We start from the raw sequence: 288358 nt of genomic DNA on the forward strand, positions 1-288358 counted from the left end.
CACGTGTAGGAGTATGTTATTTTAAACAATTTAAAATCCATTTATTATGTACAATTTTAAGGTGACGTTATCACATTGTTGGTTGAGATGATTAGACAAAGTTTGGTTAGCGTTTTACCATCTACATATATGAAATTCATAATAGACATAAAAAATTTGACCACAATCCGTTCGGTAGTTACGGAGTACAGTCTAACGAATCCCGCTTATTCGATAAATAATGAAATAATTTTAATAGCATTTCCTATGTAAAATTTGAGGTGATGTTATCAAATTTTCATAGTTTAGAGGGGTCATGAAACGTCGAGAAAACATGAAAGTAGCCATGCACCTATGGATGTTACAATGCTGACAACGATTTTGGAGCAGTTTTTAACATGAATTATTTTATTCCAATTCGATTAATATTAAATAATAATAAACATAAGCAAGATCTAGCAATAATTCCCCACATCTTTAAAATACAATTATTGACGAATAAGTTGTATATGTATCCGGATTCGATTCCAGTTTACGAAATTTTTTGTGTATGACCAAATATTTTATTATAGTGTGAGGGCGTTAGTTAGACTTTAAACTTTGGGCGTGAGAGTCAGAGGGTATCACACTTTGTTTACCGTTACCATTGTATCATTATGTTATATAAGCACAATATCTAATTAATTTATGTTGTAGATGCTGCGACAGAAGTAAACAGATACCGATCATTATGAACCTTTCATTTGAAACTTGAAAAATTCGATACAAATAAGCAATGTTGCGTGTTATGTATACTTTTTGGATAATTTTAGCCGCACCCAGCGGGAAATGCCCTGTATTTATATATTTCCGTAAAGAAAACATTCCGGTAATCCAATCGTAGACTAAATAAATCCGAGGAAGACCTGCCGAAGATAGTATCAGTATCAGTTTACGACATGCTGTCAAAAGAGGAAGCTATTAAAAAAATATCTGCTGCACAATCAGCCAAGTAGAAACATTACGCGTTAATTTCCAATTTTGCATCGAGTCAAAAGAGCCGAGTCAATGGCTCCGATTCTAACTGTTCACAGAAATTTATAGCAGGATATCTACAAGGAAGCGTCTGATACCGACTTGTCTTCGATATCGCAAAATTTCTCTCGTTTCGATTGTTTGAAAAGACAATAAGACAACGTTCCACATCCGAGTGTCTTATCAAAAATGATGTGGAAGAGGGCACATACCGAGTGGCATGGAACACGCCGGCTATATGTAGAAGAGGTGGTCCAATATAGGCCAGTCTGTGTGTTTCCTTTGCAGACCGCGTTGGTTTCATTAGTGTGCAGTGCTCAGTGTCTTCTTGCGGACTCGATGATGGATCTTCGGCTGCTGATTGCCTCGCTCGTCCTAGCCGCCGTTTTGCCAGGTACGCCGAAAGCTCGCAAGCTTTTCAATTTTTCTCTTCATTTTCCAGCGACTACGAATATCTAATCTAACCGATTTATAAAAAATTTAGCCGTTATTGAAGCACGAGAATGGATAATAGACGACTACAAAAGACATTGTTTGCCACAAGTGGGGCTTTGTTGGCCGATAACGATCCATTGTCATTAATTATTAAGCAAATTTCCCGAGGTTTTTTGCAGCTTCGTTTGAATATTTTTTTTTTGTAGGGAATTTTAACGGGAACCATAATTCGAGCGCAGAGCTTAATTTGAAAGTTGTTAAGTCATTATTAAAAGAATTCAGATCTGATTTTTTCGTAAACAAAATGAAACGTGTCTCGCGATCTGCTACCTGACTTTGAAACTCGACAAATTCTTCTGGGAAGACAATTTGGATGATTAACACCAGCATTTTCACGCTTCATTCAAATTAAAGCGTGCAGCTTTTTTAGATGGTAATTCGCCACTCATATTCAGTGACAGCGGTAATGGGTTGAAATCGACGAACTTGCACCAACTGGACACTGTATTGTTCACATAATTTTAGCGATAAAATTGAAGGTAAAGCGGTGTGCGTTATGAAACTTGTTATTAAAACAATTTTTACGATTTAGGACGATGAAATGAAGATCGCTTTACCATTATAATTCTTTCAGGTAATTATTTTTACTATATGAGTCACAAAAATAGCATTTATGTGTTTATTAGCTTTGTAATGATCCAGACGCCACTATTTATTGTCAGTTACTCTTGAATTGAAACGACTCAATTAAAATGCATACTAAAAATATTTGTATTATTATTAGCAATATCTTAATATAGTGTAGTATTTTTTTAATGGGAGTAATAAAACTTCATAACTTTTGTAAGAAAAAATTGTTTTAAAATTTTTTCGATAATTACATTGGTTTAAAAAAAATAGTATAGTAAAATATGATTGAAAATGCTATTTAAGACATCAAATATCTAAGAATATATTTTGTTCAAGGAATTCAATTTTTAGTTTTACACTTTATACTTTTCTAAATTGAAACTTTTGTAGGAAAGAAGATTTTTTTAACAAAATCAGTAATTCGGATATTTTTTTAAATTTTAAATTCACAACATTACGTATATTAAATTAATTTATAATTATTTTATAGTGTTTTCATAAACCTGCAACAGAACTCAAAAAATGCAAAGAACGAAAAAATATTACTAGAATTGCTGCAGATGCAGTCGGCAAAGAATGGAAAAGAATTGTTTGTTAAATAAAGAAAACCTGGAATTAAAATTGAGCTGAAGATCTCAAAAGTTATTTTTTTTAAAGAACTGTAAATTATTTTAAATTATATCACAAATTTTTGATATGCTTGATTAGCTTTTGTTTCGAAAACTGCAGTTGCTTAGTAAATATCATTTGTCGGTGTAGAAGTAAGCAGCGATTTAGGTTGAAGTTCGTAAATTATGATTTTAAAGAAAATTAAAAAAAAATCTGATCCAGGCCGTAAATCATATTGTAATTCGCCATTTTTAATATTTTTTTCATTGCATTTTTTTTTATTAAAATTATAGTTTCTTGTTTAGAATGTTACCTTACACAAAACGTTTCAAAATTTTTATGATTTTAAAAATTGTTAACAGTAAAAAGACAAATCTCGCTGTTTGAAAATTTCACAAAAATTTTTCGTAGATCACAAAGAAAATTTTTTTGGTAAACAGTTATTAACATAAATAAATTTTATTGTCAGAATTAGCATTTTTAGTCACTTTAGTCTTCGAAAATCAAAATAAGATTTCCATCAAACGTTGAAAATTGAGTTGACAAGCAATTTCAGAAAATTCTACTTTGGAAAAATATAGATAAATACAGAGATTTAGAGATTTTACCTTTATATTTATTAAAAAATTGTATGCCTATTTATATATTCTAACAAGTTAAAAAAATTGAATTCATTCCGTAGACTGTTTATAAAGATTTTGTTATAAACATCAATTACTAACTACACCGATTTCAGTATTTAGCTTTTACATTGATCTAAGAATAAAACAAATTTATTAGTGTTGTATACAGGGTGTTTATTAACATGCATGAAAAATTCAGGGGGTTATTCCTTGGTTAATTCTAACATTTTTTTGTCCATGAATGATTTTCTGAAAACGCTTGGTTTGAAAATACATGGTGAAAAATATAAAGTAAAACTCCTCAATTCCCAGACTTAGATCCTTTAGATTTTTAATTATCGCAACAGTTGAAAAGATTAATTAATGTACACTACTCCAGTGGAAGATTTTTGTTAAGAAGAACAACCGGTATTTTTGAATAAGTTCGGTAGGGAATGAGGAGAAGATGAATGGTTGCATTCTAGCTGCTAATCGTAGTTATTTTCAGCAGTTGTTTTAGTAGCCTGTATCTTCCAAACAAACCGTCTTTCCCAAAATCATTCAAGGACTAAAAAATTTTAAAATAACCCAAGGAATAACCCCTGAATTTTCGCTTCATTTCTAAAAATCACCCTGTATACAAAAAAATTATTCGCAGACTATTGTAACATATTAACTTCAAATTCATTTAAAATCGGTTTAAATCAAAATATTTTTCATTATTTACAACAGTACAGTAGGATAATGATCAACAAGTGCTTTAAATTATTTTTTATTAATTCATAAGATTTTAGTTTATATGACCATTACTGTGGGAACAGTGTGGTACCATCATGGTTTTTCTGATTTTTTGTCTTGATTTTAGCAATTGTGGTTTCACATTTACTAAAGTGGAAGTCATATTACGGTTTACTCACGACAGTTAAAATTGCTGTTCACTATTCCAGTGCTCAAAATTGGTGAGATCGTATGATTATGAAATTTATGCAACTAATCGCCAGGGTGTGCCCGTTTTTGGACAATTTTTTTTTATAAAATTTATAACTAATAATAATTTTACAAAGGATTTTTTTTTGTCAGGCTTGTAAAATTAAGAATGGAAAATTATTTACTTTCCTTTGCGAAAATTTTGCGCTTAATATTAAAACAAAAAAAATATTTCTTTGTGTTAAATTTAATCCAGTTGTTACATTGTTTTTACACTATAAATTTGTTGTCTGTTTTATTTGTCGTTGGACCTTCATTTACCAAGTGATTCTTTTATTATATTTCTGTTAACTATCGCACAAATGCAATCTAGTCCATAAAACTGTATCGTTATGACCTATAAAAGACCCAAGTAAAATAAAACAAGTTTAAGGTATAATGCAGTAATTTATGATTCTTGTAACATGTCGGTTGTTGCAACCAGCTGGCATGGAAAGAATTCCTGTTTTCTACCTACTTTGCTGATTTACTTTAGTTAGAGTTCGCATAGTTGGGATTCCTCATAAGGTAATTAATTTTTGTGTAGTTAAATTGAAATTGTCGAGGCAATTAAAATCTTCCGAGTCATTAGGCGAGTATTAACAGTATCTTGCAGGAATTTGGAGACGTTTTTTACAAACCGCAGCTACAAATTATGTCATCAAATGTTTTTGTAGCGCCCAATTTCTTGAAGGAAATTGACAGTTATCATCGAGATAATTTAGGCAAGGTTGTGTGCAAATGTACAATTCAGATTAAAAATGTACAAAAAGTTTGGAACGAAATGTAGAAAATTACATTTGGGAATGTTGTAGAGATAGCAGCGATGGGTTATGGTTGTAACGAATAAATTATTGGCTGCGCGATAGTCATGTAAATTGAATTAAATTAAATTAGAGGTGAATAATTTATTTCCAATTAGTAAAATGTAACAGGGTAATTATTACTCGATGCCAAAAAAAATTACAAATGTAGTAGGTATAAATAGACCATAATTAAAAAAACGCGAAGTCAATGTTCTATCTATTTTGAACGCTAGTTGAGTTATAATGATTTCAGCAATACAGGTTATACTAGAAAGATCTAATTCATTTATTTCGCATCTCATTTAGTGCGAACAAGTGGCTGTTAGAGGATAATGCTCAGTCTTAATTTATATGTAACCGTGTTTATGTGGCGCCTTCAGGAATTTAAATAGAGACATGGATTCAAAGCTACGTGAACTTGGTTGCATTTATTTTAACCTTGTCTTTGTTCACCCCAAACATGTTCCAGAGTTAATTACGAGTACTTTAATTATTTCATAATTTATAGTAAACCCATGTCAGGAGTCAGAGGTAAGGTGGGAATTAAAGAGGGCACTGCGGATGAATTAATAAATTTCCCCAAGTGCCTAAACAAAGGATTATTTCGCATGAATACCTCTATGAAAACAGCACGAGCACTATCTAATATTCAAAGGTGCGAAGTAGTCTTGAATAACGAAGTATTATGCAGCACATTGTTATACTTATATGGCAAATAAACGAGTTGGAACCAGTTTTTTGAGTCCTTTGTGCTGAAAATTTGTTGGAAATCCCTTTTGAACTCCTCCACTGCTCAAAGAAGTAATTAATTCGGCAATAATGGAGGCGGCGTAAAAAACTCCCTCATCTTCGTCCTTGCCATTATAATCACGTACTCCAGCAGCTTTTTGTCTGTTCAAAAATGAGGAAATCTATTATTATTCCGTTTTTGTGAATTTTTTTTCGGTCAACATTGCATGTGTCTAGTTTAAAGGCTGTCGAACTCTGGAATCTGTGAAGTGTGACCAACTATCTGCGATTCACTTTTAGTTAAACATACATTCCGTGAGGCTGTCTTTTTCGCGGACACTCCTGGAACAAGGATAAATAGATCGCGTCACATGCTTAGAAAATCGTTCTTGAAGATTTCCTGTTCGGATATAACATTTTTAGCAGGAAAAGTCCTCGACGTTTATCTTGCAATATTTATTACAGATTTAATGAGATGTAATGCTGAATGCGTTCACGATTTATATCATGCACAGATTCCTCCTTTTTTAAATCTCTACATAACTGCACTTCAACCATCCAAAAGGAACATTTTCAATCATATTCCACAAGAAAAACACGTCTCTTGCGTTGGAGCGCTGCTTAGAATAACTTAACATTTTCTTTTCGTTACAGCCGACTCACTATCTACCACATCATAATCTTTACAAGTTATGTTTCAAGCGTATTTGGAATGATATATGGACTTTATTTACGTGTGCAGGTCATGGAAATATGTGGTCTGGAAACAATATAAGAAGTTTGAGGGTGTGGTCTCTCTGAGCGATAATGTCTTTATCACAAATAGTTAACTTAATTTTGCCATTAAACACTAAAATTGTTAGGTAGAGTAACAACATAACAGTAAAATCGTATAAAAAGTAGTGCTGCTGCCATTAAGAAGATTATAGGCGCTCTCATTTCGCGAAATCCATTATTCGAGCGTTGCAGTGTTACTGCAGTTTTGTTTTGGTGCTGCTATTGTGTGGTCTGCGGATAACTATACTAATTAAACTTTTTTTAAATACTTTACACTGATTATTTAATTATTTAATTATCCAATTTTGACCGACTTCGCCCAATAGAAATTATTTGCAAACTCAAACAGAATAAAAACTGCCGGCGTAATTAAATTTGTTTACGAGTTGTATCTCAATTATTTTTTGTCTGTCTTCATTATAGAAATTAACGGTATAATTAAATTAATCAGTATTAATGTTGCTTGCCTATTATTCCGTTCGATCCACACAACCGGTAGTGCATGCAATTAAGCAATTTTTAAACTGGAAACATTAATTTATCTTATTCAAGACTGCACTGAGTGGGTTCACTAAACAGATTAATATGCAGTTAATTATTTTATATTGGGGAATTTACTCAACATAAATTATCGCTTACGAACACGAAGATAAAGTAGCGTAATAAAAATGTCAGTCAACTTCTGTTTTCGAGCATCTTGTTGCTTATTTTCGGTGAGTCGTAATGGCGGTATTGTGAAAAAGCAAACGGAATCGCTAAAAGTACTGTCTGAGTTATTGATTAATTGTTATCGACACAATGGCGTTATGTAGCGGTACCGAGAGGTCTCTGAATTGTGGCTTTTAATTCTCATGACTGTAAAATCGGATTTTTGTAAGAAGCGCGAATAAATCCGAGTAATATGGCGTTTTCAATTATTGGTGAATTTAATCAATTTGATAATTTACAGACTGCAATAAAATTATATAGTGCCGGACAAAAACAAGAAAAGGTAAAGTTGACAGGTTTTCTACCTGCTCGTGATTTATGCTAGTTGGGTATTTCCAAATTAATATTAAAAAGATAAGAAACTAAAAAATATTTGGACCAACAATTATTATTCCTCGAAAAATTGGACTAGGGGAATTATTAATTTTCTGGCACCTATAAGTAGCCTTAATTTTTTTAATTTAGCTTTTAACGTTATGATACCGTGGTTACACAAAGATTTCATCTTAGTTTAGTTCACTCGATTGACAATAACATTAAATTACTAATTAATATTTTAAATACATTTTACCAAAAAAAAGCAGACGAAGAAACAATAATATTTTGAGAAGTCATTCTCACCTAATTTTTCTTAGTTGTTTTTTATTTCACACAGGAAATTTTATATTACAATAAAAAAGAATCTTCAACATTTGAATAAATTTTAATTTCTATTTTCATGGTTAAACGTAATTTTACTTAGTGGCAATTCTTTTTATAAAAAATAAATAATGAATATTAAGTTTCATATAAGAAATAAAGGAACAACTAAATAACAATTTTACACAAGAATTGGGCCAAGTATTTAGAAATCAGTGTTAGTCTAAATAATGCTTGAAATGAGTGAAATTATATCAACCAGTGAGAAAATCCCATCTAGCATATTTGCTATCCGCCAAAAGTGACTGTCGTTTCCTAATCCTACAGCTGTTTCGAAGTATGTCTTAAAAACAAAACAAAAAAATTGGTGGAAGGTTATTTCGACAGAACTTCCCTCGCTCTTGAAATATTATAAAACAAATCCAGTTTTTTCGAAAAATGATAAAATTTGATTATACGAATTTTATTTTTTTGTGAGAACCCTTAAGTTAAAATAAAATAGAGAATCTAATCAATAAAATAATTTGACTCATTCATTAATTTTTATGAGTCACCCTGAATAAGTAATTAAAAAACTTTTAATGATAAATCGAAAGTATAGACTCATCATATTTTGCGCATTCTGAATAGGATTTATTCAGCAAAATTTTGAGATGACGTCATCAATTTTTTGGGGGGGATAAATGAATAAAGTTTGCTTAACGATTTACTATGATTACGATAACCTTAAAATCTTTACAAGATTTCAGAGCAATCGGTTTTGCAGTTACAAAGTTATATTGCAAAATATTATTAATCAGCTTTGAATTTTTTCCAAAAATTCTGCATGTCTAGGGTGAAAATTCTACATGAATTCACACAACACAAGTGCAGGGGTATCTTATTTTATGTAATTAAAAACAACTTTTTATTATTAATTTTGGAGATGACATCATCCCATTGGTGGTGGGGATGGTTAGTTAAATTTTAGTTAGCATTTAACCATCTACATGATATTCATAGTATACATACAAAATGTGACAACAATCGGTCTAGTAGTTTCCCAGATTACTTGTTTAATAAAAATGGATACAGACACCAGACAGACAGACAGACAAACAGACAGACAGACAGACAGACAGACGGAAATGGGCGACCACTAAATGGGACACTACATTTTTTGTTCTCTAGACTACTTAGCTTACGCTCGAGAAGTAAAAAAATTATAATAATGTGTTGTCAAACATATAAGTATAGATAATTTAGCCCTTGTCCTTTACATGTGTAAGATTAGCGTAATATTTTTCCGTGGCAATAATTTCTGTAAATATCTTTATCTAAAAAAAGTTTACCAACAATATTTTCCATTTGGTGGCGTAATTTTATTCACAAAACATCTCATCATTCGTAGATAATATAAATCATAACTACTACATATAAAAAAAAGTGCATCCAAAAATACATCACAAATTCGTTAAAAATTAGAACTGAAATAAAAAAATTCTTTCATAATAATCCTTTAGCACAAATTACATTTTGAAATAAAAGTACGAAAAAATAGGTCTCCCGTTCCCGTCTGTATGTCGTCTGTCTGTCTGTCTATCTGTCGTCTGTCCAATTGTTGCCAAATTTTATGTTAACCAAAATTTTTTTAATTGTTTCCACCAATAATTTGATGCCGTCTTTTCATTTTTTTTTTGTGAACGCCAAATATATTTTTAATGAACTAACATACTCCTATACTTGTGGTTCATGAATCCACTTTAATTTTTTTACCCTAGACATTCAGATTTTCCAAAAAATCCAAATTGAGTATAACATGTTTCTTTGCCTGTACTTTAACAGTCCACATATCTTCATTTTACGTTATAGAACTTGTCATAAAAAAGTAAATAAAATTTGCAAGTACTGATCATACACATTACAATCAAAATTGACATGGGTGAGAGTGACATTTAATTTCAATCAAAATTTTGTGTTAATTATTATTAAAATGTCATCATTTAACTCTATTAACCACTTCTAAACAGCGCCAAGCATTTGGATCATATTTGGCAACAGCAGCACAAAAAAAATTCTCAAAATTAGTTATGTTTAAATAATTCAGCTAACCTACTCATTTTTTTGTAAAGTTTTTTACTTGCCTCCTTTTGATTTGTATTGTCAATCTGAAAGAATTTAAGAATTTTTGAAATAAGCTTCGGATCATTTCCTCTGAAAGATTTTCAAATATATTGTAGGGACCTGAAAAAAGCACACAATTTTGAAAATTAAATTCACCGGAAGGTTTGCCTGAATCTTGGAAATGTGTAAGCCATGAAATAAAGTAAATATTAGAACAGAAAGAACGAATATTAATTTGCTCAAAAAAATCCTAGGCAGTATTTTGTAATTGTTTAAATGAGTGTATAGAAATGCTATAGAATTGTTGAAAAAGGAAATTAGTGATAGTTTCAAAAACAAACGCTTTAATTGTTCACAAACCCTTATCAGTTATGAATGTTATCATTGTTAGTCTACTAACCAGTACAATTAGGGGATTCAACCAAATTGGACTTCAAAAATCCTTTGAAAATGGTGATTTAAAAAGCTTTACAAAAAAGGTGTGTAAAATTATACACTCACTGGATTATATCGGGTGATTTTTTAAATATTTGCTCTAGTTAGCCATAAAGCTTACGTCGGCCGTTTGAATTTCACTGCTGACCTTGCATCATTGTCAACTAGACTAGAAAATTAAAAAATCACACGGGAATTTTTCCATTAAGAATTGTGCCCAATTTCCTCAAGTTCTTTTTTCCTTAAATAAAATGTAATAAAAACGTTCTCTTGGTCGACATTATTTAATTTCGAAAAATCCCCAATCGTAAAAACCTAAAACGCAAAGCGTAACGTTTACATAAAATTCATTATCTTAACAAAATGAAGAAAATCTGGTTCTATTCTTTATAAAAAATCATAAAAAACAACTATATCTCGTTGCTAAATGCCGACTCACAGGTATTTCAAACGTTAATTTTTTATTTTTTGCTGCTCAACTTGTGACTATCAAATTCGAATTTTTTATTCCCTCCGAACTATTCCTAATTTTCTATAAAAACTGTAAGAGTGTATACATAGCTTTTTTTGAAGTGTGTTTTTTCATGTTTTTAAGAAAATATATGCATCTTACTTACATCATGTACGACAAAAAACCAATTCCCTTCGAAAATGCATCGTTTCATTTAAAAACACTGTAACTAATAAACGATAGATCAAGAAGTGTCTGAATGCACATTTCTATGTAGTTGTTTCTTCCAGGAAACCATGAATCTGATACTAATATATTTTTTCGCATCGGTATCGACGCTTAAGAATAGCAACGACTTAAAATTCCACAGTTTATTAGCTTTTGCTACTGGAAGAAGCAAAAAACTCTTAACGTTTTATTTTAGAATTAATATTCGTCGTTCGTACTAATAAATGCGAAGTGTTATGTATTAATAAGCCTATTAAATATTCAGAATAAGTAATGCGTAAATTTGTTAAAGTGGATGACCGCAATATGTGCACGAAATAAGCGAGTTTTCTGTAAAACAACCGCCCGTGAAATGTTTACATTTTTTTACATATTGAATCTAATTAATTAACATGCATAATCATGTCTGGTTCCTTGTTGTTAATGTAAATAAATGAGAGCTCAAATATTTCTGCAAAAATGATACTTGACCTGTCCTATACAATGGCCTCTTGCGGTACTCCACGAGCTGCTGCTGTTGCTGGTTAATTACACCAATTTTTATTTCATGCATCAGCAGTTCGTTACATGCAGTTTTGCACAGTCGTTGTTATTTATAATCCCTTCTATTAATAAAACGAGATATAATAAGCAACCGAATCAATTAATACGGTATGAGGAAGTTTCAGAATGTAGAACAAATTCGACCCATCTTCAAATTACAAGTGTCAGATTATGTGTAAAATATGGTTATACTTTCTTGATGCGACGACCGGTAAAACGTTTCACATTACAAAAAACAGCGACTTCGTACCGAACTACAGTTAATGTCTAATTAATGAGATCTCCTGGGTACCCAGTTGGCAAAATTTCACCACAGGAAGTCTCAATCTTCTCCAAATATTTCTGTGAATTAAATTAGAAAAAAAGCGTTTAATTGACAAGAATTCCAAATAGGTTAAGTTGCAGCTCGGTTCCTTCACGGGTTCGGAATTAAAATGTCTTTTGTGAAAAAAGCTCCAGTTTCCATTAACGGTCTCATTACAAAAAGCCACCTAGACGAAGTGTGTTCTTTGTTTTAGCCTTGCAACTCGCATCACGTAGCGGTACATTATAATTCAATTTAGTCTTTATTTCCAAACAACATGTTGTTGCTAATAATATCTCTTGATAATAATAGCAGGTAAGTGCTCATTCCAAAAGCTATTAAACGATTATTCATGTAAATCTGAATCATAATCGCCTAGTTATAACCACAGACAAGCCGTCTAGCACCATGTTTTTATGACTTTTATTTAGATAAGTAGCACACCGAACAACTTACTTGCTTTAATTTACAAAACAAGTAGGTATAGTTCTTTGAAAGTAGCTGTAGTCACAAAGGAGAACAAATAGATGTTATGTACATTTGGTGAATGTGCTGTTTTGTAGCGAGCTATTCTTCTCATGTAATCGGAAACGTGATTTCAAGTATAGCATTGTGTCCATTTGCTAATTTCTTGGTCAGTGAATTAAGTGTACAGCGCTACTGATCACTGAATATTCAGAGTCATGGTTTCAGTTTTCCGTGAAGAGCAAAAGTCGTAAATTTAAAAATATACAAAAATACGCATGGTTATTACATGAATTTATTGTCTGGAATTGCCAACACCAATAGGAACTTTTTTTCGTAAAGAACGGTATATATTCCTTAAGTGTATCCGGCTGAGCTGCTTTCTGTTTTTACAGTGACGTAACTGTTTTGTAAAAATGATCATGAGACAATTTGACATATTTTTGAACTTCCAAAATGTAACCAATCAAATATCGAAGAGATCTCTATAAACTTCTAAACACAATTGTGTCTTGCTTACAAACTTTTGAATATTTGTTGGTAAAAGAAAGTATATGTTCAAATTTATAACATTTGCTAGAGGTGCAAAATACATCCCTTCTTTTCAACAAGATCACAAAAAATTCATGTGGTGTAAAATCTGGAGGTATTGCAGGCCACCGAACGTATACTACATTAGTTTATTGTATCTTGAGTGTTGCAATAGAAATCATAGTTAAAATATTCCGTGGCCTACAAAAACTCCGGATCTTATACCCACTAAATTATTTTTGTGGCCTTATTTAAGAGAAAATGCGTGGAAAATTTTAAAAATCGAATCCTGAGGAGAACTTGGCACCCCACATAAGTATTCAAAGGGTTATAAATAGAAAACAGAGGTCTAAAAATTGATAGATATGTTATTGTATATTCGACTGATTAAAATTTGTCATTAGATGGTTCTGAATTTCATATTCTGGTTATATTTTTCAAATTAATAAAATATTTTTGATACTCTCGTTGGATATTTTGGTGTTTTTTGTTTCGATAAGTATATACGAAAACATTAACTTAATTATATGTATATATCAGTGGAAAGACAAGAAAAAACTGGCGAATATATTTAAAAAATCCATTAAAACACCAATCTACTTTGATAAAAAATTCGACAGTTACTTTCGGAAAAACTTGATAGCGATAATTATCATCTACATTAGAGTAAGCGCAGATTCTGAAACCGTTTAATTTACTGTGCCACAAGTAATATTTGGGTTAGTAATTTCAGAGATAAATGGATGCGACTACGAAACTTAATAAAACGTCATATTCTGAATGTTTTGTTGCATATACAGGGTGTTCTTCGCTATCTCATTAATTGTTAGGAATAGAAAAATATTTTCAGCTCTACCGTGTTTTGTTTTTAAAGCACAACTTAATTTTTTTAATTCTGTTTTTATATTTCCTAAGTGACCACTGATTAAGCTTTATAAATAAAAATATATTTATTTTTGTTATACTTTTTTTAATTGCAATGGGGTTATTTTTAATAGATATGGTCTAATATTTTATGGATAAGTAAACAAAGTTATGCACTGGGTTGCAGTGTCAATCATCTGTGTCTGTTAACATAACTGAAGAATCACAGGAACTGCCCACTTTATATACAGAAAATATAAACAAAAAAATTGATCGAAGGTTATTTCGTCGGAACTTCCCTCGCTTTTGAAATGCAATAGAACATTCAGCTTTTTCGAAAATCTATAAAATTTGATTTTGTGTATTTTATTTATTAATTTTTTTTAATAAAGATATGTACCTACGTAATGTTAAAGTAAATGTAAAGATGTGTGCTATGCATATGTTTCAAATAAGTTTATCTTTCACAAAATTTTCTGATACGCCATCAACATTTTTGCAAGAACACGTATGCCAATTTGGATAGGTGCAGTGTAATAACTAACAATAACAGCATTGCAAACCCAAATTTTCGCGAAAATGGAGTGGGCCGTTCCTTATTTACACAATAAAATAAACTGACTTATTCATTAATTTTTTTTAGAATCACTCTGTATAAACAATGATAAATCTAACATGATACTCTAATCTAATATAGAGCCATCATATTGTACGTTTTAGATTTTACATAGTATTTATTCGGCAAAATTTGGGGGGATAAACAGATATATGTATTTTGATTAAAAATTTACCATGCTAATGATAACTTTAAAACGTACGCAAGATTTCACAGCATTCGGTTGTGCAGTTTCAAAATTAAATTGCCAAATGTTGTTGTACAATTTTGATTTTTTTTTCTAAAAATTTTGATGTCTTATGTAAAAACTCAACACGATTCATAAAGTGCACGTGTAGGACTATTTTATTTTTAATTTAAACTCATTTATTATGAACAATTTTGAGGTGGCGCCATCACATTGTTTGTAGGGACGATTAAACAAAGTTTGGTTTGCGTTTTACTATCCACATGATATTCCTAATATACTCGTATGTACATACAAAAATTGACAACAATCGGTCCAGTAGTTTCGGGGATTATATGTCTAATAAAAATCGACACAGACAGACAGACGGACAAACAGGCAGACAAACGGACACACAGAGAGACGATAGATAGACGGAAACGAGAATCTACGTTTTTCGTAATCGATGGGTCATGAAATGAGAATACATGAAACTGGTAAGTCGCCGAGGGAATCGATTACTATACTTCCTTATCTTACTCTCTAGAAGTAAAAATTGGTCTAAGGTTATTTAGACAGAACTTTCCTCATCCCTGTAAACTCGAACAAATGCAGCTTCTTCGAAAAATTAAAACATTTAGTCTTAGCAATTTTATATTTTCATGATGGGTTAAAATGAAATACTAACAAGAACAGTGTTGTATTCTCAAATTTTCTTAAATAGGATGAATCGTTCTTGATTTGATCAATAAAAAGAAGCTGGGGGCCTCGGCCCTGACTTTGAACCCTTGACCTTTTGGCAGTAAAGCTGACACGTTATTCCAAGAATATCACTGTCATAAGATTGATTAAATAATAAAAAATATATAATAATAATAAAGAAAATCAAAGTAAATTCATAAATCACGAGTACAAGAGAACACAACAATATAATGAGCGGTCGTCATCAAATTTTGGTGGGGATGATTAGACACATTTTGGTTAGCATTTTACTGTCTATACGATATTCCTAAAATACATATACACTGACCGGCAAAAAAAACGGCCACCCTGAAAAATTTCGCAAAACCAAACTTTAAAAAAGTAATTTAATTAATGATCTTTATTTTATTAAAGAACCATTCACTATTGACACATGATGTATAAATTAGCAGAAAAAAGAAGACAAATAAACGCAGAATTAAATTTAATTTAACAAAATAACAGAAACAGAGCGACAATTTGAGAGACGTCTGTATTGTATTCGCGTGAAAACGTTTATTAACTGCCAAACTTATGAAAAACACTGTTTACAATTTATTAATTAAGAAAATATCGTAAATGGTCTGTTTCCCTTATTTTATTAAATTAAATTTAATTTTGCGTTTATATATGTTTTTTTTTTTTGGTCATTTGTACAACATGTGTCAGTAGTGAATGGTTATTTTAATAAAATAACGATCATTAGTTAATGTAATATTTTTTAAAGTGGTTTTGCGAAATTTTTCAGGGTGGTCGGTTTTTTATGGCTGTCAGTGTATATATAAAATTTAACGACTATCAGTCTGGTAGTTTCGGAAATTATCTGTCTAATAAAAATCGAGACCACTTTTTTCGTACTCTAGGTGTCTTGAAAAGTCGAGAAAACGTGAGAGTAACCAGTTGCCCGATAGATTCTGTTACTGTGGAGAAAGATTTAATAATGAAATATTGGATGTCCTGTGTGAACAAACAAATGTATTTGAAAATTGTTATATTTTAGAATATTTTTGTCACCGCTTTGTATAAAAAGGCGTTTTAATTTTATTGGTGCTGTAACAAAGCACATGTCTTTGTCGAGTTATTCATAAAATGTTGCTAGCAAGCTGTCAAAGTTACCCGACTGTGATTTTTTTATGTTAACCTCTGCAGTGTTAAAAAAAAATAAGAAAATTGGAATAATATTTATATTTGTAACGAAGAGGTCGATCAGGGAGCGTAAAAATTTATAGGGTGTTTCTTAAAGGAAAAACTAAATTATAAGTTGCGTTTCAGAAACAGAACACTGTATGAAGTTGAAAATAATTTTATTGTTACCTCGCAGTCACGTTGTTTAATGTATTAACATAAAAACTGGCGTCTATTAGTGAAGGTGCTAACGATCGTCTGAAGCAGTAATCTGTATAATGTACATATAAACTTATGCGTCAGAAAAAAAAAACAATTTATCACAGTTAAGAGAATAACCTAGACATATGAAACTACTAACCTTAAGTATTATAAAAATCATGAAGTACAATTTTGACAATACTCTATGTGATATTGTATTCCAGCCCTCATATTTTTATTTCTTCTAATTTTTCGTAAATTCTTGTACCAAAGTGTTGTTTCCACCGCCTCAAACAAAAAGCAAACCTTACAGTTCCGCCACTGCCTATAATAATCCATAAACAACTGTTTTATTTTTGCCCACCTCGAGATGTGCCTATTTCTCTCCTGTGGTTTTAGACATGCGAAAAATTACAATATAGTTAACTAGTTGATCCTAGCGGCAACTGCAGGAAATTTATATCGCAATAATTTACATGCAGATAGTCTTCATAAAGAATAGCATGCATGAGCCGTTTCGAGTTGCATAAATCGCTGTACTCTTCTCGCATTTCGACAATATAATTTCCACACAGAGCTACTACACCGTACACAAACCGAATTAAAAATTTCTGACATATACGTCCTAAATGATAAATAAACATTGCTGCTTATAATTCAGTTATGTCATCATGTGCAGTAATTAACTGCTGCTGCACCGGTCGAGAAAATTGCCTGAAATTTCTCAGAAACGTCTCAACAAAATTGCATTGTGTGTCAATTTTGCGGTCAATTAAGAGGAGCATCAACGTGCGGATACCCTTTATTGTGTATGTAGCATTTTTCGTTTTTCTTACTCGTAACATGTTGTGGTTAAAGGTGGTCGTTAGCACGCTTCTTATACCTGTTCGCAGTACACATTTCTGATCAATTAAGCTTCTTTGTTCGTATGCGAAGATCACAAGGAGCCAATTCCGCGTCCAAATTTCCAAATGTGGTACTACAGCAATGGTAACAAGGGTTTTTTTTGCAACTTCATGCTCTAAATTGAATAATAATAAAGTAAAGCCAAAAGCTAACGCCAGGTTGACATTTCTCCGAAGAGTATTATTTTTCATACAAAAATGTAATAAAAACTACCAAGAATTGTAGTAGGGAAAAGACAGTTTAAGTGTGTGGTTAAGAATATTAATTAGGTACTTTTTTACTTCAAAAAAGCTACGAGTTCTGCAACATAACAAAAAAAATAGATTATAAAACTATAAAAAGAGCTTAAATTGTTTTCTCACCATTGTATTAAATTTGATCTTGTTTACGACGTGCTTGGACTACCTGATGATAAGTAACCTGTCAGTTGATATGGATATTTATTATATTACCTACATGAATTAACAGTTGGCTATAACTTTACTTTTAGATTTATTATTGTTTCAAATGGAGCTTAAGCACATTCTGTTGAAAATTTTTGCCGCGTAGAGGTCGCTGACTGCAACGTGGTCATCAGGTGAATTTTAAATTTCTTTACACAAGTAATAAAAACTAGAAAACTATTGCTGCTATTTCGGAAAATTCTAAAGTCACTTTTCTGATTTTAATGTTAGTTTATAAAGAAATAAAGGGATTTAACATCTTTGGAAACACACTTCTCAGTGATCGTTTCAACAACTGTAATAGGTTCTTTGCAGCACAACTACTTAAGTCGTGAGGTATAGAGGTACATTATCGTTTTCATTGATGGTACTTAGCCTTCGTTTTACGGTTGTGTCTCTTCTAGAAATTACACAATTGCATTGGAAAATTGCCCGTTATCAAAGCTTTGAAAGTAATGACGTCAGGTACCGGTCTGAACGACAATCATCCCAGTAAATGCTTTTACTTTAAAGGAAGGAGAGCTGTGCTGTTCAATTTATTAGTAATTCGTCGAAATGATGGTACCGAATTTAGGTTTAAAATGTTATATGAAGTAGGAATTCTTTGGAAAGAAGTAAATAGAAAGATGGTTTCATGAAGGATTCAGACATTTCTTTTCTACTTTAAAAATATTAGTTCTGTTTAAATTAATTTTAATATATATTTCTAGTTCGCCAATTCTGTAACTAGAACGCTAAAACCAAGTAAATGAGTTTAAGATAATTTATAATGAATTTTAATTCTTGTTGATATATATTTTTTAACCAAAAATTGCCAAATTTATCATTATTAAGATAGGACTAATTTTGGCAAATGACACACCCTCTAAGAAAATAAAGGGCGGGTGGGTGGGGCTAGTACTTCCTAAGATAAGACTGATATTGGCGAGTGATAGACCCTCCAAGAAAACTGTAGAAAGCTATGTATTTCAGGTCGTTGATTGCAATCATTTCAATTATTTGACAGAAATTGATGCTTATTTTTATTTTTATCCAATAGGTTTTAATTCTTAAACTCATTTAGACATGCAGAATTAGCACACACTCTTTCTATTTTCTTAGAAGGTATATTATTTGCTAAAATCAGTCTTATCTTAGCAAGTACTAGAATCGCCCACCCGCCTTCTATTTTCTTAGAAGATATATCATATGCCAAAATCAGTTTTATCTTATCCTGTACTAACCCAACCCACCCGCCCTCTGTTGTCTTAGAGGGTATATTATTTGCCAAAGTAAATATTATTTTAGTAAGTACCTACTAGTAGTACTAATATATTCATAGATACATGGAAAATTGCAACAATTTTTTTTTCTAAAAGTACTATTAGTAGGTACTTAGCAGAATCCATTTTAATAAATCTAAAAGATCAAAAGGACCGTTGATAAATTTAGTAACGAAGATGTTATTACTACAATCTCTACCTCATGTGATACAAACAACTATATATCTTCTTTTAATAAATATTTTTATAATATTCAGAGTTACCGAAAGGGAACGCGTTTCCTGAGAAATGTACTAGTAGAGAATAGGATTAACCAAACGTAAATGCAGCATCGATTGTTTACAGGAATATACAAGGGACATCTCCTAACACACGATCCTCCCGGTATCGGTCTATTAAGTTCTTGTGAAACCTATGGAACAAAAACTCATCGCCAAAAAGAAAAATCAGGAATCTAACAAAATTGCGAAAATTGTGGATTATATTACTCTACTAAAAAAAAAAGAATCAGTGCGATTCGTTTACCATAGATCCGTTTTTAATTCCGAGCGTAATCCAAGGAACTATTGTAATAGGATATATTCAGCCAATGGCTACTTTCGTGTTTTTTCGACGTTTCGTGAGCCTTAAACTATGAAAAAATAGGTCTTCCGTTTCCGTCCCGCTGTGGTTTGTCCTCTGTCTGCCGTCTGGGTTATTGCACTGATTGTTGTCAAATTTTGTATGTATGTCCTGTAGACGGTAAAATACTAACCAAAATTTGTCTAACCATCCCCACCAACAATTTTATTGCGTCACCTCATTTTGCATGGTAAATGGTATTTAAATATTGTAATACAAAGTACACCTGTACCTATAAATTATTATTAATAACTTTACTGATTCTTTGGTAAATTACAGTTTTACATTGACCCCAAAAACCGTATATAATTTGTTTTCTATACTGCATACTTAATACTAATTATAATTAATCTATTTAAAATATATACATTTTGGTTGCAGTTTACTTAATACTTATATTACACACTTTTCGCAAATTCTTAGAAATTCATTAACACTATAATAGCATTTGTTAACAAAAATGATGAAAAGTTTGTTCCTAAAGTGTTTTAAATCTAAACCCTGTACAGCTGCATTTAATTTATTAGTCTATGATATTATTCCTATGTAATGACGACTTTGGGATACCTTAACTTTAAACTTGGACCTTTTGGTAAATTTTATAAACAACAACAACATTTATTTAAACAAATATCTTAAAGTATAAAATAATTTACTTTCATTGGGGTAAAAAGTACTTTCTATGGACTTTCTATAGCGTGGATAAATTCCCAATGTACGAAATTTTGAAACGGAAAAATTGAAAATGATTTTCTTTAACTTGGGAAATAAAATTTATTTAAATATTTTTAAGAATATCACGCTTGTTTTTATAATTTTTTCATATCACACTTTTAGGTAAAGAACAATAGTTTTTTGACACATGGTATCCTTGGCAATTACTCCCCAATATTTTTTACTGGATAATGCATTTCAGTTGTTTTTCCTTATAAATAAAAGTGCTAAATTTTGGGGTAAGTTTTAGGTATAGAATAAATTAGGCTTTCTATGGAATACTAACAATTGCAGACTTGTTTATCTAGAAGAACAAGAAAATCAATTTTGTCTTGCGTGTTAACAAAATTGTTTAGATAATTTAGAATCTTGTGTTATTGCAGTGAAACAATGGCAAAAATGGTCATTCTAAGCAGTGAGTTTAGATTTTTATAGATTTTGATGATTTAATGGATTGTAAGAGCTTTGAGCGCTTACTAATATTCCCACACAAATTAATTAATTTATAGTCAAGTTGCGTCTAGAGCTTAAACCTTGTTTGTTGTTGGTTTAGTAATCTATTCTGTTCAGAACAACAAGTTGTATTAAATTACATCGATCGTCGAAGCTGATTCCGTTTTTGCAGTTTTAACCAATAGTAGATATGAAGATGTTGTTTCTAAAAAGTAGATCAATTATGCAATTTACTGTTTTGTCATTTCTAAGGATTGGGGTCCGGGATTTTGGACAAAACGTGTTATTTCTCCCAATGTCGCGGCTTTAGAACAATATAAAAAGTTAAACGGTGTAGTCTAGACAAAACAATTTTAGTTTCAAATTACAGTTTTTCTCAAATTTTTGTTTTAAATAAATTACACTACCTTGTTGCGGTATTCTTGTTTTGGTTTACGTTAATAGTTTCGTCGTATATGTTTTTCTTTGACTTAGAATTTTTGTAAAAACATACAAATTTACATGTTATCTTGAAGTAAAGAAAAAATTTAAGTACATTTAACACTAGTATTAAGATAAATTTGTACAAAGTTAACCTCAATAGTACAGACAGGTTATTCCGCTTGAAAAAAACTGGAAAACTATTTTATCAAGATAAAATTGTATTCCCATGATTTCACAAGTAGTCTTGCACTTGTAAATTTTTACGTAATAAATATAATTAAACTAATAATTGGGTATGAAATCTGGCAAGTCGGACGTATCCGAAATTAGAGCTGTGTCTCGCCCCATTAGCCGCAACACAGTCCGAATAATACAATCGTTTTACGAACTGGACAGTAAACGACCCGACGTCCTCGAAACTCAAATTATTATTGTTAAGGAATAAAAAATTAACAACCGTCGCGATTGCCGAGGTGTTCGTCCTACAAAGTAGACAAAGGTGTATAATGTGCAAAGGCGCCTCTTCTTGCAAACCAAGATTCTAAGCAGCTGTGATAACCATGTTAAATAATTTTACGCATCGTTGAATAAACTGTATAAATATAATTTTCAAGAAAAAATTACATTTTTCTTGTTTCTTCGGGAGCGGGTGCGAATCTAATAACACGATAACAAAGATCATGGGAACCCGATTACATAAGATTTTTTACCTCTTTCCACTATCCACGATTTTAATTAAATTTTAAACACTTAATTGCGCAGCGCCGAAGAACTACTTTTATCTCAGCCGTCAGTCTTTTGCGCTTATTGTTTTCTTCGGGTACTGTTATCTCGAAGAGACGGAAGCGCCCAAAGAACAACCATTTTACGGTGAATAAATAATGATGGGCAATTAGAGCACAGTTAAGCTGTTTATTTGATCGCTTTTTCGTCGTTTAATTTGAGCATTTAAGCATCCACGGTTTTCAAAAAAGATCTCTAATTACGTTGTTGATTTTATCAACAGGGGGCCACTTACTGCAAAAACACAAGCGCCAATTTTACAGTCAATTTACGAAAATTACGAGGTGAATTTTGATGAAAGCAGATTTGCATTTAATTGGCATCTTAGAAAGACCAAAAATGAAACCTTAAAAAGAAATCGATTTGCATGTATTGATGCCGTTGACACTTTCATTTAGTCTGATAAACCGGAAAATTTCATTCTTAAACATAACAACCTCAAGCAAGGTGTTGATAATAAACATCGTAACACCATTCGCTCGTAAAAACGATTTTTGAAATCGTATAATGTTAGATCTGACCCATTCACCTACTTAAACTCCAAATATTTCAGTTTCAACGATAAGAGGATAACACTGAGGATCAAATTCTTCAGCCGTAATCACAGAGCAGGGCACGGGAATAATAATAGTCATTCGCTTCCAACTTTAACCTTTCCTGAAATTTCCATGTTGTTTATTAGCCCGCAATTTGCAGTGGTATCTAATCATAACTTTTTGAACTCCCAAATTATCAATTTAAATTTACAAGACTCATTGCATCGACACTGGAACTTTAAGCTTAAATGAGTGCACCATTGCGATTCAATAAAGCTTTGGGGCTGACATTTCTGTTTAAAATTACCATTAAAAAGTTCGACCGGGGCCACTAATTGACTCACCCTATAGGCAGTCGCAAATATTTATTGTTGTTCCGAAATTCCCACGCAAAAAGCTGAAGCTAATCGGATTATTTGGCGCTTAATTGGGAAGTTATACACGAAAGCTAATTAATTTCCTCCACAAAAATTTTTGTAACTGTTGTTGATAAAGGAGAATTTTTATTGTGCTAATTTGCGGTAATTATCTACATTCTGAAAAAAATGTAGAAGGAATTTTTGAAATCTTCTTTGTGACCTGGTTAGTAGATTTCCTAATAAACGATTTGTTTTATGGTTGCACATAAAAATAAAATATGCACATTATAGCAGAAACAACAGTGTCAACAATCTTTCCTCTGTAATAAATTAGTCCTTGAATATTTTGCATGTTCGCACTTATAATTATATCAGCTTTGATTTCTTGGGTAGATGATCTAAATCACTGTAGATATTAATGGCGCATTTGATTGTCGTTACTTAAGATCAATCGACACTGTAATCTTCTATCAATACCATTCTAATAACGGTATCGATACACATGAGATCCTCCTCTGGCTGCATGCTTTTTAAGAGCTTTATAATCGACGGTGCAAAGTGCAGATTCATCGACAACAATAACATTCCATTAATATTTATGAACAAAATCATGTTACTTAGTACTAATGTATAAAAAAAATTGCTCGAGTCATTAACACCTCTTTGTGTTAAACCAAGTATAAAATTATTTTAAATACATCATTAGACTTATTATTTTATTCTTTGCAAGCACACACTGTCTAGCACGTTCTTTTTTTTTTTTCGTAAAAAAGTACGATTTTACTATTGTGAATCTAAAGGCATAAGTTGTGAATTATTTCACTTTTTCTGAGTGTACTCAGGCATGCACTGTATAATAATTCCGAAGATGATGTTTATTGCATAACAACGGATAGTTACAAAATGTGGAGCTTCCATGCACTTTGCGATTCGTTTTTCAAATTCTTTCACATAGTTTCGCTTTATCTGTCTACATGCAGGTGGGAACAGGATAAAACAAGTGATAAATCGAATGATCTGATGAATAAAACATTGAAAGGATGCAACTGAAAAATAAATTTAAATAAATGCAATTGAAAGCTTGCTTAAAATTTTTAGACATGGTTTGAAAGCATTGTTAATGTAAACCAAACCGAGCTATTTCTTCATATAACGAAATATAAACGTGAATATATAACGAGATTTAGTAATAAGACACTTTCAAAATGTGAATGAGGTAAACAATTGAGTTTTGTAAATGATGTCGTATTTACGTTGTGACATCATGAAAAAAAACTATTTTTAGAACTTTGGAATTATTCAGTGCGAATCAACAAAATTTCAGAGATTAGTTTTATGTTTTCTAAATTAAATTGTACCATTTTTATTTTGTCTCCCAAAAACCAACATCCATGAAGTGGAATAATAAGTCACAGGTATAAAAGTACTTTATTTTCACATTTTAAATAACTTAGCAAAATTTTGAAGTGACGTCACGAAAATTTGTTATCTAATTTATACTTACAATTTTTCAATAAAGCTGTAAACTTTTACCAATAAATAAAACGGCCAAATTGGTTTATAATGTCAGCGATCGGACCGTAAAACCGGACGTAGGAAAAGGTATAACCGATTCAATTTTCCACAACCCAGCACACCCTTTGAGATGATAAAAACGTTGTATCCGCTGACAGGATTTTATTAAAAAAATCGTCCTGAAAGAATCTGTTTGATTTGATCACATTTTCAGCGTACACACGACGGATTCCATTTTTACTTGTGTAATATTCCGTGTGTTAAAATAACGGAAATAAACTAACCGCATGTGTTACAGTTTGATGTTAATAACCACTTGGATATTATCCCATTAACGGTATTTGAAACGCAAGAGATCCTGTCAAATCCTGTTGAAATCGTGTGGCTTCTTTCTTCCGCTAAAAATATAATTATTGAGACCTGGCGCAGATAATCTCTGAAGCCATCTCCGTGCAGTTAAAGTGGAGTTTAAAAGTTATTATTACGACGATCCTGCAAAGAACTGTTAAGATCTTCGTAAGCGTCTAAGTTCAGATTTGCAGTTATTAAGATTACTTCTGTTTTGTTTTTTATATGGACAACACAACCACACATTAAACCTTCTGGTTCTCGTTACTGGTAATAAACGCGGTTTCGAGTTGCACAAATGGACAGTTTGGAGCACTAATCGGCTGTCATGCTTTTTGATAGACGGGATGTTACTAATTGAACGCTATTAATTTAATCATCCACAAGAATATATTAATAATTAAACACTGCAGCATAATTGAACGATAAAGGACATTCAAGTGGCTGTAATTCATGAATGAATCTCGATTTCAACCGACTCATATCAGGATTTTTACTTTTTTCAACTTCCAGATTAAATGCTTCATATTTAAAGAAACGAAGATAGTCGGGTTGAGCCAGAGGCAAAGTTATTTGCCGAGAAATGTCCAAGTTAATGGGTATTCCGCACAGGTTTGAATCTACCTTGAGATTGTTTTTTTTTTTTTTTAACTACATAACGATTGCTCTGCCTTTGTAGATAAAAGTCTAACGCGACGGCAAGATCTTCGGATGATTTCAAGTTGCAAAAAAAATAGAGTTATTGGCTCAGATATGAAGCCAGTTTCTTGCCAATAAATTAAACCTGTGCACGAAATAAATTCTCTAAAATGTTCCCTCGGGAAAAATGTGCACTAATAAATGTCCATAATATTTTATTAAAAAACAATAATGACGAGTGTTGTGAGTAAGTATTGCAGAAAAGAATTTGGTCGAGAGTTGTAAGCGCCAAAATACCGTTTAATTTTTTTTAATTCTGTCATGTGGTCATAAAGAATCATCAGTTATAGAGGAACAGTACTGACTGCTAAAATGCGTTAGGAATTTAATAGTTTCCTGTTAAAATTTGTTGCTGTCAGTCGAACGTTTATAAATAAAAAGTTTCTTATGAGAATCTGAGATTTTGAGTTATTTGTCAAAAATTGCATCATGATGAAGATTTTATAATTGTTACGTGATATGTATAATTGAATTAACTAATAACTGATAATTGGTTAATTCAGTTATCACGAATTACTGTTTCAGTTGGTATCAAAAATATAGGTTGAAATTGGTAAAACTGTCACACCACCTTACTTTCTGTTGTGAAAATTGACATGATTGACAATAACATTTAATTTAAATTAAGATTTCTTATTGATTATTATTTATTATCAAAATGTTATAAGTTATACCGAACTTTATAGAGCGCTGATAAGATAAGCGACATATTTAACACTAAGGATTTGAATCAGAGCAAGAAAAATTTCTCAGAATTGGTTAATTTTATTGTTAATTCAAACATGGACCCCACTGTATATTAACTAAGTAAGTACAATCCAACAAATTCCGCTTCTTTAAAAAATCATAGAAAATTTGTATTTTCTAATAACCTTTATATAGTAAAAACCAGTGGTATAAATGACACCTCGCATCTCCGCAGATATACAGACAATATGAAATATATTCAACCCAAATAACCAACGGAAAAGAGTGTATATGCTTAACTTTGATTGTTTATGGTTATACATTGAAAGAATGTCACGTAGAAATTTTGTTTAATTTGAATGAATTCTCTCACAAAAACAGAACACTAAAATTATTAATTAAGCCACAATGAAACAAAATGTTTTGAATATGATTATTATTCTTATTTGATCATAATTAAATAAAAATGTGGGTATTCTCACATTTTCCAGAAAATGAGGTTCTTAATTTGATCAATAAAAAATTAGTCGAAAGCTATAAGTATAACCCAACAAATCTCTTTAATAAAAAAAATTAAAAAATTTGATTTTGTGATAACCGCTGTAAAGTAAAAACCAAACTCATAAATAACACTCCTGGTCCTTCAGCACTAGGTAATAGCAATCTGAAGCTCAAGTGTTTATTTATATGTTTATAGATCGAAAGAATGTCACGTAGAAATTACTTTGACTTTTAGCGTTATACCAATGCAAGAAAAAAAAAAGAGACGTACAAACCTAGTTGGGAATAAAACGTTATTATACCTTGCAAATGTTTTGCGAAATTTTGAACGTTTAGCGAAAAAACTGAAAGCTGATTCGTACACTACAAACATATTAGTATATTTTTGTATAACATTCAAATCATTTTAAAATATCATTCACTCAAATGACGTCATCAAATTGTTGGTGGGGATGATTAACAAAATTTGGGTTAGCATCTACATGATATTTCTAATATACATACCAAATTTGATAACAATCGGTCTAGCAGTTTCGGAGCTTACGTGTCTAATAAAAATGGGTACAGACACCAGACAGACAGACAGACGGAAACGGGAGACTACTTTTTTGTACTGTAGGGGTCACGAAACGTCGAGAAAACATAAAATGGCCATTCGTCCAATCCACTCGATTACAATACTTCCATCGCTTAGGCTCGGTAGGTAAAAATGATTTTTTTTTACAACTGTAGGCAAAGTTTGCTGTAGACAAATAATGTACATCACTGTCAAATGTATCTCTGTATATAAAATGTAATTAATTGTATGATGGGAGTTCTAAATCAATATTATGAAAAATTATCCTACGAAATCGTGAAAACTTTGAAAAATTCAGAACATTTTGTATCAATAAAAGTGAGACTCACCCCTGAAAAATACTACCACTTGCATAAAAAAGTCACCTGAAAAAGAAAAAAAAAATTATCTTTTTCTTTTTCTTTATCTCCTTAAGGACCATCGAAGTAGCCGGAAAACTCACCCCTTAAACTATCGTATGAACGTCACATCGACAAAAAACTCACCCCCTAACGCCTTCTGATGGATCGATCGTGCTCGAACTAAGCCAGAAAACCGGAAAAGTTACCCTCTAAAGGTTCTAGTGGCCCTATCCACAATAAAATACCCCGAAAGCATAAATGTATTGTCACTTGTGCCAAAAACCCAGAAAATTGACCCTCTAATACGTTTTAATGGACTGACCATAACAGAAGCCAACCAAAAAACTCCCCTCTAAATGTTCTGAATTTTTCTGAAATTTTTTCTGGTCTAGAACCCCCATCATATGGTGGTTATGTTTTGTAGCAACCAATTAAAAAAAAGATGAATTTTGAAAGACAGATCAAGCGAAAAACCACACGAAACATATTTGTAACTGTAAAGCCATTATTTTGCATAAACATTGTTCTAAAGTGATTTAAATTGAACCTTCCTCGCCCCTTAAGTACACTCTACCGAATTCATTTTCGTAGATAAATTGTAAAAATGAATTTTGCGAGTTTTATATTTTGTGTGATATATAAATTAAAATAAAAGGCTGGGTGGAATCGTAAACTGTGAGCAAGGAAGCATAGTATGCATTTTTAATTAAGTCAGTTTTTGGTAATAAAGTTTTGTGCTGACGTCATCAAATTTTTAATAAGGACAAGGTTTTAGGAAAATGAATCAGCAGTTTTTGATTTAGCCAATAAAACAATTTGGTTGATTAATTTATTTTTTGTGATACATCCTGTACAAACAATTATAAAAAATCTACAAGTATGGATTTATAATATTTTGACCATAGGTGTAAACATATAAGAAGATAAAATTTATATAGCAAAATTTTGAGATGACGCCATCAAATTTTTGAAGGAATAAACAAATATATTTTATACCTTCGTTTCCAGATTTTAGAGCAGTCGGTGTTGTAGTTTCTAAATTAAATTATAAAACTTTGAATTATTTCAAAAATTTAAACTATAAAGAGAAAATAAGGGCGGATTAATAAACTACATAGATAGATTCACATGATTTTATAAAATTTAAGTACGATTTACTCTGTGAAATTTTGAGATAACATTATTAAGTTGTTGGTGGGGATACCATAAATTTTGGTTAGCGCTTTATTATCCACACAATATTCTTAAAATACACCTAAATTCCAGAACATACGGTCCTGTAGTTTCGAAAATTATATTTGATGGAAATAACGTGCAAATTCGATTAAATGGCCTTTCGAGCAAAAAACAAAATAGGAGTGCAATCATTTTCAAAATAATTTCTTCAGCAAGATTTTTGTCCCTTTCTTGATAGCATCCCACAAATTGTGTATTGTGACACTACAGTACCTTTTTCTATGATCACCGCATCGTCAAATCTTTATATTAACTTTGAAGCACAAATCATCAAAATAATGTTGAAAAGTATAACGTAGTCTCAAAGACAAGAAGACACCAAAATATTCTTATATTTGTCGTTGGACTAAAAAGTCCACCCATTTTTTTTTTCACTACTGAAATATAATAAAAGAGCTGTAGTAACACCTTTAATTTACCATAGTTTCAAAATTTGTTCAGTTGGTAACCTGAAACTTCTGTAAATTATCTGCATAAATTTGTATGTAAATTACATACATTTTCGAAATTAAGTTACTTTGAGCTTTTTTTGGGAGTTTGTTTAGAAACATTATGTATTTATCGTACTCTCCATTCCACCACTTCGTTGGGTTATTGGTACCTTTATTGATAGGATATAAGCTTTTATGCACTAATGTCATAGGAATTAAGAGCATGATCGTCTTAAACTTTTTTTTGTTCAAGTCGAATATTTTTGAAGGCATTTTCCAGTTACTTCAACTTCTTCTACAACTGGAAATTACTCTAGATTTTGACGCTTAGCTATCGAAAAACGCAAAAATTTAAAGACTACAACAGTAAATGAAACACCAGAACACATAACATTAAAAACTCTCTTTTTCTTTCAGTTTTGACAGCTCTGCGGGACTCTTCATGCCCAAGAATTTGCACATCCCAGGCCTATGGAGACCCAGTCTGCGGCTCTGACGCCATCATCTACCCCAACATCTGCGAGCTGAGAAAAAAGACCTGTGGCAAAGGCGTCAAACTCTCGCCAGACCCCGACCTATGCAAGAGATCTTCCGGCTCCAAGTGTGATCACAGGTGCGGAAACGAAAAAGATCTGGTTTGTGGAACAGATGGAAGAACGTACTTAAATCGATGCATGCTGGAAGTGGAGATATGCAGGTAATGGGTTCTATGTCTTGGTTGAAAAGGTGTTGACAGGAAAGGGTTTCAGGCTAGGCATTGCGCTGTCTCATCTGGGTGCCTGCAATAACATAAGTGCCCACAGGGAAAACTGTCCGGTGGACTGCAAACAAGCACCTCAGGACGGCCCTATCTGCGGAAGCGATGGAAACGTCTACAAGAGTACCTGCCAGATGAAACTCCTCACATGCGGGTAATCAGTTATAACTATTTTAATGATGACGAGTCGTGTGTAAAAAAGGTGTTAAATGGTCCGGTTAACTCCGGTAAATGAGCACTTGTAGCAGGATTCCTAAGTTAACGTTGGCTTAAATGAAAGTATGAAATATTTTATGAAACATTTGTTACGGTGGAGTGAGATTAAGAGTCAATAAAAACTAACTGTGTTGCAAAGTTCGTAACAAAAACTATTTATACAACTGAACGAAGATTTGTTGTTTTTAACGTGTGTACTTTAAATTTTTGATCTTGTTTAATCTTTCAGATCCTTTGTTAAGTTGATGCCTATAAATCTAAATTTTGTAATATAAAAATTACTTATTTTGCATAATAAATAATTAAAATCGCTCTAAAGGTTTATCAGAGTTTACAGGCATTAATTAATTATCACGAACTGATTTAATGAAACGTCGTGTTATGAAAATAAATGAGGCATAAAAGCGGGACTTTAATATTATGTACTGGACATAATAAAATCAGTCAACATGGTCGTTCTTCTGCGTTGTCATAGCCATGATCAATTAATTAATATAACCTGAATAAAAAATAAACAATTCTATTATTGTATCAAGTGTAGTGTTTGATTACAGTTGTTTATCTCGTGTATAATAAATTTACATAAATAAAATGCTTAATAATGCGCCTTTAGGGCATGTAACTAGTATTACAAAAGTACGACAGTTTCCATATTTTATATCTATCAAAATTTTAATGATCTTTGTTCGTGACTGAGAAAGTTGAAAAGCACCGTTATAAAAAACGTTAGATAATTTTACTGTGTCAATGTGCAAAAAGATTATAGAAAAATTACTCTACTTTGTATTAAATGTACACAAATAGATTCAAGATACGGGATAATTTCATGCATTGCTACATCAACTTTTTCCCAAATTATTTATCGATGAGACAATGACTTTGTACATAAACTTGAGACAATGCTGCTTTTGACAGTTCATTTTACTGAAATAATTTCAGGAAAACTGAAACTGGTAAGCGATCAGATAAAGATTTCATGTTTTCAATTTACTGGATGAATGGGCTAAAAAACTGACGTCAATTTAAATATGTTGTTGTCTGGAATATATTTTTTGTGTATAATCGTTTCTATAATGAACAGTCTTCACACGGAAATAAAATAATTCATTAAAAATGTCACTCCATCTAGCAGACATCGCTTTATATTTTTAACTGTTATTTTGATTGGCGTTATTAATAATGCCATATACATTTTTTTTCTAGTCAATAATTAGCAACACCTTGTTTATATAATTAACATAAATATGACATCTTTATCTATCTGGCGTATCTGTGAGTTCTTAATAAATTACATTTATTATTTGTCATTTCTGATGAGTATATTTTTATTGAAACCAGTTCCAGTTAATTGAACAAGAAGACAATCGAGACAAGTTTAAATTTAGATATTCTTTGAACAATCAAGAGCATTCGTTATTATTATGCTCCATTATAACGTTTTTAAAAATTTTAAAAAGTGTACACAGCCCCTGGAATCGCGCATCAATATTTTTCTTTCCACGACGAGACATTTAAAACATGTTTCAAATGGTAAATTTTTGTCGAAAAACATCGATTTTACAATTATATTGTATCTCTCGATCTGACAACGAATGAAAAATTCATCACGATTGAGATTGGAGCGGGTGGGTGGTGACTTTTTTTCGTAAGATATATACTTAGTTTCCTTGCAACATGTTTCATATGGTAGTTTCTTGTAGAAAAATAAGCATTTTGCAATTAAGCTCCACCCGCTTGGTTCAGGACGAATAAAAAAAATTATCACAACTGAGATGAAGGCGGGTGGGCGGGATTTGTATTTCACCTTTTTTTTCTTAATGTATGTACGTACTTTTCTTTTCACAACAAGAAACTGAAAACAGATTTAAAAGGGTAAATTTTAGAGAAGAAGACCATTTTAAACATATTTTAAGTTTCTTGTTGTAGAAAAGAGACTACGTATATTAAGAAAAAAAGGCAAAAATAAGCACCGCCCACACACCCTGTCTCAAATGTGATGATTTTTTGTTCATCGTGAGCCAAGGGTGTAGAGCTTAAAATCCTTATGTCTCTATAAGAAATTATCATGTAAAACATGTTTTTGAGTATCGTATTGTTAAAAAAATACTATGTATATTAAAAAAAAAATAAAGCCAAAGATTAAGCCGCACCCTTACCTACCCTGATCTCAACTGTGATGAAATTTTCATTCATTGTCAGATCAAGAGCAATTACAAAATCCATATTTCACTACAAAAATTTATTTTATCATTTTTTTAAGCTATTAGCATGATTTAACCACTCACTGTAAAAATATAATCAGAATATGTGTTAATTTGGCCAGAATTAATTTCTCGTATTAAAATTCACAACTTATAATAATTTTGTGGGTATTAACAATTATAAATATCGTTTTAAATAACGCCGAATTTATGTATAATTACTGTCAAGAAAGTTTAAATCTGTGTTATAACTTACAATTTTAACTCTAAAACACAAAGCTATTAAATATTAAAATCTTACGTCAAACATTTATAAATGGAAACCTCCTTCTGAACTTGAGTTGGAGTGAAATACACACCCAAAATCCTTTACAGATATTTACGGGTTACTCATCAATAAAAAACTATTCATTAGGTAATAAATAGTTTAAAATTTTCCTCGCATTGTTACGTTTGAGGAATTTTACGGTAATTTACCCACAATAATTACATACTCCGTAATAATAGTAACTGCTAAATACAACAAGGACATTGAATGCACTTAACTGTAAGTACGCTTAACGCACTTCCTGTGCCAAAAAAACGGGCAATTTAAAAACGTTTACCTCCAAGTAATTTTTTAAGTGACCGTTTTCAGAGGTGATTAAAAGATGTGATTTTTATGCTAATGAAGTAATGAAAATGACCGCGGAATTACCGACTTGCTGCATGAGAATCGAATAAATTATACCTGGATGTAGCAACAATTATTGACTGCCAGATATTTTTAATTAAAATTTTTGGCATGACAAAACTGCAGCCAAAATTAATTTAATTATGTTTAAATCAACAATGTACAGTTTTCATAATTCTTTCGAGTATCTCCCATCTAAAATTATACGCATAAATATGAACTGTCAATGCTCAATTAAAAACCCAAAATTTACCGATGAACTTATGGCTTTTTTAATTTGTTAATTTAATAAATTAAACACATTTAGCACTCGTGTCAACAGTTATCTCAAAATATTTATTGCTCGATATGGAACGAGTTTAACAAAACACTTAAGAATGCGGTTTGATAAAGATGGTGGAACAGGTCAATAATATTTTTTTCAGTCAGTACATTTTACTAAAAAAATTTGAAATTTTTAAATTAGACAATTATCGTTCACTCTGTTGCTAATAAGTTGGATGAACTCTAACAAATCTGAATATTTCAGACAAGGAGTAGTAAAGACAGACAAGAAATACTGCCAAACGACACGACATTGCCGCGAGTCTTGTTGGAGAAACGCGAGACCTACTTGTGGCTCAGATGGGAAGATTTATGCCAACGTTTGTCGAATGAAATCAAAGAACTGCGGGTAAAAAGCATGAATTGTCCAGTCATTCAATGTTCAACTGCTGCTTCATTACAGCAAACATGTTTTCGAAGTACCGATGGCGTACTGCGCTAGTCAAGAAAGGACATCACACAGCATTGGATGTCCTTCAGGATGCGGCAATGAAATCGAAAAGCCTATATGTGGCTCGGACGGATACGTTTACAGACACGAGTGTGAGATGAAACTCCTCAATTGTGGGTAAGTAACCGTTAGCAAGATTTATCACACGGAATCGAGAGGATCAAATGCAAAAAATATCCATGTATATACTTTGATTATTATTTATTGCAAGCGATTTTTTACAAAACGAGGTCGTGTTTCCTGCGAATGTGAAACGAAATTTGTGCTCGAAATTCTATTTCAGGATATGCAAAAATTTTTTTTTATTTAAATAGCAAATTTTTTTTAAGAATTTTTTAGAAAATGGTCCCTGTCAAAAATTTAAAATGACGTCCGGAGGTTGAGTGAATCCTTAATTAACAATAAATTGGTGGACAACTAAAGAAGTTTTATTGAATTTTTTTTGCATATTTTGAAAATGTGATATGATATAGAAATTATGTTGGTAGGTTTGCTATGAAATATTAGAGTTTTTTTCATCTTTTTCTTTTATTTCTAAAAAATAATTAATGAGATTTCGAAGAACGTGCTTTTAATAAGTCACCCTGTATACTTATATGGCAACTCTAATGAACTGAAAATTTAAAAACACAACTAAATGGGGCGCCTCAACGTATCTGCATTCTTTTCTTAAAAAACTAGAACCAGTCCCACAGTGCTGCTGTGCCAGAGAATGAGTCATACTTCCTTAGCACCGCAGCACTGCATAATTTTATTACCCAGAAGTTTTAGCAAAGAACACTGATCAGTGTTAACTATTGAAGACTGAGATACAAAGAGCATGAAGACGCGATGGATTTCTTGACACAATTCATCCATTCTAACAACGTTACAATGAAACTTTTCAGCTCTCACCGAAGAGTATCGAAAGTGGACTTCGAGAAGTGCAAAGGAAAACTGACGAAATGCCTCAAAGTGAAATGCCCGAGTGATGTCGATCCCGTTTGTGGCACGGATGCACGAACATACACCAATCAGTGTCAGCTGAATTTGGCCACGTGTTTGAAAGGGGTTCAGTTTGCTCACGTCGGAAATTGTACAGCGCTAAAAGAACAAGTTCCATGCCCTACAAACTGTGATAATGAGACTGAAGAACCAGTATGCGGATCTGATGGCAACGTCTACAGGTAAATAAAAAAGCACAAAGTTCGGGTACCGAGGCACTTCAATTAAGATCGGCGATATTTTCTTGTACGTCGTGATAGATGTTTCGAGACTACTTCATTAAATCGAGATTAATTTTCATGTCCTGCTCTTGCGTTTTTCGGAGAATCGCAATCCGTAAAATAAATTAAAGCGTTCCAGTTGAATTTCATGTTTCTGACAAGTGTGCCACCTGCCTTTGCAACAAAATCAGGTCGGTAATTAATTTGGAGGTTTGAGAATGAGTAGCAACAGGGGAAGAGTTAATTAGAATCTGTATTCTGAAATTAATTTTGCGTAATTACACTGCATTATTTTCTTGTGTGAGTTGGAAATAATGACATAGTAATGTATGCCCACTGCAGTGATGAATGTAAACATTGTTGCTCAGTATTGTTGATTAATAGCTAACGAACCGTATACATTAATAAATCGGAGCTGAATAAGAATGTGGTTGACTATTATCATCGCTACATATAGCCAGACATGCGTTGAAGTAATTATTTTTAACAAACTTATACAAGCTATCCGAAATGTCGCCAACATTCTTAAGGACTATGAAGTCATATGAAGTTTTTTAAATAGTGTGTTAAGTATTCATTTTGTTCCACCTGTATTCAACTTTGTTTGAATCATTGTGATTTCTATATTCTAAACCTTATTGTATCTGCATTTAATTTATAGATCAATTTGCCATATGAGGAAAGATACTTGCGGTCAACTGGTCACTCAAGTACCCTTGCACCACTGCCGAACCACCGCCTTGTGCAACCAGAAATGCGACGATGACAAAATTTTTGTCTGCGGTTCCGATAACAAAATCTACAAGAACGAATGCGAAATGAAGCGAGATAACTGTGGGTAAGTTATTGCAAAACTAGTATGAAATGTGATGTATTCTGTGGAAAAATTTAATACAAGCTCTTATAGTACAGAAGGAAATAAATTAAACGTGACATTTTTGCAGCAAACATGTGTTTGTCGTACCAATGAAGCGATGCCTATCTGGTTTCTTGTTCAGAGGATGTCAGAAAATCTGTCCGACATATTATGACCCAGTCTGCGGCACTGACAACATGACATACAGCAACACTTGCTTCTTAGAATTGGAGAACTGCAGATCTAGATCACTTGTTGCCCTGAAACATATGGGAACGTGCGCAGAACCAATTAACGAGATACCTAAAAACTACTTGTACTGATCTACTTGTTCTTGTTGTGGTTGTTTGTAGAATTAATGAATTTTGTGAATTATTAGGAACGAACTTAGAAAGTATGTGAGAATGGCTAAGTCGTTCTTTATAATGCAAAAATGATATAGGTAGAAGCAATTAGTTGTGAACTTAGAAATTCTTGCCTGTGTAAAAATGTCCTCGTATAGTATAAATGACTAAATAATGGTAAATAACTAATGCGATTTATTTATTTATCTAGGATTATTAAAATTGTGCCAATTGCCAATTTAGCGTAGATTATAAAGTTTCATTATCTTTTTTATTCATGCGCAATAAGATATTTATTTATTACCGCCCCTAATGTAGCTGAGCTGTGTTTCGTATTTATTTTATAAGATATTTACATTTTACAAATGTAGAAATAATAAATTTTTATAAAAATTTTATTTTCGTTTTATTTAAACCAAAGGTGTACTTAGTATTCCTGATATACCTATAAAAACATCGAATCGTTGACTGATATTATGCAATTTTATGCTTTATCTCACAGATCTACAAGCAGAATGAAACGTTTGGAAATTTATGGTTATGGTTAAGAAACTGTAATTTAATGCGGATAAAATCCAGGCTGAGCATTTCTCTTCAAAAAATTGGAAAATATCGACTCAGTTTTATTATACTTTATAAGCATTCACAATTTCGTAATAAATAGATTGTGAACGGCTATGTATATCTAAGGAAGTAGCTCTTTTAATAAAATTTTCAACAATTAATTTCATAATTAAAAAGAAACGTTCCTTATTAGAAGTGTGATAACCCAAACTTCCCGCCTTAAAAATTGACCTTGAAACAGTTTGAGAGGCCCGCGAAAAATTTAAAAATTCAAAGTTTGGCCTTGGCTATGATCGTCTAACAAATGAGAACCTACGTTGTGTGTTTTTTTTTTTTTTGGTTTTGAAAAATGGCGGGAAGAAGTTCTTTCATACAAGTGCATACACTGTCGAGAGCGCAAGAAATAATAGACAAAAATTGTTTTGGAGGGGGGGAAACGGCACCACCCTCACAGGGGGAAAGACGCTGCGAAGAATTACCCCTCAGCGCAAAAACCCCCTTTGGTTTTATTCCCGGACGACATATTATTACATTTCAAACACCTTAAGATATGTGAAAGAAAAACACTCGCGAATTGACAGACATACACACACGAAAAACGAACAAACGGAAACTCTGTACATCTGTTTGGAATCAATGCAAATATTGGAATATCACAAGTTTAATAAAACAAAGCAAAAACCGAATCAAGTAACTGGATGCAAGTACACAAGTTATTACAGGCGTGTGGCGGCCGATCTCTTTTCCCTTTTTAAGTTACGGCAGTTAATAGGAGCACAACAAAAGTACCCCTGGAGCGTTGTAGCATAAGCGGAGTCTGAGCTACCGGTCTGGAACTGTTCTCCCCCCGCGACGATGATTCTATCTATCGCAAAGCCTACCCCACACGCATATCCCATGACGAACTTTGCCCTGCGGAACTAGGCCATTACGGTCGTCCAACCCGCAAAGATCTCGACTATTGGGCCAAATCGAGAAATTCACAACGTCGGCGGCCGCCCCCTGAATCTATCCAAACCTGTGGACTTGTACAGGTGGCGCGATAAATCTCGCCAGCTCGACTAGGAACCAAACCTCGCTTCTGCCACGTTTTCTGTGTCATTTAACCTCAATTCCATTTTAAAACATTCAATCTCTTATAACTCTGATGTTAACAACAACTGAACAAGTGTTAAAGTTTCAAAGAGCAATAAACAACATTTAAATTCGCCATACAATCTTGTGAAATCTTAAACAACAAATAATTCTTATGTGGGATTAAAGTTGGACATCAAATAATTTATATGATAGAAAACATTCATCAACAAAGTATTTACAAAACAAAACTTAGCAAGGATTTATGAGACGAAAGATCTGGTGTGAAATAAACTTGTACAAATAGAAATGTTATGTGAGGTTAGAACTGTAGGACATGAAATTTACGTTCAATTAAATTTATACAACAAATAAAATTACTGAGGTTAAAATTGTGAGATTAAAGAAATATTGTATGATGTGAAAATTTGCAGAGTTAACAAAATTTACATGAGATTAATTTTTGCCACACTTTATCAACGGTTCAAACAAAGAGTTTACATTATGCCAAATTATATCATGATCTAAATGATTGGTTACTTCAAAAATAATTTACTTTGAGAAGTTAAAATACTACGAACTGGTTACCCCAACAAAACACATAATAAACAAATACAAAAATATCCAATCATCGCTCCGAGGGAAAAAGCGTCTCGGTGATGTAAATATCCAAAATCGTTGCGAGGAAAAAGCGTCTCGGTAATGTAAATTTTCTGTAGCGTTGGGGGCATGCCTTAATTAATTAATCAATCTGGCGTTGCGAAACATGCCCCGATGAATTAATCGTGATAACGATGATAACCACCTAAGGGGAGAAAATATCATAACCCCCCGCCAGTCCGCAGTATAATGAACTTGTTTAACTGCCGTAAATGAACTATTAGCAATCTTGTGTGAAGAATTTAGAAGTGTTATAATGTAACACTTACGTATATGCATCCAGAGACCTATTCGTAATTAAACATAAGGTGTTTTTCCTGACTAAGTGAATTTCATGAAATCTTCTAGCAAATGGTTAATTTAAATAATCCTGATTGTTAAATTGTGTTTGCTCTAGCTGAGTATTAAGAAAAAGTAGCTTGATTTGTGAATTTTCAAACAAAGAACAGATTCACAACACGTGTTCGCGTCCGACCGGAAGTCTGCAATTTTCGATTAAAAGGGCGCAAGAATTTACCGCGCGGGTTGGGGACAACTGTATCATTATGAAAAATACGTTTGATCGTCGTTAAACAAAGGCTTCCTCCCGTTTTATTAACTACCAAACCCACTAATTTAAACCTAGTTCTTACCACGTGGTCACACACACACAGCCACATTCATAATGCCCTACCATGCCGTTTTTCTACCAACCCTCTAACTGAAATTACCCTAGCGCTACGTGCTGCCATCTAACCCAAAGATCATGCAACTAACTCCTAAGCGCTACGTGCATTAGACCATCCATGCATATTTGGTTGCCTATGTTTAAGGATTTCCTTTTTGTGATTGAACTCTTTTTTTTTTTCAAATTAAAATTATTCAAATGTGATTTCGCGCCGTTGTCAATTAATTTCAGCGCGAAAAGTTTGATTTAAATTCGGTCACCACAGAAGCAATAAGGATAAGCTGAAAAAAGACAAAGCAAAGCTTAACCTGTCCTTCTTAGTTGAACTTCATTTGTAAACCATGTACAGTTTGGGACACGGAATTTCAAACGACCTGTCAATCATAATGCCAATAAGGTATAAGACTACAATGTTTTTAAATGTCAGAAAGTTGGTTGTCGTTTGAAATTCCGTGTCCCTGACTGTACTATGTACTCCAACAAACATTTCTGGAGATCCCTCTCGACGAAGTGACAACACAAGAAACCAAGCACTGACAACACCTGGGTAGTAGTTTTTCAATTGTAATGTAAACAATAACTTTTCTCTACCAGAGTATTTTATTAATTTTGTATTATTGTTACTGACACTCCGAAAGATATTTGTAAAATGTACAGAATGTTTAACAAGTGTGGACTAATGGAGTACCTAATCACCCTAATTATATTCAGTATTAGATAATGCACAAAGTGAAATTTATGTTTGAAATAATTATGTTGGTATTGCAGTTATTTGACGGAATAAATCACAAGCCAATAACGCGTTAGTGTTGCCAACAGATTTTTTTAACATTAAATTTCAAAAGTTGCTTGACAACTCCTTTTTTTTTAAGAAATGGGATTGTAAGAAATATTGCCTAAAATTTTGAAAATAACACTTTTTCAAGATTCAAGATCCAAGATTAATTTAACAACACGCATTTACTCATTAGCATAGTAGTGGATTTCGTTTTATCCATCCACTAAACCGTTCAACAAGAAATGTGTATTACTGGTTGCATGCCTAATTTCTAAAAACACTTTGTAAGTAAAAAAGGTTTCTATGAATCAACAAGCAGCTTACAGTTTCCTATATATCTCTTATGTCACTCTTTCTCCACATTTGACACTTAAAGGACTTATTTTAAAACCTAACCTTAATTTTTGTGAATTAAGTTCTATGCAAATTTTGATTAACAATAAAAATGCTTCCTAAACAATTTTTGGCAACATTCAGGAAGTTGTTAACATGTCAGACCAAAGTCATGCAAATAAATGAAACCCGCTCCTTTTTTATGGGTGCACAAAGATTTAGAGATGTAATTGATAGAAAGGAAATGCTTCGGTCGGTCCCAAAAATGGATGAAGGTAGTGTCGGTGAAAAAGTCCTTGATGTTGATACATTAATACATCAGTAAATTGCACTTGATTTTTGTTACACAGTGTTTTAATATACATTTTATAGGAAGGGAGACATATTTCCTGATGCTGACACCCCAAATAGGTTGTTTAATGGCATCCCATTTAAGAATTTACCAATAGTGAATGTAAGGGTGTCACCAAATAATACTATAGTTAGTATGTCAGATGATAAAGGTTTTTGTTAGTATATATTTTACTTAACACTCTTTAATATTTCATGATTATAGGCGTAGTAAAATTACTTAGGTCTTGTGGTGTTGAAGGCTTTAAAAACACAAGAAAAGGAACAAATATAGCCGCACAAGCTACAGCGATTACTTTAGGAACTGTAAGAAACATCGTTATGAAATTATATGGTCATTCAGTATTTTATTTTTAGAAAGTGCTAGAACGAGGAATAAAGACAGTTAGGGTACGCGTTAGAGGCTTAGGTCCTGGAAGAATGGTACGTGAACTCCAATAAACAATCAGCCTTTAACTATCAGATCTTTTTCAGTCCGCAGTTAAAGGTTTACAAATGGCAGGTCTAGAAATTGTCTCAATCACTGATAGTACACCAGTCTCATGGAACCCACCAAGGCCAAGAAAAGCAAAGAAGTTGTAGTTTCTACGGGACGAAACTTCCCATTGGTTGATCGAAATTAAAATGGAAGCCCCCTCGTTTAAATACTTGCATGGCGGACGCAGTAAAAAAGGAAAAATCAATTATATTTTAATCTTTTTATTAAAAATAATTGCTAATAAAGACGCCATCTAGCGGTGGCTTCGTGTATCTTTATTTTTACACCTGTTGGATCTCTAGAAGTGAGACGCAGGATACGGGGATGCTGATGAATGATAAAGATAACACGAATGTTCGTGTTTTGTGAGCAGTGACAGTATTATGGCGTTTTTGACAGATATTTCGGGTGTATGTTTTTACAGAATATTAAGTGCATAATTCAATGAAAAGAAAAGGAAAGCAGATCTAGGAAATGTTTGGAATTGTAAGTGGATAGTTTTTGTTATTATTCTTTGCACGAATGTTAAATTCCTCTACATTCCGGTCGAAGGATTCGCTGCAATTTTATGGTTATTTTTGGCGAATCTTTGTTAACATTGCCTCGATTTAAAAGTTTATTAGTTCGATTTGACCTGTTTTGTGCGATATTTATAGCGACTGTTAAAATCTGGTGTTTTAAGGCTTCTAATTTCGTTGCATAAATATCACCATGTATACTTGAATATTTCAAGTACATTTATGTTTTTTTTTGACTCAGTAATAATAACCAAAGATGTATTGAAATACACGAGGAATAAATAATTCAATAACACCACCATAAATGGGAGCACTTGCCTTAAATACTTTAATTAATAAATGGTCAGTGGCGGCACGGTTGGTGTTAGTAAAGGCGCACGGACTTGCAAAGGTTTGTCGCCGGAAATCGAGTTGTTACGTGAGGTATATGATGTAATTTACCAATTTGGAGAGTTGATGAAGATGTGTAACGATGGGTTGTAGGTCCTCATACTTAATGTATAGAGTAGCGCCATTAACCTGCCGATCGGAAATGAATTAATAAATATTTCCTTGCAGGTGTGAGTGAGTGTTTTGTCGAATGTAGAAAAAATGCCATTTCCTGTTTGGATCGGTGTGATGCTATGCGAGTATCTTCGACATGACGAGAATCCGAAATTTTGTGGATGATTGTACATGGTGCTGATTCCCTTTTTAATTTGATTTTATGTGCAAAAGTAAAAACGTATTAGACGTTCACTGCTAGTACGATAAGTTTTTTTTAATTTATAACGTTTAGCGATAAAAGATATCGACAAATTATAACCTCGGAATTTGACAACTTTAAACTATTAAAAACAAAAACTGATTTGAATGTTACATAAATGACTTATTTAAATTTATTTTTACTTTGCTAAAAATTCGCAAAGTAGTGCGTGATCTGCATTTTTTAACAGCCGTGTGTTTGTTTTCCGTCATTTTAAGGCTGTTGCTACGGTGAAGTCGGCGAGTGCCGATTAGTCCTTCATTAAAATTTATAGTGAAATGACGGTAGAGCTTATGGATAAAAATAATAGTTTTAATCAGGTAACATAAGACCTGTCTTCAAATTCCTGATAAGCAAACTTTATAAAAACATACAGAGCATTTCAGTAAAAAGAACCCACACTAAATAAATCAGCTGTTGTTTACTTTGAGAAAAATCCAAAAACAGGTGAATTTTTATTTTTAGGGAGACACATTTTGGTTTCAGACTTGACCTTTGATGTTTTATACGACTGCATAAATTAATTATTTTGAAGTTTGTTTGTCTTTTTTGAAAAAAAAAGATATTTTGACGTTTAAAATAATAATAAAAAAATCCGGTAGCATCATTAGTTTTCGATACGTTTCAAAATGGCCAGAAACTAAACATTTCGGGATTAGTTCGATAAAATTATGAATATTGATATCGGTTGGTATTATTGCTTGTCGTTCTGTCCCTAACAACTGGGGTAACTGCACATGTTTCTGTAATAAAGCAAAATTCATTACTTGAATATTTGAATATTCATTCTTCTTCTGATCTGCATTTGAGAATTTAGTTGTGAGCTTTTTAGATAATCCATTTCCATTGAAGTCGCCAGATCTCATTCCACTTGTTTTTTTTTGTGCCCTGACTCAGTGGTTGACATAATAATTGCATAGTGAATACAGGCTTTACCATTCTATAGAAATCAATGGACCTCATTGTGAACACTTGCAAAATTAAAGCTAATTTAATGAATGTATCTATGTATTTCATTGTATTAAACTTAAAATGTGTTTTGACTACTTAATTAACAGCTAAAATAAGTTACCTTCTATGGTTAGGTATCGTTAAAAGTTTGCTTTATGTTATACCGAGAGAGTAATAAAAACACGATCAAAAACGGCAAAGTCAAATTGACAAAACGAAAATTCTATCAAATACAAATCTTCAAAAATCCATGGCTGTCTCTGATTGTGTTTTATATTGCTCTCTCGGTATTATACCTATAGTATACTATATAACCGAGAAAAAAAGTCGCCTAACGCGCTTTGAAATTTATTCTTAAAAAAATTATGTTGGCAACATCATCGGCTTAAGTGGGATTTATAAACTTGCTGTTGACGTTGAAGTTCCCTCTGGGGTTGCTTTTAGAGCTGAAAATTGTCATTTATAAACTCTGTTGCAAAGTTGCCGTTGATAGTAACGTTGATGTTCAAGGTTTGCTGTAGACGTAAAGTGGAGGATTTTAGTTAATTACTATAAAAAGTTACCATTTTAGACATGTTTTAAGTTTCTTGTTTTCGAAATAAGTCTACACGTATTAAGAAAAAAAGGCAAAATATAAGCCCCCTCCCACCCGCCCTATCTCAATTGTGATGATTTTTTTTAATCGTCGAGAGCCAAAGAAGCGCGAAATCCTTATCATTTCTCTACAAGAAATTACCATGTAAGACATGTTTTTGAGTATCGTGTAAGTCAAAGATTAAGTTCCACCCATAAGTTTCTAAGAATAAAAAAAATCATGACAATTGAGATGGGGTAGGTGGAGTGGGCGGGGTTTATATTTTGCCTTTTTTTTCTTAATATACATAGTATTCAACACGATACTCAAAAACATGTTTTTAATCTTTTGTAAAGAAATAAGTATTTTGCAGTTAAGCTTCGCCCCCTTAGTTCACGGTGAATAAAAAAAATTATTCCTTTCACAACATGAAACTGAAAACATGTTTAAAATGTAAAATTTGTATAAGGAAATATCGATTTTGCAATTAGACTGCGCCCCAAAATTGCAAAATCCATATTTCCTTGCAAAAACGTACCATTTTACCTTGTTCTAAGTTTCTTGTTGTGAAAAGATGGCTATGTATATTAAGGAAAAAGGGCAAAATATAGCCCCGCCCACTCGTCCTGTCTCAATTCTGATGATGTTTTTTTATTGGTCGTAAGCGGAGGGGTGGAGCTTAATTGTAAAATCCTTATTTTTGTACGAGAAATTACCATGTGAAATATGTCTTAAGGAATCGTGTTATACAAAAAAACTAAATGTATTAATTAAAAAAGAAAACCAAAAGAGAAGCCCCACCCATCCGTCTCGATGTCAATCGTGATGAATTTTTCATTCGTTGTCAGACCGATGGGCGGAGTGTAATAACAAAATCGATATTTCCCTATACAAATTTACCATTTTAAACATGTTTTAAGTTTCTTGTTGTGATGATTTTTTTTATTCGTCGTGAGCCACGAGGGCAGAGCTTAATTGCAAAATCCTTATTTCTCTACAAGAAATAAAAAACATGTTTTTGTGTATGGTGTTGTTTAAAGAATACAATGTATATATATTAAGATAAAAATGAGCCAAAAATTAAGCCCCACCCTTATCCATCCCGAGCTCAGTTGTGATGAGTTTTTCATTCGTTATCAGACCGAGGGGCGGGGCTTAATTGCAAAATCGATTCTTTCCTCCAAAAATTTGCTTTGAGTTTTCTCTTGCACATTCTTGCATATAATTTTTCAAAGAAGCGGGTTTTACTGTAGTTGTGCAGTAAACTTCAGGGGCAAGGGAAGTTCTGTCAAAATAACTTTCGACCAATGTTGTTACATGTAGAAATATAAATACAAATGTTACATTTATAAATGGACAGCAGATCTTAGCCATAAAAGTTATTTTTTTAGACATAGAAGATAGTTTCTTCGGCCAAATAGATCGTCAAGAGCAACAAACAAAACAAAAATAATTCCATCTTCTAAATCTTTTCAATTTAACAACCGTATGTTTCGTGTGGGATTTATAGTAGGCAGCGGATAAGCTTTTTGTTTTAATAAAAAAAAGTTCTCTAGTAGACCATGAAATTTATTTTTAAGATAATGATTGTATATTTTCGGAATCTAGAAAACTCGACATCCTCTTTGAGAACTTCTATAGTGTATCCCCATTTCAGTACTGAAAAAAAAAATGTAAATTTGCTGGCGAAATTTTCGTGTGTAATATAATAAATCGTTCCTGTAATATTCACGCAGCACACGCCAATATGCGTTCCGCACAGTGAATTTTGGTAAGCAATTATTCACATGATATGCTGTGTGAAAACGACGTTAGATAAGTGGTTAACTCTTGTGGCAGATATAACCTAGCATCAGTGGTGTGGTTGTAACATGATTAACTGTTCCCAACATGAATTATACTATTAAATATTTAATGGTGGTTTAAGCTTGATCTTGAGAATTTGTTCACGTGATCAATTAACTGCATGATTAAGTTAACAACAGTTTTATAAACCGGATCCAGGTTTTTTATTCTTAACGTATACGAACACATACACTAATCTAATAGTTGAACGGAATGCAATATGATTCGTAAATACCAGATTTCTTGAAGACTAGGTATTAAAATTTTAAAATTTGAAACATTCACTATTACTCCTTTCGTTTGTTATTCCTTTGTCCCTTAGTGTTATTTTTACGAATGTCTAATTTCATGTTTTCGTGGGGTCTCGCAGCTGGCGAAACACAAAGTTTCCCATTTCCTTGTGTTGGTGGTCTGTGCGTGGTTGCTGGGCTTTCTGTGGGAAATTTTTCGAATGAGTAATCTTTACTGCCGCACGGATTATTCTGAGAGTTTAATTGTTCATTATGGCCACCATGAAGACGTAAAATATATTGGGCGATTTTTTGTATTCCTGTAAAATCATTCAAAAACTCTTGAGTGAATTTCACTTATATGTAATTTTTACTTTCGTTAGATGGTGGTTATACGCTCACTAAAATTTGTTCCTCATTCCATTCGAAGATTGGTGACGTCATTCCAAACAATTTTCTCCTTCATTCAATCGTTAATTCCAGTGTTGACCATCTGTGAAACAAAAAAACTGCATTAATAAGAATTCTGTGTAATATTATTTTCTGTTCATGTTGTATGTATGTAGTGTTATTTTTAGACATTGTCTGGCATCTGTATGTATATACTGTGCAAAGTACAGTTTTTTCAGTCGCTGCACGCAATAATTTTTTTTTATGTCAGGACCAATTAATAAATGGCACACCTTTGCGTGTTATGAAATTTAATTATTATCCACTTTTATGGCACCGCAAAATAAAACCAATTCATTGTGCATTTCGCTGCATGTAATAATTTATATGAACACAACCTTTGGTACTGAAGACTACCGGATTAATAAATTGTGGAATTTGCTTCGGAATTTGCATTAATTTCAGTGTTCTACAGGGTGATTTTGAAGTCTTGTATGTTTATAATGAAATTGCAGACAAGAAAGGATTGTAAAGAATGCAATATTGGGTGACGAATTTTTAAAGAATGCATTTTTCAAAACATATTTACTTCCGTCACACAAATAATGGCAGTAATCTCTACATCAGTGCAGAAGCAGTTTACGAAGAGGCGAAAGGCATCTAAACAAAGGGGAAGCAAATGAAGTAAAAACACATTGACAGAAATGTTGATAATCTTGTGTATGCATTTAAATTCCGGATAGAAGTAGATATTTGTAATACTGCCAGTTCAAATTTTAAATAAATCTGCAATTTATAATTTGGTCACTAATATTTCAGTTTTATTTACGTATGCAAATATAAAATGAAGAGGGTAACAGGTGTAGGGTGTAGAAACTTATGTACTTCTTAAACAATTTATGCTTCCAAGTTTCTTAATTAAGAAGCTTAAAGTGAAATTAGTGAAATTTGCTGTGATTATAGTGTCAGTATTTTTTTTTCAAAGTAGGAAGCTATTTTTTAAATTATTTATATGAATTAAAATTTATTAATGGTAATAAATCTAAGCTAATGTTTGGACAGCATTCAATTTTTTATGCTCAGTATTAATTAATATTATTACATCTGTTTTGTAAAATTCATTCTCTTGTTTGATGACTGTCAAAAACGTAGCATTTTCAAAATTTTCACTTGAACAAAAGGCAATTTATCTCCGTTTTATTTTTAGCTTGTAAGTATAATACTATTTCTACGTACGGAGCGAACAATCAGCGAGAACCGCAATCAAACGCAATAAATTATGGCTTTATCAATTTTATTTTCGATGCGAACAACCAAAGAATACATAAACTTTTGCAAAAGTTGTTAAAACCGATATTAAAGTACTGTTAAGGTAATTAAAAGTTTATATCCACGTGCAATAATAGATGAGCGTGTTTATGGTAGTGTTTTTGTGTCAGCAAACGATTTTTGCTGAAATAACCACTCCGTATATAACTGTTCATTGCCTATTACCAACTTTCAAACAAACAGTGTTGTTCGCAACGAATTGTAATTTCAAGTAAGCTTCAAGTGCAAATTGATGTGAAAACAGACCGGTTGATGCCAAAACATAAAATGTGTTTCAGTTTGCAAATTAAGCACTAAGTACATTACTGTGTCTTATCGACAGATTTTAAAAGAGGGATGGCACAGTTTCGTTATTATTTGATTGGAACTGCTGTTCCGAGTAATTTATTAAGATATAATTATTTAATAAAACATAAATCAAGCCTAAAGCCAAAGGTTGCATTTTTCACGACACATTCTCTATAAATTTCCTAGAATTGGGTGCCTACACGCGATAATAATAATAGCATGCATACAAATGCTCCGTATTAGCGTACATTAACAACCGTTTAAAACAATACAGACGAATTATGATTTAATCGGTTTCAGTTAAATGATTCATGTCGTGATCAGATGATTTGGCACTGTAGTTTTAAGAAATCGAAGTACAAGAAAATCTGCTTATTCTAAATATTGACAGCACTTTTAATTAAGTACTAGCAAAGCACATGGAACATGTTAACATGTGAGAGTTTTGTATACTAAATTTTGAGCCAAATACATTAATTTTTACATCATATTCTATAACTTTTGTTCCCAAAGACTTGATACTTGTTTGTTTTTGTTCATATCTCTAAATTTCTAAATTTGTATTTATTATTGCAAAGACCCGAATTTCCGGTCTTTTGGAATTTTAAAAAGTCTAAAAAGCTGTAAAGAAATTATATTATATCAACTTATTGTCGTGGAATTATTTTTTATTATATATTCATAGTCACAGTAGTAATCAGACCTTTTACCATCAACATGGCTCTACTAAAAGGTGAGCTGTTACAAATCAATTACGTAAATTCTACGAGAACTTTATGCTAAATTCAAGTGGATATTGTACACACCAACGTATCTAAAGCCTTTGAAAGCGTTGATCACGGGTTTTTAACTCAATTCGTAAAATGGAGGTTTTTGTCTACCAGTAGATTTCTTCAAGTTAGTTAAATCTGATCCTGTCTGTAGAATACACATCAGTTTGGATAGTACTTATATAAGGATATAAACCATTATGTTTTAGGCAGGTGTAGGGAGTCCCTCAAAGGACAGTATTAAGCCCGCTTTTCTTTGTTGCTTACCTAAACGGTTTAATAAAAAGGTTCACCTGTCGTATGCCGATGACTTGAAAATTTATCGACCTGTTATTGCATTGAATAATAGAGAAATGTTGACATTCTTCAATGCAATATGCAACATGCAATTAGTGGTGATAAATGTTGGATAGTTGTAGTAGGAAAACAGACTACATACGATTCAATTATTCAGTAGACAGAACTGACGGAACTAACGTACAATGTACTAAAACTTAAGGGTCTATGTGTTATTTTTTAATATGAATGTACGATCCTTAACTACATTTCATCAGCTATAAAAGTTTTGGATTGACAATATAGGAATCAAAAACGCTATCAATTTTTTACAGATCTAGTGTAAAGGCGAAGCTTGAATACGCTAGTTTGGTTTGATTTTAAATTTATAACATGCATGTGCGGTTACTAGAAAAATTACAACCTAGTTTGTGTAAACATTCCTTCGCATGTCTGGTGAATATTATGACACATGATATTTTATTATAAAATGTAGAACGTCTTTCATTGACCAAGAAAAGAAAATACTGCAGTAAATTATTCGCTTTGTCTGCTGTCTCAAATAGTTTAGTGTAACATTTGTAAATAGTGGGAAATATATAGGATTTTTTTGACAACAACTAATTAAAAGCTTTTTGTACTTTCTTTGTTTTTTTGTTTACAATAAGTATCAGTTTTATTTCTCCGGTTGAGAAGTTACTCGAATAAAAATTCTCTTTGTGGAGATTTTTATTATTATTTTGACTATTTTGCATATCTAATTACTTTTTAAAGGCTATCGCGTTTACTATAACCAGTAATAGCTTTAAGACACGAAATATTTTTGTTGTGGGTCAAATGATAAATAATTTGTTTCTGTTAGGGTAAATATCTTTCCATGTTTTTTAAATACATACAGATTGCCCAAAATCGCAGTATAATTAATTTTCCAAGTACAAATTCAGTTTATATTGATCTGTTTTTTAAAACTTTTTCGAATGTTTCTAATTTAGTAGTGGTAACATTTTAGATATTAAAATGAATTTAGCTGGTTATATTAGAAAAACATCCTCCACGTTACATCTGTTGACAATTTCCGTCTTTAATGGGCTTAACTATAACAAAACAATTTTAAATGTTAAATCTGTGTTATAAATTTTTTTGTGTTAAAAATTACCATAATTTCTATTGGCGTTTCTGGAAAAATGGTAGGACAAAGAAACGACACCGAAACTTACTTCTGGAAGTCAAAATCTATACCTGCATGTGTTTAAGTAATTTTAGAAAATGATCGAAAAAGTGTCAAAATTTTGAGCTTTTGAAAAAGTTGTTCAAAAATCCACAAACAATTTTGGGGTACAGATATCTAAAGACTTATACATTTTTATTGTAAATTTCGGCTTCCAAGACTTACCTTCAGTCTCATTTCTTCGATAACTCGTACGATTTTTCAAAGTTCCCATTGAAATATGGCAGTTTTTGGGATAAAAAAAAAATTCAAACCGAATATTTCGAAAATATTTTTCCGGGACCATAAATACACTATATTTTTTGAATCAGCACGTCGACATCTGTGTCTCAAAAATGTTTGTGCATTTTTGGGCAACTTATTCAAAAACTTAATTTTTCTACTCACTCTTTATGAAAATTTCGGCTATTTTTGAAAATTACGTAAAGACATTTTCTTGTAGATTTTGACTTCAAGAAATTACTTTCGATCTCATCTCTTCGATAACTCCCACCATTTTTCCACAAACACTAGAAGTAATGGCGATTTTTAGGATAAAAAAGGCTCCGTTATTAACAGACTTATGGTTTTGAAATTTTAAATATATGTTGTCCACAGCTTTCTTTATATAACGGAAGGGCAATTTTGTTAAAAACAATTTGTGATGATATTTCTCTTTTAATGTTAGTGAAATTTTTGCATAACGTATTTTTAAAAATCAATATCTCAATTATTAAAGAAAATTTCAGAGCACAGTTTTCAACAGTGTCTTCAGCTTACAAAACTCCAGAAATCGTACCAGATATATGGTCGACTTTTTTTGTTAGAAACGACACAGTAAAAAAAGCTTGTGTCGTAAAAGTTGATAACTTTTATGTTTACTATATCTCAATCCCAACAAATAAAGTCAAAACTAGACCTGGTACGATCTCTAAAGTGTTGCAAGGTGAAAACAGTGGTGAAAACCCCTTTCCAAAATTTCCTTAAATAACTGAAAATTGATTTTTTAAAATACGTGATGCCAAAATTTCAAAAACATATGATATCAAATTGTTAAAAAAAAAATATCCTCGCAGTTATGTAGTGAAAGTTGTGGACAAGTTACATTTAAAATTTCATAACAATAAGTGTGTTAATAATGGAGATATTACATTTTGAAAATATATTGAGAACACTATGCCAAACGTAGCGACTCCTCTTAACCGAATAGTTTAAATATCTTGCTTTTGACTAAGTTTAGTTTAATTATCGAAGAAATAGTGCCGAAAGTAACTTCTGGATGTCGAAATCCACAAGAAAATGTCTAAGAGTTTTTGGAAACTCGTAGAAAAAGGGTCCAAATTTTGTACCACATGTTTCTTTTATTTGATACAATCCCTGCAATTTTTTTATTTTTAAAGATAAACATATAGTTCTTGGAGCAAATGTGTCATCATTTTAAAAGATCTCTTGTGTGAATAAATAACATGAGTGCCAATTTTTCACGCTACAAGATTGTCATCAATAAATATCAATCTTTCATTTATTTTATTGAATAACTTTTTAACTATTGATTTTAGAATATTGGTTGCTTTTGAGTTTTTTTAAACAAAAAAAAATCCATTTATGGAAAAATATACCTAGTGTTCGATAAAATAAAAGTTGACGTCATTTCAGGTTTTACCGGAAGTGATAATAAAAATGTGAGGTTGCCATTACATAGATCTTTAAAAGTGATACAAATTTGCTCAAAGAACTACAGGTTTATCTTTAAGAAAAAAAAAGTTCCAGGGGTCGTATCAAATAAAAGAAACACGTATGCTTTCACCATCAAAATTATTGGTCGTTTGTCATCTAAGACTCATCTCTTTCTCAAATTTTTTAACTGCTGAAATTTGGAACATTATTGTCAAAAAAAATCTTTTTCAAATTTTGCTTTTATAAATATTTTTGAACTAAATTATTCCTGTATTATTTAGTTTAACCTAAAATTGTACTGTCCAAAAAATTATAAATCTTCTGGTGTTCCAGAAAATTGTTAAAAACTGTCAGAAAGCATTGTTTCAGCTGGTTTTAGGAAGCTTTAAAATATGCACGACCGTGAGAAGTAATCGTTACATCAGTGACGATGACGTGAGATGACATTGAAAGATTGAGAATTCTTATCAGACGCCGTTTAAATGCGAAAGAAATTTTGTTACTCTAAGGAGATACGATTTGAGATTAACCGTGTAAACTGTTTCGTTCGAGTGTTTATTTTTAAATTTTTTAAGAAATTTGTAATATAATATCTGGTGTTGATGTTACATTTAAACTGAGGTGTTCTCTCTTGGGCTTACTGAGGGACATTTAAAGGTAATTTCAGTTTAATATAATATAGTTATTTTGTAAAAAGTACAATAGTAGTTATGTTTTAAGTTATTTATTATTAAATTAAAATATCCATTTTCCAAGGAAAGTTAGGGTATATCGCGTTATGCTATCCAAACCAAGCAACCTTGGACGGGACTGGCTGTGAAACTTTTTAATATTTTAAATCTCATTTAAAATGTTAAAATCTAATCTACAAATTTCAGAATTCTGTAGGCTGTTGCAAAGTTATAAACGATACTGCATATTTTTTCGTAATTTTCCTGAAAGAAAAAAGAAAAAAGTTAAATGAGACTGAGTGGTGGAAGCTTCAAAGAAAGAACACCCTTTGTGACTGCAGTTAATCATTTTTTTATGATTTTGTTATGTTGCATAAACGTAACAGCAACATAAATACGTTATAGTTGGATTCATGTATCTTTTTACACACGTGACTAAAAGCTAACGTCCGAACTAATAACTGTTACTTTGTAGTAATTAGTCAAAAAGATGACAATGTTCATAACGTCAACATGACACAAATGTGTAAGCTCAGGCTGGTCTTTTGGTTTCGGTGCTTCCGGATTGGGACGTGATTTTGCCGGACTGGGAAGGACGCCGAGTCTTTCTTTTCGAGTTTTAATCTTCGAAACCGTTCGGCGAGTAACGCCTAGAGCATCTGCAACTCGCTAAAAATTTGAGCGAAATTATTAAGCATGAACCTTCACGTGGTTTTTACTTACTTACTCGTTCTGTACCATTTAATGAGATTAAAGGACCACCGTTTTCCTTCTCAAGAGCAAAATACTCTATAACGTTGGACACGATGTCCTGGGCACGGGAACTCAAACGTTTGCCCGTCATGTTGTAGACCAAACACGAACAAGAAATAAGATAACAAAACATAAAAAATAGGACAACGAAACAAGAATCTTAACAACCAACGAACTTTACGAAGAACTGAATAGAAAACTTGAATAGAACAACGAAAAACTGCGATTAACCACTCTGAGTAAAACCAAAAATGACAGTGACGTTTGATGAAAAATCGATGAATTATTATCAGTCACTAGATTGACTACATCAGTGCCTGTCGCACTATGTGGACGCATTTATTACGTATTTTATCTTTTTCTAATTCAAGGAACTTTGTGGAAGAGAATAACTGACGTAGAGCGTAATTTGGCCTAATTTCGGTAGACATACTATTTGTCTGGCTCTTCGTTTTTGTAATCCTTAAAACAAAGATTCTTATGGTAGGTGCTGTCTGAGCTTGTATGATACTTCGGTCACGTGTGTCAAAGGATACATGAATCCAACTATATGTAACGCTGTTATATTTACGCAACTGCTCTGTGTATAGCAAAGTGAAGTAACTTTATAAACTATTGTTCGTCATTATTTACATTTCAAAAATAAATCTGCCTGCAACAAAAATCGGCCGCAGACACGAGAACATTATTTATAATTTTTTCATGGTTTGACGGAAGTTCCGGGGTCGAGGATCCACTCGTTCGAAAAATTCAATTTTTCTTTGACGTACTTTCCCGAAAGTTTTGCAATAATTTCCCCGTAAAACAATACTAAAACACCACGGGGTAAAACCGTAACGATTAGGGGGTAACAACAAGCAAAGCGCTTGCGCTTTTCATACCGCCTACAGTGTGTTTAACTATCAGTCTACTGCAAGTCTCGCGTATTCGCTTGTGATATCAACACGAACGTTCCCTGACCCGTGTTATGTGTGAGCGGATAAATTCACGACTGACTCCCCCACAAAGTTTCCACAAAAATAGAAACCATACGACGTGATTGATTTAATTTACAACACCTTTCTGCTCGTCAAAGTGCGAAACCCGAGCATGTGACAACAGTTTCAAAGTGAACCGAACCACCACCAACATGATTTTTTAATCGAGTGTCACTACCCCGTTGGCTTTTTTGTTTTTGTTTTACGGAAGGATGGTGTAGGGTGGTAGTGGTAGAATGATGGTAGAAAAAGTTGAAGGTTTTCTAATGTATCGAAAGCCAGTGTACAGGGTTTTTCAGTATCTCGAAACGTAAGTGCTATTTCTAATAATCCATAACCTAGGCATGACATTATTTAATAATTTAGCGATTTTGATTGATCAGTTGCCTTGAAATAACCTGCATTATAAATGACACCCGTATCAATATTTTTTAAACATACATCCGACACATAAATTTAAATGTAAATTAAACATTAGTTTGCCCACTTCCTTCGACTTGTCAGATAGCAAAATAGCATTTTGCGGGATTTTATCACTCCTGCTGCTAAATATGCGATTGTTGCAATTTTGTTTCGGTATCGCGTAATTCCAAGTAAATTTTCAGTTATCGGTCTTTCACTCGCATTGTTTGCAAATGCGTGCATTTTTTATGGACCTCGAAGCGTTTTCCAAAATGTGAAACGGTGCTATTAAAAATGTATTAAGTTGGATCGGAAATATTTGGAAACAAATTAAGCTCAGCTGGTAAATTAACCACCGTTTAACCTTTCGGGCCGCATGGGCGTCGACGTTGGGGGGCAAGAGGGATCGGGCTTCGTCTTCCCTGTTCTCAAACACGAAGTAATTTTTGTAATTATGAAATAACGCCTCAACGCACGACAGCTTCCAAGTTTTAGATGAATTTAAAGTGTCTCATAATTAAATACTATGTAATTTAAAGTTCGTAAGGATGAGGCGGATCTGCGTTTTTGCCCAGATTATGTCTAATTATAAGTTGTAAACAAGACAAAAATTACGGTGGCGTTCATTTTTTCACGATTTATCGAAAATTAGAGAAATTAATTATTTAATTATGAATATGTACATCGAAAATAATAAAATGTTTGTTTTTAAAGATATAAATCGTAATAAATATTCAGAGATATGTATAATTAGTTACAGAAAATGGTGCATGAAGTTGCCAAGTCTAAATTCTTGAGGCAGGTTCTGTTTGGTCGAACTGCGACAAAATAGAGATTCTCTAGAGGTGAAACCACAACCCGAAAATCAATAAAATAAAACGGTTCTATGAAAAATACTGGGTGCTCTATAATTCCCACAGCACCGAGTATAGGTGGTGTAATTAGTAGAAAATGAAGTTTTAATTGATCACATTTGGTCTTTAATTTTACGATCATTTTACTGTTTGAAAAGTGTAGCATCAAATTAGAAACGAATTGAAAAATCAGTACATTTATTCTCACAATAGTTAATAACATTTTTATTTGTTTTGTGTTTTCTCTGTGTAGTTTTTTCAAGCCTTATTGCTACACATCGAATTAATCACTGAAACAAATTAGAAACGAACTTTTTTTAATTAAACCACTCTTAGTATTATAGTTGTTTTAGAGAAATTCAGTTTTACAGTGATAAAGGTGTCTTACCTGATTTCTAGAAGGTGAAAATTGGCTGCTGTATTATTACTGTTATTTAAATAAATGAGTTTCTATACTTTCTGCTAAACATTCTCTTCATATAATCGTAGAAATATGTCGTTGTTTAGCTGTTCGTTAGTTTGAATGTAGTACAGCTTTTTTGCGTTTCTTGTTTTTGATACACAAACAACTGTCGTTTTTACTTTTGATGTTCAGATGTGAGGAAATGATGAGACAAAATTGTACGTATAATGTTTAGGGATTGCGAAGTTTTTATTTAAAGTTTTTAACTCGCAGTTTTAAGATTAGACACAAGGGATGCAGTACTTTTTCGTCGTTTCAAAATCAAGACGAAATTTTCCCCTAGTGCAACTCGAACTTCTAAATTTTTTTTCATTTGGATAGAATACTTTTTTCATGATACGCACTGCGACTTTTAAATTAAGTAGCCAACAACACAATAAAAAAAATTTAGAATCTTCAACAGAAGTAAGTGTACTTCACAATGTACAATTAAAAAACACATATTTTAAGGTGGCTGATTTCATGTGTAATGTATTGTTTACATTTAATTTTTATGTATGCTTCCATTTAATGAAGAGGACGTTCGAGTAGTATGTTGTGTCCGCCTAGTTAAAAGCAATTTGCAATCAACTAACGTATTCCTCGACGGTAGTTGGTAACTGGAGAACACGCAGATGTATTTTATGCAAAATTGCGGATGTCTTCTGTTGAAGTTTGATCGATATAACTCCGTGGCCGCATTTAAAGATAAAATCTATTTTATAGTGTATACACCACGTACTGCTTATTTACATATTGCAAGATAATGCAATAACGCAGCGATCGTTGCTTTCGAACTAAACCAAAGCTGTTATCGCTTCCAACCCCTGACGACGCTTTAATCCGTTTTTAAATGATGGCCCCTAAAATGTGTCAGCGCCGTATTTTTCACACGTTATAAATTGTAGAACTTCTAAAGAGACAGGCCTTTAACAGACGTTTTTGTTTCGATGTTGCCCTCGTGTTCTACAATAATCATTTTTTCCAGACCCCCTTAAGCATTTTTACCAGTTGTTAACGTAAACCTCTGGGATCATAATTTTCGGGTTTGTTTAGAAAGTCGGTAGAAGAATGTCGGCGGAGTAACCAGATGCTCAAACTTGAAGTGCTGTTATTTTTCTTATCTTGTTTGAGAACGCGACGACGTTATTTATTAAAATTAAAATATGGGCGTCTTACAACAAGCGGCTTGTTGCTTGTATTAATAACGATGTTAAATAGTCTTGAGGCAGGTGCGGGTAAGCAATTGCCTCGAAAAAATTAAGCCAGTAGAACTGGAAGCCAGCAAAGTTCATAGAAGCCTGATTGGTTTAGAAAAGCGAATTATTTGAAATTATGCGTGTTTTTTTTTTGTATTATTATGTATATTTACTGAAAAAACGAATGCAAGCGTGGTTTGTCAAAAAAACTTGCGTCAAAACAGTTACAGATGTTTTGCAGTGAGCGTCAAGGTAGGTAAGACAACAAAGTTTTGAGTTAAAGAGGATATAAGAAAAGTAGATATTTTATTAATGATGATGTCGTTTTAGGAGCTATATAATTTTTCATCAGTAGGCAGGCTCCTACCAAGTTCCGAATGTCTGCAAACATATTTGCTAGTATTTTCAGGGGGTGATGTAAACTGTTGAACCAGCATGAGCCGCATTCTGGTTGGTTGCGCTTCCTAACGTGTGATTATTCACTGTAATTGTTAACTCTCATCCGTTCTGCAAAAGCATCACGTGTCTGAAAAGTTTCTTCATTAAACAGTCACGTACATAGTCGACGTAGGGCCCAAATTGAGTTTGTTGATTGTCTAAAATGTGAAAATAATCTAGTAACGAACAAATTACGAAGTATGTTTGCAGGGTGAAGTGATTACGTAATGCGAGAGTTGAGGTTTGAGGTTGGAATTTAATATGCACCCCAAAGTACAGCGTCGTCCCTTTTATTTAAACGATTACTAACCCATATTCGGCGGGGTCACACTCCAACATGTGCTCCCATAGATATCATCATTATGTTCCACAGGGTGGAACGCCCTTCTTTAGGTGATTCATCCACAATTTTTTAAAATGCGTCTTTCTGTTGCAACCCTATGTGGTAAGGCTTGATTCTGACGCACTTTTGTTGCTTCACGGAGGGGACGAAACTGGATTGAGTTACTGTTTGCTGTTTGGATGGTTTCTATCGATTTTATTTTGTGTTCTTGTGTACGAATTTTGTTTTGTACTTGGCGTTTGTTGTCTTGACTTGTTTCAATTTGTTCCATCTTTCATGAATCGTGTATGTATTTCATTGTTTTGTTTTATTTTTCTTGTCGTAAAATGTTTCTTTTTAATGAGAACATTTCGTGTTCAGGATTGCCTCCCTTTGAAAACAGATAGCCCGGTTTATCTCGAGTGTAAATTAATCGTAAAGAAAGAAAAAGTTTTACTGTTGTAAATTTGCGTTGTAAGTGCGATCTGTGTAACGTGAGTTGCATCCCTTGAATGAATTAAATTCTTGAGAAACGTGAGATTTAAATGTAAAAACAAAATTAATGATACAAAGCTTAATATGGATTTTTCCCCTGCAAGTTCGTGTAACGTTTACATATTTTTTTCTTTCTGAAGGCTTGATTGTAGCTACAATATTTTCAATTTCTTTTAAAATAATTTCACATCGTAATAGAAAAATGTATAATACCATACGGGAATAAATTGACTATGGTTTAACTTTAATAATAGTGCAATGAAAATGGAAACTATTTTCGTATATTGGATGTAATTAAACCGCTACACATACAGAGGAGTAGTTAGTAGTTGTGGTGTCAAGTAAACATCCTTGAATTCGAATTTTTGCAACTTTAGGTACGTGTGAACACATGTAAGTTTTTGACCCAAATTACTACATTAATACTTATCATTTGGGTCGACGCAGCTAGGTGGTAAATTAGCTGTGTCATTGTTTTACTTTACGTGTACACCTATCAAATTAAACAAAACAGATTTTGCTTGTGATTTTAAAGATTTTTTTATTTTCTCTATTTTTGCGTGGAAAGTTAAAATACATTTTTTTTCTTATAAAATTTGCCAATGTCCGTTAATGTTATTTCGTAAAAATGTCTTACAAATGACTCAAGAGATGTCAATTTTGTTGAATACAGTAACAGAAGCGTCTTTTTTTGTAACATCTGTTTTATATTATCGATTTCCTAAATGGCAGCATTGAGAATGGTCAATAGTTGCTCGACGATTTGGAGAATAGATTCGTCATGCACGATTATTCATCTACAAAGGCTTTCAAGTAGTAATTTTTTAACAATATACAGTTTTGTTGTTTTGTTTATGATGAAGGGATCCTAAGAACATCCATTATGGTGTCGGCTGCTGTAGTTAAATTATTAAATCTTCTACAGTAAGTAGAGTGAAATTTGTGTATGAGATGTGTATGCTTCGTCGCCTGAGAACTTGTTTGATCTACAGACCAGAGCGCTCTCAGGCCAATATCGACTTTACGAAGAACTAACCCGGTTCGACCATCTGGTCGGACTTTGCAACGAATAAGTGAACAAAATTATTCAACATCTTAACGATTTAATACATAATGTTCACGAATGACAACATTTACATTTCAAATTGTATTATCAAATGGTAAAACGCTGACCAAAATTTGTCACCAACAACGAAATGACGTAATCTTCAAATTTTATGATAGTGGAGTAATTTTAATTTTATATCTTCGGTTTACCGTTTATGAATCCGTGTTGAGTTTTTACCTTAGACGTCAAGATTTTTGGAAAAAAAAATCAACAACATTTTCCAATTTATAGTTATTGGAAGCATGTTAAATCGTTAGTCAAAATTTATCCGTTCATGCCTCCAGAAGTTGATTACAGATTTATCAAATAAATGTTATTTAAATGTTAAAAAGTAGCGTAGTCTTGCACTTGAGGTTTATAAATACGCTATTGACATTTTTCGGCTTTTCGATTTCTCGATTTTTCCACTTTAGATCTTTCAATTTTTCAATATTTCAATTTTGGACTTTTCAATTTTTCCATTCTTCAAATTTTCGATTCGTCAATTTTTTTTATTTTTCGATTTCTCAATTTTTGTCCTCTTTAATTTTACGATTTCTAAATATTTCGATTTTTCAATTCTTCAAGTTTTAACGTTTCTAAATTTTCAGTTTTCCGATGTCTGAAGTAATCTTTTTTTCATTTCCCCATTTCTCAACTTCCCAAAGTTTCTATTTTTCACTAATTCGATTTTTCTATTTCTCAATTTTTTAATTTTCTGAATTTTTAAATTTTCGATCTTCTTTTTTAAATTTTTTGATTTTTCAATTTTTTGATTTCTTGATTTATCGAATTCAGATGTTTCGATGGTTCAGCTTCTCGATTCATCATTTTTTCAATTTTTAACTTTTTTTCTTGCCTTTTGACTCCTCGATTTCTCGATGTCTCAGTTTTTGAATTTTTCGATGTTTCGATTTTTAGATTTCTCGGTTTTTCGGTTTTTTACTTTTGGGCTTTTCAATTTTTCGATTTTCCAATTTTTCGATGTTTCGATTTTTCATATATCCGATTTTTCAAATTTTTTAATTTTGAAGTTTCGATTTCTCGATTTGTAGATTTTTCAGTTTTTCGATTTTTAAATTTTAGATTTTCGAATTTTATTTTTTTGATTTTTTGATGTTTGGATTTCTCGATTTTTCAATTTTGAGATATTTCAATTGTTTATTGTTTTAGATTTTTCGATTTTTCGATTTTTTGATTTTTCAGTTCTTGAGTATTTCTATTTTTCAAAATTTTGACGTTGCAAAATTTTCAGTTTTCTGATTTCTCAATTAATCTATTTTTGATTTTCTCACTTCTCGACTTCTCCAAGTTTTGCTTTTTCAGTTCTTCAATTCTTCGAATTTTCGACTTTGCTTTTTCGTCCATTTCACAATTGTCCAATTTTTTAATTTTTCTCAATTTTTGGATATTTATTTCAATTTAGGGATTTTTCAATATTTCGTTTCTTCGACTTTTTGGTTTTTCCGGATTTTTCGATTTTTTATTTTTTGGATTTTCAGTTTTTCGATTTCTCGACTTTTCCGTTCTTCTAAATTTTAATTTTTCAATTTTTCGAATTTTTAAATTTTCGATTTTTCAATTTTTTGAGATCTCGATTTATCCAGATTCGGATGTTTTGATGTTTCGATGTTTTGATTGTTCAGTATCTCGATGTATCGATTTTTCCATTTTTAACTTTTCGATTTTGGCCTATTTCGGTTTCTCAATTTTTCGATTTTTCGACTTCTCGACTTTTCGACTCCTCGATTTCTCAATCTTTTGATTTCTCGATTTCTTGATGTTTCAGCTTTTGAATTTTTCAATGTTTCGATTTTTCGATTTTCCAATTTTTTTAATTGTCGAGTTTCGATTTTTGGATTTGTTGATTTTTCAGTTTTTCGATTTTTAAATTTTATATTTTCGAATTTTTATTTTTTTGATTTTTTGATATTTATATTTCTCCATCTTTCAATTTTACGATATTTTAATTTGTCAGTGTTTCAAATTTTAGATTTTTCGGTTTTTCAGTTCTTTAGTATTTTTCAATTTTTCAAGTTTCTGAATTTTCAGTTTTCTGATTTCTCAATTAATCTATTTTTTGATTTTCCCATTTCTCGACTTCCCAAAGTTTCGATCTTTCAATTCTTCAGTTCTTTTTCGATTTTTCAAGTTTTTGATTTTTCAATTTTTCGATTTTTTAAGTTTGCGATTTTTTGACTTTTCGATTTCCCAATATTTCAATGTTTTAATTTCCCAATTTTTTGATATTTCGTTCAATTTTGTGACTTCAATTTTTCAATTCTGCTATTTTTGAATTTTTCGATATTTGAGTTTTGACATTTTTTGGTATTTCGACTTTTCGATTTTTCGAGTTCTGGATTTTTCGATTTCTCGACATTTTACTTTTTGGATTTTCAATTTTTCGTTTTTTAAACTTTAGATTTTTCAATTTTTCGATTGTTTTGTACTTCGATTTCTCAATTTTTCAATTTTCGGTTTTTTTAATTCTCGATTTTCCAATTTTTTTTAATTTTTCGATTTTCCAATTTTTTGATATTTCGATTTTTCAATTATCCGATTGTTCAATTTCTCGATTTTGAAATTTTAGAATTCAAAGTTTTTATTTCTTTGTTATTTTTATGTTTGAATTTCTCGATTTTGTAACTTTTCGATATTCGAATTTTTCATTGTTTTAAATTTAAAATTTTTCGATTTCTCGATTTTTCAGTTCTTCAAAATTTCTAATTATCAATTTTTCGATTTTTTAATTTAGCCATCTTGGTTTTTCGATTTTTAAAATTTTTCGACTTTTCAATTTTTAGATTTCCCGATTTTTCAAGCTTTGGATTTCTCAATTTTTTCAACATTATCAGTTTTGGAAACTCTTCAATTTCTAGTTTTTTTAATTTTTCGATATTTTAGTTTTTGGATTTTTAAAATTTTTGATTCTTCGATAATAATTCACTTTTTCAATTTTTCGGTTTTTCGATCACTGAGAGCTTTTTAAGCATGTCGCATTATTGCCAAAACTAAAAGTACCAAACCCAAAAATATGTAAAAATTAATACAAAATAGAACACAATGCTTCTAAAACATAAAAATAACTGGACTTTACCGAAAAAATCTATTGCATGCTTACAGTTCCACTAGTATTGCTAATTTACGACGTTTTGTTAGTGTCAAACACAATTAAAGAATGAATTTTTGCTTAAACAAAAAAATTGTTGTTTGTCAAAATCGAGTGAAACACGTGAGATGTGATATATGTTTGTAAATAAAAGAATCTAAATAATAATTTCCCGCAGAAATTCGGAACGCTTAGGCCCGGTTTTACAATGCAAGCTTAAGCGAGGTTCAAAGATAAGCCTTGGTTCAACTGCAGTTGTCCGTTTTACAATACATGGTTCAATGTTAAACCGCGCTCAAACGAAGGCTCAGCTGAGCGCTGATGTCAGGGTGGTTTAAGCTTCGCTCAACTGTCCATAACCTCAAATGTCTGTGCTTTATCGTTTTGGTGGTGTGACAGCATTATAATTGAAGATGGAAAATTTATTAGGAGTATTAACTGACGATGAAGACGTTTTAGAAATGATAAACATATTAGAACCGGCACGTATGCGACGACCAAAAGTTTTTCAGTTGAGAGAAAATCACTTTGAAAAGTGAAATGCTGGGGAATTTTTGAAACGATTTCGTTTTTCCAAGACTGGCGTACGGTTTATTTTGCAACAAATACAGGAGCAAATTACATCGCGAACAGAAAGAAATCATGCAGTATCACTGGAGCAAATGCTACTTGTGACTTCACGTTTCCTTGCCACTGGATCTTTTCTGCAAGTTGCTGGTGACTTTATAGGGATTAGTAAAGCAACAGCTTCTCAAATAATTAATGTTTTGGGGTGTGGAAAAGACGCTTTCCAGCATTGGCTTTTGGAATTCGTTTAAAAATGTGTAAATTAGAGGCAGTGGTTGTGGCAACAGCAGTTTTACACAACATTGCAATTATTTTAAATGAAGAAGAACCGCCAGTGGACGCAGAAGAAGAAGCAGCAGTGAATTTTGTGAACGATGTTCTAATTGAAAACATTGGAGAATATAGTGGCAATTATAATCAGAACAATTTTGTACGGAACCAGTTCATCAGAGAATATTTTACTCATTTGCTTTTTTTGATTTCGTTTTTAGTTGCAGTAAATAATAAAATGTAATGTAATTATTTATTTAAGTTTTATTATTTAAAATATTAAATTTTTGGGCAATTAATATTTCAATCTTCATTTGGTGTTCTGCTTTATTACTTCTAATTCAAGTGCAGCTTTGTCTCTCATAATTTGCATTTCTAGTTCATGTTTCTCTTTCATGGCTTTTAATTTAAACTCTTGCTCCTTTTGGATGTATTCCTTTCGACTTAGTTTGACAAGTTCTTTGGCAGCGGCACATTGCTCTAAATTATCACTTGTCTGGTTTCCTTTACCTATACAAACAATACATTAATAAAGTTTTAAGACAAGTGTCAAACATTTTTTAATATAAATATATATACATATAATACCTCTACGATATGGCGTGAGTGCTGAAAATTTTTTTTGCTTCAAGATTTTGGGGGAGTATTTAGCCCAATTCCCAGTTTGACCATTTTCTACAAAAATAACCATATTTGATTATTATTAATGTTTACCACTTTCTTTATTGGGACCACTTATTTTATCCATAACAGGCACTTCTCCTGAAATTGCTCCGGTTTGATCTTTTGGCATAAAACAATCTGAAATAAAGAAAAAATAGTAAAAAAATTCCTGAATAAAGTGTATGTAAGGATAAAAAGTATTTACCATCATTTTCGTCATCAGACAGATTATACCGCTGTTACTTTGGAATGCTGAAAAGCATCAACATTTTAATTTTACAATACATATTATTCATAAAAATACTTATTACAGGTTGTTTCGGAATCGCCATCAAATTCGCTGCTATGCCCCATTGGTTTGGCCCCGAGAATTTCTTTTACAGCCACATCAACATCGGTGGCCTCAATACTTTGTTGTGACCCTCTCCCAGTACCACCGACATAGGCTTTCTCGTCAGCAAATTTTTTCGTTGTCCTCTTCTTAATGTTGTCGTACTTTTTGTTCAAAACTTTGTGATCCCGGAAGGTCTGGCCAGATAAAGAATTGAACTCTACTTCAATTTTCTTCCAACACTGATTTTTTTTTTTTTTTGATTTGCATCAGTGTTGGACAATTTACACTCCAGAATATTTCTATACTTGCTTACTAAAGATAGGAGCAAGTTTTCTTCGGATTTTGTAAAATTCGGAGCACGTGTATTACTCATCTGAAACGAAATGTTAAAAACCATCATAATCATCTACTATTAACGAGCAAATGTTACATATACACATATACGTACCCCAGTAACGCAAAAAACTAATTACTTTGCAGAATTTGTCACAAATAATTTATAATAATGTGACATGATGACATAGATGACAACAACAACACACTTCCAACGTGCTCCCAACGTGGTCTCAACTGTCAGATTCTCGGGTGCGCGCTACCAACCTAAGGAAATTTGTGGTTCAGCTGAACCGGACGATAGCGGTGTTTGTAAAACGGACGCATGAATTGAACCTCAGTTCAGTTGAACTCAAGTTCAGTTGAACTCGTGTTGAACCGGACATTTGTAAAACCGGGCCTTAGAGTCGACATTGGCCTGAGCGCGCTCCGGTCTGTGGATCAAACAAGTTCTCAATCGACGACGTGTAAATAAAATTGAAATATTGTTTTTACCACCCGAGCGTAAGCTAAGGAAGTATTGTAATAGGGTCCATCCGACAGTGGCCAATTTCATGCTCTCTGGACGTGTTATGACCCCTAGAGTACGAAACAATAGATATTTTCCAAAGCTGCTGGACCAATTGTGGTCAAATTTTAGATGTAAGTATGTTATGAATATCGCCCCCCTCTTCCAACAATTTGATGACGTCATCTCAAAAGTTAATATTATTTAAATGTTAATACAATAATATACTGCTGCACTTGTGGTTTATGAAGCCGTTTTGAGTTTTTTCCATAGGCGTCCAAAAACGGGGGCCTTTTTCTCTTATACTGTGACTAGGATTATTTTATAGCAATAATGCCTTACGAACTTTGATTTTTACTGCTAGAGCGTAAGCTACTGAAGGATTGTAATTGTGGTAAATGGTTACTTTGTATGTGTTCTGCACCCGTGTAATGGGACTCGCTAGTTTTGGAAATCATCTGTCTGAAGAGAGTTCAGTTGGAAACAGGAAACTTGCATTTTCGTGTTTTTGTCAGTTATAAAATGTCAAGGAAACAATTAATTTTGAAGTTGTCTTTACGAAGAAAACGTGCCTAATTAAGTAAGTAGATGCGGTGTTTGAAAAGCAAGAGAGAAATTACAAAATGATGTAGGCTTTTTTAAATTTCGGTTTTATCACACACTATCGAACTCACTCTATGCCATATTGATCTTCTTGCCGAATGGAAATGGTGGTTTGACTTCTGAATTATTGCAAACTGCCGGCTATTATTTTAACGTAAGGCTCGCTTTGATAACGCTACAGAACGAATTTTGAATAACTTTTTTTTAACTTAGAAAAAAAGTTATTTCAATTTTTAAATAAACCCAGGATGTTAGTACGCATAATCTTAATATTTAATACGACACAAACGTTATTATTGCTTCATTATTATGAAGATTGCGTTTATTACACCGTTTAAACTTCAATTTTAACTTTCAACAGGAACTGACGTTGAAGCGGTATTCTCGTAACTTTCTGATTTAGAATTTCTATCGTCGGATGAGCATAACTATCAGGGAAACCGGCATATTAGTGGCAACGTATTTGTTGCGTATTTACTACATAGTTGTAAAATTTAAATACTAATGAAACGTAAATTACGCGAGAATGTTACCACAAGCAAATGTCTCGTAGTAATTTTAACGTTGAACTATAAAACTGAGTTATTTATTTTATAATAATTTGTGTAACGAGGGTTTTTTGTCAAAATAAAAAACAAGCGGCAAATATGGGACAAAAATGAGAAATTATGCAGCAAAATGATTTAGCCGCAAATATAATTTTGCGTGGTTTCACCCTAACCGCACCCTTTTCACCTTGCATGTGTTGATATTATTCACACACCGGCGAATTCTCTTCCCTGAATACCTGTGGACACAAATAATGTTTATCGCAATCGTGTTACTTTTACTCCCATGTTTCGTCAAGAAAACAACGTATGTTTAATAATTGCAACGCAGTGGTGATTAATAGGAGACAGAACGAACTTACAACACTCGTTCCTTAATGATTCACGCTACTTTATGTTTATTTACTATTTATAGTTGATATGCTTAATCTACTCCGATAATTCATACAAACAGCAGTAAGGCCACAGATTTGCACGAAAACAGGATATCCACAAGGTACTGTTATCTTATTCCGTCACTCCATATTTTTCTTCGACACCCATTATATTTTTATTGAGCCAATTATAAAATAATGTTATTCAGTGACCTTTCGTTGATACGCATTAAAAAAAGGTCAACTGTTTCAGTTGCAATGATGGGGTTGTTCAAAGATCGTTTCTGTCCTTCGTTGATTCACTTAAGTAAAACTAATCTGTAATCACGTTGTCGAGTTGCAATCCGAAACACGGAGACGAATCGTCGCCGAATGTAAATTTACCAAATTGACTGTAAGTCAGGAAAAGCATCAGGCAGCTTCCCAGAGGATCCAGAACGAAGCGAGATGGGATGAAAGCGTCGCCACCGCCATCGCCACCACCACACCCGCCGGCGAAATCAATATCGGTGTCTAGGTTGGGGATGACGCCGACCCATTTATCAACAATACACATTTTATTAATTAAAAAAGAGATGTGTTTGTTTATCCCTCGGGTCGAGATTACATCGATTAAAATGGGAGGAACAAACATCGTAAAAGCTCCATGTTCTTGAACGACGTGGCTCTATGACCCGGGTTTTTTCTTTGCATCCATATGTATCCAATTGTGAACTAAGAAACTTAAATTCTTACTTGTTAGTTGTACAACAGGTGGCAATATGGGTTAATACGGTTGTGCGTTCATTTTCATGTACCAAACTGCGTTTTCATTTTCAAAGTCAAGTCGGATCGTAATTTATTCATCAGTTGCTATCCCAGTTGAACTGGTTTAATTGATACCAAGTTGCAGAAGAAAAATATGGCAGATATAGCAGATTAGATTGATACGAATTTTATTTGCACTGTGAACGATATAAAAAGTAAAAATATGTATTTTTCAATTCAATGTGGATTTCAAACGTAGGATATTAAGTCGCTTTGTTCGTACTTTCCGAGACTATTGACATAAGGAACGAAGCTTTTATGGAATCAAAAATCTATACGATCGTTATATATTTGACCGAGTTGTTTAATCTTTTTGTTTTTCTTGTCGTTTGCCCCAGCGTGTAGGGAATTTCGCATGTTACGTTCTTTAATCCAGAATTTGATGAATCTCCTTTTAATTTGTATGGTTTAATGTATTTTCTTTGTTGATAATCCGTATCTTATTGTCAACCTCCGACAGTTTATTTTTTAACTTGCATTGAAATTTTGAGACTTTTTAATTTTAAATATTTTTCGTTCCACCGAACGGCTAATTTCACATTTACTCGATATGGCACAGCTTCTAGAATGTGAAAAAATATGTCTCCCGTTTTCGTCTGTCTGTTGTCTGTTTGAGAGTTTGTCAGACAAACACTCTCCGAAATTACTAAACAGGTCGCTGTGAAATTTTAGATTGTTTTAAGCATATAATGGAGATTAACCGTTAACCAACATTTATATGAATCCCCACCAAAAATTTGTTGACGTCACCTCAACATTTTGCCAAGTAAAATAGTTTGTGTGTATGCTTACGATATATTAATCTGTCCTATTTTAAATTGAGTTCATTTAGATGTTTGGCAAACAATTAAAAATTGTAACACTCCTGAGCGATATATAATCTGAGTATAGTAATCGAGTCCATCGGGTGACTTGCCAGTTTCATGTTTTCCCGATGTTTCATGATCCCCAGAGTATGAAAAAAGTTATCTCCCGTTTCCGTCCGACTGTTTTTCTGTCGGTCTGTCTGTCATCTGTGACGATTTTTATTAGGAACGTTGTCTCGGAAACTACTGGAGCGATTGTTATCAAATTTTGTATGTATATTAAGAATATCATGTAGATGGTAAAACGCTAACCAAAATTTGGCTAATTATCCCCACCAACAATTTGATGACGTCCGCTGACATTAACATTACCAGAATTGTATGAAATAATATACTCCTGTGAATGTCCACGGCTAGCTTGAAATTTTTTTAACTCAAAAGTGCTTGATTTTTTTGCACAGTATAGTCTCGTTAAGTTGGGTAAACATTTTAGACCCAAAAAGAAAAAAATCGTTAGGGCCGTTTTTGAAATATTTCCAAAATATTGTTTTTTTTTTGTATCAAAGGTCCAATTTTGAGGGTAAGTATGTGAATTCGAATGTGATTTAAACGTGTAAATAAAACACAAATTTAAACATGGAGGCTATTGTATTCGCAAAGGGCACGTAACAATTTTGTAGAATAATTCGAGTTATTTTTGGGTACTTTATATTTTGTCCACGTCTCATTAAAGTCAAGATAAAACTGATTTTGCCTCTATTAATCTTCTAGAAACTTGTGAAATTTAAGAGTGTTAAAATGCAAAAGTGAAAAACTCAACTCAAAAATGCTGAATATGTTTCACTGTACTTTAGGTACGAGGGAAGTTCTGTCGAAACAGCTTCCAACCATTTTTTTTTATTATTATTAATTTAGTGTCATAAAATGATTTACGAATGAACGGTCATTAAATCTACTTAAGTTGTAATTATGATCATTCTTGAGATTTCTCTATGGAGATAAACTATTCTAAAACAAATCAACTTCTAAAAGGCGAGCGTAGCGAGAGAGAGAGAGAGAGAGATAAGTCCCACAGATCAAAAGATTCTTTAAACAACAAAATTGTGCTTAATAATTTAGCTTCTCGGACACAGCAATAAATATTTTTTTAAATTACACCTGAACTACACTTTTAGAATGCGAACGCAGCGAGCACGTTCAGGTTGCTGGGTTTTCCGGACTTATATAATTTTGAATAAGACCTAAATGTGCTCGCTGCACTCGTTTTCTGAATCTTCTTTTATTGAATCAAACTTTTTTTCTATTTTTTTCATGGTCTGTTTGAAACATTTTTGTGTGTGTACCAATGACACTAAACTGTAACAATGTTTGACATATTTTTGACACACAACAAAACGATTCAAAGTCCAGCCAACTCAACTAAACAGATCTGATTCTATGGAATTCACTAAAACATGTTTTTTTTAAAAAACGGCTCTAGCGATTTTTTTCATTTTTTGTTAAAAAGGTTCACAAAACTTAAAGAAACTATGCTATGCAAAAAAATTAGAAGTGCAAGCACTTTTCAGTTAAAAGTATTTCAAGTTAACCGTGTGTGGTTTACGAAATTATTTTGATTTTGTTTAGCAGGCTCATTCAAATAAAAAAAAAATATGGGTGATATTCTTCCGAAAACACTTCAAGTTAAGCATGTTATTATTGCTGAGAGGTTATTTTTCCCGTTGGTTGTTTGCTTTAAAAAATTTATATTGTCCGTACTTCTGCTGGGGTGTTATTTATGCCGCTGGTTTTTACTTTATACAGGTTATCACGAAACAAATATAGCAGAATTTAATTTTATAATTTCTCAATAAGATAATAAGCTAATAAGAATTCATTCATTTTTCACTTGAAAAGTTACGGTTATGATCATTATCATTTTCACAGATAGATGAAAGTTTTAAAATTGATGAAAGTCATAAGCAGTCGTAGATTTTGGATTACCCAGTTTTCGTTTTCGTTACTAAAATTGAAGAAGAAGAACCGGTTTTCAGGAATTTGGTGATTGTATTTGCAATATCCCAGTATCTAAGTTTATTTGTAACGAACACTTGAGAAATTCCTTGTGGAATGCCTGTTTCTCACAAAACTTGTTTTTGAGTTACATTGAGCATTTGATGTAATCTATTAGTCAAGGGAGATAATTGTTTTTAAAATAGCAGGTAAGCCTTGAGCTGTCATTCCAGTAGCAAAATTAAGTATCACTCTGTAAAGCTTTTGCCAAAACAAACATATTGTATACCATCACTTCCAATCAGCGTTTTCAACATCAAGGTGAATTTCACCTTTTATTTAAAAAAAATAACAAAGTTAACTGAAATATTTTTTCATTTATTGAACATATTGAAAACGAGATATTTGTTTTCACAAACTGGTAATTTCGTTTAATTAAATTTAAAAGAAAAACAACTGTAAGGAGTTAGTCGTTCGATAATAAACTCTGTAATGTTAAAAAAAGACAAACACATTTTATTAATTAAGAAAGAACTCTGTTTGTTGATCCTTGATTAATCCCAATCTCGTTAAAATCGATTAAAATAGAAGGAAGCAAACATCGTAAAAGCTGGCTGTTGCTCTTCTAAAACAACATTGGATCTAATTACATCGCTGCTATAGTTACAAGGAACATCGTTAGTGTTCTTATCTGGGAATTTATTTTTCGTGGTGCAGAGATCGACAAGCCACAACTCTGCGTTCCAACCAACTCGAGTCCTTATCAGAAAAGCTGCGAGTACTAAAATGCGCTAGCAACTTCCGGAACCGGAAATTAAATGCATCTTGCTGCCTTCCTTTGTTGTCAACTGTGTTATTATCAGAGGGCTTCTTCAGTCGGATGTTTATCAAATCGATAGTGGTTCTTATCGTGAGAATGTGTGAAAATGGAATGCTGGTCATAATAAGCAAAATGTGGTTAATAACCAAGATAATTTGCATTAACTACACGTTTGTATGCCGTTATGCTTAAAATTTTTATCGTAAATTATTGCAGACGCATAAATTATCACACATTTGGAACACCGGAGCTGTGTTTGATTAAATCGGTTAATTATGGCAGCATTTTGAATGAATAAATGAACGTTTTTGTGAATTTGTGTAATGATATTAGCTGTGCCTACCCGCATTAATAATGTAAATTGAATATCTTTTTGTAAATAAGAGAACAAGACGATTAATTTATGAAGAAAAGGTCGACAAAGTGGGATCAAATTATATGAGATGCTAAAAGGAGGGCAGCTCCGATGACCCTTGTGGAAATTACAGCAATACGGGTGTAAATATTCGTATAATGTAATTCTCGGCTTCTGGGCTAGATTCCACGTTTTTGTTTATGGCAGAGGGTGCATTAGAACCGTCCTATTTCTTGTATTGCTTTGTTACTGGATTTATTTTAGGGTCAAATTGCCGACGTAAAAGAGGTGCTTAAAAAAACGAAAACTCATTTACAGTGGTAATAACATTAAATGAAAAATATTGTAAACAAATTAATTATTCATAGTCCCAACTGGACGAACACCATTGCATTCTATCGTGCTTCGGGTTAATCTTTATAGGTCAATATTATGTGAACATTAAGCATATCAGTGTTAAATACACGTATGACGTCTATATACGTTGATTGTAGGTCGTGGTATTCGTGATCATTTCGGAATATACCACAATTGATGGTCAAACCGAGAAACTCCTGAATCTTTCATATTTAGAGAAACATCGCTTTTTGTTTTTCCTTCCCGAGCGAACAAACGGGCGACCATACTCCACAAAGGACATCTTTGCGTAATTTTCCTATTGGATTCATGTTGTTTTAAGATATACAGCATATTGGCTACATGTGATTTATTTATTCATCCGCCATAGAAGATTGATGACGTCATCGTAAAAATATTCTTAAAGAATGTGCTGTTTCATTTGTTTTGAAATATTTTTATTTTTTATTGTTTCATCGTATCTCATAAAAAAATTCAGAGACACGAATTTATCGATAATCTCAGAAGTGATTCACATAATTTTCCTGGATTCTCTTGAATTGGGTTGAATAGCCATTACGGTATTAGACGTAAATTTGCAATGAATATTATCATTTCCGAGAGTTTGACGTACAACCTGAATACATAGGTGTCAAATGTATTTGTAAAATTGTCGAGGAGGAAATTTAATAGAGAGGTAATCAGGTCGCAAGTTCTTTTCTTTGAGACGAGCTTGATTTCATCGTCGTTAAACATGTTTATTATCTATTATTATGGGCGATAAATTTAAATTTGGCTGGATAAATTTTAAGGCATCCAAGCGGCAATTTTGCATATTGACTATAAAATCCTGGATATGGTGTTGCAAGGTTATTGATGTGGAGTAGTTTAACTTCTAAAGCTGCCGATATCTTAACTGTAATTTATTTTTACTGATTTGAATGATTCCCACAAAAAGATACCGCGTTTATTGACACTGTTTACAAGTGCGTTGGTTGCAAAATGTATCATTTTCATGCCCCCGAGGGTGCAATAGGTTATATTATATATATTTTTTTTTAGAACCAACATTTGATCTGCAGTTTTTATTTGTTAACACACTCTGAGCATATTTTCGTGTAGAACATTAATTGTTCACAAATATTCATACAATATTCTTCAAGAGTTCTCACTAGAAGTCCAAAAGAAGTACACATGGTATACAAGAATTCTCTTTAATATCTCCAAAGCTTTCCGTGCTTAGCTAGCAATATAATGTTGATTATTATTGATGACCGCAAGAAGCAGATAATTTTATCTTCAACGACTCGAAAATAGCCTTCTTTGTTTTCAATGTCATGAAAATTTGGCAACGAAAACAAACAATCTGGAAATATGAATTAAACAATCACTGGTAACATTTTTTCTGGGCGCAGACTTCTCGGATTTAACATTCCGGTAATCCATTTATCTCGAAACGGGTATCTCAGAAATGATCCTATTTCTGTAAATCCCAAGATTTGCTCCTTCTAACCGTTCTCGAAATTTATACACAATCATCCGAAAATGAACACTGACTGAGTACGGGAGGATCCTTTACATTCTTTAGTGACGTTGAAAAAGTGTTATTTGGGAAGTCGTAGCGTGGATAGGCGGTAAAACGCGTCCATTTGCTTCCTATTAAATATGTACGAATAGTTTCTGTTCCTTCTGCCTTTGTTCTGTCTGTTCTCTAGTCGACCACGAAATTAGATGCAGGGAGAAGGTGACGTGACGGCAAGCTATGGCAAGTATTACATACTTAAGTGAAACTGGAAAATATTTCTGGAATCTTAAGAAAATTTTCAGTCGTGTTTTACACTTTCTTACGTGAAGTCTAATTTCTCAGTAATGTAAAAGTAATGTTTGTAGTTTTTTGTGCATTATTCGTACGGCGGAGTTTAATTGTGGATGTCTTAGGAGTCCAAATAAGGTGGTCGAATTAGCTTTAAGGTGTTCGTTTTTACATCCAAGTCGATCAAGACAACAAAACCTCGAATTTAAGGTGTGCAGATGTGTTGTATCGTATTTAATAAAGTGTACTTTGTTTCTAAACTTATAACTGAGTGGAGAGCGTCATTTTGCTTAAGGACTGTCTATTTTGGTGTGACCACCAATATGATTAAGACAAAATTTCCTTCAGTGTTATTATTAGAGTGGTATTTTCAGAACAATGAGTCGTAGAGATTCTACAAGGCAAATTTGTAAAATTTAGAATGGTGTTTCTTTCTTCTGTAACATGTTTTTCAGTGTTTTCAATTTTCTTCCATTTGGATGTAGATAAATATTCTTACTATCACTATTTGTCTACTCTAGCATTTTTGGTTAGATGACTGTTATTTATGGAAGTTTCATAAGAAAATTATAAAACTGAAACAAACTACTCTGACATTTCTGACTTAGTGATTGTGAAATGTATTTATCTAACTACAATGAATCAACTTAATCCATTTTTCCTCTATTTTTGCAATAACTGTATTTATGCAGGTTTGGGTTCGATGTCGAAGTATGTAAGATATTTTAATTGCTATAAAATGATATATATTCTCGTATAATGCAAAAAATTGTGAAACACGTATACCTTTCAGGTGACGTTTTATCTCGTAGTTGTCTCATAAAACTTCAAAAAACCCCAGTGTAAAAATATGCATCATATTTCGGTTATTTTGCAATAATAAACTTACTGCGGTCATTGCCGCTGATAATTCAGTAGGAAATAAACCGTATCATGACATCTAACTAATCGCTATAATAAAACATATCATCCTCGTTTATGAAGATTGAGTCAAATTTGTTGTTTTTAAAAATTTCGACAAATACGTTGCCCAATTTTTCGAGAAATTATTATTAAATAATTTCTCGAAAAATACTGCATATTAAATTATATATTTAATATGCAGTATTTTTTATGTTTTCTGGACGGTTCATGACCCCTAGAAAATAAAAAAGTGGATCTTCCGTTTTCGTCTGTCTGTTGCTTGTGTCGATATTTTTTTCGATAGATAATCTGCGAAACTACTGGGATGATTTTTGTGAAATTGTACATGGATGTTAGGAATATCGTCTAGATTGTAAAATGCTAATCAAAATTTGTCTTATAATCCCCAGTAACAACTTGATGACGTCACCTCAAAATTTTACATGGTAAATACTAGTAAAATTTACCTTGATTTTTTTCGTGATTATTTGAATTGTTTCTGTTTAATCCTTCTAATAGTAAAGCTGTTTTTTAAATGCAGAGTTGGAGGTGCCGAGTTCGTTCGCCGACATGTCTTGCTTTTTTACTTGTACTTTAACACACGTCATTATTTTAACTTATCATTATCATAAATTAAAAAATGAAATTTATAATTCTAGAAGAAGCTGTCTAAATAATCGTAGACCAATTTTTATTTATATGTTTAGTTATAATTACAACACACACTTTACCGTTGGGTGTCATGTTACTACATTTCCGTGTTAATTATGAGCTAATTGCCAACAATACCTAATACCTCGAAGTTGTTTTCTTTGTAAATATGTTGGAAATAGTTTTATTTATTTTTATAAAGCGACCTACAATAGGTGTGGAATTAGTAATAGAACACACCCTTTTAGTTTTAATGACCTTTTCATTAATATACCATATAAACAGTAATTGGAACGAGTATATCACGCATTGACTATCCTATTCAACTATTATATAATATTTTTTAATGTGATTTTTTTCCTGCCAACATTGTTTCCGTACGTGATTTCATTCTTCTATTGAATAATTTATACGATCTGTCCATAAAACCTAGAATAAATTCGGAAAGAAAATCAGAAATGAGATTTTTACTTCCCGAGCGTAAGCGAGTATATCGGTCGGTGTTTAGAGTACGAAAAAAATAGGTACTAGCCCCGCCCACCCACCCTCTCTTTTCTTAGAGGGTATGTCATTTGCCAAAATCAGTTTTATCTTGGCAGCTACAATCCCCACCAGCCCTCTGTTTTCTTAGAGGGTATCTCATTTGCCAAAATCACTCTTATCTTAGCAAGTACTAGCCCCGCCCACCCACCCTCTCTTTTTTTGGAAGGTATGTTCATTTGCCAAAATCAGTCGTATCTTAGCAGCTACTTTTCTTAGAGAGTATGTCATTTGCCAAAATCAGTTTTATCTTAGCAACTTTTACAAAAAATGATTAAAATTTGGAACCATTACGAGTTTACGTATATGTATGCACTAGGCAGGAATTTTGAACATCTTCTCTAGTAGTATTTTGTTTGTAATTTATAAATATCTTATTAAATGTTTTTTTTTTTAGTTTATTTATTAATGAAAAATACCAGCTTGTTTTATTAATAATAATGCACAACGATTAATGACTACTGGTTGTTACGGTTATTGTCCTAAAAAAATTAAAAGGTGGATTTCAGTCACCATCGTTATTAAGAAATTAGAAAATAAGCCGGAGGTATTCACGTATTAGGTGCGTGCAGTGTTGCCAATTTTACTTTTATAAAATTACGTTTTTTCTACCACCGAAACCCCCTGCAGAACCTACTTAAGAGTTAATCTGCCATTTTTCCGGACACCCGGTATAACAATTGCAATTGCATTTTAAATCTGTCAAACCGAATGTTTTGAAATTTTGCAAACGCTGATTTATTTACTCTGTTCCTTAAAATTGATGACAGCATCTCAGAATTTTGCCGAATAAATCATATCTAAAATGTGCAAGATGTGCTTTGTATTCGTATTTTTTAGAATACAGGGTGACTCAAAAAAATTAATGAATTAAAAACCGAGTGCTTTGGAATCGTGCAGATGTTCCAAAGTAAGTAAGCATGGTAAATTTCTGTGCAAAATATCTGTTCATTTCTGTTGAAATAACCTTCGACCAATTTTTTACATTTTAAAAAAACAAAAATTTGAACCATAAAAGTATTCGTAAAAATTTCGTTACTTCATATATTATCATTTTGTATAAAACTAGAAAAATAATAGTAAAGAAGTCATGAATCCTCTGGATTTGCTTCGTTCTACTCTCCATAAAAAAATAATGTTGCTGCTACGCGTCTCTTAATCCAACTATTCCGAAAAATATAATCTAGAGAGTGCTACCTACAGTCAACAGCATAACGAGCACCATCTTGTGGAAACCAAATTTAGTCATCAGGGAGATCTGGATCTTCGTTATTCGAAAATGTGACCGACAGACAGTAATTTTAAATAAATTATTTTTCCCCTAACTATAGCTGAATGTCCAGTTGTTCCGTCGTCTGGATATTGGGGTGTGGAATTCGTGTATTCATCGAGGATTTACTGAAAAAATTAAATTCTGTACAATTTTTAAACTTGAAGGATTTCTATGTCAAGCGCTGCAAAAATATTTCATATGGTAAACTGTTAAATTTATTAATCGCCAAAAAGTCACGCAACTTCTTAAATTAACCAAATTCGTTGTATCACAATGGAAACGTGATTATAATACGACTATATTTGTTGCAAGTTGCGATTGTTGCAGACCTCGTTTCCACCTGATGTTTCTTTTGATAGCATCTGGTTAAATTTTTCACTTTTATTAATTATTTTTAAATAGTCCTGACGTTATTTCTTCAGCACCCTTTTCCGTCTGGACGGCTGATGTATTGCGAATTAATTTTACTTCGAATACGCATAAATTACCCGTTGGTAAAATTATTTATGTAGGTGAATTTTTAACACCTACGGGCAGCAGTATATCTTAAGACGCGTTCGATATTTCACGTGTGTGACTATTTCAACAAGTTCTTTCTCGTTAAAGCTGGCACACAATGAAAAAACGTAAAGTTTTGAATGCCGTAATCAACTCAACAAGAGAGGCTGTCGCAAGTTTGCTCAGGACCATTAGGAGTTTTATTGCGTCGTTTTTCACCAAATCCAATAAGTAGGTGTTTTCGGTTTTTTCGCCAACTTTCACATTTTTTTTCATTTTGGTAAGTTAAACCCTTATTAATCACGTCTACGACTTAATTTGTGCGTCGAAAATCTCTTGTCGAACAAAGATTGGGTAAAGTTTGTTTCGTAATGTCCAACATGCAAAAAAAATGTGGCAGGTTGCCCGGAACTTTGTTATTAAATTATTTCTGTTTTATAGTTCATGACAGTTTTTCGATTAAAGTACGGACGAAAAAAACAGCGTTGTGGGTAAAATTGCACGAGTTTTTTTGACGTGTTTTTATTAAGTCGGACGTGTTTTTGAAACGATACCGGAACGGATATATCGGAGTAATCATTGTTCCGGCTTTGGTTTTTCTAGTCGTTCGATGGAGAAATAATACGTTCCCTCGTAAAATAATACTCTTTACTGGTAGTTCGTGGGCGATCCATTCATATATCCAATCTTTTTAATTTGGCACTACATTCTGCACGCCAAATGCATACCAAATAAATAATCGTCAATAAATCCGATTTTTCGCTAAACCCACGAACCATAACCGGAATGAGACAATTTAGTCGTCGTTTTTCCATTCCTCCTAGCAGCATTCTTTCTTAGATTTGCTTCTCATATCGTATTTGTGAGAAAGGAAAGGTCGACCGGTAGACGTACAGACAATTATCGAAGTGGAAATACCGTTATCCTTATTTGGAATAACTACAAGGATTCAATAGATTCATCCATCACAACCCATACATCCTCTCTGTCTGTTTTATAGGTTTTTGGGCTTGCCGCGGCAGAATTTTAGTCCGGTAAGTTGTGTAAATCTGCAAACCTACTGTTGGTGTGTATTTATATAAAGCGGTAATATCTCACTCGTTTGTATGTCGTGATAAAACCATTTCGCTTCGTGAAAACTATGATTCTAGTTATTTTTCGATTGAATCGACTCCTAGTCGGTCGGTTGCATGTCCGCTAATCGGTTGGATTGCGAGTAGTCACTCTTCGCGAAAAATGTGATTCTAACCAAGCAAGATAAAAAGATAAGTGGTGCGTCGTGCTGATAAAACCCCAACTGTTTTAAATTTTATTCCAACGTCAACCTATGCGCGTAAATATAGACACCCAAGACACTAATAGTGAGAAATTTCACTTTTGTTTCACAGTGTGGCATAAGCGTCCTTTAGTGTAACACGTGTTCTTGTGTGTAAACAGAGGTGGATAAAAGCTCGGGATTGTGCAAGTTTGACAAAAGTGGCCATCGACCATAAAGTAAGGAATTTGAGGTTTTTTTTCAACCGCTGGGGTTGAAATTATTTGACCGCAGTCACAGGAGTGCTAAAACTGGCAAACTTTTAAATGAGTTGTAGATGAATAATGGCTAAATCACTAATAGCGGTTAGTCATCTGGTTGAATAAATTTTAAATTGCGAGAACGAGATTCTCATTTAAGTCTCATATCTTAGTTTATCAGCACGAAATGCTAATTACATTATTTTAATTGTACATTTGTGGAAGAGGCGACTTGTTTATTTACGCAAGATAGTAGAGGAATGGTGCTTTGATTGCTATGTATTAACGATTAAAATTATCGTTAAACATGCTGATAAGACGTTAGTAAAGCTGAAAACCAGTACGAAATACGTAAACTGAGTGTGATTACACAAATGACGAACGAGTCCTTAACCCTAGAGTAAGACAAAGTATTTTTTGTTATTCTCCATTTGTTTTCGATTAATTAATTATCATAAACGAGTTTGCGCTTGTAATCATTGGTTTACATCATTGTCCCGATGTTTCGCAACGTTTTCCATCTACCTACACGTGGTTTTAAACTATTTGGAGTGTAGAAAGTGTAATTGGACGAAAAAAGTCTTCACAGATTATTCAGGTCAGGTGATCTCGAATTTCCGTAACGGCTTTTTGGGCGGGTTTTAATTTTCAGAATCGTCACTTCGCGTCTCGTTATAAATTAATTAAAATAGCGCTTCCGTATTAAATGTGCTTTGGACTGAAACCAGGGTCGGACAGTTCCACTTTATAACCGTTTTGAGACCGTGTTATTTTAGTATGTGCAGGAAATTGCTACAAGATCTAAAAATTCGATTCAAACTTTACTTATATTTTGTGCCTAAAATAGATTACTACTTTTCCAATTTCCGCCGACGAGTTTCAAAATTCAATTGCTACAATGTCACTCCAGTAGACGTAAATATTTAATTTATAGATGGCGCTTGTACTACTTATGTTAAACTTGTTTGTTTAGGACTGCGGATAAACACTCGACCGTTAATAACATTTAGTCGTTGCCGACATTTTTCAGAAGTAATGTCATTTCTTATATCTCGATGTTTTCCTTGCTTGGTGCTTTATATGCATACCGAACGTTGTGACGCGATTCATTTAATATCTTTTGTGTGGATAGGTATTGGTAAATGTCCTGAATTTTAAAGACGTGTCAACGTTAATTTAAATTTACTTGGAATATCGTTAGGTAATTTAATTTCTGAATATTAGAAATTGAATCGTCCAAAAATATGGATTTTTGTTAAATAAAAATGTGTATATTGTTTTCTTAGCTTCAACGTTGATAGGAACTTTCATTTTTCATTTTGTTAAAAATTATTTTGGTATGAAATGAATATTATTTTGTTGAGTATTTGAATCCTTTGTTACGGATTGTTGAGTATAATTCATGTTTTGTACCTAAAGGTCCATTGTTCCTTGTAAAATGTAAGTTGTGAGTTTGATGAGCAAGATTTTAGAACAATTTTGATACAATAAAAGTAAGACATGTTTTTCACTTGAATTTTTTGGGGTGTCATTGACAAATTTAAATATATTATACGACAAAAAAGACCCACAAAGCAGTCGACTTTCCATTAAAAAAATAGCGATGACGTTATAAGTAATATCACGTTGTTGCGACTTTTTGACGCGATTATATTTTTTCTGAAATTTTCAATTTGTGAATTGCCTTGCAAATCTTTATTATACGCAGACTTGAAACTTCTGGCGGATGAAGAAATGGAGTTGACTTAGATTACATTATAATGATGAAATGCGCGCCATTTTTTTATCGAGTCTGGTGATCTTCCCACACAATCTAATAACTAAAGAGCGTCAGCTAACACAAAACTGGAGAAGTGGTTACTTACCATTTTTCGTTTGTCAAAAAATAGCAATGTAAATATCACATTATACAATTTCAATGTTAGCCAGTGGTTGTGGACCAAAATTGATTAAATCGTCTGTGTCTAATAAATTTGACAAAACGTTGTAACTTACATGGCCATACACCTTTTGTAGCAATTGCTTCTCTTCGCCACAATGACTAATTTCACACCCACCTGAAAACGTGACGTACCTATTTCATACATTTTCAGCCTTGTCGTTTCAACAATAAACCGTCGATATTATTCTATCGAAGTCGAATACAAATTACCTGAACAAGATTGTTTTCGTCCGTCTACAAATATTTAAAAGTTGACGTATTGTTTTAAAGTGTATATAACGAACTCCTGTGGTGCGATCAGTTTATTATATTGAATAAAATGTGTGCTTCCTACCTACTACAACGTGATGGTAACATTGCCACGGTACGATTTGTGCATGATAGGATTTTTTGCCTTAGTCTTCCACGATGCTGGAGCTGGTAAAGAGAGCGAGTATGGTCGGTGGTCCAACAATGTGTAGCGCACAATACGTAAAATACCGTAAACGCGATAAAAGTGTTAAACCTAACATAAATATACGACCCAGAAGTTTGTTATGTGGTGGAAACTCGGAGGATATTTACAGCAACAGCATACAGCAACAGAGTAACACGTGGAAGTTTCACAGACCCAGGCCGAAGTCCTTCAGGTAACATAATTGAGTTGTTTGGAACGCCTTGCGTTTGACACTTTTGTTTTCCGCTCTCGCAGTAATACGTACGATTATTTTAATCGCATTTTTCTCCCAAAGTTCAAATACCTCGCTGTTTAAAAATATCCATTAGAGCCAGTAGCCGCAGATTTGGATCGTGGACGGGTAAATTTAGAACGCAGAGAGATTATAAAAAAGGAACCGGCAGATCTTGAACCGGCGATAATTTGTGACAAAACATCCTAGTTTTATTACGCATAAATTTATTTTCATGCTTACTTACCAACAATAAAGTCGTAACGAGCTTATAATTAGATAAGGAAAAGTCGTTTATAAAGTGTTTAAAAAGCTGGTTTATTTTTGAGGACCTCTCAGCTTCGATTGAGTCACTTGCCAAAGGCCATAAATTATGAGATTGAAAATATAGATAATGTTAAATTGCCGTGACGATAATTTTGACCTATAACACAAAATTTTATATTCAAATTTTTTAAACGATGGGAGCATTAACCGCTGAATTTACAAAATGCTCTGAAAAGATAAATTCACTTGAATATCATGAGGAAGTTTTTCGACGAAAGCAAATGAAATGAGTTTTTCTCATGCAATGCAGACGACAAACGCAATGTTCTTTCTTTTTTCGTTTTATGGGGAGTTTTCATCCCGTCCGTGCCCTGTCATGTTGTTAATACAGCCCAGACTGAAAATCCGCTCGAATAATCGAGAAAATAAATATCGTAAACAACAATTTCTGCTGCTACGAACACAAATGTAGATTTGTTTTAACGTTTGTCTAGCATTCGGTCACACTGTTACATTGCGATTTGTTTCGTTTGTGTTTTCGATTTTAAAATTACGAAATGCCTGCAAAAAACCAACCAAAATTGGAAACGAAACTCTATTATAAATCTGTGTAGTTGGATGGTTAACTTCGTTGTAAAAAATAGGTAGTTAACCAACACGATGCACTGAGTTAGTAATCGGTTTAGGGATATTGTTTTTATCGAATCAAGGTGAATGTCATATGCATGTGCTCATATGCACCGTTATCTATTATAGATAAGAAGTTTTTACCGTACTGGCACATCAACAAGGTGTTATTTGTTTTAAAGGTACTCTCAAGAATTTTTAAACATTACATAAGAGTAAACAATGCGTTAAATGCAAGTGGTATGTACTGTGTCGTATTTAACACGTTACAACGATAAGGTTGTCAAAAAATCGGTCATTATATAAAAATAGACAACTGATTTTGTAATTTTTAATAAATCAGTGCATTAGAATTTGAATGTACTTGAGAAAATTTGTATCTTTTGCATTTCCTGTCTGATAAAGCAAACAATGAGACAGTGTTGATAATTGGTGTTTTTATCCTTAGTAAGATAATAGAATGAAGAACATCTGGCAGTACCATCACATAAAGACGCGGTTAACACCGTGCAGTCTCGCAATTATTGTTATCGAACTGTTGAAGGAAATGCCGCTGAGTGATAAAAATATTAAAAAACCTGTAGATGTTTATTTGACTTTACGGAACTACATGATAGCGAAATTGCCAAGTAATTTTTAATTGGTTCTAGATATAGGTGTTTTTTAATTTCAGTTAAAAAAAATGTTCTATAATATTTCTGTTCGAATTTTCTATATGTTCGAAAACGGTGTTTTGATGTACCCTAGGGAGAAGGGTTAAGTGTTGACCGAGTTGGCAAAGAGAAATTCATCGTTCTGCTTATGATTTAGTTATCAACATATTTTTAAATTATTTTATTGTTTTACGTGCAGGATGAGCTGTGGCATAATTCTGCTGGAAATACTCTCCAATTATTCTTAATTTGCAGCTGATTAATTATTAGGTATCTCCAAACTATTGGCGATTTTTAAAGCCAGCTTGATCGTTGATAATCACTTTATATAAGAAACGGTAATTAATTCCTGTAGTTAAAAATGTAATATCCACTGTAATTTCATCGGAAAAATTATCTTCTTCTTGTGCGTAAAAACTGTATATTAGTAGTAGCAGCCTGTACCTGTCATATAATATTCATAGAGAAGTACCAACGGTAATTTTAAATCTAATGCCACTCTCTTTTGACGACACTACAGTAATTTAAAAGGAAACTCAGCGAATTTACTAGTAAGTTGTTTCAATACCTTCACGTAGTATATTATAAAATTTTAATAAAACGAAACGTGGTAATATGTTTTCGGTCTCGCATATCAAAACTGTTGGCTTCAAGCGTGAGAAAAAGACATTCCAGCTTTATACAAGCATAAAAATACATTATGTCGGGTCTGACACCTAATTAATTACATCATCCTATTTAATGCAGTGCTCCACTTGGTATCTGAACATCTCTTTTTGTCATTTAGTAGCAGCTAAAGCGAATACTTAATTCAATGTTTGCCTGACTTTTGTAAACTTTTCTTTGTAAACGAGTAGGTTTCATTAAGATGGTAAATGAACAAATATTAAAGAATTACCTTCTGAAATTTAAAGACAAATTAAAAGAAACAAAATCAACATTGTCGTAATAACTGTTTGTTATTTGTAGAAATCGTGCTGTTTGCACGAGTTGAATACCCCAACTATTTATAACAGATTTTTTTCGATCGACACTGATTAAAGTCACCACAAGCACATAACTCTAGAATTTTCAGCACAGTTGCTTTTTCTCGCAAAATCGTGACTCGGGTAATAAGCGAACACAAGCTAAAACAGTCTAGTGCTTAAATGTTAATGCCATTATGAGTTCTTCATATAGCCCTTGTAATCAACCAACGAAGAACTTTCCTACAAAACTCGTTCCACAGAAATTGATTCTGGGGAATTTAAGTAGTCTTTAGCAAATAGACGGGAGTATTTATCTTGGTCCCTTTTAAAACGACTCGTATATAATTTCGTCATACTCTGAGAAGTTTACAACTTTACTATTTGGCTGACTGAAATGCTGAAAACTTAATCAGACTAAAGCTTTCATTCGCAAATAATATATGCTACAAAAGTATGAACAGACATAGATACTTAGTTGAAAAACCAAAGATGTGCTTTTTATAGGATACTTCATATTTTCTGACCAATAATTTTAAATATATCATATTAATTAGATCTTAAATTAATCTTTCCGCCATTATTTTGTTGTTATACGTGCTGTAAATAAAACGGGAACTTATTTGTACGGGTATATTAAATTTAAAAACATTTTTTTAACCGAACTCCATGTTGGGTTTACCATCAAGCCAAGCTGTTCGGTTTTCCAAACTGGTTCTATTTATACAATATGACGATGAAACAAATTAAATTCGGTTCAGTAAGCCTCCAAAATTAAAAGTGGGTTTAATGTATTGCTGCCTTATTTAGAAAATCCACTCACTTAAAAATTGTTTCAAAAACGTAAAAATTCCAGTCGAATTTTACCAGAAAAAGCATTAAAACTTCAACTTACATTTATGAAAACGTTGAAACGGTGAAATTTTAAATATGGTATTTTTTAAAATTACGCAAAATTCTTTATGTGTATAATTAAAAATGATTTTGGGTTGTAGTTAAGTCTGAATGTATTGTGCCAGACTATATTAAAACATTTTTTCGGTGTCGGACAGGAAATGAGTAATTTTCCGCTATCGGACGGTCGGGATACCTGTATATGTTGTGGTTAACGATAATGTCGAATATTTAGTCATTTTAACAGACTAAAACCTTCTAACCGGATTGTAATTAAGTATTGTTTATTCAGATTAGTGTCATTTTATCCAAAAAACGTATTTTTATTTGGATGTACTCCGTTAATTTTCTTTCTGAACATTTCACAGACTAAACACAGTACGGCCTATTTAGAGCTAAAATGTATAACTATAGAAAATAGCACGTTTCTGTTTTTCAACGATGCGGAATTACAGATAAAATTACACTTATCTTTTTCATTTAACTCTATAGCGTCTGCATTGAGCCAAACAAATCGGTTGTCTACAAAGCTCAATTTCAACCCTAAACTCCTCAGTGAATTTTCAAAGTTAATATTTACAATACAACATGATTAAAACAAACATATTGAAAGGAAACCTAAAATTTCAACATTTCTAGAACTCCTGAGCAACGTTAACCAAATATCAAGGCAACAACTGAACACTTTTCACGATCTCATGTATCTTGTTTGTGTGTGCTTTGTTCGCTTCACTAAGTTTTCGTATATCGATAACGCAAAGTCGCAGAAAAATTCGATTTCCGTTCTTTATTTTACACTTGGATAGTTCTAAATGAGTGCTACTAGTAGACAAAAATCAAACACAGCAACGGAATAACGTTTAAATTATTGAGAATTGAAACTTGGCAGGAAGTCAGTCGTCACATTCAATCGGAATGGGATTTAAGTAGACGTGAAACTCGACAATAAAGTCAAACATCGAACGAAAACGCCATGCATTATCCCCACACATGTGTCTGAGTACCAAACATCCACATTGGTATAGTGTGTTTCAAAATTGAAAATTTCAAAACTATATAATTAAAATATTTGGACAGTTTCTATATTGGAACACCTCTTGAGTAACCCGTTAAATAATGACAATGCGCTGTTCGAAATACCACACAAAAATAAACAGCTATTATTAAAATTTTATCAGTGGCAGTGATACTTATGAATATATTGTGTGTCTGTAGAAAAAGTTATGAACGAGATTCGTATCATAACGTCTTTAGTGCACTAGTGCGAAATGTGTCGCTTTCCATGCTTGTGTGCGACATACCGTGGACTCTTCCTGCTGAAGTAAAATAATCATTGGTTTTACGCAATTGCCGGCAGTGCAAATACCTGTACCTGGCTCGGCTTCAATATTCGTGCATGATGTCATGGCTACACCTACTTGATAGCCTCGCCACATTGTCTGTATGAAAACACGGCAGCAGGAAAGCGTGTCAGTCTGAAGCGTGCAAGCAGGATTTTCATTCATGCTGTTCTCCGAGTTGCCTGCAGTCAATGATCTAATAACTAATGGATGGAATGTTGAGGCGCATAATACCGCTCGCATGCGGTGACAACTAGAGAGAGAAATAAACATATCTACAGGGAGTGTTGTTAGACAAGGCCAACACGTATCGGTAGGCAAGAACGAGCTTCGGTGCCGTTGAGTTAAATAGGAGATCATGTAAAAATGATTTTAAAATTCAGCTTTGTTGTCGTTTTTCTTTATTTTGTAGGAAACTGTATATACATACAATACAAAATGAATATAAATACACAATTTATTGAACAAAATTAATTTTGTGTATACCTGTCTGATTTTATTAGGAACTTGATTATTTCTGCTGTTTTCATAATTCAGTCTAATAATAAAAAAAGTACGTAAAATTACATAAACCAACTGGACTACATGATTGTTAAGTGGATCTTGATCCAAAATGTGGTCATTTAAGACATTAAACATATTTCTGAAATTTAGTAATCTAATGGTTTTAATTCTTTAATTGTAAAAATATTAATAACATTCGCTGAAACATTATATTTCATAGTTCTGAAAGTGGTTTCAGCTATCTTACAAACTTTGACGACATCAACTGATGGCTTTGTAGTCCACCTCTATTTTTTTAAATTTAGCAGTGCCGAAAAGGTCTCATTATTAGTCAGTTTTCTAGGCCTTGTTTCATTTTTTTTATGTTTTGAAAAATTGAAAATGAATGGTACTGCGTCCTTTTTTAAAATTCTCAGTTGTTGTGTGGGATTAACAGAATTTGTTAACTGCCGAAAATTCTCATTTTTAAAATGTTTGCTACACACTCTTGACGCAGACGTCCGAACAAATTTATCTCGTTAAAGTGCAACAATCCATTGCTTTCTTAGCAACAGATTTGTCGGAAAACTGAAATTAAATGAAATAAAGATTGTATGAAAAAATTATTCAGCAGATATCTCACCGATGAAATGAAATATTACAGCCTTTGTGATGCCGCTCCTCGCATCCAAATGCGCAACAAGATATAACCATCGTGAATATGATTGTTATTATTGCGATTGTAAGAAAACAAGCGCTTTAGAACTGCACAGAAATGCCACACACACCAGGAAGTGAGTAATTAAAAGTAAATTTTAACTGGAAGTTGCTCTGTTTTGCCTACCGATTCAGACCTCTCAAATGGTCACCGTACCCTCTCTCTCTAACGTCTCTCCAGTCTGAGATCTCTATGCCTGCAGTGGATTCCGATGAGGCGCGCTATCTGACGGTGGTCGATTGAATTAATGTCCGACGACAGGATGTCTAGTGAATTTTAGTTGTCATCGATGGAGGTTTGCATGATTAATAGGATCTGTTGGCGGGCGTGCCACGGTTTTTGTTGGTATGGTTTCCAAACTCCTGGTTTATGAGTGCATTGCGATCGTTTTATTTTGGTAACCTATTGTACTAACAAATAGCTGTATGGTGTTTGTTTTGGACGGCCAGCGGGTTATTTATCAAGTCTAAAACAGATCTTAAAATAATTTTTCCTGATTCGAAAATATTTATCGCGGTCTCTTCCGCTGCTCTATTTAATAAATTTTAGAGCGGGCTGTACTTGTAAATGGCTGCATTTATCAAATATGACTTAATGAGAACCATACAGAAAATGGTGTTGGTTTCCTTGTTGGTGTCAATGACATGATAACAGAATAATTGGCCATTTAATTGTTTAACAATAATGCTAATTGGCGACGATTTGTTATGGGTGATTAATCGACCAATTGAACCTGTGTTAATCTATACAGTTTTCAATTATTCTTAAAATTTTATTGGGAGGCAGAGACAACCATGCGGAAGTTCGTTTTTTAAATCGTTTTATTTTTGTAATTATTTTAATTATTGCTGCAATATACTTTATCAGTTGATAAATTTTGTTGAATTGTGTCACCTGATCCGTTAATGAAAAATTACTCTTATGTTATTAGACAGAACTGCGTCAAGTACATACAATCAAACAAATCCACTATTTTACTTAGTATAAAATGTTATTAAAAGTGGATTTTTTTGCGAACATTTTGGTGCCTAGATTAAAAAAAATCAAGGCGGATTCATTAACTATAAGTACAGGGGCGTTATTTGATAAAATTTAAAAGCATTACCATGCAAAATTTTGAGATGTCGTCATCAAATTGTTGCCAGGGACGATTAGAAAATTTTTGGACGGAAACGGGAGATCTATTTTTCATACTCTTGGGTTCGTGAAACCTCAAGTAGCCAGTCGCCGGATGGACCCTACAATATTTCCTTAGCTTACGCCCGGGAAATAAAAATCAATTATATCTAATGTAACATCGGTAAACACTTAATTTAAAATCAAATGATTGATGGTATTGAATATAAAATATTAGAGGAAGTCAAGACAAGGAAGTCATTAATTCAATTACTGCTTGTACATAATTATAATAAAACAAAATGTGCGCCGGGTATAAGAAGAAATGGTTTTTATAAAATGTAAACTACAGAGTAAGAAGAAAGTTTCTAGTGAATTGAAATAAAAAAATTAGAGAATACCATGACGACATGAAAAAAATCAGTTCGTTACAGAAAATGTACTATTTAAATTAATCTCACAGGACAAACGGTTATTCAAACTTCCGAATTTTTGCTATATATTTTCACAAAAAACAAAATAGAAGTTCATGTTTAAAAATGGTAAATTTTTGTAGGAAAGTATCGATTTTGTAATTAGGCTCCGCCCCTCGGTCTGAACGAATGAAAAATTCATCAAAATTGAGCTTGGGATGGATATGGTTGGGGCTTAATTTTTGGCGTGTTTTTTTCTTATTATACATAGTATTCTTTGAACAACACGATACTTGAAAACATGTTTTTTTTTTCTTGTGGAGACAAGGATTTTGCAATTAAGCCCCCTTGCCTGACGACGAGTAAAAAATCATCACAATTGAGATAGGGCGGGTGGGCGGGCTTACATTTTGCTTTTTTATTTGATATGTGTAGACTTCTTTTCACAACATGAAACTTAAAACAATTTTAAAATGGTAAATTTGTATAGGGAAATATTGATTTTTCAATTACGCTCTGCCCCTCGGTCTGACAATGAATGAAAAATTCATCACGATTGAGATCGAGACGGATGGGTGGGGCTTCTTTTTTCGTTTTCGTTGTATAATACGATTATTTAAGAACATGTTTCACATGGTGATTTCTCGTAGAAAAATAAGGATTTTACAATTAAGCTCCGCCCCTCGGTTTAGGACGATTAAAAAAAAATCATTAGAATTCAGATGGGGTGGATAGGCGGGGCTTATTTTTGCCTTTTATTTCTTAGTATACAGTTCACAACAAGAAATGTAGAACGTGGTTAAGATGGTACATTTTTGCAAGGAAATATGGATTTTGGCGGAGCTTAATTGCAAAATCGATATTTTCCTATACAAATTTTTCATTTTAAACATGTTTTAAGTTTCATGTTATGAAAAGAAGTCTACACATCATATTAAAACAAAAAGGCAAAATGTACAATAAACATTTTACAATTTATCTTAGAAACTACAACGTTGGTGGCGTTGCAATTGTGCACACATTTTAGTGTTTTTGTAAATTTGGTAAATCGCTAATCAGAATTTTACTTTTATCCAAAAACTTGATGACGTCATCAAAAAATGTTGCGGACTAATTGTCACTTGAAACGACTACTTCTATTCCGATGTTTTTTAGAATACAGCGTGTCCCGAGAAAGTAAAACATCAAGCAATGGATTTTATTAATTAAATCAAAAATGGCTTAACATCATGTTCTTGAAATTCTGGGAACACGATACCGTTGTTACTAATGACTCTGTGCAAATTAATATATTTCGGGCTAATAAAAAGTTAACATAATCACAAAATGTGATTGATAAAATTTGGCTTGAAACATATGAATAGCTTGCTTGTTTACTTACAATTTAATAGTCCACTTACATTTTTACTTCTCTAGTGTAAGCTAAGGAAGTATTGTAATATAAATCTACCCTAATTTTGTTCATTATTATTATTATTTTTTTATTGTTTAAACCGTTTTCTTCTTTAGACACATAGTACGAACCTCCTTAAGCATCGCGAGAGTCCAGCGTTAACGTGTCTGCTTCGGACATGAGAGGTCTGGGGATGAAAGCTGGGGCGCATCTTTTTTAAATGATCAAATGAAGAACGGTTCATTCTATTGCTAAACTATTGATAATGACATAACAAAATTTTGTTCTGGAAAACTGTAATTTAAGAGTACAGACATAGCTTTATTGTAAATTATATGGGTTATCATTAAAAAATAGAATTTGCTAAATTTAGACTAATTTTTATTTGAACACTTCATAATAAGTATTATCAGAAATTAGAGATTATTCGCATAATCAATTTTATAATTTATCGAAAATATGGACCTTTTTAATTGTGCTCAGGGGTGAGGGATATTCTGTTTAAATAATTTTCGATCGATGTTTTTCCTTAGGTGTTGGATTTATATGTAAGAGCAAATTCAAATCTACGTACTGTTGGAGTAATTTTCAATCATTTTGTTGCACAATTAGATTACATATTCTTATTTTAAATTGTATTCTCCCGTTTATTGCATTAAAAAAATATGTTCTTTTTTTATTGTGTTAAAAACCTGCAGTGGTATTCTATAGTGTTTACACTTTCCAGCAATGAAATTTGTTTAGCAATGGACAATTCGGTTGATTAACACTAATTTTTATCACTTAAAAACGAATTCATCGCACTTAAAATTGATTACCGAAAAATGTATGCAACACATTCCGAACTTTATAATGCAGGTTCATTTCTTTTTTATCACATTTATTTGTTTGTATACCGTTCGAAATATTAAATCAGTTAACTAAGTAACTACACCTTGGTTAGTAACTTCAGGTTTTATTGGCAATGCATACAACTTTATCTTTGTTATTAGAAGTGCGCAGATACTTAGATATTTGGCCACAATACAATTAAAATCTTGCAGTGCTACATTGAATGTAAAATTTTCATAAACGTGCCAGCCTTGGTTAATTTATTACGTGGTGTAATATACATTATGATATTAAACAAAACAATGAATGTGAATATGGTTAAATTAAAATGTTTCTTATAAAATAATAGAGTCATAATTCGTGACAAGATATTGGCATATAAATACTGCCAAAAAAATTCTCACGACCTTGTAGATATTTTCTGATATTTATTCTAAATTTGTTGATTTTTCAAGGTTGCATTTAAATTAGTTGTAGCTCCTATTGACTATTTTAGGATAATAATTTAAAGCTTAGAAAACAGGCAGTGAATAACTACTTGCTTGTGCGCATCATTTGAAATAATAATCTGTTGGTGTACAAAAATAGGTAAATAAAGAATTCCTGGATAATAGTAATGAAGTGCTTAACGGTGTATGTAGGGAGTCGCATTGCGCCGTATTAAATTAGTTGAAGGTAAATACCATTTGAATGATAATAGCACTAAATTGAATTTAATTATAAAGAAAATTAGTGAAACAGTTCACACCTAACGAGCGCAATTAATTCTAATTGAGTTAATTATTTTGTATATGAATAATTAAGAAAGTGTTTTAACGCCATTTAAAGCGTTTTTTAACCATTATTTGTAAAAGAAGTGTTAACAGGAAATAACTTCATTAGTTTTCTATGCAATGTCTTTATTATTCAGTCCTCCATGCGATATTTAAGAATTTTTAACCCGTTCTCCATGCTCATTATTTGTTGTCTTTGTCTAGCAATAACAGTCGCGAGAGCGCGTTGATAAATAAGATCTCCATCTTAATGAAATTATTCTCAACGTAATTATAAAGATGCAGGCAGCGATAGAAATGAAGAAACAACACATTTCACCTTATTCGGATGGAATAAACACCTTTTTTCGAACCCTACTGCGCCAATTTGTGATCTCATTGTAGTCAAATTTCATATTTTTGTTATGTTCATTAAAATTTTTTTCAAAGCAGTGAAAATTAATACCACGACACTCTACCGACGGTCGACGTCCTTTCGACTATCTTTTCTAAGTGTGGACTTATTGCTCTAATTTTTTTTGTGTAGAAGGTAATAAAATATAGAGGTAAAGTTTTCCACCCACGAAAATTCGATCGCTAATTCATCTTAAAACTTTTTAGAGTGAACAGGTGCTCAAGCGTCGAGGCGAATATCGTTTGTAAATTTTTCTTGTATGTAATTTTTTTGTAGTGTCGACATTAGTTTCTAGATAATTTGCTTTTGTCATGGAGATTGTGTTCATCATGATCTAACGTTATTGTGCTCTTGTGTCATGAAGCACGTAATTACCATACCATGTAAACAAAACCTTGCAGAAATAACAGAAAACATTATGTTGGATGGCTTAATAAGAGCGAAGGTTCTAAAGAAACGTTTAATGCGGCTAGTTGATATTAAGTTGTTTGTAGAAAGAAAAATAAACCGTTTGAACTTAGAAAACCTAAAGATTTACGAGTGGTTAGAGTAGTGTTGTTTAAATCTGAAAGTCATAGAATCAGACTTAAGTGGACAGTGGTGGCCTTAAGTAAACTGTGGTGTCTAAAACAACTACTATCTTAGTCTTTCAATTACATGCGCGTTGTTGAGGTAGTAACTGTTCTTTGCGAACCCGGTAGGAAAAAAAAAGTATTTTATTGAGTATTTAACTTGATGTACACTGCATTGTACCTACTTGTTTTAGAAAATGTAAATAAAAGAGCGGAAGCAGTCGGCTCCCTAATTACAGTTTTAATTAGAGTCTATTTTTTCTCATTACATCAATTAATAGAGTCGCTTAACACCACAATGAGAGTGTTGGTTTTCGCACACTCGCCTTTATTCTTCACATTATGTTAATGCTAATTGTCCGCATTACAATAGTGTCGAGTTGCCCGGATAAGTTTATCAATTAGCACTGGCTGTACAAGAACAAGATAAAAAGAATAGTTTTTTGTCGCGTAAAGAAAGGGAGGTCATTACACTATTGTATAAGAGCACATGTCCGACTTGTTAACTCACTTGGGGTTCATTGTATACAACGTAAAATTATGTGAGTAATCCTCACATTTATAATTAGATAAAGTAAATTTGGAAGCGCCTTGATACTTTGCCAGAAGCAAAAAAATACATGCGTGAACTTGAAGTAAGCATTCTCATAAAATATGAGTGTTGTAATTTGTGAGTTGTTTATTTGTTTGTGTAACTTTCAATACAGTAGCGGTTGTTGTTTTATTAGTAAGCTGTTTAATCGCTTCAAATGCACTTTTTCAATTTTTGCAGTGATGTTTCACCGACACCCCCCGTGAACCAGGGCTCGCCAGTGCGGTGCGCCCGCAGCAGAATGGACAGCCCGAAGAAGTCACCACACAGCAGCCCTGTCTCGGCGGACAGGGCGATCTTGAAGGTGCATTTTCCCAACGGAGGGTTCAACATCATCAAATATGGGGACGCGGTCGATGTGAAAGGGATCATCTCGACGGTCACCGAGAGACTGTCGATAGGAGAGAGATACTACACGGGACTTTATGCCATGAGGTTGTGCAGGCCTTCGACGGGAGAGGTAGGTTTTGATAGATGAAGTCTAAGTGGTGTGAGGACTGTGCACTTATAACCCGAATTTTTCATAGTGGTAGGCGGCGGGAAAGTGGTGTTTACCTTGTGTCAGTGTTGACTTCTAATCGCAATTATCTAAGATTGTTAGATATTTATAAAAGGTTGTGCAAATTAAGTAGTAGACCTACTTTGGTCTAATGAGATAGGGGTATCACGTCTATGTGCTTAATAAGAATAAATAGACATAAGTGGTTTTGTAGAAATTTACGTGGAGTTTTTGCTCTATAAATCAGAATATCACTTGGAATACGCTTGAAAGATCATCAAAATTGACATTGAAGGATTGCCAATCCTTTTATAAAAACTTGCTGTAATTTTGGCAAAAATTGACCTTGAATGAAGGATCAAGTAACTCTAATTTCTTTGTATCTAATGAGTTGATCAGTGTCATTTAAATACTAATCATGTAAAACAACTACATTGCTGACGTTTTGATATTTATTTAAAAGTGTCCTTTTGCTACAAAAATTTATTTGCTTTATATTTACTGAAGTTTGAAGTTTAGTGTGCTTAAAGTGTTTGTTTTTACTAATTTCAGCGAAATTTCAAGGGATCAAATATACAGCGTGGTCAACAATTACGTGGAACTGTCACCCGACCGTACTTATTACTGTTTGCAAAATTCACATACTTGATAGTGACATTTGATTTTAATCAAAATGTTAATGATTATTATTATTAAAATATTATAACCTAACTCATCGGCGATTATCTTTGATAGTTTCATTTCCAACTCAAACATTCAAATTAACGGTAATCTGACAAGAGGAAAATTTTATCAAAGACAAATCTTCAAAAATCTGTAGCTGTTTTTGATTGTGTTTTTTATTGTTTTCTCGGTAGTAATAGTGTTATTTATGTTACCTTCATATGTATATTCGGATATTCTTAATTAATGTTTTGTTGTACATGTTTTTAACATAAAAGTCAAAAGAAAATTAACGTTTTTATTTTGTTGAATATATTTTATTTTAGTGTCAGTATTCTGTTTATTTTTATTTAAACTGCATTTAAAAGGTTTTAATATGCATTCTCTTTTCGTAAAAGAAGAGAATTAAAAAATAATAACAACGTTTGAAAAAAAATCAGTTGATTTAATCGCGATTTAAATCAAATGACTTAAATCGGGCCAACCTTGCTTAAAAGTGACAACAACAAGCATTTGGATCGGGTTCGACAGTAGTAGTGCATGAAAAATATCTCACAATTTATTAATTCTGTTACCAACTCAAACAGTATTTGTTGATCACGCTTTACTATAAGTTTATATCGGCTGTTATATTAAAAAGCCATCTAGTAGGATTTCTTTATAAGACTTTCAATTGAACACCCGTGCTGTAGTCCGGCGAATCAATTGTACGGAAGCACACATTTTATAGGTCAATTTTAAGTATTTATTTATAAACAGATTTATGCTCAACTTAGTACATAATTAAATTTTATAGTGTTCCGGAGGCAAAAATTAAGTTGAAAGTTCCAAATGAAAAATTTAAAAAAGCGATCCGGTAATTTTCTCTTGAAAAAAAAAAATAACAATGCCATTTCAAAAAGTGTTTTATTGTAAGTGCTATCATGCTTGATAACTAAATTTAAAGAAAACATTTTGAAAATATTTGCAAAAGCTGCACTATTATTTTTGATATTTTGTAGAAAATACCAACTTTAAATTGTCACAGCAAATGAGCAAAATTTTGGGTGCAGATTTAAAAATTGTTGGAACTTGATTTGAAATAAGGTTTAGTCAGTATTTTAAAATGGTTAACTATTTTATTCGTTGAATTTGCACGAAAATTTTAACATAAAAATTTACAGGTAACAAATAGAAAACTTTTTTAACAGAAAATTTTGAAATGCGGTTAACCATAAAATGAAAGTCGGACTCTATTTATTACATACAAATTTAACCCTAACCCTGTTACGAGTTTCATTTCTGTATTTTCATTAATAAAATCGTTACATAAATGAACCATGATTTCTTCTAACACGGAATATTTAAGGTAAAAGTTCTTCTTTATGGCCTTGATACACAAATAACTGTTTTAAAATAACCGTTGCGAGATATTTTGAATTATTTTTGTTAAAAAAAAATATATTTATGTACTTGGGTTGATAATTCACAAAAAACTGAATTTATAAATTGGTAATTGAAAATAAAGAATCCATTGGAAGTGGTATGAATCATACTTTATTCGTCACTGTAGTGAACTCGAGCAAATTACTTCCAGCTTCACTTTGAATATGTAAATTTGACTTTTAAAAAATCTCCTCGATCCTAACAGTAACAGTATTGTAAAGTAAAGAATAGGCTAGTGTCGTTGAACGAAACAAATAAAAACAAAACATACACTATATTACACCTATCAGATACAACTGGCAACATCGAGCATTCTTGAAATAATAGTTTTCGTTGTGTTTGCATAAATGCAGGCTATGTAATTAACAATGTCAATTTCTAGTTATTACTTTACTTGCTAAAACTGCTCAAGTAAAGTCTATGTACTACTTCCTATATACTTATACATCAAGTCGAATCAACAGGTGGCCCTTTTTATTTTGACGCACTTTTTATAAAATATATTTAAGTGATAGGTTAACTTGACCTTTTGGCCCGTACTATTGAAGTTCTTTGCTCGGGTCATGATTAAAGGTCGATTAAAGTTTAACATTCAAAAGTTGTCCAAGCATAATAACGTATTTAAGTCGATTAAAAATTCTCCACAATAATTCCAAGAAGCAAATAAGCTCTATACTTACAGGGAACTTAGATTTACATTGAAAGAGCATTAACATAGAGCAGGTGTGGTGTAAAAGAGGGGTTTTGTTGTTTCTACATTTTATTGCTCGAGGAGGAAGATAATTATTTCGACATTTAAGGTACGCTTCCATTGATTAGCATCGGTCGCATAGACTCGGCGGAATTATGTAGATCTTAATAAGAAGTGGGATTAAGATGAGTAGATTATGGATTTTAAATTTCAAGGTCTTAGTTACCGGTAATGTATAAATTTAGAACCCAAAACACCGCAGCTCTGTGCGATACCGATAAGTCCACTCCTGCTTTTATACATTATTTTATATGTCATAGATTTTTTTGTACAGTAAATAAAAAATAAATATTTACTGTATCTTTTCGGGATTTATCACTTACTTAAGAAACGAACCAATATTTGAATCTAAAGATAAACCTCACAAAGCGAAACGATTTTTTAGCAGTTTCATTCACCACTAGATTATACCATTTCAACAATAATAAAAATTTTAACCAAAATATTTAACAAAACGTTTTGGAGTGAATTCTTTTCTAACAACAATAATAACAAGCAAAACTATTAATTTAATGAATATTTCCCGTTGTAAAAGGTATTAGCTCCGCTAGCGACACCAACTACTAAAACAATGCAAACCACTCTCGATTTTAATCCAGATAGTTTCTCCTAAACCGTCCATCATCTGTATTGGTATGTGGGCTCAAAATATCAAAGCAACTCAGGCTGCTTTCTGTGACAGGTTTATTGGTTACATCAGGATTTGACGATGAAGCAAGTTCAGGAGAAGTATTTAGCGAAGCATCCGAACTCGGAGTGGAGATATGACCTCAGGATTCGATATTTACCGACTAGTCTTCAAGATTTATGTGATAAAGACAAGGTCACGTTTCATTATTATTACGACCAGGTAATTAGAAGGCATTCGACTATTTTTATAAATCTATATATTATTTACGAGTGCGTGACTATTGTGTAATGCTTGCAACATTTTCTTCCTACTCGAGATCATTGTCGGCCTTGTAGTGAGCAGTAGTAGCATTGGATCTGTTTATACTTGCACGTTTTCAACGTAATTAAAAAAAACCAAAATTATTATTGCTCGGTGACGGGGCTTTGTTATATAGTCCAATATTTTCAAATTCTCGAGATCCATTTTTTACGGCAAAAGTTGAAAATACAGTAAACCCTCGTTACTTCGAACTCGGTTAAGACAAACACCTCGTTATTACGAACTGGAAGAGAAGGCCCAAACAGTCCACTTATAAAACGAATGCAACTTTATTCGGTTTACACGAAATTCGGTTAATACGAAACTCGAACAACTTTTTCGGCCCCAAGTTATAATTCTCATATAAAATCACTCGGTTAACGCGAACAAAAAGTGCAAACTCTTTGCATCGTGCTCAAATACGATTTACTTTATCTTAGTGGGTATCTAGTAAGCACAACGCAAAAGTATGTCTCTGTGTGGTTTACCGAGTTGTAATCAGTTCGTTCTTATTGTTCAATGTGCTAACGTCCAAAATGGCATAGCAAAAACCAAAACGGGGCCAAAAATCCATTAATATTAAAACGAAAATGCAAACTGCAGTAGCTAAAAGTTCACCATTCCAAAATCTACATAGTCCACCATTCTGAAAACCCGATCTCAAATAAAAAAAAAAATAGTGTTGGGATCATTTGCGTCAAATTTTTTCACAAAGTTGTTTAGGAAAATTGATCCATGAAATTTTATATGTATGTAGTACTAGTATTATTATGTTCAAAATTTGGTTATGTATTGTTAGAAATCTAATACGAAGAAAATTCAGCTTAAATAAGTTGTTTTTGTTATATTTGTGTTAAAATGTCAAAAAGTGATTTTCGGTTATGGCGAATTCGGTTAACACGAATTGGTCAAGATCATGGTCCCGACGGGTTCGTGTTAACGAGGGTTTACTGTATATAGTTTGTGTTTATGTGTTTAAGTTTCATCTGTTTTCCAATTTGAAATTTTCTAGGTTTGCATTTAACTTAAATCTTACTATACTAGTTTGTAGCATTTTTAAATTTCTTTAGTGAATAATCTCTCGTCTTAGAAATACTTATACATCCCCTTATAGAGCCGTCACTGCTCATAACGTAGTCACATGCCAACTTTTGCCTCGGAAATTACGATCCGCGTTCTGGTTTTTGCGTCTTTGTAACGACTTCTTCATTGTTCTCATTATACTTCCTTGAAAATTTCTCCATTAAAACTAAAAGAGACGTACGATCTACTTATTTTTTGCAATTTGGAAGTGGACGGTAATTATTCCGTTGTAATTGCCATGCCCGAGCTTACATTTTTCATTTTTTAATTGCATCGTTACCCACGTTTCTGCTCTAATTTGCGTGTTAACGACAAATCAATGAAATGTTTCATACTGACGCTCAATTTATCCGAAAATTGTTTTTTTTTTTAAGGTGAAAAACGACTACCTCTCTGATTGCAACATACGAATAGAACAAGACGTTGTAGTGCAACTGTGCTGTTTAGAAATACGTAGATACTTCAAAGAGACGTTTCCCAATCCCCTGGACAAAAAGTCAAACTTTGAATACTTAGAACGCGAAATCGGAATGAATAGATTCATCCCTAATCGAATTTTAAGTACAATGAAACCGAAATCGTTGCGAAAGAGCATCCAGAGCCAGTTCAAAAAATACGTTAATATGACGGATATAGAATGTATGTTCAAATTTTTAGAAACGTTGATGCTGTATTATAAATTCGACCAAGAGAGGTTCCGGGTAGATTTAGGAAGCAGCTGGTCAGTTCCTGTCGAATTAGTCATTGGACCAGATCTTGGAATTTCTTACACTAATGTACAGACGTCGAGTACGACAAAGATAGCTAATTTCGATCAGATCCAAGCCATTCAAACCCTAGTCAGTGATTGCGAGGAGCACAATAAAGCAACGTTGCAGCTTCGAGTAGCTGGTGCACAAGAGATTTTATTTTTTACCTGTCCTAATCTAGAAACATCCGAAAGTCTTGCGGATTTAATAGATGGGTACTGTAGGCTACACTCGGGAAGTCAAACTTCTATTTGGAATAAAAAAGGTAGGTAAATAAGAGACGTCATTATCTCATGTTTATTCAGATTGTTATCAACGGAATGTAATAGTGTAGTAAAATATGTAGCGTGTCGTCGTTAGTTGTTCCTCTTGTTTTGTAACTATTGCTTTTATTTTACAAGCCACTGTTTGGAAACAGTTTCCTTGTCCTTGTAAAGGTTAGTATTAGATTCTAGGAGCTATGTAGATACCCTTAACCTAGAAAAATATGAATCATGACGAACATTTTCTGTTTCCAGATTCACATCCTTCCAAACATAAAAGTAGAAATTCTGATAATACAACCGGAACTATGCTTTCAGAAGATTATGCCGAAATTGTGGATGAAGAAGGCGATTATTCGACACCTGCAAGTGAGTAAAAGTAAACAGTGGGTGCTCAGTGTGTACATTGTCACATTCCAGCCAAAAGTTACGAGTTACAACGGGATCAGATTCATCTGGGAGAAATATTAGGTGAAGGACAGTTTGGGGACGTCCACAAAGGAACCTTTAAGTCTAAAGACGGTAACCTTGTACCCGTGGCTGTGAAGACTTGTAAAAGAGAGGCTGATTTAAACACAACAGAAAAATTTCTGGAGGAAGCTTGTATGTACATTTTCTTATCACGCTCTTCGTTACTCATTTCAAATTCCAGATATAATGCAGAAATTTGACCATCAACACATCATCAAACTCATCGGGGTGTGCTCCCAGAGCCCGGTGTGGATCGTGATGGAGTTGGCAAAACTGGGAGAACTACGAGCATATTTGCAAAACAACAAAGACGAACTTGATTTGGCGACTTTATTACTCTATGCATTCCAGCTTTCTACAGCTTTAAGTTATTTAGAATCTAAGAAATTTGTACATAGAGATATAGCAGCTAGAAACGTACTAGTGAGTTCGCATACTTGCGTTAAATTAGCCGATTTTGGATTGTCTCGCTCAATGAGCGACGATCAAAGCTACTACAAAGCTTCAAAAGGGAAGCTACCCATTAAATGGATGAGCCCTGAGAGTATAAACTTTCGACGCTTTACTACAGCGAGTGATGTCTGGATGTTTGGTAATATTGTTTGGTATTGAAGGCACCTTAATGTGTATTCGTTGTTATTTCAGGTGTGTGTATGTGGGAGATATTAATGTTAGGTGTGAAACCATTCCAAGGAGTTAAAAATAACGAAGTTTTGACGAAAATCGAAAACGGAGAACGATTAGCTCTGCCTCCAAACTGTCCTCCAAGGTTGTACTCATTGATGTCGCAATGTTGGTCATACGAACCTAGTAAAAGGCCGAGTTTTAAGGAGGTTAAAGAATTGCTAAAGTAAGTACATTAGTGTCAACTCATATTACAAACTTTTGCGAGACTTCGACTTAAAAACGCTTATACTAGGTCAAGTTTGCAAAATCTTTGTTGTTTATTAATCTTATCATAATGCATACAGCAACATTGGTCGTCATGGTCTCGTCACAGTTAATTGCGTCTTATGTGTATTCGTTGAGAGGGACGAAGTTTTTTGCCTACTTTTTCTTCAAGTAAGTTCAATATAAAGTAAGGGATTAAATATAAGATTTTTTTGCGATCGGTTGCAATAGGCGTCGGCATTTTCGATCATATCTTCACGGATTTATATAGTAAGAACCACAGGTAATAAAACTGTTATTTGCAGAAACTTAAACAAAATATTAAATGGAACAATGTTTTTAATTCATTATTAAAGGGCGCCAGAAAAAATTATACAGAACCTGGAAAAATTGGCACTTGAATTGAAAGTTAGTTTTTAATTTATTATATTGTATTTCAACGTTAGCATTAAGTGTTCATCTTAAATTTAAAAATTCTACACTGTTATAAAAGTGTCAGCTTTTTTTATTTTATTTCTCGATGTTACTAACAAATATTGCTTTACAACGAGTTTTTCGAAGTGAGTAAGAAATCTTCATTGACGGTTATGATACTAACGAAAGTTGTGCAGAAATGAATTATTAGAACAAAATCCAGCGCTTTGCACTTTAAATGAATCGTTTTTTATTTCCATTCAACTTAAAAAAAACAAAAAAAAATGAAAACAGCAGTGTATATTATCACTAACGTGTTATTTATTACAGTGTACACTCTTTGTTTACGACTTAATGATGTCTGTTCTTCTGTATTTTCTCCGCGGTGGAAATTACGTTCAATCACCTAAAAATATATTTTTTTAATACTAACTCAGAATAACAGTTTATTTACAAAGAGTCTGTTTACATATCACGGTAGAATTTATTTAAAGCAGACAAGTACGGGTTTTTTGGGTGGGGTTTCCAGACTAATTTCAGTCAATAAAGGGTTTGTCCACTTTGACCGTACGCTTATCCCTTGGAAAGAATAGCTGCAGAGCCCTTGTGCAGGACAAAAATATTCGCCCTCTTGAAGGTACCCTGTGTGGACCGGGTCAGGTTTAATGGCCCTTGGTTTCAGCGCACCTTTTTACTTCAAAGCGTAAGCTAAGCTATTTGTTTGTTAGGAATATCGCATAGATGGAAAACGCTAACCAGAATTTACTCAATCATCCCTACCAACAGTGTGATGCCATCCCCCAAAATTCATAGCAAGTAGGAATTCAATTTTATGTACTTGTTTATGAATCCGTCTTGAAAATTTCCCAGAGCCATCCAAATTTTTGCAAAAAATCAAAATTGTCCAGCAATCGTTTATACTAATATATGCGAAAACACGATTTGTGTATAAATTTGTGATGAAATTTACGAAAAACTCTGATAAATTCGTAGGAGGTTGGGTAATTTTATGACACCGTGTTGGCTACCCTAGTCTGACTTTATTCTGTCAAAATGGTTTGAATGATTTCAAAATATTAACGTTTAATGCAACTTACAAAAGTAGTGAATTTTACAACTAATTATATTAATTATTAAAATAAGGTAAGTAACATTTAATATAATTAAATACCTAGAACGTCTAGACTATGGTTCCAAAGCTGCAGTTTATTCCTCATTGAAACTCGTTATTTGGGTGTATAATAATATTTTTTAAATTACCTTTGAAGTAAATTCAGAATTGGTATCCTAAATTATTCATATTGTATTTGAATTAACAGACTTGACATTTGACACCTTGTTGCCAACATAATGTTCGTTAGTTTTTTCCGTAAATATTTATTCTAAATTACTAAATTTTATAATAAGGCAACACGAAAATTATGGTATTACTCAGTCAATACAAAATCCATAGTTACATTGTAGACATTTACGAACGCGGCAAGTGGTTCCATGAGTTTTTCATAACATTTTCAAATAGCAAAACTCACTAGAAATATAGGCATATCTTTGCCCTTTATCAATGCGTACATATTTTTACAGCAATTATTAATTCGTTTCTTATCATAAGTAGGGAACAAGTGCAGTTCAGACCAAATATAAACAAGTTAACGGAGTCTATTTTCGTAACATAATGCGTTCGAATCATAGATGGTTGTGGAGTATGGGTGATTAAAGTATGACACATTAATGAATTCAGAAAAACAAGCTCTACAAGAATCCCCAAAAAATATACCTATAGAGTGTCATTAAAAAAAGTTGGATGTCGTAGACAAACACAAAACATATATAGGGTGTCAAATCACATTGCACTATTTCTGGTGTTTCTATATTTGCTTTAATGTACATAGGTTGTCACAAAAAGAGTTCCCAAAATCATTTTTTTTAATTTTTGCTAGAAGCGAGATTTGTTCGACTGTACGTCAAGGACGAAGGAAGTCCTGTCGAAATAACCAAATTTTGAACCACGAAAAGTTATCAATTTTTCGTTGTTTTATTACAGACCCTAAACGGGTATTTAAACACTGGTCCTTCGAGTCGGATACTCAAGTTATCAAAAAAAAAATTAAAACATGACTTTGCGAGTGAGTGACGTGCTTTCCACGCCTGGCCTTAGAAAAACAGTGACACCAGCATCGAACCAAGGAAGCAGTGAGGAGCGCTTAGAGACACTTCATCATTTAAAATAACGACAGATGTATTGATAAATTTCGTTGATTCAAGATCTTGTTGTAGAATGATCGATAAAGGTGGATTGAAACTGAGGATGGTGTAAGAGTCCTCAAACCCGGCTCGGTGCGCACATGGTCGCTTAAAGAGGGCCAATATTGTTGGCCTGAATAACTGCCGGTCTAGGGGTGTGCGTCCGTGTTTATGAAACCTTCAGTCGTTGACCCCTGACCCAAAGAGATGCGACACCAAAAGTACCCGCAAAAGATCTAAATTTGGTTACAAATTAACTCTTTTAAAATTTAAAGATATGACGAATTTATTATTATTATTATATTATCCTAGAATCTTTCATGGAGTTCACTTGGGAGAACGGGCAGTATATATAAGGTCTTTCCTAATTTCCTTGGATAACTAGCAGTATGGTCTCTGTGGCAGCAAATAAATTTGCTCGACCTAGTGGAGAATCTTTTCTTATTGATTCTTATTAGGATGATAATACGAGATACTCAGTGCGGATTTCCGATTACAGTTGTAATGTCTAGCAGAAAGTCGTCCACAGAAAGATTAATGATCTGTGGATGTAAAAACAAGAACTGCACTTAGATATCATAAAACTTTTCTACATTCCATACAAGTACTGGGGTCTGTCTTTCGTGTGCAGTTCATCTTGGATTGTGTCAATCAGAAACGAGGATACTCCACAAGTATTTTATCGTGTTTTTTTTTTTCTGAAAAAGCGCTGCTCCGAAGACGTGGCAGCTCGCATCATAATCGAATTCAGTTTACTTGAGGATAGGTTCGCTGCTTTACGCCATCATTAAGTTGTTGAAGTGTAGGTAGGGCGTGTCCTCTATCTCAGACTAAGTATTCGCATTAGTCCAGAGCGTTTGCTAGTGAACTTGGGGTACTATTTGTATATCGTACAAACTAGGAGAGATTATAGTAGAAGGTTGATAATTTCGTTTCGTTTGGAACGTGGATCCACGGTTTGTCATGTTCTGTGGTTCCTAGTTTAAACACAGCGTTGACTTTAGGTAAACTTGTGCTGGTAGGACACACTGGTTACAGTTAGAGAGAGTCGATGTCGAAAGAGCTGGTACATTTTTGCCGCAAAAAGATTGTTGTCCTAAGTTAAAAAATCATTTAATCTTCCATTCTCGACGTTTGAAACTTATAGGCTGGTCTCTCGTGAGTGAAGAGTTGCGTTTAGAATCTGAATGTCCATATTCGCTTTTAACTGCCATGGACGTATCAAACATCAGATACTTCGTTCTCGAAAAGGTATCTGGTCGTTGAAACAAGGACCGTAATTGTTAGTGATTCCTGAAACAAGATTATACTTCATCGTTATCTCTGGAAATACCATTAGTGGAGTTGGTATGCGGTGCTCATTGCCGACACCTTTATTATCTTGAGTTCATAGGGCATTGTCCTTATGTGTGATTTTATCGGCTATTGGTATAACGTAACTTAACCACACCACCAGGTCTATGCATTCTTTGGAGGAGTAGTAGACCGCTCTTAGTTTCCTGTGTTTATGACAGGAATCGTGATAATAAGTCAAAAACGTATCCTTGATCTAAGTTTTTAATGGGTTGTATGTAATTATACCTCGAAGTTCCGCAAAAATTTGTACAACTCAAGTACTCGTCATTTGAAACACAAGGTAAACTATAATTGATTTTTAGCGAAATATTACTAGAAGAAAGATCAGCAGTACAGGAAACACTTCGCCGAGAAAATCGAAGAGTGGCTGCCATGTCCTGGGGTCCCAACGACGATTTTCCTCCACCGCCAAAGCCCTCGCGGTACCCAATGCAAGGTAAATCGATGCAAACTATCCCCGTAATTTTAAATATCTCAGTGTAGCCATAGCAAGCACTTTACTAATTTCAAAAAGGAGGCGTACACGGCTTTGTATGATGTTTTTATCTTTACAAAAGTTGAATAAAGTTTGTGTTTTGTATTGTTTGTTCGTGTCGTGGAATAAAGTTAGAGCACTTTTCTTTCCAAACTTCTTGAATGTAATTTCTTTGTTGAAATTAAATTCGAAGGAAACGTGGTTATTACATAGCGACTTCGTTGTTATATTGCAGCTGTTGACTCAACTTCTTTGGCATCCTTAGAAACAATGGCTCCAGGACCTCAGACCTATATTGTAGCGCAAAATCCGGAAGTGCTGGCTCATCTAATGAAAGAGAACGAAACACGGGGTCTGAGTCCAGCGGCGTACACGACACCAGCATCGGTATTTAATACAGTAGCCGTAGATTTCGAAAAAGTGGAAGATGTTCACGAACCGATCCTTAAAACATGCCCTATTCCCATCCAGAATTTGAAGAAGCTCGATCCTGAGGTTCCAGAGAGCCATCCCGACGCGATCTACTTGAAAAAACTGGGCACGCTCGAAAGAACGCCCTCTAGAACCAGCACGGGAAGCACCACACCGAAAATGGGCTCTCTCGAACGCAAAGTCAGCGATAGCGAGAACATCTCGCCTAACATGAACTCTCTAGAGCGAAACACTCACTTGATTCACAGCTCGCATAGCAGCTTAGACAAATCGGGAATGTTCAGCCCGAAGCTGGGTTCTCTCGAACGAAAATCTAAAAGTAGTTCTCCCAAGATGGGTTCTTTGGAGCGGGCAAACAGTAACTCCGCGGCTTTTTCTCCCAAAATGGGCTCTCTGGAACGCAACAAGCAGTCCCAGCAAATCATTTACGATCCCGATTCTATCCCGAGTTATCATCCAGATCCTGTGGTTTACCAGTTTTCTGACAAATCTAAAGAGATGCAACACTTTGAAGAATGTATTTATGATTTTGGGGGGGCCGACGTTAAAAGTTGCGCCCATAAACAGCCGTTCTTCATACAAAAGGCAGTCGATAACAAGTTACAAGAACAAAAACAGGTTCGAGTCAAGCATGGCTTGATTTCGAATGATGTGTGTTTTTATTAGTTTTAGTGAAACCTTAGTTTTGTGTTTCTTGTTTATTATTGGTATTAACGCATGGCATTGCATGACTAAAATAATGATGCACGGTTGTTTTTGTAATAGTTTTCTCTAAATTTTGTTGTAGGCAGCGGCATGTTGCACCTTTTTGATTTTTTTTTTTGCGTATAGTTTTATTATTTTGAGGGATGAGTTTTTAAATAATTCACTTTTAGGCGGGTTCGTCGCCTCAACAGTCTCTTTATGGAGACCTCCTCTTAGATAAAGCTAGATTTACTAACCAGTCTAACTTTAATCATAAAGTTTTGGAAGAAAGACTGCGCCAACAGCAGAAAGAATCAGAAGAAGATTCGCGATGGTTGGCAGAGACGGAAACTAATTTGGTAATTTCGAATTACGTGTTCTAGAAATTTCTTTATGTCTCCATGCTTTCAGAAGAAGCGTTTAAGTATTGCTACACCTTCAACAGAGGTCGATACACTTCACAGTAATTCTCAGTCATTAAATTCACTCCCCACTAGTCCCAATTACTCCAGCACGGCAACACAACAGTTGTCGAGTAGTTTAGCTAATATGTCGTTTAGCGGAAATGGCCGACAAAGTAGTACGGGCTCTCAGTGTAGTAGCAAGAGTCACTCGCCTTCAGGATCTATTACTAATACCATGACGACAGTAGGCAAAACTGAACGTAGCCTTACACCCAATAGTGGATCAGAAAGTGGGGATGCTGGAAAACCAAAGGTAAGGCATCAAACTTGTGTCACATTTCAATATACTGTGAATTAAATTTCCGGAGGGCGTAGCAGCTGCAAAAAACCGCATCTTTCTATACCTCAGGCCGTAAGAGGATTAAATTTTTATATCAACGTAATTACACAGCTTGGTTTTGATGACAATTTAACAATCAAATAAATTTCTCGCGTCGACGTTTCATAACTCGTAGAATATGAAAAAGTAGGCTTTCGTTTCCGTCTTGGTAATTTGATTAAACAGATGATTTCCAGACTCTACAGAACATATTGTGAAATTTTAGGAGTATTTTAAAAATATCGAATATAGATGATAAAATGCCAATCAAAGTTTGCCCGATCATCTATACCAAAAATTTGATGACGTCTTCTCAAAATTTTCACAAGTTAAATGTGACAAATAATTATATAGTATTATAGTGGTGTAAAAATCTACTTTTAAAATTGTCCATCAATATAATATTTTTCTATGGTTGTGATGTGCAGCAGAACTGTAATCAATTTGTTTGAACTTGTATGGAATGTAAAATAATTTCTAATCGCATAGAAATAAACTGTGGTTTAATCTTGTCGAGACAGACCCTAATTAAACGGTCTAATGAACACAAAAGCAGTATTTAATATCACATAAAGTGTATCCTCTTTGTAGATGGCAACTCCGACTCCCACTGCTGATTTAGACCGAACAAACGACAAAGTCTACGACTGTACAACCCAAGTAGTCAAAGCTGTGATGTCTCTTTCCCAAGGAGTTCAGCAGTCGCACGCTGATCAGTATCTGGATTTAGTGCGAAGAGTAGGTTTAGAGTTACGCGGACTTTTAGCCAGTGTGGATGAAATAGTGAACTTTTTTCCAACATCAGCTCAAAGAGAAGTTGAAATGGCCCATAAAGTTCTCTCTAAAGATATGGGCGAGTTAGTCAGTGCCATGAAACTGGCGCAGCATTATAGTCAAACTACTCTAGATAATGAATACAGAAAGTAAATATGCCGTAAATCCTGGTGAGGATGTTTTATCTGAGCCGAGTGTGTTGCAGGGGAATGCTAGCTGCTGCGCATGTGCTTGCGATGGATTCGAAGAATCTTCTAGACGTAGTGGACACAATTAGGATGCGTTATCCGCAGTTTAATAAGCATTTGTTTAAAGTAGATGACCCGATTCCTGAATCCGAGTCGACCGAGGTCGAACCTCAAGAAAAACAAGACGTACCTAAAGCAGCAGAAGCTGCATCGACATATCCCAATTTACCAAGTCCTGTCGCTGTTTCTTGTAGTGTCCTGCCGGTTTATACTAATTATGTCCAATCAGCAGCCACGTCTTCTAATTTAAGTACAAACCAAGTTGACAGTTAGTTTAATCATAAAATTATGGACTAGGTAGCTTGCCAGGTTTTCATAAGCATGGTCAAAGTTATTTATTGTGAATGGTGTTCTTTTCTTGTATCATTGAAAAGTAAATTTTTTGTACGATTCATTTCTTCAGCTCAAGTTAGGTTAATGCGCTTTTAAAGTGAAACTAAATCAACTGCTGTCTTGGAGTCTTGCATTTCGAGGTAGGTTTATATTTGTGGCTCAAATCGAGATATATTTTTATAAAACTTCATATTAAAAATATGATTTTTATGGTTTTCTAGTGTGATATGAGGAGGAAGAAATTGTTTATGAAAATCTCGCTATAGATTTAGTTTATTAAATACACCTTACAACAAGAAGAAATAGTATAACTTGTTTTATCCATCATGCATTTTTGAAGCCTTTTCTTGTTATCGTAGAGGGCTTTCATTGCACACAGTATTACATACAAGTAATTGATGCTTAAAAGTGCGTCTTCATATTTAAAACAGTACCCTCCCTCCAATTAAATTATATTAATTTGTATATTATTTTTAGTTTTTTATTATTCTTTTTTTAAAGACTGCATAGTTTATCTAATTTTAATTGTAGGCTTAATAGTGGCATTTCTATGAATTTTTAAGTAAAATTTTATAATTGATTGTAAAAAATATAGCTATGATATTGAAAATTTTGAGAACAGTATAATTAAATTATATTAATAACATTGGAAATATGTATTGGTAAAAAACGATTTGATGTGAATCCTTTATGGTAAATGACTTTTGTATATTATTTTGTTGTATTATTTGTATATTTGTATTTGTTTTGTTTTTCAGCTTTTCAATAAAGTTATAAGAGTTTCAACTGTGTTTTGATGCGTCATAAAAATAAATAGTGAATGTCCGAGGTATTATTTATTTATAAAAAAAAAAGATTTTTCACTTTTGGTAAGAATTTCACATTTTTTGTTTTTTAACCAGGGAAAAGTAAAAAGTAAGTGATGAATAGAAAAGAATTACTTAAAAGTAATTGGTAATGAATTTACATCGCCTTCATTTATAGGGTTCAATCTTTAATGGGTATAAACCTAAGAAAGTAAATTATTACAGATTACAGTAGGTAGGGCAAAGTAAGAAAGTGGTCATAAAATACAACAAGGATAGTAGTTGCAGTGCAATCAAAAAAATAACAGGTAGCAAAATCAGCTCATATTCATCAAATAAAATCAATGCTCTGTAATAGTAAGAAAAGGGACTCCATCATCACGAAAGGGCCAAAAGGATCAATAATACATAACATAAAATCGCTAAAATCCAATGTCTTATAAGGAGAACGAGAATTAAACGCAGATCCTCTCCATATTTCGTAGAGCGGAAAAAGTGAGAACAGGAATGGAATACTATAGTCTAGTATTTTGTTCAAAAGTAAAAAAGACTAGAGGTTCATTTATATTTAATACCTTAGTAGATACACATTTGTTTTTAATGTAACAGTTGTTTATTATGAGCTTCTGTTCTCCATATTTTTACAATTTTAAATTTTAAAAAAGAAAATAAAAGTTTTGTATGTGGAATATTGTGGTGCAACCATCAACAAAGTGATTTCCGCCTGGTCTGCGTATCAATATGTACATTTTTGATCCATTTTCCGATTTGCCTAAATTTCAGGTTCTGTTTTTCCGTTTTATAAAATTTACGGTCCATTTTTTTGTTTAATTTCTTTTCGTTACAAATTAACAGAGATGCATTATGTATGAATTAAGCAAATTGGCAAATTATTATTTTATTATTGAATGACATCATTTTCACGTCTTTGTTACGTCAGCACTTTTACCACATATGAATGTAAACCAATCACGTCTTATTAACGTGTTTCATAATTGATTCAATTTTTAGCACAGAAAATTCTCTTCGTTTGTCTGTGCATACATTCGTGTGACAAAAATTTACAACATGGGTCCTTAAGCGTCACCCCATTATACATCAACAGGTTGGTAATTTTTTCTAGACGGTGCGGCGTAAAAATGAAATAAGATTAGAAAAAATATATATACACATCGAATTAAGTGCTCGTTAAGAGCGGATGTGACCACATTGGCGTCAGTAAGAATTAAATGTCACGTCGCTGATAGAGACGCCAAAATTTTGATCAGCTTTAAAACTACAGAAGTAACCTCTGTGAGGGTGGAAGTGAAATGTGTGTTGCCTAATTTAAATTCCATTACTGATCGATTCGTTCCAACTTTTTGTTTTATAATTTCCTGTTCTCGCGTTTACGAGTTATTTAAAGATGTTGGTCGTGTTTAGAAAAATAGTCCAAATTTTGGCAATTTATTTCATGTGGCTCGATATACTCGTAATAATAAAATAAATAAAATTTAATAATAATTTGGTAATCATTTGTGTATTGATTTACAACACGAAATTTATTATAATGTATTTTGTGATACTGGTGTGGTTTAGGACTCTGTGTTGAGTTTTTAGCCGAAACGTCCAGAATTTTGTAAAAAAAATCAAAATCATTAAGCAACATTTTGTTTTAAAGTTATAATAAGCATAATAAATTTTTACTTAAAAGATATTTGCTTATCTCCTCCACAAAATTGATGACGTCAGCTTAAAATTTTGCCGAATAAATTTTATTCAAAATGTGCAAAATATGATGAGATTTTACTTGTGATTTATCATTGCATTCATATTTTTTAGTTTTACTTAAACAGGTGGCTCAAAAATTGATGAATGAGTCACTTTATCTTATTGATTAAATCAGGAACGGCTCACTCCAGTTTCCCAGAAAATTTTGGGAATACAATACTGTTATTTTTAGTATTACACTTCACCAATCCAAGTTGATCTACATGCCCTTGTAAAAATGTTGGTGATGTTGCCACAAAATTGTGTAAAGAAAAAACTCAACTCACAAATGCTGGAGATGTTTCATTGTACTTCAGGAACGAGGGAAGTTCTGTCGAAATAACTTTCAACCATTTTTTTTTGCTTTTTATTTCGATACCATAAGATGTTACCAAAAGATAAAGAATGGTTTAGATATAGTTTTTTATTCTGTATAACTTTTGTATTTAGCGTTGATCTAAAATAATTAGGGGAGAGAATATTTTCAACAAAGACTTCAAATATATATAGACCGGCGATAGAACGACAAAGCTGAAGCTAACTGGTCGCCATTTTGGATGTGATCGAAACCGCGGGAAGTTTAAAATCGTATACGATCGACTTCATATAAATAGTGAGTTTGCAAAAGAATTATAATAACGATGGCATTAGAACTGCAATCTTTTAATTAGAACCAGTATTTGCAGGTATAATGATAAATACAATATTTATAGAGACTTAAGGAAAATACATTATAATTATACCGTATAAACTACAAAAATGACCTTCCAATTTTGTATGTCCACCGATTGTACATTGCACATAGAAAAAAGCACTGAAAATGTATATATATAGGATTAAAGAAAACAAATACTTATAATTTAAATATTTGATTGTCCCTTAAACAAAACTAATTTATGAAATTTCTGCCGTACGTTTACACCCCTTTCTTGTTCTGTTTCTAAAAAACATAAGTGGCGTAAACGTAGGCTTAAATATTTTTTTAAAATAGTTTTGATTGAGGTATTGAAATGAGATTCACTAACATCTGATGTTATCTCATTTACCTCAAAAAAGTGATCATACTTTTTACAAAAATCAAAATCTATGCTTTTTAATGTTGTAATAAAAAGTTTTGTTATGACATTTTTGTCATTTAGTCCCACTTGTTTCAATGATTTTTCCGCATGATGACAAATCATTTTTCTTAATGTGGAGGGTGTTGTTAAAGCATTGTGGTTATCTTCAACTAAAACCAATCCTGTTTTCCGAGTAGGATCTGTCTCCACAATGAGATCAACACACTCATCACAAAGGATTTTTTTCTTAATGTCCCTTGCACAGAAACCTGCAATGTAATTTACCACATGAATTGAATATTCATCTGATAATGGGTCTCCAACAGGAGAATTTGGAATTTCTTGGAGTATTTGCTTCGTCCATTTCACTTGGCATAACTTGACAATTTCCTAATAAATTGGGGCTAATTTTACCAACAATGCATTTTCGGTAGAAACTCCTGAACTCTAGGCATGTTGGATTGTCATTATTTCTTGCACAAAAAATAATTACATTAAAATTAAATTTTTATATATAAAAAAAAATACTATATTACAAATAAAATTTTATGCTATTCATTAGTAATAATATGCTGTATTCAGAGACTAATTCTATTTTGACAAATATTGAAGTACATAATTTACATAAACCGTTATAATTATAAGGTTTTTTAACTCATGCTCTCAGGTACACATACGTGAATACACAAGTTTTCTACATACCTGTACGTTTCCTAATTCCACTAAAAAACTTCTCCAGATGATCCTGACTTAGATTTCTACAAAGTATATATTTTAAATGGGGCTCCTTTGCCCAAACCATTTCTTCTGCCATAGACAATACGCTGTAGCAATTCAGATATATACATATTTGAAGTCTTTGATTTTCAAATTTCTGTTTTTACATGTAAAATCCCTAGTTTCACAAACGATTCCACACCCGGTATATAAGACAGGATGTTGGAAATAAATTTTAATTATTAAAAATCACACACCTTCACCGTTAAATTGAGTCGTGTATGTGAATAATATAAAAGCTTTTTCTATAACCTCAATAAAATATTAGAAGTAACGGTAGTGGCACTATTTAAGCAGGTCTTCGTTTCCTATTTTCGGTGGAGAAGTGCGGACTGACACTCCGTGCCAGACCAATGGTAAACAAGTGACCAGAGTGTGTTTTCGTAAGATAATGCGTTCAATCAAAGGCAGTGGCGGAGTATGAGTGATTAAAATATGATACATTAATGAATTCAGCAAACAAGCTCTACAAAAATCTCTAAAAAAATACAAACATTCATATTTTTACTTCCCGAGGGTTAAGTTACTTTTTTATGTATACAAATTATCGTAAATAAAATTTCGCGAAATCAAATTTCGTATTTTTTCAAAGAAGCCGAATTAATTGCACTGTACTTCAAGGGCGAGGAAAGTATTGTCGAAATAACCTTAACCCTTAATAATTCATAACTTTTGAGCTTAATAATGAAAGCTGACTAGATTACAATTGTAAAACGCTCAACTTTCTCACAATAGAGTTCTCTCACAAGCACTAGCTGAAACTAAAAAGAAATACTTATTCTCATGTGAATGAGCATTCTTAGAACCCTGCTACATCTAGTTAATACACGCACATAATTACTTTTAATTTAAAAAGTTCATTGTGCTGATAATGACGTGCTAAAGTTAACTGAATCCACGGAGATGTCTGTTTAACAATTATGCTTAGTGCGATTTCAGTCGCTGAGCTGCCGGTATAAACTGCGAACTTAAAGAAAACTTTCAGTTTGATTAATAATTCCGAGCGGAGTAACCCCTGAACCAGAAATTTTTAAATTTCTATAATATTTTAGCCGACTTTTAAAGTGCGACTAAACGCCACTTTTTACATCAACCTAATAAATGAAGAATGTCACGTTCAGGGTCAATGAAAAAGGATAAATAGCATCATAAATCTTGCAATAAAATGGGTCACAATTTTCTAATTGAAGTTGCTCCTACACTACTCGTGTTTCTACAATATAGTAATCGAAAATGTCTGTAACAAGCGTTGTGTTGTTTCACGTGCTTTTATGCATAACGTGCATTCAAGGTAAATATACCATCGTTTCTGGTTATTGGTTGTATTTTGGCGAATAATAGGACGTATGGGTATTGGAGGCACCGAACAGGATTGGGGTTACATCACGGTCCGTCCGAACGCCCATATGTTCTGGTGGTTGTACTACACCACGTATAATAACGTTTCTAATTACACAGACAGACCATTAATCATCTGGCTGCAAGGTGAGCTCATTAACGTCAAACAATTAAGGGACTATTAGATACCTATACTCTTCCAGGTGGTCCAGGCATGGCATCAAGCGGTTACGGGAATTTTGTTGAAGTTGGACCTTTGGATCCTCTGTTTGAAAAGCGACAAGGCTCGTTTGTCGATGATTTTAATGTACTGTTCGTTGATAATCCCGTTGGAGTTGGTTATAGCTTTACTTCAGACAATGAAACGAAACTAGTGACGAATGGGGATGAAATTGGCGAGGATTTATACAACTTTTTCAAGGAGTTTATAACTAAGGAACATCCAGAGTTTAAAACCGTTCCAATGTATGTTTTTGGAGAATCTTACGGAGGGAAGATGGCTACTGAATTTGTTTATAAGTTATCGAAGGTAAAAGTCTTATATATCATCATGTAGCGAAGGTAGACTGTGAAAACAAATGTAAAGACGTGCAGTATAGCAGCATAATTTCACATCACAACGTAATTAATTGTTTACTGACGCTTTTACATATATACATACCTACTAGATATGTCCAGGAAAATATAATACGTTGAAGTCGTAGTTAAAGAAAGAATACAAAGTACATATATTATAAAATGAGAAATGAAACTCGCTTATACCTCACAAGTACAGAATTTTGTGGTAGGAGCCGAAGGCGAGTGTTGCAGTTACAGTTAACTGAGAAATGAATTTTATCTGTATGTGTTCGTCGTATTTAATAATATAATCGTAAGAAAGAATATTTTTCATTTCCTTGAATGTTTCTGAAGGTTGCAATAATGTAAAAGATTCTAAAAAAACGTAACAATATCCAAGATATTTCAGTATAAAATTTGGCCTCTTATAAACTATTTAACACTACATGCTTACTTTAAAGAACATATATTTTAGGAAAAAATCGTGAATCAACAGTTGTCATATACAGAGTGAGTGCGGTGCTCTACATTTCATTAATAATTCGAGATACAACAAAAAGTTAAATATCAAAGTTGTAGGATACTTTGAGGACTATATTCTCAGATTATTTTTAACTATACATATTTAGTGTTCTGTTTTTAAAGTGTAACACACAACTTAGGTTTTTTTTAAGGAAACACTATATATTTACACATTCTCATTACCCTCCTGTTAGGCTGTATAACTACAGTTTATTCCTGAAATTCAGTTATTCAAATTTTTTTTAAATTTTTTGGCAATGGTTTATAAAAAAGTCGCAATAGAGTTATTTAAAAAATTTTTCTTATAATATTTTGTGGAAGGATAAATAATTAAATAATGGTCCACACTTTCTCGTGGTATTAAAAAAATTATAAAACTTTACAATTTCCAAATATCGATATATTTCAGTTTTTTCAGATAGAACACATCATATTTCATTAGTTATTAGTTATTATTGTATCTTACTCTATTTTTTTGTCCTCATTCTTCTAATACGTCATTGTGTCCCTTAAGAAAGTAAAAGATCTCAGTAATTAACAACTTTGAATATGCATGCAAAGTACTTAACAAAAAAAGAGAACAAAAAAATAGAATAAAACGTAGAAATAAATATCGATATTTGAAAATTGTAATAATTTTTTTTAACACTCGGTATAAGGAAATTTCATTTCAGTTACAGCACAACAAAGCGATTACCTTTATTTATTCTTCTACAAACCGGAATGGGACTATTTGGCGCCGCCGACTTGGCGCGGCCAACTTGGCGCGGCCGACTTGGCGCGAGCCATTTTGGCGCAAAGCCAACTTGGCGCAGGGACACTTTGGCGCAAGCCATCTTGGCGCGAGTACGTCGGTATATAATATAAAAAATATTTATTGTTCGTACTTTGGTTGGCACCCTGTTATTTATGCTGAGTGTAGGCAACCAAATACACATTTTCATTCGCACAAATTCCAATAACTAAATGATCCACAGAGCAAGAAGTTCCACGTTTAGGAGTATGTTTATAATGGGGTGCAGGGCGCGAAGCGCCCGTGTGTCCATTAAAAAGTCGACATTACCCCTCCCCGCGTTGGAGACTATAAAAATTAAGTTATGCTAACAACGGGTGCAATTGTTGTATATTTATATCTATTTTTCTTGGTGCAAGTTCATTCGCGCCAAGATGGCTCGCGCCAAGATGGCTTGCGCCAAAGTGTCCCTGCGCCAAAGTGTCCTTGCGCCAAAATGTCTCGCGCCAAGTCGGCCGCGCCAAGTTGGCCGCGCCAAGTCGGCCGCGCCGAATTGTCCTAGACCGTCTACAAACTATTGTAACACAGATGTTAAAAACAACCCTACTGCGAACCTTTCCATTGCAAAAAAATTCAAGAAAATTGGAATAACGTGGCAATATCGCATCGCTATTTCAAAAATAAACTGTAGTTGTAAAGCTTGAGGAAAAGCCAATCAAAATATTTAAATATATATAGGACGTTTCATTAAAAAAAAAACGAAGTTATGCGGTGCGCGTAGGAAACAGAACACTTTGTATAGTTAAAATAATTTTAGAATAATGAGATATCAAGGCAGGCGCGATTATACAGTATGTCCACGGATTGAGTCCACAAAAGGAAAAAAAAACTTTATTTTTTTATTTTTAATTTTACAAAAAAAATATGTAAAAAGAATAAAAATTGTTCCTTAATTCAAAATTCTACTACTCGATTAACCCACACCCCTTTCAACACATAGTTCAACTCGTAATTATTTAATTTAATTCTTTCCTCTTGTGACTTCAGTCCCGGGACATGCTGTATATGAAACTGTTGTTATAATAAACTGCTGCCTCTAACAATATTCACTGATTACAGACAAATTTTAAAATGCTTACCTATGTCCATAGTTTTATTTTTTTTAGGACAAATTATCATAAAAACTTTAAATTGGATGTCAAAATTATAATTCGTGTCGTACTTTTATTTGATCCGATCTCGGTACGTGGAAATCAATAAACAGCAATGAATTAAACTAATTAAACAAATGTCAGTATGTCATCAAGTTGTCACTATCCGTATTATGTGATAATGAGTGTGATGTGGCATGAAATCCAAATACACCTACAAATCCCAATCAGCGGGATTTCAAAGTAGTGTCCCTAGGCATCGAATTAATCGCACAATACTGACGATTCCAAAATCTAGCAGAACATCTAAATTTTCATAACCTTGCAATTAAATTGTTACAGTAAAAGACAGGGTGGGCGGGCGGTACAAGTAGTTGCTGAAATAAGACTGAGTTTGGCAAATGACATACCCTCTAAGAAAAGAGAGGGTCGGTGGGCGGGGCTTTTATTTTCTTTTTCAACAACACGTTTAAGTAACATTACAAATAATAAAAAAAAAAAAACGTAATTATGAAAACATTAACCAAAACCAGTTATTGTTCCAGTTATTATTTTATTTTTTAAAAAAGTAACACATTGATCCAAACAGTATTCTCTCATTTAGAAAATTGTTTGACACAGCTCGTCCTCATACGGTCTCAGGGTCCGCCTCGGCTTCAAATTTACTCGCTCTCTCGAAACGGCATTTTCTCGCCTAGTGACACAAATATAATTATTGATGTAGATATGTACACAGAACTTTTTCGCATGGTTTAATTAAAAATCTAAAATTCTACACTCTTTGTATTTTTTCCTTAATAACTGAATTGAAAAATATGAGTACAGGGTTAAGGTTTGCGGTCGGCAAATGTTAGGTACAATAATGGTAATGTAATTAATTACGTAAAAATAAATAAGTAAATAATACATAAAAATGTAACAAGTGAAAATAATTGTGTACTCTTTATAGGAGAGAAATCAATCGTAAATGTTAGTCTCTCTTGATGATTTTTGTAACAGAATAAGAATTATATGCACTTCCGTGCAAGCTATACAGTTTTTATTTATGATTGTGGCAATATTTTATAGCGTGGAACTGGTTAATTTTTGATTGTTCTTATTTATTGAATCTTATTAAATAATCCTGTTAAATTACTATGCGGATCCACAAGTGTATGCTGCTCTATTGCACACAGCTGCAGAAGTGATAATAGTAGCCCACGTTGCAGTTTTGCATATCTTTTTACTTTCAATCAGTGACAAGCCATTGAAGTTTAAAACGTAGCTTTTTAATTCTAAAGACGAGGGTTTCAAGTTCGTCGAATGACAGTGGGTGCTTTGAGACGGCCGCAAAGGTGACCTAATTTATTTATTGTCGAAGATCTGAAGCGTCGCATAAATTAATTAACTCATTATTTTATAATTTCTGTCCCTCCTTTATTGGTTTTTAAATTTGCTACTAACTAATTCAAACTTTGTTTAGTGAGTAATCAACGTTTTAAATTCTTTATACTGCACTCTTAGAAGTTTTGTTTTCACAGCTTTTTTTTTTTAATTTTCCTTCTAGATGGTATATGCACGGTTTCAAGAATAATCATTCATTATTAAAACATAAAATGAAACAAAGTAAAAAATCTTGAAACAAAAATAGCTTTGGCAATTAAGATTAAGCATTAATTTTGAAACCGCGCCGACAACTTACGCAATTTTTTAAATCTCGTGTTTGTAAACAGAAAGAAAAAAGTAGCAAGGGAAAGCTGTGTAATTTGAAAGGTCTTGCTTTAGGCGATGCGTACATATCCCCACTGGACTATTTAAACCATTATGCTCCTTTAGCTTTAAACTTGGTAAGTTATTTTTAATAACAGCTTCAAATTTGCGTTTTTGCAATGAAATGTTGACTAAGGTAATCCGGTAAAGTCTTGTAATTTATTTGATATTCTTTATAATTGAGTTTTCTGCTTGAAAAGGGATTAGTCGATAAGCGAGGCTTCACACGAATTGATGAATTGGCCAAACAAATTCAAGTTTTAATTAACAAAAAGGAATTCAAAAAGGCATCGGATATTGAAAATGTGATCACTGATTTGTTAGCTTTTGAAACGTTTGGATTCGATTTGAACAATTTTCTTGCTAAGATGAATTCAACAAAATTGCCTAGTGAGTCGTTTCTTACTTTTATCGTCGATTTGAATTTTGAATAATAAATTTATTGAAGAGGTTTGGGATTACATGAACTTATTAGAGAATGTCATGAACAACAAAGTCAAAGAAGCATTGAACATCGAATTTAATGTTACTTGGAAGTTTTTTGAAAACGATTTGTACGATTCTTTAAAAGGAGACCTAATTAAAAGCGTTACTCATAAAGGTAAGGAAAGCGCGATCGTTTGATCTTTTGTTGATTTTTTTGATTTTTAGTGGAAGCTCTCTTGAATAACACTGACGTGAAAATAATTGTTTATAACGGAATACTTGACTTTCTAGTCAATACTGCTGGTATGTATTAAAAGCGTAATATTAATGATTGAATTAACGTTGATGACACGGACAAGTAGTTAACATTCGAAATTCTAATGAGGACAGAGGAGTTGACATAATATCAGATGACAAAGCGCTCAGTGCTATCGTTTAAGGATAAATCGGGTCATTGCCGTTGTTATAATTCAGTAGTAAACGGAAAGTGTAATAATTTTAAATGAATCTGCAAGGTAAGGAAGGAAGACAATAAAGTGCACCTCAGTAAATTAAATCATTTGAATTTTTTCGCTCGATAAATGAACTGTTCTTTGTCCAGATAAATCAATATCAGAGGTAGCTATATACAACGTGCGATGAACACAAGTCTTCTGGATTTTCAGCTCACTTTATTATTTCCCGTTGAAAGCCTGAAATAATGAGAAAGACAGCTTATCCGTGTAGTGCCAACTTGAGGACAATTTGTGCCTATCGCATCTCATTTTCTTTATTTATTGTGTTAGATAAAAAAATGATTATGTTCAATTTTTTAAACAGTTGGTATTATACATACGAAATGCCATTTCAAGCTAACTGCATAGTTGGAATGGTAAACGAGAGAATTGTTAAAGTGGGCAATTATTTTGGTTTAGTCGTTGCATCTTTAGCTGCATTAAAAAAATTGGTCGAAGGTTGTTTAGACAAAATTGTCATCGCCCCGAATTACAGTTCAATCCAGCTTCTTCGAATACTCATACATTCTGATTTTGCGAAATTTTATCTGTTTTATGATAACCGCTATTTGTGAAAAAATATAGACAAAAGTTATTCATTTTACCGCTGTGCCGTTTGGTCGTTACGGTCAGGTTGCTCTTAACTTGTTATGAAATGTTATTATATGATTTGGATTATTTCTGGGAAAATTTGGAGGCCTTTGATGAAACCTCAAGGCGGATTCATAAATCACACGTATAGGAGTATGTTATTTTATAAAACATAATACCATTTAGTAAGCCCAATTTTGAGATGACCTCATCGCATTTTTGATCCACATTTCAACCAACAAGTTATAAAATATTTTTTATACTTGCTTTTATTAACCAATCTTTTAGTCATACGTTACTATTGAATAAAATATTATTTTTTGTATACATTTGACGCACCGGTTATTTGCGTATAAAATTCACTCAGGTAAAACAGCTTTTTCACAAACAGGTGAATTCACCCATGTTGACAAAAAACTCATTCATAATTTATACCTCATCAATGAACAAGTATTATTCTATATAAGAACATGGAACAACAAATTGGAGGGATTTTATACCCCCTCCTTTGGTGCTTTGCCTAAGCAGGTTTACTAGGCTATATTCATTTTTAGCCGTGTAATGTGGCGCTTAATTTTGCAGGGAATTACTCCTAAAAAAATTTGGAATGGTGTGGTAATTTTTAATTATAGAACACACAGAGTTCCACAGTCCATTTTAGCTTTCAAAGACAATTTTGTAAAATTTTTGCAACGTCAGTTTTAATTGTTGATCCTTTTAAAATTCAATAACAATTGACGACATGTGGTTAAAAAAAATAACCTTCGATCTCTCCGTGTACGATAACACTATAACGTTTATTACCCCTAAAAGACCGAAAATATAAAATTATAAAAATTGTCGACCCACGCTTTTTGATTTTACGTCATTAGTGGTTGATAATTACGAGTTTATATTACCCATTCTATAATCGACTGTATTTAGAAGAAAACGCTTTGAACTTAATTCCATTTTAATTTGGCCTAGTCAGAAGCAAATAATATTTTGCCACAAAGGTGAATACTGAATATAGACGAAACAATTTTTTTGTTTTAGAGTCTAGACAGTTTTTTATTTGTAGTGAGATTTTGAATATTATTAATTATTTCTATAACGATATAATTTCTACGTTAATTTGAAAATGTTCGTCGTACCCTCGTTTTTATAATAATATATTTCTGAGTTTTACTCATCCACAAATTATTGACACATCGGAAATATGCCTCCTCAAAGCTTATTAATATTAATTCGGTTATTTGCTATACTTTTTCATTAAACAAAATTTAATTAATAATTTGTGTCGACATGTTTTCAATTTTAAATGAAAATGCCTGAAGCACTTTTTTTATAAAGTTTCGCAGATATTAATTAAACAGTGAAAAACCGAAAAATGGCCCATCGGCTATGCCAAGAAAATAATTATTAATCTATAAAGAATCATTAAATTGACAGGGACGATAGCATGGTTGGACAACTTAAACTGGGGAGGCAGGGAAAGATGGCTCAACACATCACAAACTCCCTTGGTTGTGGACGAAGTAACGGAAGGGTATTTTAAAAGGGTTGACAACTTGGTGTTTTATGCTGTACTGAGGGCAGGACACAGTGTAGGTATTAGTTACAGTATCAATATGGTGCTTATCGTTTTTGCTTTGTCGATGTTAATGGGAGAATAAAATTCGTGTTGTATGTTTCAGGTTCCTATTGACAATTTGCCTGTCGTAAATGAAATCCTACAACTCGAATTACTGGATTGACCAGACGTTACTTTATGTTCCTTCGTAGACAAAGTAAATACAATGTTTCCACAATGCTTAAGATCGAAGCGCCAATGAATAATCCAGCTGTTCCACCAATAGAAACTACAAAGTAACTAACTTAGGAATTTTTGCACAAAGAAATATATTCGCAACCCACCGACTAAGTCCATTGTTGTTCTTACAACGATGCGTTTGAATCTCGACGATGGTAGTGATTGTAACTTAATAGAAATTTCACCCCGTGAACTTTTCACTCTAGAATATAGCAATAAACTTTTAGTTTTGATATGTCAGTTCTCTCTTTACCCTTTTGTATCTGACACAATTTTATATTCGGGCTCGATGCAAGAGGGTAAGCAATCACAAACTAATCCTGGCTTGTCAAATCCTTTAGCGTGAAGTCTATTTACTGTCTCTGAAATGCGAAACGTTGGAACATTTACCTTCATAATTTGCTTACTTGTTACCAAAGTTGTCAGTTAAACAGTTCAGACCTTCTATGTCGCAGTATTTTCCTCGATCTATAAAATTACCTCGGAAAGTTATCTTAAACGACTCTTAAATTAGTTTACGTACTCATAACTGGCATTAGGTGATGGGTGCAGTTGCATAAATCAATATGAGCGTTAGCATGGCACTGCACGACGCAAGTGGAATAACTATAAAACTCGTGAACAATTAAATCGTCGGGCTTTTCTTCCGGAAACCTGCATTTTCTTTTATCAAACGGTAATAGTCTCACGTTTTCGTCATTTTCTATTTCTATTACCTAAGGACGATAATAAATGTTAAAACATCACTGCAATCTAATGATGACCTACATTTATTGAAATATTGTAAGTTTCTCCCAGCATGACGTCTTTACGTTGGTCGGGATCAGAATTTATAAAAGGGACGTCTTCTCGGGCGTGGAAATATAGCTACAATTAATAAAAAAAAAATCAAGTAGACTTAAAATAATATAAAACATGCTAAATGAATACGTGGCAGACATACTGATGGTAAAGTGTTGAAGTACTTGCATACAGGATGATTTTGAAATGTGTACATTAAAAAAAAATATGGAATAGCTCACAATAAGAATTACTGCACTATGTCTAGAAAAAAATATTTGATATTAATGTGGATCGAGCGGTTTTAAAACGCTCATGGTATCTTCAAGTTTCAAACTCACGATCGTGGCCGTGATAGGACTGAAAGAATACTGCAAGCTGAAGAACAAATTTTGGAACGCGTCGAAGAAGAGCCCGACATCAGCACTCGCCGACTTGCAGCTGAAGTTGGAATTTCACGGTTTGTAGTGAAAGAACAAGGTATACATCCATACCACGTTCAAAAAGTGCAAGCTTTGGAGCCCGCTGATTTTCCACGTCGTCTAGTTTACTGCGAATGGTTGTTACAGTAATGCCATGAACGCCCTAACTTTTTAAATTGCATACTGTTTACGGATCAAGCAGGATTAACTCGCAATGCTGTTTTCAACAGTCACAACACTCACACATTTGAACCGATGAAAATTCACACATAAGAAGTACGATTTCAACGACAGTTTTCCATAAATGTATGGGTCAGTATCCTAAATGACCGCGTATAGTTGGACGTTATGTTTTACCAAACAGACTGAACGCACTGGTATTTGAATGATGGAGCACCACCACATTCTCTTAGGCTAGACGGTTAAATAACCATTTTCCTAACCAGTGGGTCGGTAGAAACGGCCCAGTAGCTTGGCCTCCGCGTTCACCCGATTTCAATACGTGTGATTTTTTGTTTGTGGAGTTGGGAGAAACAGTTAATTTATGGAAATCTGCAGTGTTAAGAATTTGACACCAAACCTTTAATTTCAAGTTGGGGATTTCTAATGTTTTAATTTAACTAAAGTACAAGCACGACTAATAATTTTCTTGCTTTCGATTTGCTGTTGTGGTCGTTTATTTCGATTTTATTTACGACACAGTTAAAATTCTTTCTTTCTCATCAGTCACCACTTCATCACACACACTTGTCGGATATTCAGGCCATCGCTTATTGAAAATTGATTCCCGATAATAAATAGGTGCAATATTATGAGCCAAGTGGGTGCAACTTCGTGAAACAAATGTGTGTATTGTGCTGACTAAGACCACAAATAACTCGTGCCTACGTCGAAGTTTCGAAAAAAAACTTGAAGTAGCACAAAGTACGAATACTGTAATTTTAAACTTTGTCATGCGATACTCACTCGTACATCCTCAATAGTTTCTACAAAAAGTTCGCCGGGCCCGGTTTTTCTGTTAGAGTAAAAGAAAAAATCATCTTCTCTGCGCGCTGGTTTTCTAAAAAATCGTGTCTAACTAATTAAGCACTTGTTTGTTCATGACGGCTTATACTTTGTATGCAATGAATTAAATGAAAAGCACACGCCATATTCAGTTTCCAAAGGTAAAAATTTCTCGCAACAATCAAAAGAGATTTCATTCCATTTACATCTGGATAAAAGTTGGGAACATTTCTTTCTGAACTGAAAATAATTACTAAAGTAAAATAACACGGGACTTCAAATACATACTTTTTGCACAGTTTCAGCGAAATTCAATTTCTCACAAGTGGTACATGGCGTGTGACAAGAATAACAGCTGCCAGTAAAAAATATTAAATCCGCAATAAACTGCTGGATTGCTTCAACCTCTTCTTGATCCCTGAATAAACTTTTTGGTTCCGATTCGGTTATTAATTGAGAAATTTATTTACCCGTTCCATTCTACTTCCGAACTGGTAATTTCACAAAGGGTGACCGCCGGAAAAGAAGTGTTCCAGTTAAGGTAGGTGGTTTCGGTAACAAAGCTGATGGCGTTATCCGTGTATGATTTATACGAAGCTTTGAACACCAATATCATTGCATAAAAACTGAGAATAAATATCACCATCCAGGAAAATCTGGTTGGATTTATTTTTTAATGACGGCATTTTTAACGTGTGTGCAAATTTTACCTGATTAAGAAATGTCTGTTTTCGTCGGCCACATATTTTAAACCGTGCAAGGTTGTATTCTTACCGTAGTATTTGACTGTGTTGAAATACATTTTTACCTCACTTCATAGAAGCACATTAACTATTCGGTATTACTCTCGGTTTTACTGCTTTGATATAATGTAAATCGTTTTTGTTTACAAAGATAAAGAGAGATTAATATCTATTATAAAGTCACCATTATTATGATTTCGATGGTGTAATGGAACATAATATTCGAATTGTAAACTACATGCTATCTCCAAAAGCTTTATTAGATTCCATTAACGATTTTAAGTTCACAGGTAATGGAACGAAAATATGAGCCATTCAGTTCGCTTAAATCTATGTATGATATGCTAGTCACCTCAAATTAGTTTTCAGAAGCAACTTTTATCCTAGGTTCGTTTAGCATAATACTAAATTGAATACTAAATACAACTCCTACCATGGAAACAAAGTTATCACCGTATGACTAATGACCATTCTTCCTGTTTCCAAGGTACAAATTGTATTCGTTCCATTCATAATTTTAAATTTCGTGACGTGTCAAGTTGTCGTCACAGATACAAGCATTTTTGTACAGTAAAACTTGGGTATAATCAGAGATTATATCGAACTCAAAACAGTTTAGTACTTATGGCCTTTAAAATTGATATTTTGTGAGGTAAATCTTGACGTTTGACTAACACCCTACCGAAAATAGGTTGATAGTCTTATTACAACTTACTTTAGATGAAGTTCTTGAAATGACGGAAGTTACCAGTAATAGATTATTATTATTAATATAGTCAATCGTAATTTATACAGAAATTTCATATCTTTCTGTGTAGTCAAATCAAAAACTATTCATTATAATTTGCTTAAATACCGTCGAATTCTGATAATGTTGCCACTCCTAGAACTAAATGGTGAACTTATACCATTCTTAACAAAATTTGGTGTTTATTTTTTTTTATTACGTGACAAAATTGCTCCAAAAATTTTTCAAAACTGTCAAATAACTGAATTTTCTGTTTCAAGAACAATCCCATCCAGTTTTCCTCATCTGAACATTTAATATAACTCCATCGATACTTTTGATAGTAAAATAAAATGTCGTGTTTACTCGCAGACACTCATGAATCTTTTTCCAGAAATTTGATAGCAAATCAAACCTGTAGCTATTTTTTTTCCCGAGCATAGTCTAAAGAAGTATAGTAATCGAGTCCATTCGACGAATGAACACTTGTATGTTTTCTCGACGTTCCATGACCCCTAGAGTACGAAAAAGGTAATCTCTCGTTTCCGTCTGTGTGTCTGGCGTCTGTGTTGATTTCTATGAGACACGTAATCTTCGAAAATGGACCGATCGTTGTCAAATTTTTGATGAATATAATGCAGATGGTTAAATGTTAACCAAAATTTGGCTGATCATCCCCACCAACAATTTGATGACCTCATTTCAAAGAATTCTATATTTACATACTTTATCTCTGTCAAATTTTATTTCAGAATTGCTTATACAAGTGATTTAAAAAAATAATTAATGTGTTAATCAATTTATGTTACGGATTAAATGAGGAACTGCAGAATCGAATGAAATGTTCTAGACGCTTCAAGGTTATCGCAAACATGGTAAATTTTTAATCAAAACATCTGTGTAACCTTCTTTTTCTTGTATAGATAAAATAAATTTAATAAAATTAATCATTCTTTGATTTTTTATTGATCAAATTAAGAACGAGTCACTATATTTTCTCGAATATGTGAGAATACGCACATCATTATTTAATAACGATTAAATAAGAATTATAATAATCATATTCAGAGCACTTTGTCCGATTGTGGTTTAATTAACAATTTTAATCCTCTCTTCTGAGGCGACAAACACATTCAAAGCAAACAAATTTCTACGTGACATTCTTCCGATGTATAAACATAAATATTTAAAATTAAACCTTGTTATTATTGCTGAGGCCATTTTTCCAGTTGGTTATCCGGATTGAAAATAACCCCATCTGCATGAACACAACTGATTCTAAATTTTATTACAATTTTATTCTAGAGTTTAACGGCTGTGAATGTGAATTGGGGGTTAAAAAATAACTCTCGCACGCACTGCATGCACGTGTTTTGTCTTAGGTATTCAATTCCACCAAGAATTTTCCACATGAATGTTGAATGTAGTAGGTGAATTTCACTTTCAGAAATTTTCTACAAAAAAAAACTCATGTGGAAGATGTTTCTTCATATGTCCTTCAACGACGGTTTTAACTTATAACGTAGGCAAGAAACAAGTAGGTGATCAGTTTTTCCAGAGGATTTTACAAATAATCAATCACAAGAGTTTCATTGCAGAATTATGGCTGCCGATTTTTTTCATAAATATATTTTATTATAATAATTCACAATATTCACGTCTTTTATCCTAAAGAAGTAGTTGAGTTGACCGTTTCTTGTCGTAACACCATGCTGTCCAAAATTTAATTTTTTAGTAAATTCTATAATAAAGTAGTTAATAGATAATGTTACAACTAAAGTTTTGAGAAAGACTGAGTCCGAAACGGCTTTTTTTCCAAAATATATAACGACGTAATTATACGTTTAATTTCCTTTATAAAAACATAAAATAAAAATAAAGAACTTTAACTTGCCAAGTGAAATAGAAGTGAAACTTTATGGTATAAAATTATATAGCGCTTCTGATAAAACGCCATTGAAGCACATTATCAGAAAAGTAAAAGCCACCTCTTCGATCTTTAATTTGTTTCATTGAATACAAATCCAGTTGTGTTTTTAATAAATAAGGTTTAATTAAAACAAACGTTACTTTCCTGTCCAATAAAAACTGAAGTAAACTAATAGCTAGGTGTATTATACAGGGTTTCTATAAATGATGATAGCGTCCAAGTAGGTCATGAAAAGGTGCCGCCTCTCAGTTTTGGACCTAAAATTAAATGTCCAAGGACGCAGACAAAATAACACACGCATCTGTATAACTGGTTGCCTAAATGCTTCATATTTAAAAAAAATAAAACTAATTCATTACAATAACAAGAAAGAAATTCATTGCGGTTAAACATCACAGTAAATGTTGAAAATGTTCACCACTTTGTTCAAGGCACATATTCACTCTCTTTTTAATTTCAAAAATGTTCCATAATCCTTTCGTCAATGCCCATGGTTCAATTTCATATTGCAACAAGAATTCCTGACTACTGAGGAAATTTTGCCAAAGATGTTTGCGGATGGTGCTCAAGTCGTCTCAAATCATTAACAACTTCCTCAGGTACTGAAGGTCTTCTGTGAGATTTCCCTTTGTTGACACTGCCAGTTCGAATAAATCTGTTGAATACGTCTCTCATGTGAGCCTCTAACGATGTTTCTTGAATTATTAAATCACGATATTTGGCCAGATATTGTTGCTTACAACCGGTTACAGAATATACACATTCTTTGTTTAGGAATATCCCATTGCGATAACAAGACATAACAATGAAAGTGTCTTGTTCAACAGAAAAATTTTGAAAACGACTGTTTTGTTGTTTTGAGCTCGGATCAACGAGAATCACTGTAATTCACACTTGAAAAACGTTAAAACAATAAAAAGGGCGACTTTAAATGACAGGTTACAAATGATATTCATGACAAGTGAGAATTGTCATAATGAGGCATAATTTCAGCGAAGCGGGATTTTTGAAATCTATGACTAACTACACCCTTAGAATCATTTATAAAAACCCTGTATAATAACGGGCGAAAAAATAAGCTGTAGTTTATTTGTTGTGTTTCCCTACAACATACGTTCCAAAAAAGAAAAAAACACGATGGCGAACTAGTAACTAGAAATTTTTTTATCGCTTGATACAATATAACTATAAAATAAACATATAAAAACATTATTATTATTGGAAAATTCTAAACAAGAAATATATAAATTAATTTATTATACTTTTATAAAGTGACCAATGAATGTACAACGCTTAATTGTGCTAAAAGTTAGGTATTTTTTTAAGATAAATTTAGAACAAACTATTTAAGACAGATTTACAAAACAGTGTCGATTGCAACTGATCGCCCTTAACACATGTGGACTCTTTTATCACAGAATGGATTGTTCCGAGCGAACGTTGATAAATTCCAAACGACGTAAGCTTGCTGTCTGACAGGCTACCGTTGTCACTGTTGCCACGTCGTTTCCAGATTCACCAATGACCGTATAAAAAAAAATTGTGAATACTTCCTTCATTAATGCTTTATGTTGCTGGGAGCGAAATTTTACTTGACCTTGGATTTCTTGCGAACCCCATTAATTGCAAAATAAATTGACTTTTTGTACTAAAATTAACCTTTCTAAGATTTCTCAAAACAAAGACTTATAGAGTTGGCTGTGAGGTCAGTTGTATAGGTGGTAACATGACATATAATTCTGTCAGCTGACAAAAAAATTGAGGGTAATGGTGTCACCTAAAACTTGACGCCAACTTTGATTCAATATATTTTCGATCGCACGGCCTTTTGTATGAATATTTTTCGTATGACATACATTAAAAGACGGCCTGTAATGCCCAAAACATAAATCAACGGAGTTTTGCTTTATTCTGTTACTGGCAGAAATCGATAGATTTAAATCGCATTTTTTTATGTTTTGAATTGAACATTTTAAAATGACGCTCAATATGTCTGTGTATAGAGACCTCCAAAATCATCATAATACGGAATCAAAAATAATTGATGCGGTTCTTTGTTGCAATAAGGCTCCGGAAATAGTTCATGGTAAGCACGTTGATATCCTTTTCAAATAAAAAATGTATATTAATTTGTAGTTATTTAGATCTCAAAATACTCCGTTGCGGTAAATTGCTCTAGATATTTAATTGTTAAATTCCATAAATTGCCCCGGCGCCTCCACCATTAATTGTAATCGATTGGTAGCGTAACATTATCTAGGATTATTTTGGAATATTTGCACAAATATACGAGTATCTGCAGACAGTGTCTTTTAAGATTTCTTTTTGTACTTTTTGGCTTGAAACAAGAAACATGAGAAAGTATGCTACATTTAATTTTTGTGAAGTGTGATCAATAAAAAATTAGGACCTAGTTTAAAAAGTATGTTACTTCTAAAATTTAAATAGCGTTTAGCAAGCAAAATTTTGAAGTGACGTTATTAAAATTTGACAACACCCAGTCCAGTAATTTAGGAAATTATCAGACTAATAAATATCGATACAGACAACAGACCGATGGAAACGGGACTCTGATTTTTTCAAATTCTAGGGGTCATGAAACTTCAAAACGATAAGGGATAAAAAAGACAAAACAAATAATTTTAAATGTGTTAAGACTATCTTGATAGAAACCAAGATGCTTTGGAATTTAAGAAAAAAAGGAAGACAGAACTGGCCACAGAAATATTGAAAATTTCGGTCTACAGGCTACAAAAAGTCCAGGTTTAAGTGACATTGAATATAAGAAAAACATATCTTCAGAATTAGTCACACAAAGACAAAAGTGAATCCTGTAGATTTAATGTCAATCCGGGAGATTATCTGTAAAATGGTTGTTTCTAAAGAATACATTACTATTAAGTTGTTGCACGATGAGTAATGGAAGAGATTCCCGATTTTAACGTTGGTCCTAGATCGTTAACCAACTGGATAAGGAAAATGGGTTTCAAATTCAAGAAAAATAGTAACAGATTGTTTTTGATGGAACGGCCTTCAGTTAAATTAAACGTGGGTACTTAATAAGGGTAGCATATGCAAAAAGACATGGCATGACGGTTCAGTAAACAATCCTACTGCAAAAACTGGAGAAGGGTGCATACACTGTGGTTCACGCTGGAAATAAAAACGGTTTTACTGAAGGAGCGTTTTTAATTTTTAAAGCTAATAGCAAATCTGGAGACTATCATGATAATATGAACCAGGAAAATTTTGAAAAATGGTTCAAAGAACAGTTAATACCAAGTTTGCGGGAACCTTCTCTTATTGTGATAGATAACGCAACTTATCATAGTAGACCTGAGGTGTCAATTTAGTCTTTATAGTTATTCATATATTGTAACAAAAATTTACTTTAAATGTAGGAAGAAATTCCTCAAAATAGTTGGACAAAGACAAAAATGATAGCATATTAAAATAAAAATGGGATTGATTATCCATCCAAGGCCATGAAAGACCAAATCTGGGGAATATTGGGTAACAAACGACCCCAAAAACGTTATCACTTAGATTTATACACCCAACATTATATGCATTGGGTAATGATGCTGCCACCTTACCACTGCCATTTCAACGCTATTGAAATGGCATGGTCGGAAGTTAAAAGAAATTATGATAAGATCATTCCAAGAACTAGCTCTTTCCCTAATGATGTTTGTACAACTTGGCAAAATGTGATTGATCAAGTTCCGGCTGTGCATTGGAACAATTACGTTAAATATACCAGTGGCGGCTCGTGACTGTCTGATGTGGTGAGGCGATGATAGAAGTTTGACAATAATAGTAATATTACTTCGTTATACTAGTTAGTAATAATAGAAGTCTTGCCTGAATACCGGTCATTTCCGGGTCAGTGGTAGGTCCCAATAATAATAATAATAATAACACCCATAACACATTGAATCAACAATGTTTTTACAAGTCAAAATTTTGTTGAAAGTAACACTTTCTTGGAGGTATTCGGGAATAGTTGTTGTGTTCTTTTCTAAATGTTTTAAGCCCATGAAAATTTTAATGTGTACTTTGGAACTTTCATGTAATTTTGCACTTCCGATGAAATTCTTTAAATCGTTATATCCCGGGATGTTGTGTAAATATTACGGCAGAGCCATTTATATGTTTCGTAGGTACCAAGTTGACTTAAAAAACTTGGAGTACTGACGATTCTGTCGCTTATCAGTGGAAGTTAAATGAATTAACGGTTTTGACTGCTCGATATTTAGCAAAATTTGCCGACGTTCTAGCTCGGTTCGCCGCGAAAACGGCGGTTCAAGAAGCAACATGACGATATCGTACTCGGGATTCATTTTTCACTCACCTATACCCTGTATCTATGAAAGAGACAAAAACACGAAACACCAACACGTGGGTTTTTATTCACGTTCATGCTAATTACCCACGCACCCCGCAACCCTACCGTTCTGTAAAATAAATGGAAAAATGGTTTCATGAGTACGCCGAAATTGGCCGAGAAGCACCTAAGATATCGCCTCAGTTCCGAGCGAACGCATGTATAGGAGTATAGGAGCTGAGCCATGGAAATCCGTGTCTGTGATTGGGCTTCGCTGGTTCAAGTGAACCGACGTTCTGGCCGCTTCAGTTAAAGAACTAGGCGCATAAATCGTACGGTTTTCAACGAAAAATGTCAGCAGGAAGCGTAAAAAATAAAAAATCATGTAGATTTCCCATTTCAACATATTTTGTAACTAAAAATGCATTGAAAACTCTTTATTAATTATAAATTAAGTCAATCTGTTCTTAAGATATATGCTGTGAGGCGCCGCCTCACTTGCCTCATCTGACGAGCCGCCACTGAAATATACTGATAAAATAATAAATTGTGCTTGGGAAAATGAAAAAAATTTTGATATTTCAGACCAGAATGAAATCATTATTAATGTTAATAATTCGGATGATAGTGAGAATGGAAGTGAGGATGATAACAGTAGCCTTGAAGATTTAGATGTCGATATGTTATATAACAATTGGAAACAGAGGAGCTTCGCTAGTAATTAATGAGTCTCCCAACTTAAAAATTCAATGTACAAAATTTCTCTCACTGACTTTTCTTTTTTAGTACCTGTACCTTTCAATAATTTGCGAATTTGAAATTTAGATTTACCCATAGCAACATATTCGTAACATGTAAGAAATCACCTACGAAAAATTACTAAAGTGGAAATTGCAAGGGGCAAAAAAAGAAAAACGCAAGGGTAGAGCAAAAGGTGGAATCATAACAGGAGTGAACAAAGATATAAAAGAAATAGAAGAGGGGGCGATAGAAATGGAAGGCATGGTTGAAAGAAAACTGACTGTAAATAAAAAAAGATAGAGAATCTGCACAATATATATAGTAGAGGAATGAGAAACACGAAACAAGAAATACAAGAAAAAATCGAAGAGTCCGAAGAAGAATTTCTACTGTTAGGAGGGGACGTTAATGCCAGAATGGGGAACAAAAGCAGAGGGGAAGACGGGAAAAACACACGAAAATTGAAAGATAAAGTAGAAAACAAAGACGGAAAATTGCTATGGGAATTAATTGAAAAAAGGGGTTGGGAAGTCTTGAATGGGGTGAAGGAAGGGGTTGAGGAGGGGAATTTACCTGGATAGGTACAAGAGGGGAATCGGTAATAGACTACGTAATAGTAAACAGATTAGCAGAAGAAGAGGTAGAAACATTCAAAATAGGGGAAAAAGTGAACTCCGATCACATGCCACTAGAAGTAAAAGTGAGGGGCATAAGTAGAGGGAGCGGTTGTTTAAGTAATGAAGCAGGAAAAGAGAAGAAGATATGGGTATGGAATGAAAAAGAAACTGAGCATTATTTTTTTATAATTAAGACCCACCACTGACCCGGAAATGACCGGCATTCAGGCAAGACTTCTATCATTACGGGTACTAAGACCAAGTAATGATATGCATTGATTAGATTAACAGAACAACTTTCGAAATTCTAGAATTAGAGCATACAAATTAGTCTGCTATTATTCTCTAATCTCACCCCAATTTATTATTTATTTTATTATTATTATAATTGTTATGATTCCACCTTTTGCTCTACCCTTGCGTTTTTCTTTTTTTGCCCCTTGAAATTTCCACTTTAGTAACTTTTCATAGGTGATTTCTTACATGTTACGAATATGTTGCTACAGGTAAATCTAAATTTCAAATTCGCAAATTATTGAAAGGTACAGGTACTAAAAAAGGAAAGTCAATGAGAAAGTTGGGAGACTCAAGTGTTGGAAGTGGAATTTAAAGAAAAAGGAACTGAAAAGAAAATGGAAGAATTAAAAAGAGAAATTGAAAAAGCAGCCATAAGAAAAGAAATTGTAACGAGAAATTTAGAAAAGAGAAACAGATGGTGGGATAGCAGATGCAGAGATTTAAAAATAGAAGCAAGGAAATGTTTACGAAGGTGGAAAAAGGGGAAAGGTATAAAAGAAGAGTACTGGCAGGCAAAAAATAATTATAGAAAACGATGCAAAGAAAAGAAAGAAGAGATTCAGCAAGAAGAAGAAGAAAAAATTAAAGCGATAAGAACTGAGCAAGAGGCATGGCAGTATATAAATAAAGAACGGAAGAACAAAATCACGATTAGTGAAGACACACCAATAATACAGTGGAAGAAGCATTATATGGAACTGTTGAATGGAAAGCAAGAGAGAATTGTAACGCAAGATAGTAAAACCGGGAATGGTGGTAGAGAAAGGGAGGCGGAGATTCGAGTAGAGGAAGTAGGAAAACAAGTAGGAAGATTGAAACGAGGAAAAGCACCAAGGAGGGATGGGTTGGTAAACGAAGTGTGGATATTTGGGACGGATGGAATGATTGAAAGATTGAGAGAGTTAATGAATGATCTGTGGATGGGTAAAGGTTTTCCCGGGGAATGGAGAGTAGGGCAAGTATGCCAAATCATAAAAAGGGTAGGAAAGAAAAAGTAGAGAATTATCGGGGAATAACTCTCCTAAATACGGCATATAAACTGTACGCAATGGTGTTAAATGAAAGGTTGGTGACAGAGATGAACGAAAAGAGTATATTACCGGAAAGTCAAGCGGGATTTAGATGAGGTAGAGGGGCTATGGACAATGTATATATACTGCATCATCTAATAGAAAAAGAGTTGCTAAAGGAAGGAGGTCGCGTATATGCACTGTTTGTAGACCTAAGAGCCGCGTTTGATACGGTGGACAGAGAGTGTTTTTGGGAATGCATGGAGAGAAGAGGACTGAGTGAAAAGTTAATTGCAGCAGCAAGAGAGATCTATAGAAAGACAGTAACTAGTGTGAGAGTGGGGGGAATAGAAAGTGAAATGTTTTGGACGACGAAAGGATTGAGACAGGGATGCCCATTAAGTCCCAGTCTGTTTGCTTGTTACATAAGCGATATCGGAGAAATGTTTAGAGGAGTACAAGCGGGAGGAATGGTGGTGGGGTGAGAAAAGGTATGGTGTTTGGCATTTGCAGATGATTTCGTAATATTGGCGAAGGATGAATGTGGAATGAACGAGATGAAAAAAATCTGCAAAGATACTTTAAAAGAAAGAAACTGGAGGTAAATTTAGAAAACACAAAAATGATGGTGTTTAGAAAAAAGGAAGAAAAGGGGAGGAAAAAGTGTGGCGTTGAGAAGATCGAATCATAGACACAGAAAAGGAGTTTAAATATTTTGGATTTAAGTTTGCAACAACTAACACAGTGAAAGCACTTATAAGAGAAAGAAGGGTCAAAGCAATGCAGATAATGGGAATGGTGTGGAGTATAGGTGAGAGAATATTTGCACGTGATGTAAGGAGAAGGATGAAAATGTTTGATAGTTTAGTTAGATGTTGTATGGAGTGGAGATATGGGGATGGAAGGAATATGTAGAGATGGAAGCAGTACAAGAAAAATATTTGAGGTGGATGTTAGGGCTACGGAAAGAGACGCCAGGCTATATAGTAAGAGAAGAATGTAAAAGAGAGAAATTAAGAGTATACACTGGGAAAAGAGCTGCAAAGTATGATGGAAGGTTGAAAGAAAGAGAGGAATGTAGGATATTGTATGAACGCTGGAAGGAGAAAAAAAGGAAGCAGGGAAAGAACATCACAAGGGTAGACAAGGATATTATGAAAGACTGGGATACGCATGGATGGAAATAGAGAAAAAGAGAGAAATGGGGGTGAGTATGAGAGAAGAGTTGTGTATGCGTGACAGAGACATACATAAACAAGAGAGAAGAGCGACTGTAAGTAAATCTAGATACAATGCAGACTATAGAAAGATAATAACAGAAACAGTACCATAGTACCTAAACAGAGAAAGCGCGAAGGAAAAAAAAAATAATTGCGAGATTTAGGTGTGGAAATGAAGAAAGAAATAATAAGTTTTGAGTAAGCGAAGGTGAGAGAATGTGTAGGGTGTGTGGAGAAGGGCGAGAGACGATAGAGCACATGCTGCATGACTGTGAGGAGAGCAAAGAAAGAGAGGAGAGTGCGACAGAGATATTGAATGAAGACGGAAGAGGGGTGGAATGGATGAAAGAAGTGGAGAGGACAAGAGTAAGGCTGGGGCAAGGGGGGATGGGATAAAGGAAAAAATGAGTTATTTGGTTTTTAAAATGTTTTATTTGGTTTTTGTTAATTAGGAAAAAATTGTAGTGTTGTAAGGTATGCGAACTTAAAATCGGGACTATAATTAATTTCCACAATTTTTGTATAAAGAAGCGCTTTGCATAGTGCTACATTAAATATGACGTTTAGATTTTGATGACGATAATTTATTTTTAAGCAAAACTGTCATATTAGCAATGGCTCCGCTAAAAGAACTTGAAAAAAGAAAATTAATAAATTTAGTGTATGACAGGCAGCCAAAGATTACTCCATATTTGGCGGTTAAGGGATTAAAAAATTATGTAATTGGGAAAACCACTGTGTATAGAGTTTGGGAAACATTGGATGGAGTTGATGGAATAGAAAGGAAAGAAGAGTCTGGGAAAAAAAAAGAAGAAAATTACCGGAAGAAGAAATTCGGAAGATTGTTAAACTTTCAAAGAAAAATGGAGCGCCTGCATCGAAGTTAGCAAGAAAATATCATGTGTCAGATCGGAATATATCGAAAATATTAAAACAAAAAGGAATTGACCGTTATACCAAAATAGATGCATGAAAATCGACACCTAAACGACCAGAACGACAAAGAGCCAGACTAAATGCCTTATTTTCTGGTGATTTCAAACTCAGTGGCAAAAAAGACATCATTTATGATGATGAATCCTATTTTTCTTTCCAAAACGACAAAGCGTCTTCAAGTAAACATTATTTGGTCACATTTAAAGAATAAAGTACTTATATTATGAAGAAAACTGGTCAGCTTCGACATTTAGGAAATTGAAGTAGCGAATAAAAAAGAAAATCAAGGAATTTTACGAAAAATACTTCAACCGATTGCTGTGGAACAACCGCAAGAGAATTAATGAAGCGGCTGTTAATGGAACATTGAGAGTTATTAGGAAATAAGTTTATAAGGTTATTGTTACACAATTGTTTTTCGTTTGAATAATAAATACGTTTGAAAAATAGTCCCAATTTTAAGTTCGCCTACCTTAAATCAAGAATCTTTTAAGCCCGTAGGGTAAAAATAAACACTTACTATTACTAAAAAAAGTCACATTCTAAGTATTTTTGACTAGGAGAGTATTTCCATGACAATATCTCCACCGAGATTTATTAGCATTTTAAAAAACAAATAACTTTTCGTAGAGTTTTACCATTTTTACGATAATTTTAAAGTATATTAAAATTTCAAAGTTAATGGGTTGCCAGATAGTCAGATAGACGGAAACAGGAAATTTGCATTTTCGCATCCCACAATCCGCGAAAACCCAAGAAAACCTGACATTGGTCAGCCATGAAAATGACCGGATCGATTAAATATCGCTTGAAATGCAAACACAAACTTTTGTGTCATATTTACATTTTAATTAGATTTACTTAACACGTATTTTTGTGTTATTATTGTGGAGTGACAAATTATCGTCGGTACTTTGAATAAAGCAAACTTTCCACATGTTGTTAATTGGCTGCTGTTATTTTAGTTTAATTTTGTTTATTTTAGTTTATTCTGCGTTAAACATATTAAACAGAATAACGCGCATTTGAAACGACGTGTATTTCTGCTAGTGTCATAATTCATGCTATTTATGAATACTATCATCGCACTAGTTGTTTCATCACAGAGAAGAGTGTCTAAGTTTTAAGGGTCATTAGAGTAAATAACAATCTAGGGATACGTCGAGATGGTCTCTTCGAAATAATAAGCTAAATTAAAATGCATCTGCTGAAGTCTCGGCAGCATTAATCTGGGATGACATCCGAAATAAATTTAAGGTTTCATTTCGCTACAGTGTCAGTGTGCCCAATAACTGAGAAAGTTTGATTAGTTACTTGCAGTGTTAATGAATATTTTTGCGCATGTAGACTTAATAAATTGAAATTCAGAAATTGTTTACGCATCAAACTTTGAATGCCGGTCCTAATCACGCCTCAATACAACGCGTATATTGAATATGCTCACACTAACTTCATCAACAACTTGTCAATAATTAAAGTTTCCAACCAGATAGTTATCGCGTGAAACACTCTGCTTCCTCACAATGTTGACACACGGCATGATTTTTGGACGCCTTTGAGTTCCTAACAGTAAAACACAAAGTTAAGCGTTAAAGTTGGTCTTTGTTGCAGACGAATGAGACAATTCGGGATACTTTGTTGCAGACAAAAGCGTTAAAATTTTGTCTTAATTTAAAACGGTGCAAGGCGACGATCAAACTTCCCACGTAACGCATTTCTTGACTAGTGCGCATTTATTGCTTTCGCAGAAGGCTGTAGAAAATTAATCGAATTTATTATACAAAGACGAATTAAGTAAATTATGTTATTTTTTTTATTAAAACTTGATTTCGTAGGGGAAGGTTACTTTCATATACTCCATCTTGTACTTATATATATAAATTTGCTAACAAACTAGAAAAATAAAAACCGGAACTTTTAATAAACAGCAGCTAAATTTTTTAATTGGAGCGAAGTTTTGAAGGAAGCATAATCTGAAAATAAACGTGATGAATTGTTAAAACGGTAATATAAATGAAAAATAAATGCAGAACTGATTTCATTATAAATTTTTAATTTTAAGGCGAGGGAATGAATCATCACGCTATTTGTAACATATGATATCTGATGGAAATATTATTATTATATTTTTTGGTTAGTTGTTTAAAAAATTAAAAGGAACACTTTCACTGGTCCTAAACCTTTGAAAAAATATTAATGATGATTGATGAATTTCACCCAGAAATAATTAGTAAATAAAGTTGAAGCTTAATTTTTATTAGCCACGAATATTGAAGCTTCAATATTTGCATTCCGATAAAGTTGTATAAATACAAAATTTTGTTATTATATCATGTTATTAAATTATTTAAAAATGGATTAAAACTAAAGGATGTGGAACTCTCTATGTACGCGTTTAGATTGTAGCTTAAATTTATTCCTAACGGAATAAATTTCCAGTGCATTAACTTTGAATCAGCTTATATTGTTCATAAGTTAAAAATAGCGCCAATTTATAACTTCCAATGGTAGTTTATATGTACCAAGAGTTCATAAATGTTGTTAATATAATCCAGAATCTTATTCTTTTACAATTTACAACAGGGAAGGTCTTCATATTAATAACCAAAGGCTAAATCCTTATCTAAAAAAAGTAAGAATTATACCCACAACGTTATTTTTATATCCACTAAAATTTTATGACGTGATTTGAGGACGACACAGCAGGGATAGTGACGATGGTAAAAAGAGGTTTATGTTCGATACCTATATAGCATTAAGCGCATTAAGTTATGTTTAACCTAATTTTTAATTAGTTTTCTCCTCAGTGTTATATATCTTTAATTTTCACCTCTTGAGCGTAAGCTAAGTCTGTTCAACATTGTATGCTGTAAAAGATATTTTAATTTCATAAAATAATGTACTCCTGTATTTGTGGTTTATGAATTCACCTTTATTTTTTGTATTCTTATTTTAATTTTTATTGTTTAACTTCTTCTCTACTAGATATGTAACACGAAATTGGACAAGCGGATTTTGTGGAATCAGCCACCCGTTGGGCCATTGGCTACTTTCATATTTTCTCTACGTTTTATGACTCCTACAGTACGAAAAAAAGTCTTTAGTCTATCTGTCTGACGTTTGTGTCGATTTTTGTTAGACAGATAATCTTCGAAATCACTGGACCGGTTCAAATTTTGTATGTATATTAGGAATATCATGTAGATTCTAAAACGCTAATCAAAATTTGTCTAAGCATCCCCCCAACGATTAATTTCTTTTTAGTAAGCGACATTTCAGTTTTTTATAATAACACTCCTATTCTGGTGGTTGATGAATCTGCATTGATTTTTTGCGCAAGGTATCTAAATTTTCTCAAAAAAATTCAATTTTGAATTTTTTCTGCTTTTAGTAAAATGTATTTTATACATATTTTATACGAAATACATTTTCGTGTAGATTTCGGGCTGAAGAAGTCACTTTCGACCTCATTTCTTCGATAATCCCAACCGTTTTTCCAGAATCGCTCGCTGAAATATAGTTATTTTTAAAAATTAAAAAAAAATTTTCACACCAAATATTTCGAAATCCGTTACCATAAAGACGCTATATTTTTGGAATCGACAAGTCAGGGTCTATATCCTTGAATTTTTTCAGAATTTTTAAACGACTTTTTCAAAAATCAAATTTTCTAGTGGTACGTTAGTTTTGTATACTTACAGGGTGCTGAAAAAATGGCGTACTAACTCTATGACAAGTTCTTTAGGACTGTTTATAGAACAGAGAAAAAATAATTTAAAAAATTCTTGGGCCTAAATGTAGAAAATATAGCCCTTCAAAATTTAACTTTTACTTTCAATATTTCACTATATTCTAATTCACCATTTAGTGTTGGATACATGAAATCAATTTCCATTATTCAAAATAATATAGGAGGTATCTTATTTTCATCCACAGTTTTTTTTGGTTTTATAATAAGTAGGTATAACAGAAAACGTAAAATTTGTTTAAGATGAATTGGACAAGTGTGACTAATTTTTAGAGATTTTTAATTTATCGTTCTCTGTAAATCATTATTTTATTTCTGTAAGTGAACATCAAATGGACGTAAGGAATTTTTTAATGATTTTTCTCCAACTTAGGCTGGTGAACTTAATAATGTGCCGTTGAGTTGGTGCCCCATTTTTTCAGTACCTTGTATATTCATGCAAATTTCGACCAATTTTCGAGCACTTCCGAAATTTAACTAAATACATTTTCTTGTAGACTTCGGACCGCAGAAGTCACTTCCAGTATCGTTTTTTCGGCAACTCCAACCGTATTTTCAGAATTGCCCACTCATGTATCACAATTTTTAAAAATTAAAAAAAAATCTAATTTCACTCCGAATATTTCGAAAATATTACTCTTTGACCCTAAACACGCTATATTTTTGGAATAAGTACCTCGAGACCTATAACCCTGAATTTTTTGAGAATTTTTAGCAGACTTTGTCAAAAATGAAAATTTATACTGTTTTATACGATTTTCGAAATTTAACTAAATATATTTCTTGCAGATTTCGGGCTGCAGAAGTCACTTCCCGCCCCATTTCTTCGATAACTCCAACCGTTTTTCCAGAATCGCTCACTGAAATATCGCAATTTTTTTAAATTTCAAAAATTCACAACAGGTGCAGAAGATCTTGAGTCATTTTTGCATGTGGGTAGGGTGTAAGTTCAGTTCGGATTGCAGAGTTTTTGTTCAGATTAAAGAGAGACGGACTTCAACTAGCCTCTGTTTGGATTACAGAATATTCGGATAATCCTGGATTCGATTATAGAGGTTATACTGTATAGTAATCAAGTCTATCGGGTGATTGACTACTTTTATCTTTTCTCGAAATTTCGTGATCCCTAGAGTACGAAAAAATAAGTCTTCCGTTTCCGTCTGTCTGTCATCTGCCTGTCGTCTACTGTCTGCTGTTACTTCCTAATCCACACCTATATTAATTTTAGCTCATATGAGTCATCATAAAAAATACATTCTCAAAGTTAAATTTTATAATTTTTCTAAGCGGTATTTGTTCAGTTCTACTTTAGGGGCAAGAGAAATAATCTTCGACCAATTTTTATTTCTTCTTTTAAAATCGTATGACCCTCCAACTTTCATTAACCAGTTATTTTCTTATTTTACTGTAAATTTTTACAATACTATATTTTGTGAATTTGAGTAACTGTTAGTTTATTAATGCTATGAGATTAACAACAAGTTGTTTAAGTGGTGACCGCAGTTGTTTGATTACCGCTCACTTAATTAGATCAGCTCCGTTTACATCAATAATGACTTAACAAGAGCATGAAGTCCGTTGAGGTGTATATCTATAATACATAGTTGTTTAATGTGTTGTCTCGTAGTAAATACACGAAATTCATTTGCATTCTGAGTCCTTATGCATTAACTAAGTAGGAGTGTGAGTCTTATTTTTATTCATATGTGATCAGAAGTAATAATTTTCATAGTGACCAGTGCAGGGTTAAATATTTTTGTAGACCAAAAAAGAAAAACAATTAAATTCCACCAAAGAATGCAGCGCATTAAGGGTGTTCTACAGTGCAAAACCGTAGCAAGTACAAGATCACGTGACAATCTTTTTTTAGTTTGCGAAATCCAAGCTTATCTTCCCACTGGGATATTAAGTTTTTTTATTCGACATCAAATTTGCTTTTTCAGCCACAACTCTGTTTCTACAGCAATGGAAAGCTAATTTTTTGCATCAAACAACCCTCTACTTTCTCACTGTTGACAGACGTCATGATTTTTGGTGGTCTTTGCGTTTCCACCAGTAAAACACAAAGTTAAGCATTAAAGTTGGTCTTTGTTGCAGACGAATGAGATAATTCAAGATACTTTGTTGTAGACAAAAGCGTCAAAATTTTGCAGCACATCCGCAAAACGGTGCAAGCCGACGCTCATATTTTAACTGGAACGCCTTCCTTTCGGCGATTCCACCCCCGAGAATATAACAAAACACTCGCACACACGACATACAGCCGATTTAAAAGCAAATATCTTAGGAGAAGAGACAAGTGGCAGCTCGACAACAATTTAGCGCGACACAGCCTCTTTTTCGCAATAATCGTTCGGAAATTACCAGCACATTTCTCGAGGCAATTTTAGAGTGTTTGTTTCGGAACTGTTGCGGCTTTGCTCTCCAATCCAGCCTGCACTCGCTGCTGATGGGTCCGAAAGAAATTGCGAATGTGTCAAATGCACTGTGGTGCGGTAGCACACCCAAACCGGCGAAAAAGCATTTAAAGTTTATAATGCGAAGGAAATGGTTCGAAGTTTCCTTCTTATGTTGGATACAGACGCCGGCCTATTGTGTGTCGAACTTGTGTTTTCAAAAATAACTGGCCGTTTATGCGTCGAAGCATCTTGGAAACTTGCACTGTTATCTTTATTGGTATGGAAAGTCTGGCCGCTTCCGACGCTGTGGAAACGCAAACAAAAGAAAATTTGCTTCTTTCGGCTGAATATTTTTATCTCAATTTTTCGGAATTCGCATAACCATCTTCAGAAACTTTTTCCTGGTAATTAGATTTTTTTTAAATGTTTTTTATTTTCATTGATTATATTCATTTTTCACAGTTTTAATAATGGTAGCAAAAAATTCAATTTTCTCATTTTGCATTGCAATATGGTTCAGTTTTATCGGTTTTGTCGACAATATGATTCTGAGAAATAATGTCGTCCTCACTTCACTTTTCAATAGTGTATTTTAACGTAAAAGGTTTTTTATTTTTTTGGTATTTATTATTATTGAATTTGTATCTTTTTTCGTATCGTTTTCACTTTGTATAAATTTTTATTGTCCTTTAATTAATTTTTACAGTGATTGTTCATAATTCAAACACAACGACTTACAGACAACTGATCACTAGCTTTCTGCCATATATTAATGAGTCACACTGAGGTTGGTTACATAAAAAAGATCACGCATGAATTTTTTATTTTGTTATTGTTGGCAACTGTAAATTCCCAAACAATTGACGAAGGTTTAGTTAAATTTGGTACTAACGTTGTTAATAACATTTTCAAACCTTCGTGAAAAGCTCTCCGCCCCACAATGAACTGACTTTCTTAAAGAATGTTAGCGAGTATATTACAAGCCAGCCTACTTTTGTTTACACTGTAACAAATTTAAAGTTTAAAAGTTTCGAGCAAGAGTGACTTTATTGCATAAAAGAATGTCACCTGATCTCACGACGTACCGTTACAAATTCATATTTTCTTCATAATATTCAGTCTTTCAAGTGTAACGTTCATTTGTAATTCAATGAAATATGAATGGGAAGATTCAGTGAAAAAGTGACGTCGTATTTTTTATTTCTGAGCTTAAAAGCTGAAATGCAATCAACAATGCATATTACATGATAACTGTTCTTGCAATTTTTAGACTTTCGTTCCGGCTCGACTTTCAGAGATTAAATTTGCTGCAGAATTTGATTCCGGAAATAGATGATGACTGTATTATGTAAAATTCATTTGTGAATTCCGAAGTGTTAATTAGGGGTCAGATGAGTACTCTTTGCACTTTATGTGAGGTGTTTTGTAAACAAAGATGAACGAAACTATTAACTATAGTTTTATGATAACTTAAACTTTAAATTTTGGCGATATTAAAATATAATCGTAAACGAATACATTTTTTTTTGCAAAGTTTCAGAACATTCAGTTTTGCAATTTCAAAGTTAAACTGTAAAATGTTGTTATAAAGTTTTCAACGCGGATTGATAAACTATAAGTGGAGGAGTATGTTATTTTATAAAATTTAAATAACATTTACTATTGTAAAAGTAAACAAAATTCGCAAAATCAAGTTTTATAATTTTTCGAAAAAGGTGGATATATATTGTACTTCAGGGGTCGAAATAATCTCAGACCAACTTTTTATTCTTGTTTCTGTCAGGCAGGGTACAAAATTTCCTTTTTACTGTTACCATTTCGAAATAGAATTATTTTATTTTAAATAATAGAAAGTATTTTATTACTTATTCACCCTATTTTAAACACAAACAAGTTGCAACTATTACACTAATATTAATTTTACTATTTATTATGCTTTACGAGAGTTTGCATTTCTCGCTTATCTGACTTGTGTGGTACAAACTTGTGAACCAATGGAGTCAACAATGTTTTGTCAGTTATACTATCACCCTTATTTGTAAAGTAACTGATTACCAGTCCCAACATCACTGTAACAAGGGCACCAAGAAGAGTGTGGTAAAAGTGCGAAATGCGAAATATGAAAGGCGGCAGTTCTCTACAAAAATAATAATAAAAAATTAAATGTAGCTAAATTCTTGTGAACCTACTCCTCTGTTCTTTTTTTTTCGGTAGCAAAATACGGCGAAGAAGTACTGGAATGCACAACAGAATTATTTATCTGCTGAAATTCAAATCCTGTTTGATTTGAAACGCTGCAATTTTCAACTGAGAGAGGTTTTGATGGGTAGGAAAACTTTTTCTCTAAATTGTAAAATTTTAAAGGCAGGCCGATACTTGCTGTGAAAATAAAACCACCAATAGCTCCATAAAACGCACCCTAAAAAATAAATATTGTCATAGTACGAACTTTAAACTGACATTTTACTTCAGAATTTGCTTTTGGAAATAGAACACCTAAAGTGAACATGCCCATGGATGGTCCTTGTGACATTGCTGCAACACTAGTAGCCAACGGAACAATGTCTCCCAAGTGCTGCATTATCAAAACCAAACCTATGATCGCAATGCCACAAAGTGCGGTAATCAATTTCAAAATAGTTGTCACAGTTTGTTCCTTAATGTTTTCATTTAAAAATTTATACAAGAAATCTTTGTAGATTACTCCAGATAGCCCATTTAAACTTGACGATATTGTACTGAAACGTATGATTGGTTATGAAAATGAACACTAAGAACTATTGGGTACTACCTCAATGAAGCACAAAATAAAGCCACTAGGAAACAACCCGAAACACCAGGGACGTGTGCAGCCACATCCATAATATAATAAGGTAGGATCTGTTCATGCCTTTGGATTTTTTTGCTTATAAAAGGATCACATTTTGAATATTGTGCATACATGAGAAGACCAATGAAGACAACGAAAGTATATACGATGCTTAGGCAAACAGCGACATAAATCACGGACCTGCAGTACCACTTTCAACTAACTATAGTCGCCACAACGATAACTACTTACCACACACTTTCACGAAACGTTGGTAGAGCCAAAAATTTCTGTAATCCAGATTGAGTAAGACTGATGTAGTTAGTAAAGTGGGCCGTATATCCAAAGAAATAAGTCCAAAAACTGTCTCGTTTTGTTGGATTCGGATCAAAACTGGAACAAAATAAAATACATTGAAAACATTTTCTCAATACTTACTCAAATATATTAAGTCTGTCGCCTTTTAAAGCTTCCTCCCATACTGATACGAAACCTCCACTTGAAATAGTACCAACAATAGATACCGTGAACAGTGCTACTATAATTACAGCATATTGGAAAAGATCCGTCCAAACCACTGTTTGTAGTCCTCCGATTGCTGTATAAAAGACACATATAGCACATGTCGTAGAAGATATTAAATGCACGTGAATTCCAGTAGCTACAGACTAAACTAGTCAATACTGAAATGCAAAGAAACGAAAACTTACAGGTTGAAAGTGCCAACGACGGCGTATAAGCAATCACAGCCAGAAAAATAAATTCACACAGCAGATATAAAGTCGAAGCTAACAATTTGGTCTTTTTATCGAATCTTTTTTCCAAGTACTCGTATGCACTTGCTAGTTGAAGGTTGAAAAATACAGGAAAGTAAATATAAACAGATAATATAACTAATAAGAACATGGAAATGCAACCAAGCCACTGGAACGCTCCATATTTGTAAACATCAGCAGGTACCACCATCATAGTTATAGCTGCAAAGTGTCTGCACGAAGATTTTTTTAATTAAGGTTTTAGTTTAACAGAATGGTGTTACCCCACGGCTACAGAAAGTGCAATCGGTAATGCATTCATCCTCTTATTTCCTAATAAGTATCCGTTTATAGTTTTTTGTTTTGTTCCTAAGCATCCATAGTAGAGTCCAGCTGAGGTACTAACAGCAAATATGATACTAAAGATTGTGTAATCGTACCATTCGAGAGTTAGTTTCGTACTATTTTGCAGGGTCGTTAAGTTATTCATTGTGTTTCTTGTTGGTCTAAAATAATGCAGATACATAAATATAAGAAGACTTCAGTACAGTTTATTTATGACCTATTCGAGAGATTATTGATTATCCCTCAACAAATGAAACAAGTATGAGTACCACTATAAAAGTTGTTTAACTGAACTGAAAAGTAAAAAGCACCATACAAGTGGTTTCTAGAAGCTCTAATGACGCTTTTTGGAGAATGTCAGTGTACACGGTGGTAAATGCAATTAAATACATTTATTTTGATAATATGTGGTGTATTAAAAAGATAACTTTATCGCGTTTAAAAGTTTTCTAAGTTGGTATTATGAGAAACTAAAAGATAACGATACACTTAAAACAATAAATTACAACTACGTCAAATTTAACGCAAAGTTGTCATACCATTCTTACCTAATAATTTAATATCGAAAGATAAGTGCATTGGTAAACTCGTCAAAGTTCCTCTAGATGTGGAGTAGAAAAAAAAATAATAAAGCGACATTACTCTGATGATAACATGAATTTCTCATAACGAAAATTATCTACTTTTGTTCAGACAGAATGAATTCAGTAAATCCTCTTCTTGTAACAATCATAAAAATTGGTTCCATATATTGTTTTTTCTTATGATGATCCTTATACCTCAAATATAGCCCTTATAAATAACATAAAAGTACCGGTGCAACGATTATAAACCACTAAAACCAAATACGTACCGGAAACTGTGTCTCAAACAGTAACAACCTGACAGAATCAAAGATCTAGGACTGAAGGTAGTGCAGTAGTAACACTATAGCAATAGGTTTACTGCAACGTAGTGGGCTATTTTTATAACAATATATTGAAACGTCATAAAATAGTGATAGGGTCTCTATACATGGTGCACTGAAAAAGTTATTTGTACAACTGGTTTTTAAAGTGATACTTTTTCCACAATTGCAAACGAGTGAAAGCAAAGAGTTTCAAAACGAGTTGTACATGTAATTTTTTGCATGGTGATCCTTGCAAGCCGAAAGTAAAAAGAATCCGTTATTAACATTTCGCGATTTTGCTGTCACTTCAAAAATTGTTGCTATAATTTATAGAAAAAAAAATTGAAAAAAGTACAAATAGTGAACGAAAGTGGTACTTTCCATACGGTACGGTAATTTGATCACTATGCAAAAACATTAATTTAACATTTAATTTGGTAGTGTAAGGAACTAAGTGATAACGTTACATTTAAAACAGTGTCTGTCATTACATTCCAGTAGAGAATGTATCGGTGAACTAACTAATTGATGATTACAAAACAACTAATACTTTGCGTTTAATCATTTACATGATATTTCCAATATACATACCAAATTTGACAACAGTCGGTCCAGCAGTTTCGGAGATTAACTGTCTAATAAAAATGGATGCAGATACCACACACACACACACAGAGAGAGAGAGAGAGAGAAACAAACAGACGGAAACGGAAGACTACTTTTTCGTATTGTAGGGGCCATGAAACGTTGAGAAAATATAAAAGTGGCCATTCGTCCGATGGACTCGATTAGTGCAAATTTAAGTTATTGTTTGGCATCAGCATATTCGAATTTAAGTTCTATTTTTAACTCATAATTGACGGGTATAGGTACGTTTAGAACTTAGAAGCTAAGTACGAACGACCTATTCATCTTTGGGAAGCCACTTTGACGCGATTTGTGAAAGATAAGTCACACATGTGATAATAAAAGAAATCTGAACAAGTTTTGCAACAGTTCCAAGTATTGTTTTGTTTTTCAGATCACTGCTTTCAAATCGTTTCATATAGTTCCATTTTCTTGATTTGCAAGTTTAGTTAGCACGCAGGGGTGAAATGAGACTATAGTCAACGTTTACATCAGTAAAAACAGTTGAGAGTGCCTACATTATTTAAGTTCCTCTCTTAAATATGAAAAAGTCATCGATGATTTTGCCCCATTAAAAACAAGGAAAATTAAACTGTAAATTTTTTAAAAGTGTTACAGTTTTTGTTAATTACTATTAAGTATCTCTACTTACGAATTTATATGTTATATGTATATATTGTAATTGAGGACGTCCGTCAACTCTCTACTTTTATGTTTTCTCGACATTTCATGACCCCTAGAGGATGAAGAAATAGGTTTCTAGTTTCTGTCTGTCTGTCTGCTGTCCCGCATTTTTATTAGACAGATAATCTCCGAAAGTACTGGAGCGATTATTGTCAAATTTTGTATTTAGATTAGGAATATTATGTAGATGGTAAAACGTTAAACAAGATTTGGCTAATCATCCCCACCAATAATATGATGACGTCACTTCAAAATTGTGCATAGTAAATGGGTTTCAAATTGTATAAAATATCATCAAGTTTTCACCCGAAACGCGCAGATTTTTGGGAAAAAAAATCAAAATCATAAAACAACATTTTGCAATTTAATTTTGAATCTGCAAAACCGAATGCTTTGAAATCTTGGAGATGTTTTAAAGTTATAATAAGCATAATACATTTTTAATCAAAATACATTTGCTTATCCCCTCCAAAAAATTTTGTCGAATAAATTTTAGCCTAATAAATGTGCAAAATATGATGAGTTTTTACTTGTGATTTATCACTGCATTCATATTTTATAGATTTGCTTAAACAGGAGGCCCAAAAAAATTAATGAATGAGTCAAATTATTTTATTGCTTAATAATAATAATAATAGTCTTTAATGGTCCAACAGTAACCCATTTACCGGACAATAATTGTACTATAAGAATATTAAGTAAAAGTTTTTAACATGCTTTGGTATGTCTAACAATTAAAACTAGCTATATGATATGAAATAGAAGGTAACAGTAATTACTTACAGGCTAAGCGATAAATATTTTGATGTCAATAAAAATAACTGATGACAAAACAAAATGATTACTAATACTATAATGGTATATAATTGGGGTATAAACATGTCAGCATATAATTTATTCGCGAGATTGCACATAGTATAAAATTAGTAAAGTATTAAATCAGGAACGGCTCACTCCACTTTCCCAGAAATTTTTGGAAATACAATACTGTTATTTTTAGTAATATACTACACCAATTCAAGTTGACATACGTGTCCGTGGAAAAATGAAGAGATCATCACAAAATTGTGTAAAGAAAAAACTCAACTCGAAAATGCTGGATATGTTTCATTGTACTTTAGTAATAATAATAAACTTTATTACGAGGTACCCCATTACATCTAAATGACAAATATTAAATTAAACATCTTACTTAAAGTAATAAAATAAAAAAGAACAAAGAACAAAATAAAAATACTAACAAAAAAAAGAAAAATAAAAAAAGGAACGAAAGAAGGAAATATAATAAAGCATAATATGATGAAGAAAAGAAATTAATAATTACGCTGTGCATAAAAACGCTTGTACTACTACAATAACTCTTTATGTTTGGATGTCGCAAAGCATTTATGTGACACCCCAAAAATTTCTATAAATCCGCTATTGACATTAACAACTCGGGACATTCTCGCCAATGGTGAAAAAATCCATAATTGATCCTGTGAAGGTTGACACTGAAAATTGGGTTGCTTCGTAGTATTCTTTTACGATAATTGATAGAAAACAAACTCAATAACTTGGAGTAGTCGATATTACCATTAAAAACCTTGTATATAAAAACCCATTCTGCTTTTGTTCTACGTATTTCAAGGGAATCCAGGCCTAAAATATTTCTAATTAGCTGGTAAGTATAGTCTTTATGGTGAAAACCAATTTTCCAAGCACAGTGATGTAAGAATTTATTTTGAACTCTTTCAATCATCCTTATATAAGTAATATACTGTGGGGACCATACTATGCCAGAGTATGTCCAGGGTACAACGTACTAAAGAGCAATATACTTTTTTATATGTATGAACAGAAAATGCAAGAATATCAAAATACCTTTGTAACATAATCCAATCATCTAAATTCTTAACCGCTTTGTACACCTTTAAATCATCCACGAAAAGAAATAATTCTGAAAATGTAATGGCATCAAAAAATATCATTGATAAATAATAAGAATAAAAGTGGACTACAGTAAATAACAAACTATAAACGGATCGGAGATAGAATTCCCTGTTTTGGCGAACTGTTTTTTTTTATTTAAATGAAAATTAAAGAGTGGGGGATAATATCCTTTAAACACTCAACTACAAACATAAAAATTAAATGAAAGTGACGGAATTTATTTCTTTTTTAAAGATGTTCACAGTGGGTGCTGCAACGGTGGTAGGATCTAGAGAGTTCCATTCCGAGAAAATCCTGTTCGACAGGAAAAACTGACGACATTTCGAAGCGTACGTTTGGTGATTTAGCCCCCAAGGGTGCCCTCGCAGCCTGCTATCGCTTTGAAGCCTGTAAATATATGAGAGATCCACGTTGAACTTGGATCTAAGAATTTTATACGTGGTTATGAGATCAACTTTTCTTAGCCTCGTAGAAATTGGTTCGAGGTTCATTATTGTGAGACGTTCTGCGTATGATGGTCTACGAATTCCATAGCCAAGCCGAGTGGCTCTTCGTTGCGTTTGTTCTAAGAGATTGGCATCTCGACGAAGTATTGGATACCACACTGCACTGGCGTACTCCAAGTACGAAACCTCCACTTGAAATAGTACTAACAATAGTTATCGTGAGCAGTGCTACTATAATTACAGCATATTGGAAAAGATCCGTCTAAACCACTGTTTGTAGTCCTCCGATTGCTGTATAAAAGACACATATAGCACATGTTGTAGAAGATATTAAATGTACGTGAATTCCAGTAGCTACAGACTAAACTAGTCAATACTGAGATACAAAGAAACGAAAACTTACAGGTTGAAAGTGCCAACGACGGTGTATAAGCAATCACAGCGAGAAAAATAAATTTACACAGCAGATATAAAGTCGAAGCTAACAATTTGATCTTTTTATCGAATCTTCTTTCCAAGTACTCGTATGCACTTGTTAGTTGAAGGTTGAAAAATACGGGAAAGTAAATATAAACAGATAATATAACCAATACGAACATGGAAATGCAACCAAGCCACTGGAACGCTCCATATTTGTACACATCAGCAGGTACCGCCATTATAGTTAGAACTGCAAAGTGTCTACACGAAGATTTTTTTAATTAAGGTTTTAGTTTAACAGAATGTTACCCCACGGCTACAGAAACTGCAATCGTAATGCATTCATCCTCTTATTTCCTAATAAGTATCCGTTTATAGTTTTTTGTTTCTTTCCTAAGCATCCATAGTAGAGCCCAGCTGAGGTACTAACAGCAAATATGATACTAAAAATTGTGTAATCGTACCATTCGAGAGTTAGTTTCGTACTATTTTGCAGGGTCGTTAAGTTATTCATGGTGTTTTTTGTTGGTCTAAAATAATGCAGATACATAAATATAAGAAGACTTCAGTACAGTTTATTTATGACCTATTCGAGAGATTATTGATTATCCCTCAACAAATGAAACAAGTATGAGTACCACTATAAAAGCTGTTTAGCTGAACTGAAAAGTGAAAAGCACCATACAACTAGTTTCTAGAAGCTCTAATGGCGCTTTCTGGGAGAATGTCAATGTACACAGTGGTATAAATGCAATTAAATACATTTATTCTGATAATATGTGGTGTATTAAAAAGATAACTTTATCGCGTTTAAAAGTTTTCTGAGTTGGTATTATGAGAAACTAAAAGATAACGATACATTTAAAACAATAAATTACAATTACGTCAAATTTAACGCAAAGTTGTCATACTATTCTTACCTAATAATTTAATAGCGAAAGATAAGTGCATTGGTAAACTCGTCAAAGTTCCTCTAGATCTGGAGTAGAAAAAAATTATTAATAAAACTACATTACCCTGATAATAATACGAGTTTCTCATAACAAAAATTATCTACTTTTGTTTAGATAGAATGAATTCACTAAATCCTCTTGATGAAAAAAATTGGTTCCATATATTGTTTTTTCTTATGATGATTCCTATACCTACGTTACAAGTATAGCCCCTATAAATAAAATAAAAGTACCGTTGCAACGATTATAAACCACTAAAACCAAATTTAATACGTACCGGAAACTGTGTCTCCAATGGTAACAACCTAACAGAATCAAAAATCTAGGAGTGAAGGTAGTGCAGTAGTAACACTATATTAATAGGTTTACTGCAACGTAGCGGGCTATTTTTGTGTTCTATTTGTAACAATAATATATTGAAACGTCATAAAATAGTGATAGGGTCATTAAATCATTCCGATAAATCGTACAAAATACATGGTGCACTGAAAGAGTTATTTTTGTACGACCATTGCTTTTTCGATCATTTACCGTATAGGTTTCCATAGCAGTAAGTTCAGTTTACGGGTTGCTACGACTAACGACTAAGAGGCGAACGGTAAGTAAATTACTTACCGTTCAGCTGAACGGTAAGTAATCATGCATTCGAGATTTTTTTTATTTTAAATTCCATGCGTGTTCGACTTCGACATTTTCGCTTTCAGAATCACTCATAATTGATATTTTAAGCAAATAAATCACTCACTAATAGTTGCGGAAAGAAAAAAATTAACTCGAAATCAAGCCAGATCAAATCTAAATCGACAGCGGTCAAAATGGAAACTGATTTTTAAAATTGTTGTTTATATTAATCGAAACCATAGTAACAAATTTTAAATTAAAAAACGACCTTGTTGATGCTTGGTATAAATTCTTTCAATTTATGAATTTGATAAAAAGACGCAAATCTTTTGATGGTCGTACAAAAAATAGTATAAGCACCACGAACGTTAAGGGGGTTTACTGGTCGAAGGCAAAAGTTTGGAGACGGAGTCTGAGACCAGTAAACATCCCTTACCGTTCTTAATACTTAATATACTATTGTGTAACAGGTTTTAAAAGTGATGCCTTTTTCACAAATTTGCAAACAAGTGAAAAAAGAGACTTTCAAAACGAGTTGTACATGTAATTTTTCTGCATGGTGATCCTTGCAAGCCGAAAGTAAAAAGAATCTGTTGTTAACATTTCGCGATTTTGCTGTTACTTAAAAATTGTTGTTATCATTTATAGAAAAAAAAAAAAAAACTGGTAGGCAATTAAGACTAAACTAGGGCGACGTCTTTGTAAACATCATTTCATAAAATCTTAAAAATAATAAAAATATTCAAAAAAGTAAAAATAGTGAAAAAAAGTGGTATTTTCCATACGGTACGGTAATTTGATCATTATGCAAAAACATTAATTTAACATTTAATTTGGTATTCTAAGGAACCAAATAATAACGTTACATTTAAAACAGTGTCTATCATTACGTTCCAGTAGAGAATGTATCGCTGAATTAACTAATGGAGGATTACAAAACAACTAATATTTTGCTCATTTTGCACAATTGTTAATTTCAGCTGTTTTATACAATCCATAGTGTATCAGATGGAATCGTTTTTTACAAACAAATCATTCATTAAATCAAATAAACATAGAATTCTTTGAAATGACGTTACCAAATTGTTGGTGGTGATGATTAGAAAAATTTTGGTTAGCGTTTAATCATATACATGATATTTCCAATATACATACAAAATTTGACAACAGTCCGTCCAGTAGTTTCGGAGATCAACTGTCTAATCAAAATGGATGCAGACACCAGACACACACACACAGAGAGAAAGACAAACAAACAGACGGAAACGGGAGACTACTTTTTCGTACTGTAGGGGTCATGAAACGTCGAGAAAATATAAAAGTGGTCATTCATCCGATGGACTCCATTAGTTCAAATTTAAGTTATTGTTTGGCATCAGCATAGTCGAATTTAAGTTCTATTTTTAACTCATAATTGACGGGTATAGGTACGTTTAGCGCTTAGAAGCTAAGTACGAATAAGGACCTATTCATCTTTGGGAAGCCATTTTGACTCGATTTGTGAAAGATAAGTCACACATGGGATAATAAAAAAATCTGAACAAGTTTTGCAACAGTTCCAAGTTTTGTTTTGTTTTTCAGATCACTGCTTTCAAATCGTTTCATACCGTTCCGTTTTCTCGATTTGCAAGTTTAGTTAGCATGCAGGGTCGAAATGAGACTATAGTCAACGTTTAAATCAGTAAAAACAGTTTGGAGTGCCTACATTATTTAAGTTCCTCTCTTAAATATGAAAAAGTCATCGATGATTTTGCCCCATTAAAAACAAGGAAAATTAAATTGTAAAATTTTTAAAAGTAATATAGTTTCTGTTAATTACTGTTAAGTACCTCTACTTACGAATTTATATGTTATATGTATACAAGGTGATTGCCAAATACATGCAAAAAAAGTGGGGAATAGCTCACAATATGATTATGTTACTGGGTAAAATTCACGATCCTAAGTGGTAGCAGTATCTAGAAAAAATAATTTGAAATTAAATGTAAATTGTCGTACATGCCACTGGTAATGTTTCGTGACCTACATAATGACTACAATGAATGGAATCAAGCCACTCGGAATCAGAACCAAAAAAGTGACTATATCAGGCACTTTTTTAATCGCAACGTGAAAAACACGAAAAGGGCCAGTCAGCATCGAGCGGTCGGTGAAATTGGTTTATGGTGTAGTTTTCCCATGCAGAGTGTGTCGATATGGTAATTGGTGTGCGCGAACATTTGCATCAGTGGTACAGCATCTCCGAGATCATGGTACCTGCAACCTCAAACTCACAATCGGGGCCGTGATAGGACAGAAAGAAGAAGAAAGTTGGATTTTCACAGCTTCTAGTGCATCCTAGATTACAACAGCACGGCCACATCCATACCATGTTGACAAAGTGCAGGGTTTGGAGCCCCCTGGTTGTTTACGTTGTGTAACTCACTTTTTGTCCGATGAAACTCCACATACTCATCAACAAGTGCGATTTCAAGACACGGTTTTCGATAAATGTGTATCGGTTGGATGAAACAGTTAGTTTGTGGAAATCAACAGCATCCAGAAATTATCGAAGAGCTTCAACAACAAGTGAAAGTGGCAGCCGCTACTCCGGTGTTTTTTTACCTATCAACAAATATCTTGCGACGCTCTGACGCCTGTATGGCTAGTCAAGGACAACATTTTCAACATTTCTTGTAAAAAGGTATTAGCATTCTAAGTTGCTCTTATTTTTGTTCCAATAAACAATGTAAAATCGTTGTGGCAAGGACCAAACATCCGTCAGAATCAAAAGTTGATCATCATGAAGCATTACCAAAAAATTTTCGCACTGACCTTTAACGTTGAACGAATAAATGAATGAACGAATGATAAGCAGCAAAAAGTCGGTTTTACTTTTAATTGAAACTGAAAGTGTTTAGGTCGTTTTTATTCAAACGTTTTTCCAACTCTGTTTACAAGGTGGCTCAGTGCCTTCGTATCGAGGGTGGTTCATGGGGGTTTTGCCCTATTCGATTTTTAATTTATTTTTTTTTTATATTTCGACTCTACTAGGGTGGGGGATGCCGTGGTTAAAATTATTGCATGTATTTCGCAGTCACCCTGTATATTGTAATTGAGTACGTTCATCGACTCTCTACTTTTATGTTTTCTCGACTTTTCATGACCCCTAGAGGATGAAGAAATAGGTCTCTATCTCTAGTTTCCGTCTGTCTGTCTGCTGTCTCGGATTTTTATTAGACAGATAATCTCCGAAAGTACTGGGTCGACTGTTCTCAAATTTTGTATTTAGATTAGGAATATCATGTAGATGGTAAAACGTTAACCAAGATTTGTCTAATCATCCCCACGATGATGACGTCAGTTCAAAATTGTGCATAGTAAATGAGTTTCAAATTGTATAAAATATCATAATCCTACACATGTAATTTATGACTCCGTGTTTAGTTTTCACCCGAAACGTGCAGATTTTTGGGAAAAATTCAAAATTTTAAAACAACATTTTGCAATTTAATTTTGAATCTGCAAAACCGAATGCATTGAAATCTTGGAGATGTTTTAAAGTTATGATAAGGATAATACATTTTTAATCAAAATTCATTTGCTTATCTTTCCAAAAAATTTTGTCGAATAAATTTTAGCCTAAATGTGTAAAATATGAGTTTTTACTTGCATTCATATTTTATAGATTTGCTTAAAGAAGAGGATCAAAAAAATTAATGAATGAGTCAAATTATTTTATTGATTAATAATAATGATAATAATAATAGTATTTAATGGTCCAACAGTAACCCATTTATAGGACAATAATTGTACTATAAGAATATTAAGTAAAAGTTTTTAACATGCTTTGGTATATCTAACAATTAAAACTAGCTATACATATGATATGAAATAGAAGGTAACAGTAATTACTTACAGGCTAAGCGATAAACATTTTGATGTCAATAAAAATAACTGAAGAAAAAACAAAATGATTACTAATACTATAATGGTATATAATTGTAGCATAAAAATGTCATCATATAATTTATTCTCGAGATTGCACATAGTATAAAAATAGTAGGGTATTAAATCAGGAATAGCTCACTTCACTTTTCCAGAAAATTTTGGAAATACAATATTGTTATTTTTAGTAATACACTGCACCAATTCGAGTTGACGTACATGTCCGTGGAAAAATGATGAGATCAGCACAAAATTGTGTAAAGAAAAAACTCAATTCAAAAATGCTGGATATGTTTCATTGTACTTTAGTAATAATAATAATAATAAACTTTATTACGAGGAACTCTATTACATCTAAATGACAAATATTAAATTAAACATCCTACCTAAAGTAATCAAATAAAGAAAGAACAAAGAACAAAAAAAATAATAACAAAAAAAAAGGAACGAAGAAAGGAAATATAATAAAGCCGAATATAATAAAGAATAGAAATTAATAATACGCTGTGCATAAAAACTCTCGTACTACTACAGTGACTCTTTATGTATGGATGTCGTAAAGCATCTATGTGATACCCCAAAAATTTCTATAAATCCGCTATGAACATTAACAACTCGGAATATTCTCGCCAATGGTGAGAAAAATCCATAATTGGTTCTGTAAAGCTTGACATTGAAAATTGGGTTGCTTCGTAATATTCTTTTACGATAATTGATAGAAAACAAACTCAATAACTCGGAGTAGTCGATAATACCATTAAAAACCTTGTATATAAAAACCAATTCTGCTTTTATTCTACGTATTTCAAGGGAATCCAGGCCTAAAATATTTATAATTAGCTGGTAAGAATAGTCTTTATGGTTAAAATCAATTTTCCAAGCACAGTGACGTAAGAATTTATTTTGAAGCCTTTCAATCACCCTTATATATATATATATAAGTAATATACTGTGGTGACTATACCATGCTAGCATATTCCAATGTAGAACGTACTAAAGAGCAATATACTTTTTTGTATGTATGAACAGAAAATTAATTTAAAACGCAACCTTCGTAGTTATTTATTAACAATCATTTGTAAATGAGGGACAAAACTAAGCTTTGAATAAAATATGACGCCTAAGTCACGTATTTCCGAGACTGATGCTATATTTACATTATTATCTATATTATAAGTACCTAAAGTCAAGAAATACATTCAATTTACCCAAAGAAACTTTGTAACATTTATCATAAAATTAATATCCATATCATTAGAAAAACACCACTCAAACATATCAAAATCCCTTTGTAACATCATGCAATCATCTAAATTCTTAATCTCTTTGTACACCTTTAAATCATCCACGAAAAGAAGTAATTCTGAAAATTTAACGGCATCGAAGATATCATTGATAAATAAAAAGAATAAAAGTGGACCACAGTGCGAGCCTTGCGGCACACCTGAACAAACTATAATCGGACCAGAGATAGAATTCCCTATTTTGACGAACTGTTTCCTATCACTAACAAAGCATTTAATCCATCTAAGAAACCTGGCACCAAAATTCATCATCTTTAATTTATCTAACAAAATATTATGATTAACTCTGTCGAATGCTTTGGAGAAATCTTTATAGATGGAGTCAACCTGAAATCCATTTTTCAAAGCATTGGCAATGTAGTCTTGATATAATATTAAATTGGTTGTAATGGATCGTCCAAAATCCGTGTTGTCGACTATGAATAATATGTTTGCACGATAATTTTAAGTTTATTAAAAAACTTTCTTTTCAGATGTGCGGAACCACATCAGACGAAAGAGATAAAAGATGTACTGGTTTAGAAATACTAAATATACAAGAAACCAAAAATGTTGTTGAAATTCCATCAGGTCCTACATTACTAGTAGGTTTTAAACTAATCGCATCGAATATTTCACTTAACGAAACCATTAAAGTGTGTTGAGCAGTTAACTTGTATATTAGAATAATCCACATTAATTTGCGAATCCCTATATAAACTGATGTTTCATTGTTATATTTCATAGTATTTGGAAGATCGTTCCTGTTATTTTCCTCTTTCGAGAATTTCTAAAAAAAGTAACAGTTAATTGTTTTCAGTGTCTATTTTTGAGATATATAAATTGTAACATTTTTTCGTTTTTAATTTGCATAACATCCTGATTCTAAAGAATTCGTCATATATCACTCATCTTATAAAGTTTATGCAGTCTTTGTTTTAGAATAGATAAGATTTTTCAGTTCACTAGAAAACCATTTGGGAAGACATGATGTTTTAAAGTATTTGAGAGCCACCCACCTAATACCATAGAATTTGTTAAGGAATACATTTAGGTTACAGTCGGAAAACATTCTTCCCAATTAATTTGTAAAAGAAAAGAGTTTATGGCATTATAGTCAGCGTTAGGGAAATCGGAATACGCTTCATTTACTTTTGGGTGCGAGGGAAGGTCTGTCGAAACAACTTTCGACCAATTTTTTTTTAATTTTGATTCCTGTGTTATTTTGACAATTTAAAATCAGTAAACCCATTTAATTTTAAGCTATAAGTAAATAGATATCTCACAAATATGGAAGCCCGAATTTAGGCATCTGCTTCAGATGAAAACATTTGCAGGGCCGGCTCGGACTAAATGGCTAAATTAAAACGGGGAGAAGTGTGAGAAGCTATGACGCCTCGTTTGTCTGAGACCTACGCCTAAAGTTGATTAAAGTTTAACTGAATGACTGAATTATTATTTTTTGTTGATTTAATGCTTGAATGTTTATTTAATGTTATGATAAATATTATATTATATTAGATTGTCCTGTTTCATATTTTTTCTGTTGGACCTTCAAGACTTATTACTATTATTATTATTAGTATAAGAACTTGGCAGGTACGAGCTGTTTTAAATTGTTTCTAAATGAATTTTCTTATGTTGTTGGCAGAAAGGTGTCTGTTTTTAGAAATTATTCTGGAAATGAAGTAGATGCGAAACGTTTGTAGTTTACTTAAATGAGTTAAGCGCTGTGAATGACTAATATTTCTTAACGCGTTCGTTTAAAATGTTAAACAAGTATAAATTAGCATTTCTTCAGACAAATGCAATTTTAAAAACTCTTGGCCGTCTCCGTCCAACGTTAGTAAGTAATTTATAGTCTGAACTCGAATGAAGTTTCGCACTAAACAAAATTTAATAAAAATTAATGAATCCATAACAATTACTCGTACATGATACAAGCGTGCACGCTCCGATCCGTTTTTAAGGCCATAAAAACCACGTGCTGCCTCTCTACCAAATACCGTACACAAAAATGCATCCGCACCCTCGAACACACCGAATCCGGAAACACGTGATGCTGCGTGGACCGCCACCGATTTGGTCCAGTACCGAATTTTCCCGTCAGACCGCGCTGCTGCGCCCGGAAAATCCGTGCTGCATCTCTTCGCAAGTTCAGTTTTCGGCAAGTGACGAGAAACGCTGCCGCGTCTCCAGTTTTCCCGAGACACGCAAATCGACGCAAATGACACAGATTTCGGTCCAGATTTGAGGAAAATTTTCCGATCGACAAATGAACGCAGAAAGTTCAGTGGCGGAAAATCCCTCGCTCTGAGAAAGGGTAAAATTTATTACGCGTTGAGAGGAAAAAGGCCACTTTCGTAAGTTTATGGCCATCGCAATCTGTCTTCGCGACCGCAAAATTTTACTCTGAATTTTTTGCGTAATTGGAAATAGCTTGATTGATTGCTTGCCACTGGCGTTGTTGTACCAATAATAGATTTTTTAATATCCATAATAGGTCTGGTATCTGAAAGTGGCATCCGATCCTTGCCAGTTCGCAAATCAATTAATGCGTCCGCGGAAACTGTTTTGGCCATAATTTTTTCGTTGCGGCGGTATTTTCTATTCATGTTGTAATTCCAATTTGCACAATGGTACTCCAGAGCCAATGGGTATCGGCAGCGAACGAACCGTTGACATTGCGTTGGAGTAATTAACTTTTATACACATACTGTTATTTCTGTGGTCGTAATTTCACTAATGAAAGAAAATTAATTTCAGTTCCATCATCGAATTAAAAAATCAGTGGCGTTCGGACGCGGTAATGTGGTGTGTTTTTCCTAAATTTTGGTAAAGAAACTGTGTATCGTCTGATAAACTTTCCGATAAAGAACCTTCGCAATGGCATATTTCATAACAAGGAGTATCCTGCTTTTCGTTACGCTCTTCGCGGACATCAGCATTTTCGGTAAGTCGTTACTTCCTCACAGCCGATCTTATTTATTTTCGTTTGTAAAGCGTGTCTGATACCAGAATAATAATTCACCATGTTAATACGTGCTCGGAGGAGATAATAGTTGGCATTAATCAAAACCGCTCAGTTACGGTAAAATGTCCATTTTGCGCCGTACGATCAACGAAATTTGAGACTGGAGTTAGGGATGCCATAGAGAGTTGTCCAAGCTTAATTAAATGCTCGCGTAACCAAATTAGTAGCGTTTAGAAGTGACGTTTATTAAGCAAGTTTAGATGTAAATTCGTATTTTTTTCTTCTTGCTGCGGCATAATAATGTCGGGACGTTTTGCTAAACGACTCTATTCAAACCAAAACGCGACACAATTTCGACTTATTATAATAAAAGGTAAGTATAATAAGTATTCATTTAATTTCAAAAGATATTTTGCCGTTTGCTTCTTGGAGGGCGTTTGGTAAAAAACGTTTGGGACTGAAAAAGGGTCTCGTGAATGCAAATTATATTCTATCGAATGATTGCCATCAAAAATTGCTTTGAATAAAAATGCTTCAAATAGAAGTTAAAACCCGGAGCGAAAAAATAAGAAAAAATTACTCCGTTTGAGTTCAAAGGAAAAGAAAGTTGTATATTACGAAAATATTTTCAACGTATCCGAAGAAATCATTTTCTAAGTTGATTTTTCAATTATTATCGATTTCTGTGGGTATTATTTGCAATTATATCCGCTTTGCCCTTTGATCTCCACGATATTTAGAACTTTTGCTTTTTGATTTCGAGGATCAAAGCATTTTTTCCGACGGATGATTTTTCAACGCGCGTTCGCTGTGATTTACGAAATTAGCTTGATTGATAAAATCGTAAAAGTTAGTAGTCCGACAAACCCATATCTATTATCACGAACATATAGCTACATGGGAAACAGACCCTGGGTTCTCATATAATTCCAAGCTTCATAAATTTCTCCCATAAACAGAGGGAGTAATAATAGGCTATGCCTGGACATAGTTGTAAAAGATTTACGAACATTTTTAATACTGTAGACGTACTTTACATTCAAATAAAACCGACGTTTTATGGAAACACTGCGTTTTTTATTATAAGTGTAAAATATATTGAATTATGTATAGTCGGGATATGCATATATTCACCACACAAATTTTATTGCCATATACAACTCTGCCAAAAGTCGCGTCGCGTTTAAGCCACTCCGGATACCCTTAGATATAGTTTTTATTTCATTATTGACGCAACCCGAGGTTACAAACCGTCAATCCACGACATTATTGAAAATACAACAGAAATCTTTTTTATATCCACCGCAATAAACTTTCGCCAGGAAAATAACAGTCAAATAAAAAAAAAAGAAATTTAGACATAAAAAATAGCAAGGAGTAAGTTTCGATAATAAAAAATATAAAACAGTTTTTTTCCAAAAAATATAAAACAAGTTCACATAAATGAACGGTTTTATACGAAATAAATCTGCGAAGAAAGCTGCAGTAAAAAGCTTACGTTGGGAAGATACAATATTTCGTAAAATATAAGAGAGTTTTCCCTGTAAAAAATTAGACCGCGTTGTAGCCTTCGAGCGGCGAAACTTTCAGAAAACAAGCTTGCAAAAAATATTTTTCCTAAAAATTTCTACACCATCCAGGAACAACCTTCAACTTATCGGAAAAATATAATGAAATAAAAATCTCCCTGAAACAAGATTAGACCAGCTTCAAGTTATTATTAATTAAATAATTAGTCTAGGGCTTTATTTATTAGATTATGCTATCGATTAAGCCCACCCTTGTCTTCTTTGTCTCGCTAATTAAACGTTGAGGGCCTAATTATAATGATCAGATAGTATAGGCGAGTTGATTTAGCAATTATGTCGTTGATGAAATTGTTTTGATGAGAAAAAATGTGTTGATGCTTCATGAAAGAAAAGACACTTTGAGGATGTGCCTGGGAGAATTTTATTTACATAACATCGAGTGGGAAACCGAATATTCGAATTTCTCTTGAGAGCGCGAATATCTCTTGCAAACTGAAAAAAGTTTCAGTGTAAATTATTCAAACAGTTAAAATCGCGGAATTTATATCAACCACGTCTTTAAATTCTTCAATAATTCATAAGAATGCCGCGTAAACACCAAAAGAAAGTTATTGTTATAACATATTTGTGCTGAATTACAAAGAGGTTCTTGCTTTTTTTTTGCTTACGCTTGATGACATCGGAACCAGTTATCGCCTGTTTACAAAATTTGCCATATAACTAACATAACAATAGACTGTTATTTGCCACACACTGACAGAATCTTATACACATTTTGTTCACATAAGTTTATCCAACTTTTAAGAACTTTGCCTACTTACTTTAAATAAAATAGCAAAAGCGTCAATTTTTTCATAAAATTTAACACGTGTGAAATTTTTAGTTGAATACTCGTGTTTTTTAGTGTTTCTGTCTAGACTCAATATTGTTTTGAGTTTGCGTCCGGGCTGATTTAAAGTAAGAGGTGGATGATTTGCACCTAGGGAACCCTTTTTGTAAAAATGCGATAATTTGTCACCGTAATAACCAAATAAATCAAACCAAGAGAGAGCAGGCTCAATCTTTCGTCGTTTGATCCGCTGAATTCAATATCAGCGCATCTGTAATAAAAATGATGAAAATGAAAATTGAGTATGAGGAGGTAATGAAGTAGAATGTGATTGATTTTTTTCGAATTTGTTTTGTTACTTGGAATCGGGTTTCAGTGGTCGGAATATTTTGTTTGGGAATCTGTCGAATATTATTATGAAAACGTTTTGAATCGACAAAATGTTTTTATTGTGTGTTGAGTGATTCAATCGAAAATATTATTCATCGGGCGAGTAAAAAACAGAACGTTGCATGTGTCATTCGGGTAAAAGTTTAAATTTATTTACAGTCAATATATGTAATTTAACAAATAAATAAATTACGTTCAAATTAATGGGCTGTGTTTTGTGTGGATGTGCAAATAATGGAATATCCAGAATACGCCGCTTTATGTCAGAGTTGTGGTTGTTTTGATACATTGCTATTGAGAGTGTAACTACAGTTTATTTAACAAGTTTATCAACTATATCTCCGGAATTTTATTTTATAATATGATTTTATCTCATATTTGCGCCAAATTAAATGAAATGAAATGTACCACTCAAAAATCGCATTAAAACGACACCAATTTAACAATAAAATGAATATTATTTGAGCAAATTTCCAAGGATTAATTTCGAATAAAAACTGAAACTACACTAGCTAAATTACGAGAATGTACGTGAATATTTCAGAGATGAATTACGTTTAGTATGTACCTAGAATGTATTTCGCATTGAAATTTAGTGCAAAATTCTTCAAAATGTTGCATTAATATCAAAATATGCTAATACAGATAGCGCTAATAGTGTTATTATCATAGAGGTGTATTCGAATAAACTAATGTTGAAAAAACGTAGGGGAAGATCACCTAGTAGTTAAATAGGATCGATAAACATTTATTAATATATAAGTGATAGTAAATGGATGTCTGGAAAAACTTTTGACGAATCTATTTAAAAATAAAAAATATTTAAATTAAAAATGCGCCACAAACAAATCAACAATTATTAAAAACATGATTCAAAAAATGCCGGTTTCAAGATTGCTGCAAAAATATATCCTTCCGTGATGTATATTATTGAGTAAAATATACTAAAAATTTTCACATACAAATTTGTGAAGCTAATAGCTTTGGCAGATTTATTATGTTTTGTTGAAATTAAAATCTGGTGGGTATCATTGCATTTCGGAAATACAGTAATGAATAATGTATTAGATAATACCTGCAACAATTATTTTCTACTCGCATTACTTTAATCCATAAATCGCAAATGGTTTTACATTCCACACAGCCGTTAGATTTTTCGACTAACAAAATAGAAGTTTAATATGTAACACAACGCAAGAATACAAAGAACTCATGAGCGACAATATTTTGGCGCGTGAGAATTTTACAAACGAGGAAAAATTTTGCGTAGTCGAAGCTGTTTACTCTTTAGATGACATAAATCTGGGAAACGTGGTGACGAGCAAAAATTTTCATCCGATACAACTGACGCAGAAAACCACTTTCAGCATTGGAAGGATGCTTTGACGTAAACAAAATTGTGCTCGTCCTGTAAGGTCAAGAACATTTTAGAACCAAATGGAAAAAGGACATCATCAGAAAACAAGCGTTACTGTACACAAAACGTGGATTAACGTTAGTCTTTTGTATTAATGCCTCATAAATTCTTTTATTTGGGATTATCCTTTAACACGCCCTACGTAGGTTGTATTCTGCACGATCTGTGCTTGTTGTTTTCCCCTTAAAATTTTAATAACGTAGGTTTGCCTAATACTGTTATACAACGGAGCCCAGTAAATGACAACAGTGGACCTTTATCTGTCACCGTAACCACCTATCATTAAAATTTCACTGCGTTTTGTTTCAGTTAAATGGACTGTTGTTTTTAATAAAATAACGGGTAAATAATGGGTTTCTGGCAAAGGTGTGTACGAAATCCTCGTTTCAGTTTTTCATTAACATTTGAAATAAACGAATGAAAGATACCCCTGCGGTGTGAATTGCTACCAATTATCCCTGATGTGAATGAAACATTGTTATCTGAAGTTTCTCATATGGTAATGTGTTCAACCAAAAAAACATGCAGCTTGTATTTTGTAAATTGCATTTCGGCGTTGTTGATGTTTTAACTAGTTCTGTATAAGAGAAATAAAAAATAATTAAACCCAGTTGGTAAAAACATTTGAAATCTATCGAGTGGTGACGTAGTTCACCGATTGCAACAATATTTTGTTTTGGTCAAAGAATACTTCACTAAAACTCGACAATTTTAATGTTCGTTTTTTAATATATAGTTTTCAAAGCGCCTTCACTTATAATAATTTTATTTATTATTTTTTATTATTTGCGTTGAACAAATTATAATAATCAGTTTAGCAGCAAGTAAACTTTTACACCTACTAAAAATAATGTAGGAAGTCGTTTAACATACTTTTGACAGGGGTGCTGTAAATCACTTGTTTGTTACGGATTACGGATACAGAAAAAACTTTCGTTGTATCAAACTTTAATAATGTGTCTTTAATAAATACCCTTATTCTGGGTAAACCTTTACAGTAATTTAGTATTTGTTAATTTTATAAAATTGTTTAAGTTTGACGAATATCTTATATATAATAAGGATAGAAAATAATGATGAGATAATTTCCTTTTAATAGGGTACACTGGAGAACCGCTAACAATCAAGATATGATACAGAATACAAAATGTGTTAGCAGAAACAAACAATAGCCCAACTCCAATATAAAGGGCATTTTATCTCGATTGATGAAATTACTTTGTAACTATAATTGTATAGGGTATAGGAAACAAAATTATATAATTAGTTATGTATGAAAAATACGTATTTAGACTACTACTATTATAGTTTCGACTGTATTCGTATTTCGATGAAAAACAGTTTGCGAATTAAATTAAACAAATTAAATTGCTTTCTTCCATTTTTTTTTCTTCTGAAATAAGAAATAAATCTTACAGCAAATAGTGTAAGAACAAAATTACGACTAACGCTTTTTTTTAACAGGCGTAGTTCTAGTAGTAGTGTAGTTCCAATTCGCACTTTACATAGAATATATAATTAACCCTGCCCTGCTATTTTATTTAGTCCGAATGAAAGGTGGATATCATACTGAACAGAGATAAAATCGTTTTAGAATGAGAACAGTGTGGGTGGGCGGGGCTAATACTGCTAAGATAAGATTGACTTTGGTAAATGACGTACTCTTTAAAAAATAAAGGGTGGGTGGGTGGGGCTAGTATTCGCTAAGATAAAACTAATTCTTGTCTAAGAAAACAAAGGGTGGGTGGGCGGTTCTACTGCTTGCTACTAAAACTAGAAAAAAGCTAAATTTAGCTCCGCCCACTTGCCTTCTCCATTTCAGTGACTTTTTACCTCCCGATCGTAAGCGATGGAAGTATTGTAATCGAGTCCGTCGGCTCTCTGATTTTACGTTTTCTCGACCTTTCATGACTCCTAGAGTTCGAAGAAATAGGTCTCCCGTTTCCGTCTGCGTGTCTGTCGTCTGTCCAGATTTAATTAATTTACCTTAAAATTTGATTATAGGTACTTATAAGCTGTTGGGCGCTTTCCAACTGTTAGCAAATACAAATATTTTCAAAAATAATTAAAATCGAGGTAAGGTGTAGTTTATTTCTCATATAGTACTTTGTTCATGCGTGTATATATATGTGTTGTTCAATTAATTTAGTTCAAATCTTTTAGATTTTTTATTTATGTTTCGTTCTAAAAAAGTATTTAATTGTGCTTTCACGTACCACATATTTCATACTAAAGCTTGAAAAACACTTTTGGTATAGTTGTCCTTTTAAAATTTCATCTTTGGACGTATTACATAAATATAGAAATCACTACGTAATACAGGCAATTTTAACCTAAGTTATACAACTTAGGATGAGATTTTAGAAAGGCGCTTAGAGTTTTTTTAGATATTAGATAATACGCACTTTTCTTGTACAAAATTTAAACAGCTTGTTCTGTCCGTTTCTTTTCCTTAGTTAATCTTTTAGATAAAGCAAGGTAATTAAATTAAGACGAAAAAGGTTTGTGTGGACATAAAATAGCTGTCTCTAAAATGTGGAACAGATTCGATAAAAACAAAATCGTCCCTTAAAACTCACAAGACGGTTTGATAAGTAAAATATTAATTTGAGATTTTTGGTAAAATTATGCTTTTTTTTTTGTATGTAGATATATAAGAAATTTTGGTTAATACGAGTATATCTAAGAAAAATTATGAAATAAGTAAAAACCCCAACCAAAACAAGAGAAATAAAATGGAACGTGCTCAGATGTAGGAAACAATTTCTCACACCGGTTTTATTTTACCAGAAACTTTGAATTTTTTATGACTGGCCGTGGTTTATTTTTTACGTTTATTTAAAAAAATACATTATTGTTGTCATTTTAAGAAGTATAAGGGCATCAAACTTGAAGGTTCTTCTTACAGTTATTGTTACAATATTGTCTTGTGAAAAACTTCGTTTAGGTAGTTTTTATCAAATTATTTTAATTCAGTGTTTCAGTATTTCAGTGTTGTTGTGCCCAGTGTTTTTTCATATATCTATTCTTGATACACTGTGTAAAAAAAAAAAATGGTTCCGCGTGCTTTAGTTCAAAGAAAATTCTTTACAGGATCAGTCATCAGGAGCACGTAATCTCCGAAACTACTGGCCCGATTGTTGTCAAATTTGCATGTATATTAGGAATATCATGCAGATGGTAAAACGCTCATCATAATTTGGCTAATCATCCCCACCAACAATTTGATGACGTAATTTCAAAGAATTTAAATTATTTAAATGTTATACGGTAATATATTCCTATATTTATGGTGTTGAGTTTTTTCCTAAACGGCCAAATGTTCACAAAAAATTAACAGAGTATAGTAACATTTTACCACTAGTTCAAGATATAACGTCCCTGGCTATGAGGTTAAGGCGTAGCGTGCGGACCAGCGGTCACATGTTGAATGCCAACTTTGGCCATTTCTCTTTTTTCCCGTGCTGTGTATTTACTCGCACGTTTTTATTTAATAAGAATTATAATAAAAATATTCAGAACATTCGGTTCATCTGTGGCTTAATTAACTCATTCAGATCAAACAAATTTCTACATGACATTATTCCGATGTATAAATATAAACATTTGAAGTTAAAGCTTGCCATTATTGCTGAGGGGCCATTTTTTCCCGTTGCTTATCTGCCTTAAATATATTTTACATTGTCCGCACTTTCACAAGTCTTTGCAATTTGCTTCATCACAAAACAAACGTCGCAAAATCTAATTTTATAGTTTTTCGAAGGAGTGGAATTTGTTGGACTTGTACTTCAGGAGCGGGAGAAGTTCTACTGAAGGAAACTTAGATCAATTTTTTTAAATCTAATTCAAAATGGATTACAGTTTTCATGTTACTGGAATATCGACAGGATTGAAATTTCAGAGAACATATTAAATTGTTATTAGAACCGCCATTAAATGTTCTCATTTCACGAGCATAATAGTGATAGGATTTTAGAACAACGCTGCAACGCAGTTCTGCATTTCTAATCTATAGACCTCGAAGGTATGATTTTCATGTATCATTAGTGATATTTACAAGCACATTACGTTATTAATTTGAAAGAGTTTGAAGTTGTTGGTTAACTAGTACTGCTGAGCCTTAAACATAGTTTAAAATATACCAATCACGAGAGTGAACGGGAGTGTTGTGGCGGCATGATATAACTTGACACATTTTTCCTCATTTCCACAGTCTAGATTTTTAAGAAGATGTTTTGGTGTGAAAAATTACAAAAATCAATCAATTTTAAACATTTAAATTACTTAAAAATTAAGAAAGAGGGGAGAAAAGAGAGTAAGATTCTTTAATGAAATACAGTCATTAGAGTATAAGTGAGATTTTCTATGAACACCCAGTATTCTAAGGTTCAGTTTTACTGCTACTATAACAATGTTGATCCATTCATAAAATGTTAAAAATATCCCTATGGTGAACTTTGTTTCTACTAAAAAAATAACATTGCAATTCAGAAATAGGACATTCTGTATAGTTGACAATAATTTTAGGTTATGTTGCGCAAAATGTCCGACAATTTCGGTCGTTGATTTTTCTTCTATCTCTAATAAAATTAATGAGATATCGAGGAGCGTGCGCTTATTGACATATCCCTAGATAAAAAACTATTTTCTCTTGATTTCATATTCCACTTGTCTCTGCTGTATGAATATAGATTATTTGATGCAGCACCTCTAGGCCACATAGGTAGAGTTAGATGGAAGTGCACTTACCACAGACATATTCTAAACCATAAGGGTTACGAAAAAGTTGCGTTTGTTTAGTCTCACCTTTTCTAAATCACAACAAATTGGAGAAATAGTTACAGCGTATCACAAAGTATCTGAACTCCATGCGAATACGGAGTTAATAAACCTGAAAGCTCCTATCAGAATTATATCTTCGGGGTTTAAAGACCCTTGTAAGAGGGTGTTGCGGCAAGTTCTAAGAACAAAGAATCGAATTAAAAGTAATGGATTAAACGTATCGGCAATCGAGCTAACGAGATACAGCAATCATTCCACTCAAGTGTTTCGAACGGATCCTTCAGTCGATCATTACCGCTTCATTTTACGGTTAAAATTACCGGGCCGTGTTAAGTAAAAAAAGCGCCTGCCAATCCAGCACGACGTAAAGGGCCAATCAGTGAGTGTGCAATGTATATGAATCGATATAACTCCCTTAAGTTCCATATAAATGCGGGCTCAAATCATTTCGATATCTGTGCTTCAGGCGACGTTATGTCGTCCCATCAACACACGAAAAATCGATGATAAAGAGCCCTCGAAACGTTGTTGCTGTTTCTTCGACCTAGTAAGTGTCAAGTAGAAGAACAGGTGCCTTCCCTCCTCCCCATATCCTAAGCCACGCCCAAATTTCATTTGTTGTGTAAGAGTCAGTGGGCGTGGAAACAAATTATAGCGTTGTTGTCTTCAAATTGAGATGTAATGAGATCATAAACCTTTGTAAATATTTTACAACTTCATTATTTATGTGCCGCACCTATTGCTTTTTTCATAAACATCAAAGTCGAAAAAGTTGAAAGTCTGTGAATGTAAGATACACTAATTGCACTCAGCCGAGAATTTCAGACGGTATTCTTCAGTCGTTACTACCCAGACTAAATCGTTTAACAAGTGAAGGATGAGGGATCTTGATGTTCATTATGCGTGTAATGGGGAAATTTAATTTTGAAACTTACCCTTATCGTAATCAAAATATTTTGTTGGAGGTAAATGAAGCCACGATCTCACGAGGCCAAGCGTGATGACCAAAAATAACAACGCTTTTTAAAAGTTTATGATAAATTTCATCGCAAGAAAAGTTAAACAATAAATAAAATTCTAAAGTAAATGTTTTATTTAGAAGATTTCTGGAAATGTATATAGGTAAGAAAATATAAAGCAGGGAAGCCGTATTATGGTAGGACGTGACTGTAAACCATCGTTATTTTGAAATTTGTTTTGGAAACCCTAAGAAAATGAATTAAAATAAAAATATATTTATAGCTATAAGAAGTCTAATTTTTCATAAACACATCATACAAACCATAATTTGAAAACTACATTAAAGGAAAGAAACCACTTCAGTGAGTTTTTACCTCAACATGAAAAACTGTAGTTTTATTACTCGTCACAACGTGAAGCTGTCTGCTTTCTTAATTTGCTTTCCTTCTAATAATATAATAAAGTACTTCGAAACTCTGAGTAGTTCTTACCTTGAAAGTTCATTTTGGTTTTAGTTTTTCAAACTTCAAAGCTTATTCAAGCGTTTCAAGCTCCCCAGTTATGTAAAAACCTCTTAAGGCTTTTATAGGTTATTTGCACTAAGAATGAATACATTAGTAGTTGCACTTCATTGACAAGATAGACACATCATTATTTTATACACGTCAAATTTTCTACAAACCTATTTACTAAAGTGCATAACATTCCTTGTTTGCAATTTCGCTATTAAGTGGATTTTCCCGTAAAAAAGCGGAAAACTTAATAAATTTTTTATTCCCGTTGGAATATTGATTCGAAGCGCTCTTCGTAATCGAATAAGCACCACTTAGCTCCATATTTTAATCAGATTAACAGGCGATTAAATTAAAAAAGAGTTCAGGTAGGTTCGTTGTGTTTTTTAATCGCTAATCGCCTTGACGAGGCAGCTTTAATAGTATTAACAAGGACCAACATGTTAGAAAATGGCAGAAGCTTTCAAAGTTATATTACTTCAGAATAGCAATACCTATCAGAAATTGCTAGAACACTTTTTTAAAAAGGTGTTAATTCATAACTGAACGACTTATTAACTTTCACGCTTTACAAGGAGCACATATTTTAAAAATAACAACTGTTACGTGTAAAGATGTACCATAGCAAGTATCGGTTTTATTAACAGTACCATTAGGTTACGTAGTCTTCGAAGTTCAGATTTAGTTTCACGTAGAGTAAGCGTTATAATAAAGATTTTGAAGCTTTTATGGATTCAGATGATAACATTATGTGCAGAAAAATTAAGTTTACAGATAACGTATACTTAACTAAATGAAGCCACTGAAACCACTAATTTAAGGAAGACAATAAAATTAAATGCAGCAATAATATGTCAAAAATATGTTCTCACAAAAATGCACAGTGTGATAGGAAATGAGCTGGAATAAGCGATCCGTGGAATCGATCGCTCAAGATTACATGTCACTTAGAACCTAACATGTAACTTGATCTTTTTATTGGCAGTTGTTTTTTCTTTTGCATAAAACTGCGCCTTCACACACCTTCTTCTGATACAAACAAATAATTTAAATAATTACCTTAATTAATTGCCGCACCACGCATTTATCCTATTTCGTGTTCTGGTACCTATCATTTTTTTATACTGGATGAACAGGTTTAATTAAAACTTATTCTGAACTACAAAAACACAAATGAATATCAGATATCGGTTTAAAATATTTCATTTGTTTTCATTTTAAATGTTTACAACATTCGTTCATCAGAACATAGAGTTTTCTATTTTTAGCTGTCTAGTTTAAATTATAAAATGTATTCAAATATTGATTAACGTAAAAAAATATGCACCCACCTGGAGGTTGACGCGAAAATAATTTAAAAAATTGGTGTTCACGGACACTTTGTGTATTTGTTTGCTGTAATATTACTTTTAAAATTGTTCTAAGCAAATTGAGTGAAGCACCAGAAGATCAAATTATTTGTATTTTTGATTTCAGTTTTATTGTTGCCACCACTTGTTTTAACAATATGCAAAATTCTATCAGCGCCATCCTCCGTGGTGTTTTATAGTAGTAATACTTTCATTAGAATCCACCAGCCGACTATCGCCTCAAACAATGATCAGTATATTCAGGCTCCATTCCAAAAATTAATCTAAGCTAAGAATGGAAATAATTTATTTTGAATGCATACTTAAACGTTACTACAAGTAATTTCCCTACGTAAATATTTACGTTTCATCTGGAGCGGCTCGTTTCTTAAATGTCTAATTTGCTGGGGTGTGAAAGTTTTCCACATTTGAGGTTTATATAAATTTGATGTGATTTTACAAGTTCACGCAGTTTTAAACATTGTTTTTTGGTTAATTCTCATAAGCAGTATCATTTTTTGGAAATAGGTAAGTAGATAGTAAGGTAGAACCTCTTTATTCTCGAGGCTTTGATCTATAAAAAGCTTACACTCTCGCTCATACCGATCTTTTGGGTTAGTTGGAAGCAAATCACATTTGCTAGTGCTGCTAGCTGCTTTTTTAATTTCCGATGGGATGTGAATGTTTTTTATTTTCACTTCCGTTTCTATCCCGTTTTGTTAAAAATGTAAGAAATAACGCACTTTGTTGTAAAATGCCGTAACTCAGAACTTAAAATCCACAACTATGCAAAATTACCTCGACTTCAGAATCTGTTGTTTCTAAATTCTGGATAACAAAACGAAAATTATGGGAGCAGTTTCACCTCGTTTACTAAATTTCTAAATTTAGCGCAATGCATTTAGATTTTAAATATATAGAGTACTTATTTAACTTTGTAAACTTTGCAACATCTACCTATAAAAAAACTAACAAAAATATATTTTAACAATAATGCTCTGGTCTATTTTGGTAAAATTTTTGAAAATGTAGGTCTTCGTTTTTATGCGAAAATTAATCAGAGCTGCATGTTGACTGTAAATCTGAGTTTTAAGATGGGACGTCACAGCAGAATGCGTGCGCTTTTAGCACACATATCTGAAAGATGCTGAAACCTACATGGTCCACACATTTCACAGATCATCAGCTACCCTCAGTATAGATGTCGGTGGAGATATCGCACTGAAGAGACATGGTGGATGGAATTCGAAAGTGGCCGTAGGAAATGTTGACGATTCCGTGAGGAATAAAGTAGAGACTGCTCATAAAATTGTGGAATCAGTGTAACCAACTATAACAAGCACACAACAACGTATCATTTCAATATCAAACACTCAAACAATGAAAATATGAATTTTAACATTATTTTAACACTGCCTAATTTTAGATTGTCTTTAACAATAACCAGTATTTGTAATACGAGTACATACAGACACGGCAATGTGAAAATTCCCACTATTAGTAGTCTTCGCATGAGACGGATAACTGTATACCAGTATATGTAGTAATCTTTTTGCATAGTAAAGAGATCGTTACATCCATTCGCTTGTCCCCAGGTGGTTCTCCCGTAAGAGAGAATTGACTGCACTATTCTAAAATACATCGGTCTCAATATATCAGCTGATGCACTTCCTCTAATATTTCGGATGAACGACAAATACACACTGAGCCGTGTCCTCAATCTTTTTACGTGGGAATCCACATTAATTTTTCGTATATAAACACATGGGGAAAGGTATTTGCTTTTTCTAAACTGCAATTTTTTCACATGAAAGCGAGTACTAAATAATAATGGACTTCGATGAATTTAATTTTATTTCAACTAGTTTATACTATTCTGGAAGGTTTTGAAAGCATGATCACACTTTTTTGATGAGTTTTTCATGTTTACTTTTGCGACAATTGTTATGGGGTCGTCCGCGCATAAAATTACTGTGGCGCTGTTTGTTATATGTGATGGTAAATCGCTACTAAATACACTGAATAAAGTTGGTGACACAATGAACCTTGTGCCGTACTTTTCCACGAGGAAGCAATTTTAAAACGTGAACCAACAATCTGTTTTTAACTAGACACATCAGACACATGGGTAGTTTCATGTTTTCTCCACGTTTCATGACGCCTAGGGTACGAAAAAATGGGTCTCCCGTTTCTATACGCTTGTTGTCTGTTGTACGATTTTTATTAGACAGATAATCTCCAAAACTATCAGATCGATTGTGCGTGGTATTATTATTATTTATGTATGTTTTTTATTATTAGTCTTGCACGTGTAGTGTACACGTCGGGATTGACATACGTGTCATGTTTACACGGCCCGAGTCATTGTTTTCGATTTTCATTGTGAATTTGTTATCGGAGTGCTGACTATTATTGAGTTGATTCAAGAAGACTGGAAATGTGTCTTCTCTATGGGGCCAATTGATAAAACTATCATCTACATATCGAAGCCATAATTTCGGTTTTGGGTCAGATAGAACTTGGCGAATAATAAATACCGAATCTGAAATTTATGATATGTGAAGAAGTTTTGCCCGCATAGCCCTTTGGTATGTTGCCAGATATTTAGAAGTGGCATATGTGGGATTTTTCATCTTTCTCTTTCCGTTTTTTGCCCAGATTCCTTACCGTCTACTTAAGCCAATCGCCCCCTTTATTTCCCCAGGTCTCTCGATCTTTCTTAGAGTCACTCTTTCCCCCGGCCTCTGTTTTCCCAGGTCCCTCTCTTTCTCGTAAATCTCTCTCTCTTTCCCCTAGGTGTTTCCTTTCTCTTTCTCCGTATGTCACTCTCCCTTTCACCAGATTTCTCTCATTTCCAAGTCTCTCTCTTTTTCCCAGATCTCTTCCTCTTCCTCTTCCTCAGATCTTTCACGTCCTTCTTTCCCCAAAACGCCGTTTGCAGTAATTTTCTTTCTCTTTTTTTCCCAGGTTGCTCTCTCTGGGTGGGTCTTTCTCCACGTCGCTGCTATCACAGGTCTCTCGCTTTCTTTTCCCAGGTCACTCTCTTTCTCCTAGTTCTCTCCCTATTTCCACAGATCTCTCTCTTTTTTTCTACAAGTCGTTCTTTCTCAGGTCTTCCTATTTCTTATTTTCTCAGATTTTCTCTCTCTTTTCATGTTCTTCTTTCTCTCCATGTGTCTCTCCCCCTTTTCCCAGCTCGTTCATCTTTTGCCAGATCTCTCTCTTTCTTCAGCAGAGGAAGAGAACTAGGAAAGAGCTCTTTTTCATTCTCAGGTCTCTATGTTTTTTTCCAGGTTGCTCATTCTACAAGTCTCTCGCCCTCTTTTCCCAGGTCTTTTTTTCCAAGTCCTCTCTTTCCAAAGTCACCCCTTATTTCTTCAAACCTTTCATCTTTCTTTTTTCGTAGGTCATCCTCACTCTTTCTTTCCCGAAATCTTCTTCTCTCTTTTTCCAGGTGTCTCTTTCCACTTTTCCAGCTTTTTATTCCTTTTCTTTCTCTTTTTTTTCCCAGGTCTCTTTCGTCAAGTCTTTCACTTCCCATCGCTCTATATTTCCTCAGCGTAATTGTAAAATCCATATTTCCCAATAAAATTGACCATTTTGATAAAGTTTTAAGACTTTAGTTGTGAAAACTACAGTAAGAAAAACAAGAAAAAATTCAAGCCCCGCTTACCCGCCCTACTTCAACTGTGATGATTTTTTTTGTGCATTGACGGGGCTTATATTTTGCCTTTTTTTTAAATACACGTAAATTTCTTTTCATGACAGGAATCTGAAAATAAGTTCACATTGGTAAAATTTTTTAGGACAATGCGGATTTTGCAATTAAGCTCTGCCCATGGCTCACGACGAATAAAAAAATCATCACAATTTTATCAGGGCTTAATCTTTTGACTTTTGTTTCTTTCTTGATATTCGTAATCTTCTTTCCACAACATGAAACTTAAAACATGGTAAAAATGGTAAATTTTCGTAGTGGAATATATTAAAAAAAGGCAAAATATAATATGCAGCGTGTTATTGAAAGGTACGTACAAAATAAAATCGGCAATTGATGTTGAAGTATGGGTGCTAAAAGTAAAAAAAAGTTCAAGTAAAAATGTTCTCCTTTTAGAGACAAAAAATTAATCAATGTTATTAAAATTTATGTCCAAATTCGTTGTACGCCTCTGATAAAAAGGTCATCTTTCGTTTCTATGGCAACATTTAGTCTTGACAAAAGTTTTATTGTTACAGTTGCTAGGATTTACTAAAATAAATTAATTTTACCTTTTTATCTTTCGGTAGCGTCTAAAAAGGTTGGATAAGGGTTAATTTTCCCCTTATAATTTTGATAACACAAAGTAAATTTTTCAGACTTGTTAGACTTCGTGAAGAACTGTCAATTTTTTTGTACATACTCTTCAATAACACCCTGTATAGACAATATATAAAATATAAATATGATAAAGTAATACACAAAATTCCTAATAAGCGCAACATTTGTTCCTGAAAAACATTCAAAAACATGTCAAGGTTTTTATTTTACTCTCCATCTTTTGACATGTCAAACAAATTTTACGTCAAATCTGTAAAAGTTATGGCGTCATCAATCATTTTTTTTAAACAGGAAGGTATAATTTTGATTGCAGTTTTTGATGAAGTGTATTTTTCTGCATACGAAAATGTAGGTTGATGTAGGGGTTGCATAATAAAAAATGGAGAAAATTAATAACAAACAAAATAAACTTGATGTTAATAATAAATATTAAATAAATAGAACAATACGTTGGAGTAAAAATGTAGGTATGCTATAGAAATTGTTCAAAGTGTTCCCATTCACTGTCTACCACAAACCTAGATGAAAGTAGACCTGATTGACGAAATTTTCAATACTTTGGGGACTTACGAGTCATTTCATGATGAATTCGTGGTTTTAAGTCGTCTAAATTATATAATCTATAATCTAAAATATATTCATGTAAACGTAATATTAAATGTACCCGTAAAAAAATCAAGGGGTGTCAGACCCGGAGACCTAGGTGGCCATTGTATTGGACCACGCCTTCCAATCCACCTTCCGTCAAATTGATTATCCAAAAAACCCTTACATTTACGTCATAATGTGGTGGTGCCCTATTCTGTTGGAACCAAATCCTGCGACCTAAATTTGTGGATTATCTGGATTAGGAAACGGAGCAACTAGATTCGGAAGCACGGCGTTTCTAAGATCAATGTTACGCCATAACTTTTATAAATTTGACGTAACATTTTTTTGACATGTCAAAATATAGAGAGTAAAATGAAAGGTTTGACATGTTTTTGCATTTTTTTCAAAAACAAATGCTGCGCATTTTTGTACATTACTTTATCATAACCCTGTATATAATGACATGTGTCGTTGCTGAAATGTTGATCGGACCATTTCCAATTAGAAAACTCAATAGAAACAGTCAGAGCCTTGCGCTTTATCAATGTATTCATAATTTTCGTGCAATTGTTTTAGCTTTTAGTTAGCAAGTGTGTTTTTGTAACATAATGCTTCGAATCAAAGACAGTGGCGGAGGATGGGTCATTAAAAAGTATGATATTAATGAATTTAGAAAAACAAGCTCTACAAGAATCCCCAAATACATACAAACAATTATATTTTTACTTCCATAGATGTTTTCATAAAAAAAGTGAAATACAATACTTTTAGTATTGTTTCCACCATCTTTGTGTTACTTGCATCTTATTTAATAGAATTGTTAATGAAGAGGATACACCTCTGGCTATTCAACTACACTTAGGGCCGATGATGATGGTTCCACTGGTCAACGCTTTTACACTGTAGTCATAACCATTAACGATAAACAATTACCAACTCCGCACCGATATAATGACGGTAAGGCTTTAGTGATTTTTGCGAATTAAATTTCACCCTTCCGCTGGATTCTCGCGCAAGCATTTTAAGGAGAAAAGTCCAATCTAAAGCCTTTTGTGTCACCTGTGTTATGTTTTAATGGGATTAGTATTCCCCAGCATGTTGGAATTCGGCACTCTGTTGCAAACTATATTGGCTGAACATAAGCACAGTGCACGAAATTTGACAAGTTCGTAATAATATTCTGGTTGTGTTTGCGTTATACTCCTTGCATTGGGGAAGAAGGAAATCTATAATCCCAGTTCGTGTCAAGAGACTTGGTCACATTCGTATGGATTACACGGCACTGCTCTCACACTCACCTAAATCAGCTTAAAAGTTGAGAGGGGCGTTAGTGGACGGTAAAACTCAAAATTAAAACTACAACGCAATCGATACGCCGTTGCAGAGAACAAAGGAAGGCGTCGAAACGTTCAGTTGTTCTGTGCGAAATCACTTGTTTTGTGAACGGGCTGTTTCATTTTGTTCTCTTTCTGCGTAAAAAGTTGAACGTTTTATTTTGCTAATGGTTATACTGTTTGCGTCAAAAAAGTATATGCCCGGACGTTCCGGCCATGCCGGGGCAAATCTCAAAACTTCGAAATTAGATCGCGAAATGCTTTCCCTTGCTCAGGACCGGATTTAGACTGACGATTTTCCTGAGGCGGCGGAGAACATGAAACTCCTCGCCCGTCATTCATGTCCACTCTCTGCTACGTTTCGCGAGTATCAACGCTTGAAAGGGGTTCATTAATTTTAACTATTCTGAAATATGCATTTAATTAGCCAAAGATTATGTAAGATGATGAAATAAATGGGGAAACTCTGAATAATTCAGTTGCAGGGAGAATAGTTCAGAAGTGATTGGAAATCTTCTGTGTTATGACAAAGCGTAGGCGTGGAGGATACGTAGATATAAGTTTTTGGGAAACATATGGGATTCTAAACCGTGGGAAGTAATAGCAGTGATTTCTTGTGTATCTCTTGATCTTTCCAACATTAAATTACGCCGGTAACTGCAAACCAAAATAATATAAATATTGTGATAAATTTGTTTGAAATAAAAAAAAAAATCTGGAACTTTTGGAAATCGAGTTAAACTACATTTAGAATATCAGGCGTATCAACATTTGACGTCCATTTGTTCAAACAGTTAAAAAGACCAGTGATATTATTGAGCACTTTTGAAATCTTTGAGGTATTGATGAGTTGTACAACTTGGGTTAGTAGTTTTACAACCTGATGTTCGTGTTTTACCTTCTTTGCTTCATATACTCTTAAAATCCAAGTGACATTTTGCGCCCGATGTCAGCATTTCTTCGCCAGCGGCCTAAACCCGGCCCTGCCCTTGCTCGTTCCACAAAACTCTCGAATTCGCTAAAGTGTTATGCACGAGAATAAGAAAAGCACAAGTAGGGAATGAAGCGGGCGCGATTTAAGGTTTTATTACGCGCTTTTATACTCGATGCCGTCATGTTTCCGCCTTATCATTCATCACCTGACGCATCACCCCCTACTTTACGCACGTTCAAACAAACGTAAAAAAAATAAGAAAATTACGCACAGGATAATGTCACGGTTTCGGTGGAATTAAGACAGTTTCTCTGAAGAGATAAGACTGTTCAGCTGAAAAACACGATCGCGATTTCGAACGAAACAGCTTCAGGGAGAACGGGGGATTGCTTGCTCAGTTCAAGGACTCTAATTGGACTTAATGGCCATACTAAAATGCTAACTAACATTAATAGTTTGCGCTGAAACCATTTTGGTAAACACTTTCCCTTTTTCGCGTTTTAATCGCGTACGAAAAATGTATTAGTGGTCGCAAGCCTCGAGAATTAGATGCGGGAAGGCGGGGCTTGGGTTATTTATGGAGGGGAGAGGTAGCGCGTTTTCTACTCAACCAACTCAGAGACCAATAAGATATTGTGTACAATGTTTACAGGGATTTAAAAAAAAAAACGCACGTATTGTTAATATGAGAAAAAGTTGTAATTAATTATTCACTAACTGGTGGCTAAGACAAAAAACGACACTCTTTTCACATGAACTTGTTTTCTCCAAAGTCAGAATGTTGGCTTGCGAATCTCTGATCTCAGAATCGTCCATGCCACATACCCAAGACAAATAAGCAGTGCAACAGCACTACAAGGCGTAAACCGAACTCCACATCTATAAAGAAAACAAAGACTGCACATACAACATACGCCCACACAGATGGATCAAATCAATGATATTCTGGGTAGACGAGGATCTATACGCCAAAATAGCATAGCACATACAAATGCAAAATACAGAACAAGTACGTGATAAAAAATAATGCACTGTGTCCGTAGAGTCTGGGATAAAATCGATAAAAAATTCAGGAACGAGATTTCGCAAAAACGTTGGAACAGTTCGATATAGTTTTTACATGGGCCACATAAATTATAAAACTGAGTATCACAACTGTCGAAGAGCTTATATTTTGTATTGCTGTCATATCGCAGATTAAATTTATTATTATTTAATAGATTACCTTACCTTTTTTTCGCGAAATTAACTGTTTGATCGAAATATTACAATTTAGTTTGTTTCATTCAACTGCATCTGTTTTATGTCTAAATTATTCCAATTACAATCGGTGCAAAAACTGCTTATGTTAAATTGAGGGTTGTGTTTTCAAAATGTTTTGTTTTTAATTTGTTTATTGAAAATTGGCGGATTATGTGTTATTGTAGTAAAATACAGCATTCTGGAAACTGCTTGTTATATCTATGTAACTGTTTAATTTTTTAATCTAGATGGTTACATTCAATATTTTAAAGAAGTAAATTTCACAAATGTCCCTTTGCAGGCATTTTTCTTTTTTTTTTAGACGTTTTCAATCACCCTAATCATAACCTTTGCCCTATCTTTGACGACTCGTACTTTCGAAATTGCTTTCGCGCAGTGTCGAGGAGCAAAAATCCCATTGTCGGCTTTTCAACGCTGTAGCAACTGTGCTCACATAATATTGCTAAAAATATTTTTTTCTTAAAATATATTTTCATTTATTAATTGAATACATCTTTCAACTTTCTTAGCGCAAAAGCCTGTGCTTACTAGTAACAACAGTGCAAACAAAGCCCTTGGTGTAAGGCCAAAAAAGTTAATATATTTTTTATGTTACCGGTACTACAACGTTGACCAAGATTTAAATCAGGATTTGGAATGGAGAATTATTATTAAAAGAGGATTATTTTATACTAAAAATGTTAATTATTGTTCGGATAAAATTGTTGGCTAAATTCCAGTTCAGAAGTTCTACTATCTAACATTATTCTGATTCTTATGGAAATGCTATTTCTTTTGGTTTTTAACAAAAAATGTTAAAATATTGGCGTTGTTTCATGAAATGTTGAATTAATAAGACCCCAATGTATTTATTTATATTACAACAAAAAATTGCTTGTGCATAGTAAGGTATTACGATATCATCACTAAATTTATGTCCCCTTTGTTTTTACTTCCCGAGCGAAACTAAAGAATTATTGTCATAGTAATATTCGGCGAATTACTACTTTCATGTCTTCTCGACGTTTCATGTCCCCTATAATAAAAAAAAATAGGTATCCCCTTTCCGTCTATCTATCGCCTGTCTGTCGTCTGTCTGTCTGTAAATTTTTATTAAACAGATAATCTGCGAAGGTGCAGGACCGATGCTTGTAAAATTTTATATGTGATCGTGTATACAGAAAAATTCTAATACAATTTTTTCTAATCATCCCCACCAACAATTTGATGACGTTCCTTCGTCATTTCGCGAAGTAAACATTATTTATTTCAGAAAAAATGAATGTCCTTTAAAAATAGCATTTGGTGATATTTCAGAAAAGGCCTTTATTCTGAAGATGATTGTTGTATACAGGTTGTTCAATTTTTAATTTACCTCAATATATATACTTCACCTAGGGCCCTTCTTCTTTTTCGTTGTTTGTGGGTGGATCAACGTGAAATTTTGTATTAAAAATCACCTGCATGTTCTCATGTTTTCGTAGTCTACAAAAATTTTGAATCTAACCGTATTATCTCTATATACTTTTGTTAAAATTGTACACTACGTGATATGGAAATTTAGAAATTTTTACCATAAATGTGTATTGCAGTTTTCACTTGAATAAGAAAAAATAGTCGAAGGTAATTTAGACAGAATTTCCGTTGCTCTTGAAGTATAGTACAACAATTCGAGTTTTTTCGAAAAATTGTAAGATTTCATTTTGTGAATTTATTACTTCTCGAGCGTAAGTTAAGGAAGTATAGTAATCGAGTCCACTTTAATGTTTTCTCGACGTTTCAGGACCTCTACGGTACGAAAAAAGTAGTCTCCCGTTTCCGTCTATTTGTAGGGCTCCATTTTTATTAGACACGTAATCTCCAAAACTGCTGGACCGATTGTTGTTAAATTTTGTATCTATATTAGAAATATCATGTAGAGACTTAAAAACGACCCAAAATTTGGATAATCATGCCAACCAACAATTTGATGACGGCATCTCAAATTTGACGGTATAATAACGTTATATTACCACCACGAGATATGAGTTCGTGAGTGACTGAGCGGCTTACTCGGCGAACCGGGGACATTGCGTCGTGGGTTCGATGCCGAACTTGGCCCTTTCCTTTTTTGTTTCTTATATTGGTAATGTGCTGTGACAACTTTTCTTTTGAGCTGTGACTAGTATTATCTATGTTGATGGCGCCACTATCAATTTTTAATTGATCAATTTTATTATTTACGAGTCAGACAAGAATTCTCAAGAATGTGAAAATACGCACGTCCTTATATAATAATGATAAAATACGAATTATAATGTTCATAACATTTTATTCGATTGTGGTTTAATTAATAATTTTAGTCCTCTGTTTTGAAACTAAGTTCTACGTGACATTCTTTCGATGTATAAACATAAATAAACATTTCAGTTTGCTATTACCTAGTGCTGAAGGATATTTTATCTAGTTGGTTATGTTTATGTCTTTTAAATATATTTACATTGACCAGCACGCCGCGGGGTCTGCGGGGGTGGTATTTATACCGGTGGTTGTTACTTTACAAACGTTATCACAAAACGAAAATCATAAAATCAAATTTTGTATATTATACTTATAGCCTTCGACCAAGTTTTTATTTAATTATGAACAAATAAGGACAATTAATCATGTTTTATTCCATTGTGGGTTAATTAATCATTTTAGCCCTCTGTTTTGAGGAGACAACTCATTCAAACCAAACAAATTTCTACGCGACATTCTCTCGATGTATAAACATAAACTTAAGCATGTACACAGATAATAGTACAGTGTTTTCCGTTGGTTATTTGCTTTGAATATATTTCATATTGTCCTTTACACCACTGTTTTTTACTATATAAAGGTTATTACGTTTTCAGTAAACAACAATTTGTATAATTTTTCAAAGAAAGGGGATTTGTTGGAGTCTACTTCAAGGGCGATGGAAGTTCTGTTGACGGAACCTTCGACCAATTTTTTTTTATGATAACCCTTATAAGTTAAGGTAAAGGTATGTATGTAATGTTAAAGTAAGGGTAAAGAAGCTTGCTAGGCGTTTATTTCAAGTGAGTTCTTCCATCAGAAAATTTTGTGATGACGTTGTCAATATTGTTCCAAAGGCACGTCTATCAGCTTAGATGTATGCAATGTAATACTAATAAACAGTACTCTATTTCCAAATTTTCGTTCTTGATTTATTCAGTAAAATAAATTGCTTCATTCATTAATTGGTTTGAGGTTCCTTGTAATTCTAACAACAGTGAGTGCATTGATAAACCCCTAGTATAGAGTCCATAATATTTTGTGTAGTTTAGAGAGGATTTATTATACAAAATTTTGAGATGACGTCATCAATTTTTTCGGAGCGCATAAACGAATAAATTTTGATTAACCATTTACCATGATTTCAAAAACCTTAAACGTTTGTAATATTTCAGAGCTTTCGGTTTTGCAGCTTCAAAGTTAAATTATGAAATGTTGTTGTAAAATTTGTTTTTTTATAAAAATCTGGATGTCTAAGGTGACAACTCAACACGGATTCAAACAGCACGAGTGCAGGAGTATCTTACTTTATAAAATAATAGAAACAATTTACTATTGTAAATTTAGAAGATGACGTCATCCCTTTGTTGGTGGCAATGATTAGCCAAATTTTGGTTAGCGTTTTACCATTTAGGCGATATTTCTAATATACGTATTAAATTTCACCCTAATCACCCTAGTAGTTTCGGAGATCAGCTGTGTAATAAAAATGGACACAGGCGACAGATAGACGAACCAACGAAAACGGGACACCACTTTTTTCGTACTCTAGGGGCCATGAAACGTGTAGAAAACATGAAAGTAACAAGTCGATGGAGTCGCTTACTATACGTGCTTAGCGTATATTCAGTAAGTAAAAAGGTCTAAGGTTATTTAAACAGAACTCGCTCTTTAAATACAATTGAACAAATAGTTATTTGAAAAATTATAAAATTTGTTTTTGCAAAATTTTATTTACTTTATGATAACTCCTGTTAATAACAAAATATAGTTAATACAAGTTTCAGGGAAAAAATACTCGGTAAGGATTCAAGTTAAGTAAAGTTATTTAAACCCAGCGCGTTAACTCGTGTCGCTATGACCCATTTGTTCTACACGTGGGCATGAAATCGGTTATGCCAGTATGCGAATAATGCACAAATATTTTTGTGAAGTAATTGTGATTAAAACTGAAGGCGGATTCATAAACCATAAGTGTAGCTGTAATTTATTTTATAAGATTAGATATTTGATATACAAAATTTTGAGGGGATGTTACTGCATTACATTCTGGGGACAATTAGACGCATTTTGCTTAGTGTCCTAGCAACTACACGATATTCATGAAATACATAAAATACTCTAATAAAAATCGACACAGACAAGTCAGCAGAGAGACGGAAACGGGGACCTATTTTTTCTTACTCTAGGGGTCTTGAAACGTCAAGAAAACATGAAAGTAACTAGTCGCCCGATAGACCCTATTAAAATACCTTTTTAGCTTCAGGAGCCTAGAACTTCGATAACTTTTGGCGTACAAAGTTTCATTCTGATGAATTACTAATCGATAAAGAAAAACATAAGAGTTAAGTTTTTGTATCCTGTGTGTAATTAATGAAATAATGCAATGTGACAATTTCTATATGAATTCTTTACGTAGGTAGCGCAATCTCAAACTATTAACAACATAGGCCTTTAGATAATATGCAATTATAGCTGTAATACAAGCTTAGATTGGAAATTGCAAAATTTACAAACGTTATCGTTTGGTTACCATCGGTTGTATTTGAAGTCTATGTTTAGTAATTAATATATATGACATGTAATTATTTTCATAGACAACTTACTACGAGTAGTTAAATGTGCAATAAAACCTAAGCATAAAGCAAACCTGAACAATATTATAATAGATAGGCACGTTCTTATGCTTTAGGATTGGAACTATAAATTAGATACTACTTACTGGCTTAAAACCAAATACATCATTAATTCCCGAGTAGAGTTAGAGTGGAGCGAAACTGACAAGGTTTAACTCAATATTGTCATTATAAAAGAAACGTTACAATGCGAGTCTTTTAGATTCTAAAGTAATGGTGATTATTTTATTACTGTTATTTCTACAGTAGTGAACAGATTACAGAATAAAACACGGTCTTAAAACTACTTTACAAAAAGTTTGAAAACAAAACACCAGGATCTGCAGTTTAATCGTATTTGTGCAACTAATCTGTTTAAAACAAACTTCCGTGTATTGTATGCGTTGATAACTGTCATCTTTTTCGTCTGTCACTGTTGATGTTGTGTTCAAACATTTATCCCAACCAATTTAAATTTTAACACTTTGTAATGCTTGTAGGATGTGTAATACATTGAAATTTATTATTCATCTATTTTTCAATTTAGGTATATGCACTTATAACTTGTAAACATGTCTAGATAATCCACTGAATCTATATTGAACTTTAATAGTTGAGTTCAGTGCATCCAAATAATTATAGTAATTCGTGGTGAAGTGCACAAATAATTTTGTAATTTGTCGACTTTCAAATGACAAAATATAATTTATATAATAAGGCGTTTTCCTGAAATTGTGGTTTCGTAATTCTTCCTGGAAGATCCTTATTTGTCTCTCGAATTTATCGAGGATAAGAGAAGGTTAGAGATGATTTACTAAAAACAGAAAAGCTTAAGGTGCTTCTTGAGAATACATATAGCGTAGTTATACCGAAAATAAAAGCGGAAATACACACGCATAGGAGGAAAGAATGTGGAGTTAGCCGCTGGTGGATAATAGCCGAAAACGGAACGCAAAGAGAGCTGAGTAATTTCCTCCATTTCAATTGACTGTAGAGCCGAGAAATTTCTTACCTAACATACAATTTATCCGGAACAATTGATTGTTTTCTGTGCCTTTCCTCCTTCTTTTCTTCCCTTTCATGTTGCTTGTAGTCCATGTTTCAATTTTTATTTTTATTTAGTTAAAGATAATTAAGTGCAGAATTAATTAATACCGGCCCGACAGAAGCAATTCAATTTTAACAAGTCTACAAACAAATAAATAGATTTCGCTTATCCTCGGATTCAGAGACTCAACTTAATTAATTATATCGGAAATCGTTTTCAACATTTGATTCGATAAATATAAATAAGGTCGAAAGTGTTGTTCAGCAGTGACGCTGATGATGATGATGATGGCGAGGGTATGGACCAAAAACATGCTGCAATTGACCCTCAAGGGTTTGAGTATGAGTAAAAACAAGGGTGTGTTTGCTACATTGAACGAACAGAGGATTTCGACTCGATTTCGTCCGTTTTATCCCTAGTCCGCAACCGGGTATGCAAAAAAACAGAAGTGTCACTTAGATTGGCATTTTCCTGACAGCTTAAAGGACCCTAATATGGTTATTGCGGCCAATCTTATTAAAGAAAATGAAATTAAAGAGCTCCGACCCAATTCCGGCAGCTGCCATAATATGACAAAAAACTGGGAAATTAACACCATTTTATGCTAACGTGAAATACCACTTCTCCAAGCACAGTCACTACAGGTGCCAACTACGTATAGTTTTTAAGCTCTGCAGTGTAGCTAAAATTGTTACGAAATAATAATTCTTCTGTTTTAAAGAAAATTCGATTGGCTTAAATTGTTCTGTTTAAATAATTTTTAGACTAATTTTTGTTAGTTGTTGATAATAATTATTAATAATATATAATTTATACAATATTTGAATGAGTTGGTAGAGAGTGATAGCTAAAATCCGTTTATTCGTCCCTCAGGCAGTTTAGTTGTTTAAACCGCCCTCAGATTCTTAATATCTGTTTTTTTTTTTTAGAATTGCCTAAACAGGAAATTTCAAATAAATTAATGTTTGAACGAAGTTATTGCATCACGAATTATCTCATAACCAGTAATGTTGATGTAATTATTTCTATCCCACGTAATTTTAAAAAGTTATTTAATGAATCGTATTTCAAAGGCATAGGTACTCTTGAATGCCACTTTACTTCTAATTTAATATTCTTCAGCTTTCACTTTTAACATTGCCTCCAAAAAACTTTCACTGAAATTGTACAGACAAAAGAAAGCTTTGTGTAAATAAATAATATTGTAAACTTATTCGCCTTGTGGTTCATTATTATAGTTATCAAAATTCAGGACAATGGTAATTCTAAAATTAACAAAACGAAATGTGTACAGTGGTTTAAGCTTCCCTGGATAAAATTCATTATTATAACACGGTTCGAGGCAAATTATAGAGGAACGGATTTAAGAAAATGTTCATCTTGAGAGCCCGTCGGCGAACTTCATACAAAAATTGTTTTTATTGTAATCGGAATAATTCAAGCAGGAGCGTATTTGCACTGCATCTTTGGTTATGCAATATTTAGCAGATGGATAAGAGCCTCTTGAGCTTCTGTAATGTTTATTCAGTAAATTTGTTTGGACAGCACTTGGACTGGCTTTGTCCGGTTCCGGTGCCACTGTGATATTACGTTGTTATAACCAAGCTCAGTTTAATCCGGACTTTCCCAAATGGATATGCGTTTCCTCACATGGTTCTTCTGAAAACACATTCAACCCTTCAAGATTCGTCACTCACAGAAAAAACAACTTTTAGGATCCAATCTAATTCTCTTTTGAATGGGGTGCTGAATTATGTGCTTAGGGAGAGAAAATCCTCCATGATGTGTTGTAGTGTAGCAATAATGATTATTATGGCAAACAGTGGGGTTGGGGCGCCTATCAGTGATTCTGATGAGCGCTCGAAACATTGTAATTAAATTAACCTCTGAATCAGTGGTATATTGTAAAGGGGACATGCGATAATGATCGGTTGCATACATTTTAGTCTTCGACTAAAAATAGATGTGTTCTACGTGACGGAACTGATAGTTTGCTCCTCAAGTGATTTTTTCAGGAACTTCCACTAAGGACGGGAAAACTTTTAGAAAAAATATGACCCTAGTAAATTTGAGGGAAGAATGCTTCAGAATAATTCTAGCATACTATGTAGAAAAGCCACAATTTATCAGTAAAGGATATATAACCTTATTCGTTTCAAAAGAGCTAATAAGTATTACAATTAATTCTGGAAAACTTTGTTGTTACCGGAATCTTAGATAATTTATGCATTATAACATCGACATAAATTTTGATTCACAATAAATCAAACTTGAAAAGGGTAGTTTTAAACAGGAACAACAAAATTTGGAATGTTTGTGGGCTCAACTCATTTTCATTAATAAAACCCCGACATGTCAACTAAACGATAAAATTCCCTGCTGTATAAAAGTACCTGTTATTGCATAGAGTTTAATTAATTTTTTTAGTCTTGAGACCATGGTGTGCTTGCACAAAACTGGAACCTGAAGCTAACTATAATCAATTCTTTACCGTCGTTTGCTGCAGGAAATTTAACAAACTATGACTATTTGTTCCAAATGTGGACTCCTGGCTGTGAAAAACAAACTATGGCTATTTGTCCTCGAAGCTGTAAAATGTGCATTCATGGCTGCGAAAGTCAGGGTGCACGTTAGAATAATTTAGGTAAATCAAAATTTACGACTTAAATATGTTAATCCAAGGGAAATTTTTCTTTTATTTCCTGAGCGGCAGATAAGACCAGTATTGTAATAGAGTCATCTTGACTAATGCAAGATCTCGTTTGTCTGTCTTGGACGTTTTTAAATAAGGTATCTTCGAAACTATCATACCAATTACTCTAAATTTTATTAAGATTTTTAGAATTTTAGAATTTAACGCAGATTTTGGTAAATTAGTAAATTGAAAGCAAAGTAGATGACGATATGTTGAAAAAATTGTCCTGATATGTGGTATTAACTATACTTTCATTAACTTTATTCAGAAAAGGTCCACCTAATGCTTAAGATGCTTGGAATAATTGTGTCAGAGAACAAAGAAACTTGGGTGTAAATCATTTGAAGTTAATGACTCATAGCTATAAAAATTCCTATCCGTAAAGCTCTTCGTTGGAAGATGAAATGGTTTGTTCTAATTATTTCTGATAACTTAACACAACCTCTAAAACCGAAGCTAAAAATATGTTCTCCGTGATAAGTTTTAAAGTTTGGCGCAATCTCTTATTGGCTTACACAAGCTTCTGGTGTATAAGTACATTTTCGAAACAATCCAAGCAGAAAGTCGTAAGTAGTCCAAGCTCAGCAAGCGTTTCTTAAAACTAAAATGCCGTAAATATTCCAGAGCTTTGAGCCCTGCGAATATAATTGAAACCCCCAGAGACTGGAAGACTCGATCTTTTATTACACATAAAATGTTGTTTATTTATGGACCATCTTCGATACCGACCTTATGTGCACAGATCCCTCAGCACTTTCCTAAAGCCCACTAAATTATCTGCTAAACTTACGTACTAAAACCATTGTTTTCAAACTAGCAACTTTGCTAATTAATTTGTACATATGGTTGTTATTTCGGCAACGAATAGATTTATGGCTTATGTGAATTTAATTAAGTATTGACGGCTTCCACAAGTTCCTTCCACACTCCCAGCTTCGCTACAACTTTGTCTGGGGGAAACGTAAATTAAATACGACGAAATATGCAGTTTGCTCCACATTGTTATTTATGTATCATTACCTTTTGTGCGTACGCTAGGTTTGTACTAACACGTGCTGAAAGCTGTTCCTTTGCAAGCTAGCAAATTATTAGTTTAAATTTGCACTTTGGGCCTCTTCGAGCAGGGTCATGTAACGCAAGAAACTTACTTTGCATGGTTTGTCTTGTACGTACACATTCAACTCTATTCGGTTACAAAGTAGATGGATACTAAAGTTCTCTCCACTTCTACATAAACACTGCCATGCCTCTTTATCCTCTCATTATATAACAATAAAGGATGGAGAGGGGATATATTTCACACTATTCAAGTGTGCTTAACACTGTACCCAAATTACAGTTACAATGTTATCGTAACACCCAATATTTAGCCGAAGTTATTGCAAGGACAAGGTGATCAACGAATCTTATGCAAAACCTTATACAGTAATAAATGTTTATAAAATTTACGTAAAATCCATATAATCTACAATGACTATGGAGTTTCACCCATTTTTTGGAATTTTACATCACTGAATTTTTCACTTCTAATTAATATAGTACAATAATTAATTATGTTAACAGTTACAATTAGTTCACTAATTTCACCTAAATTATCCTTGCTTCTTATGCTTATTTTTTGTTCAGTTGGATTTAATTGCAATGGTTAATTGGGGTTAATTAGGTTCAATTATAAATGTCTTAGAGTTTTACTTAGATTACCTGAGGTCCAGTAATTTCACTCAAAAGCGATTAATTATTGTTAATATCATTTAATTACGACAAGCTTTTGATTTTAATTACCTTACTTAACATCATTCACAGAGAGGTAATCCTCGTAATAGTTAGTACATGACTGTTAATTACAGTTAGTTACGGTTAGTTCTGGGTTCTGGCTAAGAGCATGACAGGAGAGTTCGTCCAAATTTATTAATTTGCACTTAATTTCGTTGTAGATAAAAGACTAAAGTCATGTAAAAGTTTCCCTTGGCCAAACGACTGTTAACAAGGTTTCACTATCCACTTTTAAAATTCGGAGTGCAATTCAGGAAGTATAAAGTGAAAACCTACGACTTCATTTGACTACATTTTACCAAAACAAGAATAAAAAAGTATTATGTTCCAATGCGTTTGTCGTTCGCATGTTTACTGCATAAAAGATGGCCATACATTTTTGAATAAAGCATTTTTGAGGAAAACATAAATCGGAATATCGTAGCAGTTGAAACTTATTTACGTATGTGTTTTCCAAAATGCTTAACTGTGGCAATTTTTTCGTTGCTAATTAGTTTCAATTAATTACAATGAATTGAGATTAATTATACTTATTATTATCATAATTAATTACTGCTTTCATATGTAAGAGAATAAATGTAAGATAGAAAAATGAACAAAAATTATGTTATGCATTAGGTATGTTAATTTATTTTTTGAGCTTAGTCAACAGATGAATATGATGTTAGTGAGTTTATTGTAATTAATGAACTAATTAGTTGCTTTTCTGATCAGTGGTAGCCCTATACTGAAATCTATTTTATTGGTCGTAGAAAAAATTTTTACAGATGGTACTCTAAAAATTTATTTTTTTCTTTACACACAAATAAACAGTCGGTTTATTTTCACACAAAAACGATTTGGTGACATAATTTATCAACCCCGTCAACTGAAAGTCCTAACATAGAGTTACTAAGATTTATTTACATATTTTAATATCAGATGTTGTCTTAACACTGGTAATTTTCTCGATAAAATTACTTCTGGAAAATCTTTTAATGTAAAGAAAGTGTCTGTTACATTTAATATCTAGGTATTTGTTGCAAATGGTGTTTTAGCAAAACGTTCCTTATTGAAAAGATTAAAACGAGAACAGGATTCATTTTTATGATACTATCAACAAGCCGTTACTATGGGGATAGACCTGTTATGTTTATTGCTTTGTAATAGCTGACGTCCCATTAAATGTTAAACTAGAACAAATTTCACCAAAAGAAATTCCTTACAATGGAAGGTCGATGTTGATAAATATTATTTGAAAAAAAATTGTCGAGGGTTTTTTGACAAAACCTTCCCTCGCGCCTGAAGTAAAATATCCAGCTCCTTCGAAAAATGACAAAATTTGAGGTTGCGAATTTTATTTATTTTGTATGAGAACGTCCATAAGTTAAAATAAAGATATGTATGTAACGTTAAAGAAAATGTAAATAGGAGTGTTATGGGATATTTCAAACGAATTTTTCCTTTACAAAATTTTGTGACGACATCATCAAGATTTTTGCAATTTATCAATTTGGATAGATGCGGTGAATATTAATAATAACAGTATTGTATTTCCAAATTTTCAAGAAAATAGAGTGAGTGAAATTGATTCATTCTTTCATTTTTTTGAGTCACTCTGTATAAGCAATTCTAAAAAATATGAGTAGAATAATAAATCACAAACATAAACTTATCAATTATGCACATTTTCGATAGGATTTATTCGGTAAAATTTTGAGATGACGTCATCAATTTTTTGGAGGGGATAATCCGAGCATTGAAATCGGGCCACACAAATTAGGCCACTACTCACATCTGATTTTCAATCAAATTTTCCACCGAACTATATTACACTTAACGAAACTATAAAAGCCATTAGAAAGACCAGATGTTTGTCTTTAAAACAGAGTTACGAAAAATTTGAAATTGTTTTACAATATTCTTTTTTGGGCAAAAAAGAAAATTGTTCAATAACGAAATTTTTTATGTTAACCAAGTCAACAATTTAAAGAAGAAAATGATGATATTCCGTGTTGCCACCCCTAGCTCTAATAACTGCTCGCATTCGTCTATTCATTGGCTCAATTAAGGTGACGACAAGTTCTTTCGGGATATTAGCCCATTCTTCCTCCATGGCTATTCTGAGCTCTTGGAGTGACCCAGGAGCCGGTATCCTATCCTTAATTCTTAGTTTAAGTTCATCCCACAGATGTTCTATAGGATTCACATCCGGGCTACGTGCCGGCGAGTCTGAACACGCTACACGCTATATTTGAATAGTGGCCCGATTTTAATGCTCGCAAGTTTATTTTGATCACCAATTTACCATGCTTACGATAACTTTAAAACGTACGCAAGATTTCAAAGCATTAATTAATTCATTTTTTGGAGTCGCCGGTATAAACTATTCTAAAAAATATGAGTGGAATGATAAGTCGCACGTAGAGACCCATCACATTTTGCACATTGTAGATAGGATTTATTTGGAAAAATTTTGATATGACGTCAACAGTTTTTAGGGGGAGTTGTAAACGGATAAAATTGAATTAACGATTTACCACGTTTCCGATAACCTTAAAACATTTGCAAAGTTGTATAGCATTTGGTTTTGAAATTTTAAAGCTAAATTGTTAAATCTTATAAAATTTCGATTTTTTACTTTCTACTTCTACACGATATTCCTAATAGGTATATTAGGTATTCCTGTTTAGAAAGAATTTGAAAGTGCTTTGAAGCCTCTAATGCATTTTCTTATAATAATTTAATTAAGTTTCTTAGAAGATAAGTCATTTGCTTAAATCAGCCCTATGTTAGCAGTTACTAGTCTTATCGGCCCACCCTCTATTTTGTTAGAAAATATGTCATTTGTCAAAATCAGTATTAAGAGGTACTAGCCCCACTCACTCGTCCTCTTTTTTCTTAGAGGGTATGTCATTTGCTAAAATCGGTCTTATTTTAGTATATACTAGCCCCGCCTACCCGCCCTCTCTTTTCTTAGAGGGCATGTCATTTGCCAAAATCAGTTTTATTTTAGCAGCTACTAGCCCCTCTTACCTTCCTTCTCTTTCCTTAGAGGGTATCTCATTTGCTAAAATCACTCTTATCTTAGTAGGTACTAGCCTCGCCCACCCACCTTCTCTTTACTTAGAGGGTATGTCATTTGCCAAAAACAGTTTTATCTTAGCAGGTAATAATGAAGAAAGAAGAAAGGGTGGGTGGGCGGGGCAAGTACCTTCTACGATAACAATGATTTTGGCAAATGAGATACCCTCTAAGAAAAGACCGGGAGGGTGGGTGGGGCTAGTACCTGTTAAGACTGCTTTTGGCAAATGACGTATCCTCTAAGAAATTTAATTAAATTATTATTATTATAAGAAAGGACACTAGAAGCTTCAAGGCAGTTTCAAATTCTTTTCAAACATGAATACCTAGAACCTCAAGGTTGCTTCAAATTTTTCAAAAAAAAAACGTCTCAAAATTAACTCAGAAATAAGTCAGGTCAGAATTTTCCAAAAATAGAACAACAAAGTCTCCCAAAATTGTTTTATATAATTTACAAAAAAAAGTCTGCATTGGCTCCCAAAATAATACACCATGGGCACCCAAGAGCCTCCCGAATTAAAAAAAAGCAGTGCGGCATTCAAGACTTTGTCAAATTCAGAAAAAATAAAACAGTATAAGCTCAAAAGATTTTGCAAGTTCATCCAGCAACAAAACACCAGATTCCTTTAAATTTATCCGAAAATAAAACAACAGAGACCTAAAATTAACTGCGAATATTTTAAACGTAGGATTTGTGAAAACATTTTTAACTGCTTACTCGAGTTTTGCTGTATTTAAATGTATGTATACAATACATATACAGAATTTTATAACAATCGGTGCGGTAGTTTCGGAGATATAATATGGACTAATGGGAGAGGGGTCGACCTAAACGAGGGACCTACGTTCTCGTATTCTAGGGGTCACGAAACGTCGAAAAAACAAAAAAGTACCAAATGCATTTAAAATGTGATTACTGATGCATTTCAGAAAATGTTTTTACGTCATATAAGAATATTTGGTTATTTTAGAAAATACGAAGGAAGTAATGTTTTTTTTCCAATCAGGCTGAAATGAATCCATCTAGGTGTATTTCTCTGCGCGAGTGTTTGCGTTTAATAATTCCATGCCCAAGTACTAGAATAAAAGTTGTACAGACAATTCCCCGTCCATTAGGAAAGTTAATCTGACGGGCCATTTGAGAAGCCATCATGAAAAGTGAGAAGCCTTAGCTTAGCCACAATCGTTACACATGTTAACATTTTTTGTGCGGTTATAAAGTAAAGAGTCCTCTAATTTAGCTCGTTTTTCTTCGCCTAAGCCCGAACGTGCTTATTTTATCCGGAAGGAAAAAGTGACCGTCTGAATGTGCGATATATCATAAAAGCAGGAGTTATACCAAGTTAGCTAAATGATCGATGGTGGGTAAAGTTAGTCTGCATCATGTTTCAGGCTGGATAGTTGATGCAGTTTATCGATTTGAACCAGAGGACATTCGTACTTGTGAAAATTTAACATTATCAATCGGCGACAGGAGTAAAAAGGGTTGACCCCTTTTCTGACAAGCTATATCTTAAACAGCCCCAAGTCAAGTTGTCGAGACAAGCTAACAAGTCCGAAGTGCAGACATAAATCTAGCGTCTGAGAATTATGATTACATCTCTTCTCTGCTATAAATCATACGTTATGTTAATGTTCAATCATCCACACTAAAATATCGAGAAGATTCTATTGATGTTCTTCGATCCACTTTGGTCTGGATTTTATACCTGATTGTGTCTGAAAAATGTCTCCGTGTTGTCGTTAAGTAATGATCATGTCTAAAGTAAATTAATAAATAATTATATTAAATAAAAAAAAAACGTATTTTTTATGAAGACTCTTACTTTCTGAGAAATAATAGGACTGGAATAGGATTATTGTCATAAATAATTAATGTTCTCGTTTTGATGCTCCATAGCCCGCAGAATACGAAAACCCTAGCTTTCCAACAAAGGTGGCATTTTGCTAAATGATGTTTCAGTTATAATTTTTTATTGTTCTGTTTTATGTTGTTCATTTATTTTATTAGGTGTAAAACAGTGAAAAACAAATTAATGAAAAATTATAAAATATCAAAGTACGCTGGTTGCCGTATAACATTGTGACCTGAATCTGGTTTCATTAAAATTTATTTTGACGACTTGAAATATGGCATTCTCGAATTTTTCATCTTAATTAGTTAAAATTGTTTTTTAAAGATATGTGGCAATAAGTACAAATAAGATGATTGTTATAATTGATTATTAAATGAAGCTATCTGTTTTTTCAAAACTGCTAACACTTTTGTTCATTTTCAATTAAATTGTGTCATTTCTTATGTTTTCATGTTTCAAGAGAAAATTGCATTTTTAGATGTGATTCAAGATCTTAAGCAATTAATGGTTACTAATTTAGTCAAGAAAAATCACTCTAATAGCAGAAATTCTATGCAATAATTTAATTACAAAGATTGTATTGGTTAGAAAATTGGTTGCACAGCATTCCGTATTCATGAACTTCGTTTGTTGTAATTGGTTGCTACGTTGTTGGTATTTGTCTGATGTGCTGATGGTGTTTCAATTGAAAGGCTTTGTACGTATAACATACGTACTTTCACATACTTGCTCCTGTGGCATTTTTATCATTTTTTAAAAATTCAGACCTGGTACTTGTTGATTGTCTAAAAGGAAGAACGAAAATATTTAATTTAAATATCACGTTTTAATAATTTTATCGAATTTTATTTAAAACTGATTTTATAAAGGCTACGCGTTGAAATTAATCGTGTAGATTTTTAATACAGCATAACTTCATATTCAAAGCATACAAATATTTTAAAACTTTTTCTAAATTTGAATCTGGAAGTTACGGCATTCTTCGTTCCCATAGATACATTCATTATTAACGTTGCTTTGAGACCATGTAATGAAACACTGGATTTCTTGTCGTGCTATAGAGGCATTAAAAGCTTCTTGAGCGTATAACAGAATGAAAAAGGTTCTCATTATAAATATTTTACACAATCTTATAACTTTTGCGCTTTTACGAAGATTTTATTTTGATTTTTGCTTTATTCTAAATCAGATGGCATTTTGATAGAAGCGAGGGAGTTCTTTACAGATAACACATGTTTTAGATCAAAATTTAATTTAGCCACGTTCTGTTGGAATCTGCTGGATTGAATTAAATTGCTGGAAATCTTATTTCCACTAAAAATGTTTTCAACCGGATTGCCTTTTCCTTTATGTTGTTTGTATTCGCATAACTGCAAAATTTTCTAGACCCGCAAATGTACTGTTGTTTCATCTTGTGCTGTGTGTGTCTTGAAGTGCAAACTGATAAAAACTAATTTGTAAATGCTTTATCGCTAAATGTGTCATGCTAAAATTTCTTTACTATATCTAAAAAAATTTAAAAAATTAAATGGCATTACAAAATTGGCTGGGTGGTAGAGTGAAATCTGTTGATGAAAGCTCAATTTTAACTAAGAAAATTTAACTACCAAGCAACTATTTAAACTGCGTTTATTACCCCCTTTATGCAGTTGCCACAAATTAATATGAAATTTAATCAATATTGCTCCCTGGGTGACAGTTCCGGGAAGTATTTCAATAGGTCGAGTCTAATCTTTGTTCTGCATTCTTGATGTTTCACAGTTCATAGAATATAAAAATGTAAGTTTCCTGCATTCAGTAGTATCTATTCAACCTCGTAAATAATGACATTTCACAAATGTAAAGTGAAGTTGAAAGTCAGATATTAAAAAACACCCGGTAGATTATTTGCTTTAAGTGTACACTGTTTCAAATTATTTTTTATTTTTGTAATCCGGTCAGTTTAAGTGAGGTCATCCATGTTTTTAAAACGAAACAACTAGAAGAAGAATGTTAAATAATCATAATTACAAGTGCTTCCATCAAGTTAATGAAGAAGTAATAAATAAGTATGACGTAACTTTGGGGTAAATATTGTTGTAAATATTGAAATAGTTTGAACACGTAAAATAAAAGCATTGCTTCAAATTTACTTAAACATCCATCGTCTCTAAAGCACAACCAATACATTTTACGGTGCCATTTAGATTGAAGATTTTTTTACTGTATTTGGTGAAAACAGACATTTTAATTTTGACTTTAGATCATAATAAATATTACATGTCCAATGTGCCTTTTTCTCCCTAGCTCTTTCCTAACTGCAAAAGACTTGTTTGAACAATTATCTCTACTTTCCACACATTTTCACCTGCGTTATGTAAAACTAAGTAAGTCGGTTATTATTCTATGGTCGTCAAAAGCTTTGAAATGAGAGCTTTAATGTAAAACATAATCTCAGCGCTCCGTCCTTGTGATTTATTTCTTTAACAAACTTTGAATACTTCCTGTTTCACTATTCACACATTTCTTTTAATGCTTTAATTCTAAATACCAGAAGCCATTTGTGTACAGAGTGCTCAAAAAATGTTGCACTAACTCGAGAATAGTTCGATTGTCAAGGATAGTTTATTCAGCAGGAAAAAAAATCTTTGGAGCCAAATCTAGAAGACATAACCCTTCAAAGTTTAATTTTACTTTCTGAGTGTAAGCTAAGAAAGTATTGTAATCGAGTCTATTAGCAAATGGCTACTTTTATGTTTTCTCGACGTTTCGTGACCTTTAGATAGGTCTCCAGTTTCCGTCTCTCTGTCTGCCGTCTGTACCGTTTTTCTTCCCAAAAAATCGATGACGTCATTTTAGAATTTTGTCGAATAAATGATCTGTAAATTTGATAGAATTACATACTCCCACATATGTCATTTATGAATTCTTGGCGAGTTTTCACCCAAAACATCCAGCTCTTTGGGAAAAGATCAAAATTGTATAATGACATTTTGAAACTTCACTTTACTTTGTATATGCAAACGAAATGTATTTATGTATGATTTAAGAATCTGTTTTGAGTTTTTAACCTGGATAGACATATTTTTGATTTTTATAGTTTAACTTTGAAATTACAGAGCCGAATGCTTTGAAATCTTGCGGTTATAGGAAGCATGATAAATCGTTAATCAAAATTGATTCGTTTATGGCCTCCGCAAAAATTATGACGTCGAATTCGAATAATTCGTTAAATTTTTGAAAGTAATAGTAATAGTAATAGTAATATACTCCTGTATGATTTATGAACCCGTCTTGAGTTTTTACCGTTGTGATCGAGATATCTTGAGTTTTCTTCATTTATTTTATAGTATCTGACAACAGTGATTAATTTTTCAGTTGACTCAAAAATGACGCATTGACTCAATGACACGTTGTTAAGGACTTATTATTATGCAAAGAAAAAATAATTTAAAAAATACTTGGGCTCAATGCGGAAACATAACCCTTCAAAATTTAATGTTTATTTTATATATTTCATCATATTTTAATTTCCTACTTCGTGTTATTGTTAAAAATAATTCATCTCATCTCTTTATCAATAGTTTTCGATATTTTATAATATTACAAAAAAGTTAAAAACTGTTCAGAACTAATCCGATAACAGTGGTTAATTCTTCACCTTTTTACTTCCCGAGCGTAAGCTTTTGTATTTTTTTGACAATGACTAGTATTAACTATGTTAACGTTATCACAGAATTGTTTATTCATTAAATTAACAGTGAGTCCCCCTATTTTCTTGAAAATAAAGAATGGGCTCGGCGATATTTAATAATGGTAAAATAATAATTGAAATTTGCGTTCCCGTGGCGTAGGGATTGGGGGGTACTATTGACACTGGTTCATCCGTTCATCGAAAATAATAATGTTACCATTTTATTTGATGTGTTTGTGTGACGAATAATTAGAGCACAACTTCTTGTACCCCTATACCTAATTTCAATTGCTTTTTACAATTGGTTCACAAGATAGTTTATCGTTTTCATACAGTCTGGAGACTCTGTATAAAGGTTATCAGAAAACAAACATTTTTTATATTTTTTCAAAAAAGCGGAATTCGTTGGATTGTACTTCAAGGGCGAGGAAAGTTCTGTTGAAGTAACCTTGGACCAATTTTTTAATCTATCTGTTTAAATCGATACATTGTTTTTGTAAATAAAGGTCAAATTGACCCAAGACATTTTTTAATGATATTTTTCGCACCTAGAGTAGTGAAATTAATAATGTATGGTTGACTTAGTGACCCATTTTTGAATCGCCCTGTATATATAAATCGATATTTTGTTTTTGTAAGTGAACATCAAATTGACGGAAATTTTTTTTTGATGGTTGACACAATAATATGTTTTTTGTTACTGTGCATATGTTACTTAAGTCACTTAATGAAAATTGTTTTCTGTTCTATTAGAAAAGTTCTTGTAAACAGTATCTGCAATATTATTGGACGAAAAGTTTTGTTAGGTAAGTTGAAAAGTATATTTTACATGCAACCAAAATTAAGATATTTTCTGAATTCTCATGCTCCAATGTTTATAAATTTTTTCTTCTATGTTTGTGTACTTTGTTGTAATTGGATACATAGGACGAGCTACCCAAACTAAAGATATGTTTAATTGGCACAGTTTTACTCGGGTACTAATATGAAATAAGCCTATACGTGACTTACCTACTTCAAAGCCTACTACTATAACACAATTATACTGAGTTGCTAACTTTACAAACCTAATCTCTAAAAGCTAATTATATACACATCAAAGTAGAAAGGACACATAAGAGATTCCGCAATGGTTAACCCTGCCTCCTCCGTAGACTACTGAAATGATAATATAATTATCAGTCAATGACAGATTGTCAATAGATCGTAAGAACGGGTTGTCTGAACAAACAGCAAAATATTTAACCAAACTGAAATCGCAGGCACATTTTCGACGTTAAAAGAAGCGCTCGAAGTTTTATTTTAGAGCAAATGAATCGAACACTATGTTGAAGTTCCAACAAAAGACGAAGGATGTTTTGTGGTATGCAAAAGGTTGCGTTTGTGATGTGCGTGTAGCAAGAATTTGTATATTTCCAGATCTATCTCCTTTAGATTTGCTCCTTTGGGATTTATGTAAAAGGAAAGTGCGTTCCATGAAAAGGATGTCACTATAAAAACTCTCTATTTATAAAACGCGTGTTTCTGAAATATTGAAGAATAGTATCTTGTTTAAAATCCGGTCTAGGCTCGTGAATTATAATAGCGGGTGGTGCTTCGAGTATCTAAAATAAATTCTTTTAAATCCTTAGATAATTGGAGTAAAGAGCGGAGATGGTGTGTACCGAGATAATTGGATGCAGTGTCTGTGTAAGATGGCTTAAAATCGCGGAATCAAAAGAGACGACAACGTTATAATTATCTGCAGGTTCAATTTTATTGAGATGAAAGGACGTGCAAGCGGCTGACGTGTGAAATAGTCGTTCGACGCAGTCAATTATTCGTCCAATCAACCGTCTCCAATTTTCCCCAAGTCATTCTTCGGAAAAGCGTCTATTACATTGATGTGAACCGTGTCGCTGGTTCCCTTCCTATTCTGCTAATACAACAGTTTTGCACTCGGATAAAACCCATTCCCCGTATTCCGCATTCCATATTTTCACACACACGTTCTCGAAAGTATAATACAGGTTAGTCCTGGTGACATTTAAATCGACAAATATTAGGAACGGTTGGAGAACTGGTGAATTCTCTGCGATTTTAGCTCCAAAATGCAACTGTTTGCTTGTTGTTAACTAAAATCGGGACTAACTTTCAAACAAGCTACAAGTTTCAATTAATCAGAACCAGCATACCAAATATTATGCATCAGGGAGTAAGACATAACGACACAATTACGTATGTGAGGTGAATTGTTATTCGTGGTAGATTCAAAATTTGCTGTTTGTAATGCTATGTTTGTTAACATTTCTTGCTACAAAACCATATGTTCTTATTTTCTTTTCTTTTCACACATTGTTGTGATCAATGTATTTCATAAACAGGCGAAAGCTATGCCTAACGATGTTGACAGCATTGGAGCAGTAATGGGGAGTCCAATCTTTTATTTTATTGTGTATTATTTGTAGCAATTTGATGTTCTATCTTTCATTTACTCAAATGTGGGTTCTTTATAAGTATTCAGAAAAAACACCAACTAACATAATGAAATAAATAACAAGAATCTTGAAATTCCCTGCTGTGGGCATATACAGGAATGAAGCTATTTCGAGAAACTATAAAATTTGTTTTTTGTGACATTTTATGTATTTTAAGATAATAACTTAAATTAAAATAATTAACATAAGTTCAAAATATATAGGTAGTACCAGTCACAGTGTAATAAAAAAAGTGGCAGATGAGAAGATCGAACCGGCGACCTCCGCGTTGATAGTCCAATATTAGCATTACTGGACTCTTTCACCATGCAGCCATTCAGGTATAAAATGTTATTCCAAAATTTGATTTTTTGTAGAAAATCTGGATGCCCGGGGTAAAATAACATATTCCAACACTACCAGGGTTGGAATATGTTATTTTATTTTAATTTTAATTTTATAACATTTCTACATAAAATTTTACAACAATCGGTCCAGTAGTTTCCGAGATCATCTTTCTAATAATGTAATCAAAGTCGACACAGACAGACAGACGACAGACAGAGAAACAGGACACGAGAAACCTATTATTTGTACTCCAGGGATCTTAAAATGTAAAGAAAACATGAAGTAGTCATTCGCCGGATAGACCCTAGAACAATACTTGCTAAACTTACGCTTGGGTAGTAGCAAGCGATCTTATTTAGGATTAGAATGGGTTCTAGTACTTTTCGATTTATTTTTGTGCATTATTCAACTTATCATTAAACTTTGCCTTGACTTTTACTGTTTATCTATATCTCAATAAAATGTGATATTTTATACCTTTCGTCTGTTATCTGCAGTCTGTTAGCGATTTTATTCGATATGTAATCTCCAAAACTACTTAACTGATTGTTACGAAACTGTATTTGCACTTGAGAGACATCGTGTATGACGTTATGTCAAAACATTATAAAAATAAGTTATATAAATTGATTCCTATTTGTAACCTTGTAGATGTGTAAGTTTTTGGTAAAAAATGCAAAATTGTGAAACCAAATTTTATGTTTTAATTAAAAAAATTAAAAAAATTGGTCTAAAGAGTTTAGACAGTACTTCCCTCGCTGTCGGAAACTTGACGACTGCATGCCTATTGTGTTTTTTTTCTCATTACATTTTTGTAGTGGGAATTTAAAAAAAAATTGTGATGACGTCATCAACATTTTTGCAAGGACACGTATATCAGTTGGGATAGATGTAGTGTAATACTAAGAATAAAATTATTGTATTCCCAAATTTTCGGGAAAATGAATTGGGTCGTTTTGAATATTGATTTCTTATAATCAATAAAATAACCAAACAATTTACTCAGGTATACGGCGCCGGTGTGTAATATCTAGAGAGCGGATTTCTGTCGGGCTAGGCAAGGCCAAACTCGGTACGGCTCGTACGGGTTGGGAATTCATTGCAGTTACTCGTACTTACGGACTGCACTTCGTTTATTTGAGATTAGAATAAAGCTGTTTCGTTGCACTCTGCTGTTAATTCCCGTTCTCATTTACTTAGCCGTTTGATTAATAAATCGTTAATTATATTTATGGAATTAGTACCGATTAAACGTGACATAGCCCGACAAAAATTCACTGTCTGGTAATATGAAAGGCAACTGAAAATCGTTTATGTATAAACATTCTTAATTTAAGATGACAAGCGTAACAGCATACGTGAGAGTCAAACAGAGAAACTGTAAACAAAACGACCATCGGTTTTATTGCTTCGACTTCCGCTTATTATATAAAACATTGGGTTTTATTTTAATTCTTGACGGTGAAATTCACAATTGGTTGATTATAAACATGTCTATTTCACATTCGCGGAACCAAGTGAACGCATAAATGCAGGTCTGTAATGTTAAAGTCGATGTGAATAAGCGTGCTGCCTTTATGTTTCAACCGAGTTTTTCCTTTAACAAATTTTGTGTCTACCAAATTGGGTTGGTTGGGGTGTAATACTAATAATAAGTGTTGCTTTTAATTTAATCAATAAAATAAATTGACTTCATTAATTTTTTTGAACCACCTCTTAAGAAAATCTAAAAAATATGAATGGAATGATAAATCACAAGTACAAACTCATCATATTTTTTGCATTTTAGATAGGATTTATTCAGCAAAATTTAAGGGTAACGTCATCAATTTTTTTAGGAGGGATGAACAAATACATTTTGAACAAAAGTTTACCATGCTTATAATAACTTTAAAATATTCCCAAGATTTCAAAGCATTCGGTTTTGTAATTCCTGATTAAATCGATAAAATAAATTCACGCCTTCATTAATTTTTTTGAGTCACCCTGCATATGCAAATCCAAAAATATGAATGGAATGATAAATCACAAGTACAGACTCATCATATTTTGTACATTTTAGATACGATTTATTCGGCAAACTTTTGAGCTGACGTCATCAGTTTTTTGTAGAAGATAACCAAATATATTTTGACTAAAAATTTATTATGCTCTTTATAACCTTAAAACATCTGCAAGATTTCAAAGCATTCGGTTTTGTAGTTCCTGATTAAATCAATAAAATAAATTTACGCATTCATTAATTTTTTGAGTCACCCTGTATATGCAAATCGAAAAAATTTGAATGGAATGATAAATCACAAGAAGAGACTCACCATATTTTGTACATTTTAGATAGGATTTATTCAGCAAAATTTTGTGGTGACGTCATAAATTTTTTAGGGGGGACGACCAAATACGTTTTGATCAAAAATTTACCATGCTTATGATAATTTTAAAATATCTTCAAGATTTGGAAGCATTCGGTTTTGTAGTTCCTGAGTAAATCAGTAAAATAAATTTACGCTTTCATTTATTTTCTTGAATCACCCTGTATATGCAAATCCAAAAAATATGAATGGAGTGATAGATCACAAGTACAGACTGATCATATTTTGTACATTTTAGATATGATTTATTCGACAAATTTTCGAGCTGACGTCATCAAGTTTTTGGAGGGGATAAGCAAATATATTTTGACTAAACATTTATTATGCTCTTTATAACCTTAAAACATGTGCAAGATGTCAGAGCATTCCGTTTTGTAGTTCCTGATTAAATCAATAAAATATATTTACGCATTCATTAATTTTTTTGAGTCACTCTGTATATGCAAATCCAAAAAATATGAATGGAGTGATAAACGACAAGTACAGGCTCATCATATTTTGTACATTTTAGATATGATTTATTCGACAAACTTTCGAGCTGACGTCATCAAGTTTTTGGAGGGGATAAGCAAATATATTTTGACTAAACATTTATTATGCTCTTTATGACCTTAAAACATCTGCAAGATTTCAGAGCATTCGGTTTTGTAGTTCCTGATTAAATCAATAAAATATATTTACGCATTCATTAATTTTTTTGAGTCACCCTGTATATGCAAATCCAAAAAATATTAATGGAGTGATAGATCACAAGTACAGACTCATCATATTTTGTACATTTTAGATATGATTTATTCCACAAACTTTTAAGCTGACGTCATCAAGTTTTTGGAGGGGATAAGCAAATATTTTTTGACTAAAGATTTATGATGCTCTTTATAGCCTTAAAACATCTGCAGCATTTCAAGGCATTCTGGTTAGCAGATTAAAAATTAAATTTCAAAATGTTGTTTTATAATTTTGATTTTTTTTCCAAAAATCTGGACGTTTCGGGTGAAAAGTCGATTCAGAGTTGTAAACTACATGTGTAGGACTATGTTATTTTATACAATTGAAAACCCATTTACTATGTACAATTTTGAAGTGACGTCATCGCATTAGTGGTGGGGATGATTAGACAAATTTTGGTTAGCGTTTTACCATCTACATGATATTCTTAATATAAGTACAAAATTTCACAACAATCGGTCGAGTACTTTCGGAGATTATCTGTCTAATAAAAATCCGGGACAACAGACGGACAGACGGACAGACGGACGGACAGACGGACGGACAGACGGACGGACAGACGGACAGACGGACAGACGGACAGACAGACGGAAATGGGAGACCTATTTCTTCGTCTTCTAGGGGTCATGAAAGATCGAGAAAACGTAAAAGTAGAGAGTCGGCCGACGGACTCGATTACAATACTTCCTTTGCTTACGCTCGGGAAGTAAAAACCTTCGATTTAAAATTTTGCGCACCTTTTATCGTTATTATGAACGTGGTAATCGCTAATCAGAATTCATATTTTCAATGTTTCCAAAAACTTGATGTCATTTCAAAATTTTGTTATGAAAATCTTGATTGAAATTAATAGTGTGATTTATTTTTTATATAGGATGAGTCACTAATTGTGAGGTCATCTCATTAATTATTATTAAAGACAGGAAATAAAGTTAAAGACTAAAGTTATACGGTTCTTGTTGTGGCATACGTTGAAATTATTTCTGAGCAGTATTTGGTTTTTCAGACATATCAGCGAACAACTTAATTAAAAAAAACCTATAATAATTTATATATTCTCATTAGCCTCACCCTAAGTTTTATAACTTTTTTACTTCCCCAGCCTAAGCTAGGGAAGTGTTGTAATCGACATCCATCGGCCGACTCGCTACTTTTATGATTTCTCTACCTTCATGACCCCTAGATTACAAAAACATAGGTCTCCCGTTTCCGTCTATCTGTCTGTCTGTCTATCCAGATCTATTGTTGTCAAATTTTAAATGTCTATTATGAATATCATGTAGATGGTAAAACGCTAACCAAATTATGTCTAATCATCCCCACCAACAATGGCTAACGTTACCCCAAATTTGTACGTAGTAAATGGGTTTTAAATAGTATAAAACATAGACCTACACGTGTAGTTTATGAATCCGGGTTGATTTTTTTACCTAAGACATCCAGATTTTTGGAAAGAATCCAACCTGCATAACCGAAAACCGAATGCTGTGAAATCTTATAGACGTTCTAAAATTATCGTAAGCATGGTGAATTTTTAACCAAAATATATTTGTTTATCCCCCCAAAAATTATGAGGTCATAAAATTTTGTACAATCCCATCTAAAATGTGCAAAATATGATGTGATTTATCATTCCATTCATATTTTTTAGAATTGTTTGACCAGAAGTCTATTTTCTCGAAAATTTGAGAATACAATACTGTTATAATTAGTATTACATTGTACCTATCCAAATTGAGAAACATGCCCTGTAAAAATGTTGATGACATCATCACAAAATTTTGCAATTGAAAAACTCATTTAAAACATACGCGTGGCACGTTCCTTTACTTTAAGGTCAGTCGCTACGTTTTCTAAGTGGAATTTTCTGTCTATTTTCAGAATGTAATATCTCCCTTAATAACAGACTTAGGGTTTTGAAATTTTAAATAAATGTTGTCCATAACTTTCTTTTGTTAAAAACAATTTCTGATCATACTTTTTTTTTAATTTTAGTGAAATTTTATTTTTGTATAACATATTTTTAAAAATCAATATCTCAATTATTAAAGGTAATTTCAGAACACAGTTTTCAACACTGTATTCAGCTTATAAAACTCCACAAATCGTACCAGATATATCGTCGACTTTTTTTGTTAAAAATGATACACAGTAAAAAAAAGCTTGTGTCATAGAATTTGCTAACTTTTATTGTTACAATATCTCAGTCCCAACAAATAAAGTCAAAAATAGACCTGGTACGATTTCTAAAGTTTTTCAAACTGATAACAGTGGTGAAAACTCCGTTCCAAAATTTCCATAAATAACTGAAATATTGACTTTTAAAATACGTGATGCAAAAATTTCAACAAAATTTTAAAATAAATTGTTAAAAAACTGCCCTCGCCGTTATGAAGTGAAAGTTGTGGACAAATCACATTTATAATTTCATAACAACAAGTGTGTTAATAAGAGAGATCTTACATTTTGAAAATATAATAACTTATAGAGGTTTTCTTAAAATAAAAAAATAAAATTTGCAAAATCAAATTTACAATTTTTTATTTTTTTTTTGTAATTTGTTAGTAATGCAAAGATCACAAAAAATCTGAATAATGTTATTTTTAAGATTTGTGTTGCAATATTTTATGGAAGGATAAAAATAGGTACGCCTTTTATTGTGGTAGCCTTCAAATAAAATCTTAATTTACAGGGTGTTTATTAAAAAGAGAAATTAAAACGTTACAATTTTCAAATATTTCAGTTTTTCAAACAGAACACCGTGTAATTTATTGTTGTATCTTATTCTACTTTTTATTCTATTTCTATCCATATGTTGGTATGTCTCTTAAAAAGGAAAAATAGAATAAGACGTAGTAATAAACTACCGTAGTGTTCTGTTTGGATAAACTGAGAATTCAAATAATTAAATATTTTTTTCTACCGCCCACGTTTTTTGGTTTTCTAATAGAACTATTAACGCACGCAAATGACGTCACAGCAGTTCGTTAATAGCGGAAAGGCGTTCTTTAATAGATCTGGTGTAATTTAGATCGGTAAGATTGGTAGCAGTGACGAGAAATGTCAGGTGAATGTCATTGGCAAATCTAAACTTAAATTTCCCACGTTTCCGGACGCGTAACTTCTTCGCAAGACATTTTAACCAATTTTAAATTACGAAAACTCGAATTGATTCGAATTACAATTGTTGTTGTGAAAATTCGAACCTCAAATATTTCGTGGTTAGTGTCAGACCAACCCATCACCAACCACGACAAAAGTCCCCAGATTAAAAAAAATGCAAATTTTAATTAAATTTTGGGAAAAAACGTGTGCGGTAGAAAAAATAGTATAAATAACTCGTTCATAAGGCCATTGAGGCACTCATCCTTTATATAACTCGCGGCTTCGCCGCTCGTTCTATAAACTTGGATTCGTGCCTCAATGTTTGCCTTATGAAACTCGTTCTTTAATATACTATTTATAAACACTAAGTCTTAATTTTCTTTATATCACAGCAAAGTGCCGCTCTTTGTTTATTTTTCCATAATATATTGTATTTATTATTACGACAAATTTTAAAAATAAAGCTATTGCTATTTTTTGTGGAACCTTTATTTTCTAAAGAAATAGGTATTTTGCAGTTAAGGGCCGCTCGCTTGGTTCACGGTGAATGAAAAAAAAGATCACAATTGAGACAGGGCGGGTGGGCGGGGCTATATTTTGCCTTTTTGTTTTAATACATATGTGTAGACTTCTTTTCATAACATGAAACTTAAAACATGTTTAAAATGGTAAATTTGTGTAAGTAAATATCGATTTTACGATTAGGCTCCGCCTCATAATTGCAAAATTGATATTTCCTTGCAAAAATGTACCATTTTAACTATGTTCTGTGTCTTGTTATGAAAAGATGGCTTTGTATATTAAGAAAAAAAGGAAAAATGTAGCCCCTCCCGCCCGCCCTATCTCATTTGTGACGATTTTTTTTATTGGACGTGAGCCAAGAAGGAGGAACTTAACTGAAAAATCCTTATTTCCCTACGAGAAATTAAAAACATGTTTTTGAGTATCGTGTTGTTCAATTCAAAGAATACTATGTACATGAAGAAAAAAATAAAGTCAAATATTGAGCCCCACCCATACCCGCCCCGATGTCAATTCTCAATTGTAATGAATTTTTCATTCGTTGTCAGTTCGAGGGGCGGGGCTTAATTTGTCTACAAGAATTTACCATTTTAAACATGTTTTAAGTTTCTCGTTCTGAAAAAACGACTACGTATATTAAGAAAAAGGGTATAATATAAGCCCCGCCCACCCACCCTACCTCAATTGTGATAATTTTTTTAATCGTCGAGTGCCAAAAGCGCGGAACTTAAATGCAAAATTCTTATTATTTCTCTACAAAAAATTACCATAAGTTGTCAGACCTAGGGGCGAAGCCTAATTGAAAAATACATATTTTCTTACAAAAATTTACCATTTTAAATGTGTTTTAAGTTTCTAACAATAAAAAAAAATCATCACAATTGAGATGGGGTGGGTGGGCGGGGCGTATATTTTGCCTTTTTTCTTAATATACATAGTATTTTTTGAACAACACGATACTCAAAAACATGTTTTTAATTTCTTGTAAAGAAATAAGTATTTTGCAGTTAAGCTCCGCCCCTTTGCTTCACGCCAAATAAAAAAAGTCATCACAATTGAGATAGGGCGGGTGGGCGGGCTTACATTTTGTATTTTTGTTTTAATATGTGTAGACTTTTTTTCAGAACAAAAATGCACAACGTACCAATGTCTCAGTGGAATTTAAAAAATAAATTGGGTTTATAAAGCCTATGAAGAGACCAATTAGAATATTTAAAAATATACAGGCGTTCCATTTGGCTGAATAAATTTTTGTATTACGTCTTGAAACACGAACTGTACAGATTTTGCCTTTAGAACGATTTCTATTTCTAATATGAGACACCGAGCAGCGCACACTTACTAACCAGTGTTGTGCATTATCTACATAGATATTTGCATGTAACTAAGTATATTATCTACATAAATATTTGGTTAAGTATTATCTGTATATAGATAAAATCAAATTTACGCACAAAAATGTAAAACTTTCTCGGGGGCTTCAAATGTATTTTTTTTAATGTGAAACCTTTTCGGGGGTCCGAACTGCCTTTTTTTAATAATGTGAAACCTTCTTAGGGGCCTCAAATGTGTTTTTTTTTTTAAGAATGTGAAACCTTTTCGGAGATCCCAACTGTCTTTTTTTTAAGAATGTGAAACCTTCTTGGGGATCCCAACTGTCCTTTTTTAAAGAAGGCGAAATCTTCTCGGTGGCCCCAAGTGTCTATTTTTAAGAATATTAAATCTTCTCCGGGCCCCCAACTGTCTTTTTTTAAGAAGGTGAAACCTTCTTTTTTTCTATTACATGTGGCTAGTACCTTCTATATTGTTTTTCCTCCATAAACGTTGTCACGAAAAAGTAAAATTGCTCAAAAACAAATTTTATAATTGTTCAGAGAAGCAGTATTTGTTGAATTGTACTTCAGAAGAGAGGGAAGTTTGAAATAAATTTCGACCAATTTGTTTTTATTTTATGAATGAAAAATGATCCTTCTAACTTTTATAAAATTTTGGTGACCGCATGATTTTTGGTAGTGGCGAAGAAAGTTCTGTCTTATAACTTTATACTAGTTTTTTTTTTAGATATTGGACACAATAAATTAAAGTAAAATTAATAGTTTATGGAAAAATTATACTGCTATCTGATATTACCAGTAACAACATAATTTAAGCAACTTATTCTCTGAGTATATGTTTTTAGTGATTCTTTTTAAAATTTAAAACAAGTAATTGCGTCAATGAAATGTAAAAATAACAGAGGTCTGTGTACTAGAATCAATTAAAATATATACAAAAAAAAAAAAAAATAAAGTCATAAAATCAAATCTGTATAACGGGAGTGAGGAATGTTTTCAGCATTATTTTAGCGGTATTTCATCAAATATAGAAAATCATTCCTTTCATATTGCAAGAACGTTAAGTTGTTCAAATTGGTGCGACAAATTATATTAGCTGTGCATCTTTTGTTATATTATTTTACTTCAGGTATCACGAATTTAAGCTATATACAAAATTTTCGCCAAAAAATATTCGTTATGATAATTTCTAAAGAATTCTTGAAATACTTTTTTAATTTTTTTTATCCCGGCACTTCCACCATTCTACATAAAAAAATTGAGGTTGAGTAAATCCGAATAACTGGGGATTATTTCTATGGAAAAACTGCACACGATTACAAATCTGTCTTTATTTTAGCAATATTTAATGAAATAATGAAAGAAATACTCGAATCGGGCCGAAAAAAAGATATTTATCGAAGTCTAAAAAACATTAGGTTACTTCAAGTAACAAAAAGTAGCAAAGTAGAAAGCTTTCTCTAAATTATATTATTTCTTATGATAATTTGTAAAGAATTTATGAAACTAATTAATTTTAAATTTTTGAACCCGGCACCTCCACCATTTTTAGACAAAAATTAAAATGGGTTAAATCTATAAAAATGGAATTTCCTCAAGTCTACGACTCGGTGTTAATTTTAAACATATTTCTTCAGATAGAAAAAATCTCTCTTTATTGCAAAAAAGCATTGGAATTCAGAGAGATGGATTTTTTCATTTAATTGGTAATTCGTATGAGAAGTTTTAAATTAAAAGTAGTAAACAAATTTTGAATATCAAAAACGTAATTATGGAGTATCGAATAATAAGTTAAGTAGTCACATGCAAATCCGTTAGTGTGTAAACTGATCAGCACTAAGCCATTTGGTTGTACGAACTAGTCCATAATTAAGTCGGCTGCAACCTCCATAAACCGAATCTGCAGTAGGAAGCTCAAAATGTAGATTATTCTTGCTCTAATCGTCTATCCTCCTTTGATATTACCGAAACTTTAACCGGATTAAATAGTTGGAGGAAATAGGAGGGCAATTATTACAATTTTTCGCCCTGTCAGATTTCAGCAAACTTCCGCTCCGTTTAAGGCCAATCAAGAACCGCTTACGCTCCGCCAGAAAAAGTGTAAATCATCCTGTATACACGTAGCCAATAATGGATTTTCATCTCCAAACAAACAAAATCAAAACCAGGAGAAAAGTTTATAGAGCTTTTTTTTGAAATAACAAGACCAAACGCCCGTGTGCATAGCAAACCAACATCGTGGAAACATCTCGGCTTGACGCATCATGGTTCGGAGCGTCTTCGATGTGTTATGAAATGGACAAGCGAAGGTAATCGAGGGAAATGTGCAAGATTTTTTGTTCAGTCAATTAACTATATTTCGCAGTTTGCATTATATCTGACTGAAAAGTAATTATGAAGATTGAAATTCCCAGTCCAAGTTAATTGTTTTACGATGAGGAGATAGTTCAGACACTTGAGCAGATATAGTTTTTGATGTTCATTAAAGAAGAGAAAAATTGAGGATACATTTAGATGGATGTTTATGACCAGTCTGATCAAAATTCCGTAAAGCCATTTTTAATTTAATCAATAATAGTTTGATTTGTGGATATATACATAAAGAGTTAAAAAAAAAAATATATATATATATATATATATATATATATAGATACATTATTTAAACCACAAATAATAAATAATGCTATATACTTCTTAAACGAGATTTGTTTAACAAAAATGTGAGATGACATCATCTAGGTTATTGAGAAAATGAACATATTGCAGTATACAGACACGTTCTTTTAAGTTTTTTATGATAAGCCTTATATATTAAAAATTGAAAATACCTTTCACATTGTTTCATATTTACTTAGCAGTATTATTATTTAAAGATAAAACAATATAAATTATATGAAAAAATTGGGTGAAAGACTTTCCTCGCCCCTAAAGAAATAAAAAAAAATTAAAATCGAAAAATTGAAATCCGAACAGTCTAAAAATTGAAAAATCGAGCAATCAAGACATCAAAAAACCGAAAAATTAAAATATACAAAAACTGCAAAAGTTCCCAAAATTGAAATGTTGAAAAACTCAGGAATCAAAAACTTGAAAAATCGAGAAATCTAAAACTTGAAAATTTTAAAAATCGAATAACCGAGATGTCAAAAAACTGAAACATTAAAAAACGTAAAATCAAAAAACTGAAAAACTAAAAAGTTAAAACCTGAAAAATTGAAAAATTGAAAAATCTAAAATTTAAAAGTCGAAAAATTGATAACTTGAATAACTGGAAAACGGAACAATCGAGAAGTGGAAAACTGAAGAATCGAAAAATTTCGAAATGGAAAAATTGAAATAGTAAGTAAGTAAGTAAGTAATTTTATTGTGCTAAAAACATAAAGTTTATACACTCGTCCATAATGTTCATAAGTTGAAAAACTGAAAAATTGAGACATCGAAATAAGCCAAAATTGAACAGTTAAAAACTGAAAAATTGAAAAATTTAAAATTAGTAATAAAAAAGATTAATCGAAAAATTGAAAAATTAAAAAATCGAGAACAACCAGAAAATCGACAAATAGTAAAATTGAAAAATCGAAAAATTTAACAATCAAAAATCGAAAAATTGGAAAACCTCATAATCTAACACAGAAAAGTAGAAAAAATGAAAATCGAGAAATCATTAAAAATTGGAAAATCGAAAAACTGAAAAATGGAAAAATCGAGAAAACTAGAATTCGAGAATTCGAAAAATCTAAAAATTGAAAAATCTAAAAATTAAAAAACTGAAAAATCGAAAAAGTAAAAAATTTGCAGATCGAAAAATGGAAAAATTAATGAAATGAAATACTGCAAGATCTCGAAACTGAAATATAGAAAAGTTGAAAAATGGAAGAACAATTGAAGGATCGAAAAATTGAAACATCCCAAAACTGAAACATCGAAAAATTGAGAAACTGGAAATTGGAAAAATCGAGATATCGAAAAGTCGAAGAAGGGAAGTCGAAAAATCGACAAATTGAAAAATCACAAACCTGAAATTCGAAACAGTCGAGAAATGAAAAAAAAATCATTGAATCGAGAAATTTAGTAATCGAAAAATTGAAAATTTAGAAACGTCAAAAAGTGGAAAGTTGAACAATTTAAAAGTCGAAAAGCTGAAAATCCGGAAAATTGAAAAATTGCAAACCTAAAACATCGGATAATTGAGAAATCGAAAAATGAAAAAAATCCAAAAAAACGAAAATTTGAAGAATTGAGAAATTGGGGAATCGAAAAATTGAAAAATCCCAACACTGAGATATCGAAAAATTGAGTATTCGAAAAATCGAAAATTGAGAAAGACGAAAATTTGAAGAATTCCGAAATTAGAGAATCGAAAAATCGAAAAAAATCCCATCATTGAAGTATCGAAAAATTGAGTAATCGAAAAATTGAAAATCGGGGAATTGAAAAATTGAAGAATCGGGAAATTAAAAAATTGGAAAATCCTAATACTAAAGTATCGATAAAATATGATGAATCCCAAAACTGAATCGAAAAATTAATCAAATGTTAGAAAATCCAGACATCCAAGGGCCAAAAATCTAAAATTTGAAAAATTTAAAAACCCAAAAATTGAATAATCGAAAAATCTAAAACAGAAAAGTCGAAAAATCGAAATGTCGAGAAATCGAGACATCAAAAAACTGAAAATTCGAAAAACTGATGAATTGAAATATTGCAAGATCCCAAAACTGAAATATCGAAAAGTTGAAAAAAAGAAGAAAAATTGAAAAATCCTAACACTGAACAAAAAAAAATTAATAAACCGAAAAATGGAAAATTTAAGGTATCAAAAAGTCGAAAAATCGATAATTTGAAAAATCACAAACCTGAAAATCGAAACAACGAAAAATCGAGAAATCAAGAAATGGGAAAATGAAAAAATCAGTTTATCAAGAAATTGAGTAATCGAAAAATTTAAAATTTAGAAACGTCAAAAATTGGAAAATTGAAAAATTTCAAAATCGAGGAATTGAAGAATCGGAAAATAGAAAAATCTCAAACCTAAAACATCGGAAAATTGAGAAATCGAAAAATGAAAAATTGAGAAAAACGAACATTTGAAGATCTGAGGAATTCGGGCTTCGAGAAATTGAAAAATCTCAACACAGAAGTATCGAAAAATTAAAAATCGAGAATTTCAAAAATCGAATAATTAAAAAATAAAAGATATGATAAATCTCAAAAATCGAAAAATTGAAAAATCAAACGTTGAAAAATTGATAACTCGATAGGGTAAAAAATCAAAATTTGAAAAATTGAGAAATCAAAAAATTTAAAAACCGAAAACTTTAATAACCGAAAAATCAAAAGTTTCAAAAATCGAAACATTCGAAAACCGCAAAATCTGAAACCCAAAAATCGAAATATCGAGAAATCGACACATCAAAAAACTGAAAAATCAAAAATTTGAAAATTGGAAGAATTGTAAAATCGAAGAATTGAAAAATCGAAAAATCGGGGAAACTAGAAATTGGGAAATCGAAAAATCTAAAATTTTAAAAACTGAAAAATTAAAATATTAAATAAAAATGGAAAAATCAAGAAAACGAAAAATTACAAAATCGAAAAATTGAAAAACCGAAAAAGTAAAAAATCGGGTAATTGAAAAATTGAAATACTGCTAGCACTTGTAAAGATAAGACTGATTTTGGTAAATGATCCACTCTTCGAAGAAAATAAAGGGTGGGTGGGCGTGGCTAGTACTTGTCAAGATGAGACTGATTTTGGCAAATGACATACCCTCAAAGGAAATATAGGGCTGGTGGGCGGGGAACTAGTACTTGCCAAGATAAGACTGATTTTGGCAGATGACTTATTCTTCTAAGAAACTAAAGGCTGCGTTGGTGGGGCTAGTACTTGCTAAAAATAAAAAAAATAAAAAATCTAAAAATGACAAATTGAAAAATCTGATAAATGAGAAATCGGAAAATTGTACAACTGTTTAATCGGAAAATCAAAAACTGAAATATCGAAAAATTGAAAAAAAACAAATCTTATAAAATCGAATTCGAAGTTCCAGTTTTCGTTTTTTTTTAGTTTTTAGTTTTTTCAAGTTTTGAATATTTCATTTGATAATTTGTTTGACAATTTTGCAGTTTTTAATTCCAATCTTTTCATTTTTAAAGTTCTCAAGTTAAAATTTTTCCTTTTCACGATTCGTCATTTTTCGATTTTTTTCAAATTTACTGGAACTGAAATTTTGAAAAATCGAAAAATTGAAAATTAGATACAAAATTTTCAGATGTTTTAAAATTACGGTAAACATGGCAGTCGCTGATCAAAATTGCTTTTTACTCCCTTCCAAAATTCGGTGACAAAAAATCAAAAATTAAAAAAAATAAACATCTATTTTCTCGATATTTTAAAAAATCAAATAATTGACAAATCGGAAAATGCCAAAATGGTAAAATTAAAAAATCGGAAGTTTTTTACAGTTGAGAAATTGAAAAATTCGAAAGTTGAAAATTCGAAAAACTGAAAAATCTAGTAGTATTCGCTACGATAAGACTGATTTTGGCAAATGATCTACTCTCTAAGAAAACTAAGGGCGAGTGGGTGGGGCCATCACTTGCCAAATAACCTACCCTCTAAGAAAATAAAAGCCGGGTGGGCCGGGCTAGTGTTTGCCAAAATAAGACTCATTTTGGGTAATGACCTACTCTGCTAAGAAAATAAAGAATTGGTCATCTGTCAAAATCAGTTTTATCTTGGCAAGTATGAGACTGATTTTTGCAAATGACATATCCTTTAAGAAAATAAGGGTGGGTGGGCGGGGCTAGTACTTGTTAAAATAAGACGGATTTTGGCAGATGATCCACTCTTCTAAGAAAATGAAGGGTGGGTGGGCGGGGCTAGTACTTTTTCTTAGAAGACTAGCTTGGCCCATCCGCCTTTGTTTTCTTAGAGGGTAGGTTATTTGACAAGTACTAGCAAATTTCAACCCATTTTAATCAAAATAATGCAAGATTCCAAAACTGATATATTAGAAAGATGAAAAATGGAAAAAAATGAAAAATCCCAAAACTGAAATATCGAAAAATTGAGAAACCGAAAAATGGAAAAATCGAGACAGAATTGTATATCTATAGTTTTTGATTTTTTCCCAAAAATCTGGATGTCTAAAACTCTCGACATAGATTTATAAACCACATGTGCAGGAGAATCTTGTTTTATATAATTTAAATATTTAATATTTGCTAATGTAAATTTTAGAGATGACGTTGTCTTATTGTTGGTGGGGATGATTAGCCAAATTTGGTTGACGTTTTAGCATCTACACGATATTCCTAATATAAATATAATGTAAACTTCAAAAACAATCGGTCCAGCAGACAGACGGTAGACAGACAGATAGACAGATAGCTAGACAGACAGACAGAAATGGGAGACCTATTTTTTTGTACTGTAGGATTCCAGAAACGTCAAAAAAACATAAAAATAGTCAGCTGTCCAATAGAGCCGATTACAATACTTCCTTAGCTGCTCAGGAAGTAAAAATTATGTTAAATTATAAAATTCAAATGGCATTTACCACGCAGAATTCTGAGAACATATCATCAAGTAGTCAACTGTTTCAGAATTTCTGTTTGATGCAACAAAACTGAATGTGGATTTAACAGAAAATAACTTTATCTGAGGTTTTGTTTCACCACTCGGAGACTGCATTGATTACAAATATAGACACATTTATGCTTATGTAATACATTTCTGTAATAGAACTATTACGAATATTAAACCCAAAACAGTAGAAAATGTAGTCGTACAATTTAAAGTTCGATAGAGTTGTACGGTGAATATTGCTTGCTATAATACGTGTTTTAATATAGAGTGGTATAAATTAGAATCTAACATTAGTAGTTGACGATTTGATAAAATTTTATTACTAAAATGCAAAGAGCTTGTGACAATGGATGCGTTTATGAGGGTGCTTCCAGTTTCACAGTTTTGTGGATAAGGTCTGTGAGGCTTCGAAGTAGGAAAGCACAACACAATGCCGATATGACATGTGTGTTGTATTCGAGATGCGAACGAATATAATGCTAGTAGTACCATCTCCGCCGCCACAGCCGCCACCAGCATCATATAGGACTGGCGTATGCTACTCAAATGTGCGAAAGTTGGGCTTGCGGATTTAGCCCAGCGGGAGCTGGCATTAATTTAATTTAGTAATATCTATTTCTGGCGGGGCTCAGTGGCCCTGTGACTGTCTGATAATGTTGTAGCTCTTGGATAATACCAAAACAAAGGGCGTACTTAGCGTGGAGAGCGCGCAGATCTTCTAACAAAAGACGTTTTAACACATAACAGTAAATTTAAATAAGTTTAGAATAGACCTGTTCAAAACGTTTCTCTTTTGCTTTTATTTTTGTCGCAAGTTGAACGCTTTGTCTTCATAAACTGTATCAAGACGATGAAAACTCGAGAAAAATATTGTACTCCTGGTTTATCGGTATATTAATTTACGTCCTCCTTTCGGGCGGCGCCGCATAATTTTTTTCGCTTTTAGGGAATGAAGAAAAGTCGAGTGTTTTAAAGTTGGGCTGATGTTACAAATGAGTTTGAAATATCTGACTAATTTTCGAATTCTTGGCGCTCCGAGGGGTCTCCGTGGGAATTCAAATCACGCGCCAATAAATCACCAGACAAAACAGTGTCGGATGGGTCCCGTGAACAAGAAAGTGTGTCAGAAAATTTATTTTATAGCTTGGCAAACAAACCCTTGGTTTAATAAGATGACGTCATATACGTCCTAAGCTCCTAACAAATAGCTTTCTACAAACATCCAATCCAATCTCCGAACTAACTATGTCCAGGGTTATTGATATAACGTATCCAGTATATAAGCGCGAGAGCCAGAACTTAGAGATAACGAACCAGATATGAAGAGCAAAAGGCGAAACCGGTAACCGAAGCCTTGCCACTCACAACGACTTTTACACTATTGGCTTTCGAAAGGTGTCAGCAGTAAATTGTCTGCCCTTATTGAGAATACTGGCAGTCTTATCTTTCCTGCAAAACTTTCCTCTTCGCTGTATCTACTTCATTGTTTTTAGATTTCTGCGGCGGCAGCCAAACAAAATACTACCTTCTCTTACAGAAGAGATACTCTCGCTATACGTACGCGTTCAACCGGGACATCGTTACTTTAACTCGATCCTCACGATTTTCTCTCCATCTCCTATAATTATTATTCCATAACGCCACACATTCTCTTCGGGTTCGCACCATAAAGCTCGTATTTTGCCAAACTTGGAGAAAGCTATAAATGTAATAAAATGATTTTACCCATATAAATCAATATGCTTTTTAAGAAGCAGGACCATTTTAAAGTATATATGGTACATCAAGACTTACACATGATTTCATGAGCTTAATGTAGAGCAAAACAATCAGTTCAAATTTTAGTGTACTTAATAATAGAAACGTAGACATAACTGAATAATCAGAAACTATTGTAGACATCACTCTCAAAATTACAATTATATTATTAACAAATACTGTTAAATACACTTCATGAATGCCGCATATGATGTTCATACAATTATTACGAATGTCTAGTTGTACCGGGTGTTCAAAAATGGCGGACCACCTGAACGATATATGATTAAGTTCAGAAGTCTAAGTTCGAGAAAAATCATTAAAAAATTCTTTACGTCAGTTTGACGTTCACTTACAAAACCAAAATATCGGGTAGACAGATAGATCAAAAAATCGGTTGAAGAACTTCCATAAAGACAAGTTTGTAATTTTTTTGAGTAACCCTGTATAAGCAAATCAAAAAAATATCAGAACAATGGGAAAATTTTGAGAAGACGTCACCAATTTTTGGGGAGGATAAACAGATACATTTTGATAAAAAAATCAGCATGCTTACGATAACTTTAAAACGTCTGCAAGATTTCAAAGCGTTCGGTTTTGCAATTCCTCATTTTAACATTAAAATAAATTGACCATTCATTAATTTTTTAGTCGTCCTTGTATAAGCAATTCTGAAAAATATGAATGCAGTGATGAATCACAAGTATAGACTCATCATATTTTGCACATTTTAGATAGGATTTATTTGGCAAAATTTTGAGATAACGTCATAAGTTTTTAGGTAGGGTCTAAATGGATAAATTTTGATTAACGATTTACCATGTTTCCCATAAACTTAACACGTTTGCAAGGCTTCAGAGCATTAAGTTTTTCAATTTAAAAGTTAAATTGATAATTATTGTTAAACAATTTTGATTTTTTTACAAAAAAAGATGCATATAGAGTAAAAAGTCAACACGGATTCATAAACTATGAGTGGAGAAGTGTTGTATTTTATAAAATTTAACAAATATTTACTATTGTAAATTTTGAAGATGACGCCATCAGGCAAATTTTAGTCAGCGTTTTATCATCTACACGGTATTTCTACCATACATACAAAATCACTATAGTAATTTAGAAGATTATCTCTCTAATAAAAATCGACACAGGCGAACAGACGGCAGACGGCAGACAGACAGGCAGACGGAAATGAAGGCCCTAGGTTTTCGTGTTCTAGAGGTCATGAATGTCGAGAAATCATAAAAGTAGAGAGTCGGCCGATGGACTCGATTACAATACTTCCTTAGCTTATGCTCGAGAAGTAACAACGTGAAAGTTTAGTCACTGTAGCCAGATTCATCCTAGACAATTTTTAAGTTTTACTTCCTAAGTGTAAGCTAAGGAAGTGTCGTAACTGAGAAGTGTATTGGACGACTGATTACTTTTGTTTTGTCGACGTTTCATGAGTACCAGGTCTCCCGTTTCTGTTTGTCTGCCGTCTGTCTAGATTTTTATTATACAGATAATCAACTACTTGTGATGAATGATGATTTTTACTTCCCGAGCGTAAGCAAAGGAAGTATTGTAATCGAGTCCGTCGGCCGACTCTCTGCTTTTACGTTTTCTCGATCTTTCATGACCCCTAGAAGACGAAGAAATAGGTCTCCCATTTCCGTCTGTCTGTCCGTCCGTCTGTCCGTCTGCCGTCCCGGATTTTTATTAGACAGATAATCTCCGAAAGTACTGGACCGATTGTTGTGAAATTTTGTACTTATATTAGGAATATCATGTAGATGGTAAAACGCTAACCAAAATTTGTCTAATCATCCCCACCACTAATGCGATGACGTCACTTCCAAATTCTACATAGTAAATAGGTCTTAAAATGTATAAAATAACATAGTCCTACACATGTAGTTTACGACTCCGAATTCAGTTTTTACCCGAAACGTCCAGATTTTTGGAAAAAAAATCAAAATTATTAAACAACATTTTGCAATTTAATTTTGAATCTGCTAACCCGAATGTTTTGAAATGTTGCAGATGTTTTAAGACTCTAAGGAGCATCATAAAGCTTTAGTCAAAATATATTTGGTTATCCCCTCCAAAAACTTGATGACGTCAGCTCAAAAGTTTGCCAAATAAATCCTATCTAAAATGTGCAAAATATGATGCGTCTGTGCTTGTGATATATCACTCCATTCATATTTTTTTGATTTGCATATACAGGGTGACTCAAAAAAATTAATGAATGCGCAAAATTTATTTTACTGATTTACTCATTAACTACAAAACCGAATGCTTCGAAATCTTGAAGATTTTTTAAAGTTATCATAAGCATGGCAAGTTTTTTATCAAAATGTATTTGGTCGTCCCTCCTAAAAAATTTATGACGTCACCACAAAATTTTGCCGAATAAATCCTATCTAAAATGTACAAAATATGGTGAGTCTCTTCTTGTGATTTATCATTCCATTCAAATTTTTTCGATTTGCATATACAGGGTGACTGAAAAAAATTAATGAATGCGTCAATTTATTTTATTGATTTAATCAGGAATTACATAATCGAATGCTTTGAAATCTTGGAGATGTTTTAAAGTTACCATAAGCATGGTAATTTTTTTATCAAAATGTATTTGCTCTTCCCCCCTAAAAAAATCGATGACGTCACCCTAAAATTTGGTGAATAAATCATATCTAAAATGTGAAAAATATGATGAGTCTGTACTTGTGATTTATCACTCCGTTCATATTTTTTCGATTTGCATATATAGGGTGACTGAAAAAAATTATTGAATGCGTCAATTGATTTTATTGATTTAATCAGGATTTACAGAACCGAATGCTTTGAAATCTTGGAGATGTTTTAAAGTTATTATAAGCATGGTAAATTTTTTATCAAAATGTATTTGCTCATCCCCCCTAAAAAATTGATGACGTCACCCCAAAAGTTTGCTGAATAAATCCTATCTAAAATGTACAAAATATGATGAGTCTGTACTTGTGGTTTATCATTCCATTCATATTTTTGGATTTGCATATACAGGCTGATTCAAAAAAATTAATGAATGCGTGAATTTATTTGATCGATTTAATCAGGAATTACAAAACCGAATGCTTTGAAATCTTGGAGATATTTTAAAGTTATTATAAGCATGGTAAACTTTTGTTCAAAATGTATTTGTTCATCCCTTCTAAAAAAATTGGTGACGTCACCCTTAAATTTTGCTAAATAAATCCTATCTAAAATGCAGAAAATATGATGAGTTTGTACTTGTGATTTATCATTCCATTCATATTTTTTAGATTTTCTTAAAGGGTGGCTCAAAAAAATTAATGAAGTCAATTTATTTTATTGATCAAATTAAAGGCAACACTTATTATTAGTATTACATTGGACCAACCCAATTTGGTAGACACAAAATTTTTTAAAGTTAAAACTCGGTTGAAACATAGCTGACTAGGTTCCGCGAATGTGGTATAGACATGTTTTAAATCAACCAATTGTGAATTCCACCGTCAAAAATTAAAATAAAATCCAATGTTTTATATAATAAGCGGAAGTCGACGCAATAAAACCGATTGTCGTTTTGTTTACAGTTTCTCTGTTTGACTCTCACGTATGCTGTTACGCCTGTCATCTTAAATTAAGAATGTTTATACATACACGATTTTCAGTTGCCTCTGATATGTATACGTGAGTAAATTGTTTCGTTATTTTATTGATTATTACAAATCAATATTCAAAACGACCCAATTCATTTTCCCGAAAATTTGAGAATATAATAATTTTATTCTTAGTATTACACTACATCTATCCCAACTGATATACGTGTCCTTGCAAAAATGTTGATGACGTTATCGCAATTTTTTTTTAAATTCCCACTACAAAAATGTAATGAGAAAAAAAAAAACACAATAGGCATGCAGTCGTCAAGTTTCCGACAGCGAGGGAAGTACTGTCTAAACTCTTTAGACCAATTTTTTTATTTGTCGTGAGCTTGTACATTTGTATATTTCTCTATATAAATTTACCATTTTAAACATGTTTCAAGTACTTGATTATGAAAAAAGGCTAAATATAATAAAAAACGGCAAAATATATGCCCCGCCCACCCACCCTGACTCGATTGTGATGAATGATGATTTTTTATTTGTCGTGAGCTTGGGGACAGAGCTTAATTGTAACATCTATTTTTCTACATAAAAATTTACCATTTTAAACATGTTTTAAGTTTTTGGTTATGAAAAGAAGACTAAATATATTAAAAATAGGCAAAATATAAGCCCCACCCACCCGCCCTATCTTAATTGTGGTGATTTTTTGTATTCGTCGTAATCTTGGGGGCGGAGCTTAATTGCAAAATTCATATTTCTCTATAGAAATTTACCATTTTGAACATGTTTTAAGTTCTTGATTATGAAAAAAAGACTAAATATAATAAAAAACGGCAAAATATATGCCCCGCCCACCCACCCTGTCTCGATTGTGATGAATGATGATTTTTTTATTTGTCGTGAGCTTTGGGGCGGAGCTTGATTGCAAAATTCATATTTCTCTATAAAAATCTACTATTTCAGACATGTTTCAAGTTTCTAATTATGAAAAGAAGACTAACTATTTTAAAAAATAATCATCGATTAAGCATTTCATTTTAAATTCAGATAGTATCAAGTGTTACAGGGTATTAGTATTTTGGGTTGCGTAAAAATAATTTTCTCGTGAGTAACCCTGTATGTGTAACGCTAATCAAAATTTTGATAATCATCCCCATGATGTCATCACTAAAATTTGCATTAGTAAATATTATTTAAATATAACAAAATAATTTGTATCTTAGAGATCCAGGTTTTCGGAAAAAAAATCAAAATTATGTAAAACCATTTTGCAATTTAGCTTTGAAAATGCAAAACAAAATGCTCTGAAATCTTGCAAACGTTTAAGATTGTAGGAAGCATGATAAACGATTAATCAAAATTTATTCGTTTACGCCTTCTCCAAAAATGATGACCTCATCTTACAATTTTGCCGAATAAAAGTTTTTTTAATTTTATAAAATAACATACGTCTGCATGTGTGATTTATGAATCAGGGTCGAGTTTTTACCCTTCGCCTCCAGATTTTTATGAAAAAATTAAATTTTATAAAAATAATTTACAATTTAACTTTGAAACTGTAAAAATCCAATACTGTGAAATCTTGCAAATATTTTTTGGTGATTGGACCCATCGTAAACGGTTAGTGTGTCCGTCTACTTACAATTTTGACAAATTTTTCTTATTATTTAGCTATTAATTATTATAATATTAGTCCCAGCTTAATTAAACAATATCCAAAAAATCTTTTCACATAAAATAAAAAAATGTCTATAACAAAAAAACCTTCCACAGTTGTGATTTTACTGATTTTCTTTAAGAAGCTATGTAATTTACTTAAGGAGATAATTTCGTGTTTATTATAAGAAAGGTGTAACAATAATTTTCTTTATTTTGACGTGTGTGTGGGACCTTGTATTTTAACACAAATTTATTTATCTATGTATGTATGTATCAAATTTATTAGTGTGGTTAATTAATTAATCAGTCCTCTTTTCTACGTTGACGACACAAATTTAATCAAATTTAATTGTCTTTTAACATCTGATGCTTATAATCTAAACTTGCTAATAGTCGAATTCTTTCGAAGTATCAACATAAACAGTTGAAGTTAAGCATGTTCTGAGAATTGAGAATATCTACATTTTTATTTCCTTTAATTTGCGTGGGTGTTAATTAAACCACTGCTTTTAATTTTATAAAGATTACCACTAGACGAAAATCACAAAATAAAATTTTGTAATTTTTTAAAGAAGAGGGATTTTAAGGGCGAAGGAAGTTCTGTCGAAATAACTTTCGACCAATTTTTTTGAAATGTTCTAAAATGAAGAAATCTATAGATAAAGACAAGATGTCTCCAAAATGATTTTGAATAATTAAAGTTCAATCGATTTTAGATGCCCAATATAAACAAGTGATTTAAAATATGGTGAAATTTCGAAAAAAAAAATGTTTTGAAGTACTACACTCTCCACATTTTTCTCTGCTCCAAAAATGGTCCTGAATACGGTGTCATAGAATTGTTGCATAATTGTTTGAACACCTGCATATACGTTAATTTTTTTGTTTATTATTTAATTTTAGTTTGTCAGGATGTTTTTAACGGCACGCTCCAAACTCGGAAAACGTCTTTCTATTATTCAGGTCTATTATGGTGAACATTGGATATTGGTTATGTATTAAATTATTGAAAAATATCCAAGGAATTGGTTAAAAGTAATTACGGTGCATCCTTGGTTAGTTTGTCTTAAGTAGTCATTGGGAATGTCTATATTTTGGTTCTATTAAGGTGACATACAATCTAAAAAGAAGCAATGTTAGATGTCTAATATTAACTTCGATCGTTAGTATTCGATTCGATATTAAATAGATTAGATACTAACTAATGATTCACAAACCGATAAAACGAAAAGCAACTAGCAGATTTGGTAAATGCTGAATGTTATTAACGGACGCAAATGCAAGAGTTTAATTGATGTTCAAATATCACAGCTATTACCTTGGTCTGAGAGTATTCTATATGCATATAGAGTCCAGTGGTAAATGGCATTTAAACTCAGTTCTAAAATTACAATTATTTCGATCGCGCGGTATTTATTGGGGGAAATTTTTTGTGTATTTCGGATACATAATAGTCACAAAAAAGTACTCAAACTTTTACATGGATTTATTCTCTCGCGTGGATTTTAGAAACTCAAACGGATTTTGCAAGAACAGAGAATCTCTTTCATGTCTCTAAAAATCCACTGGTAAACAGCTTAAAACGTTTTGGTAGAGTACTTTGTTAAAGTAATTAGAAAAAGGTATTTAGCGCAGTCACAAAGAGATGTTTTAAAAGCTAATGTTTACGAACAATTAAGAACTGATTTTGTCTGAATTTATCTTGCTATTGACAAAAATATTAATTAGCTTCAACTTATGAGGTTAATTTATCCATGTGTTGAAGGTGTACCTCCATAGCAAGACAGATCCAAGCATTTTCTCTCTTCTGGTTCATGTTAACAGCAGTGAATTCCTTCTGGTTTGAAACAAAAAATCAAGAACTGTTCAAGTTATCGTAGTATTTTGTTTAATTGGGTTATTATCCTCGGGGTATTGAACAAATAAAAGTATTAATATTTGCTAGTTTCTTTACTTTCATGAAGGTCTATAGAATTTACATAACATTTTGAAACACGCTTAGGTACATCCATTTTCAGATTCCATACCAAGATGAGGAAAAGGTTACAGGAACAAAAAATGGAAAATGAAATCCGAACTAAATATCGTTTGTTTAAGGGTCTCATATATGTACAGAGGTTACTGTGTAAATACTCATTTATTAGAGGAAAGACAAAAAGTTCACATTAAATTTGGGTGGAAATATAGACGTACACTGCGTAATATCAAAGTGAAAGTCAAATGTGAGTATGAACTGGATTCATCTAAAAATAAAATATTGTGTGAAATACCTAAAGTTCTCTAGGAAAATGACTTCAGTCATAAGTTATATTCATTAAGTTAAAAATATGAGAGCTTCTGTGCATATACATGTCCTAGTGTTGGCTTTACAGACACTAGAATTTTATAAAATTGTGACAAACTGCCCACAGGAGATGATCACTTTTACTATTTTAGAAAAGTAACCCTCACGAATATCTAATATTTTATCATGTTTTCCCCAATCTTTATAAAATACGATAGTCGTTCAAATTTAATCTGGAATTTTTGCTCCCTAACAGTAAACAAATGGCTCTTCACCGTAATGAAATGGACTATCTAAAAGCCTTGTGCACTGGCAGCATCGTTGCAACTGTTTTTGTTTAGTGTTTGTAACGATAACAGACCAACCAGCTCGCACCTTCTGTTACACGACCCGTAATTGTTGAATTTCTTAACAACGAAACTGTTATATTTGCCGAAATTCTTCTAAAACTTCGCCGACGGTTCGGAAAAAACTCTGCTAGACACAAGTGTTCCACTGCTACAAAAAATTTAAGGAAGGCTGAGCACGCGTTGAAAACTTGTCGCATGCGAGACATCCACGAACTTGGATAATCGAAATCAAAATTCAGCAAACTGACCAAGTATAGTGCAAGTAAGTGTAAGCTGTGCTCAACAATGATCAACTGAATCATAAGACATAATGAAGTTCCACTTTAGTTCTTTAACTCGTATGAAAAAAATGATTGGTGTTTTTTAATTCTATATTTACATGCTACGAATCCAGATATATTACATATTTGATTTCTGAATCTGTGAAATCAAATCAAATAAAAAAAAATGGAGTAACTTACGAGTATTTGAACTACTGAAAGAAATGTTGGATAGTATCGATTTGACGGTGACATACGAATTTATTTTCAAATATACAGGGTGTTTTGTTTGAAAGATACATACAACTGCATTTTTTAAACTTAACGGTATATATATTTCTTCAAACATAATTTCCATTTTAAAAAAGATAATAATCTCGAAAATAATGATATAAAAGGCAATCGTTTTTAATATATTTACATTTTTATTAAAAGAAAAATGGTCGAAGGTTATTTTCTATAAGAGTTCGTTCCCTCTCCACTAAAGTACAGCTCAACAGATCCCGCTTCTTTGAAAAATAAAAAAAATGATTTTGCGAACTTTTTATATAAAGATATTTTGGGGAAAATCTGAAGACCAATTCATAAACAACAAGTACAAGAGTATGTTATTTCACAGAATTTTTATTTTTTATGAAATTTTTATTCTATTTACTATAAAAAATTTTGAGGTAATGTTATCACATTGGTGGTAGGGATGCTTAGGCAAATTTTGGTTAGAGTTTTACGATCTACATGACATTTCTAATATATGTACATCGAAAATTTGACAACAATCGGTCTAGTAGTTTCGGAGAATATCTGTCTAAGAAAGCACAGACGGACGGACAGACAGACAGATGGATAGACAGACAACAGACAGACGGAAACGGGAGATCACATTTTTTGTAATCTAGGGCTCATGAAACGTCGAAAAAACAGGAAACTGGCAAGTCGCCCGATGAACTCGATTAGTATACTTCCTTAGTTTATGCTCGAGAAGTAAAAATATTTAAAAATGGAGATTTGGGATTTTACACAAACATTTTTCAATTACCTTGATATTGGGGTGACTAAAGGTGTAAAATTATATTTACATAACATGTATAAATATTCAAATTATCTGTGCTGTCATATTATTGAAATGGAACACCCTGTATTGTATGACAGTTTGGAACTTTTTAGTTTATTAGGGTTTATATTTACTAAATAAATATAATATAAATAAATTTTTGGATGGTATACAATAAATGCTAATTTTCCACCACACCTGTTATATTACGAGATAGAGTAATCTTTGTTTCAAGTTTATTTTTATTAAATTATAGTGTGTCTGGAAAATGGCGGATTGAAGAAGAATTATTACACTATGCGTAAAACAACAATACTAAATTCTTAGTGCATTATTCCAGAGTCGTCTTTCTGATGTCAAATTAAGAAAAAAAAATTGAAAATCTTGGATAAAATATCAACACGGATTCATAAATCACAAGCGTATGAGTATGTTATTTTATAAAATTTAAATAATATTTACTATGCAACATTTGAGGTGACGTCATCACATTGTTGGTGGTAAAGATTAGACAAATTTTGGCTAGCGTTTCATCATCTGCAGTATAATCCTAATTCATTACAAATTTTAAAGAGCTCTCATACTGAATTTCATCCTGGCGCAAGCACCGATAAGGGTATTTATTGCAGGGGTGCCGTGAATGGTGTGTTCCTACACACCCTAATCCTCTAAATTTTGAAATTTTTTTCAAACGATAATTCACTATAAATCCTACAAAATTCTCATTCTGAGTTTCCTCGTGGCACAAACATAGATATTTAGATAAGCATATTTCAGAGCTGCCATCAATTGTGTATCGGGTACACCTTTACCCCTTATAATTTGATATTTTGTTGGAATTACATTTTATAATAAATAAATAAATTTTATGTGTCCCGTCTGCATTAAATTACGATTCCAATTAGAATCGTTGCTGCCTTCACACGGGTTTCCTAAAAGTAAGAACAATCGGTCCAGTAGTTTCGGAAATTAGTTGTCTAATAAAAATCGACACAAACAGAGACACGAAACCGAGAGACCTGTGTTTTGGTATTCTAGAAATCATTAAAGATCAATAAAGGACGAAAGCGATATGTACCCTACATTAGAGAACTTCCTATCTTCCCAAAAATCATTCACCAACAATAAATTAAAATTTTATTTTAGTAGCAACAGTTGAAAACAAAAAACTTGTAATAATTATTACTGAAAATGGCCACTGTCACCTGTAATACAGACATGCTTCTATCTATTGTGGCATCTTGTAAAACAATTTGAAACACTCAATATTTTTAAAAATGTGCATTATAGTCGTGGATCATTTGGAACAATTATTATTTATTTTTAATTTATTTCTTTTGTAAAAAATAATTTCTTATTAAGCAACCTGTAGGTACCTTTAAAATTAAGCATTTCTGGACACGGTTTTCGCATATATTAAGAATCAACCTGTATATATATTTACAACGTGATTCTTAACATGCCATAATTTTTTTTTTAAATCCATATTGAATTTTTGTCTATAATTTAATCTAGGTCAGTACAGCACATACAAGATGTTAGTTGCAATAACCAATCATATTATGTCAAAATCGTGGTTAGTGGAACTTATACAATGAAGGTGTACATTTTAAGATAAGATTTTCGAAACCTGTCACAATAAAGACACAACACTGCGGCGTGATATTGTTGAAGAACCCCATTTCATGACTTCTCAACATCAAAATTGTCACATCACACTTTTTTATATTTATTACGAAAATAATGAAATATTGAATCAATTTTTGTTTAATGTAATACAATATATTAACAGTCAGTGGACTTTGGTTTTAAAGAATTTATTTTGTAAGCAAGTTAGCGTGAAAGGGCCGTTTTTGTGTTATTCTGATAGATGAATGAAATGTTCGATGATAAAGCGAGTTCAAAGAGACTTTATATAAATGCTGAACGGTAAACAATTGTCGGGTAATAATTGTTTTTGTAATTGGGACAGAGAGCGATCAAGTTCTCCTCTTTGTTATCAAGGAACTCCCGTCGCTGCGATTTTATTGGTTATTTCAGAGATCTTTGTCTGCGACATCCCAAACAAATATGGATTTATCTATAAAGAGACTAATAAGCAAAGAAAGCTCGTTTAGATGCAATGGATTTGAAACAGATGCTATCGGACATTTTAAATTTTGTTATGCTTCGTGCGTCTCTGTCTGTTAGTCCACCCAGAAAAAACCATATTTAGCCACCGGATAACCAGCGGTGATGTCTGATTAAATTTGGCTGGCGCTGAAAACCCAACAAAAATTAGAATCAAAATTATTAGTTGGTAGGCGAGTAGTCGGCAGAGGGTTTTTGTGTAATGTTGACTGGAACTGTTTATCAAAAAGAGTACGCGAACTGAAAATTCGGTTTAATGAAATCACATAAATTGCTTCTTTTGCAGCCGAATATTCACTAAATTTTATTTTTGCAGGTTCTGTTTCGTCCGTTCGTTCCAGTTCATAATTCATTCGAAAAAATTTAAACACACGGTGCATGAGCCAAAGTTAATTATTTGATTGCATTACAAATGGCTCAGAAGAGATTTTTCGTTCTCTCTCTGCGTAAAATAGCTAAAAGTAAAATATACGATCATTTCCCGGGTTCAAGGTGGCTAGGGATTATAAACAGCTGCCAGCGACAACAATGAAATCCTAAGGAGGGATGGAGAAAGAAGATGGAAAGCTAGGCAACCATGACGAAAAAAATATTTCGTTGGTCATTTGAGAGCCCTTTAGTTTCACTTTAATGTATTATACTGCCTTGAATTAGTAAAATTCAATTCGCAGGATTAGACTTCGGGCTCGTGTGTCTAATTTACACAAAAGCTTCATTTCGTAACGGAAGTAAGAAAGTCTTTTAATTAGTTATTCGCTTAAAAGGAGTAAGGCTCTTTTTATTAAAACGAAATTACGGAAATTGGGATGTAATTTCGTAACGTGACCAAAATCTGTATTAATTAATAATCTCTTTAGAGCGAGGAGAGCATTTATTATATTGGGAGCAGTTATAATTTGTACAACAATTATTGCTATTATTAGACGACGCTCTACGTTCTGCAAGATCCTGTATTCGGTATCATTTGCCACACACAAAGTATCCAAAGGGTTTCACAATCAATAGCGCCGTTAATTTCCATATTATTGACTTTATCTGGAGCACCTTTATTTCTCGTATTATACGCCTTGGGAATATAATATAGTTCGGGCTCGTTATATATTGAAAGAGAGTAACATGTAGAGTTAATTAAATTTTTTCAACATATCATGTGCACATAAATATTTTTAGAAAAAGGTATATTTCGTTGAACTGAATAAAACCACTGGAACACGAATTATTCACTTTTACTGTTTATATGCTATTTTACGTAATGAGCTGTTTTTTTGCAGTTATATTCGGAGTTTATAAAAAATCCTGGATTAAGTTAAAGATTGACTTTCATTGTCAAAAAATTTTTTAGGCCCGTTTGGTACAGAAATGATCCGCAATATATAAAAATGATACCAAAATCACTTTCCATTAATGACATAATTAAATAAATTTTAGTTGCTTTTAAAATACGCAGCTGTTTGTACATTTATCGAAAATATTAATGTTTCTACGAAGGATTTTTTCTACAACGGTGAATTTAAATGTTTTTTTTTTTTTATGATAAAATTTACGTTATCGTGAGCTTGATAAATTATCAATTCAATTCATTAATCTGAATTCACCCTTTCCAAAATTTGATGACCTCATCCTGTTTAGTAAATTTCGTTTGAAATATACAGTGTTATATATTTTTAACGGTATTGTTTTATTCAAATTTCATTATTGATTCCCTCTAACAAGTCAATGATGTAATAAACAAACAAAAAATTAATGAAGTGTCATAAAATGTGCTTCGAAATACAACATTTTGCTTTACTAAATATGCAATTTTATTTTTTAGCTTGTTTACACGGGATATTTAAAAAAATAATTGATGTTCCAGTTATTTTTATTGATTAAATGGGAAATTCTGGAACTGACTATTATTTTTGCTTTGTTAATATCGTATGTTCATCAAATATTATTATTTAGATCAAAGAATGGTGTGCGATTTTGAACGTATGTCTTCGCGGTTTCGGATACTTTTCAGATTATGCAATTAAACAAACACATGTGCTGTATTGAGATAAATCAATTTACAAACGAAGGTTAGCTCTTGCTTTTTGAAACCTAAAAAAGCTAGTGAAAGAAAATAACTTCTGCAGATTTGTGAATCAGTTTACTTAAAACACGAAAACAAAGTTAAAGAAACTTTTGAAAATGGTATCAATTCTCCTGTATGCATAAATTGACAAGTCTTTTTATGTTATCAGACACATTTTGTAGTGTAGCAGGAGTAATGCAAGTACACTCTTCGGTAATTCTGTCTTTCAGTCCTTCTATGATGTGAATGGGAGTTTTAAAAATAGTGTTTTTTAGATGACCGAACAAGAAGTAATCGAGAGGGGTTAAATCTGGTGATCTTAGGGGTACTCAGGAACTGAATGTCAACTTATGACTCTATCATCAAACAATTTACGAAAAAAATTCAAATGGTCTACTGTTGTATGTGCCGTGGCACCGTCATGTTGAAAAATCCGACCTGGAGTTCATCATCCTTCATCCAATTTTTGTACTGTTACAGTTCCCTCAAAGAATTTGGGTGCTATGATACGTCTGCGAGACATTGCGTACCATACACTAACGAGGTATTTTAATAGGGTTCTCCTTTCATGTTTTTTCGATGTTGCGTGATCTCCAGAGGACGAAAAAATAGGTCTCCCTTTTAAAATGGTTTATACAGAGTGATTAAAAAAAAAATTAATGAACCAATTTATTTTAAAAATCCTCTGGTAAGATACGTGTCCTTGCTGAAATATTGATGCCGTCATCACAAAATTTTCATGTAAATGTGTACTCACTTCAGAGGCGAGGTAAGTTCATAAGCCAATTTTCTCACATCAGTTAATTTGTTAGCTTTTCGTTTACTTTTAATTTTACTGGATTTAACCACATAATATACCGTATGATAAAGGATTAGTAAAAGTAGTTCAAGTATGAGATTCTCGTTATTTTATTATATATCTAGTATGCTTGAAAATTAAAATCAACACGTACATTACAGCTCAATAATTTCTAAGCCAAAACTTTCAACTTCACGAACTTATTTCGATTTTTACTTCTTCCAACAATTTTCACTAACAATTTAAATATTTAATGTAAACACGAGCAAGAAGTAATACAAACATTCGTAAAATTTTAAGAAAGTCAAAAATAGAATGTACAAGCTTTACTGACGAGAGGATAAAAAATATTCGGAAAGTTTTATGAATTATAGGGAGTTAAAGTCTAAATTACTCAGTAGTCTTACAGTTACACAAAATTTGATCTGAGTACTACTAAAAATTAATTTTTATATCTTTCTTTCAAGAATTTGATAAAAAAAATATCTTCATTGATCGCTTTTGTAGGCCGAACAGTTTATGTAAGGGATGAATTAAATTTCACTTGAGCTTGTGCTTGTCAGCCCTCAGATTGACGGCATTGTTTGCCACTAAGCTTAATTACATAGATGTATCATCAATTATGTATCATTTCCGAATAATTGAAGCAACTTGAATTCGCTTGTTCCCTACTTAGTCACTCTAATTCTTATTAATTTTAGGCGTATATTCAACCAGTTTTTTACCCATTATTCAAACCAGTAAGCCATGATGTTTTCTAATTTATTATTCAGTAATTTGTAACCGGTCTTTTTCGATTTTAGTTTGCATTATTAACAACTTAGAAACATCTTTTTGACATTTTACCACTTAACAGAACTGCGGTTTTCCTTCATTCATCACTTAATTCCACTCTGTTGGTTTCACGTAAAATATAAATTGCAGTATGTTCTTTGTCTTAGTAGGAATTTCCACATGGATATTTTGAAACAATTTCAAACGTCAGTTGTAAATAAGACGCACTCGTGGCGGCAGACTACAATATATATGACTCGTATTCCTCGAGATAGATTTCTGGGTACCTACAGTAGTTATGTTACGTCTTATTTATTTTTCGTGAAACGAGTATGCGAACAAGAATTGTAAAAAAAAAACTTCTTCGAAAGACAAGCATGTTGCCTGAAGATTACATGACAAAACCTAATTAAGAGGAAGGTACCTATCGTAAAAGCACGTAATCCACAGAGATGACATTCGTAAAGTCAATTATAACTTTTCGATATAACGTCCAAATTAAAGCCAAGATTTGTGGCTTTTTAACCATAATAGCGAAATAGCTAGCCGAAACTATGCATAAATGAAGAGTGGCTGCTGGATAATGTTCTCAGTTATGACCATAATAGCGCTTGTAATTCTTGTGAGCATTTAGGGTAGTGCTGCCCTTCGTGCTTTTAGTTACTCTACAAAGGTTTATAGTAGCAATTAAGTATAGACTTTTGATGTGAGCGATGTAGCAGTCTTTGTATCTCCTTTCTGGTAAACTCGATTCCCCTAACAACCTCTTGTTTCGTGTTAATAGATTTTTCAGAGCGTTGACTTTATTGTCTCTAGATATGAACATTTTAATTCGATTTGTGCTAGAAGATAGTTTTTGCACTTGCGCCGGTCGGCTGCTAATATTTATATTATTCTATCAAGATGAAGGTTAATGTTTTCGCCAGTTAAGTGGGATAGAGCGGGATTCATTATACAGATAACGAAATTAAAGGAATTGTACGGGGGAGATAATAAAACGAGTCTTTCATAAACGATTCTCTGTTTAAAAAAAGTGCTAAAAGCAATCCTTATCAAAATTAATTTTATGGATTTTTGAACTTTCTGCCCATAAAAGTATAATTGCGGGTATTTTAGATGTCGTAAACTAGACAAACAGATTTAAAGCGGTTTCAGATACCAACGAATTGCAATGATAAAAATTTTAAAAACGCGAAAACCTCAAGCTTATTTTTAAAGCAATTTGTTTCACAACTTTGTATCTGATTATTATGTGCAATGCAGTCTAGAGAGAATTTAATGTGCAACTCGATATTAAAGTATAAAAAATTGGACGGCCAACCGTCTTTTTTCATATTTGATCTAAATTTGATCTATCTGGATTGTGTATTTGCTCTGTTTAAACACTTTTCAAACACGTGAATTAAATTATGACAGTTATTGGACAATAATAATTAGACAATTTTGGTGCATGAAACATTAAAACGACCAATTTCTGGCTTTAATTTGTAACTCGGCATTATCGTTTAAACTTCGTCGAATGTTGGAATGAATACGTAACTAATAATTTAATCCAGTATTGTGATATTTTCAAGAGTTTTCTACTGGAATTTTTGGATGATTGATTACTGTTTTAATATTTAATATTTTTTGGAGCTTTCTTCAAGACGTTTTTTTGTAAAATAATATGTCATTGGTTGACGCCCTGTAGGATAATAAACCACTACAAGAACGTGATATGCTGATAGGAAATGTAAAGTTTGCAAGTGTAGAAACACAATTGTGTTATGTCGGCCGCAGTGTGAAATAATAAAAAAATATAGACAGATCAATCACTAATAATAATTTAATTATATATATAATATTTATTAATGTACTATAATATTTATTTTCATAATTTGTTAATAATTTATAGCCATCAGCGATTTAACAAGTTAAGTTGACATGTTGAACGGAAATATATATGATTTATCATTAGTCACTGCAGCAAATTTGAAAATTTATGAAATTGTTTACATAACGGAGGAAATAAACAGTTACTTCGACAGTTACTTTATGAGGGTCAACTACTACCACTTTAATATTGGAATTTATTAGTCACTAATTCGAAAAGAAAATATTTAAGAGAAAGGTAGTAATTTTTTCGACTGGATATTCTGTTGTCAAACTCGACACAACATCTTAAATATCAAGTTTTTTTTCTTAATCACACCAAATTTATTTTTTTAAGTCATGTTCGAAAAATAAGAGAATATATTGAACTACAACTAGAAAGAATCGTTCACTTATTGCCAACATTTAATATTTTTCATAGTAAAAAGTTAAAATGCTCTTTAAATTCAGTATTAGGGCATAAGAGGAACAATAGCTATTTCTTTCTTGGCACCATGTCTGTATGTAAATAGCTCCAGGAAAAAATGGACACCTGAAATATGTACTTCCGTTTCTTGAAGAAACACTTATAATAACTACAGCGTAGGGTGTTTGTGTACATATAGAATTTCTGGAGGAACTGGATACATATTTACAAGATTTTGTTCCTGGTAGTGTCTAAAGGTTTTTTTCGCAACTTTATATTTACGACAGTATATATTGTTAGTTTAGGACCAAGAAATCTTGAAAAAACCAAAAAAAAAAAACCATTTCATGAGTGTTTGGTACGCTGGTTCGAATCCCCTTTCTGGAGGCCGCTGCAGCCTTGCCTTGCTCGCTTCTCGGTTTCGAGTTGTGTATTATTTTTGATAATTCACACAAATCGTTTTATTGTCAACGCGACCGACACTTGAACATTATTAAAATGATTAGTATTATCATTTCGTGGATATGGATTTTAAAATTATCAACTGACGTTCAGTTAACACTATTTTTCGCGTACTTTTCTTCACGATACGTGACATCGGCTGCGAGCTACTGATCTGCTGTGGTAGGGGTCAATTCAAAGCGCGTAAATTTCGACCGCCTAGCCCTACATTAATAACCATTATGATTTAGACCACTTCCATTTATTGGAGTTTTAACTCCTTTCTTCTCGTATTCTAGAACACGTATACACGCCGGAGTAGGATATCGAGTTGGGTTGAGTGTTGGTGTCGAGGTCACCGAGTCCAGTTTAAACTGAGTCTGAACATCGGCATGTAACGCTGCGCTATAGAGAGAGAGAGTATTAATTAATAAACCATCAAACAATATGTACATGAAACGCCTCAGAGAGTAGTCCTGATTCTTGTCTCTTAGTACCCCCAGGATGCTCCAAGGGAACACCACCTACACCCATTACACCCACTGCCAAAATTCAAAAAGAGTATGTTATATAGACCACAACGATCCTCAGAGTGCAGAAGTGATGTACAGATAACTCTCGGAACTCTGTCCTCGTGCAGATGTTGTTTGACGAATTATTCTTGTATCAGGTGTATTGTGGTGAGGCGATTACTGTGCGTACGCGTTGACAGGCAGCGCCTCCTGTTCGCAGCGGTAGTAGCTATCGACTGGACTTGAGCGAGATTTGGCCGAGTGGAGTGGGAGCGCGAGAGCCGCGTGGGCGTGATTGAACTATTTAATAAAATGTGTTCGTTTGACTGTTCCAACAACTAAATTAGGTATAACAATTGATGCCGTTTTCACACGCTTTATTACTCATTTAAGAACTGATATTTATATCACTCATTTTAGTCACCACAGGCCACTAATAACTGTATTAAATGATAGGAATAAACATTCCGAAGGCGATAACGCGTTGATTGAAGAGTAATTTGTATTTTTAATCCAATAAGATATAAATACTGCTGTAGCATTTGTAAATATTTACTTGTTACTTTAATTGGTAAATTACACACACATTGTACTTTAATTTTTTTTATACAATATTATTATAATATAATAAAAAACAATTAACAATACATGGATATTTACTTTAATTAACCCAATCATCATCATTAATCATCATTTTGTCAAAAGATACAGTGCAACATATTTTTAGTTTTTATTATTTTTTAAAAAACAATTAATGACTTCGCCACGTATATGTATTTAATTTATATAAATTGCCAACGCAGAGTTAAAACTCCATCCGTGCGTCCCTGGGTCGACGCGCCCTTTTTTTATTTTTTTATTTCAAAAGTTACGTATCATAAAACACTTGTCACTGGCTTTTTTAAAAATAAATGAATTTTGAAGTAGTGCTAATCAAAATTTTTCAAAAGTTCGAGCATGGTATTACTTATACATATTGCTGAAAAAAAGTCGACTAGCAGACAATTTGTGGATGTAACCATATTGTAATTCTTTACTAATTTTATTTCAATAGCCTGCGTTAAACAGATTTGCACTAAAATGAGAAAGTTTTCTCACCTACCATTATTTTGTTGTTAAATGTCATTTTCAAAATTTTTTGACAAATAAACAATTGAATTGATTGTATATGCAGGATAGTTATTTTGCCACATGTTTCATATGTATATTTGTAAAAACCTCTTGCTCTATTTTGATAAAAAAAAATATTGTTTATGGCTCCTGCATGTTTTATGTACTACGCACTGTGTATCGAGTATTATAAAAATGGGGTGAATATAATACGACAAAATAATCGAAACTAGTTCTATCTAATCTAATTTTGAAAAATCGAAAAATTGAAAAATCAAAAATCATGTGAAATGTTTTTCGGTCAAATTGTATATATAAATATGTATAAAAGTAACCTTATCTACCTCCTCGTTGCGAGTTTCCATAATCGCATACACGCTTAGGTGGAATAGAGTTGACGAGGATCAAAATTTCTTGCTCTGAATACAAAAAAGCGAAAACTTTTTGAGATAATATTTTAAACTACACACTAAACTGATTTTTTTAACAAAACATAATTTAAAGTTATTTAGGCAGAATTTCCTCGTCCCCGAAAAACAGGGTAAAAAATATAGATTCTTTCAAAAAGTATAAAGTTTTATTATATATACAGCCTGTTATAGAAAAAAGTACATTAATTTTGACTGATAAATAATAATTAATAGAACTAATCCGAAGCAATTAAATTTGTAAATAACATTTTGTCGTAAACCCTTTCGTGATTGAGTTAAAATTAGTCAAAGATTTAATACAAATTTACCTACCCGCCCATGGTTAACAAAGCAGTTTCTTGCAGAGAGGGATAAGAAATGAACACAACACGGAACAAAAAATGTAAACATTTGAATGCAAGGCTGTAATAGGTAATGGAGACCTACCTTGAAAAAACTTCATAATAAATGTTCAAAGTGGCCACCACTATTGTCTAGACAACACTGAAGACGGCGACGAAATGAGTATTTGACTCTTTGTAACATAATTTCATTGTTTCGAATTGTTTCAGCAGCACGTATCACTCGTTCCCCCAAAATTTCAAGAATATCAAAATTCTTTTTACTTGCACTGCATTTCCCTGGGCCTCTCCATACACTAACACCATGTCCGTGTATTCACTGTTCGAATAGCGGGGCATAACTTCACACAACGAAAAGTCAAAACACCGCAAAGGAAAGTCGAAAAGGAACTAACTGTTTTGAAGCTGATAAAACGTTATCGTTAGCCAACTCGCCAAAAAATTGGGTAAAAACAAACACTTTCCACCTGATGCATCGAAATTGAAATTCATGGTCAACAATTGAAGAAATGTATGGCAAAATTCTCTTTTGAAAAAATGACAAATAGAAAAATGTTTTCTGTTGACGAGTTCTGTTCGTGGTTAAATTTAATGTACTTTTTTTCGGTAACACGTTGTGTATAATATGTGTGGACTGTTAAAGTATAGATAAAGGAGCATGCGATGCATTTGTTTCAAGTGAGTTTTTCCATAACAAAATTTTGCGACGACATCATCAATATTTTATTAAGGACATACATACAATTTCAGTAGGTGTAGTGTAATAGTAATAATATCAGTACTACATATATTCAAATTGCCGAGAAAACGGGATGAACCGTTCTCAGTAAAATAGATTGCCTCATTCATTATTTCTTTTGACTCACCCTGTATAAGTAATCCTAAAAAATATGAATGCATTCATAAACCACAAGGATGACTCATAAAACGAGTATTTTACATATCTTAGACCGAATGTAATCGACAAAATTTTGAGACGGTGTGATCAATTTTGGCGGGGGGGCATAAACGGACATAAACGGAAACATTTTTATAAACAATTTAACGTGGTTCCGATTGCAAGATTTGAACGCATTCAGTTTTGCAATTTAAAATTTAGATTGTAAAATATTGTTGGGTACACAATTTTGATTTTTCTCAAAAATCTAAGCGTCTAGGGTAAACGTTTAACACGGATTCATAAACCACGAGTGCAGATTCCTTGTTTACGCTTGGGAAGTAAAAATTGGTGAATACCCCTTCCTTTAAAAACTAAAAAATTTGATTTCACAACTTTTGTTTTGTAATAACCTTAGCAAAATTAAAAACAAGTGCAGCATTTTCGTGTTTTCGCGATGTTTCATGACCCCTAGAGTATGAAAAATAGATCGCCCGTTCCCTAGAGCCAACTAACTAAAATTTTTCAAAAGCTTGAATATGTAGTAATTCTTTACTAATTTTATTTCAGTAATCTGCGTTAAGCAAATTTGCACTAAACTGAGAAAACGTTTTCTAACCTAACATTATTTTGTTGTTAAATGTTATTTTCAGAAATTTTTGACGTGACTCTTCCTATAATCTAAAAGAACCGTAAACAATTGAAACAAAATTTTGTATTATACACTCATTATATGTCCTGGATGATTCTTGTACCACATGTTTCATATATATGTGTAAAAAACCTTTTCATCTACTTTGATTAAAAACAATTTATTGTTTACGGCTCCTGCATGCACTGCGCACTATGGATCAAGTATTATAAAAATGGGCCGAATATAACACGAAAAAATGAGTATATTCAGTTTTCACATAAAATGATTCAAATTAGTCACCTCGAAAAGATTTTGTTCTGGAAGAAACTAAAACAAGATTTTTAATCGGTGTATCATAGTTATTTACAATGATCTATGTATTCTTCACATAGGGATTTTTCGTACGAAACTAGCGAATTTGAGAACCGAAAAACCTACAAGTTCTAACCTGTGAAATCTTTTCTTAAATTTCTTATATTATTCACAATAGAAGTAGAACTGTTGGTGCAGTTATGCCAACATATGTCTATTTATTTTAGAAACGGAAATAGTCAAAACTAGGATACTTGCAAATTAATACAGTCTTGCTTATTAAAGCCATTTTGTTGTAAGCTGACTGTAAAGTATGAAAAACGAAAATTGACTGAAGCAATAATTGTCTATATGTTACGGTTAAAGTGAATACTTGGCTAGTTTCCAAACTAACTGGTTGTTATGCAAACTAACCAAGTCGCTAGTTATTATAGACGAAAAACTATTTTCTCTTACATTAGCAGGGTTTCTTGGTTAATTTTTAAACTGCCCAGCTAGTTTATAAACTACCGTACAAGTTTGGATAATTCAAATACTTTTTTTAAAGTACATAAATTAACCGAAATAATTGGTTAGTTTACAAACCAGCCACTTTGTTCTGGTTAAAATAAGAACTTTTTCTCTAGTACGATAAAATAACCAATGAATTGTATCATTGCCTGCATTGAACACTAAAACAACTGTCTGTTTGCATACTAACTGCCTAAAATATGATACAATTCGTTAGTTATTTTATCGTACTAGAGAAAAAGTTCTTATTTTAACCAGAACAAAGTGGCTGGTTTGTAAACTAACCAATTATTTCGGTTAATTTATGTACTTTAAAAAAAGTATTTAAATTATCCAAACTTGTACGGTAGTTTATAAACTAGCTGGGCAGTTTACAAATTAACCAAGAAACTCTGCTAATGTAAGAGAAAATAGTTTTTCGTCTATAATAACTAGCGACTTGGTTAGTTTGCATAACAACCAGATAGTTTGGAAACTAGCCGAGTATTCACTTTAACCGTAACATATATATATATTTATACTGAACCTGTAATTATCATATTATCGGAAAACTAAGTACACTACATAAAGTTATAAAACAAAAACAACAAAATACGTTGTTTACTTTACGCGCTACGGTATGCCTAAAACATAAAATATAGTTCTGAATTTGCGGCCATTTAATTGTCCAAAAATTTGCCTATATCCAGCACCCTCGAAATCCCGCTTCGGTATTGATCGGCAATAAAAGAGGATGCAAATGGAAAAAATATGGCATAATTTTTGTGGTTAATCCAAAAATGGATCGTTTTCCTAATCTTACTAATTTCGTAACCTGACTCAGTATTTTTTCGGAGTTAGTGAGTCCATTAAAGCCCGCCTCGGTACATAATTCTCTGATCGGTATTTTAAGTGTCCATTAGTGCGCATTTGAATGAAAATGATTAACGAATCCGTTTCGCCGTCGTTTTAATGTTTCTGAACCGGTGCAGCTCCAGATCGGTGGGAGACATCTAAGTGTATTCCTCGAAGACGCAAAGGTTTTTTTTTTAAATTTTATTTTGATATGTCGTTTTGCGGTAATGAAAAGCTCCTCGGTAGTCGTTGAACGCGGCCAATTAGGATTGTTGTTGTAGGCCGTCTGAAATGGAGTGGTGCTCGTTTTCTGGTGCGAAAAATATGGTAATAAAGACATTGCCATTGCAAAGAACAGCAGTTTATGAAGTAATTGTCAATTTAGTTGGAAGCGGAATACAGAGCTGCCATCAAACGCTGTGTCTCTTGATTGAGAAGACGGCGTTGATTAAGTGTTTCATTCCCTCTCTTTCAGTCTGGGAAATACAAGCGCACTTGGTATAATTTAAATGTAAATTTAGGAATCACTTTAAAGTCTAGTCTATTGATTGACATCGCCCTATTATTATACCGAAGCGAGGGTATGAATCCCATTATGAACCGCCATTTGCGTTCAATTATTAGATATATCTGTTAATGCGATCTGAAAATCGAATTTGTCTGAGTCTGAAAACAAACGCAAGCTGTATTACTTTCGTTTAGCGACGTCTCTCATATAACTGAATGAGGTAAATCGACCTTAAGTAAGCAAGCATAATTTTTTCCTAAGTGCTTAAATTATTATGTAAATCTCTATTTGTGATGGATGGATGATTAAAAGCACACTGATGTTTATAATGTATACAGTCATTGTGCTTTTCACTAATCTTTCAGCGTTACAGTCGAAGGATCAAGATTTGAGTTTCTGAAAATTTACTAATAAAACGCAAGCTCAGTACTAGATATAATATGATGATAACAAAATTTGGAATCATTGTTTCAAAGACTGCATAATTTTTGGGCATACCTAATGATTAAATTATCGCATTTTTATTACTTGTGCCATTTAGAACACAGTAACAAATAAGTCTTAATAATAATATTTATTATAATTCAACAACCATAAATGTTTATATGAGGTATTATACACATATAATAAATAATCATACATCAGATAATATTGTGTTTATACTGTTTATTGTTATAATCATCCCCTTGCAGCCGTAATTATCTATCAGTTATCCCTCCAGATGTATTTTTAAATAAAACACTGCAAATGTTCCTTGTCGACGAGTACAAAATCGTATTTGCTTTATTATTGGATCGTTTAGTTTATCGATGAAGAATATTATTTTATTCTATATTTTTTCGATTTTACGATTTTCAATTATTCCATTTTTTAATTTTTTAGTTTTTCAATGTTACAATTTTTACTTCTCGAGCATAATAAACTAAGAAATTATGTATTGTATTGGGATAAGATAAATAAGATTAAGATGATCTCCAAAAATACAGAGTCGATTTTACAATTTTACAATTTTCCGAGATTTAATTTTTCATTTTCTCGATTTTCCATTTTGCAATTTTGAACAAAAAGAACAAATTTAACCAAAATAAAATTTAGCAAAATCGAAAAATTAAAAAGTAAAAAATCTTCTGATTTAAAGACATATTTTTTCAATAGAGTTTTTGGTCGGATTGGAACAAAACTTTCAATATTGTTGCTTTTGCATTTGGAAGTACTATTCTATAGCAAGTAAAAGTATTGTCGGTACGCAGCAGCGAGAGGTATTAATCTTCTCCTCCTCTTCGCTACGGGTTTCTATAATCCCATAAACCCTTACATATATAGAATAAAGTTGAAAAGAATCAAAATTTCTGGGTTTAATTACAGAAAGTTTTGAATTCAAACAGAGAGCTTTTTGAGATGATATTTTAAACTACACAATAGACGGATTTTTTTTAAGATTAATTAGTTTAAAGTTATTTAGGTAGAACTTCCCTCCCCCGTTAGACACAGGCCAAAATATACATATTTTTCGAAAAACTATATAATTTTAATTTAATTATATAGTTAATTTAATTTTGCAAATTTAATTTTTTATGAGCATTTCTATAAATTAAAAAATATAAAAGTATTTTCATAACAAAATTTTGTGATCAACTCTCTTTATTAAGAACATATATACGAATTTCAATAGATGTAGTGTAATACTGATAGTAGTATTGTATACTTCAATTTTGGCGAAAACAGGGTGAGTCTTTCTTTATTTGATCAGTAAAATAGATTGCCTCATTCGTTAATTTTTTTGACTCACTCTATTTAAGTAATCCTAAAAAATATGAATGCATTCATAAACCACACAATGTTTTACATATCTGAGACAGATACACAGATAGATTTTTATGAATAGTTTAGCATGGTCCCGATATAAGATTTCAAAGCATTTCAAAGCATTTTCTCTAGAAAAGTATAAAATTTAATTTTGCTACTTTTGTAATAAACGTTACAAAATTAAAAACCAGTGGAGCAGTTTCCTGTTTTCTCGATATTTAATGACCCCTAGAGTACGAAAAAGTAGGTCGCCCGTTTCCGACGGTCTCGACCGTCTTTCAGCGGTGTAGACTTTTATTAGGCAGATAATCTTTGAGAGTAGTAGACCGATTACAATCAAATTTTATGTGTCTTGGGAATACCGCCTAGCTGGTGAAATTTTAAGCAAAATTGCCTAATCATCTCCACCATCAATATAATAACATCACCTCAAAATTGAACTCTATTTGTGGTTTATGAATCCGTCTTGATAAACCGAATGCTCTGAAATGTTACCGCGCCGTCTCAGAATTTTCGAATGAATCCTTTCCTAAGTTAAAATGTGGAAAATATAATGAGTCGATACTTGTGGTTTATCAGTGCATTCATATTTTTTAGAATTGCTTAAACAAGACCCCTTAAAAAATTAATGAATTAGGCAATTTATATATTATGTATATTTAACATATTTCATCATTTCTACAGATAGTAACCTTGTGTTAAGTTTTATAAATATTTCATTCGAAGGTTTCGGATTGCGTTATTTTCTAATTATCTAACTCGATCAAGCTGGTCAAGGAATAAATAAAAAAATACTACTTTTCACCTATCTGTAAAATATTTTTTAAATAAAGATTAGTTTTGTTAAATAAATCACTCTAGAATATGGTTTAAAATATTATCTCAAAAAATTCTCCTTTCAAGTTTAAAATTTCCTATAATGAAAATAGAAAATATGGGTTCTTGTCGACTTTATTCAACCTAAGCGTTTATGGGATTATAGAACTCGTAGCGAGGAGGCGGAGAAGACTAATACCCCTCGCTGTTACGTACCGACAATACTTTTGCTTGCAGTAGTACATAAGTCTGGAAAAACTTTTATAAAATCGACCCATTTAGCATTTCTGTGGCAGTAGATTTTACGCTTAATGGTGTGAAAAGGAGACAAAATTGCATAAAACTAACATTCAGGACCTTCGGATAAATGTTGGAGAAGCATATGTAAGAAAAACAGGTCTATGTGAAATTGATGCTATACAGACATGTATTGCGTTGTCTAGTTGATTCAAGAATTCAAAGTAACTACCTACTACATGTCTTATCCAGAGATTTCTTGAAAGCACTGTCAACAAATACGATGTAAATCCACTCGGCAATATTTTTCCACCTTATAAAATTCTCGTACGCTTATTGAAATCATAAACAAATATAAACATTTTTATTCATGCACGCAGGAGGAAGAAATGCAATTGCATTTTACAACTAGTTTTTCAATTTCCCGTCGGAGTTTCGTTTCAAGCAAGATAAATATGGCGAATAACAAACACTCCAGGCACTTTACACGTACGCACTTTGTACAATCTAGGTAAATTTTCGATGACAATGCTTTCTCAGGACGATTTGGAATATTTTCGCAAGCCGCTTGTGCCGTGAAGGCAGTTCGTATTCACCAATCGATTGAACATCGTGACAATTTTGGACCAAATAGAACCAAATAAAAATTATTCCGAGCGAGAATTTTGTGTCATCTGTGGCATTATGAAAAGTTTCGAATAAAACACAATAAATTACCTTTAAAGTTTGTAAATTATTGGTTATCGAATTGTTTAGTGGTGCTCAAGAAAAGTTCTTGATACAATTTTGTTGTTATACAGCAACTGTTTTCCAATTAGCGCGTAAAACCACAAACTACCGATTCTCGATTAAAGCTTGGCGGTCGCCAAACGGTAAACAGGAGCGTTTCTGGAATGAAATGGAAATAATCACGGTGCGATGATGTAGTTAACTATTAATCAAAGGCTCCAGAAGATTCTTAACCTATAAATATCGGGTTTTTTCATCAAGCAATGTTTTGGAGGTAAGCTAAGTTGTTTATATTGATTATTCATATTAGATGACATCGCGGCAGATTAGTTTTATGTTAGTAATTAAATAGTCGTTATACGGCATTTAATCCCCATATAGAAGGTGAATAAGCTCAAATAGGTACGAATGGGATCGGTGTAAATGTAGATATTGCTGTGAGAGCTGTTGAAAAGGGTTCTCTGGCTCGCTCTGCTAGTGAATAAGTCCCCGTGCACGCCGTTTTGACAGATTTACTAGATAGCAACTCAGTTAGGACTACCGTTAGCTTGTAAATTGGGCTTTATGATTATGTTTTAATGAGTTTAAATAATGTTTTAATTGTTGTGGCATGGCGTTTATGATTTTACGATTTATTAATGAGCAATCATAAATTTCTATTATTCTACAGTAACAGCTCTTAAATTATATATGAAGGGGTGGCGTTATATTTATTATGCGCGAGAAATATTTGACTTTAAATAACCAAACGCTCCACCATCAGCGAATGACCATGAATATTTTGTTTCGTTCTTCCTTCACAGACTGCGCTGAAGCGTCAAACCCTATCAATAATTAAATTACGTATCATTAACTATTGATACGTAACATCGACGTAACGGTGGACTTGGTGTATAATTTATGTGTCCAGCTCACTCCGTCTTCTTTATACGCTACTTACATTTATACTACTAAAAATAAAGTATGCACACGCGTGCATGCAGAGTATCTGGAAACCTCATTTCATAAAATGCATCTTCAAGTCAAGAAAAATGTTTATTTTACAAAATTAAAGTCGTGTTTTAATTGAACGACACATTATTAATAGTGCAGAAGGCCTTAAACAACTTTGAAGTTGTTTTACTTACAAAATGCATTTTAACAAGTACTTTACGTAATCTTGATAATTTTGTTAGACGGTGGTTCTGAAAGAGAATTTATAAACATCCCTTTTGAAGTGAGAATTGTATGAAACGTGCCGCTATAAAATTCCATAAAGTAAATGAAAATTACTCAACCTAAATCAGCAAACTAATTTTTTTTTAACTTATCTCATTACTGAATTAAATGAAATTTAGGAGAATAAGACGACAAAGGCAAAAAATGATATAATTGTACGTTGGTGTTTTGTCACTGCATAAATCTTGCTTTATAATTTAGTTCAAACGAAAAGTTTGTAAAATGATCGCAGTTGTAAATTTTCTTTAACAATGGTGTGCTCTGTAGTCAACTGATCATATTCATACGGGATTCTCTATATTTATTCTTATTATTTTTATACGTATGCATGTCGCATCTAATTTCACATTTGTTATTTGATTGTTATAACAGACTTCTACGCAATAATGTCGACAAAGTGAATTTAACTTTCATCAGTTTGAGTTAACAAAACCTCTATTTTCCTGATCATTCGTCAATTACGTAGACAAGGCAGTCTTGCTATGAAATCACTTGAAGTTATCTAAATTTCTATGCGAACAAAAATTCACCTGTGGTCATGTAACATTCTACGTGTTAAACTCAATTCGTGATAAAATTAAAATCAAACCCAGTTTTTGCAGTGGTTTCTGAAAATAACAAAAATATATCCTAGTTTTGTCGTTTTAGTAGATTATTTGTATAGCGGAAGAGGTTATGCGAAGAACAAGGTCGATATGAGTGATCACTAAGAATGGCAAGATGTTGGTAGAAGGATGATTGGCGAGGTGACTAGCAATTACTGAGACCGAAATAAGTTGTTATATTTAGATCAAGATCTGCTCAATGTTACAGAATACACTATATTCCCCTTGTTAGTGATGTTGAATATAACATTAAGGAACAAAGAAAAAGAGGAAGGGAAACTGCAATCATTAATCTTGAACGGAGTCAGTTGAAAGTGTCTAAACAATTGCCACATTTCATTACATGATTAGAAATGTTATCCATTTAGAAGAAGGCAAAATGTCGCCACTGGAACAAAAGAGTTAAAAAAAAATTCTGATTTTGCGTTTCAGTTTTCTTGTTGCTGGTTTTGGTTTTGTATTTTTGTGAAGAACTCCATTTTTTCCAGTTTTCTGATTTTTGAGTAGCTTCTTGTCTTGACAATTTAGTTTAGGTTCGTAGCTAGAACTGAACCATTAATAAAATAATAATAGCTTTTGACGCGAAAATCTGAATACTTAGGATAGAAAATCAAGGCGGATTCATAAACTATTAGTACAGAAATATGCTATATTATTAAAATTTTGAGGTGGCGCCAAACAAATTGTTGGTGGAAATAATTACACAAATTTTGGGTACCGTTTTACCATCCATACGATTTCTGAAAGACTAAAATTTTACAACAATCGGTCTGGTAGTATCAGAAATTATCTGTTTAATAAAAATCGACACGTGTAACAGACAGACGACACACAGACTGAAACGGAAGATCTTTTTTTCACAATCTCTTATGAAATGTCGAGAAAACATGAAAATAGCCATTCGCTGCATGAACCTTATTACAATACTTCCTTAGGTTAACTTAGTTAAAAAGTAAAAATCACAACTGAACATACCAATACTACAATTTAACAGATTAATTAATTGTAAGTGTCCTCATCTCATTTCTAGTTATCTGCAAATTTTGTTAAGTAAATCCTAACTGAAATTTAAAAAACAATATGTTTCTATACCTAAGATTTGTTAATCAATCCCTATTTTTAAATCGACTACGATACCGATTGCTTTGAAATTTTGTACACATTCTAAAGGTAAATTGGTGATTACAGTTCATTTGTTTATTCATTCTAAAGGCGTGTTTGAAATAAGGTAAATCTTGATATTTACAGTGTAATATATTCCTTGATTTATGGTGTACTAAAGTATGCGTATTTCCAATGACATTCATGCGGGTTATTGTAAAAAAATAAAATTTATGGAACAAAATTTTTGTTTTGTCTTACAATTTACAAAAGGAGTTATTTGAAATTTTGGCAAGATACTAACAGTATCCATATCGTTACAGAAAAACTGTTAAACTTTATTTATTTTTTCTAAAAATTTAAGGAGATAGCAAAAATGTATTAAATAAATACAGTCGAACTTCCATAAGTCGACTCTGAAAGAAATAACTAGAATTCTTTCGAGTTCAACAAACTTCGAATTGAAATAAATTAAAAAACCTTATTATAAACTGACTTTTGTTAAGAATGCTTACAAATTAATATATTATGTCACTTTAATTTTGTTGGTGTGTATTATATGTAATTGGTTATTAAACTTTGCCGCACTGTTTTTTTAGAAGTTTTTTCGTAAAATTAACAGCCGATCTACAATTAAATATTTCATTGCGATTATATTTTTAAAGCGGGATGAAAGTACCACGTGCCCGATTCTACGCCAATCAGATGTCATTAGACGACTCATTAAATGCATAATTATAATATTCTGTAAACTATAAGCGGAGAAAAATGGTACCTCGGTGGAAATCGAACCCACGGTTCTCACTTTCCGGCCACTTATCTTTCTCCGCTTACTTCGGGAACGATGATTATTCAGTCGAATTCAGTCAACAAGTCGTGTGAACGAAGAGAGTGTCCAGACAAGTTGCGCGGAAATATTTTGTGTATATTCACTGTGTAATCAGTCGTGTAAATACGAGTTACTAAGAAATAAATTGTTGAGTTTAACCCACGCCGATTTTATTCACCTATGAACGTAACACTGGTGTCGAAAGTGGGATTTGAGATTAATAACTAGTTTTACGACGACTTCCGGGCAGATTGGACAAGAATTCTGAAGAATTTATACCTGCTGAGACGAGAACTTAAACTGCAGCGATGATGGAAGAACAAGTAAAACAGATTATGGCTATGCTCGCACAGATGGACACAAGAAACAAGGGAATGAACGAGAAAATGGTCACAAGAATGGAAAAAATGGGCGCAAGTATGGAAACAATGAACCAAAAAATGGATGCAAGAGATAAAAAAAATTAATGCAACAATAGATGACCGAAAAAATGGACGGAAAAAATAAAGAAATAATTGAAAAAATGACTGCAAAAATGGAAAAGATTGACGAAAAAATAGATAAACACATTACTCTGACTGAAAAATTCCAAAAGGAAGTGGAAGCAAACAAGAATGAAATAGAATAAATCAAAGAAGAAATGAAGGACGTAAAAACAAATTTGGAAAATATTGTCGGACGAAACATGATCTCAATGGAACATCAGTTAAAAAGTGAGTTAGAAAAATTCGTGGAATATGTGGAAAATCGAATGAAGAACAAAATGGAAGATCGAATGATATCTATAAGATCAGATGGAAAGTAAAATGAAGAAATTCGAAAAAATAATAAAAAATACAGCAACATCTGGTCCATACAATGTGGTGTCGACCCCCAGAACAATTCAACCACCCACCTATGATGGTCAGACGCCTTGGTCATCTTACAAGAAACAGTTCGAAGTAGCAGCGACGGCGAATCTCTGAGAAGAAGAGCAAAAAGCGACAGCCTTGGTGAGAGCTTTGCGAGGCGGAGCGCTGGAGATACTCCAAACTCTATCTGAAGAAGATAGAAACAGATACAGTGCCCCAACTGCTGCCCTAGAACTTCGATTTAGGGATGAACATCTGAAGAAAGTTTTTGTCGCTCAAGTCAAAACAAGAATACAGAAAGTTGGAGAATCTCTACAAGAATTTGCAGCAGATGTCAAAAAATTGGTACGTCTAGCATACACCGAAGCACCACAGACTATTCAAGAAAGACTTGCGACAGAAACCTTCGTAGATGGCATTCGCGACGTTAAAGTTAGGAAGATCTTACAACCATCAAGGTATCAGACATCATCTGATGCCTTGAGTTGTCGCTGGAAGTGGAGGCGGAGTACAGTTCTTCAAAAACGTCAGCGCAGCAGAAACAGAGAAAGAGGAAAACAACAAGATAGAGAAGCTGCTAGAAAAATTGTTACGGCAAATAGATGACCTCTTTCGAAGACGGGAGATTGATGTGTCTCGTAAGCAAAGCGTGGAATGCTACAGGTGTGGGCGCCAGGGACACCTTAAGCGTGATTGTCGTGCTCGATTACCATTTCCAAGAAAAATCACAAAACAGAGATCTCACCGATATCTAAAAGCAGCCGGTACTCTGGAGAATGGGCTCGCTGGTGAGAATAAGGCCGCCAGCGCAGTGAAAATAAGAAGTTTTACCAGAGATGGTGGTTCAACTAAACCGGGGAAGATTTATGAAAATCCAGCAGCAATCATCATCGATACTGGCGCTGAGGTATCAATTGTACGTAAAGGTCTCGTGAGAGCTGAAAATGTAGAACCTATACCCGAAACGATCAGATTGAAAACTGTAACTGGAGAGTCGACTCCGATCATGGGCTAAGCATCGGTAGAAATGGGTATTGGTCAGCTGAGAATAAGACATCGAGCTCTCGTGGCTAGCATGGAAGATGACTTCATTTTGGGAATGGATTTGATTAGCCGCCATGGATTGACAATTGATCCAGTGAGGGAAGTTATATGTCTTGGAAAGGAAGAGTTCGAGCTGAATCAGCGTTGTATTGAAACGAAGCCTGCAAGATTGGTCGCTTGCCAGAACACTGCGACGAGGTTGAGCAGCCCAAAGCACGGTTCAACCGCAGGAAGAAAGCAGTCGTGGAAGATGATAAATAGACTACAACTCGGTGTAGAAAGGACCAGGAGGAAGGCGAAAATATTGGGCCACTCCTCAGATGGAACAAAGATGGGATAGAACGACCTGATTGGTCGGAAATATTATTATCAGATGGATCACCTTCTTTCAAGGCCTTATGGGCTCAATGGGACTCCTTGCTTGCTTAAGCAAGCCTGAGAGAGTCAGGATGGAAGACATGTCAGGCAGTTGATGGTTCAGGTCACCAGAATCAAGGAAGTACTTTGAGAGATGCACAATGGAAGTTCTGGTGTTCATTTTGGAATCAGCAAGACGCTTTCCAAAATTAATGAGAGATTCTACTGGGTCCGTTGCCGGCGAGACGTCGAGCTCTGGTGCAAGAAGTGTAGGACCTGTGCGGCGGTTAAAGGACTGAAGAATAGGGCGAGAGGGCCGATGCAACCACACAACGTCGGTTCGCCTTTTAGAAGAACTGCAGGAGACGTAGCGAGCCCCTTCCCAGTGACCGAAGAAAGGAACAAGGAAACGAAAAAGTGGAAGCTGTTGAGCGTTCAGGAAATGATGCACCCCAGAATAGAGTGGCGAGTGGTAGAATAAAGACATGTTACTATCTTAGGGACAACTCAGTAGAGTTCCAGGCGGGAAATATAGTATGGCTTTATAACCCCCGAAGAAGGAATGGTTGTTGCCCGAAATTGTCATCAGACTGGGAAGATCCCTATACTGTCGTGACGAGGATCAACGATGTCGTCTACAGGATTCGACCAGGGTCGAAGAGGAAAATGAAAATTGTTCACTTAGGCCGCCTCATGAAGTACGATAATAACACCATTGATGTTTCTGATCGGGACGCTCAGAACTAAGGAGGGGGCAGCGTTATGAAATAAACCCATATGCCACTCCGGTACGACGCTTATGGACCGTCGAGAGCTTTCAGGGATCTACGGCAATGACGGGTGACTCATCGTTGGTGACGCACCCAAGCGGCGTTCAAAAACCTGGAAGCGGAAGTCCCGATGTGTATTCGAGAAAGACCTCGATCGCCGAAGTATGGGTTTAAATGGAGGCTAACTTCGAGAACGATGACTATTCAATCGAATTCAGTCAACAAGTCGAGCGAGCTAAGACAGTCCAGACAAGTTGCGCTGGAATCATTTTGTACATAATCGCTGTGTAATCAGTCGTGTAAGTTCGAGTTATGAAAAAATAAATTGTTGAGTTTAACCTACGCCGATTTTATTCACCGATCAACGTAACACTATTAAGACTAGTATCGGAAGTTCCACGAAAACTCCTACCGTAACTGCCACTGCTGAGTCACAAAAAAATGTTCGAGTTATGGAAACTTTACTTGTAGAATTTACTTCGGTTTAAAGAAATTTTCAAGTAACAGAAATTCGAGTTAACGAGATCAAAATACGTGTAAATTTGATTGAAATGCACGGGGAACACAATCAAGTACGAGTTATACAAAAATTCGTCTAATGGAGGTTCAAGTTATAAAAGTTCGATTGTATTTGTTAAAATATATGTCACATGATCAATGTTGTTCACTCTATGTACATAGGATTTTTAAAAAATACTTATATATTTTGTTGATTGTGAGAACGCACCTTACTACGAAAAACTTTGAGGTGACGTCACCAAATTTTTGATGGGGATGGCTAGACAAATTTTGGTTAGCGTTTTGCTATCTTCTACGTGATATTTCTAACATAATTGGAGCACAATCGGTGTAGTAATGTCCGAGATTACCTGTCTAATAAAAATCGACACAGGCAACAGATATTTGCCCTTAGCTTATGCTCGGGAAGTAAAAATGTAAGCACTAACATAATTACATGAATTTTTTTTTGTAAAGTCCAATTATTTACCAATGTTTTTATTGTAACATATTTCCTGCAAATTAAGTACCTTAGATATATATCTATAAATATTTATGAATCTTTAATTTCTAATTTACGTCAAAATCTAAAAGACTATCAGCGGTTTTCATTTATAAAGTAGAGTAAAGTAGACCATATTGATAAAATTTAGTGTTTTTTTCAAAAATGTTCATATTATTATAGTACCACACACATCACCCATTTTACGTATTTTTCGATTAAACAACTATGCTTGCTATTGGAGTACAACGTACAAAGTTCTCCCATGTTTCATTGCAGTTTTTGTCTTTTTATAGCGAACATGCGTTGTTTGCTCTACTTATATTGTTTGCATTTTTCCGTGTACTGTCCTATAAGCACAACTGAGCCCGCTACTCGGAGAGGAAATGAAATGTAGATTTACGCTTTTCATTGACCAAACATTTATTGTTATCAGCGATAACGCATTAGAAAAGGGGTAATAAGCGCGTACTTTTTCTACTTCTACATACAATATTTTTGAAGCATTTACCACTTCTCTTTTTACGACACAACTTAAAGAAAACGCAACGAATACGAACGGATAATTTCAGACATCGACTGTGGATACTAAAACAATAAAATACGGATCTTTTACAAACATGATGTTATAAATTTAAAAACAGTCCATAAAAGCGTTTGCAAGTTTTCGTTGAAGACGAGGTTTAGTCGCCAGCGTCAACGCAGCAGTTAAAGTAGAAATAAGATTTGTAGTTTGAAATTGCAGAATTTTACCAAAGTTGAAAATTCGTATGCTCTCTCACCAGACGTAATAATACCACGACTGAACTTGTTCGTATATTTTAATTACGTTTTGATTATTATCTGTGAAAACGAGAGTGTTATGATAATTACCCCTTTAATTAGACGTGCGGGTTATTTAAACTGATACCATAATTGCAAAAAAAGATAATTACTTCTGTATAGATTTGACAAAAGTGTTTAAAAAGGTACTGTATAATTTGATAAAGAGTTAATTATTGTTGATTCGTTAATTCGCTGTGTGACATTCAGGGGTGTGATTTAAAGCGCTTATAATTTTTCGGATCGTGTTCGCTCACAGAACCTTATGATTAGATTATGACTGTGGATGGCTTCGGATAAAAATGTTTTCGGATTGTCATGTTAATTGCCAATCATTTTTCGGGAAAGCTTTTAATTGGTGCTTTTGCAAGAGCGGGCTTATATTGATCGGAACTGTCCGAAAATCGCTTTATGTACAGCGATATATCGTTGACCTAATGTCGAAACATTTGAGCAGAAGCGGAAGTAGTTCTTTTTTTTGCGATCTGTCAAAACGTTTTGCGCGCCATCTTTGTCTGTGACAGTGTAAACAACGTGTCAGTAAGTTGCTCGTAAAATACGATCGAACACTGATATATTTTGTTTTGACATATAATCTCAATATTTTTTTCCTTGCCAAACATATCGTAAAAGTCAATAGATTGAAAAATTTGAAGTGAAATCAAACGAAACACGTAAAAATCTGTCACAACTTCGCATAAATCTCCTGTTTAGGATCATCTCGTTTAATGGAAAACAAATACCGAGAAAATTACGAAAATATTCACTTCTTATTTGTTCATGTCGTTCCTTATCTCAACATGTACCTCAATCAATGTTGAAGAGATCGACGGATTTCAGTGCTTTCAATTTTTCCGGCGACGTATTGAAAAACCGTTCTCCTTTTACTAGCTTCCGGGGGACTTCGAAATTTTATTTTATACTTAAAATTTGATGCTTTTATAGTAACATACACTACGATTTTTTGCATCCACTAAAAATATCTCCAATCGAGATGATTTTTCATTATTACATGCATTAATGGGCTAAATTCGATGCTAAAAGTACGGATTGATGTTACACGTCACGATTTAAATTATTGTACGTTATTATGTTACTTTAATTTGTGTTTATGTAACAAAACCAAATGAAGTTAATTATTGTTGAGTTAAAATTTAAAATTCAAATAAAATAAACCTCCCCTGCCTAAAACCTTTTAAACCTTAACGGAGAGATAATGAAGTCATAAGTTTCGTATTATGCAGTGTCTCCTTGGTTGTTGCAATCAAAAATACGAGTTGAAACAGCTGGAGCAAAACTAATTTTCTAGATGTGATAAAAATTAAAATTGTAGACATATTTCCCCCGTAGTGGCTATAAAACTTTTATGGCGAGTAAAATCAAGGTGTGAAACTATTAAAACTTTTACAAAAAAAGGTACCCAATAAAGTCTACCCGACTCATGTGTTCTGATTTTTTGCACATAGACAACTGCATTTTATGTATTCTTATTACGCCAAAGTCTGATATTATTCTTGATAATTTCAATTTCACTTTCTCTAGCTCAAATCTATTTTGGAGACACAGTTTTCGGAAACAAGATATTCCTCTGTTTAGACAGTTCTGGAAGGGTTGTCTCTTGTTTGTTTTATTGCAGCAATAAATACAGCTTGGCATGGTTTAAAAGTCATTAAGTTTCCTTACTTATCGGGATCTGAACCTGTCTAACTTGAATCTCGGCCGCTTTAATATGTTTCATAGCAGTGATTTATACACTTTAACTTTAATGCTTATGTAGGGTATTAGTAACAGATCGCTGGTATGATATTGGAAGCAGTTATTATTGTTATTTGGAAAATGGCCTTTTCCATTTTGAGAAAATGGTGTAGTTAGGATGCAAAGCGCTGGCTTTCTCAAGTTATCGTGTCTTAAAACACAACTTAACTGTGGAGATTCTACAGAAGCATTTTAGCAGAACACTATAATCTGCCACATTATCGGTTAAAATTAAATATTACCTCTGAAATCGGAATATAAAGCTGGGTGCAGAACTTGGTAATAACACTAAGGAAAACAGTTTGCACAAGGTTTAAAATTTATGCAGTAAAAAATTTTAAGAAAGAGTTAAATTTGAATAAATAATAATTATTCAGATAGACTTATTCTTCGTTACACAGGAAGAAGTCTTTCTAATTTTCAGCAGTGTTTATAGGTCCGATTTCTCTTCACAGAGAACGAAGAAATTTTATTATGATTAAGGTTTACTCTTGTTATTCTGAGAAATTACAATGCAGCAACTGCACCATATCGATTTGTCACAACAGATGATATAGACGTTGCAACAATAAGAAACACGGTCCTGATAACTAAAGGCGAAATTATGAAATCACAAAATATCTCGATTTATATTACGACGCAATTTTTACACCAGTATGCAATTTATTAAATCGATCATACGATTCAAATCTTCTATGTAAATGCTTCGGGATATAAAACACTCAAAAAAACTTTTAATTAAAAAATATCTGCCTCTAATCACGAATTTTCCATAATATGCTTTTTGGAGTTATCGAGAAAATACAAATATATCGATTATACAAACATTTAAAATAGCACTTTTACTCTTAATTTCGCAATTGCCTTGGGAATAAAGGTAAAATTTAATTTCGAAAGTGGATTAATATAATTTAATTTGGAATACTTGTTCTTGTATTGATTTTCATTATTCATGTTAGATTTCAGTAGGTGGTATCGCTAATAAGTAATAACGTTAATTATGAGAGATTGTTTCACCCCCTAGGATCATTTTGTAATTTCCTTCCTTAATAAATTATCTGCGGTGGTTAAGAATGTCGCTGAACGTGTAGAAGAGCAGAAACACTCTGCTTCTTAATACCTACTTAATTTCTTGATAATGTGTCTAAAATGTATGATTATTAAATTATTTATTATTAAAACAAATATCACGATGCATTGTAATGGTGTACATGTGACGAATGGCTGATTTCACAATTTCTCCCCGTTTTACTAGTATCTCCACTAATACTTCGATTTAAATTTTTTAAAATAATGTTCTTCTATATTGGTGGTCTATTAATCCACCCTTATTTTTACTTCTTAAGCGTAAGGAATGCATGTAGTATGAACAAATCAGTCTTATGTTTCGTCTATCTGTCTTGTGGCGTCTGGACAAATAATCTCCTAAGCTACTTATATGTATTTTAGTAATAGTGGGTAGACAGTCACCTTAAAAGTTTGCATAGGAGATGTTACTTAAATTTTACAAAGTAACGTACTCCTACACTTGTGGTTTATTAATCCGTCTTGAATTTTTCCTCAAACATTTAGATTTTCGGAAAAAACTCAAAATAATATAACATTTTCATAAGGTTATAGTGGGTATGGTAAATTGTTTATCTAAATTCATTAAAGTTTATAGTTTTTCGAAAAAGTGGGATCTGTTGGGCTGTACTGCAGCGACGAGGGAACTTCTATCTAATAACCTTAGGCCAGTTTTTACCTTAAAGGTACATTTATCTATTACTTCCCGAGCGTAAGCTATGGAAGTATAGTAATCGAGTCAATCGGACGAATGGCCACTTTTATATTTTCTCGACGTTTCATGACCCTTACAGTACCAAAGAAGTAGTCCCCCATTTCCGTCTGTCTGTCTGTCTGTATCCATTTTTATTAAACACGTGATCTCCGAAACTGTTGGACCGATTGTTGCCAAATTTTGTACATATGTTAGAAATATCATGCGGATGGTTAAATGCTATCCAAAATTTTGCTTAATCATCCCCACCAATAATTTAATGACGTCATTTCAATGAACCGTATTTTAAAATGTGTTGAAAGTTATACATAAATATACTCCTATGTTTGTAGTGTACGAATCCGCTTTCAGTTATTTCGCTAAACGTTCATATTTTGGCACAAACATTTGCAAGGTATAATAACGTTATATTACCAATTATTAATTAACAATGTTAGCCCTGTTTTGAGAAGACAACTGAAACTGCGTGAATATTTTGTATTTTAATATCTAGGTGTTAGCATAAAATAAAAGCAAATTACAAATTTTGTAAGAAAATTAACTTGTTCCTATGTGCTTCAGCAGTGCAGAGAAAAAAGCTGTATCAGATCAAGATGTCAGCGAGTATTCGAATTCGAGCGCGCAGACCTCATTCGAACTCAGTGTCTACGTGAAACACGCAGCGAATATTGCGCAAACATTTTTGTAAAATAACTGTGAGTAAAACTCAAGGCGGATCCATAAACTAGAAGTGTTGGAGTATGTTATTTTATAAAATTTAATGTACAAAATATTGAGGGGCTGTCATCAAATTGTTGGTGGTGATAACTAGACAAATTTTTGTCAGTGTTTTACTATGTACACAATGTTCCTAACATACAGCTAAAATCTTACTACAATCGGTCCACTAGTTTCGGAGATTATCTGTCTAATAAAAATTGACATAGACAGACGACAGAAACGGGAGACCTAGTTTTTCGTACTCTAGGAGCAATGAAACGTCAAGAAAACGTTAAAGTAGCGAATTATCCGACGGACTCGATTACAATACTTCCTTCGTTTACGCTCGGAAAATAAATATCTAGTATAGATTTGAGATAAGATAAAATCTGATGATCCAGAATAAATTCTTTCAGAATAACCCATTTATATTGAAAATAACGGTGGACTGGTAAACTATAAGTGCAAAAGCATGTTATGCTATATACTTTTAGGTGATACAATCAATTTTTAATATGGTCTACGGGTACACTTAAGCACACATGATATTTTAGAAAAATTGATTTAGAAGTCTTGGTAATAACTACTTAGTAATAATTGTTAGTTATTAATCTGCTTAATAAAATCCCAAACAGGCGATCGAAATCACAAACGAAAAATTAATTTAGTTCTTACACGACATAATGGTTTTAAGCGCAAAGTTTAGCTTTAAGATCCATAACATAACATCACCGAAAATCAAGTAATATTGATCATGTTACAAATTAAAGCAATTAATTGCGAATTCCTGGGATGATCATCACCCGATCAGGTTTGGCTACATTATATGTTTGAGCATCGAACACCCACATCGTTCTCGCGTGCTTGTTATAGGCCGCTTCAGTCATTGTAAATTCATAGTGAATATTCTTTTTTAGAAAAATAAATAATGCTTTACAAAATGAAATAATTAATGACGTAGATATGTGTAAAAATTTTATTCTTTATGAAAAACGGTTCACATGAGATTTTTCGGATAAATCAAATTGTTCAAAATTAAAGGACACTATAGATTTTAAGCCAGTTTTTGTTGGAAATTGTGATAGAAATGGTCTTCATGCTTATTATCACATTTAAATTTTTTAATAAAGGATGCACGTTTTCCAATTTCTGTCTCAATTCCCAAACATAACAAAATAAACCGACTTAAACTTTTCGATTTTTCAGCAAAATAATATTTCCACCTGCTGCTCAAATTCGATGAATGATCAGTTATGTTTTGGGACGTGATATCAAAAGCAATTGTTAATTTGTGGAATGTGTCAATCGGATCGATATACTCGCACAAATCACCTCAAAATGTAACTAAAAATGCAAAATTCAACCCACATAAAATTTTTTCAGTTGTGTATGAATGCATGAATATTAATAAGTTAGGCGCGAATTTTCCGCGAAGCAAGTAACGTAAAATATTATCACACTTTATCAAGATTTCCATGTATTAATGTATTAAGTATGCACATGTTTCAGTTCCCATAACTCAATTACTGTTTAGCAGAAACGCAACATATTTCTCAATCCTTTCTGGCAGAAAACCGACAAAGTAGACAGTATTGATGGCATTTTAGAGGCGAGTTTCTCTTGTCGAGCTTCGGTTTCGAGTTGTAACCTCTAATTCTTGTACGGTGCGATTGTAAATCTTGGCAACGCGTGCGTCCGTCGTCGACTGAAGCCGTTGACGAGCCCAAGTTTCCATGAAGGAATTTATAGTTACGCACTTGCAACAGCCCGCCGAAAACCGCACAGTATAATACACCAACGCGAAGAAAAGAACTCCACAACTTCGCAACACAACAAAACTTTCGTGTAATTTGACTTCGACGTCGGAGTTTTGAACTGTGTAACATCATGCCGCATCCGTACAAATGCGAAGACATTAAAGTTAATGGTGCATTTTTTCCATTCTCTTCGACTCCAATTTTGGTTTTTATATGTGCCTTCCTTTTTTTAATATTCGAGAGGAGCAGATAAATTGGTCGACGCTAAACAGGTGCTAGCTTGCATCGCTTTTATGATTGCTGATACCGCGTGGACTAGTTCATTATAAAACTGAACAATGCCCCACAACTTCATTTTGTTCATGAGCCAGCACGAAAACTAAAGTTTTCAAAATTATGGTGAATGCACAGTAGCTGTGTGTATATTAGCTTGTTGTAAAACGAGTTGCAGCTTATTACAGTACGGGAGATAACCTGGAAAACTGTCACGCCTTCGTGCTGTAAATGTGTAGAGGGGGTTTTGAATTATCACACTGAAACCACAAAAACCTCGTTTAAATTTGTCCATTATCCATAAAAGCCCTTTTTCTTTCGGGAACGTTTTAAATTATTTCGCAAAGGCTTTGCATTCGTAGAGTGGAAATGAGTCACGAAACACAAACTATTTTGCTAAAATAAAATTGTTCTTCCCAGAATTGCGAAATAACAGTAAGAATTGTAAAAGAGTATACGACAGGCAATTAAAACCAGAATTTAATCAACACAGGGACACTTTGTACTGATGATTTATTCACACATATAGTTACGTGCAGCTGCATACGGTTTATTAGATGAAGTGCATTAATCGAATAAATTTTAAAAGTATTGTAAACAGGGCCCAGGAATAATATACAAAGGATTGTGATTAAGTAACGAACTAAATTCCATAAAATCCTAATGAGTAAAACCCATAAAAAATTCTATTATTCTTTGTCAGACTTTGTTTTGTGATTGCAAAATCGTATTTGTGGTTGTCACTTTTATTTACATTGTTCTTGTCGCTATTTATAACATAAATTTTTTTTTGGATATGCATATACAGGGTGACTCAAAAAATTTAATGAATGCGCATATTTATGTTATTGATTTAATCAGGAACTACAAAACCGAATGGTTTGAAACCTTGGAAATGTTTTAAATTTATCATAAGCATGGTAAATTTTTGATCAAATATATTTGCTCATCTCCGCCTAAAAAGTGTAGAACGCCACCCCAAAATTTTGCCGTAGAAAACGTATCTAAAATGTACAAAATATGATGAGTCTCTTCTTGTGGTTTATCATTACATTCATATTTTTTGGATTTTCATATATAGGATGACCAAAAAAAATTAATGAATGCGTGAATTTGTTTTATTGATTTAATCAGGAACTACAGAACCGAATGCTTTGAGATTTTGCAAATGTTTTAAGATTATAAAGAGCATAATAAATTTTTAGTCAAAATATATTTGCTTATAAACTCTTTAGACCAATTTTTTTCTACAGGTGTTCTCGTCCAATTATAGAAAATAGCTAATATTTAACACATGCTTACATATATACAAGGAAAAAAAATTGTAGAATATTATTAAATATTTAGAACTTCCCTAGCTCTGGAAAAATTATCAAAGAAATCTCATTTTTTGATAAAATAAATACCAGCCACAGTATAAAAAAAACGAGGGGATGAAACCTAACTTTGATAGTTTTCAGCAAACTTTGGACGCCTAGGGTGAAAGGAGTCAAGGCGGATTCATAAACCACAAGTATTTTATAAAATGAAAGTTATTTTATAAAATAAAATACCATATAATACTTTACTCAGTGTATTTAACAAATGTCAATTTTGTTCTAATATTACTTTAGTAGAACAATGTATATTACATACAGAACGAAAAGTCACCAGTTCTAACGGTTCTTTTAGTAAATTCATTCACTCAAAATTTGTGTATCTTAAACCATTATTTATTCTTAATTTGCATAATTCTACTAGAAAATAGAAGTAGTCATAAATATATAAAAGTTCTTCCAGTACAGTTGTCAAAAACACACTCGATTTTCTCTTCTTTTGGAACTCGAAAAGAATCTAAAGGACTTTATTCTGAGACTGGATAAGTAACAATGGAAAGACGAATATGTATGAAGGTGTCATTTTTGAGTTAAAAAATTGGTCGAAGGTTATTTGGACAGAGCTTCCGTCGCCCTTGAAGTACAATAAAACAAGTCCAGCTTTTTATAAAATTTGATTATGCGAATTTTATTTTTTTTATGAGAATTGAAGGAGAGTTATTGTTATAATATAATATACATAAATTTACGAATATACAATTTTAAAAATGTTCTCAGTTTCTTGTTAGGAAAAGAAGACTACGTATATTAAAAACAAGGCAAAATATAAGCCCCGCCCACCCGCCCTCGTCTCAAATCCCTAATTGTAAAATCCATATTTCCCTATAAAATTTACCATTTTGATAAAGTTTTAAGTTGAGTCACCTTGTATAAGAAATTTAAAAACTTTTAATGCAAGGATAAATCACAAGTATAGACTCATCATATTTTGCACATCTTGGATAGAATCAATCCGCTTTAATATGTAGAGAGGAAAATATAGGAAGATGTTATTTGTGAGTTAAAAATCAGCCAAAAAAAGGTTTTTAATGACACTATATATTTTTTTGAGATTCTTGTAGAAGTGGTCTTTCTAAATTCATCACCATACTTTAATCACCCATACTCCGCCACTGCCTATGATTCAAATGCATTATGTTACAAAAACACACTTTGTTAAATGGTTTATACATAGGGTAAATGTGTACAAGAGTGCGCATATGTATAAGAGTACGCACTGATGATTTCTGCTTATTAGTGCCATCTGGGTAAGATGAAGTTATACCATTCACAATCCAATGCTAAACCTGAGATAAAGGTGCAACAGTGACCTGTATATAGTTTATAGTTTGATCGTACTGACGATTTTATGTTTACGCGTTGTGTGGATGTAATTTTTACCGCTCATAGTTTTAGTTTTTTGTAAGGTACGTAGCAGTTCTTTTATTTTACAGTAATAGTGTTCATTAGCTGTGACTTTTAAGGTGTCGTTATACACTAGCAGTTTTATACTTTCTATACATCAAAAGCTTTTAACTTTGAAAACATTAGGTTATGTACAAATGCACAAGAGTGCGCAATACTTGCGATACGTAGTCTTATAGATACATATGATACTATAATCAATTATTTAAACTCTACTACTTTGTACTGCTTCTCAAGTTGTGTGGTGGTGGTTATGGTAATGTTTGTTTTTTAATTTTTACTTCCTGAGCGTAAGGGAATGAAGTATTGTAATCGAGTCCGTCGACCGACTCTCTAGTTTTACGTTTTCTCGAATTTCAAGACGCCTAAAGTACGAAGAAATATGGATCTCGTTGTATGTGTAGTCTGTAGTCACTTGTCCCTATTTATTTTCACCTTAGAAATAAAGATTTTTTTCATAAAATGTAATGCGCACTCATAAGCGTTCAAATGCGCACTCTTGTGCAGTGGACTGTCTAACAGTGCGCATTTACACATCTTGACAAAAATTGAAATTACTCTTAAAATATAGTGGTCTTGGGACGTACAATTAAATATATCTGATCTCTAAACATGTATATGACGAACCCATACCATAAAATTTGTCTATTCAAAAAAATTAAAAAGTTATTGACAGTTTTACACTAAGTGCGTACTCTTGTACACATTTACCCTATGTGGTCTAGAGTGCACTTCTCCGCTACCCATGATATGAAATTAATTAACAGTTGCTCTACAAATATAAATACATTGATGAAGGATAAAGCTATGCCTGATTTCTGGTAAAGTTTTGCTCAATAGTATTTCAGGAATGATAGATATGTCAATTTCGACACGTACAGTGTACGGAAATGCGAGATTTAATTTTACGTACTCTTCATCATGAAACACCGAGGAAACATGAAAGTAGCCAGTCACCCTACATCCTTATCCTTGCTCGGGAAGAAAAATAAACAGTTTTTCTTCAAATTAATTAACAAATAACTCCAAAAGAGAGCAACAATCCAAATGACAGTTTGAAGCCGTTGATTCTTTGGACATTTCTATCAAACAAAAAAGTATCGTGGGACGAATAAAAGGGTGTCAGCAAAATTTTGAGTTCACGTCATCACATTGTTGGCGGGGACAAATTTTGATACGGAACTCAAACATACGCATATAAAGTTTAACAACATTCAATCCGGTAATCACAGAGATTATCGGTCTATTAAAAGTATGGACAGACGGAAACGGAAGACAGACGGGAATACGAGTTATGAAACATCGAGAAAACATTAAAGTAGCCGTTCGTCGCATAGATCTATTACAATGTTTCCTTATGCTACGCTCAGGAAGTAAAAAGAAAGAAACATATTATTATATGTGGCCCATCGGACGATCGCATACAGGATGTTTGATCGTTGGTTAGTGTTCTACACCTAAGGTAAAAAAATCAAGGCGGATTCATAAACCACAATACAGCAGGATGTAATTCTATAAAATTTACACTTCTGTTAGTATAATATGTTTTTTATTTAGTATATTCAACAAATTTCAACGTATTTTCGTTATTTTTCCATGAATAATGAAACTTAACAATGTTGGCCCATAGGGCTGTATTGTTTTAAATTGTTGACAACTGATCGATTAAAATTTTCGGAGTATTATAACACTATACATAGTTTCACTAATTTCATTAAAATGCTTTTTGTGTACGTGAATATTATAATTTAAATTTAAAACAAAATTGGGGAAATACCGACTTAAAAATGTCCACATTTATTGGATTTTTTTACTTTCTGAACGTCACTTTTGCACCCAAAAACGTCATCGGCAGCAAAGTGAAAAATAACATCTCTTTAAAAATGGCGCTAAAGTCTGCTAACATAAAATAGTTTCCATTGTCGAATTTTTACTAAGCTGTGTGAAAATAACTATTGTTATCTTCTGACCGAAATAAAGTGAAAAACATGTTGATAAAATAATTATCCAATTTGTCTGTAACAAAAATTGTGGATGCGCCGGGAGCGAAATTGGATGATGACGATAATTAAATACAACGTGGTTACAAATACTATGTTATTTTACATATTGTAGAGAGCTTAATTTTCGGTTTGCTTCAAACGTAGAATAGTCGTAGCAACACATACAAATAAATATTATACGCAAAACCAATTTTGTCCAATGTGCGCAAGGTGATATTCAATTACGAATGTCATTTATCTGTCAGTACAGTTGTTATGGAGCAGGTTTTTGGCGAAATTTTAAACTAATAATACACCCCGTCACAAATAAATATATTCATAAATTTGGACTTTCCGGGATACGTTTTAATTAATATATTTCCAGATTAATGCATTAGTTTATCGAGTGTCAATTTATGTCAAAAGCAAAATATTTATTATACAAATAATAGATTTAAGCATACAATTTTCATGTGAATTTGATTATATCATTTATAACTAGCAACCGTATTGAGAGCATTTAAATTAATTAGAATTAGCTTTCGCAGAATAACGGATGTAATTCGAATAAACTTAAATGTGTTTATGCAGACACTTTCTGCTTCGCTACATTGTCGTATACGTACTTGACTGCTTCTATTATTTCATCAGAAGTGAGATCCTATATTCGGCATCTGATATTTTACGACTTTAATAAAGTTTTAACTAGGTTGCGGCATGTTTGTAAAATATTAATGTTTTAATGGAACGGAAAAACGGGTTTTGCTATTCTAACATAATGAGCTTTGTTGAGATTTTAACCATAAAAATAATAATAGAAGTAATAATGTCTATATTTTATTTTATGTTATTGATTTTTTCAATATAATCCGATAAAACTCCTTAGTTATGTTTCCTGAATTTTATGCTTAAAATTTATTCTTTTGTCGTAGGCGTTGTAACATAATTATTAGAAATGAAAAATTTTACTTAAAATATTTCGGTCTGAATTAGTTTAGAATTTCATTTAGGGCGAGTAACTGAGATTACAAAGACAGCAAATTTCTGGATCTAAATATTGCGTTAAAATCCGTATTTTACTTCGAAACGTTTGAATCGCTTTAAACGAAGTTAAGAGCCGGTGAACGGTTCAAGAAAAGCATCGTCACTTTGAAAATATAAACCTATAGTGCGTTTTTAAATGCAAATCAGTTATTTACTTAAAAATCGTCGATTTTCCTCCGACTTTCCCCAGAGATATTTTAAATGTCATTGCGACAGAAATTAGCATAATCTTTTCAGTCGGAACGTCAATACGGAGGATAACACAATTTTCTTAAAAACATTTTAAAAATCAGCGTTGGAGCGGTATTGTCTTTAGGCGAGCATTAACAATTTGAACCATGAATTATGCATGCTACGTCTTATGAAAAGTGTTCCGTAGTCCCCATAGATCTTCAGTCAATTTTTTGCTAGCCGTTCTGAATGGCTCAACTACATTCAGTGGGAAAACGGAAGACAGAAAATCACGAGAAATTAAAGCTTTGACAAGGTGTCAGGTGCGCTAATGTGTCCATTAACGCGAAACCTTCCCTTCATCGATTTTAAATGGAAGAAACAAATTCTTGGTATTCATCAGAGGGGCTCAATCGCGCCATTCACGTTTCAGTGACGTAGACTTCAGTGATTTTTCAGTGTCTGAAGCCAAGCTTGTTGATGTAATAATTAGGCCTGAAACAAGTATGGAAATAATGGCTCCACAGCGAGAATAATCAAGTAAGGTAAGCTATTAAAAGTTCGGCATTTGTAGTTGGTTTAATTTAACAAAGCTAATAATAACTTCTCTAACAATACGATCAGAATATTCAATTCATTTCGGTTAAGAGAATTGTATGCATACTAAGCATAATCACTATTTTAATTCAAAACAAATAGACCAAATACCTACTAGTTTTGTTTATCTATTCAATACAACTGCACGCAACCGATCCAATTTATCAACACATTCACAACTTTGGGGTGGAGGTTTCCTCGATCTAAACAATCATTGTTTGGTTCAGTTTGTACGGCGAAAAAACATTGTTTTCTATTATTGGTTCTAATTGTGAAATGTCGTTTCATTATAATGGTTTTGTGGTAGCTAAAACTACTATTTAACGCTTGAACATTTTTTTGTTTGCAAAGCGATCGAGTTCACCTCAAATGAACGACAAAATAGGTTTTATTTTTACCGTAGCTGGTACTGTACAAATTATTTCAAATACAAATGGGAAAAATGTTTGAATTTTGAATATTATAATTATTTCCGGGTATAGCAAAGTTTAAGTGTAAATTTTCTTTTGAAACACTTTTAAGAAGTTATATTACGTTGCGGATTTTTCAACCATAGCATGAATTGCACTCGCATAAACCTGTCTGCCATATTTGAAACATTTACATAATGTATACGTGTCCCACTACAATAAAATTTTATAAATAATATCCCGGGAACTTTACAACCTCAACTTAAAATTGAAAACTACGAAGAATTATTCTGAAATAATTTTTTAAATATTTTCTTGGCAGGAGATTTAAAATAGAAGCATTACTACGAAAAATCAACTTATTATCTAACTTTAATTATTAGTGTTTTTTTTTTCTACTTTGAAATTACATCAGCAGCAATAGCTGGAATTAGACATTTATTATTAGTAGTTATTCAGTGCATTTCTCCAAGCCTACGACGTAACACAATCGAAAAACAACAAAGTTTGTAGATCCATCATGAAAACAATATGTTATGCTGTTGAAGGATGTGCTGTACACGGATTACTGCTTATTGCACACTTGAGAATAACGAACAAACCCGTATGCTCTGTGTTATTGGTTTTTGTGAATATTAAATAAAAGAACAAAAATGGAAATTAAAAGTTCTATCGTGAGGCAGCAGCACGTTTTGTTCTTCTATTGTTGTGAAACTTTAAATAAATTCAAAAGCGTTAGCTTTTTACATACCGAGCTAACTTAAGAGAGGTAATATAATAGGGTAATTTCGATTAACGTCCTTTTCATGTTTTCTCGACGTTTTATAAGTTGCAGTTTCTTTTTGTACCTGCCTGTTGAAGATTTCGTTGGACAGATAATCCATGAACTACGACATGCCGCAGTTTTGATTTTTTTTTTGAAATTTTAGTTGTACTTAAGGTATCGTCCTAATCACAAATGGTCAACCAAAAACTTAAATCCTTACAAAAATTTGATAATGTCATTTTGATTCTTTTAATAACTTAATTTCAATTGAAATAGTTATATGGTGTGATATATCTTCTTGTCTGCATATAGCAGTTATAAATAAAGAAGTTACTTACAATAAAATACTTAGTTTACAAAATCAACTTTTAATTTAAAATTTAATTAAAATGTTCAGTAAGCAACTAGTTAACGTTAGATTCGTAAATGCAGAATATTGCCAAAACTATATTTATATATTCTGTGTAAGTTTGTGTAATATGTTTCTGGATTTCCTCAGCTTATAACTTTCTAATGGGTGATTTTTTTAATTCATGATCTAGTTACTCAAGAATTTTTGACAGGACAAATTCGACAGAAGAAGTAGATTAAAACATTACAAAATTTTAACAAATTCAGTCCGTAATTTACTTAATTAGAAAACTAAGTTATGTTATGTCAACAAGAATTAAACCCCCGATTTATAAACCTGTCTGAATTTGTTGAAAGTATTTTCCAATGCCCCGAAAAATCGAATAAAAAACCACAATACGCTCCATTTGTCAGTTTAAAAGTTATGGACGGTCAAAATCACTTTGGTTTTTGTGTTTTGGTTAAAGAGGAATTTCACTTAAAATGGTGAAAATTTTTAACAACGGTTGTCAAAACGCACTCAGCTGGACAAACTTGGTATAGAAGCTTAACGTCAAGCAGACTGAAACATGTTTATTTTTTGGGCAATTTTCCCGGCGATATTCCGCTGAAAATTTTCGAAGTTAGGCCATATCGAGCAACCTCGGCCATTTTTTTTGCTCTGGTATTTAAGACGATATTGCAAAAACAAGTTTATATTCGTTGTCCTCAGGAAATTTCCAAAAAGAATGACAAATGTTTCAGCTAATTTGAATAATTTTTATTTTTTGTATATAAATGGTGGAGGCGCCGGGATAATAAATTATTTCAAAAATAGTTTTCGTTTCAAGGATTTTAAGAATCTTTTCCATCTAACAATATATTTTAGTTGAAATTTTGCTTCTCTAAATTTAATTTTAAACAGATTGAAAAATGTTTATTTTTTGGACAATTTTTCTAGCGATATTCCGGTCAAAATTTTCCAATTTAGGCTATATCGAGCAACCCTGGGCACATGTTTCTGCATTTTTTCTGTCTGGTATTTGAGACAATATTACAAACACGAACTTATATTCGTTGGCCTCAGGAAATTTTCAAAAAGAATGACAAATGTTTCAGCTAATTTGAACAATTTTAATTTCGTGTAAAAATGGTGGAGGCGCCGGGACAATAAATAATTTCATAAATACTTAGTTTTAATTTCAAGGAGGGATTTTAAAATCCTTTTTTATCCAACACTATGTTTTCATTGAAATTTTGCTTTGATAAATTTAATTTGAAGCACATGAAAACATGTTTATTTTTTGGACAATTTTTCCTGCGATCTTCCGGCGAAACTGTTCGAATTTGGGCCATTGGCTACCTCGATCAAATGCTCCTGCATTTCTGCTCTGGAATTTGAGACGATATTGCAAAAATAAGCTTAGATTCGTTGTCCCCAGGAAACATCCGAAAAGAATGACAAATGTTTCAGTCAATTTCAATAATTTTAATTTTCGTGTGAAAATGATGGGGGCACCGTGTTAATAAATAATTTCAAAAATAGTTTTTGTTTCAAGGATTTTAAGAATTTTTCGATCCAACACCATATTTTAGTTGAAATTTTGCTTTTATACATTTAATTTGAAGCAGATGGCAACACGTTCATTTATTGGACAATTTTTTCGACGATATTCCGGTCAATATTTTCGAATTTAGGCCATATTAAGCCATCTCAGTCAAATGTACCTGCGTTTTTTCTCTGGAATTTGAGATGAGATTGCAGAAACAAGCTCAAATTTGTGGTCCTCAGGAAATTTCCGGAAGGAATGACAAATATTTCAGCTAATTTGAATAATTTTAAATTTCGTGTAAAACTGGTGGAGGCGCCGGGATAATAAATTATTTCATAAATAGTTTTTGTTTCAAGGAGGGATTTTCAAAATCTTTCAGTATATCTTAGTGGAAATTTTGCTTATATAAATTTAGTTTGAACCAGATGAAAACATCTTTAATTTTTGGACAATTTTTTCGGCGATATTCCGGTCAAAATTTTCGAATTTTTATTATTATTATTATTATTATTAAAATGAAGCGCTCGGGCAGAGACCGAAGTCTGTTATGCCCGCGCAAGACGACAATTGATGCAATCACAAATTATTTTAAATATAATAAATTATGGATATAACTACAACTATCTACGGTTTCGAAAGGTGTCGTAGTTGACCTTAAATCTAGGAACGGAAGCACTTTCAACAACTTCAGGGGGTAATGCATTCCATTCGGTGAATACCCTGTTAGTGACGAACGTCTGACGAATGGAAGTCCGAAAATTGTCCTTCTCCAATTTGAACCGGTGACCTCTGGTTCGTCCATCAATGTTGACAGGAAAAAGATGTCTGATAGGTGAACTAATATTTGTAAAAGCCTGAAATGTTGTCAACATGTCACCTCTTACACGCCTGTCGGCTAACGATGGCAATTTCATAAGATTAAGTCTGTCAGGGTAAGAGGGGCGCACTTGTCCGTACGGTATTCTTGTGGCACGACGCTGGACAGATTCTAGTAAATTGATATCACGTTGTAATGTTGGAACCCAAACGCAGTTGGCATATTCTAATATCGGTCTAACATAAGTTTTATACAGTTTAGTTACAGTATTTACATCAGCTTTAGCAAATGTCTTTCCGAGAAGATATAGTATCTTGTTGGCTTTTTTCACGACTTTTGTGATATGTTCAGACCATGTCAAAGTAGACGTTACGATAACACCCATATCCGACAAAGAAACACACTTGGTAAGCTCGGTGCCGTTGATATAATAAGTTTGCTTTGGATTGTCGCTGCCTAAATAAAGGATATTACATTTGTCCGCATTAATTGGAAGTAACCATTTTAGTGACCAGTTATAAATAGTTGCTATATCCTTCGTTAAGACTTCATAATTGGAACAAATATTGTAGATTTTCAAATCGTCAGCATACATTGCCCAAGGAGAAATTAAGCAGTCTTTTATGTCGGATACATACGCTAAAAACAACAAGGGTCCTAATACAGAGCCCTGTGGTACACCGCTCAGAACTGGAAAAGGAGAACTAAACATATCACCAACCTTAACCTTAAATATTCGGTCAGAAAGAAAAGATTCAATCCACCTGAGAAGACTATCTTGGATTCCATAATGTCGTAATTTCAAAAGGAGTCGGCGTTTCGGCACACGATCGAAAGCCTTCGAAAAATCAAAATACGCGATATCTACTGAGCCACCAGAATCGAGTTCTCTAGTCCAGTTGTCTAAACAACAGAGCAAATTGGTCGCTATGGACTTTCCAGGTGTGAAACCATGTTGCTCACGAGGTATAACCTGGTGTGCTGTTAAAAACGCCACCAACTGATCGTAGATGATACATTCCATTAGTTTCACTACTACTGAAGTTAAACTTATAGGCCTATAGTTCGCCGCATTAAACTTGTCCCCTTTTTTGAATACAGGTGTGATGGTGGCAGTTTTCCAATCGTTTGGCAATCGTCCTGACCGAAATGATTGCTTCATCAACATGCAAAGCGGGCGAGCAAGGGAACTGCCACACTCTTTTAAAATTTTTGCACTAATACCATCAGGACCAGGAGATTTGGTAGTATCTAATTTGTGCAATTTATCTTTTATTAAATCGTAGGAGAAGCATATACCACTAAGACAATCGAAGTTATGAGTAGTCAACAAATTCGGTATATCCGCGTCTGGTTCAATTGTGAACGACTGAGCAAAAGTTTCAGTAAAAATGTTGGCTGTAACGCAATCGTCCTCTATAATGTGCCCGGTTGCATCTTTCACCTGCGGCTTTCTGACAGGCCCTGATAATTTATTGCGAATGTAGCTGTAGAACTTTTTGGGATTTTTCTGATCGGCAATACTTTTTTCATATTTATGTTTTACATCTTTGATGATTGACGAAACGCGGTTAGAAAACGCACGATGAACCTTATAATCATCTTCCTTGCCTGTTCGTTTAAAGGTTCGCCAAAGTGAACGTTTCTTTTTTATTAATTTTAATATTTTGTTGTCAATCCATGGCTTAGAAGAAGATGCTTTGTAAGTGATGGTGTAAGAATACTTATCAGTTGCTAGTTTTAAATGATTTTTAAAAACTTTCCCAATTTGTATCAACCGATGGATGGTTTAAAAGGGTTGCCCAGTCTACAGTTGACAAATATTCATCAGCTTTTTTAAAGTCAACAATCCGCTTTTGTAAGGTAACAGTTTTAGATCTCGCTACAAAACAAAGTTGGAGATCTAGTTTTAAAGTTACATGATCAGATTTGCCGAATGGGTTTAAATAATTCAAATTTGCTAGTGAAGTATCATCAGACGTTAAAATCAGATCTAATGTAGACGGTCTTTGATTCAGCCTATAACGGGTGGGTTCATTAACAAGTTGGTTCAAGTTGCTATTAACTAGCAGATCTATTAATAGCTGCGAAGATGGACTGAAATGTTGACTCATATTTAAAGGCCAAGCTATGTCTGGCATATTAAAGTCTCCGAATACAAAAAGTTTATTGTGAGTAAAGGCAAGTTGCGACAGAGAACTGAATAAGTTATTATCATCAGCAAGCAGCACTGGTCTCGGAGGGCGATAAACACATCCCAGGACAAAAGTAACATTTTTATCAGATACTTTCAAAAAAAATGAATCAATGCCGAAAGTATTAACATTTATAGGAGTTACCGAAAATTCTGATAAAATCTGGTCAGAAACATATATACATACACCCCCTCCTAATCTATTAATTCGATCACTTCTGAAAAGATTTAGGTCATATATCAGTTAAACGTCCCTCGATTTGTCTTAAAATCACTCCTTTGCTTCTGAATAAGAATCTGGAATCGAAAAATTGTAGACTTATTTTTTTTTTCATTTTTTAATATCCTAGAGATGAATTTGAATGAAAATTACTCCTTTCCTTTTTTAATAATCGAGTCTCCCGAAAAGATTCGAAACGGACATAGACGCCTTGCTGAATATATGCTCCAACCCCCAAAAAAAAGATAGAAAATCGATTGGAAAAAACCACAATAACTTGTCTTTGCCCGTTTAAAAGTTATGGGCTATCATACTCAAAATTAGATACTTTGTGTTGTGGTTAAAAAAGAATTTCACATAAAATAGTGAAATTTTTCAACAACCGTTCAAACTTAGTGTCAGGCAGTTGGAAACATGGTTGTTTTTTGGAAATTTTTCCAGGGATATTTAGGTGAAAATTTTCAAATTTAAGTTATATCAAACTGTCTTGGTTAAACGTACGTCGATTTATCTGAAAATTGATCCTTTCCCTAATTCGAACCTCTTGAATAAGAATCTGGGAAAGAACTCTCGATTTTTTTTTTCATTTTTTAATATCCGAGCTCGCAGTAAATGACACCGTCCGATAAATTGTGATGATTTTTTTTATTCATCGTGAGCCATAAAGGCGAAGCTTAACTTCAAAATCCTTATTTCTCTACGAGAAATTAAAAACATGTTTTTGAGTATCGTGTTTTTCAAAGAATCCTATGTATATTAAGAAAAAAACAAGCCGAAAATTAAGCCCAACCCATATCCATCCCAAGCTTGTGATGAATTTAGGATTTCTCATTCGTTGTCAGACCGAGGGGCGGAGGATAATTGCAAAATCCATATTTCCTTGCAAAAATTTACTGTTTTAAACATGTTTTAAGTCTCTTCTTATGAAAACAAGACTACATATGTTAAGCAAAACGGAGCAAAATATAAGCCCCGCCCACCCACCCTCTCTCAATTGTTATGAATTTTTCATTCGTTGTCAGATCGAGGGGCGGAGCATAATTGCAAAATCCATATTTCCCTACAAAAATTTACCATTTTAAACGTGTTTTAACTTTCTAAGAATAAAAAAAAATTATCACAATTGAGATAGGGTGGGTGAGCGGGGTTTATGTTTTGCATTTTGTTCTTAAATATACATAGTATTCTTTGAACAACATGATACTCAAAAACATGTTTTTAATTTATTATAAAGAAATAAGTATTTTGCATTTAAGCTTCGCCCCCTTGGTTTACGACGAATAAAAAAAAAATCATCAGAATGGAGATAGGGGGGGGTGGGCGGGCTGACATTTTGCTTCTTTGTTTTAATATGAGTAGATTTCTTTTCACAAGATGAAACTTAAAACGAGTTTAAAATTGAAAATTTGTATAAGGAAATATCAATTTTGCGATTAAGCTCCGTCCCATAATTGCAAAATCCGTATTTCCTTGCAAAAATGTACCATTTTAACTATGTTTTAAGTTTCTTGTTGTGAAAAGATGGCTATGTATATTAAGAAAAAACAGGTAAAATATACAGTGTTTCCTTTAAAAATAGTTCAAGTTTCCTCAGCAGAGACTAAGATAGTGTACTAATATAATAAATATATTATCTAAGTTTTTTCTTAGCTCGTTGGGATAACCGAAAGCTGTAATTTATTATGTTTTGTTATGTTGAAATATCCTTTTTCACCAGATTAATATTAGAGCAATTTAGGTTTTAATTCTTGAGCAGGGGCTGTACAAAGAAAGTACACACAGCTAATTAGATTTAGTAGAATATATTAAACGTATTTACATACTTCTAAAACTCCCCTGTTGGCTCTTATTTATTCCCTTCAGCCTTCTACTAAATAACCTTAACTATCCCAATTAATATATTTCGTAATATTTCGTTGTCTAATGAAATTTTAATCCAAGTAAAGGTGCAAATAAATACCGATCATTTTAGTATTAAAAATACTCCCCAATATCTTTTCTTTAGCCATTTGGCGTTGGTTGTTTAGGAATGTATCTATCGGGGAATCAAGCCATTTCGGATTTCATAATGCCTGAGTTATCAGATCTGATAAAGATTATCAGTATATAAAATAATGTGAAACCAAAAAAGTAAATTTTGTTAAGACATCTGCTTAAACGTAACTCCAGTAAAATTTCAGAGAGTAATTTATTTAACAACATACACACAACAAATGAGGACGCCTGAAAAAAGTATACATATAATTTAATAAAAAAAGCTACAAATTTTGCCCTATATTATTTACAACAAAAAGTGTTGGTAACTAAGTTCAGTACATATCTGCTTATTGAGGACGTTTTATTTCTAGGTCGCAGTATTTTACGATTAATGATTTTTTTTTCATTTATTTTTAATATCAAATTGTATTTGTGCGCGTACCGAATCTACCTCATGTAACAACCACCATTTGCGTTTAAAATATGGCCAGCGAACAATTTCAGCATCAGTTAATCTCTAACCAAAAATGGGAAAACGACTCGAGCGCAAGTTTGTTTTTTGGTCCCTAACGAAAATAAGATCCTTCAGCACTGAGCATCAATCCAAGTATTTTAAGTTATTAATTCATCGTGTTTACGCTTTAAAACATTAATTCCTGTTATAGCCGATCGAGTTTGTTTTGAAACCGTTGTCGATAACAGATGCATTCATATTATAATCTTCGACAGTTCTGCGATGTTCTTCGCTTCATTGGCGATGGCGTAAACGTTTTGCTTTATATTACACTGTTGCGGTTTACGTTCTAGTAATTGAATGACTGTTTAACGGCCCCACGACCCCACAATTAGCAACTGTATCTGCAGATAGATAGAAACCTTCTTTACTTTATACAGCAAAAGTAGTTAGTTTGCTCGTTGGATTTCATTCCTAATGAAATTTAACGAAACATGCGCTTAACGTGCCTCATCAAATGCAGTGCTTGCGTCGTTCATGTTCTTCATATCGCCATCAAAAATGAAATTGTTTGTGTTTTAATTTCAGTAGTTTCAAAGCCGGCCACGGGTTGGTAGCAACTTGTTTTACAACAACTATTAGTTTAATGACGGTTTGTGGTCGAATTACAAATCCAGTTTTTTAGAAAAAAAAAAAAAAATACCACTTACAGTGTAATAAAAAAAAGAGTCTGTACACATCTGGAAAAGTCATTAGAGTAAGTCAACACAGTAATGAACCCAATACCGAACACTGAGGGACACTTTTTACCATTCGCCAACTTGTATCATACTGATGCTTACCTAATAACTATAAAAGATTAATATTGCTATAGGTGTTAAATGTTGTTGTTTAATTATATTTCAGTAGATTTTATATTTCAACAATATTTCTAAAAAATAAAGATTAATTCACTTGCGGTACCACTACTAGGTTAAATAGAATTACTTTTGTTGGTTACCGATTAGTATGATCACCTATATAACGTGTTTTGGGACTTTATTTAAAGAAAGCACGGTTCCCACTAACATCTTCAACATCGGGGAAATTAATCGAGATAAAACAACGTTGTAAAGTCGATGCCTCTGACTACTAAAATGATCTGTTGAATGACTGAATGGGTTTTTCACAGTGGAATGAAATTTTTATTGGATATGAAGGTACACAATAAACTTATAACAGCGGGAGTTTGTGACTATTCTTGACAAACAAAAAACTGCAACGTGAATTAGCTCTTACAATTAGAATGTCCAGTAAACTCTCCGAACGTTTGTATTAAAAGCAATTTACGAGCGAGCTTTTATTTTCATGACTTCCTGAGAACACAAATTTATTTTATTATACAATACAATATAAAGGTACGAGCATTCAGCTGTTTTTAATTGTATTCTTATTTATGTTATATGTGTAATGTATTTTAAATAGAAAAACGAATAAACTAAAGTGAAATGTCATTTCTGTAGGAGTTCATTTTGGTTTAAGTTCCCTCTTGTTGGGCAGCAGACGGGATATAAAAAATGCCTAATGCGAGTACTGTGGGCGTAATGCGTATAACATTTGCAAAATATACAATGTGTGAAAATTGCAATAAATTCAGTCGGTTCGTAAAAAAGGAATCCCCGACAAATTCCGAGTGTGTGTTTAATTTGCAAACCGTAGCCATGCATACACACAGCACGCAAGGCGATAATTAAAGCAGGCATATCTAATTCGAATTAAAACGGCCCCTCGTGCATATTCATTTCAATTCGAAATAAATTAAAAACTATTTTGCAAAAGTCGGAAGCTGCAAAACGTGTGAGCTTTCGTTGGGCACTTCAGATCCGAGCTTCGCAAAGCTCCAAGCCGAATATTAACCGGTGTTTTCGTTCACTAATGCTGTTTTCCCCGGCATTATTTGATTTACAATGTATGCTAATAGAGAACCGAACAAAAAACAATGCGATTACGCTCAGTTGGAAGATGGATGTTCGAACCGGAAAAAATTCCATCGTGAGTGCGGACCCAAAATCGAAATAAATTTCATTGTACGGGCATTTGTTAAGAGGAAATCACACCAATCGAAAAATTGGATATGAAGGACGAGACGAGTCAATAAATTCGAGTTTTCGAATTTGTAAAGCTCCATAAAGTCGAAGGGTCGCGTCTCCTTATATTTAAATAAAAACCCCAGATATATACGGATGCACCCAAGTAAGAAAAATATGCAAAATGACGGAAGGCATAAATCACATGTTTAAGTGTCAACAAAGTTACAGACGTTGAATATCAAGTGCGTTGGATGGAGCTTATCGATCCGACGATTTTGATCATGCTAAAGACCACTTCAACAAAGCAAAAGCTTCTTCTGCTCTCAACAAAACACAACTTTGTTTATTCACAACAAACTGATGGTCCTTGGGAAAATAGATTGGAACGCACACCTACAAGACGACTTTGTTAGGTGAATACATGCATATCTAGACATTCGGGACAGTATCTTGGCACCTGTTTTACTCCCTTTTGTTCCCTACACTAAATATTAATGTGAACCAGACACAGAAACTGACGTTTAAATAGAATCGCCTGTATAAAAGCAACAGACGACTAGTCTCACTATTGCTTCAAATACTGAAATTACCGACAAACAGATAAAAGGCAATACACAAACTTGCAATCGATTGCTGTAAAAATACAAAACCCAAGTATCGGAAGCACAAAGTTCAACAAAAGTAAAACAAAACTACCTCCATGATAAACGAGCTTTCGACGCGCCCAAAATAGCTCCGTTTAATTAAGTATACCTATCAGTACAACTTTCACATACCTAATACACACATAATATTAATCGTCATTATACAGATATTTCTTTAGTTTAGAATAGTTACAAAATTTATATGTAATAAAAAAAATGCGCACAATGTCAAAATAAACATCATAATTAAGACTACAATAATATGAAAATTCAATACCATCTGTCTACATTTGTTTTAAACAAGTAAACAGTTTCAGATGATTGATATACTAAAAATTTGAAGCAAAGCAGTTGAGATTTCCCAAATGTAATGTCTTTATGGAGCTGGTGTTTTATGTGAAAACTCGAACGCAATTCGTTGTGATATGCCAATGTTGCTGGAAACCTCAGGTCAAAAGCAAACTTTAGTCGCTTGTGTACCATAGTTCAGGAAATCGTGAGAGGGAAATTTGCATGCTCGTTTTAAGGTTATTTTAATAACTGCCAGCTGACTACTGATTAGTGATAACACGTTACTGAATTGGTGCGGAATCATTTGAAACTCATGATTGTAATTTCTGTGTGTTAAAGCTCAATTTATAGAGATTCATTTACACAGAATTCAAAATATATTTAAGAAGTTTTTCGGTTTTTCACTTACTTTTTACTTCATTAGTGGATTATTAGATTTTAATAATATTATCTGTTTTCAGTTTCAGTTAGTTTTGATGTTAATATAACAGTCTATAAAACTGCATTTTAGTCCTTAGATTAAGTGCTAGAAATAGTGTTGTGCTTTTGTAATTCGTGCCAATCGAATTAAATCACCACCAGTAATTATGTGCAATCATTTTATTTCAATTAGTAGTGTGGTAGTAGTTTCCGACGTTAGTTTCTTCCTTTTAAAGCTCTTTGAATTAGCATTATTCATTGTTTACTGTCTAAGCAGTAATGCAATTTTTTGCAATACATAACAAGTTTTAATTCAGTTGGATCATTTATGATTTTTTGCAATAAAAATCCACATTTGTTCACTTTATGCTTTATAATAAAAGGAAACGTCTGCTTCTTAAATGTGCCTCACCCGTTTTGCTTCAGTTTACAGTTGTAAAGTTTTGTCTGTCTGGTTAGCAGCATACTAGATAAATCTGAATAACTAAAAGGGATATAGAAAATTTGGTGAAAGAGACTCCTGAATATTCATCAACTATTGCGATTAAAGTTTCAAGGACTGAGAAATAATTCTAACATTCGCAATTTCCTTTGACACCGTACTTTCCAATTATTAATAGTGTGAATTTAAAGTAGCTGCTAAAATTTTAATTCCTGCCTCATACTAAATTTTATATATATTTTTATCTATATCAGAACTCGGAAATGAACCGGATTTGATTTTCACGTCTCAAGTTTTTTCGTAAAATTTTGCCGCGATAAGAGTCGAAACTTTATTTAAAATACATGTTTTTATCGCAACTTTGATAATAAAACTTCACAATAAAAACAATATTCCGAGCGAACAGCGATTTTCTATCTTACGTAATAATCTTATTTAAAAGTTTTGTTTATTTCTATGAAATTGGTTCCTCGGCGACAATCTGCTCTGTGGTTTATGCTGCCGTAAAATAGAAAGATTTTAGGGATTACTCAACAAGAGCTTATTTCATTTAGTGCAGCAATATTTTTATTGTGAAGGTTTAAGAAAGGTGAACATCGCCAAACAACAATTTTATCTCTTACTCAGGGGTTGTATTGGCGATAAATGGATTCCACTTTCAATTTCCGTTTGAAGAAGTGGGAAAAAATTTAATTCAGGTATAATCTCACGCTTTCTGGAACTTATCGTTATTGATCGCTCGAGATTATTCAGAGCAGAATTATTGTTTCAAGATGAATTAACCAACTTGCAACAATAAACGCGTCAACGGCAGACATAACCCTCCGTATAGTGCCTATAAACCCAAGACAAGCACGAGCAGTTTACCAAGATCTTATCCGGGTATTACTTATTACCAGCCTGAGGTAAGATACACCAAAAGCAGGAAAATAATCTTTATAGAAAACACGTGCAGCGCAATTTATTTTGATTTTGTTTTTTTTTACAAGTTTGCTTTAGAAATCTATTCACTTAAATTTTTCTTCGTAGGGTTGTGTTTTGCCAAAAGCTCTGGATGTTTATAGTATAAAATTCAAAAAGAACATTGCAACATTATTTACTTTTAATGAAGAGATTTCGACGTGTCTGAAGTAAATTAGGGTAGAGCCAGAAGGTATTACTTGTTAATCTTTAATTAACTATAGTCGAGCAGACTGCTCTTTCTTTAAACCTGTGACTAGTCCTATCCTGATTAGTTTTCATTCAAATGAATTTCCACGTATTTTCGAGCGAAGATCCTTTAAGATCAGTACAAATTAAATCCCAGAATTATTATCATTAATTTTGTAAATGAAATACTACTACTATGTACTACATTGTGAGGCAATAATGATAAACATTTTTCACAAAAGTTGGAATCTGATCTAAAACAGACTATATATATCACATTTCTGGTAAAAAGTATATTTGCTAAAGATTATCAATGTCGTTAAAGTCTTAGTACATGGACAACATTCCACCTAAATTCGCAGAAAATTATTAATAACGTCTGTTTCAGACAGGAACTTATTCTATTATTCTGCATCGCAAGTAACACAGAAGTTAGTGTATATAACTGAATGACTAACTCGACTATTCTCGTTTGACTACGCCACTGGTTTGGACAGTTTTGTATGTCTCATCCTTACATATCTGAAATAAATTTTACTGGAAGATATTTGGCAATTTTAGTTTCAAAATTTTTGCGCGCTTTAGAATCAGCTTCTAAATTTTATTGCGAGAAAAAAAAATGAAAATTTAAAATTCTATGGCATAACATTTTTTTTAAGGAAAATTGCTTTCGCAAAACACAACGATTTTTGAAATACACGTTTGATCTCACCAAAAGTCTATTCTCATAGTTTTGAATGGAAATAACGATTCTTGTTTATTTTTGTTGTTATTAGTGTTCACATTAAATTCTTGTTATTTATGCTTTAAAAAAGTTGCGTCGTCAATTTTGAATACTTTTTGTATAAAAGGTCTCAACGTGACTTTTTTGTGGACGCTAACTGAAAACATATTTACGAATAAAAGAAATTCTGATGAAGTAATTTCGCCATAATAGCAACGGATATAAGCAGTTTTATTATTGAAAATTGAAGTTCTTAATTTATCGTGAGGTCTGGTTCCGGATTCTTTATTAATTTTGCGTATTTAATTTAATGCAACTGAACTTTACACAGAATGATCGTTCAGATTTAAAAAGGTGCCGTTTCCACTACTTTGCCACCAATCTGGGATGGCATGTTTCTTATTTTTCGAGAATCGCGTTTATAGATCGATATACACCACAAAAATTATAGATGCGTTTCGCCAACCATGTTGGTATTTTCCAGACTAAACTATCTACTCTACTCTTCAGAATCTGGCCCTTCCCTGATTCCACAAGGGCATAGAAGGATGAGTTCGAGATGGAGCTGCGATCTGAATTCATCACATAGTTTTTGTTCGGATGTTCAGAATTTACAAACTACAACGTTCAAAATTTACAAAGTCGGCATAAAATACGACGTTGAAAATTGTGAAGTAGAGTTTATAAAGTAAGGCCATCAAAATACGGCGGTCAGAATTTACCAATTACGGGGCTCAAAAATTTATACAGTACGGCCTTCGTTGTTTATAAAGGACGGTGTTCAAAAGTTTCAAACCACGGGGAGGAGGGGTTCCGTCTCTCTCTCTCTGTCTGTCTGTCTAGTGTCTAAAACCATTTCTATTTGACACGTAATCTCCAAACCTACTGGACCGATTGTTGTCAAATTTTGTATGTATATTAGAAATGTCACGTGGATGGTTAAAAGCTAACTAGAATTTGGTTAACCATCCCCACCACCAATGGGATAACGTCATCTCCAAAATTTATAATAGTAATTTTTTCAAATTTTATAACATCATATACTCCTGCACTTGTGATGTGTGAATCCGTGTCGAATTTTCACCCTAGACGTCCAGATTTTTCGAAAAAAATTCAAAACTGAATAACAATATTTTACAATTTAACTTTGAACTGCAAAACCCGATGCTTTAAAATCTTGTGGTAAATCGTTAAGCAAAATTTATTCGTTTATCCCCTCCCAAAAAATTTTACCGAATAAATCCTCTCTGATAATATGCAAAATATTTTGACTGCATACTTGTGGTTTATCAACGCACTCATAGTTTTTAGAATTACTTATACAGAATGACTCAAAAAATTAATGAAAGAGTCAATTTATTTTATTGATTAAATCAGGAATTGCACAAATTCTCTGAAATCTTGCAGGCGTTTTAAACTTATCGTAAGCGTGGTAAATTTTTAATTGTGCGGTATTCAGCTTTTACAAAATGTTCAGAATTTACAAAGTACGGCGTCGGTCGTTTATAAAGTATGCCCTTGGTCGTTAGTATCATGTTCAAAATTTCCAAACTGCGGACTTCAAAACTAACGAAGTCGACGTTCGTAATATATAAAGTGCGGGGTTGAAAATTTGTAAAATGAGGCTTTCGGAATTTACAAAGTAAGGCTTTTTCATGTCTTTCGTCGCTGAATCATCCACTTTTAGAACAAGAAAGCCAGAGAAAATGTTTTTGATCACAATCCCTTTTGTCCTTTAATAACAAAAGGACTAGAAAACGTTTTCAGAGGATTTGGTGTAAAGGTTATTTTTTTACATCTGGACAGTCTTCAAAGTCTCTGAGATCTTAACTTATCCTAAGTTGGGCCTAATGAAATAAACTGTAAAAATTGTAATCAAAAATATATTGAACAAACAAATACGTCATCACGCGATTCAAATTCGGAAGGTTTGAAAATTCAATTGAGTGTTTTAGTGCTTCCGGTACGTCAGACTGTATGTGTAGTATATATACTCGAAAACTGGTTCAGTCTTTACTAAATCATTACATTTATTTGAATTCTCTTCGTAACTAAAACTCTAATCCGAACATTATTATAAGAATATAAAAATCTAAAAAAAAATTCCAGATTTGTTCCCTTTGCTTATAAATCAAAAAGAAGACATACATATATATTATTCTATTACCATCTCATTGAATAATGAATTATTATTTTTACTATTTCAATTTTTGCAAATGTGTGTTAGTCCGGTCAAAATAGACATTTCAAATAACAAAAAGTCCGACAGAGCTGAATTTTGGTAGAAACCTTGAATAGACCAGTAGAAATAAAGTGGCAAGAGTTCCAATATATCCCATGTGTGCTAAAAAAGTTAATCAAGGTCAAATGTAAAAATTTTTGTTTTCTGGATTTTTCTCGAAAACGGTAAGTTTTATCAAAAATATGGTCCAGACAAAAATTGTAGATCATAAAATTATCTACAAAAATGATTCGTATACTTTTTTCCTAAGAATCGCCATTCCCAAGATACCAGCGTTCTAAAAGTTGAAGGAGTTACATTCAACATGATATGCACACAAATGCCACGTATATAGACTGGACTCAAACATTTAAGGCGTTTATGGATTTGACGTTTAAAGTACTTTACAGCCGACCTTGATATCTATGGAGAGACAGCTGATTCATCTTCAGTTGAACAATTTATGGACATCCAGCAAGAAGAAGAGGAAGAAGAAGAAGAAATTAAAGAAGACATGACTGTTGAAGTCGAATTTGAAGAGTATGAATCAGATTAAAATACTAACAGAAACTAGAACTATAGTTTAAATCAATCAAATATATCAATATCAA

General features: G+C 32.9%; 9 protein-coding genes and 1 long non-coding RNA gene across 21 annotated transcripts in view; 5 read left to right on the plus strand and 5 right to left on the minus strand.

Annotated features, from left to right (window-relative positions):
- The first annotated feature begins 1163 nt into the window (after nucleotides 1-1163).
- Nucleotides 1164-36925, plus strand: LOC135134270 (serine protease inhibitor dipetalogastin-like). The gene is made up of 8 exons (XM_064062893.1): nucleotides 1164-1387; nucleotides 29920-30199; nucleotides 30252-30413; nucleotides 33879-34022; nucleotides 34077-34241; nucleotides 35012-35290; nucleotides 35991-36167; nucleotides 36274-36925. The coding sequence occupies exons 1-8, from the start codon at nucleotides 1183-1185 to the stop codon at nucleotides 36506-36508; spliced, it is 1647 nt and encodes a 548-aa protein (XP_063918963.1). The 5' UTR covers nucleotides 1164-1182; the 3' UTR covers nucleotides 36509-36925.
- A 3720-nt stretch (nucleotides 36926-40645) lies between these two features.
- Nucleotides 40646-41696, plus strand: LOC135134209 (small ribosomal subunit protein uS11-like). Its single transcript, XM_064062835.1, has 5 exons — nucleotides 40646-40926; nucleotides 40978-41108; nucleotides 41162-41262; nucleotides 41314-41379; nucleotides 41431-41696. The coding sequence occupies exons 1-5, from the start codon at nucleotides 40718-40720 to the stop codon at nucleotides 41536-41538; spliced, it is 615 nt and encodes a 204-aa protein (XP_063918905.1). The 5' UTR covers nucleotides 40646-40717; the 3' UTR covers nucleotides 41539-41696.
- Nucleotides 41697-41793: 97 nt separating this feature from the next.
- On the plus strand, nucleotides 41794-110289 carry LOC135134734 (focal adhesion kinase 1). Of its 10 annotated transcripts, none has more exons than XM_064063524.1 (16): nucleotides 79177-79471; nucleotides 81834-82063; nucleotides 94314-94593; nucleotides 98154-98321; nucleotides 99860-100499; nucleotides 100636-100671; nucleotides 100753-100866; nucleotides 100918-101100; nucleotides 101150-101560; nucleotides 101614-101818; nucleotides 106173-106306; nucleotides 106611-107395; nucleotides 107653-107820; nucleotides 107873-108178; nucleotides 108836-109167; nucleotides 109224-110289. In XM_064063524.1, the coding sequence occupies exons 2-16, from the start codon at nucleotides 81843-81845 to the stop codon at nucleotides 109537-109539; spliced, it is 4299 nt and encodes a 1432-aa protein (XP_063919594.1). In that variant the 5' UTR covers nucleotides 79177-79471; nucleotides 81834-81842; the 3' UTR covers nucleotides 109540-110289. The 10 variants fall into 10 exon arrangements, with proteins under 10 accessions (XP_063919599.1, XP_063919597.1, XP_063919594.1 ...); XM_064063521.1 differs by having other exon boundaries at nucleotides 79178-79471; nucleotides 106581-107395; nucleotides 109224-110288; XM_064063523.1 differs by having other exon boundaries at nucleotides 79179-79471; nucleotides 106581-107395; nucleotides 107876-108178; nucleotides 109224-110288.
- On the minus strand, nucleotides 64060-65552 carry LOC135134426 (uncharacterized). Of its 2 annotated transcripts, XM_064063105.1 has the most exons (5): nucleotides 65266-65552; nucleotides 64795-65190; nucleotides 64689-64735; nucleotides 64409-64621; nucleotides 64060-64330 (listed from the first exon to the last, which is right to left on the minus strand). In XM_064063105.1, exons 4-5 carry the CDS (start codon nucleotides 64509-64511, stop codon nucleotides 64131-64133), a joined length of 303 nt encoding a protein of 100 aa, XP_063919175.1. In that variant the 5' UTR covers nucleotides 64512-64621; nucleotides 64689-64735; nucleotides 64795-65190; nucleotides 65266-65552; the 3' UTR covers nucleotides 64060-64130. The 2 variants fall into 2 exon arrangements, with proteins under 2 accessions (XP_063919175.1, XP_063919176.1); XM_064063106.1 differs by having other exon boundaries at nucleotides 64795-65552.
- Nucleotides 110290-114904: 4615 nt separating the features above from the next.
- On the plus strand, nucleotides 114905-123576 carry LOC135134739 (retinoid-inducible serine carboxypeptidase-like). The gene is made up of 9 exons (XM_064063547.1): nucleotides 114905-115280; nucleotides 115331-115474; nucleotides 115531-115856; nucleotides 120004-120117; nucleotides 120241-120430; nucleotides 120489-120641; nucleotides 120692-120769; nucleotides 122983-123137; nucleotides 123228-123576. Exons 1-9 carry the CDS (start codon nucleotides 115223-115225, stop codon nucleotides 123285-123287), a joined length of 1278 nt encoding a protein of 425 aa, XP_063919617.1. The 5' UTR covers nucleotides 114905-115222; the 3' UTR covers nucleotides 123288-123576.
- LOC135134740 (sodium channel protein Nach-like) lies at nucleotides 123295-126352 on the minus strand. Its single transcript, XM_064063548.1, has 11 exons — nucleotides 126261-126352; nucleotides 126021-126206; nucleotides 125839-125968; nucleotides 125660-125790; nucleotides 125512-125605; nucleotides 124112-124210; nucleotides 123867-124059; nucleotides 123758-123811; nucleotides 123597-123705; nucleotides 123444-123545; nucleotides 123295-123403 (listed from the first exon to the last, which is right to left on the minus strand). Exons 1-11 carry the CDS (start codon nucleotides 126350-126352, stop codon nucleotides 123295-123297), a joined length of 1299 nt encoding a protein of 432 aa, XP_063919618.1.
- A 19795-nt stretch (nucleotides 126353-146147) lies between these two features.
- Nucleotides 146148-147124, minus strand: LOC135134733 (sodium-coupled monocarboxylate transporter 1-like). Its single transcript, XM_064063520.1, has 4 exons — nucleotides 147037-147124; nucleotides 146713-146983; nucleotides 146435-146664; nucleotides 146148-146382 (listed from the first exon to the last, which is right to left on the minus strand). Exons 1-4 carry the CDS (start codon nucleotides 147105-147107, stop codon nucleotides 146169-146171), a joined length of 786 nt encoding a protein of 261 aa, XP_063919590.1. The 5' UTR covers nucleotides 147108-147124; the 3' UTR covers nucleotides 146148-146168.
- Nucleotides 147125-147165: 41 nt separating this feature from the next.
- LOC135134742 (uncharacterized) lies at nucleotides 147166-147853 on the minus strand. Its single transcript, XR_010281371.1, has 4 exons — nucleotides 147765-147853; nucleotides 147493-147715; nucleotides 147307-147447; nucleotides 147166-147255 (listed from the first exon to the last, which is right to left on the minus strand). It is a non-coding gene; the product is annotated as an uncharacterized LOC135134742 (long non-coding RNA).
- Nucleotides 147854-152483: 4630 nt separating this feature from the next.
- LOC135134023 (uncharacterized) lies at nucleotides 152484-160209 on the minus strand. Its single transcript, XM_064062590.1, has 4 exons — nucleotides 159929-160209; nucleotides 154073-154131; nucleotides 153136-153402; nucleotides 152484-152935 (listed from the first exon to the last, which is right to left on the minus strand). Exons 1-4 carry the CDS (start codon nucleotides 160207-160209, stop codon nucleotides 152484-152486), a joined length of 1059 nt encoding a protein of 352 aa, XP_063918660.1.
- Nucleotides 160210-162118: 1909 nt separating this feature from the next.
- LOC135134741 (uncharacterized) overlaps nucleotides 162119-288358 on the plus strand; it is a 384863-nt gene continuing 258623 nt past the window's right edge. Inside the window, exons 1-2 of one of the 2 annotated variants that reach the window (XM_064063549.1) lie at nucleotides 162119-162299; nucleotides 162703-162889. In XM_064063549.1, coding sequence (XP_063919619.1) covers nucleotides 162823-162889 — 67 coding nt within the window. In that variant the 5' untranslated portion in view covers nucleotides 162119-162299; nucleotides 162703-162822. The remainder of the gene's footprint in view (nucleotides 162300-162702; nucleotides 162890-288358) is intronic. The other variant, XM_064063550.1, reaches the window with a different exon arrangement.

This window comes from Zophobas morio, unplaced genomic scaffold, assembly GCF_036711695.1.
Source record: "Zophobas morio isolate AGI-343-1 ecotype UQ-CSIRO unplaced genomic scaffold, CSIRO_AGI_Zmor_V1 ptg000023l, whole genome shotgun sequence".
Classification (NCBI taxonomy): domain Eukaryota; kingdom Metazoa; phylum Arthropoda; class Insecta; order Coleoptera; family Tenebrionidae; genus Zophobas; species Zophobas morio.

Excerpts from the sequence above, each read along its gene's own strand:
- LOC135134270 (XM_064062893.1), top strand. The coding sequence starts at position 1,183 with ATGATGTGGAAGAGGGCACATACCGAGTGGCATGGAACACGCCGGCTA. Across the intron at positions 34,023-34,076 it reads ATGAAATCAAAGAACTGCGG|CAAACATGTTTTCGAAGTAC; the intron begins GTAAAAAGCATG and ends GCTTCATTACAG. Across the intron at positions 36,168-36,273 it reads ATGAAGCGAGATAACTGTGG|CAAACATGTGTTTGTCGTAC; the intron begins GTAAGTTATTGC and ends ACATTTTTGCAG.
- LOC135134209 (XM_064062835.1), top strand. The coding sequence starts at position 40,718 with ATGCTTCCTAAACAATTTTTGGCAACATTCAGGAAGTTGTTAACATGT. Across the intron at positions 40,927-40,977 it reads GTTGATACATTAATACATCA|GAAGGGAGACATATTTCCTG; the intron begins GTAAATTGCACT and ends TACATTTTATAG. Across the intron at positions 41,263-41,313 it reads CAGCGATTACTTTAGGAACT|AAAGTGCTAGAACGAGGAAT; the intron begins GTAAGAAACATC and ends TTTTATTTTTAG.
- LOC135134426 (XM_064063105.1), bottom strand. The coding sequence starts at position 64,511 with ATGGTTATTTTTGTAGAAAATGGTCAAACTGGGAATTGGGCTAAATAC. Across the intron at positions 64,331-64,408 it reads ACTCACGCCATATCGTAGAG|GTAAAGGAAACCAGACAAGT; the intron begins GTATTATATGTA and ends TTGTTTGTATAG.
- LOC135134734 (XM_064063521.1), top strand. The coding sequence starts at position 81,843 with ATGCTGGAGCTGGTAAAGAGAGCGAGTATGGTCGGTGGTCCAACAATG. Across the intron at positions 82,064-94,313 it reads CCCAGGCCGAAGTCCTTCAG|TGATGTTTCACCGACACCCC; the intron begins GTAACATAATTG and ends CAATTTTTGCAG. Across the intron at positions 101,101-101,149 it reads AAAATTTCTGGAGGAAGCTT|ATATAATGCAGAAATTTGAC; the intron begins GTATGTACATTT and ends TTCAAATTCCAG.
- LOC135134739 (XM_064063547.1), top strand. The coding sequence starts at position 115,223 with ATGTCTGTAACAAGCGTTGTGTTGTTTCACGTGCTTTTATGCATAACG. Across the intron at positions 120,118-120,240 it reads CTCCTTTAGCTTTAAACTTG|GGATTAGTCGATAAGCGAGG; the intron begins GTAAGTTATTTT and ends CTGCTTGAAAAG. Across the intron at positions 120,770-122,982 it reads CTTTCTAGTCAATACTGCTG|GGACGATAGCATGGTTGGAC; the intron begins GTATGTATTAAA and ends TTAAATTGACAG.
- LOC135134740 (XM_064063548.1), bottom strand. The coding sequence starts at position 126,352 with ATGTATTTCAACACAGTCAAATACTACGGTAAGAATACAACCTTGCAC. Across the intron at positions 125,606-125,659 it reads TTTAATTCATTGCATACAAA|AAAACCAGCGCGCAGAGAAG; the intron begins GTATAAGCCGTC and ends ACGATTTTTTAG. Across the intron at positions 123,546-123,596 it reads ATTGTGTCAGATACAAAAGG|AGTGAAAAGTTCACGGGGTG; the intron begins GTAAAGAGAGAA and ends GCTATATTCTAG.
- LOC135134733 (XM_064063520.1), bottom strand. The coding sequence starts at position 147,107 with ATGGATGTGGCTGCACACGTCCCTGGTGTTTCGGGTTGTTTCCTAGTG. Across the intron at positions 146,984-147,036 it reads TTATTTTGTGCTTCATTGAG|TACAATATCGTCAAGTTTAA; the intron begins GTAGTACCCAAT and ends CATACGTTTCAG. Across the intron at positions 146,665-146,712 it reads TTCCAAAAGCAAATTCTGAA|GGTGCGTTTTATGGAGCTAT; the intron begins GTAAAATGTCAG and ends TTTATTTTTTAG.
- LOC135134023 (XM_064062590.1), bottom strand. The coding sequence starts at position 160,209 with ATGATGAATTTTGGTGCCAGGTTTCTTAGATGGATTAAATGCTTTGTT. Across the intron at positions 154,132-159,928 it reads TTACAAAGGGATTTTGATAT|ATCTAGAGGAACTTTGACGA; the intron begins GTTTGAGTGGTG and ends TTTCTACTCCAG. Across the intron at positions 152,936-153,135 it reads GTCGTTGGCACTTTCAACCT|TACTATTTCAAGTGGAGGTT; the intron begins GTAAGTTTTCGT and ends AACTATTGTTAG.